This window comes from Pieris rapae, chromosome 23, assembly GCF_905147795.1.
Source record: "Pieris rapae chromosome 23, ilPieRapa1.1, whole genome shotgun sequence".
Classification (NCBI taxonomy): Eukaryota; Metazoa; Arthropoda; class Insecta; order Lepidoptera; family Pieridae; genus Pieris; species Pieris rapae.
In genome coordinates, this window is record NC_059531.1 from 1,478,042 (window position 1) to 1,766,399 (window position 288,358).

At 33.5% G+C, this 288,358-nt stretch overlaps 10 protein-coding genes across 12 annotated transcripts in view; 4 read left to right on the plus strand and 6 right to left on the minus strand.

Moving 5' to 3' along the window:
• Positions 1 to 2,505: 2,505 nt before the first annotated feature.
• On the minus strand, positions 2,506 to 44,200 carry LOC111002309 (potassium voltage-gated channel unc-103). 2 transcript variants are annotated; one of them, XM_045633474.1, is made up of 18 exons: positions 44,031 to 44,200; positions 22,619 to 22,705; positions 20,979 to 21,126; positions 20,119 to 20,300; positions 18,358 to 18,512; positions 17,820 to 17,933; positions 16,655 to 16,776; positions 16,293 to 16,411; positions 15,463 to 15,653; positions 10,580 to 10,722; positions 10,128 to 10,321; positions 9,335 to 9,460; positions 8,935 to 9,079; positions 6,529 to 6,606; positions 5,819 to 6,192; positions 5,162 to 5,410; positions 3,923 to 4,077; positions 2,506 to 3,151 (listed from the first exon to the last, which is right to left on the minus strand). In XM_045633474.1, exons 1-18 carry the CDS (start codon positions 44,088 to 44,090, stop codon positions 3,148 to 3,150), a joined length of 2,646 nt encoding a protein of 881 aa, XP_045489430.1. In that variant the 5' UTR covers positions 44,091 to 44,200; the 3' UTR covers positions 2,506 to 3,147. The 2 variants fall into 2 exon arrangements, with proteins under 2 accessions (XP_045489430.1, XP_045489431.1); XM_045633475.1 differs by lacking the exon at positions 6,529 to 6,606.
• A 4,426-nt stretch (positions 44,201 to 48,626) lies between these two features.
• On the plus strand, positions 48,627 to 105,419 carry LOC110993961 (ATP-binding cassette sub-family C member 4-like). The gene is made up of 25 exons (XM_045633565.1): positions 48,627 to 48,915; positions 56,300 to 56,431; positions 56,781 to 56,985; positions 61,197 to 61,422; positions 64,947 to 65,044; positions 66,492 to 66,692; positions 70,695 to 70,821; positions 73,803 to 73,949; positions 74,546 to 74,727; positions 77,267 to 77,431; positions 80,565 to 80,702; positions 81,452 to 81,619; positions 86,928 to 87,035; positions 87,355 to 87,599; positions 88,700 to 88,749; positions 89,279 to 89,488; positions 91,603 to 91,833; positions 92,328 to 92,434; positions 94,005 to 94,128; positions 95,270 to 95,443; positions 101,416 to 101,543; positions 102,193 to 102,315; positions 103,214 to 103,336; positions 104,090 to 104,250; positions 105,134 to 105,419. The coding sequence occupies exons 1-25, from the start codon at positions 48,731 to 48,733 to the stop codon at positions 105,405 to 105,407; spliced, it is 4,032 nt and encodes a 1,343-aa protein (XP_045489521.1). The 5' UTR covers positions 48,627 to 48,730; the 3' UTR covers positions 105,408 to 105,419.
• Positions 105,420 to 109,504: 4,085 nt separating this feature from the next.
• Positions 109,505 to 164,234, minus strand: LOC110993960. Its single transcript, XM_045633308.1, has 37 exons — positions 164,115 to 164,234; positions 162,257 to 162,405; positions 156,806 to 157,040; positions 155,266 to 155,478; positions 152,229 to 152,465; positions 151,522 to 151,707; positions 148,288 to 148,530; positions 147,541 to 147,795; positions 146,685 to 146,898; positions 146,164 to 146,291; positions 145,101 to 145,169; positions 141,936 to 144,578; positions 140,343 to 140,668; positions 132,781 to 132,912; positions 131,437 to 131,641; positions 129,987 to 130,212; positions 129,442 to 129,539; positions 127,969 to 128,166; positions 126,916 to 127,042; positions 126,317 to 126,436; positions 125,362 to 125,519; positions 124,466 to 124,630; positions 123,079 to 123,216; positions 122,609 to 122,776; positions 121,958 to 122,065; positions 120,005 to 120,243; positions 119,206 to 119,258; positions 117,931 to 118,140; positions 117,083 to 117,313; positions 116,391 to 116,497; positions 115,735 to 115,858; positions 115,036 to 115,209; positions 113,911 to 114,038; positions 112,596 to 112,718; positions 111,941 to 112,063; positions 110,719 to 110,879; positions 109,505 to 110,285 (listed from the first exon to the last, which is right to left on the minus strand). Exons 1-37 carry the CDS (start codon positions 164,226 to 164,228, stop codon positions 110,012 to 110,014), a joined length of 8,802 nt encoding a protein of 2,933 aa, XP_045489264.1. The 5' UTR covers positions 164,229 to 164,234; the 3' UTR covers positions 109,505 to 110,011.
• An 18,272-nt stretch (positions 164,235 to 182,506) lies between these two features.
• Positions 182,507 to 238,402, plus strand: LOC110999302 (ATP-binding cassette sub-family C member 4). Of its 2 annotated transcripts, none has more exons than XM_022268304.2 (25): positions 182,507 to 182,920; positions 217,137 to 217,271; positions 218,839 to 219,043; positions 219,657 to 219,882; positions 220,767 to 220,864; positions 221,236 to 221,433; positions 221,504 to 221,630; positions 223,299 to 223,448; positions 223,984 to 224,171; positions 224,499 to 224,663; positions 224,746 to 224,883; positions 225,817 to 225,984; positions 226,797 to 226,937; positions 229,064 to 229,281; positions 230,410 to 230,537; positions 231,025 to 231,234; positions 231,847 to 232,077; positions 232,642 to 232,748; positions 233,249 to 233,372; positions 233,699 to 233,869; positions 234,254 to 234,381; positions 234,851 to 234,973; positions 235,463 to 235,585; positions 236,090 to 236,250; positions 236,692 to 238,402. In XM_022268304.2, exons 1-25 carry the CDS (start codon positions 182,697 to 182,699, stop codon positions 236,963 to 236,965), a joined length of 4,161 nt encoding a protein of 1,386 aa, XP_022123996.1. In that variant the 5' UTR covers positions 182,507 to 182,696; the 3' UTR covers positions 236,966 to 238,402. The 2 variants fall into 2 exon arrangements, with proteins under 2 accessions (XP_022123996.1, XP_022123997.1); XM_022268305.2 differs by lacking the exon at positions 221,504 to 221,630 and adding an exon at positions 222,082 to 222,208.
• A 1,451-nt stretch (positions 238,403 to 239,853) lies between these two features.
• LOC110999305 (uncharacterized protein CG16817-like) lies at positions 239,854 to 241,360 on the minus strand. Its single transcript, XM_022268307.2, has one exon. The coding sequence runs from the start codon at positions 241,115 to 241,117 to the stop codon at positions 240,674 to 240,676; it is 444 nt and encodes a 147-aa protein (XP_022123999.2). The 5' UTR covers positions 241,118 to 241,360; the 3' UTR covers positions 239,854 to 240,673.
• Positions 241,361 to 243,520: 2,160 nt separating this feature from the next.
• LOC110999306 (zinc finger protein 346) lies at positions 243,521 to 257,598 on the minus strand. The gene is made up of 11 exons (XM_045633472.1): positions 257,466 to 257,598; positions 255,973 to 256,083; positions 255,095 to 255,177; positions 253,840 to 253,940; positions 252,961 to 253,026; positions 251,395 to 251,524; positions 250,366 to 250,477; positions 249,286 to 249,318; positions 247,874 to 247,945; positions 244,479 to 244,577; positions 243,521 to 243,592 (listed from the first exon to the last, which is right to left on the minus strand). The coding sequence occupies exons 1-10, from the start codon at positions 257,563 to 257,565 to the stop codon at positions 244,489 to 244,491; spliced, it is 897 nt and encodes a 298-aa protein (XP_045489428.1). The 5' UTR covers positions 257,566 to 257,598; the 3' UTR covers positions 243,521 to 243,592; positions 244,479 to 244,488.
• A 2,616-nt stretch (positions 257,599 to 260,214) lies between these two features.
• Positions 260,215 to 261,477, plus strand: LOC110999304 (uncharacterized protein C9orf85 homolog). Its single transcript, XM_022268306.2, has 3 exons — positions 260,215 to 260,639; positions 260,769 to 260,866; positions 261,286 to 261,477. Exons 1-3 carry the CDS (start codon positions 260,328 to 260,330, stop codon positions 261,428 to 261,430), a joined length of 555 nt encoding a protein of 184 aa, XP_022123998.2. The 5' UTR covers positions 260,215 to 260,327; the 3' UTR covers positions 261,431 to 261,477.
• Positions 261,478 to 264,569: 3,092 nt separating this feature from the next.
• Positions 264,570 to 274,175, minus strand: LOC110999431 (golgin subfamily A member 4). Its single transcript, XM_022268469.2, has 8 exons — positions 273,862 to 274,175; positions 273,715 to 273,787; positions 273,376 to 273,485; positions 272,736 to 272,834; positions 271,554 to 271,745; positions 270,604 to 270,687; positions 266,162 to 269,839; positions 264,570 to 265,081 (listed from the first exon to the last, which is right to left on the minus strand). Exons 1-8 carry the CDS (start codon positions 273,943 to 273,945, stop codon positions 265,058 to 265,060), a joined length of 4,344 nt encoding a protein of 1,447 aa, XP_022124161.2. The 5' UTR covers positions 273,946 to 274,175; the 3' UTR covers positions 264,570 to 265,057.
• A 337-nt stretch (positions 274,176 to 274,512) lies between these two features.
• On the plus strand, positions 274,513 to 276,633 carry LOC110999433. The gene is made up of 4 exons (XM_045633309.1): positions 274,513 to 275,196; positions 275,292 to 275,450; positions 275,586 to 275,703; positions 276,463 to 276,633. Exons 1-4 carry the CDS (start codon positions 274,805 to 274,807, stop codon positions 276,619 to 276,621), a joined length of 828 nt encoding a protein of 275 aa, XP_045489265.1. The 5' UTR covers positions 274,513 to 274,804; the 3' UTR covers positions 276,622 to 276,633.
• Positions 276,634 to 277,136: 503 nt separating this feature from the next.
• The window catches only part of LOC110999432 (cryptochrome-1), a 14,028-nt gene continuing 2,806 nt past the window's right edge, over positions 277,137 to 288,358 (minus strand). The window contains exons 2-10 of the mRNA XM_045633510.1: positions 285,643 to 285,876; positions 284,780 to 285,031; positions 283,825 to 284,009; positions 282,902 to 283,073; positions 281,420 to 281,645; positions 280,951 to 281,091; positions 279,236 to 279,387; positions 278,849 to 279,051; positions 277,137 to 277,949 (exon numbers count right to left, since the gene is read on the minus strand). Coding sequence (XP_045489466.1) covers positions 277,396 to 277,949; positions 278,849 to 279,051; positions 279,236 to 279,387; positions 280,951 to 281,091; positions 281,420 to 281,645; positions 282,902 to 283,073; positions 283,825 to 284,009; positions 284,780 to 285,031; positions 285,643 to 285,857 — 2,100 coding nt within the window. The 5' untranslated portion in view covers positions 285,858 to 285,876 and the 3' untranslated portion in view covers positions 277,137 to 277,395. The remainder of the gene's footprint in view (positions 277,950 to 278,848; positions 279,052 to 279,235; positions 279,388 to 280,950; positions 281,092 to 281,419; positions 281,646 to 282,901; positions 283,074 to 283,824; positions 284,010 to 284,779; positions 285,032 to 285,642; positions 285,877 to 288,358) is intronic.

Here is a 288,358-nt window from a genome sequence, read left to right on the forward strand (position 1 = left end):
CGATGTCAATGTCAGCAAAGTCATGTAAATAAATAAGTAGTAAAAGTGGTAAGCAGAAGTATTGCAATGCGAATCAATAAAAACAATTTACATCGAGTTTTACACAGATTACAAATTAACGCAATCTGTTGAACGATACAATTGTCTGACAATGTCAATAGCAAATAACCGTTTCGGAATCAAAGCTTAAATGATGTTCAAATATTGTTTTGTGAACAATATTTAGTGTAGTAATAATATAGGAATGGGACTGGCATGACCAGTCATGTCAAAATTAATCCACGGATCTTTACATACATGTATCTATAAGCAAATTGCTATCTATTCAATGTGCTTGGCGAATAATAAGATTTGTACAGCAAAGCAGAAAATTCTAGAGTCAAAATGTAAACTACTTCACAATTGACTTAAACTATACCTAAACTATGATGTGAACAAATACCTATTGTATAGTGCGTTGAATGACCACTAAAAAGATAAAATCTATAATTAGATCTGTAAACAGATAAACGTAAGAGAATAGATAACAAATAAGGAAGGAATATTGACAGATGAAGTTTGGCTAACGTCACACGCCACGAACGATGCGTCATATTGAATAGAACTAAGCAAGCATTTCGTGATAGACGCACGGTCATATATCGTTCGAATATAAATTATTTAGTATACAATCAACGAACGAATACATACGATTGCTTGGTGTTACTATTGTCAACGTACAAAAGCCTATTTTGATCTAGCATGGATTTGGCGCTAATATCTGACACTATTTCTCTAATCTAAAACATTTGACAAGTGGTACAAATATTTAACGCAAACGTCAAATGTCATATGTTGTAGTTATTTGTCAAACTTTAAGCAATATGTCAAAACATAAATTTAAACACAGAATGTAGCGTGTAATAAAGATATTTTTTTTATGTTGCGGTATGAAAAATCGCGGCTTATTCGAGATGGTACTTATTGCTTACATTATTATTATTGGCAAAATGTCTTAATCTAAGAATATGCATTATCTTATTTGATAGTCTTTTGAGCCATACTTAGCTTTAAGATGTTTCCGAATACTTAATTTAAGTACAAATTTAGGGGCCACCATCGCGTTCAGGGATAATATAAATTAATAATTCAGTCGAAGTTGGGGTAAACTTAAATATAATGCACTGAGACCAGTATGATTTTATGCGTGATTTTTATACGGCACTTGTCTATCAATTTAATCAGCTGGGTTGCCAGATAAAAAAAATAAAGAAAATCTTTGATGTTTGTACGGCAAATAAATCTTTAGCGATATGCGATTTTAATTTAATCACAAACTTTAGATTTCACTTACGTTTGGGAATGATTTGTCATTTCAAGTCTCAAGTTTCTAAACAGAGAATTTTTTTGACTATTCTTAAAGCAGATTATTAAAATATCTAAGCTTACGTAATTGTTTTATTCTAAATATGTAAGAATTAGCTTTAAAAAAGCTAAAAGCTCGTACTGAATATTTCTTCTGGCAACCCCAATTATTCCAGAGACAAAATCGATAAAACTTACATTATGTTCTGTGGAAAATCACGCATGCCAATACTATTTATTATCTATATATGTCAAGTCAATAAACGCACTTCCACGAGGAGCATCATGACCAGTGTTTATTACCTAGCTACATTGTAAAGGCAAGGAGCAAGGACGGGTACAAAGCGTTTATCGTTTACTCGCTCTGGTAATACTGCCTTAGTATGAATTAACATCGAAGATTTGCCCTTTAAGACCACAAACTATAGTTCTATATTTAAAAACAATTTACCAATGTAAAGATTTGACACCGTCCTCTTTGTCTATGTGCGTGTTTGTTTAATCTGTGGTCATGGTCTAGAGTCGTTAGTCAAAGGCTCCTAATTACATAACAAGCCAATATTCTTAATTAAGTCAATTGCAGAAGCAAGCATTTAATTATAAAATTGATGTAATAAAAGATTTGAATGTTTATAACATCTGAAACCAATTTGTTTACGAGTATGTAGCAAGTAATTTCTCTGTTATATTTTCAAAGTATTTTGTCACGCAACTTTGGAACTTTTTAACAGAATTTCGATGTTATCTCATACTAAGGGCCCAGTACGGGCGTTCACGTCTCAGTCTTATGAACATACTCCTGCACGCTGAGATGTTTTTACATATTACAATAACGAAAACCATGTTAGTGCGATAATTGGACATGAATGGACAACGTGTATTGCAAATTTTATCTCTGAGTAGAAGACAATCTCTATTGACAAGATTTAGAGTCGACATTTTGATTAACGTTTTTGACAAATAATTTGCGATATTTGTTTTAAAATAAGTAATGTTTACTATGACTATGTGTGTGATGATTTTATATTTTAAAAGAGTACCGAGGGTTTATTACGCTGGCTTATCCTCTCGGCCTACACTCTCTGTCTTCTTTGGGAGCGTTAAAGTATTACGTTACACAATGTGACCCAACCCCCCCTCCCATTTTTCTGTACCCAATAGTAAAACGTTTCATTTAGTTTGCCAATTATGTGGTGTAAAGTATCGGAAAGTCGAAAATAATATTAACAATAACGCATAATTCAAACCCCGCCCTGCATCGTAACGTTTTAAACGACACCCACCCCCCCTCCAAATACGTTACGTCATACTTGAACGCTCCCTTTGCGGATAAGGAATGGAATGTCTGAATTCAAATTTAATGACGTAGAATAAGTGATACCTGTATCTTATATTCCATAGACACATTTTATTTTAGGTTTTGTTTTAAAATGCCAAATCTCGACTATGAATCCTATCGTAAAAGTTGTGTACAGTTTCATTTTAACCATGCGCATGCGCTTGAAATTCCTAATAACACAAATCGACCATCCATGCCCATAAAGGAAAAAGAATCACTTGATCGTGAGGACGAGCGCACATAGTGAGTACAAAATTGGTCCATCGTTAGAGGAAGGTCCATGCGTCGTCGCGGGCGCTGGTGATGTGCCGGCAGAAGTGGAACCGCGGTCGTGAGGCCGGGCGGGTGTTGGGCGTGGCGGGCGGCTCGGCAGCAACGCCCGCCAGTGATCCGCACGACACGGATTCAGCGAGCGAGCGCGTCGATGGCCGGAAGCGAGAAGCGCTCGTCTCGCCTGCCTCACACTACCTGTTGAAGATAAAAAAAATATATATTAATTATATTGTATGTCAAAAAAAAGACAAGTAATTTTTGAGGTGTCTGGAATTGCAAGAAACGATGGGACGGTATGAGTTTGATTCCATGGATCCGGGTGCTGGTATGGGATGCCACCTGTTCAGACACACTGGCCCCTTCCCATCTTCATGGAACCAACAACAGAGCTGGTGTGGCTAAAAAAGCTAAAGCCGCAAATACAGGGGTCTAGGCTCTGAATATGATTTTGTCCCATTCGGTGTCGAGACCCTTGGTCCATGGGGTCCTAGCGCGATAAGGCTTTTTAGGGAAATATCAAAAAGGTCAGTCGACATCACAGGAAAACGAAGAGCTGGCAGCTACCTCGGTTGCCAGTATCTTCGGAACCTTGCCTAAAGGGACTCCTTTTAATAATATATTTTAATTAGTAGTAGGCTAATAAATATTAATTTTTGAAATAATAAAGTTCTTTCTTTCTTATTTTTTTTATTTATTAAAAGCAAAAAAGTATGTCGAATTAGTAAAAATATTTCGAACACAGCAAAAAACAATTAAGCAAGACACTTAAATTTTCTCAATTATCGTTAATCTACGCCCGTTCTTCTCAGAACAAGACCTCCTGGTAGTCTTGCGAACGGATGGCGTAGTTTTGCTCTTTCGCGAATTTTGTAAATGTTTTTGACATTCATAAGCATGCCTTAAGTCGCATCTAAACTGAATAAATAAATTTTGATCGATTGATTGATTGATACGGGTCGGTCTTACCTGTAAAAGGAGTGGGAATGCGGGGGCGGGGGAAGGGCGGGCGGCACCGGTGCGTGCGGTTCGGAGGCGGAGCGTTGGACTCCAGGTGTGCGCTCGGCCCGTTCGCTGCGGACGCGGCTGCTGCGATCTCCATTCCAGCTCCATTCCCATTGATTCTGAAATGATTTCTTGAAAATTAATACGTTTACAGGATTCTTCCCAGTTTTTGCTTACCTACGCCCTTGACTTGAGTACTGGTAGTAAATTTAAATTCAGAATCAATTTAACATATCAATGTTTCATAATCTATACTGTTTTGGCTCTCTGTATTGTCTTAGTGTTTTGTATAATGATATGTATAAGTATTATTAATTAATTAAATAAATAATATAAAAAAAAACCATTGACCTAACTGACTACATTACATCTTTGTAAAGGAATTGTTTGAAAATTCCGACATGTGAGTTGCCAAACCAGACTGGTAAAAATCAACTACCAACAGAGCATACTTGCTATCTGTGGGAAGGGTTTCTGGCAAAAAATATATTTATTTCGTTTAATACATGATGGAAGATTTACTTCGAAGAATCTAAAGAATATTAAGCCTTTAATTATCCACATCTTATTTACATATAATATACAAAAAGGAATATTTATACAATTTTATTATGCGGCCCCCGTCAACGTTCAACTTCTTCCATCCTATTTTTTTTGTCCTTATCATTTTAGTTTTAAAGATGGTCAGAAACGGTAACTGGCCGGAAAGGTCAACAGATGCAGATCAAAAGAGCAATGGACCGACGAGATTGCAGGAATGAATATATTAAGCTAATTGTTAACCCTTTGTTCCACGTAGCCCGGGGATACAACAACCAATATTTAAACCTTGACTTGTTTAAGCAATCGTGGAATATGGTTAAAAGGAGTATTAAGAATATCCATCAGCGCAAAAACACCTGCATATTCAGCATACCCCACATACATACCTACCCTCACTTTTGTACCATCACACACACAGCCATGTTAGGTATAAGTTATATGTATTGAATAATTTCTACTGTATTTCCCTTTTGTAAATGTTTGAACCATTTTGTAATTATTATGTATTCCATTTTTGGCTTTTTTTTTGCAGTTGATTACGAAATTAATAAATCAATTCGTAAACAAAGAGAACAAAGCAAGGGTAATATATACTGAATTATAAGAGTGACATTTAGATGGCGCAAAATAAAATAGAAATTCGACCGTTACAATACGTACGTCATGATTCTGTGGGACCGAAAGCGAGGCTTTGGGCAGAGGCTGTGACGGAGTGTGAGCTGGTGCCGAATTGTGGTGAGGCAGTTCTCGGGCTTGGAGTAGCTGAAGGATCCTTCGCACATCAGCTGTTAATCCATTCTCCAACATAGCAACCCTACGGCTTAGCTCCTCCAGCCTGGTTAGGATGGTTGTGACAGAGGCAGCCGTCGCTCCAGACCCAACGTTTTGGTACTGCGGGGATACCGTATCCTGGAATTTTATGACCTCTAAACTAGTAAAATCTATAGTATGAATACAAAATTTCAAAACAGTGTTTTTCTCCTTAACTTTTTTTTACTCCTTTGTCTTTTTTTTATTTTTTTTTATTTTATAGAACAGGGGGCAAATGGGCAGGAGGCAGAAGGCATGGACACCCTCAATGCCAGAGGGCTCGCGAGTGCGTTGCCGGCCTTTTAAGAATTGGTACGCTCTTTTCTTGAAGGACCCTAAGTCGAATTGGTTCGGAAATACTTCAGTTGGCAGCTGGTTCCACAGAGTGGTGGTGCGCGGCAAAAACTGCCTAGAAAAACGCGCAGTTGTGGAACGGTGTCTTCTAGAAACTACTTAATCTAACGTTTCAATATAACCAATGAATTGGATTTTAGCTACTATATGTACCTGTCCATTTTGCGCCTTTTCTCCATTAAATAGAAGCGCCGTCGGTCGTCCAGTCATATGCAAGTTGATAGCGGAGTGCGGCGCTGACCGGGACGAAGGAGTTCTTCCAACGGATTGAGCAGATGGTGCCAGAATATCATCACAGGATACATGGACGGGAGCCGGTGTTGGCGGGCTAGGAGATGCATTTGTGTAATAGGAGCTGGGATTCGTGCTAAGGCTGGATACAGGGAGAGTTGTACTATGTGCTGGAGTGCTAACTGCTGCCTCTCCAACAGCTGCTGATGTTAAAGGAGACGTGTCGTTCAGTGGCCCAACAGAAGACTGACGTCTGACAGCACCTCGACCTCTGTACGTTTGCGGAGTAGATTGCGCTGCAAATATGAAGATGGTGATAAACTAACAGTAGGAACTTGATTCATTGTTTTAGTATGAGGTCGATTGCAATGTGATTTTTTCCCGTGATACGCGTAAGCTTCGAGGAAACACGTTATATATATAATTGCAAGCATTAATATAGATATAGATAGAGAGATAAAATTTGTTGGTTAAAAGGTACTCGCAGGAAAATCCACAATGCCGCTTTGATTTTCGAAAGCGATAAAACCCGCCATTTAACCGCATTGCGGTTTTAGTATAAATGTTAATTATTCGTGGAATTTTAAAAGCATTTCAAATGTAAACATGCACTATATAGATTGTATACTTACAGTACTTGTTATGCAGCGGCTGGTGTGTTTTATGATGGTAGAGGTCTGGGAAGCTCCGTTTAAAGTGCGCAAGCATGCCTGCACACAAGGGCCGCGCTCAGAGCATGACGATGAGGAAGACATGACGTTTTCATATACTAAACTATTTATAAAGTTGGGAAGTGTTCTTTAACACGGAATAAACTTTTTCCCCAAAATCGCTTCATAATATAGTAAGTTTCAATTTCTATTGAAATATTGAATAGTACTTTGTCGTATATATGTATGTAGTGTATTTTTGAATATCGAATGAGCAAATCGACCAACACTGTAAAATATTCTGTCGTAACATTGCAGGTATATTTGAATTTCGAATGAAATAATCAGCCAATACTATAAGGTATTGTCTCGTAGCATTGTTCTGTATTTTTGAATTTAGAATGAACTAATCGACCAATACTTTTAAGAATTCTGTCGTGATATTGGGGTGTTATTTTGAATTTCGAATAAGCAAATCGACCAACACTGTAAAATATTATGTCGTAACTTTGCAGGTATATTTGAATTTCGAACGAAATAATCAGCCAATACTAATTTGTCTCGTAGCATTGCGGTGTATTGAATTTAGAATGAACTAATCGACGATCTGATTTGTCGTAAAATTACAGTGAAATATTGAATTGTACTTTTCATTGCGTATTAGCAAAATGTTCTCCGATAGATAATCCCGATATTTATTCAAAAACAATCATAAATTAAAAAAAAAATAGCTTAAAGACCACATAATACTTCGAAACAGTACCAGCACTTGAAAATGATCATAAAATCCTCATCCTCACATATCATTCAGGAAACTTGGGTTAAAGCATTCCACATGCTGCAAAAAGTCTCTTGTATCTTGTATGAATTATGATTGTCTTATAAAAAGCATTACATTTTTCGTGTGCTCGAATCGCAAATATTAAATCACTCTCTTATAAAAATATAGAAAAAAAGTATTCTGGGAGATATGCACATTCTTACTCTATGTGCAACTACACTAATAAAATTACCGAACACTATTTATATAAATTGCAAGGTCCGGATAAAAAATGGACGATTGAAGCCACCCTGAATGGCCTCCGGACATTGAAGCGTGGGAAGAAGACGAAAGCGATGGGCTGAAATTCTAAAGTTTATGGGTAGAAGTTAATGGAGAAAACTAAGAACAGATGTACATGGAAAGTTCACCAAACGGGGCCGTTACCCAAACGGGGTCCATACTGCAGCAAAGCAACAGAACAAAAACAACAAAACCAACACACATTTGTTGTATATTTTTACCAGTATGGAGTTAAAGTGGCAAAAAAATATGAATATTGCAACCATAGATAAAGGATAGACCTTCGAAGTTCTGGGCTAACGACATTATTGCTATGGAGAAATGGAGGAAGCAAAAACAGATCAAACAAAATGGAAATAACAATACAAACGACTAAGCGTAAATATAAAACACACACCTATTTGATTTGTATTTTTTAAAGGAATTAAAGTGGTTTTATTACTCTTTATTATTTTACTACACTAGGCCATCACTGGTATGAGTAAATTATTTATTTAATATAAGACAAGCGAATCAGCAGGTTTTTTTTGGTTTTATGATATTCTTAATTCAAAAACACTATCGGCTCTAAACTGTATGGCCACAGATGAGTCAACATCAAAATATGTCATTAACCATAGAGATAATTTTGAGAGGTCTCATTAAGTCAAATAGGTTCGGCTCTGTACATAGATAGTCTATGACGAGAGAACGCTGAGTTTTTGCTACCGCGGCTAATAAATGGACTAACTGGTATAAGGCCTAACGTAAACCAATATAAAACCTTCCAGTGGTTGTCTGGAAGAGATCGCAAGAAAGCGATAAGGCCGCCAGTTGCTCTCTTTTTCATTTAACTATTATATATACAAATTTTGTATTGTAATGTAAGGAAGTGTTAATAAATAAACAGTTGAAAAAAAATGCATTTGACTCCTAAAAATTATTAATACAAACTATTAGTTTACTAATGTAACATATTTTAAGTAATTAAGTTTGTTTATGGAAGAGCTGGGAAGCCTGACACAGGTATTTTTTACTTAAAAGGGTTTCCAAATCTTACACTTAGAAAAGAAAATGTACTTAAAATGAATAAAGACTTTTAATTATTAATATATCATGATTTATATGAATACATACATTCATATATTTATAAATAATAGATTATTCTGTAAAATAAATAAAGGAATAAATAAATTTCGATCACAAATTATTATAGAAATTCCAGGAGGAGGCCCGTATCGCTAGATTTTTTAAATATTCAATTCTTAAAGTTCGAAAATCAAAACGACATCAACAATATAAATAGTGTTCGGTAAAGAAAAACAAATATATTAATAAGATTGTACCTGTAATCGAATTAAGCGTGGTCGATCTCTGTTTACTAAAGTTAAAATTGAGTGGGGTAACATCCTGGCCTGCTTTGTCAGTAGAAAACTCCAAAATTCCCCTACTAGGTGGAGACTCTGTATCCTCGTCGCTACATTGAGAATCCTGTAAATTTATTCAAATTCAAAATCATTTATTCATTTAGGAAACACAATATATACGTCAATAAAGTGTACTTACGTATTAACGCCACCGCGACAAGAAATTAATGGTTAGCGATGACATCCAAAACCTAATCTAAACCTTTTTGGCTTCTAAAGTGTTTTAATTTTATAAAAAGTGATTCATTTTATATTTAATCATCAATAATTTAAGGTTTGTCCACGCTAACCACATAATTTTTCGTATATAAAAATATACCTTATCAGCGAAGGTTTCTGTATGTGGTCGTCGGGTTGTTCGTGCGTAGGCTTCTCGTAGAAGCCGCGCCTCATTTGGATTCTCGTAGCGCATTCGCCTTTTAGGTTCTATACCACTCAATTCGTCCTGTAACACATATTTTTGTAGGTGAGAGACCTAAAGGGGGATCACTCTTAGTACTTCTTCTTCTTCTAAGAAAGCGTGCTTCACGGAAAGAAAGAAGAAGAAGTAAAAAGACATGACTCCTATGTCTACAGGAAACACAACATTAAAATATTTATAAAGGAAATTATAACTCTTGGCATCTTTAAGTTTAGCGTGCATTATGTTAAATAAATATTATATAAATCAGCGGTGACAGAACCTCAGATTTTTGTATTAGTTTCATGATCCTTTGTCAATCTAATAGGCAACTAGGTAATCAGCCTCTTGTGCCTGACACGCCTTCAACTTCTTGGGTCTACGGCAGGCAATGATTTGTTTTAGAAATACGTCGCCCGAATTTGATGATACTGATTATGTATGTGTTTCAGTTGAGCTTAGTTATAGTTTTTATTGTTCTCGTTTTGTCTTGTTCCTTCTGTTATATATATATATATAATAAACCCAACCCACCCAAAGGATTTTTCCGCCTCAATTCCAACATGCTCATAGGAGACAGCAGTATCTATTTCCTGCTTAACTTCTTGAAGCATATGTGCTGTTTGAGAGCAAAAAATCCAGCCGTATATTATAAATATCTCTATCAATCAAAGCCTTAAAGACAACTCCTCTGAGAAGAAGAAAAACTTACATCTCTCATGTTAAAAGTAATCTCCAGATTGTTGACAAACGTGGCACGAAACTCGGGGTAGTATTCCAGAACATCCAGGAGGTCGTCCCTATGCACGCGATGCAGGTCACAGTATGTAAGAGCTCGCACTCTGCAATTGCTCCGGCCTACTGTGCTGTGTGTGCACGGATTCTCTCCAAAGATGTCATCTTTACCTACATGTAAATCAAAGTTATTTCACCTGACTAAGAAAAAAAAAAAAGAAATTTATGTGAATTTTCTCTATATAAACCTCATGCAGATTATAAGTTATTACCTGACAATTAATTAGAAACTAAAAAAAAAATTCTTAAAATGCCAGCAATGCACTCGCGAGCCCTCTAGCATCGAGAGTGTCCATGGGCGGCGATATCACTTAACATCAGGTGAGCCTCCTGTCCGTTTGTCCCCTATTCTATAAAAAAAATACCAACCTAAGATAGCCATAACAATGTCGTCTTTTAATATCTCAATAGAGCCTCGGGAGATGAAATACAGTGAAGTCAGCACATCCCCTCTGTGAACTAGAGTCTCACCGGGAGGTGCGTGCGTTGTCTTGAATCGCAACGACAATGCTCTGAAATTAAAAAAAAAAATATTTTTACATATTGTCACGGGTGTGCGCTTAGAGGTGTGATTCGCATCCTTAAGATCACCGGCAGTACACTAATGGACTTTCTATGTGCGCAAAATTCGCACTAACGGTGAGTGACAGACGTGAGTAAATTAGCATGCCTTAGACCCAAAAAGTTGACGGTGTGTGTCAGGCACAGGTGGCTGATTATATACTTTCCTATTAGATTAATATAGAAATACAAATATGAGATCCAAGCCTAAAAATGTCGTAGCGCCACTAGGTGTTGTTGGTATTCTCACAAAATCATTCATATTGGTTATCGCATTAAAACAATATATCTCACAAGTAATACATAGAAAGAAATAGAGTTGTTGTCGTCGGTCAAACCGCAAGGACCGACGTAGCCAGACGCAATATGCAAGCAGACTATATGTATAATAAATTAAATAGGCTGCATTATATTCTCTCACAGACTATAGTCTAAAAATATTACTAAAGGACTGGCTTATGAACACACCCTATGTAGTGTTAGAGCTGCTTCTGAGATCTAGGTTTTTACACACTTTATTCATTCACTCACTGACTCACTCACTCACTCACACATTTGCATCCACACACTCATGCACTCAGGCGTGTTGATAACAGTTGTAAAAACAAATAATGAAATAAAAGTTGTAATTATTTTAAGTTTAGAATTAAGTTTATTATGGAAGAGCTGGGTACCCTGACAGGTGTTTTTACTTAAGGCTTGAACAGTGCTCAAATCGGTCAACTAGCCCTAGTTTAAATTAAATTGTTGGAAGAACTGTCGCTCATATGCATTTGAAAAAAATATATATTGTGGGTTGAAGCCTACTGTATCGATTGATAAAATCAAAAAAGATAAAAGCTATACCAATTTCCCAAAAAAAAATTTACCATCGAACCGTAGATTAGACATAAATTACAAATTCGCTCCAAAACGGTTTATGCGATTTATTTTAATCTTACACGTATTATTAGATATAGCATATATTATTATTTTGATAAAAAAAAAATTGTATTAATTCGTTTCCTGGGCATGGAAAGTAATAAAAGGTAAATAAACTCAAGCGCAATGGGCTTCCCTCCGCAATTTCACACCCGCGAGCCCTGCATGCGGCTTGTCTTCAGTCCACCTCAACGCTTTGCGACGGGAGGACTACGCTTGTGTGTCGAAGCCAATAATAATTAAATATTTGCGTATTTTAGTTTTTACCCGCGGATTTTTTTAGAAATGCCAAAATATAAAAAGAAATATCAAGTGAGGCGAGGACATGAACTTCGGAAATTATTGTATGTTATAAGTATATGTATATAAGTACCTACCCAAACAAAACTCAAATTTAGAGTTGTCAAGTTTCAAGTGCAACTTGTACAACCAAGTAAAATAAGTTGCTGAACCTGATACCTGATGGAATCTGAAAGTGGGTACTGGATCTCGAGGATGGTAAGCAGTAGACATACCGTCATTGAGCTCGTTGTAATCAGCTCAGCGAGACGATACTAGAAATGTGACTAAATGAACCTGATGATGGACTCCGAAGGTGGGTACTGGGTCTCGAGGATGGCAAGCAGTAAACATACCGTCATTGAGCTCGTTGTAATCAGCTCAGCGAGACGATACTAGAAATGTGACTATATGAACCTGATGATGGACTCCGAAGGTGGGTACAGAGTCTCGAGGATGATAAACATTAGACATACCATCATTGAGCTCGTTGTAATCAGCTTAGCGAAACGATACTAGAAATGTGACTATATGAACCTGATGATGGACTCCGAAGGTGGATACTGAGTCTCGAGGATGGTAAACAGTAGACATACCGTCATTGAGCTCGTTGTAATCAGCTCAGCGAGACGATACAAGAAATTTGACTATATGAACCTGATAATGGTCTCCGAAGGTGGGGACCGGATCTCGAGGATGGTAAGCAGTAGACATGCCGTCATTCAGCTCGTTGTAATCAGCTCAGCAAGACGATACTAGAAATGTGACTATATGAACCTGATGATGAACTCCGAAGGTGGGTACTGGATCTCGAGGATGGTAAGCAGTAGACATACCGTCATTGAGCTCGTTGTAATCAGCTTAGCGAAACGATACTAGAAATGTGACTATATGAACCTGATGATGGACTCCGAAGGTGGATACTGAGTCTCGAGGATGGTAAACAGTAGACATACCGTCATTGAGCTCGTTGTAATCAGCTCAGCGAGACGATACAAGAAATTTTACTATATGAACCTGATAATGGTCTCCGAAGGTGGGGACCGGATCTCGAGGATGGTAAACAGTAGACATACCGTCATTGAGCTCGTTGTAATCAGCTCAGCGAGACGATACAAGAAATTTGACTATATGAACCTGATAATGGTCTCCGAAGGTGGGGACCGGATCTCGAGGATGGTAAGCAGTAGACATGCCGTCATTGAGCTCGTTGTAATCAGCTCAGCGAGACGATACTAGAAATGTGTTATATGAACCTGATGGTGGACTCCGAAGGTGGGTACTGGGTCTGATTGACTCTGATTTCATTTTCGGGCTTAGATATAACATGCTGCACTCGTAGGTTTCAGAACCAAGAAAAATATTTAAAATTTCAACTGGAAGACGAATCGTTGAAATTGATTATTTTTTCAATAAACTCAAAGAAATATAGTGGTATTATAGTAAATATTACCTAATATTTATTTAATATTAAATATTAATAAGTTCATATAGTCACATTTCTAGTATCGTCTCGCTAAGCTGATTACAACGAGCTCAATGACGGTATGTCTACTGCTAACCATCCTCGAGATCCAGTACCCACCTTCGGAGTCCATTATCAGGTTCATATAGTCACATTTCTAGTATCGTCTCGCTGAGCTGATTACAAGGAGCTCAATGACGGTATGTCTAGTGCTTACCATCCTCGAGACCCAGTACCCACCTTCGGAGTCCATCATCAGGTTCATATAGTCACATTTCTTGTATCGTCTCGCTGAGCTGATTACAACGAGCTCAATGACGGTATGTCTACTGCTTACCATCCTCGAGACCGAGTACCCACCTTCGGAGTCCATCAACAGGTTCATATACTCACATTTCTAGTATCGTTTCGCTAAGCTGATTACAACGAGCTCAATGACGGTATGTCTACTGCTTACCATCTTCGAGACCTAGTACCCACCTTCGGAGTCCATCATCAGGTTCATATAGTCACATTTCTTGTATCGTCTCGCTGAGCTGATTAGAACGAGCTCAATGACGGTATGTCTGCTGCTTACCATCCTCGAGATCCACTACTCACCTTCGGAGTCCATCATCAGGTTCATATAGTCACATTTCTTGTATCGTCTCGCTGAGCTGATTACAACGAGCTCAATGACGGTATGTCTGCTGCTTACCATCCTAGAGATCCACTACTCACCTTCGGAGTCCATCATCAGGTTCATATAGTCACATTTCTAGTATCGTTTCGCTGAGCTGATTACAACGAGCTCAATGACGGTATGTCTACAGCTTACCATCCTCGAGATCCAGTACCAACCATCAGAGTCCATCGTCAGCTGATGATGATGACTCGGTTTCGGTATTTTAGCAATACTGACATTAAAAAGTTTTAACCTCAGAACGAATTAAACATGTAAAAAAATCATGTATGTACTAGTTAAATAATTGGCAGCCACCATTTTTTCTAGACCAATATTTATTTATAAATTTTTATATTTAGCTAATAATTGGTTTCGTATTCACGTAGTTTTGTTAGACTATTCACTATTTTGTTAGACTAGATGGCGTTAGTAAATTATTGTTTGTAGTAGAGGTCAAATCCTCAAAGTCATCGGCGTATGTTAGAGTCTTAAAAGGGTTCCCAGATCTTACACTCAGGAATGCTTACTTTTGTTTTAATTTTGACTTTGTTTTAATTACTTAAAATGAATAAACACTTTTACTATTATATTATTTTTATATATAAAATTAGATTTTAGTACCTACCTTGTCAACCTATTTCAAACATAAAATATTTTTAACATTAAAAAAAAATCAAAAATGTTTAGTGTGTATATGAGTTGAAACAGTAAGTAGTTTGAGACATTTGTGTTGGGGAAAAACATTGATTTGATCACTTTAACATGTTGTTAGGCTAGATAATTACGATATAACTTAGGACAGAAGGCCTTTTATTGGAGACTAAATAAATAAACAGATATGGATCTCACAGCTTTTTACGTGAGACAAACTAAGGCGCGAGACTTGGATTTTTAGAAATTAATTTGATGTAATTTTATTACATTTTCTAAACGATTAGCAACCATAGACTTGCTAAGCTTAAGTTATTTCTCGTCTATATAGTTTGTCCTATTGTATGGGACATGACGGGACCTTAAATATCGGAGATAGGGATTTTACTGAAAGAAGACTTTATGTTATTTTCAATAGTTAGTGATTCTCCATTAAAAGATTTGAAGATACTTTCCCATCATGTTTCAAAATTTTAGGACGCCCTGTATATGCCATCATTATTTCTTTATAAACTTTAGAATATCAACACAATTTAAGAAGATAAAGCAAGAATTTAACATTAACACAACAAAACCAGCAGAAACTCAATTAATTTGTTAATTTGTTTGGCCTCAGTCACTGGAGTCAAACAAAAGCATAAACAAGAAAGCATTCTCACTGGCACATTGTTCTATTGTCTTTGATAATTATTCTAAGACTCCATTAAATACCTTAGGCACCCAGGACTGGCTCCATCGAAAGCGGCACAACTTGCTAGCAGATTTCTATTTAAATGTAAGCAAATATCAGCTTGGAGGCATTCTGGGAAACCTTTTAGGACGCTAGACGTGTCGATACCATTTGTGTAGCTCCATGCATGTTGGAAATACTCTTCCAGTCTTTGGCGGAGTGGGTTCGTAATCTGGAACGATTTTTAAGATGATTAAATGATTAAATGAGTGAATTTTATTTATTTATCCCTTATTGCCTTATAAAAAACACACATAAAAAAAAAAACGGGCGGCCTTATCGCTTACAAGCGATTTCTTCCAGGCAACCCTAATGAGAAACAGCGATAAAGAAACACCATCGGAGGGTAGAGTAAAAAAAAACAATTAACAAAAGAAAAAAAAAAAAAACTAAAAACTTAAAACAGGCGTTACTATAACTAATTGAATATAATAAAACAAAATCAAAGAAAAAATTGCAATAATAATAAATAAAAATAATTATAGACAAAAATTTAAAAGCAAATAAAAAGGTTAACCTATAAAAATAAATATATATAAGCAGAACTAATTACGAGGTAGAAAGAAAATGATCAAAAAGAAGCTTTTTAAATACATTTAAAGATTGCGCTCGTCTAATATCGATTGGAAGGGAATTTTCAATTAGGAAACACGATTGCATCGGCAAGTTAATTTTTTAAATTAGTTTAGCAGTTGAAATGTCATCTGTAATATATAGGTAGAACCGTTGATTTTTTTTTAATTTAATTCACATTTGTTTGATGGTGTTAGAGGGTATGTATGTTTGTGTGTGTTTGTTATGTATAGATTACCTGATGAAAACGAATAAATTCGCGAACTCGGAGTATTTGTGTGTGATACCGTGCGGTCCCCGAATACAGTCTTTGAATTATCGCAGAAACATTTCCAAATATACTGGCATACATCAGTGCTGTTAGTAAAAGCATTTGATTATTACACAAAATTTGTTAGTACACATATACAATTATGAATCTGGTTTTAAACTAGCGTTTTATTATTGGGATTAATATTCAAGCTTAGTTGTAATAAAATATATTTTATCATTTATTTTCTATTTCAGTAGCTTCCAAACTAGAATTCATCAACACAGACCTGACTAGCAAATGTTTATGTTTGTTAAATAATAACACTAATCCTTAAAGTATGTACTTACATCCGACGAGCATGACAAATATCGTAAAACCCTTTTCCATGTCAGTGTTAGGGGCAACATTCCCGAAACCAACGCTCGTCAGTGAAGTGCATGTGAAATATAAAGCTGTAATGTATCGGGACCTGAAACAAAAAAGCCGTGACCATCGTTAATCATAACGGGAATGTAAAACAAATTAGGAATGTCGGCGTGGTTTTTTAGATTGGGATTGGTAATATGACAAGTGAATAATTATTGTTGATACACTAAACTGCTCTAATGTGAGGAAAAACATACTCAAAATGCATAATTGTTTGTGCTGAAATTATCAGATAACATCGAAAGTACTTAGTAAATTTATTGGAAACGACGTCTTCTATCGCGTACCTAAATATTATGTTGACAATCTGAATCAAGCAAATTGCCGAATCAGAGTGCGGCAGTAAATATTTCCATTGAACTACTTAACTCGTACTGTATAATATATATACTAGCGGATCCGACAGACGTTGTCCTGTCTACAAGTCTTTAATTTCAAAATTTCAATTTTTAATAAGCCATTTTGATGAAAATTGGCTTATTAAAAATACAAATACAATATCTAACGATCCAGCACATGGTCACACACGATATAACACAATGATAACAAAACTTTTTTTAAATTTCGGGACAGACTAAAATTAAAATTCGAATATTATTTAAAATTTGACACTGCGATGGTAGCGCCGTCTGTCGGATCCAATGTAAAACATTCCAAAATCAACAACAACTAATAAATTTAAAATTAATTAAAAAAACATTGTCCAGCGGACAAAATTGTGAATCTAAACCATTCCCAGATCCCCTTGAACACACACAAAAAATTTCGTCTAAATCGGTCCAGTCGTTTAGGAGGAGTTCAGTCACATACACACGCACACAAGAAATATATATATTAAGATAATAGTTGTATATAATAGCTGTATATAATAGTTGACGACATCGAAAGATCGTGAAACAGATACACAAATCTGACGACCAGACAAAAAGAAGAAACTTGTTCTGCCACTGAATTTATTTATTAAAATAATTACGAGATAATATTTTAAAAGTAAATAACTCAAATTCTTTCGTAGGATGGCCCAGAATATATCCGAAATAGAAATCGTTAGTATTTTTTTGTTGTTCTAGATATAAATTGATATACCTCATAGAGGGTCCAGTGGAATTATCGTAGGATGCTTGAACATCATTGGCTAGAGCATCCAGCCAGCCGATTGGAGCGTGTAGCTGAGGTCTTTCCCAACTTCCGATGGCATACCTAAAAGAAACATTAGTGAGGGTAGCTACTATTTATAAAGTACCCAAAAAAATAGCTAATTCTGATGTACAAATCGGAGCTAATCGACTTGATTCCAAAAGATTAATTTTGTTAGTTGATACTCAAATCATTGTGAAATATAATATTAAAAGTCTTTTACATGTTTCTTTACTTAAAACTAAGACCTTTATTAATTAAAACAAAATAACTGTATTAAACAATTGTTAAGGATGCTACTAAACTGTTGTCAAGTAAACGGTGACAATTAAACTGTTATAGTTTTAATCATATTTTCCGACAAAAAAACGACACTAGAATTATCGATCCTATTATCAGACAGAGTTTTTTTTACGATAGGAACTCTTTCTGCCTAGTTTTTTGGGAGAGTTGTACATCAGAATTAGCGCATGTATCTCGTACTTACCATAAACAGGCCAGCCAGTGCGCAATAAGTACAAAGGTGGCCATAAGAAGGAGAAGGACGGCGGTGCCATATTCAGAATATCTATCAATTTTCCTTGCAACTCGCACTAAACGCAACAGTCGCGCTGTTTTTAGTAAACCAATGAGGGTAGTTGTCTGCAAAACCAAAAAAGCATTTAAGAAGCTTCTCGAATACAAGCAAGCACGAACTCAAGCATTGTTCGCATAACTATTCAGCTGCAACGGCCTAGCGAGACTTCAAGCGAAATCTTACTACTTTCATCATCAGCCATACTGTTTATAAACTAAGCGATTCCTGATATGCAGTGCATTCGTAGTTTAACATTAGATCAAGTGGTATACCTCTGTCTAAACTATATACTTTTCAATTAACTTCTTACTACGATTCAGCAGTGCGGGATTTTAGTTTTACCTACTATCTAGATTTACGAATGCATGTTATGTGGGCCTACCTCAGCGAATTATCGTTGGAGTTCTAGCGGGACTACCTTAGAATGTCTTTATAACTACTGTGTAACGAAAATATTGAAAAATAATACTTACTAAATCTCTGTTTAGCATTTTTTAAATTAAAAAACAGATAAGAACATAAATAACATTTATTTTATAAAATAATTGGCAGTTATTGAGAGTTTTAGAATAACAATTTTCACTATCTAGATGAATTAATTTTTAACACATTTCAAGTTTTAAATAGAATTTAAAGATAAAACTCGACAAACAAATTTTAAGTAAAATTAATTATAAATGGTTTAAATTGTTTTATATGTAAGGTGGGTGCTATAATGTTTTGAAATCTCGTGCTTGTCATGTTGTGATTGCAACTTTTGATTTGTACAAAATATTCGTCTGGGAAGTGTGAGTATTCGCTACCAAGCTTTGTGCATTTCGTGTTACGCACTTTACTATGAAATGCTTTAGGAGTATTTGCGTTAACTACCAAAATTTCGTTGCATACCAAAGCGTTTTGTCTATCAGTTCTCAAATACTTGGCTAATATTCTCAACTGCTCAGTTCGTATATACAATATCATGCTTATGAAGATGTTATGACCAAAGGTCACCTTGATTAGTTGCGTTAAAGACAGTCCTGAAAAACGACCAGTCTTTTCATTAAGATCGTTCAATCTCTCAATCTGTAAGCTTCTACACTATATCATACGGGTACCACATTCCTATGTTATTCCTTTGTGGATAAGCTCGTGAATTGCGAGTGAGCGTTAGAGCGCAGTGTGAAATTTAAAACATACGTTTTTGCTTTGGAAGCGTCCCATTCTTCCATTAACGCATTCATTGGTGGTTTAGTTATGGCTATTAGAAATTTATTAACTAAAATGTAAAGTGGCAGCAACATAAAAATACTTCACAAAGATGCTATACCTCATCACTTTCCAGCCCCTGCTGTAACAAGAAATGGTAATACAAATTCAGTACGCACCCACCTTGGGCCCTTCACCGAAAATAAAAAGAAATTTATACATGGGAGTCAGTTTAAAAAAAGAATGATTTAATTGGGCATATTTGGTGAATGGTAAATTAGTGTTAGAATTTAAGTGTTATATGCATTCCGCTACGAGTGTAGGGCTATTATCCAGAGCTTCATTTGTCCGAAATGTATGTCCTACTCCTGGTTTAACAAAAATGAATTCGGACAATTGATAACCTGGAAGCAGGTCTAAGAGTCAGGCATGTTCTTGACTACGAGTTGTGTGTGATATGAACGGATGGATTGGTTTGCTCACTTCGTCGGTGTCGGTGCCGAAGAGTAGAAGGTCGAATGGAATTGCAGCGACTAGGTCGATGAGGAACCAGCCACGTAGGTAGTGCATGGCGATCTTGGCTGGATCAGATTCGACCTCGTCAGCAACATTCACGTAGGTGGTGCGGAAATTTATCAGGATGTCAATGATGAAGGTCACATCGACTGTAATGAGAGAGAGCTTTATTAGTTCTTGATATTTGATATAGGCATTGTCGTGATTTTGCTATTATATAATAAAAATATTTTGTTTTCCATGGTATTTTGGCATTTAATATAGTTTCTTTGGTCAATTCTCCTATTCTTGTCAGAGGTAGTATTTATTTCAGTTATTAAATTTTGTATTTGATTATAAATTTAGGAATGTTATCTTATTTAGCATTATTTCTTTAAAATTTGTGTGTTCTGTATGTTTTATATTAAGTATTGATATTTCGCAGCCATCCAAGATTTCAGCATATTGCAAGTGACAATTTTGTTTATTCATAACTTATGAGTACTAAATCATTTTTTAAATTGACCACCGTTATTATAAAATTACCATTCATTAGCCATTTAACGAATGCATTGTTTATTTCGGAAATATTCAATTCAAAATCATTTAACACATTGTACACTTATGAACATCAAAAAAGAAATATATATTAAACGCTTCTAGTTTTACATTAATTGCCAAATTCTTTCAAGGTTCTCAAATAAAGGGCGTAAAACGGAAGAGAAAACAGGCAATAAAATCTCCGCCACTTTGGTACTCATCATACAAGTCGCCCACTTCATTGAGAGTTACGGAGTACCTAGTACCAATATTAACGTCTTAACACGAACAATACTAAGTATATTTACCTATCATATCAATAATAACAATAGGGTCCTGGCCAAAACCCCGAGAACGCTTGTCGAAGTCAGGCTCGTTTAGTTGAAATGCTGCCACGTATGGTGTGAATATTGCTGTATATATCACTAATATTAGTATCAACCAATCCCAAGCGGCCTGAAACAAGATAATATTGTATTTAATATTTTGAATTATTTTGGTCGTCGCCGGAGGACAGTTAATTACAAAGAGTGGTAGATACAGCACACTGTTTGTTTCTTACATAAATACCAACGACGCCGCAACATTCATGTCTGTAAAGTTGTCTGTAAAAAAAAAATGGAGTTCTGGTAGAACACACAATAGTGTCGATTTTCATCATAGAGGTATGCTCTGCTGAGAGAAAGCGAAGAGTTCTAGTCCAGGTTTAATTTTATTGCCTAGACATTAGGTGGATCTATTAGAATCTGCGGAGTTCCCATGTCTAGACTCAAAAGTTACATTTTTTTTAAATTTTTCTTTGTCTCATCTGATGTTAGATGTCCATGGACATAACAGAAGGCTCGCAACTGCGTTACCGGCCTTTTAACATTAATACACTATTCTGGAAGGACCGTAGTCGAACTGTTTCAAAATTATGATGGAAAATATTTTAGTAATATTTCTAGTTTCTATATTAGTTGATTCCTAATTGAACACGTATCAATACTGCAAACGTATTTTCTCATTTCCATGAAATCATTAAACAACAAGCCTTTGTAATTGTTATGGAAATGGCGTGTTGCGTGTTGAAAATGTTGCGACAAATATTTTTTATTCATGCTTTGGCCAAGTTTTTAGTTCAATATTCATGTTAAATAGGTCATCCACGAAAGAAATATACGGACCATTCGAGTCAACATAATGTATATTTTACTAGCTTCTATCTACGTACTTTGCCAAGATTCTGTTATCTCCCAAACAAGAATAATTATGACGGACGGATTACATATCATAACCAGTGGGTAATATGGTATACCATATATGCATACAATTAAAAAAAAATATACAAATTAAAAAATAAAATTAAAAAAACTTGAAGCCATGATAATGGTTATTATGAATAGTTTTCTTTAATGAGATGTGTTTTTAAGACTATGGCTGAAGTGTAAAACTCTGATATACTAACAAAAGCAGTTTATTTGAACAAACTCTCTCGTCTCTTTCCGTCAAATTGTAATTACGCTGTGATGAAACGAGAGATAACTTGCTATTGCAAATTATGAATGCGCAGTTAAATAAAGAAATCTAAAGCAAAGTTATAAAACACACTTTTAAGGTTTTTGTTACTTATAAAAAGTAAATAATCTTCTGAACTCCCACTTACGTGGAGTTGGGGATTTTTTATTTTATTTAATTATGTTAAGATATATACAATAATACATAACTTCAATCCGTTAAAAAAGTGTTTTTCTTTAAATGTGTAAAAGTTAATAAAAGACAATACTAATGAAATTTGCTTCCTGTCAGTGTCTTTAAAGCATGCATTTTTTCGCTGTATTGTGATACTCATTCGTCTAAGAAACCACCAGCATTTGGCTCACCCGTACTGCCAACATAAATCTTCAATTAGGTATTGACCCAGCATTTATTATTACAATGGCCCAAGGGTACTCCAAATATTACATACCTTATAAGGAGAATGGTGGAGGATTGTGCAGGGGTGGGAAGGTGTAGTCGTCCCCTTGTGGCCACCCGTTGCACCAAGAGATAGCACCTGCAGACAATTCATCATATTACATACGAAGTACAGTGATCAAAGATGGGTTCTTGCGGTACTGGACTTCTTACGGTGTATACGATGTTATTCAAGGTTAATTGATAGGTTAGCATGTTGAGGGACCAAAAAGTTTATTGTTTAGTTTTAAAAATGTTAAAAAACTATCGTTAATTACCGATTTCAATTTTTCTAAACTTAAAACTGTCTAGTGCGCTAGAGTCTACTTACCGCACTCTTGTAAGCTGAATTGAATATAAAGGTCTGAATGCAATCTACAATACCTAACTTATTGTCTACGCGATAAATGAACTTTTGACTCATGCTTTATATACATTATTTAACCCATGCTACGCCAACAAAAATTTTCATCAGAAAATTTGTGTTTTACGTTCTACGCAGTCTTCGACTATACAAACTACTTTGCAGTGTCAAATAATCGGTGTCCTCATGAAAACATTTCGTCAACTCATGCGCAACACGCACCTGATGATTTCATGCTCTTGTTTACCACTTAACGACACTCCTGCAACTTTAAAATACGAAATTATTTTACTATATTCATCTCTTTCTATTCATGCTATGCCAGTCTGTGATTGTCTACATGTGTCGACAATGTCCTATACTATTTGCATTATCAATCTGATTGTCGTACGACCTCGATGCCTTGCCGGCTTGCGGTCGTTTACAAATAATCGCATCAACGTCTAATAAATTATCCTTGCCTGAAACGCAATTTAAACCTGGCCTAAACTGAAGCCCATCGTGGTCGGCTAGGAGGGGAGCGCGGAAGCGAAATCAACAACACAGACATAAGCAAAATTTCGCGCTCGTCCGAACAAAAATTCACGAAAATCGGGAGTTACCTCCTTGCCGATGGCGGGCAACCCGTTGAGGCCATTACAGGGCGGTTCGAGGCGTACGACGCTCTTGCGGGAGCCGCGGAAACTGGTGTCGCGCACACGCACCGAGGAACGCCATGTGGACGGCGGCGGTTCGTCGCGGGAACTTCGCACGGACGCGGCGCGCCGGGAGGTTAGCGCCGCCGCCGATGCCGCGCACGGCGGCGTCACAATCAGCGGCACGTCCGGCGGTCGATCCTCCATGGCGCGCCAACGCTCTCACCGGAACCCGCCGTGCTCGGACGCCTCCAGGTGCTCACATTCCAGCACTGCCCTCTCGAACGCCGAGGCCGACTCCAGCAGGGCGATGGCCGTGTTTTGCATAGAGGCGCGATTCACGAAACTCGTGCGTCTGATTCCGGTGCGGTCTCGCTTCGTTAATAGTAATCTTTATGTACTATGGTATGGTTTTATGGAGAACGATGTCAAAGCCTTGCGTGCAAGAACTAGTCAGGTTGGAAGTTCAACAGGTAACTAAGGATAGAAAAATTAATAGTTGAAGGTGATTATTGTGCCTAGAGCCATAATGCGATGTAAGCATGGAGAGGTTGAAAGGGAGAAACGAGGCCGGGGCTTATTCAACACTATGTCAACGGGTAGACGGCCTATTTCAGGTTTAGGTTTAGGCTTTTTACTTTAGAAATTTAAACTGCATTCCTAACGTTTTTCCCTAGAAACAGTTTTGTATTTACAAACGTGTTATCTCATTGGTTCAAATCTATTATGTCTAAATGAGAAAGCAAAAAAGTAACTGGCTTTGAAAATCATACGATGTATTCACTACTTGATACACTACGCATTGAGATTATAAAAAAACACGGCAACACAACATTTCTGAAAGCTCAACTGAGTTCTAGTGCGAAAGGATGTACTTGAACTGGAGTAGAACTTCACTACGCAAAATTACGTAATTCTTGAGATGTTTACGTAATACAGTACATTTCAGTTAAGTAATGAGTTATTCTAGCTAAAACTACAGAATTAATCTAAAACTATTAAATAGTTAGACAAAGCGTGTTTCCTATCTAGCGACAGATTATACAGGTCTTGATGTAAAGTGTCTTTGTTTCAGCTCAACTCTTGTTGACATTGTTTTAAAGTAAGAGCTGTCATTGTGTTTTTCGTTTTTCTTTCGTAATGATATTTTCTTTAAGAAAATCCGTATATTCTTTGTCAAACAGAAATTCATGAGCTCTATATTCGACTATATAACTACATATACGTAGACAAAGGAAACCATACCATGGTAGTCATAACTCCAAGCATGGATCGCGTTTTATCACAAAAATAGCAAAAGAATACAAAAATTAGGTCAAACCAGCGTATTGCCGAAGCGCGCAACAAAACGTAAAAAACCTCTGTACACTTATCACTATTAACTAAGCACAGGACGGCACCAATGCACGGGCAACCGATACCCTTCGTGGGGAAAACGCGCAACAAAATCTGAAATAACAGTTTACGATCTATCGATTAGGGGTGTCGACATCGCACTAATAGCTCGTTTATAAAATCGCGGCGTTCGCAAACGTTGTAGCCCCAGGAACGGTGTGTACGATGGCAGTGTGGCGGCTGGGACCGCAGCGTGGTTGCTGGCAAAGGAACTCGATCGAGGCGGCGCACGCATATCTGCGCGCGTCGTCTGCACCGCGCCTACATGGCGCCCAATGTCGAACGCCGGCGTGACCTCACACCGAATTTCAACTGAGAGGCATTGGCATGCTTTTGTTACATTTAGGGTGAAATTTCGACTCGTATGGAGTCAATAATTTAAGGAAAGTTAGTTAAGATATTCATGTATATTGTGTTGAGTTTATAAAGAATTTAAAAACGTGTATAAAACATATGCTACAAAAATTAATAAATAGAACTTTTTTTTAAAATCTTTGTCAGTGTACCTTTCGCTTTCCTTAGTGTATTGCAATACTTATTGAGGGAAGCACTATCTACCAGGCACCAAATTCAATCTTTAATTAGCATTTAAACTTTTAGAGTTGTATATATATGTTGCTATGTGCAATTCACAACACGTTTACTGTAATTACATGAACATATAACATATATAAATAGCATACTCTGTCCCGCAGTTTTACACGACTTATGTACATAATAGAGTAATGCGATTTACTACTATGATAACTGCTTAGATACTTAATCATTAATAGATAGATAGAAATAGATGACAAATATATGTCTAATACTTATTAGAACATTTTAAGTACAAGAACCACTGTTTAATGTATCGCGGAATATTTATAAAATTAATATTAAAAATATCACCTGCAATGATGTAGTTTTCACACATTTTTATATTTCTTTTCGAAAACGGAACCTATTTGTATGTATATCTTAAGTATAATTGTAATTGTTATAATTTCAGTTGGCTTACAAAATAAATATGCAGTTACCCAATGGAATCTCTCAAAAAAATTATCCCGATTTTACAGTATTACTGACTGCTCCATTACTGGTATCATGATAGCCTGAAGGCTTTCACGATAAATGTATCCGACAAAATAATTATTAAATTCGAACCATTGGTTGTGCTTTAAAGAAATATTTGTCAGATATTGATTGTCAGATTGGACTGTGAAATGTGTTAATATGTTATAAATGTCAGGAGTATCTGTTTAGTATTTGTATATGTAATAGCAAGCTGCACTGGATAATTAAGTAATATGTATGTATTTTTTTAATGTAGGAGGCAAACAGGCAGAAGGCTCACCTGATGTTAACTGATACCGCCGCCCATGGACAATCTCAAAGCCAGTAAGCTCGCAAGTGAGTTGCCGGCCTTTTAAGAATTGGTACGCATTTTTCTTGAAGGATCCTAGTTTTATATTTTGTATTTTGCCTTGACGTGTACTGTTATAATAGTGGATTTGCTTTTGGGTAATAAAAGTTATCGAGTACAACAAACTGTATTTTTATTTTATTATATCACAGAGCAGTGTTGGCCTAGTGGCTTCAGTGCAACTCTCATACCTGAGGTCGTAGGTTCGATCCCCGGCTGTGCGTAGTTGATCACCATAAGTTGATACTTATTGTGATTAAACGAGGCAGGAGAAATTAACCAAAGCAATACTTCAGAATTAAAAAAGATGGGACGACGACATTAGACAAGTCGCGGGAACAACATGGGGTAGAGTGGCCTTAGAAAGGCCAGAATGGAGTAGATTGGAGGAGGCCTTTTGCCACCTGGCAAGCGGACAAGCAGAAATGGAAGAAGGAATCAATCTACGAAAAATAAAAATAAAGAATACGCCGAAATGTCCGATAATAAAGGCTATTATTATTAATTCTTCAGAACACTCGACCAAAGTACACTTTGTAGAAAACGTAAAGAGACGCAATGTCTGCGTTATTCATTACGTAATCACAGCTAACAAAAATTATATACAATCGGGTGAACTTAGTTCCGCCTAGGAGTCTGATAATATTGTGTCAAGTTTAGTTAAAATTGATTTAGGATTTTATTTAACAAAAATACAACTATTTTAGCAAATACAGAAATGTTTTGTCAAAAGGTACCACATGCTGTTTGTATTTGAAAAATAATAATTTATTTATTCGATAACTTATGCGATATTTTATTTATTTAATTATACTTATACATATTTTATAAGACAATACAGAAAGCCAAAAACGATTACATAGATAAACAATATATTATATAAAACAGAAAACAAGCAAGTACCTAAATATACATTTAAAAAACAAAAGTAAACTAAACCGAAATTTAACATTTAAAACAAAAAAAAAATACTTAGAATTTAAAATTACTACTTAAACAAAATTAGAGTCTTCCCGACTTCTAAACATCTGACCCGAAACATTGGCGAATTATGCAGGTAATTCGACTTCGTTCGAGGCACACGAAAAAATTTTGTGTATCTTGTCATAAGGAGGTCTTGCATAAGGAGGGATTTTAAAAGAAATTAACGATAGCAAATATCTGTCTATCTATTTTATTACTTATGAGTATATAAGTAATATATATTCCAAATAGTAATTTGTAATGGAGAAGAATCCACCAAAAAAGAGATTACGAATATTGAGTTTTATGTAGTGTAATAAATACGACTTTGTTTTATTTATTTCGATACAGACATTAAAAATATAGCCAAATATTGAATGCATATTACCCATGAAAGAAACTAACAAACAACAAAAAAATAAACAAAAATAAATAAAACAAAATAATAATAATAACTAACAAAATGAAAACTTAAACCAGACAAAGAGTCTGCAAAACAAAGTAACGGTATGTTGGTAGACTTGTAAAACACATCAATATTTTCATCAATGTTAGATTATGTTGCATTTGCCCGTTTGCCCCCTGTTCTATAAAAAAAATACATAAATAAAGTTGTAAGAGTGAGATACCCTATTCACTGGACGATTAACACGCAAACTTAGTAACCTATCTCAATCCATGTTTGACCATCTGAGATAGACATCTTAATCCAAATATTGATAAAAGTGTGCCAATAACCAATCTACGGATTGTAAAAGTCATCTGTCGATACAAGCTATCTGTGGTAGGATATATCGGTGTATTTATTATTTGTACGGTTTTATTTACTTTATATTGATTATCAAATATGAGTGTAAAGAGCGAAGAGATTGCATTCTATCCGTCGCCAAAAATGGATTGTTATTGGGATGCAGATAGGAGATCGATCGACTATCACGGTCTGATCTGAAATTGTTTTCAGACTGATATTGTGGATTAATTATTGGGTTCAGGCGGAAAAATAGCAGATAAGCGAGCCGTAGGTACGTATAGAAGACTTTTAGTTCGAGTAACTCTAGGATTACAAAGAAAGGACAGAGTTTATTGCCAGTTCTTCTCTTCCGTTCTACGCCCTTGATTTGAGAACTGGCAGTAAATGTAAAATTAGAAGCATTTAATATATATTTCTTTTCTGACGTTCAAAAGTGTACATACATGAATAAATGATTTTTGAATTTTGAATTTTTTTGAAAGAAAATTTTAGAATATTAAAGTGAAATATTTTAATTAAATAAATAAAGATATAGTTATAGTCAAATTGTATCGCGATAGACAAACTTTACTTTGTTAAACTCCGCATTACTTCGCATTACATAATCTGCCTGCAATTATCTTGCCTTCGATCGTTTGGGGTGTGTGAGGCCTTGACCTACAGAGTGCCACAATTCACTGGCCCTACTGTAGCTACCAAAGTATGCCTTTCACTAGACAAGATACATATATTAATGTAGTTTAAGTTTTCATTTTGTTTATTACTCTTATTTTTTAGTTTTAGTTTTAGTTATTATTATTATTGTTTTTTTTGTGGTTGGTTGTTTAGGTTTTCCATTGCTATATTGCTTATGTTCTAATGTAATTGATTATGTGTCAAATTCAAATTCAAATATTCATGTATTATTATTGCTAATGATGATATTATTTCAGGGACGTTAAATTAATTGGAAATTATTGCGAAAAGAAGAAAACATTAAATAAATATTTATATTATCGTCACAGTTAAAATGCAGGTAGGTAATTTAAGAAAAATCACTATTAGATTGTCACTGTATACGATTTATTTATTAAATAATATTTCAACGATGTAAATACATAGTAAATATATATACGAGCAGTGTTAACCTAGTGTCTTGAGCGCGTGACTCTGATTCCTTCAGACATAGGTTTGATCTCCGGCTGAACATTCCATGCATCAGATGCTCGTATAGTGAACAGAAACATCGCGAGGTGACCGCCCCAAAACACATGTCAGACAAAAGGCTGGTTCACTTGTCTATGAAATAGTAATTGCGGTAACAAGGGTCAAGGCAGTTGCGCCACTGGCTTATTAATGTCTATGGAGATGGTAAGACTCTGGTGATAATGATCTTATTGATTTTTTAAGTGAAATTTCTTTGTCCACGTTGGAAAAAATTATCGTCACATTTTTCCGTTACGCGCCATCTTTTACATGTCCCTACAACGGTTGATTTGAAGCCATTAATAAAAATATATAATAACGAAACTAATAAATATATAAATAAATTCTATTACATTTAGTGAAATTCTGAAATAATGTAATGTTAAAATGAAGTAATTGCATTATTTGTATTCATGTCTATAATAATAAAAGCTTTTTGTTAAACTTTGTCTAATTTAACTTTATTTAAGTAATTTCTGTAAAGTTGCATATAGTAGATAATTTTTCGAAAAATAAGGTCATAAAGAAGTTTCACTTCTTACGCGGACACTAGTACACGCAAACATTTTTTTATATTTAAATCATCTCTCTGAGCAGGTTACATTGCCAATTCTGACGAGTCAAAAAGACCCTTGTTTGGAATTAGCTAGTGAGAAGAAAAAAGAGTGGATGTCCACCAGAAACCTGGGGATATTACTAGCAAACTGAGGAATGGATTCCCGGTCGCAGGTTTCCCTAAGAAATACGGCCTTCAACAATTCAAAGTTGTACTTAAAGGCCGGCAACGCACCCACTAAAAATGCTGTGCGATGACTGCCCGTTATAGGCGCCCCGTAGGGTAACCTTTGGTGGAAGAATTTGGACTTTCACTACGTCGAAGGTTATGTACTTATATAATATATTACATAAACTCAATGTAATCCTCATTATCGTTATCGGATTCAGGCTTTTTATGATAAACAGGCTTTTAAATAAAATTTACATACTATAAACGATTGTTACATTGTGTCTACGAGTGAAAAGCACTTAAATGTGATTTATGTAATAAATATGCGTTAATACTCGTTAATGTTTTACAAAAACGGTGTGGCTATATTTTATTGATATTCAAATTTATTTATTATATATTTAATGCATTCTTATAATACATGTTACAAAAATAGTTGGATTTGCCTTGTATTAAAATTTAATTAATTTATTTATTTCAGAAATACATACACATTATCTTTACAGCCTATGCCAATACGACAATGTGGAGAAACATTTAATAAAAATATAATAATGTGCATTAAAATTAGACACATAATATACACAATATCGCTACTGTGAATTCACTCTGCGAACACACAAATATGTCGATAGTGTCGAAGACAGCATTTAGTAGGCGCAACGTCCTGGATAATGGGGATCTGTGAAACAGATTGGTTCTTGCCTTTAGTATCGCAAATAACCTAGGCCTTCACCGTCGCACATATCCCATAGGTAAATAAATACTGAGAAGCCCAAAATATGTTCCCTTCTATTACTATTATCCCTATTATACCTTATAGTGGAATTATTGATAATTATTGGTTGTTACACTATGTTAACGTAACATAATGTTAATTAAAAACAAATTATTTGTGTTACTGTACACTAGGAAGGCCGCTACGCGCCGCATTGGCTTACTGACCCCATTCTTGGCGTAGCACTACGCTACACGTAGACATCTACGCAATCGCTACGAATGAAATGGGAACAAAACGAGATTACATTTTTTGATAGAATACAAGTCTGTTTTAAATGAAGAAATATATATGGTTGAAGAAGTGTCTCACTTTCAGCTCTGAGGTCGTAGGTTCAATCCCCGACTGTTCACCTATATGTGTATTTAACGCCCGAACAGTGAAGGAAATCGGAATGATGTGTTTCAGGCACAGATGGCTGATCACTTGACTATTGGATTGACTTGATTAGATGCAGATATCTGAGGCCAAGGAGGCCTGAGGTTGTTCAATAAGTGGCGCTACAACCTTATATAAGGTGTGTTAATTTAAAAAATAATCATTTTTTCCCCACCAAGGGATCATAGTCATAGTCATAATATCTTTATTCATTTAGGTAAACATGTACACTTATGAACGTCAAGAAAAACAAATTAAATTAATCGTAAATTTACATTTACCACCAGTTCGCAAGTCAAGGGCGTAGAGCGGGTAAGAAGAACAGGCAAGAAACTTTCCGCCACTCTTTTCAATCGCCAAGTTTTTAATACAAATTGTTTGAACTGGGGCAAATCAATCCCAAGGATTAGGATCATTTAGGTATTCGTCACATTTATAAAAGGCTTTATTAATTAATTTACTTTTAACAAGGGCTTTGAATTTATTTAGCGATAGTTCTCTAATTTCGCTTGGGAGTTTGTTGTGAAAACGAATACAATTTCCATATAAGGAGTGGTTTATCTTCTGGAGCCTGGCTGGTCGCACACTCAAATTACTCGTATCGTGGGTTCGGTTTTTTTTCGTGGGGAAATGCGTAAATCTTTCTAAGGTAAAAGCCCCAATAGATGATTATGTATACGTGTGTGTAGTACATGATCACTCCATGTATTTGTACTTACTGTTTACACATTGTATAAGTAAGATAAATAAATTCTGCGTTTACTGCACAAGACATTATGCGACAGAATTGCCATCTAAAGTTCTACTATGTAATTACAACAATTGCATTGCATTCATTGCATTGCAATTAACATTTCATTATTTCACTTATATTTTTTACTTTAAACTCGAGTTATAAGAAGTAAAACTAAAATGTTCAACTATTAAAATTACCCGATCACCCAGAAACAGTACAAGAACAAAAATCTAAATATATCTTTTTATGTACGTTTGAGAGTCATGTATTCATGTACGATTTTTTTAAAATGGTTTAAGTTCTATACATAATTTTTTTTTATTTTTATGTAATATCAATCAAAATTCATTTATTCAATTTAGATGCGTCTTAGGGATCTACCAGGAGGTTTTATATATTATAACATTATTATGAAATATTACCGGCATCAATAGGCTATGTAATGCCCAAATATTTGAGGTCCAGCGTTCAAATACAGGCTGCATACTAAAGGATCTATCATTGGTTTGGAGCTTAGTTTTAGGAAATGCGAACTTTTCCAAAATAACTATAACTTACTTGCAGCAAACAAAAATTTCATATTTAGATTCTTTAATTTTTGATGAATCTAATTATGAATAGGTTAGTTATTTTTTTATTGTATTTTTTGTATTTATTACTTAAGCATTATATTATTATGATTGTATAATTTATATTGTAAATACTGTATATTTGCATAAATACATACTGTGTATGTTTTATGTGTTCGGTGAAGATATGTCACAAATTATATAAAGAAAACGATTTATAAAAAGCAAACTGTTCTTCAAGTGAACAGTAAATATTATTACTATCAAAAGCGTAATTGCGTGAAGCATCAATCATTCAATTTCCGCCGTACACCACGGTGTAAAACTTTGCCTTTAAAGTGTTTCCGGACTAATTCAATTCAGTCCTTTAAGGACACTTACGCAAGTATTCTATCAGTGTGTGAGAGTAGAAGAAGAGGTGCCCCAGGAAAAGATGGTAAGTCGGAAGCAAGCGAATGGAGAAATAAAGCCCTGGATAGAGTTAGTTGGAAAAATGGAATCCGATGTACTGAAGAATGTTAATATTAGGATAACAAGAAAATGTTAATATTTGAACAAACTAACCTTAAAATTTAATAATTGAATATATTATTAAACGGAGTCCCTTTAGGCAAGGTTCCGAAGATACTGGCAGCGTTCCCCCTTTGAATAGCAAGACTAATTCTTGGTCCGAGGTAGCTGCCAGCTCTTCCTTTATTTATCTTGTCATCAGTTTAGTTTATTTTTTGTTCCTGTTTCGATTTTTCTTCTTTTTTTGTATTTTTGCACTTCTTGCCTACCTTTTGTAATTTAATAAAAAAAATTCTTGACTTTCTTTCGAGCGATCTCTTCCAGGTAATATGGGTAGATCGAGCTCGAAAGGAAGGTTTCTCCTTGTCATTTTATTATGTTCAATTTATATATTGTAATGTAACGAAGTGTTAATAAATCACTACATAGTATAAAACAAAGTCGCTTTCTCTGTCCCTATGTCCCTTTGTATGCTTAAATCTTTGAAACTACGCAACGGATTTTGATGCGTTTTTTTTAAATGGATAGAGAGATTCAAGAGGAAGGTTTATATGTATAATAACATCCATTAAATAGTGGAGAAGTACTGTTATTTTTGAGGTTTCTAATGTGATGTCGTAAATAATTACATTTTTTCCGCTTACATTGCAAACGCAGGCTGAACCCTACGAGTTTTATCAAAATAATGTACTTAGTATTGTACACTTTGAAAAGGTCTACAGAAAAATCCGTGATGGTATATGTCTATCTCTTATGGATAACCCACATTTTTATAAACAATGTTCACAGATTTTCTGTAGTGTATTTAGTATCAGCATTGCACCCGTGCGAAGCCGGGACGGGTCGCTAGTAAAATATATAATTATTTAAAAAAACAGCGAGGGGAATAAAGACAGTTTATTAACTTCGTCTATCGTCGAAATGCAAAGCACCTGGAGATAACAGTTGCAGTTATCTTCAGGTGCTTTGCATTTGATTTTATTTTGTAGCGTTCTGTAACTCTGCTAGTGCAATACTTACCCAATAGTTAGTACTGCAAACCAATATATCGCTCATTGAATGCAAAACAGTCACAAACCAGAAACCTCATTTTTTAAAGGAGAGGCGAAACAAAATTTAAAAAATGTTTATTTGAAAAAAAACAAGTTTTTATTTTTAATTGTTATGATGTTAATATATCATTGTATTCCTTATTTGTTGCTCTATCTTTTAAAATAATTACCTCTGTGATAGCACTCGTCCAACCGGATAAAAACAACAAAAGCCCTTTTTGCATTCAAAATTTGAACCAATGTTAGGGTTATTATCTCAAAAAAAATAAACAAATATTAAAATGAAACATGCTTTATTTCATGATTTACTAGGAAATAACAATAAAAAATAAATTCTCGCTGTAAATCTAAAAAGCTACAAACTATTCAAATGATTATCACAAAATTAGTCCTTTTTAGATTGCCAAAAGGAGATGTTACAGTCCTCCATGAAAATATTACAATATATTTTATATAAAACATGTGGCTTATTTTCTTCTTTGCACTTGATAACGTACAGGCGATGCAAAGCACGACAATAATGGCTTTCAATTCTAGGGATTGAATTAATATGTGCTTTGACACCATCTTTCAAAGCGGACTCTAACTTTAACTGGTTCCCATATTTCCCTCGATTTTCTTGCATTAATCCAACTCGTCCAGAATTCTACTTGACAATAGTTCTTATCGTTTTATCAGAAATAGCAAGTGTATTCATAAAATATACTTTGCATACTCGAATGCGTTTATCGTCTTTAGGAAAATAATATGCGTGATTAAAGTTCTGACGAGTGCTGCCAACACGGACATAGCGATACTTAGGTTCAATTTTTGTCATGTTGTCGCTAATGAAATGCCTCTGATTTGTCAAGTCACCCATCTTCCAATAGTTCCCAAACAAAGCCAACCTTTCTTCCTGTGAAAATTGGTTAGCACATTTTAATTTACATTTATCGGAACATTCAAGTCCAATTTTCTTGGCTTCTATTTGTTTGTTTGATTTGGACATGGACATGGTTCATATGCTTTTCCGCTGTTTTTAAGAGCCTTGGATTTATTTCTCTTCCAATGTGCTGGGTTACATTTTCTTTTTCGTGATAGCAGCTGAGGTTCCACGCTGGGTGGTTGACAATCACCACTGTTGGCTGGGTGTCAATGCTAGTGGGCTGGGTGTCAATGCTAGGGGATTGGGTGTCAATTCTAGGGGGCTGGATGTCAATGCTAGAGGGCAGGGTGACAATGCTAGGAGGCTGCAAGTAAATGCTAGGAGGCTGAGTGTCAATGCTAGGAGGTTGGCTGTCAATACTAGGGGGATGGATGATAATACTGGGTGATTGTGGTTGTCCAGTCTCTATGGGTTCATTATCTGCCCTAGAAGGACCCGGTTGCGGTAAGAAAAATTGTTACTTAGTCCGTTTTGTTTCTATGTGTTTCTCAGGTAGAAAATCAGGATCCTTTCCACTATCGTCCGAGGAAAAATCAGTTAAACTAGATAACGTACAACAGTTCATGTAACTGTCGTCAGAGTCGGTCTGATGACTCTGATGAGTCACTAGGTGGAACGATTTTAATAGATTTTTTTCCAAGTTCTTAAACTCTCTTCATCATCACTTAACCACGATATATTGTAATCAGGCTGGCTGTCAGCGTAGGAGTCCGTATCAAAACTAAAATTTGCCATTTCTCTTTGTTGTCCAACCTGTGCTGCTATTTCAGTTTCCTGCGTGTTGTCGTGGAACAAGGTTTGATTCTGTTCAGTTCTAGATGGTGCGTATTTTGAGCATGGCCAATTGCCATTGTTCTAAAATTGACAAATTTTTAAAACATGCAGTTTAGCTGTACATAAATTATTAATACCTCTGTAAAAATTCAATACAAAAAGTACACATTTGTAAATATGGCATCGCCTTATTTTATTTTGGAATGCAAAATGTACGTTTTCCAAAATATGGCTATGTTGCACTAAAAAATCAGAATATACTTACTTGAAATTGGAATGCAACACAGACGTATTTCAAAAAGTGGCTCTTTTGCACAGAACACTGTATTAAATATTGGGTGTTTTTCCGAATTGTGGCCGTTTTGTATTGAACTGATATGCGTTCGCTCCGAGTTTTGGGTCGCAACTCACAAAATGGCGGTTTTGTTCTGAAGTTAGTGCGTAAGTCAACCCAATACAAAAAAGGCGGTTGATCAGTTTGGCATTAATATGATTGAAAATGACGGGTGTCTTCAGCAAAACGTAAAATATTGTAGCTTTAGTCCCTAATTTTGAAATAAAATGATTTTCAATATATTTTGATTTATGGCCGTTTTGTATTCAATGAGCGATATTGAAAACTATGAAACGAATATAACTTTTTATACCGTCAGTATCAGTCAGTATTTCATCAATCAATAAATCAAAATATCTTTATTCATATAGGTAAACAAGAACACTTATGAACGTCAAAAAGTTAAATTAATTGTAAATTTAACATGAAGGGTTTATGTGACATTATAGGCCAGCAACATAAATGCCTGTGTTGAAAATATACATAGGTAAACATTTAAATAATATCCTGGTAGTTTTCATAATGTCGCATATAAAAATTTTACTTAGCAACTAAAAAAACGAACGAATTTGTTTCTATCTGGGAATTTTTACTGTAACTTAACATTAATGCAACGAAGTTCATCAATATGCAAAAATAAATGATCTTAAGTCCCCCATATAAATTTACATTATTTAGGGCCTGTTTCACAATATCCGGATAAGTTCCAAATAAGCTATTTATTACTTATTGGTAGGATAAATAGTATTTTTGCGTTTCACGACTGTCAGATAGCGCTATACGTCATGAAATTCGAAGTATCTTATTTGGAACTTTTATATTTCGAATAATTTATGTGTTGCATAGCTATTTGGCACTTTATCCATACATTGTGAAACAGGCCCTAAATATTGTAAATTTACAATATTGTTTGACACACTAACACTTTAACATGACAATTAATTGTACGCCGTTTGACATGACTGATTCACTTTTAAGGTGATTTGCGTGACGAACACATTCACAATCGATTTATTTATTTATATATATATTCTAAAACAATGTGTATGCCTAGAAAATACAAGAAAATATGACATCACAAATTTAACACACATATACACATGAATTACATTAGAACTTCAGCAATATATCAAAGGAACTACAGAAAACATACAAAATAAACAAAAAACAAATTATTGATAATAATTAATAATATAAATAATAATTAAAACTAAAAAGATAAAAATAACAGTAATAAACAAAAAAAATTAAAACTTAAACCACATTAAGATTTAAGAGCCTAAAAAACAAAGTTACGAAATGTTGGTAGACTCTTGTAAAACACATCAATATTTTCATCAATGTTTGTAATAAAGTTGTTGCGAGATAGCCACTGGACCATTAAAATTAGCAGATTCATATTGCTACTCGATTGTAAGAAATGTATGGTTTCTTTTATCATGTTAATAATATTGATTATGATTTCAAAATGATGCTTAAGCATAAATAATATAAGGATTTTGTGTGCTAGAAATAACATCGTCCATATTGTGTTCATAATAAATCAATAACAGACAGAATACAGTTGGGACTGCCCGATAGGTGAATGAACTTTAGAATTATTAGATTTATGATTTATAGACAAACCATAGACTTTTGTCTAAGGTATGTGCGACTATTAACCTGAGAACCCATTAATGTATCCTCAATCTCAGATAGAAAGCAATCTGAGATTGTGGATTGGCACACCTTTTACAACATTTGGATTAAGATTTAATATGTCTATCTCAGATGGTCAAAAATGGATTGAAGCTGATTCTTAAGACTTCAAGGATATGATTACGAAGTTTTATAAAAATGTTTGCAACAGTTGCAGTATTTTTTTTAATTTAATGACAATTTATTTCAAACACATAAATATACAGTATTTACAATATTCTTACAGTACGAAGTAATAATTAATTGAAAATTAAAACAAATTTAAAAATTTTGCTCCTTTTGGCAGTGTACCTTTTCTTTCTTATTTTTTAAGGGCCTTAGAGGTAAAGTTTATAATGCAGAAATGTTGGAGAGTCTGGAGATGCGTGGTCCAATAAACCACACTCAGTGTAGTAAGCGATAGAGGTACAGACCTACTCAAAGAAGCACCTTAAATATAACTGCGTGTGAGACAGATGTATTTAGTTGCACACTGGCTGAATTCACAGGAACTGCATTATTAATTGTAGTTATAAAATGGTTTAGGTTTTAAGTTTTTACTTGTTAGGTTTGTATTATGTTTTTGGCTTAGTTTTCTATTGTATTAGTATTAAGTTACTGTAAAAATAGGAAACGAGGAAATAAATAAATAAAAAATAATAAAGCATTTCCCCGCTATCATGAGATACTTATATCATAAGACATAATATAGTCCTACCTACTATATTATCAAAATATGTTTCAAATACCAACAACGTATGTTGCATTAGTAATATTGTCTTTAATTTATTTGAGTACTCATTTATATATTAAACTAGAATAGATGACAAGTCGAACTTCGTACCAATTCTTAAAAGGCCGGCAATGCACTCGCGAGCCCTCTGGCATTGAGTGTCCATGGGCGGCGATATCACTTAACATCAGGTGAGCCTCCTGCCCGTTTGCCCCCTGTTCTATTTAAAATATATATACATATATATATATATATATTAGTGTCATAACTTAATACAATTTGTTTGAATATCAAGCAACTGCTGCAATATTCTGCATCTTACATCTGAAGAGTAATTTTATTTATATCTTATTTGAATTTCAACTGCGTCAGACGTGGCCGTTCTAAATGATAATAGCTTAAGGTGTAGTACACCAACAGCTCACTAGAAATATCATATATATATATATATATATATATATATTTTTATAAATGAAAAAATAAATCAGTGGCGCTACAACCTTTTTGTAGTACACTTCAACATAATATTATTACTAGAATTTGATTCATCAACTTTTATATTTTCCTAACTAGAGTGACCCACTCTAGTGTCCATGGGCGGCTGTATCACTTTAAACCTCCTGCCCATTGCCCACTATGTTTATAGTCTGTGTTTCATGATTATTTGTCAATCGAATAGGTGATCGACCTCCTGTGTCACACACGATCGACTTTTTAGGTCTAAGGCAAGATGGATTCTTCACAAAGCCTTCACCGTTCGAGCGAATATTAAATTCGCACATATATTGGTGCACAGCCGGGGAACAAACTTACAACCTCAGAGATGAGTCACACACTGAAGCCACTGCAAACACTCTTTAACAATAGTCATTGATTATTAAATGGAATAATCCGGAACAGCTAACATATTAGATCTTCCGAAATACCGTCAAAAATGAACAGCACGAATTCTATTTTTTTTCTGCGGGTATTTTCTATCAGCCGAGGCTGATCGAAAATCAGATGATGATGATGAGGCTTATCTGGCCTGTGGAGTGACTAGAACATGGTGAGGTTTTAGTCTACTTACATACTATTGGTGAGTTGGTGAAAGATTAAGCTCTCTTATTGGTCTCTCTCTCTTTTATTTTTCATGAAGGTGATTTTAGAGATCCCTCGGCCTACCTATGGGATATTTTAAATATTTTATGGTGCTACGGGATACGCGGGAACACCATTTTCTTGCCAATATTATTTAAATATTTACAGGATGGACATATGCAGGCTTTCCTTCGCTTTACCTTCCTAAAAGATTCAATTTTTTCATCAGAAACTTCAAAAGCAACTACTTTAATATCCAGGTAACTCCAGAGAATCCTGAAATTATTTTCCTGCTCCAGGTCGCATCAGCTATCATCACAGGACATTGGTAGCCCGATTCATAGATTCGGGGCAAACCCACAGACAACCTAAATGTTTCCTGGGTAAAATATATTTATAATGAACGAGTCTCTTCCAGGTCCAATGCGTTTCTGACATATGGAGGTCACACTGCACGGCCTTTACTTTTTATGCATTTAGAATAATAAAAGTATGTAACAATAGTGTTATTTTATTTTAAAAATACACGTTCTCTGTAAGTTATAAAATATACAAAATCATTACCATTAAAAGAGCAAAAACAATAAATGAATAGAAAAGACCGTACCAATTTAAAAAAAATCTTAAATGGCCGGCAACTCATTCGCGAGCCCTCTGGCATTAAGAGTGTTCATGGGTATCACTTAACATCAGGTGAGCCCGTTTGACGCCTAAAAAAGACTCGATTGATATTTATAAAATCAAATATGGAATTCAATTTACTAATAATAAAAAAAATATTAAAATAGAAAATCAAAACATATTTAAAAGAATTGGTCCCTGGGGCAGTGTACTTTTTATCAGCATTTCCTTGCTGTATTTCGATACTTATTGTGTACAGCACCAGCTATCCTATCTACCAGACGCCAACTTCAATCTTTTTTTTTAAAGGAGCTCTGATGAGGTTTTGACTTAAGTATTTACTGGCTGAACATTTAATACAGAACTGACGTTTCAATTCCACCTGTGAAGGGAGATGTGGACCATGGGCATGGGCACCTGTTTGAACGCCTCTTAATTTAAATAATCGCCATATTAAACTGTCTATCAGTACTAAACTGTCAAAGAGCAGTGATGGCCTAGGCTTCAGCGTGCGACTCTCATACCTGAGGTCGTAGGTTCGATCCCCGGCTGTACAACAATGGAATTTCTTTCTATGTGCGCATTTAACATTAGCTCGAATGGTGAAGGAAAACATCGTGAGGGAACCGATATGTCTAAGACCCAAAAAGTTGATGATCAGGCACTGGAAGCTGACCTACTTGCCTGTTAGATTTAAAAATGATGATGAAACAGATTCAGAAATCTAAGGCCAAGACCTAAAGAGGTTGTAGCGCCAAATTATTCTTATTTTTTTACTAAACTGCCTAGGGGATAGATTTTGCACTTAATTTATATGAACTACGAATCAATTCGTGCATTAATTATGGCGTCAACTCATACATTTGGCAAACGCCATTCTAATGGTGTAAACATTGGATGCAGTTCTGTGGGTTTTGAATTTATGGAGATTTATTACATATGAAAAAAAATTATGATCAAAATTATCTATTTTTAATAGTCTTTTGATTTTGTTAAGTTGCTTTTTTGAATTATTCACATAAATTTTGAGGTTATGTAAAAAATGTGTAAATACAAAAGTTTTAGATCTTTTTATTACCTACAACTTTACCATTTGACTTTTTTCGATAGGAGAAAAACCGCTTTTTTACCCTTCCTCCCTCACTCCCACCCCATTCCCGATCTCAGATCGCCCGTAAATTATTTTTCCTTTCATTTTTATATTATCCCTCCTTTTCTAATGGGTTTCATCCTACTTTTATTTTTTTTCACTTTTTATTATTTTTAAAGGCTTCTACCCCGGTCTATTGCGGCAGGATTTCTTTAAAACTATTTTGTTTGGTTTACTAATAAATCCGTCTTGATTCGGAACGTATACTTGTAAAGTAAATATTTGTGCCTGATAGATAATGAGAAAACCTGCCTGCCTGGAAGAAATCGCTTAGTGATAAGGCTTATAATTTATTTATTTTATTTTTGTATAAGGTAATGAAGCAAATAAATAAATATGAGATACACAATTCCTTTATAATGTAAAACATGATAATACGTCACATTTCTATTACTCGGCTTGTCTCTCGACAAAACTTCCGAATGCCACCATTATTTCTATCTCGCTTCCTCTAAAGGAGGCTTCTCTTTCAAGCACATAATTATCGTGATAGCTTTGAGGAAACCCCATATGTAATATTCCCACCCATAGGGCTCCGTCTGCTACCTTCGGTCTCTTGATGCAGACATCCCGTACGTATGTCTACCCTTTGTGTTAGTTAATTATGTGTGGTTAGGTTTTTAGGTCTTTCCAGTCTACTGCAGACTGCTAATACATACACATATATACCACATAAATACTCCTGATACATTACATACAGTTTACTAGCAAGCTAAACACAATTCATTTGTGTTTATGTTTTAACAAGTAGTTTTGAAAGCCATTTCTCTACTTCTAAATTTATTAATAAATATACTAAAAACAATAAAGGACAAACTATGTTATTATTATTGTCCTTTTCCATTGTCAAGTTTTGTTCTATCTATAAGTATTTGTAAATGTAGTTTTCCACCTTATTCATTTATTTCCCTTAGTGGTTAGGAAGAGTTCGTTAAAGCGACAAGAAACTGCTTATTTTTTTATTGTTTTTTTTCTTATGATTATCATTTATTTATTTATTTCGTTTTCTATTCCTATTAATATTATCTTAATTGTCCTCTTGCGTTAAGTAAATAATAATGATGAAGCGATACTCTATAGTTCTACACTTGATAATGTAATATAAAATATTTATTATTATATTATAATGGGACAAAAAAGTTGCTGCGAATTTGCTGCCCATGTACACTAGTAATTTATTTGTAGCCTTATTTCATTTAATATATACATTATAGCTATTGTTTTGTTAATCTACGCTAACTGATTCTGTGTGCCTACGGGCAAAGGCCTCCCCCATTTTTTAGTGCTAAAATTTTAATTTGAAAGGACATGACAATCTTCGAATTATCTGGCACTATTGGTAAGTATATAGTCGATCTCACTTTAAAGCGCCCGTCGGATGATGACCATGTCCATCTTTTGTATTGTTTTTTCTTGTATAGTGAATTTAAGATGACTAAAGGTCTGTTTCACAATGTCCGGATAAGTTCCAAATAAGCTATTTGTTACTTATTGGTAGGATAAATAGTATTTTTGCGTTTCACGACTGTCAGATAGCGTTATTCGACATGAAATGCGAAGTATCTTATTTGAAATAATTTATGTGCTGCATTTGGCATATATTCATCATCTAAACATTGTGAAACAGGCCCTAAGTGTTGTTTGAACAGAAACTAATAGATTTAGCTTTCGAACACTAGTAATACTACAAGGCTTTTAAAGTTTTTCTCTTGAAGGCTTTTAGGGCGTAACGGTTTGGAAACATTTGAAATGGCAGCTGGTTCCATGAAATTATGCCACGCAGGTGGCCTAAAACGCACTCTAAAGAAATTGGGGCGGATTTTTTTTTATAGAATAGGGGGCAAACGGGCAGAAGGCTCACCTGATGTTAGGTGATATTTTAATTGGTAATAATCTTATATATAAAAAAAAATATGATATCAACGGAATGCGATGTTTTGAACGATGTATAAAATATTTGAACGTCTTAAATGGAAACTCATAGCCCAGTGACTATACTCGCGACTAACAAGTATGTAGTTTTTTTTACTGGAATCTCGCATCTCGTATGTCCTCAGATCGAACCCGGCATTTATGGGTTAATGCGGAAAAGAAATCGCGGGAAAATCTTAAATCCCTTTATGAACATGTCTTCCGTAAAGATTATGGATATTGATACTTGTGTAGCTTTATCTTATATCTTTAAACGAGCAATTCTTGTATATATATTAAATTGGAATCGGCTGCAACGATTTTCATGAAATTTAGTATACCGGGGGCGATAAATCGATCTAGTTAAGAATCATTTCTAGAAAATGTCATTTTATTCGTGTTTATCAACTAAAACATGGACATGGACAAAAAGGTGGCGTTTGAGTAGTGCAGTTCATATTTATTGTTCTGTCGGTAATATCGAAAAATATTATTTATATTTCATCATTTTATTAGTATATAATTCGTACTTAAATATAATTTCCGAAAAACACACAATTTATAAAAATAATACCAGACATAGAGTGGATGTAGTCGACATAGACTTTAATCGAAAATATGTAAAGTCGTTTCAACCAAAAACTTGGGTCCTTCAAGAAAAGAGCGTACCAATTCTTAAAAGGCCGTCAACGCACTCGCGAGCCCTCTGGCATTGAGAATGTCCATACATATCACTTGCCAGATGAGCCTCCTGTTCTATAAAAAAAAAACTTACCACTTTTTCTTCAACTTCATTATTGTTATTGCTCCCAAACTTTAAGGCACAATTATCCATGACCAAAACAAGTCAGGATTATAGCGTAACATTAGCCATTGGTTTAAATTGACGAAGTTTCACATCACATAAAGCGTCTAAGGCACCGCTGGGGTATACATAGTGTACGAGTTGGGCGGGCGGCGGCTGGCGTCACACTGCGGCGGTTGCCTTTCGCGCCGCAGTATACACCATAGTACGTCCACCTTTTAATTAATCATAACGATCAAACAATCAGCGCATTCCTTTGATTCTTCTCCTAAAATTTATTTATTTATTTATTTAGTAATCCTACAGCGCATTCCTTTGATTCTTCTAAAATTTATTTATTTAGTAATCCTACAGCTAATATATTTATTTATTTATTTATTTTATTTATTGTATAAATAACCTTAAATAGTAGAAGTTGGTGTGTTTTTCTGTCCACCAGGATGTCGAAAATATTTAGTTAATTAATTTATATACATACTAAGGCCAGTGACATAATATACAACAAAACACATTTACCGTCAAAACATCAAAAATTGCACAAAAAACGCACTAAACCAATCGAAACACCACCGCTTCATACATAGAAATCTCAATCGACTACAGGATGTTTTCTAATATTCAAATATGAATTAAATGACGATGTCTGATTTTTATTATGCGTAATTTATAATTGTTTGCTTTATGTTTTTTTAATTTAAATTTAATATTGTTTCTAGTTATATTAGTAAATAGTGTAGCTGGTAGCGAGTTTATTAAATTTGGCATATATATATATATTTTTTATTAAATGTTTAAATTAAAAACAAAGATTTGTCCTCTATCAGCAGGAGGCATGGTGAAATAGGAGCACGCACTTACATACTCGTGGGAACAAAACGCAAATTGTTTCAGCAGTTTTTGCACTTAGCAATATATTTGCAATTGATTAAATTAAATGTGTTTACTTGCAATATTTTACCAGGAGTAATCTTTTATTAATACTATACAAAAGATGGTACATGGCAGAGAGTGGCACAGCGCAGAGAGGAATGGCAGGATTTGGAGTAGGCCTTTGCTAAAAATGGGCACACAGATGCACCAGAATTGGATTAAAATGGAAATTTGTTTAATATATATATTTATAATTGAAAATGTATCAGAATACAGACAATTATTATTATTATTAAAATGTATACCTAAAAAAATCTATTTGAAAAGGTCACCTCCGGCTTTTATACAGGCCTTAAATCCTGGCCTCAAATCCATTTTTTATAGAACAGGGGGCAAACGGCCAGGAGGCTCACCTGATGTTAAGTGATACCGCCTCCCGTCGACACTTTTAATGCCAGAGGGCTCGCGAGTGCGTAGTCGGCCTTTTAAGAATTGGGACATGCTATGGATTTATTTATTTATTCACACTTCGTTGCAAAGAAACACAAATAACACAATACATAAGAATTACAATGGATGCAACCGGCGGCCTTATCGCTTACAAGCTATCTCTTCCAGGCAACCCTAGATTACTCAATGTTTTCAAGGAAAATTTCGCCGATGCTTGCTCCAAAGGTTTTTATAAGATACTCAATGTTTTTTTTTTTAGAACAGGGGGCAAACTAAATTAAATCCAGTCGTTTAGATCAGGTTTTGTCCTTTAATACTGAACACAATTTAAAGTCTAAAGAGTTGAGATCTGAGATAGATAAGCCAGCCTTTAGCTCTTATAAAGTTGGTGTTAAACCAGAATTTGGTAGCCTTGTGACCAGGTACAGAATCCGGTTGGAAACTCAAAATTAGGTTGCTTAAAAGTTAAGAATCACACACTACACATATATTTTATTAATCAGAAGAACAAATTAGTTTTAATATAGATTCAAATATCTCTCTTGGTACGATTTTTTATAACCTACTGCTCAAATGGTCGCGTGTTTTGAAATGGGCCATTTTACGTCCCACAGTTTGGGGACAGTCCCGTTCAAAGCGGGACGTCTAGTCACGTTGTATATAGCCCATGTGCAGTGCTTTCTCCGTGTGGCCGTGACTTCGGCCAAAATTAGGACAGAAATTAACCCATTTCCTTATCCAAGGTCCAATCAATAAATTGATTTAGGCAAGTATTATCTAAATTTTAAGTAGATAACACTTTGGTAGCGTTTAACGTAAATTAATTTAGTTTCACCTTCGATTATCGATAAGATTTCAAAGCAATATACATGATAGTAAGAAACCTCATAAAGAGTGAATTTTTTAAAATTTAATTATAAGTAATCTAACAGCTTATACATATTATAATACAAAACACAGTTTATATAGATAAACACTTTATGTATATAAAACAGAAAACAAGCAAGTGCATTAATAGATAAAGATACATTAAAAAAACAAAAAGATAAAACTAAAGTAAACTGACATTTAATGTTTAAAAACAACAAATAATATTTAGAATTTAAAACTACTACTTAAACAAAATCAGAGTCTTCCCGCTTCTTCAAGTACTTCTTGAAATGAACAATTTTGAATTTGTTTTTTTCTATTAAAAATTAAAAACCAGTGGAGCTACAAGCTTCCTAGGTATGGACCTCAGATTTATCTGTTTCATCAATCAATCTAATAGGTGATCAGCCACCAATATCTGATACACGCCGCCGATTTTTTGGTTCCAAGGCAAGCCTGTTTCACGATGTTCACCGTTCGAGCGACTGTTAAATGCGCCAGCAAAGTCCATTGGTGCACAGCATCGGACCTCAGGAATGAGGAAAAAATATTTAAATTAGTAAAAGGAGGACCTGGTGTGAAGTTGGAGTCCAGAATCCGCCAGACCAACTGGCCCGAAGACCTCAGTAGTTTATTTATAAGATAATTTCTAAAATAATGGAAGTATTTGGAAAATTTTCCGCCATAGTATTTATTAGTCATTACAATTTACTATCTATAATATTACCTATAATCTTGTTATGTAGTATTATCTACTTTGTCCACTTTAAATGTGATTAAATTTAAGTTTTATGAGTGAGGCATTAAAATGTTCTACTTTTAATAATTCTGGCATTCGTTTTGTTCTGTTACATTATGAGAAAAATATTATAATATATTATTTTTACGAACATACATCAATTAAAACTACATAACAGCCAACTAGTTTAATTATTAGCCGTTCAATTAATATCTTAGCCGTTTAACTAACGGCCTGAAATATATTCAGCTAGTCAGATGACTTGGTGATATAAGACATATACAATGGTAGAATATAGTGACATCAATAGTGTGAATTAATCTGTGATCACTTAAGTTTTATATTTGCTGAAATATTTTTCTCCGATATTTCATCTCTTTTTATCAAAACCTATCTATATAGCATAAGCTAGTTCATTAAATGTTGTTACAAACGTCCCGGAATATCTTTCAGGCCGTTAATTAAACGGCGCTGTTTAGTTAAAAGCCTAGGCTGTTAATTGTAATGCTTATTAAGCATTAATACTGGCGCACTTTAATATGTTGTCATTGATGAATCGCAGAAAATTAATTGATAAATCGTTTGCAGCTATTTAATAATCAGATTGATTGCTCGAACCTTCTATCTAAATTTAAGTTTCGTGTACCCTCTCGATACCCCAGGCACCCCATGTGTTCCCCCTTTCCGTAGAACGCGTTTTGGTCAAAGGTCACCAATGTCCAGATTAAGGATTCTTATAAACGAGCTAGGTCTGTATATCCATAGTTTTTCTCCTCACACTTTAAAATCAATTTTTGTTTAGTTTTTTGTATATTTTGTTAGAATAGGGGGCAAACGGGCAGGAGGCTCACCTTATGTTAAGTGATACCGCCGCCCATGAACACTCAATGCCAGAGGGCTCGCGAGTGCGTTGCCGGCCTTTTAAGAATTGGTAAGCTCTTTCCTTGAAGGACACTAACTTGAATTGGTTCGGAAATACTTCACTAGGCAGCTGCATAGCAGCATCAGGTGAGCCTCCTGTCCATTTGCCCCCTGTTCTATAAAAAAAAGAAAACAAATAATGGCTAATTTTCGATGCGATTTTAACCAATACAGTATTAATAGTAATCCAATTAAATACCTGAAATACATTGTTGATTTAATATAAATCTATATACAGCATGTGATTCACACAAATATTTACGAAGCTATTACAGATTATAAATTGCGTGACGTAGGGTTTGTGGACCGGCTAGAGCGTGCCTATAAATAGCAGAGGAGGCCACACTCTATGCCGGGCTGAGCTAAGCTCGCCGAAACAGCCCGTGCTGAGCTATAAAGGCCCTTAAGGCCAACAGCGAGATTCCATTAAAAAAAAAACATGCCGCTGGTCAAAACATCCCGAACTGAGCTGTAGCCCTTAAGACCCACAGCGAGAAAAAAAATCAGTTCTCTCTATAGCACTTTGAATTTAGCAGCGATTGGACGCGTTTGTAGCTCTCTAGCGAGGAAAATAACTTGATAAAAACGTGCTTTTCAGCATTGCATCCGTGCGAAGCCGGTAGTATAGTACTATAGTATCCATGAATCATTGAAGGATAATGCTTTGGAATGTTTATCTATGACTTGCATAATTTATTGATTAATTGAAGCGTATGTGAACTCGTTTAGTATTATATCGTGGGTACATTCGACAACAAGTGTTATCAGCGATGTCGCTGTAAAAATTACGTCTTCTCGCGCGTCGGTCGTGTGTGTGAAAATGGTTAATAAAAGTAAAGATTGGGAGAAATCCAAGCCTTCGCCACCTGGAATATTGTCGCGTTTGTTTTATGTTTGGACTTTCCCGTTGTTTTATAATGGGAACAGGCGTGACCTGGAAGATGAGGATTTAGTCCCTACAAAGCATATGTATGGTTCGAAAAGAGTGGGCGATGCTTTGGAAAGGTGAGTAACATATAATTTATTTGCGTACTGGCGTGTAACTGTCTTAAAAGGAATTTTACATACATAGATAGAGTATATTAAAATATTATTACCTTATCAGATAAATATTAATTATAATATATGTAACCTCAACGTCCACTGTTACACAACTGCGCGTTTTTCAAGGCAGTTTTTGCCGCGCACTACTACCTAACCAATTTGACTAAGGACTTAGGACTACTTCAAGAAAACAGCGTACCAATTCTCAAAAGGCCGGCAACGCACTCGCGAGCCCTCTGGCATTGAATGTCCATGGGCGGTATCACATCAGGTGAGCCTCCTGCCTGTTTGCCCCCTGCTCTATATAAATAAATAATAATATATTTATTTCGTAGTGAAAACTACTGTACGTGTTGCGTTCTATATTTAAATAACAAATTTAAATTACGTAAAATTCGTAATAACTGTAATATTCAAGGTATAATTTTTTTATCTAAGCAATTAGCTCCGAGTTTTCACGTGTTGTCTTACCAATTTTTACTATGTTTTATATTTTAAATAGAGAGTTTAGAGCTCAGGTCTAAACTCTCTATTTTTAATTAGAGCTGATTGATAATTTTATATAAAACCAAAAAAAGGCAGCATCACAAATGGGTTACCTTGCCTATTATGAAACATACAAATAATAAGGTTATACCTAACATTCGTTACGTTTCATATATATATTTTAGTTAATAATATGAATGAAATCTGAGGCCAAGACCTAAAGAGGTTGTAGCGCCACTGATTTTATATAATAAAAAAAAAATAAAAGATTCAAATTGTTTCATTTAACATACATTTGATCCTATCTATAACTCACTACTGACGAAAATTAAAAAAAATATTTCGCAAACCAGTATATGTAAATTAAGAATAATTAAAGTAATGTTTATAACATAACCTTAAAGGGCGGGAAAACTTTAGGTCTTACCCATAATTATGTTAATTCATCAATAATTATTCTGGGCCTGACACCTGTTCTGTGGTTCACACGAGAGCATTGTCTATGACATTTCAAAAAAGTTTTTAATCGATTCTCGAACTTGACGAAGACAAACAGTTGCCGTACGAGAAAGTGTTTAGGATATTGCTAGTATATAATATATTAATAATAATAATAATAAAAGCCTTTATTCAGATACATTTTACATTATATAAAATATTAGATACTAGCATTTTCCTGCGGTTTCACTCGCGTAGGTACTGTATATACCTACTCTCAGAACAAGGCCTCCTGGTAGTTTTGCGAACGGATGACGTAGTTTTGCTCTTTCGCGAATTTTGTAAACGTTTTTGACATTCATAAGCATGCCCTAAGACGCATCTAAACTGAATAAATGAATTTTGATTTTGTAAAAAAGTTTTATTAAACTTATTTTATAATTATTTCCTTTGTGTGACAAATTACAAATATATAAAAACACAAATGTTTCCACTTTATAATATGTATTAGTATAATACACACATAACAAAAAAACAACATATAATACAAACAACACGCAAATACATATTCCGCGATACCTTAAACAAGGCATTGGTCGTTGCATGTTCGGGCTGCGCGTTACAAACCTAAGTTTTATCTGTTATACTCGTTGAAGAAAGCACCAGGTCAGAGGTCTTTTTTTTTTACTTGTGGAAATGCATTGTGCATACCCTTCCGCGGCGCGACTGCCTGGTGCAGAAGGGTTATGTGGGACTCGCCATTGTGCATACCCACTAAAACCCCAAGGTGCCACCAACAATCTCCATATGCGGGATGCGGTAACAGCAGAGCCTTAACTGTTTCCCGATAGAAAAGGAATGTTGAGTTACTAACCATCGTAATTACCATCCTTGGCCTAGAACGAATTGCTTCATTCTAAACCTACAGTCTCCTTTCTATAGTTCGATGACCTTTACATACTATAGAAATTCAACCATGCCCTCCAAGCATGCTTTAAGCACTCGCCCGGTACCGTACAACCCTACCAAGGGCCGAGAATAAATTTAAAACTTACTCACGAACCGGGAATCGAACACAGTACCCCTCACCATAGCAGCTACATACAAAGACCGCTAGGCTATGAGGCCCTTACCAGCTCAGTCACCGGTATTATGTACAAACTGAAATTTTTTGATCGGCTTAAGACCTCATATTTCTCTTGTAACCCTAATTCGAAGTTCAGAAATACTTCAGTAGAGAGTTCAACATTGTGTTGCGGCAAAAACTGGAACTAAATAAATTATTATTAAAGGATAAAATAAATGTGTCTATAATTTGCATATTAACGTTATTAAATTTCTACGACCAGTTTGTTATCTATTCGAAGGTTTCAATTGAAACATTATTGCTGGTAATATACTATTTTAAATGAGCATGCGATATTTTATTATTTATATATAAATATATAAAATAAATATACAAATACTAAAATATTTATTATTATTTATTATATTTAATGTGTTCTTATTCTTATATTACAAGAATGTAATATTAAGAGCACATTCAATATTTATACATTGGTACAGTACATATATAAATAAATGACATTTGATTTTTTTCGTGTATGAAATTGGCGCCATAAAATGACTTTAACAATATGCGTGGTTGTCAGCCATCTTGTTTTTTTATTAAGTGTAGTTGTTTGTAATCATATATAATGTATGTAAGCTGTCGGATTACCAAATAAATAATTATATAGAAAAAACTAATCTAGTGTATATAACGGGCGGAAAAGTTCACACTTGATAAACCCTGGATGACGTCCAAAGTGAGTCTCCAATATTTCCGTCTCTCTTTGCCTTATCTGTAACTGTACGTACAAGGCAAGGACCAAGCATCCTCTTTCCTTGCGGATTCAAATTTTTGCTTGGGGATATGATTGCAAACTCTTTGGTCTATCCAATTCCACTTGCGTAGCTAGCTAGCCAGCTGATCGTAGGAATAATTTAACTAAAGAAGTTTGAGTCACTTTGATGGGACATTGTGTGCAGTCTATCTCCACCAATTGCTTTTCCATTTGGGGCTTGAATGCTCCACGTGTTCACTGTCGATCTAACCTAATCATCAAGACCAGCATCATTGGTTGCCAGATCTCAGTTTGAAATTAAAAAGGGTGACGGAAAGATTCTTGACAGTTCTTCTTGCCCGCTCTACGCCCTTGACTTAAGAACTGGCGTTCATAAGTGTACTATATGAATAAAGACATTTTTGAGTTTGAGATCACAGGAAAAATAGTTTTTGCGATATTTAAATGAAAATTTTCAATACTATTATTACTCATATTACTTATTACTTACTTAGCAGTGTTGGCCTAGTGGCTTCGGCGTGCGACTCTCATACCTGAAGTCGTAGGTTTAATCCCCGGCTGTGCACCAATGGACTTTCTTTCTATGTGCGCATTTGACATTTGCTCGAACGATGAAGGAAAATATCGTGAGGAAACCGACATGTCTTAGACCCAAAAAGTCGACGACGTGTGTCAGGCACTGGAGTCTGATCACCTACTTGCCTATTAGATTTAAAATATAGCGTATATATTAGCGTCTAAATTTAAGGAATTTATTAAAGAAAAGCTGTGTAAAAAGGCTTACTATAAAGTAAGCGATTATCTAGTTGATAAAAGGGCCTGGGACTAGTGCTGGGCAGGCTACTTCTAATTAATTTGCTATATTTGTTTTAAATATTGTTGTATTCTTTGATGATTTGCTTTTTTAAAAGACCTTTTTTACCGAGAGTTGTTTACGCCGGCATTTTCTCTCGGCCTACACTTTGCCATCGGCCGATATCTAGATGATCTTATGTTCCAAAATAAACATATTTTATTTTTTTATTTTACACAATTATATCAGCGTCACGAAGATATGCAGCGTTTTAATCGAAAAGGGAGAGAGCGATTGAGACCGATGGGGAGAGAGTGAGAAAGGGCGAACGAAGCATGAAGCAAATAGAATGGAACGAGAGTAGGGAGCAAGCAAGTCAGAAAGTTGAAAAACGAACTTATATTGCATATTTTACTTATCATAATCCTTTAGTCACAACAATACCAATAGAAATCGCGTCGAATAATTTAAATATCGAAGAAATAAATTAAATTTAATAAATAAATAAATAACATTTAAAATTTGTATTATTTTAGACACTTATAATAGAGTGTGTGTACTTATGTATATGCGTTAGAAGTTATACTTCTGGCATATGGAAAAAAATAACTAAAATGAAGTAGTGATTAACTATAAATATTAAAAATAACCAAAAAGATTTTATATGATTTAAATGATTAGTAAATACTATCACCGTCGTATATGAAATTGATTTAAAAACACCAAAATAAAATTTATTTATTCACACTGTTTAATAATTGTAATGTTCAACATACTTTTAGATTTCCATGCCACCTAGACCTAACTTTACGTTGTCGAATTTAGGTGTTGGTGTGCGCGCATCGTAAAAATTCACTCTCATCATTTTTCTCCATCGCGCCAAGAGAAGTATAACTTCAAAAATAAACAAGACTTAAAAAATAGTTTGCCAAAGAAGTTTCACTTTTGACATGTATACTTTGTACGCACGCACTTTTTTTAATAAAGTATACCATTGTGCCATTAATCTTACCATTAATCTATGGACTTTTGCCAAAAAAACATTCGATGAAATCGATTTGTTGGCGGTTTGGGCTAAATAATACCTAATATATTCAGACATAAAAATTTATCTCTAAAATATAAACTTATATTTTTAATAATTTATCATTTTCAACAATTTGTCTATTATTTGAAAAACGAATTTTAATTTCGCGCCATTAAATAGATTACTTTATTGCTAGCATAATAATGATACAGATAAAAAATGTTATCAAGTGTCGAAATTTAGATTACAGAGTTTTTTATTGTTGAAATAAAAAACTATATTTCATTTATTTAAAAAGCTATTTACTACGATGAGATTAAGAGATTCATTCCATCTGTTTTTTACTTTTGTGGTGTTATTTTGGGGTTATTATAGATTTAAGTTGGCGCCTGGTACGAGAGAACCCAGAGAGTTGGTGCTTTTCTTAAATCTTATTTCTTCTATCGCATTAGAGAATTAAACGCTGCCACAGGAACCAAACTTTTAAAGTTTGTTTTAATTATCTATATTCGCTTTTAATTATTATTATTACTATGTAATTAGAAGTCTGTATATTGTGTTCGTGTTGGAAATAAATTATTTATTATAATGATAATAATTTTTGATTAATTTATAAGAAGTATACAAGTATCACCGATCATATTCAAATTATGGTCGGCAAAAAGGCCGGCAGCGTACTTGCGATCCCTCTGACATTGAGATTGTCCATGTGCGGTATACAAGGACTTCTAAACCAATTCAACTTAGAATCCTTTAATTACCAAATCTGAAAAGGCCGCCAAAGCAACCACCAGCCCTCTGGCATTGAGGGTATCCATGTGCGGTATAATATTACTTCCGAAGCAATTCGACTTAAGACTCTTTCAAGTATAAAATATTGAAAAGCCGGCAACGCACCACCCACCTTAAAAGGCCGACAAGCCCTCTGGTACTGTATATGGCATATTAATATCACAACCATTACAACCCTTGGACTCAATAAACTGTTTCTTGAGTTCTGTTTTCGTGGTCATTTTTTTTTATAGAACAGGGGGCAAACGGGCAGGAGGCTTAACATCAAATTTGTTATTTCTCATTGACAACGTGTTCAACCTTCTGAGTTTGATAAACGATCACAGCTGGGTATCGAACCTACAGCTTCAGGTATGAGCCGCTAAACTTCAGGCAGTTCGTACAAGTTGGAGAGACTATATGCCCGACCGGGTTGACCACAGCTGTGAACAGGAAATGTGAACTCATCTGGACAGGGGCTTAAATATAATTTTATATATATATTAAATATACTATACTATATAATTTAATATATATAATATACTATAATTTTGACCATGAGAATGTGATTGACAACGCAATTTATAAAAATAGCAGATAAACAGCTAATTGTTGAACTGAATTAATTTTTTCAGCATGAACAGTTTGACTTTAATGACATGACATACGTCATATAATAGATAATTCAGTCACGAAGAAAACGACAGTGCTCGTAAATGGTTATTGAACTATATTGTATACTATTTGCACAAGACTTGTTGCCGAGTCTGTGTGAATTGAGTAAATTGTCTTTGATTTGCGTATTTTTTTTAATATCAGACGATCGGCTAAAATTTGATCTGACGTTAAGAACACACTTAAATGAACATATTTTAAACTGTGTAAGAAAGGGGGTAAACCACTTCAACTTTGCTTAATAAGATCACATTAAATATTATTTATACATTGTGTGTACTGTACATATATAAATAAATGTCTTTTGATTTTTTTCGTGTATGAAATTGGCGCCATAAAATTACATTAACAATATACGTGGTTGTCATTATTACATTTATTTCTAATGTAATTGATGTGTATGTAGTATATAAATAAATAAATAAATAATTAATTATATGCCGCATTTGAATTGTTTTCATACCTCTTAGTTGTTTTAATTCAAAAATTGGTTAAATAAATCGATAAATAATCAATTTCACGATTTATTATCATGACTTGGAAAATTTATTATTTATGTCCAATCCCGATTATAGATTAGATATAGTATGAAACATAACCAACAAAACAATTTAATAAAACTTCTTAACATACAATTTTATAGTAATTGATAAATAAAACCACAGATTATAATTTGTCGCGTACGACAACTGCATCTCAATGTCATGTCGTTTGACCAATCAAATGCTACGAAACGTCATGCGTCATGCGATCTGAAACCTACTTAGACTGTTATGTCATGTTAAAAGGAGATAATCTATGGATATGCCATGGTTTATAGTTTGCCCGACCCAGCATTATGTTTTGGCGGGAACGGCAATCATTGTTTTTATCATCCTGTTAAAATGCTCTAATACATGGATATGCGAAGATCTATAGTTTAATCCAGAAATTAAAACACTAGATACTAATATGGACATGTTTTGGTTTTAACAAGCGATGTTATAGAATTATCACTGAATAAATTCAAAACTCAAGTTAAACGTGAATAAATCAATAAATAATTATAAATTTGGCGATTATTTAAATGATCCTAATCCTTGGGAATGATTCGCTACAATTCAAACAATTTGTGCAATTAAACTTCGCGATTAAAAACGGTGGCCGGGAGTTTCTTTCAGTTCTTTTTGCCACTCAACAAATGAACTGGTAGTAAATATAAATTTAGATTCCATATAACATCTTATCTGTTGACGTCATAGTTTACCTATGTTGAGTTTGAGTTTTTAACTACTAGAGATGCTCACGAACTATTTTTATTTTTTACAGAAATTGGGTATTAGAAGAAAAATATGCGAAGGCAGCAGGGAGGGAACCCTCAATCATCAGGGTGCTATATAGAACCTTTTTCTGGTCTTATCTATTGGGTGGTGGTATGCAGTTCCTTTATACAACACTTCGGTATGTATTTCTTTTAATTATATATAAACTATACATATATATATATAATAATATACAGTTTTTTTAATTTATGATTATTACGTAAAATATTAAAGAATTTTTTCCAGTTCAAACAATTTGTATTAAAAACTTGGCGATTGAAAAGAGTGGCGGAAAGTTTCTTGCCAGTTCTTCTTACCCGCTCTACGCCCTTGACTTGCGAACTGGTTGTAAATGTAAATTTATGATTAATTTGATTTGGTTTTCTTGACGTTCATAAGTGTAAAAGTTTACCTAAATGAATAAAGATATTTTGATTTGATTTTTGATTGTGATATTAAGTGTATAGTTAATACAAGTGATATTTCAGTACATTATCACCATTGCTATTCGCGCAATTGCTGAGTTATTGGAGTGTGGACAGTACAATGTCCAGAGAGGAGGCGGCATACTACGCCGCCGCGATGATTGTCGCGAATATGGTGGCGGCCTTTTTGAACCACCACGGCAACTTCTACTGCCAACAATTCGGGATGAAGCTGCGTGTTGCCGTCAGTTCTCTTATGTTTAGAAAGGTTGGTTTAGTTTTTTTTAATTTTTATATTTATATATATTTAATTATACGTTAATATTTTATAAATAAACTAAAAGTATCTAATATCAAAAAATCATTCAGGGATTCACCCTTTACAACACAAATTAAAAATCTTATAAACTACAAAAACCTACAATAATTCACCAATTCGTAAAAGGCTGGAAAAGTTAACCTGCGGTTACTTCGGGATTTAGAGTATCGACGACGTTATCTCCTGCCTTTAATAATAACGTACTTCTCACTGAAACGGTGAAGGAAAACCTCGTGAGGAAATCGGCTATCCTTAGGCTTCAAAAATCAAGAAGGGATGATGACCTATCCCTGCAAGTACTGAAACGATCTCCTAGCTATTTGTAAATGCGTATGGCCCGGTCTGTGAAAGATGCATGCTGTGTCAAGCATCCTCACAAACCAACAATGGGCGTGAAGAGGCGGACGCAACCGCCGCATCGCATGGCGGGAAGCGGATAAGGCTCTGCTGTTACCGCATCCCGTATAAGGCTATTGTTGGTGGCACCTTGGGGTTTTAGTGGGTATGCACAATGGCGAGTCCCACATAACCCTTCTGCACCAGGCAGTCGCGCCGAAGGGTATGCACAATGCATTTCCCCAAGTAAAAAAAGGCTCCAAAAGTCGGCGTCGGTTGTAGAACCAGTTTCTTTTCAGAATATATTATTACTGTGAGCAAAATTTGTTATACATGACCTTGCAAGCGTTAGCTACTTAGGATAATATGTCTGACGGTATCAGATAAAAATCAAATAAATGTCACCACTTCAATAACACTTTAAACATATCTTGTATTATCGTCTGGGGCTGATATGCAAATCATGCTTTTTGAGCCTTTTATTTCACAATATGCAATTCTCTCCAGAATATTGGATAATGCCTGCCTGAAAATGTTTGTAAAATAAAAAACGGTTTATTTTAGAAAGCTGTCAATACTTTGATTGTTTTTCGAATCTCCGTTCCGCTCTACACATCGTCGTATTCGATGGAACCATTAGGAATGCAGTGAGCCAATTTTCCTTTAAGGGTCTCGTCCATATTTTATATTATATACCTCACTGTAGTAGGCACCCATCTCTATGATTGCTACTTACCTGCAGCCAGGTGAGAAAAGATAAATAAATGTAGCTTATTTCCCTCACATATTTTATATCACAGTGAGGTATATAATATAAAACATTGACGGTTTTAACTTACTACATGTACATGAGAAAGTAAAAATTAAAAATAAATTAGTTGTTAATTAATTACTATTAATTCCAACAGGCTTATGATGGCAGAGGTTGTTGGAAAAAATTGTTTCATCTAAATAACAGATGAGGGTATATTTTTCTAATCCCGGATCTTAGACTATAAATTTACTACCAGTTCGCAAGTCCAGGGCCAAGAGATTGGCGAATCGCCTCTAATTTATTTATTTATCTTTGAGACTAAACTAAAAGATATGCCTATATGTGAGGCGGTTTATTCTAACGGAAATGTGGTGCGAGAATTCACGCACAATCGAACCACAAAGGAAATAACACACATGGTCTCATGATTCATATAATATGGTGAAATAGGTGCAGCTGATTACAAGTATCTTTATTACTTGATTTAATTGATTAGCGGTATTCAAGTATCGTATGAATTCTAAATTTCACCAACATCTCCCTGATGGCTAGGGATCTTCCACGATCCGTTTCACGAGACATTTTAGGGTTGCCTGGAAGAGATCACGATTTAATTATTCGATTCTGATTCGATTTATCGAGATTTAATTATTAAAAAATATTATTAAAAGGAGTCCCTTTAGGCAAGGTTCCGAAGATACTGGCAGCGTTCCCTCTTTGAATAGCTAGACTAATTCTTTGTCCGAGGTAGCTGCCAGCTCTTCGTTCTCCTGTGATGTCGACCAACCTTTTTGATAATTCCCTAAAAAAGTGAATATTTATTTATTTGTGTTTTATTATGGCTTATTTTATTATTATTTATTATTATATAATGTTTGTATAAGAACATGAAAATAATGTCACAATTACTCAAAATCAAACTTGTGGTTTAAATACTCGCTATAAAGGCACCATGCCTTTGAAAATCCCGCAGATCGCTCAGAAGACATCAGCCAGTAGAAGCGGCTTTAATCTTCAAAAAGAACCAATAATTCAATTCCTTAATCTCTAAGACTTCTTACTTTTAGAAATCAAACGAACTGAGTCTTTAAACTTTTAGAATCTATTGGAGCATATCTCTTAATTGTAATGAACATTTTGAAGTGAAACTTCTTTAGAATCGTTGTGATTTCAAACCGGATGCAACGAAAAAGCGACAGTAAAAAGAGACAGAAACATTAATTCATATGATTTAACGTGGGAGAAAATGAGATAGATAAACTTCTTTCGAATCGTCGTGATTTCAAACCGGATGCAGCGGTAAAGAGAGACAGAAACATCAATTCATCATATGATTTAACGTGGGAGAAAATGAGATAGCAGGCATTATACAGCCTCTCTTTACTGCCGCTTTTTCATTTGATCGAATTTCAAACTTTCGATGTTTTAGTTTTTCCCAAATTAAAAATTTATATTAAACTTATAAATTAAAATTTATCATTAAAATATACTGTTTTAAAAGAACACACACATTTAGATAATGGAAAATGATTAATTTATATATGATTAATAATAAAAAAAATGTTTTTGAAGGTTTCACTTCTACCATGTGTGAATTGCACATATGTTTTTTTTTTATCTTCTATTATTATAGTGAGTGATTAACAATAATAGTATTTTAATTCAGACACTTTTACTTAAACACGTTTCTATTTCAATCTTCTTTTTGATGTGATACATCTATAGTCGCACGTAAAACCGATTTCTGGCGTGGCGACGCATGCCGTGGCGACGCGTCGCCACGCTATATGATATACAGTCTAAATGTAGTAGTAAATTTCACATTAAAAATATTTAATGAAAGTAATGTTTATTCAACAAATAGTCATCGTTATCTGGAAAAAAATCGTTATATTTTATTTTATCATTATGACATAATATTTACCTTTACATACTTTTACTAAAAAACTCAAACAATATCTTGTTAAGCTGTCCTATATTGATACAGAAAACATTCTTATTGTACAAAAATAGTATAGATATAAATTTGTTAAGTAAAATTAATTATTTAAATAACGTTTAGATGTAAAAGGAAGAGACTGGCTGCCCACAACACAGAGAATCCTAGTGTGGGGGCCAGTGCACTCTACTTTATAGAAACATTAATGTATTTTGTGTCTAATAAAGTTCTTTCTTTCTTTCTTCTTTCTTTCTTTCATCTGGTTCCTATCACAGTCAGTTCTTTTCTGCATATTACTTTTACAAAATAATGTCGATGTTTCACATCTACCAGGCGTCCCGTTACGGCTCACATTTTTTTCTGTGTCCCCCTATTTGGCGAAGGCTTCTATCAAATACTGCCATTACTCTCTGAACTAAGCCACTCTCTGCTATTTACCTGCTGTTTCTTGAATTTGGTCTCTCCACCTTCCAGGTAAGAGAGGGATATTCCGTTTGCCGTACTTTGGGTACTTTTTTAGCTCCACTTCTCTGTTCTTTTCATGCCACGCGTGTTTGATCTGATTAACTGTCTTAATTAAGTAATAAATACATGTAATATTTTTAATTTTACTGAACTATATACCATTATTTCAAGGTGAAATTAAAATTTACAATTTTTTAATTTATATTTTATTTTAAAAAAGCAGCATAATATTAAGCTAACTAAATAACATTATAAATTTAAACATGTTTTATTGACAAACAAGTGTTAATTAAATAAGTAATCCATTAAATATGGTTGCGCCGAATTCGCATTTATATAAATGGTTGCTCATTAGCAGCCTCTATAGGTCTTGGCCTCAGATTTCTGTATCTGTTTCATGATCATTTTTAAATCTATTAGGCAAGTAAGTGATCAGCCTATGCCTGATACACATCGCCGACTTTTTGGGTCTAAGACATATCGGTTTCCTCGCGATGTTTTCTTTCACCGTTCGAGCAAATGTTAAATGCGCACATAGAAAGATATTCCATTGGTGCACAGCCGGGGATCGAACCTACGACCTCAGGTATGAGAGTCGCACGCTGAACCCACTAGGCCAACACTGCTCTTCGATTAATGATTAAATGTGAATAATTTATTCCGTAGATAATGAGGATGAACAATGGGTCTCTGGGGGAGACGACAGCTGGTAAGGTCGTAAATATCCTGTCGAACGATCTCCAGAGGTTTGATCTGGCCTTCCTCTTCCTTCATTATGTGTGGATTATACCAATACAGCTAACAGCTGTCTGCTATTTGGGGTATTTGCAAGCTGGATATGCCGCTCTGCTGGGATTAGCCGCTTTGATTGTCATCGCACTACCAATACAAGGTATTATATTTATTTTTATTTATAACCTATTCTTCGACAATTATAAAAGCCGGCAACGCACTCGCGAGCCCTCTGGCATTGAGGTGTCCATGGGCGGCGTTATCACTTAACATCAGGTGAGCCTTCTGCCCGTTTGCCCCCTGTTCTATAAAAAAATATTACATACACGTGAAGCTAAAATTAATAATTCTTAATCGTTCAGTTGGAACAATATTACAAAACTCAGTTTTGCATCGCGCTGCCCGGACATACAATGACCACTATTTAGGCCTTGACTTGTTTAGGTTATCGCGGAATGTGGTTAAAAAAGTATTAAGAATATCCATAGCGCAAAATCACCCACATCATGAGCACACCCCACATACACACCATCACGTACATACCCACACTTTTACACCATCACACAACACAGCCAAATTAGGCTAAGTTAAATAAATTAAATCACAATTAGTGAAATGTATTAAATAATTTTTGTTTGTTTGTTCCCTTTTATAAATCTTTTTATTGTTAAATGTATCATGTATTCCATCTTTGGCTATATTCTCAGTGTATTTGTTTGTAATTATATATAATTTATGTTAGCTGTAGGAGTACTAAATAAATAAATAAATAAAGAGTAAAAGATAAGATAACTTCTTAGTCGAAATATAGAATCCAATTTACTAGAAATACATGAGAATTATCTTCGCAAATGTAGTAGCTACAACATTACTTAACATTAATTTAAACTTAATTAACATTTGTAAAAAGGGAGACATACGTTGGCAGGTACATGTTCAGTGGTAATTGGTGCACTTCAAGTTGTCTCGTCCCATTGGGACAGAGCCCCCGAGATGCTAATGAGCATCTTCTGTTCTGTTCTTCGTCTGCTCTTTGCATCCTGCTAATATAGAATGGGATCTTATTTATTTATAAGTTATAAATGGCTTAAAAAGTACAAGACAATATGACTTTAAAAAATAAACATTATATTAGAATATAAGGTAAACATTTAGACAACGACAAAAAAATAATAATAAATAAAACTAATTGAAAACTTAAATTTAATTCAGAGCATGATTAACAAATTTACGGTAAGTTGCAAAACACATCAACAAATCAATTTGTAAGAGCGAGATAGCCTATTAACTAGACTATTCACAGTAGCGTAAAAAAAGTAGTAACTAAAAAAAAAAAGTAGCAGACACCCTTAACTCTGGATAAGGTCCTGCAGCAGACGAAGAAACAACTCCCTACTTGAAGCATCCAAAGTCGTGATACTGCAGTATGTGGCCGGTGATGAGCCAACACAGATATGGCCCTTTTTTTATTTTATAGAACAGGGGGCAAACGGGCAGGAGGCTCACCTGATGTTAAGTGATACCGCCGCCCATGGACACTCTCAATGCCAGAGGGCTCGCGAGTGCGTTGCCGGCCTTTTAAGAATTGGTACGCACTTTTCTTGAAGGACCCTAAGTCGAATTGTTTCGGAAATACTTCAGTCGGCAGCTGGTTCCACAAAGTGGTGGTTCTTGAGATTAAGTTAAATATTCCTTATACATTTAAATGTAGATGTTTGCTTCCGTTTCCTATAAAGATAATATTATAAACTCCTTACAAACTGCTAATTAGATATAAATTCCTTAATCATCTTTGTCATTAGCGAAGCGATGTTTTGCGCAAATTAATAAGTAGTTGAGTTCTTAAGAGAATATGCTATAAATCAAAATAGAACAAATCCAAAATGGCGGCTCGGTTGCGCTACGTTTATATATGTATATGTTAGCTTAGATACCGATCTCGTGGTACGATTCGTTATACGTTTCAGATTAATACACACATTTATAATGTAATATTCAATTTTATAAATTTATTTATTAACACATCGTTGTATTACTATATAAAAATTAAATATACTATATAAATATTTAAATGTAAAAGGGGGCAACTGGTGGCCATATCGCTTTCATGCGATCGCTCCGGGCAACTACTGTGAGAAAAGAAATAAATGTGTTACAAGATATAAGGTTTTAAATGCAATGTCCCACAGTAAATTCGAAAATAGTTTACTGGTATTGAACATTTTTGTTCAAAAGCTCTTTAGGGAAAATGTCTTATAAAAGTATATATATATCAATTAACATCAACAAATCAAGTTGTAAGAGCGAGATAGCCTATTCACTAGATTAACATCTAAAATTCGCAATATTGGAGTGTTTGACAAAATCAAAAAGGCAGTAAAGATTTATGAGTGAACACAGTTGACTAAAATTGAGACGGCTAATGGCGACGTGTATCTCGCTCGTATATATACATATTAATATTAATTTTCTCATGTAAATATTCTTTTTGTAATGAGAAATAAAGTTCTTTAAACATTAAACATTATACTGAGTCGTCTTAATGTTTATTTTTTTTATTTTTTAAAAAATAATATCTTAATATATATATTTCTTGTGTGCGTGGGTATGTGACTGAACTCCTCCTAAACGACTGGACCAATTTTGATGAAATTTTTTGTGTGTGTTCAAGGGGATCTGGGAATGGTTTAGATTCACAATTTTGTCCGCTGGACAATGTTTTTTTAATTAATTTTTAATTTATTAGTAGTTGTTGATTTTGGAATGTTTTACATTGGATCCGACAGACGGCGCTACCATCGCAGTGTCAGATTTTAAATAATATTCGAATTTTTATTTTAATATTTAGTCTGTCCCGACAGCGCTGCGATCAAATTAAAAAATTTTTTTTGTTATCATTGTGTTATTGTAGACCATGTGCTGGATCGTTAGATATTGTCATAACATTTGAATAATAATTTTCATCAAAATGGTCCAGAATGTTTTAGCTTATTAAAAAAAGTTTGCAATTTTCAAATTAAAGACGTGTAGACAGGACAACGTCTGTCGGATCCGCTAGTACATATATACATTCTAAAACAAAGTGTATGCCTAAAAATGAAAGAAAATATGACTTCACCAATTTATCACACACATACACATCAATTACATTATAACTTAAGCAATATATCAAAAGATAAAGAAACGACCACAAAATAAATAAAAAAACAACTAAAACTAAAAGATAAAATATCAGTAATAAACAAACAAAATGAAAACTTAAACCACATTAAGATTTAAGAGCCTGCAAAACAATGCTAGGTTAGGTTAATGTTGGTAAAACACATCTTCAATATTTTATGTGTATCAAATGTGTGTTCTAAAGAGCTTCTGAATTCCTGAAACATAGTGAACGGTTTATTAATTCCACTTAATCGCCTATTTTCTAAGTATCTAGTGCTTTCAGACGAAGCATTTCCGAACCAATTCGTCTTAGGGTCCTTCAAGAAAAGAGCGTACAAATTCTTAAAAGGCCGGCATCGCGCTCGCGAGCCCTCTGGCATCGAGAGTGTCCATGGGCGGCGGTGTCGCTTAACATCGGGTGGGCCTCCCGCCCGTTTGTCCCCTGTTCTATAAAAAAAAACTTTGAAATGCCACAAAAATGTCGTACCTAGTTTAAATTCGTAACAAAGCTATTGATTACAGGTGGTCTTGGTAGCTTCATGGGTAAAGTCAGATTCCGCACAGCTGAAAAGACTGATGAACGAATCAAGGTGATGAGCGAAGTCATCAACGGGATACAGGTGATTACAATTTAAATACATATATAATCGTTCTTATATAACAAGGGTTAACATGCTGCTCATCAGATGTTAAGTGATACATGGCAACATTGCCAGGATTCCAAGTTCATTGCCAGCCTTCTAATTGGTTCAATCTTTGTTAATGTTAATCTTTATTTCTAATTTATTTTATTATTCTTTATTACTCAAGATGTCATATGAAACATAGTGTAATGGTTGCAGCTTCTTACAAACATTGTGTAAAAAAACTTGGCGATTAAAAAGAGGGGCGGAAAGTTTATTGCCAGTTCTTCTCTTCCGTTCTACGCCCTTGATTTGAGAACTGGCAGTAAATGTAAAATTAGAATCACTTATAATTGACTAACAATTGACGTTCATAAGTGTACATGTTACTACTGTCAATTTCTTGAAGGACCTTTTGGGTAGTTTTGTAAAACGAAATGCGTTCCAGTGTGATATATGCATGACGCAGGTCAATGGGTTTTGGACTAGTGGTTTTGAGAAATCAGAATTGAACGCAGTGTTTATAAGACTCCTCGTGCGTTGATCCACAGATGAGCGTGTCTTAAGGAAATTCGACTTAGGGTCAAGACAAGAACGTACCAATTATTTAAACGCCTGCAACGCACTCGCGAGGCTTCTGGTATTAAGTGTCTATAGGCGGTATCACTTAACATCACGTAAGCCTTCAACCCTTTTAGCCCTATTACTTAAAAATAATACATTATTTCTACTATGTGCGTCTGTGTATTTATTCCAATCGATTAAAATATACAAATAGTGAGATTGTTTAAGCTGTATTTGGATATTATATATAATTATTGGTGCAAAGTTATGTTTTTTTTAACATCGTGAACTCAACATATAATTTGTTAATTTTTTATATGTACCTAACAAAAGATAATATACAACGCTTGCCAGCTAGCGAATTGTGTATTTAAATTTAAGTGTAATAAATGTCGACAGTTATATATATTGTGTATGTATTAGCAAGCATTAGATAACTAAATAGGATGAGAACCTAAATTTGTTTCGGAAAAACACCTTTTGTATGGCAATTAAAGTTTACAATAAATTATCGAAAGAATTAAAAGATCTTCCGACTAGAGTCTTTAAAAAGCGACTAGTGCATTACATTTGGAAAAAATGTACTATTCAATAAATGATTATTTGTGTGAGATGTAATTGATACAAATTTAATATGTACGATACAGATAATATAAGAATTGAGTTAGACTGATAATGTAAAATGTAAATTAAGGTAAATTTGCGCGCCACTGTGTGTGGCAGAATATGCGAACGACTTACGATTGTACCACCTTAGCATTTTGTACCATATTCTTGCAATAAATAAATTATTATTATTATTATAAAGTATATCTACAGCTGTTAGAGAAGCTGTGTATCAGTTGTTTGTCAATGTTTTAATTACAATGTTTAATTACAGGTTATCAAAATGTACGCCTGGGAAGTGCCATTCCAAAAGGTGGTTGGTGAGAAACGCGCAGATGAAATGGTGGAAGTGAAAACTGCAACGATATTGCGAACAATTTTCCTCGGATTCATGACATTCACAGAGAGATCGGCGCTCTTCGTCGCCATACTGATGTATACATTGGTATTTGGAAATGTCCTCACTGCAAATGTTGTAAGTATTAACAGATCTATAAATATAATGTTTTTTTTTTTATAGAACAGGGGGCAAACGGGCAGGAGGCTCATCTGATGTTAAGCGATACCGTGTATAAAAAAGTGCGTGCGTACAAAGTACACGTGACAGAAGTGAAACTTCTTTGGCAAAGTAATTTTAAGTCTTGACATCTATCTCTATCTCTGGAAATAAATAAATACTCATATTTACATATCTGAAAAATCTAAAACTTAAGATTTACGAAACTAAGAGGGAGTGAAAAAGGAAGATATTATGTTAGGAATTTAGTGGATTTAATTGTCATTAAAATATTAAAAGTGTCGAAATTAATACCAATTATAATTTTTGAAGTGAAACTTATTTATCGGCGTTGGAAAAAAATATCCGTTACATTTTTCGGTTACGCGTCACAGTTTTACGTTACGCGCCATATTTTTCTTGTCACTACTACATATATCAAAAATATATAATAACAATAGCAATGATAGTAATAATTCTATTAAAATTAATGAAATTCAAATTCTATAAAAAATTGTTTTACAAAAAATATATAATAAACTATAGAGTTTTTATTTAGTTTTTTGTTAATTTTGTGCAAGAATAAAATAAAATAAAAATAAAATACGTTTATTATGGAACATAAGATAGACAGGTATCACTTATTCCACGTCAATAAATTTGAACCTGTAGGCAACCCTACTCATCGGCAAAGAAGACAGAGGGTGTAGGCCGAGAGAAAAAGCCGGCGTAAAAAACTCTCGGTACTAAAAAAAAGCAAATCATCAAACCATCTTTAGCTTTATTTTTAGTGTTTGTTTTTATATATTTTTATTAGAATAAATAAATAATAATACCTAATGTTGAAATTTTCAAACCCCGAACATATAAATTATGTCAATGTAAATTCAGATAAGAAAATCTTTGCTTTGTAAAATAATAATCAGTGTTATCTAAATGGAGTAAATGATTATAATTATACACTGCTTGCGAAAAAGAAATGTTTTTGTTCTCTTGAAGTCTTCGGTTCGTCGAATTCTCTAATAAGTTTTCGAGGAAAATTTATTTTCGTACGTCTGTAGTCTAAACTTTGTCCTTACCTCGCGTTATTAAAATAAAGTAGGAATCTATTTATTGCCAGCTTTCCCTATCAAGTTACTTTCACGAGTAAAAAAAAAATTGAGGGTAATTTTTTTTATTTTTTTTTATTTATTTATTTATGATATTTGAAATTTTATATGAAGGCGGAAGCTGTATACCTGTATACCGCCAAATAGGACGGAAATATTTTTTTAAAATTTATTTAATTATAAACATTATATATAATTTATATCGGACATGACAATGTATTCTTTATTTTTTTCGTAAATTGTTCTTTTTTCCCATTTTGGCCTGTCCGTTTGCCAGGTGGCAAAGGCCTCCTCCAATCTTCTCCATTCTGACCTTTCTAAGACCACTCTACCCCATGTTGTTCCCTTTTACTTATAAACATAACTCTACGTCAATAAAACATAATATACGTTATGCGACAGAATTGCAATCTTAAGTTCTAATATGCAAAGTTCCCGATCTCCCTTTCTCTCTCTCTCTCAATCGCTCTCTCCCTTTTCTTCGACAAAAACGCTTCACACCTTTGTAACGTTCCGTAAAAAGTACCCTCATGCGCCTAAAGAAGATTCACTTCAAAAAATACCCCAAGTGCCATTCAAAATTACTCAAATCACTCCATAAAATCTAATTCCCAACCCATCCACTTTACCACATCAGTAACAACTACTTGAATGCAGTATTTTCTCTCTAATTGTTTGTTCACATTATCTGATTATCAAGTACATTGGCACAATGGCACTACATACATCGATTATGATTGTAATTATGAAATCGAGAATAATTATCTTATCACCTTCTAGAAATTTTCGTAATTGCGTATTCGCACTATCAATTTCAATTAAACTGGGTCTGCAACTTCATATGAGTTGCTGGAAATGGATAGACGTATGTTATTTATTATTTTCCCACATCTACAATGTCGCACACTAAGCGTTGCTGTGGCTAAGGTTTTTGTTATATTACATACTAGTAAGATGGGCATGGTCACCAGACGGGCGCTTTAAAAATGAGATCGACTATATACTTACCAATAGTGCCATATCATCGAAGATTGTCATGTCCTTTCTAATTTAAATTTTAACATTAAAAAATGGGGGATGCCTTTGCCTTTGAAGTTATCGTAATTCAACAAAAACAATAGCTATAATGTATATATTGTAATGTACATAGTAGTAAGCTATTCGAGGGAAAAGGTAGGAGAACTGATGTGAAAGGTAGATAGCTTGTGTGAAACGTTGGTACTTTTAACACAGCGCCATCTGTTAGAATTGTATCAAAAAAATTGCGACTATAATTAAAGATCTGAGCTATCCTATCTCTTAAGTTAGATCAAACTGCACATGGTGTGCAAATTTGATTGATATCGGTTCGGTAGTTTAGGAGTCCATGGCGGACAAACATCGGGACTGAAGATTTATATATATTGTAAGATATTACCAGCTATATTTTCTATAATAAGACAATTATTGTAAAAATAAATGTTTCAAACAATTTCAAATTTACTAGTAATCCATTGCTTATTTTAAGCGAAATCTACCAGCAAAACAGCAGATTAGGTATTAGATAGGCACTTAAGAATAATTTCTTTAAAGTACAATAGAAGTACATTTATGAACGTAAAAATAAATATATATATAAGAAGAAAAGAACTGGCAATAAACTCTCCGCCACTCTTTTTAATCACCAACTTTTCTTGTGTCGAGTAAATCTTTAAATACTTTAATTTAATTTATTTTCACGGTAATTAAATAGATCAAATCTAATCTCATATCTAATACAGACAGGCTTACACTATTTATGTTAAATTAAAAACACAGCAATAATATGTGACTTTTATCTTATCGTAATTTCCTGTCATTAATCCGGTTAGAAAGGATTTATATAAAATTGAATCAAAGAGGAATATTTCTTAAAAGACTGCTATGTTAGAAACACAAAAAAGCCACACCTATAAAATTAGGTGTCGATGAAGTGGGATGACAGCCCCATTTTGGGCGTCCTGGTTTGCCCCTATCCAATAAAAAGTTATGTATCCTATATAATGTATATAAGTACAGTCACGTACCGTAAGCGACTAGGCTGGTTATCCATCTCTTATATAGATCCTCTTCAATGCTAAAACTCTTTCTTACCTTAAGAACGATTTTGGATTATTTGGAGTTCATATGCTCTTCTGAAAACTATATCCTTGAAATCACATCTCAAAATTCTTCCTTTCTTGGCGAATCCTTTAAGCTCTCTGCTACGCTTTGAAATTGACTTTCCCTTCACGATTAGCTTCTTCTCTATCGCCTTTTAAATCTTTACTGTACAAGTATTACCTGTCCACATCGTTTCTCTAACTTTCGTACTGATCCAACAGAATGTATCGTTATTTATGAGTCATTACTTTTTTTGATTTTCTCAAAAAAAAAAAAACAATAATCATTTATTCATGTAGGTAAAACAGTCTACACTTATGAACGTCAAAAATTAAATAAACATTGAATGCTTCTAATTTACATTTACTGCCAGTACTCAAATCAAAGCGTAGAACGGAAGAGACGAACTGGCAATAAACTCTCCACTCTTTTTAATCTCTTTCACTGGTTACATATTATACCTTAATTGCTTTGCTTTGTTGAAGAGATCGCTCGTAATCGAGAAGATAGTTGTCTTCTTTTATTTCTCTTCATAATAAAAATGTATGTGGGTCTAAGACATGTCGGTTTCCTCACGATGTTTTCCTTCACCGTTTGAGCAAACATTAATTGCGCACATAGAAAAGTTCATTGGTGCACCAAGCCGGGGATCGAACATACGACCTCAGATATGAGCGTCGCACGCTGAAGCCACTAGGCAAACACTGCTCTCTCTCTTTGTTCTCGTATATATAACAGCCAATTTTTTCAGATATACCCTCTACAACAGTTCATATCAGCAGCCCAAATAAATATCACACTGGTATTACCGTTGGTAATTACGTTTATCGCTGAGCTCCTCGTCTCCTTCAGAAGAGTTCAAGACTTCATGGTATTGGGTAAGTTTATTTATTTAATTATAAGTAATCTAACAGCTTACTTAGTACATATTATTATACAAAATACGAAGTGTTCATAAATAGTTTTATTACAAAACATAATTTTTTAACATTGAACATAATTTTATATTGTATAATAGTTTATCATATCCTGATCAATCGTGACCTGTATAATTCTTGTATCTTCTCTTCTTTTGTATTACATCGCTATTATTTATTCTTGAATCCTTAAGTTTAGCTTTTTAGTTTTAGTTAGTTATTAATATTCTGATTTTATTTTTATTTCGCTCGCGCTTCTTGCACTCATCATTTTTATTTATTGTTTTCTTTACTTACTAGGGTTGCCTGGAAGAGATCGCTTGTTAGCGATAAAGCCGCCCGTTGCATCCATTGTAATTTTTATGTATTCTTTTATTTTTATTTCTTTGCAACGAAGTGTAAATAAATAAATTAAACATAATCAAGTGAAAAGGAGGCCAACTGGCGGCCTTATCGCTATCGAGCGATTTCTTCCAGGCAACCACTAATTAATTACTAAACGTTTGAAAATTGTTATGTTGTGTATTGTATTTAAGAGCACGCACTAACCAAAATTATTCATCATAGGTTTAATTCTCTCTGTGATACGTGAATTAAAAACATTAAATATGTATTAATTCTTCCCTATAGTTTCAATGGTTTAATCTAATAAAAAAATGTGCGTGCGTAAAAAGTGCATATGTCACAATGACATGCATCACAAATTTAAATGTTTTAATTACGTATATGATTATTAATCTTTTGACTCCCAACCAATTCAAATAAAACAAACAATATTTCTGCAGTTTGGAGTCGGCTTAAAAGGAATATATTATTTAAAATTAACGTATTAACATACCAACATACTTACGTATTTAAACAACTAATAAATGATTAGTAAACTGTCTTCGTCAGTATACATGTTCTTCGTTAACTCGTTAATATTGTTAGAAAATCTTTGTATGAATAAAAATTTAAAAAAGTGTATTTATATTATTACTAGCTGCCCCCGCGAACTTCGTTTCTTCTTAATGCCTAGCCTGCCTTTTTAGTATATACCGACATGGAACATTTTGCGGGTAGCACAGTAGACTTTTCGGTTTTCCGGAATGAAAACTTTTTCAGTTTTCTGCGATTTTAAATCTCAGAGTTCACGTCATAAGTTTTAAATTAACAAAAAAAATAGGGGTTTATCGTAGAAGAATGAAAATTAAGGGTTCTGTGTATTTTTGTATGTAATATCATTTGTAAGTAATATTAAAAAAAATTGTGTGAAAAATGTTTAGGAGTGAACACCCCTTATCAATTAACGGTTCGAAAGATAGATTGTAGCCGATTCTCAGACCTACTGATGCATAATTACGACAATCGGTCGAGTCGTTTCGGAGGAGTATGGGAACTAACATTGTGACACGAGAATTTTATATATATGGATGATGTTACTTCATTGTTTATATTAAAATTCATACATAAACTACACAGACTGCGAAATATCGGCGCCAACTTGTCTGTCTGGAAACGAACTCTGAATAATACATGATTGATATATTGCTTGCAAACATTTATCGCACATAAATTCACGCAATAAAATAACCACATTTAAAATCTAACGTCTTCACATCCTTCTAAATGTTATGTCGGAACACAAGGTTATACAATGCTATTAATATTGCGAGTTTATCTCTTGAGACTATATCGAAAGTTTAAATGTTTCAAGACGTTACATAATATGACCAGGCCATAGAAATACTATTTAGTCTTTTACAAACAAAAATCAGTGGAGCTATAACCGTTTAGGTCTTGGCCTCAGATTTCTATACTGTACCTGGCGTGTGTCGACTTTAGGTTCCTTTACCGGTCGGTGTTAAATGCGCACATAGAAAGGCCATTGGTGCACAGCCGGGAATCGAACCTACGACCGCCGGAATGAGAGTCACACGCTCAAGCCACTTGGCCAACTCTGACCTTCAGTGACAGAGCTGTCTGTCGAGAATTCAGATCCATGTCTTTTACATTCTATCAGATCACCTCTTCAGCTCTTCTTCTATCTTTTTTATCCGCTCTCATATTGCAATTCAATTAAAATAAAAAGTATGTTTTATACAATATGTAATTATTTTATTATATCCCCTTATAAACAATTTCCTAATTAATATACTTGATACGAATAAATTAACTTCAATTAAAATCGTGGAAATCGACAATTTATGCGATTTATGCTATTTTTCTTTAGGCAGATATTTTTTACGATGTTAGGACGAGATGCACTAAAAAAGTTTTGAGGCCCTGTCCTCAGATTTCTGAATCTGTTTCATGATCATTTGCTAATCTAATAGGCCAGCCTTCCGTGCCTGACACGCCGTTAACTATAAGAGTCTAACGCTTTAACCCAATAATTAATACACCAACTCTTAGACTGTAAAGGTCGATCGATCTCCTATCTACATCCCAATACCCAAACCCTACGAAGACAATGCATTTTTGACGACGGATAGAATGCAATCTCTTCGCTCTTTACAATCATATTTGATTATCAATATAAACCAAATAAAGTAAATAAAACCGTACAAATAATATTAAAATATACATGTCTATGTTTAAAACATATCAAAAACCTTTTTAATTATTATAAAAACTGGTGTAAGTTAAAATCTTAAGATAGGATATTGGCACAGTTGAACGCACTATCTACATACACCGATCCGACCTACCACGGATAGATTGTATTGACAGATGGTTATTAAAATCCGTCGATTGGTTATTGTCACACTTTTATAAATATTTGGATTAAGATGTCTATGTCAGATGGTCAAGAATGGATTGAGATAGGTTATTGGGTTTGGGCATAAAACGGTTAACGATGTTTTCCTTTACTAAAGCTAAAACCTCTTTTGAAAGTCGGTTAAATATTTCCGCCGATTTTCACTGGTTATGCCTTGCCAAGATTTTTTGTTTATTTGCAGAGGATCGGCCAGACATGACAAGGAGCTTTGTGGCGCCATCTCCCACCCTATTTAAAAAAAATAGCAGCATACGAAAATCCAGAAGCAGAGATATTCAACCACTCTCATATGTGGCGAAGTCAGATACAGCGAATGGTGTAAGCAATGGTGAGTGTCAAGTTATACTGGACTATAATAGGTTTTACATAACTCGTCTTTTGAGTTCAGACCTCCTGGTCAATGTATATTCTAGCATCGAAGTAGCATACCATTATGCCTACATGACGCATGAATTGTATTTATCTTACCCTCTTGTCAACGACTGGAAGATTGGAAGGCCAAAGAGAAAGAAAGACTTCACTCGTCTTTTCTAAGTATGACATTTGTTTATTGTACACTATACTAAATTCGTCAAAGACATTATTACAAGACATTTTATTTCTTGGGTTGTCTTTGCTAACAAAGACATTGGCATGATCACAAGCAGAACTTTGGCTGGAACAGATAGTCTCTCATTTCCTCTTGCAAGCAGAGGAATTGGTTTTCAGAGGAGGGGTTTAGCTGGGAGTTCCATACTTAAAATACTCTTCTTTCAAACACTGGCATTTAACTAACATGTTCATGGGCAGTAGCAGCTGACATGCTGGTTTGCTTCTACCATAAACCTTTCCCCTATTGGAAGGTTTCCCATGGGGGAAAGGCAGTTTGATATGATTTTATCTTGAATGTGAAACTATACCTGAGCTGATGTATATTTAAAATAGGTGTTCGAGCCAGTATGAGGAACCGTAGGAGCCTCTCCCACCCTGGAGATATGATTGTGGAGGTTCACGACGTCTCAGCCAGCTGGACTGGGGACCCCAACTTCTTGGCTCTTAAGAACATCTCGCTACGTATAAGAAAAGGGAAACTCTGCGCCATCATAGGAGCTGTGGGATCCGGCAAGGTTTGTCATTTAACTAGATAGACAAGATGATTTTGTAGGCATTATGCGAGTTGGCAAATCTGATTATTACAAAACTTATTTTTAATTAGTTAAATTTGTTACGTTTAACGTATTCCTGTTAGCAATTATTATACATAACAAAAAATATACAAATTAAACATATACCATAGATAGAATACATAATATAAATATACATAAAATATAATATATATAATACATTCAACGAAACGAAAAGGAATAAAATCCACATTTGCCTATATACCTCTAATTGAAAAGAAAAGCGAACCATATCTTGGATTATACATTCACACCAACTTAACATGGACAACGCACTTAAATCATTTAATAACAAAATTATCTTCTCTAAGAGGTTCAGAGGTTTTAATTCTATGGCACCTTTACCTTATTGAATTTTTTTTATAGAACAGGGGGCAAACGGGCAGGAGGCTCACCTGATGTTAAGTGATACCGCCGCCCATGGACACTCTCAATGCCAGAGGGCTCGCGAGTGCGTTGCCGGCCTTTTAAAATTTTTTAGAACCGCGGCTAAAACTAACATGTGATATGTTGTCTTCACAATCTAAACGTATTTTAGTTAAGGAATCGGGATAGGCTTCTATCACCACAACAAAATCCATTCACTTAACGTTAATTAAGTAGTCCATAGTTTAGATTCTATTCAGTCTAGACACTAGATAACATCACTTGAAAAATTCACACTAGAAGCTCCATTTTAAGGTGATTGAACTTGACGCAAAACTTTTCTTAGATCAAGATATTAGTATACAGAAATTTACAAATGGAAAAGTATTTTTGTTAGTAATGAGATCAAAAATAAATGAAATTTATAGCATATTTATTTTCAACACACAAATACACAGTACATATTTACATAATAAAAATGGAACAAATTCAAACAAATTTAAATACATAGTTTGTTCCCTGTGACTATTATCTCGCTGTTTTGCGATACATTCATGTTAATTAAATTATGTATTGTAGTTCCACACAATAAATGATGCTTTGTAGATATAGTATTATGTTTGATGTGGCATACAAGCTAACTTTTCTAAAATATACATAAATGGCACATAAGAAGAATAAAACTATTACCCTGTATTATTATGCCTGTATTGCTGGTAATAGTTTTATTATCTCATCTTCATCATCTTAAAAAAGCTTTCTTTAAAATTGATCAGTGCACAACGTGCCAATAACCAATCGACGGATTGTAATAGCCATCTGTCCATACAAGCTATCCATGGTAGGTCGGCTCGGTGTATGTGGATAGACTCTTGCATGAAAATGACAGTTCATTGTGCCTATATCTTAGGATTTTAACATACAGTTTTTAAAATAATTAAAAAGCTATTTGATATTACCGTTGTGAAGCCATGATTGTTACCTTCTACCAAGACACCGTTTACCCTGGATTTTACCCATTATTAAAGGAGGTGGTAGTGGTATTGTTGTACTCAACATACGTATTATACGATTTTTATCAAACCATATCAAATAATGTTATTTGAATGTTGAAAAGTCTTCGTATATTTATGAAGAATATTCTGTCGATATTACTTATTTCATGCATGAGTGAGTGCAACGATGAACATTACAATTGGATTAACAATTATTTAAATTTTTGTTTGGTTTTATAAAGATATGATTGCGTGCGACTCTTATCTGTGAGGATGTGGATTGGTTTCCTAAGGGTCAAATCGCTCATGCGGAGAAGGATAACATCTTGAGGAAACTGGGGTCAAATACCATGTCGACGGCAGAATTAATTTCTTTTTTCGATTTCAAAAAGTAGGCACTTTTGCTTGCAGTCGAATCGACTTTTCATTTATGTAACGTTATTATAAATTAAAAATAAAATTTGTTTATTATGGCACATAGGATAGACATAGACTTATTACACGTATTAAATTTGAACCTGTAGGCATCCCAACTCATCGGAAAAGAAGACAGAGGGTGTAGGCAGAGAGAAAAAGCCGGCGTAAAAAACTCTCGGTACTCGTTTAAAAAAGCAAATCATCAGAAAGGACTGAATTAGAAGTCGCCTGCCCAGCACTACTCAGGCCCTTTTGACAACTAGAAAATCGCTAACTTTATATATCTATATTCTTTTTACACAGCTATTCTTTAGCACATTTCTTAAATTTATTAAAAGGCAGAGATAAAAGAGCCTATGGACTTTTAATAAAGATGCGTATCCCTTTTTAAACAAAAAATAATATTCGAGAATCGAAAAATTCCATGTTGTTTGATACCGCCCATGGACACAATGCCTCGAGACTCGAGTTGTCGTAGGAAATACTGCAGTCGCTAGCGGTTTGCAATAGTAGTTTAATTATAAAATTGTGTTATTTATTTATTTTATACTCCTACAGCTAACATAAATAATATAATAGCAAACAAATACACTGAGAATATAGCCACAGATGGAATACATTATACATTTATTTTTTGTATAATATCATAATATGTCATTACCAAACACCAAACAAAATATTAACTTCAATTGTTTTATTTTCAGTCCTCCATCTTGCAGCTGCTATTAAAAGAATTGCCAGCGGCAAGTGGGAATGTATCAGTGTATGGAAACATTTCGTACGCCTGTCAGGAGGCTTGGCTGTTCCCGAGTTCTGTACGAGAGAATATTCTGTTTGGATTGCCTTACAACGCAGATAAATATAAGAGGGTATGTATTATCCATGCGATCTCTCTTTCGATGAGCGTTTATTATTGTGTATCAATGGTTTCAATTATTTAAATATTATGTTTAAATTTTTATAAACTAGTTGTAGTTAATTCTAATATACCTAAAAACTAACCTTAAAGTTTAATAATTAAAATATATTATTAAGGAGTCCCTTTAGGCAAGGTACCGAAGATACTGGCAGCGTTCTTTTGAATAGCTAGACTAATTCTTTGTGCGAGGTAGCTGCCAGCTCTTCGTTCTCCTGTGATGTTGACTAACCTATTTCATATGTCCGTAAAAAAAATAAAAAAAAATATCGAAACTTTTACTCAAGATTTAGTGAAACATATAATTTTCTCATACAAACAGAGAAACATTTGATAGATTTAACACCGTGTACACAAAGTGAAATTTATTTAAAACCTTATTATTCGAAAAATGATCTACTATATGCAACTTTACAGAAATTGGTTTAAAGTTAAATTAGATAAAATTTATCAAAAGGCTATTATTATATACGTAAACATTAATACAATTCTTTCATTTTACCTTATTACTACTAAAATTTAGTTATTAATGACTTCGAATCAACCGTGGTAAGTACAAGAAAAAGATGGCGCGTAACCGAAAAATGTGACGGTGTTTTTTTTTCAACGCCGATAAAAAAGATTCACTTCAAAAAATACCTATGATTGGGACCGGAAATTTAATATACATGTGAAGAAATCATAACAAATTATGAATAATCATACGATTGTTTACTTTTTAAACGTTCAGAAATTTCTTATGAAATCAACTATACCCAATGAGTGTCGTAAAATCTTTTTTTATAAACTGTATAGTTAGTTCTCGTTTCATTTCATTTAATGAAATTGGGTTATCTGATGTTATTAAACTTAATGTAAAAACTATACGTAGCATATATTTTGTATAATATACATTATACTAAAGATATAGGCACATATATAGTATAAATAAAAAGCACATAAAAATATTTTTTATGTGAAACTAAAGGTATAATCTTCGCACATATATCATACAGTGCATATAAATAAAACACTTTATCAACGGATTTTAGCTATGTATTATAAACTTAAATTATAAATAAAAATAAAATTTATAATTATGTTAAAAATTTATATGTATTATAAACTTATAAATTTTTAACATAATTATGAATTTTCCGACGTTTCGCGTGCTTTACAGCGTGAAAAGAAGAAGAAAAGAAAGAAAGAAAGAAAGAACTTTTTTAGACACAAAATACATTAATGTTTCTATAAAGTAGAGTGCACTGGCCGCCACACTAGGATTCCCTGTGTTGTGGGCAGCCAGTCTCTTCCTTTTACATCTAAACAGTATTGCTTAATTAATTCTACATAACACACTTATATCTATACTATTTTTGTACAATAAGGGCCTGTTTCACAATGTATGGATAAAGTGCCAAATAGCTATGCAACACATAAATTATTCGAATGATAAAAGTTCCAAATAAGATACTTCAAATTTCATGACGTATAGCGCTATCTGACAGTCGTGAAACGCAAAAATACTATTTATCATACCAATAAGTAACAAATAGCTTATTTGGAACTTATCCGGACATTGTGAAACAGGCCCTAAGACTGTTTTCTGTATCAGTATAGGACAGCTTAACAAGATATTGTTTGAGTTTTTTAGTAAAAGTATGTAATGTGATGAATGAAAAGAAAATTCGTTTCTTTTGGAACATAAGATCATCATTGTATCTCTTATTCCACGTCATTAAATTCGAACCTGTTGGCGTCTTGGCGCCTGTTGGACCGTTTGTGGTCATGGTGACTGAAGTCCGTTAAAAAAGTGTTATCTTTAAATGTGTAAAACTTATGTTAATAAAAGACAATGAGAGCAGTGTTGGCCTAGTGGCTTCAGCGTGCGACTCTCATACCTGAGGTCGTAGGTTCGATCCCCGGCTGTGCACTAATGGACTTTCTATGTGCGCTTTTAACATTTGCTCGAACGGTGAAGAAAAACATCGTGAGGAAACCGACATGTCTAAGACCCAAAAAAGTCGACGACGTGTGTCAGGCACTGGAGGCCGACCTACTTGCCTATTAGATTTAAAAATGACATGAAGCAGATTCAAAAATCTGAGGCCAAGACCTAAAGAGGTTGTAGCGCCACTGATTTATTATTTTTATAAAAGACAGTACTAGATGCTAGTATCATGTTTGGGGCGCAGTATTAAATCGAAATATTATTCCTTTTGAATTTTAATGAATCCGATCTTCAAAGATCAAGCAATCTGCATAGTTTCAATAAATTTTACATAAATTATTATCGATGCTTCGTATCGAAGAATTAATTTCTTTTGCCGATTTAAAATAGCGGACTCTCAGTAATCGATTTTTCATTTATGTTATAGTATGCATTCGCGAGCCCTCTAGTATCAAGAGTGTCCATGGGCGGTATCACTTAACATCAGGTGAACCTACTGCCCGTTTGCCTCCTGTTCTATAAAAAAAAAGTAGTTTAAAAAATGCAAGAAAACTGCTCTTGACGAGAATTCTCATTCGATCTCATTCGAATACAGGATGTTCTAATATTCGGATTTGAATTAAATGACGATGTCTGATTTTTGTTATGCATAATTTATAATTGTTTGATTTATGTGATAATTTTGAATTTAAATTTGATATTATATTTAGTAAATAAAGGGACACCTTTTAATATTTTATTTATTATATTTTAAGGTTAGAATTATTTTTTCATTAGTAAATAATGTAGCTGTTTTGTTTACTAAATTTGGAATAATATAGTCTATTGTTTTTCTCCCATATACAATATTGTATTTGGGTGATAGAAATTCGTTTTTTTTTAATTTTCTACGTGTTTAGTAATGCTCGTGAGTTTTGTTTACGTAATTTTCTGTAAAGTAGTTTTCATTTAATAATTCTACCCTTCTAACCTATATGTAGGTTTTGAGACAACTTTCAGGTTGTCAATATACAAATATTTACAGACTTACAGCTGGGTATCTCGAATTCAGAGATTCTTACCTAATTTAAGCTTAAATGACTGGACTAATTCTCTTGTATAGGTATAAATATAGTAGAATCAGTTTTCACATATATAAATATTAAATTTATTATAGGTATGCAAAGTATGCGCTCTGGAGAAGGATTTCAAACAATTCCCGTATGGCGATCAAACACTCGTGGGGGAGAGGGGGGTTTCGATGTCGGGAGGGCAACGGGCCAGAATCAATTTGGCCCGCTCCGTCTATAGAGATGTAATTGGTTTTTTTCTAGTAAAAACATTCTCCATCTTGTTTTTCTCATTTCATTTGTTTTCGTTCTATTATATTAATATTGAATTACACTTAAATTGGAGGTAATATTATAATACTTCTAAAGCAATGTGTTCTTAAGCGCGAAGTAAATAACGATGTTTTCTATTTCGACGCTGCAGTATGCAAAATGTATAAATTAATTTCACACCTTAATCAATACACTGTTATTTAGCAGTTTTTAATCTGACCTAGAGTTCTTTATTTTTAATTGTACATAACACAAACAGCAAAATTAGAGATTCTAGACAGTTTTTTCTCGTCGTCTAAGAAGTTGTTAATTCAGAGGTAATTTAGTAATTTTAAATATGTTAATGTATGTTTCTATATTTTATTTTAAATTAAGTTTTGTACTTCTATAATGTTTCAGTGTCATTTTTAATTTTAGTTTTGTTCAAATGGTTATGTACTTCTTGCACTTTGCCCTTAGTATTTCTTGGTATTTTCTTAGTACAAGTACTGGCAAAACGAAATCGCTTGTTAGCGATCAGGCTGCATTGCTCCCTAATGACTAATATTTCAATAAATAAAATAAAAAATCATTTACTAAATTAAATAGCCAATTAGTTAACCGATGATTTAAAAAAAAACTTGTAGTCATCAACTTAATTTGCAACTCTGAGTATGGATTAACTCGAACTCAAATGCTATTTTAATATAATATTGATTGTTTATTTAAATTCAAATTACAGGCAGATATATACTTGTTAGATGATCCCCTGTCTGCGGTGGACGCAAATGTTGGTAGGCAGCTTTTCGAAGGCTGTATAAATGGATATTTGAAGGGAAAGACACGAATATTAGTCACTCATCAAGTGCACTTCCTGAAGGCGGCGGACTACATCATTGTGCTGAATGAGGTTTGTGTTATATCTTTAAACGAGCAATTCTTGTATATATATATATATATATATATATATATATATATATATATATCTCGGGATCGGCTCGGGAATTTTTATTTATTTATTTGTCTCAAGGTATTTGGGTCAACCAATACATAGAAACATTCTCTTATAGTTAAACCGGTGTTAGACTTAGCTTTGGATGTACTTGTATTTATTTGTTTCAAATTCATTTAGTAAAATAATTATTTTTCTTAATGAATTTGGGATTATATCAGCGATTCAGTCATATGAACAATCCAGGACATTGTTTGAATCATTACACAGAAACATTATCTTCTATTAAAGCCGCTGTTTTCCGCATTGGCTCCAATGTTTAGATTTATTCAAATATAATAATTTTAGCATATAGCAAATACAAACATGTACATAGAGTGGATATACGATTGTTATCACTAACTGATAACGAATCGTTTATACGTTATCAAAGTTAATAAAGGTAATAAAACATTAGTTTCAATATCGATTGAGGTCGTATGTAATAAATGAGATGATGTCAGAAATTCTTATCTCTTTTGCACAACAAATTGATACAAAGAGGATCGCTATTGGAAGATTTCTGTAATGGAATTGTAATAAAATCACTCACCGCAACAAAGGCGTAGTGGTTCGCGAATGGCTGGCTGCCTATGAATATTAGAAATATTATTTTTTGAGAAAGAACTTTATTTCTTATATAATATTATAAAATTATATATATCTTTATAACTGTTCTTATTTATCGTACTTACCCCATATTTCAATTAGATATATGAAATAAGGCTGTTAACCTAGTTTTGGACGAATTTTAAATAACACGCATTTAACAATTGCTTATACAACAAGGAAACGTATACCTCTTATTACCAAATTGTAGTTTGAAAAAGCCTTTAAGAAACAGATTGTCTGTGACCAAGATCAAAGGTTTTGAAAAGAGTTGCTTGGGTTGATCTACCTCGTTTCATCAGCGTACGAGTTGTATTCATTCGAAATTTCATCCGATTATAATGACTGTCTTATGCTGTCCTCTTCACAAGACACCTTCTTTTGCGAACTAGCGAACTGTGGAAACGACTCCTGATGGGAGTCTTCTATGAGAGATTCGACCTTAAATTCTTTAAATTATGAGTATATTACACCCTCCAAGGCACCCACTATAAATGGGTATCAATGGCTCTGTTGTTTGCTAACTATAAAAATTAGATTGTAATATTAATTTCTCATCGGGTTTATTTATTTATTACAGAAATACCTTCATTATCCTTACAGACTATGCCAATACGATTATGTCTAGAAATATTAAATAAAATATAATAAAATACATATATAAAATTAAACACATAATCTACTTTTTTTATATAGAACAGGGGGCAAACGGGCAGGAGGCTCACCTGATGTTAAGTGATACCGCCCATGGACACTCTCAATGCCAGAGGGCTCGCGAGTGCGTTGCCGGCCTTTTAAGAATTGGTAAAAACACACAGTATCGCACAATACACTTTATCGCTAATGTGAATTCTCTCTGCGAACATATTAATATGTCGATAGTGTCGGAGAAGTCCTGCATGATGGGGATCTGTGCAATTGGTTATTTTGGCTGGTGGATGTCAGTAATAGTTTAGAGACTCAGCCAATTTCTATATATTTAATAATTTTTCTAGAAGTCAAACAAATCGGGATCAGAAAACTAGTATTGGAATATTAATTTATTTTAAAGAGATGAAGCCACAACGGAAAACCGCAAAATTATTACTGCAGTTATTATTGTTCGGTACGGTCAGCAAGTGTTTTTTTTATGTCACTAGAGAAATGCATAATATCACTACATAGTATAAAACAAAGTCGGTTTCTCTGTCCCTATGTCCCTTTGTATGCTTAAATCTTTGAAACTACGCAACGGATTTTGATGCGGTTTTTTTTAATAGATATAATGATTCAAGGTTTCTATGTATAATAACATCCATTAAATTGTGGAGAAGTACTGTTATTTTTGAGGTTTCTAATGTGATGTCGTAAATAATTACATTTTTTCCGCTTACATTGCAAACGCAGGCTGAACCCTACGAGTTTTATCAAAATAATGTACAAAGTATTGTACACATTGAAAAGGTCTACAGAAAAGTCCGTGATGGTATATTTCTTATGGATAATTTTTTTCATTTACTTTTTACGACTAATAATGGCTAATTTTCGAAGCAATTTTAACCAATACAGCATTAATCCTTAACCAATTAAATACCTTGAATACATTGTTCATTTAATATAGATCTATACAGCCCATTACAGCTTATTTAGCAGCGATCGAACGCGTATATTATCGGAGCTTTCCAGCGACGGAAATAACAATACATAATAAAAACCTGCTTTTCATCAGCATTGCACCCATGCGAAGCTGGGGCGGGTCACTAGTTAAGTATATAACAAGGTTATAAACCGTTTAGAATTAAAACAATGCTCGAACGGTGACGGAAAACGTCAGGAATTCAATTTTCATTCAATCATTGGGTCTAAGGCACCTTGCTTCCCCAAAACGTCGACATGTGTTAGGCTAGACTTGTGTGTGTTCTAACCTACTATTGTTCATCATCTAGTGTGTGTTCACAAACTGCTGATTTTGTGTGTCGTCGATATCAACTCCGGGGAAATAAATACAGATAATATTACGATATTATTCTGAAGACATGGCTAAAAATCAGCCTCTGACTTTGTTAACAAATATTTACATTTAAAATGATTTATTTGCTGTCCGTACAATATCGTCTTACATTGGATTTTAAATGGGTTAACTTCAATATCGTCCATTGTGATACTAATAAAATAACTCTATAAATCTTTGAATACATTTTCTTCTACAACAAAGTAAAAAGGTTTATTTGTCTTATTAATATAATAAAGAATACGTTTATTTTGGAACATAAGATCACTTATTCCACGTCATTAAATTCGAGCCTGTTGGCATCCCTACTCATCAGCAAAGAAGACAGAGGGTGTTGGCCGAGAGAAAAAGCCGGCGTAAAAAACTCTCGGTACTCTTTTTAAAAAAAGCAAATTATCAAACAATGCTACAATATCTAAAAGAAATATAGCAAATCAGTATATTTAACACATAAAAATATACCTAATAACTAACCTTAAAATTTAATAAAGCAAATTAATTGGAACTAGCCTGCCCAGCACTAGTCCCAGGCCCTTTTATCAACTAGATAATCGCTAACTTTATAGTAAGCCTTTTTAATAGTATTATGTTTCTATTGATGCGAACCCTCTAGCATTAAGGCCCTATACCGGCACGAATAGCTGTATCAGTGTACCAGCACTGACTTAATATTGTTATCGGATTATAATGAAGTTGTTGAAAAAAAAATCTGCAAAATCTATTGAAACATTTTGTATGACTAAATCTGTTACTCTGTAAAACACCCAATCACCCACACATACACACACACGCACACACATACACATAGAGATACACACAAGTGCATGCGCACACACACACCAAATTTAATTTTACAACTCTGTTCGCAATGTTTTTATGACCTATTTATTATTTCTATATATATATATTGTGTTTCGGTCCGATGGCGGAGTGGCTGACTATCTGTCACTCAGGTCTGCTGTTACAGAGACCAGTCTCTCACATACACTTTCAATTCTTAGTTTTAATCATTATAACCATGTATGTATATGTGAGAGAAGAAATAAAGATAATTATTATAAAAAAAAACAATAAATACAAATAATTCAAACTCAGTCGTACTCAGTGTCATTAACTATTTAAAGATTTCGACCGTGTTGACTATTGGGATATTATTTCGTACGAATTCACGAACGCTAAAAGCCTTAATCGGCCTGCATGGCAATTATGGCTCCAAGGGAACTGGAATACTGTATTTAGATTATTATTATATACTACTGTTGCAATTATTGCAGCAGCAGTATATATATTATATGTTTGAATATATATTTTTCTTTAATTTGTATTATTTACCTAATTCTTCATGATAGAAAAGATGATTCCGTAGTAGTGCTACTCTCTATACCAGTGTTTCAATTTAGCTGGATCACACTAAATTAAAAATCTTTATTAAAAAATTAAATGCGTTAACAATTTCCGTATATTTTTAAAGTGAAACTTCTTTAGGCTCATGAGGAATTTTTAAAGAATTTTTACGGATTAAACGTCACGAAGATGTGCAGCGTTTTTGAAGAAAAGAGAGAGAGCGATTGAGAGAGAGTGAGAAAGAGAGATCGAGAAAAAATACAGGCTATTGGTTGATGTATTCTTTTAGTAGTAACTTGTTCGAACTTTACATGTGCAATTCTGTCGCATAACGTATTGTGCAGTCAACGCAAATTTTTATTTATTTATGTTAAGTGCGTAAACAGTATGAATATAGATATACAAATACATGTAGTGATCCTATGGTACATCATCTATTGGGGCTTTTAACTTAGTTATAATTATTTTACAACGAAGTTTAACTTCTGACATGTGTACTTTGTACGTACGCACTTTTTTATATATAAATTACGTATGTTACATAGGGGGCATAAGAATTTGAGGTAGGCTAAGGTGGGGCATGTCACAATGCTCCGGAAACACTGCTCTGAACAAAAGAGCAATTTCTTATTAATGCAAGGTTTCCCGGTGTTTCGGGATATCATCATTGCACCATGGTATATTAAAAATAAAGTATTCACAAGTATCTCAATGTGAATACAGTTTACGAGGCCAATTTGTTCGTATCCACCAATTTTTTCAATTTAGTTGAATCCATTAATGGTTATAAATTATTTCCACCATACGAACAAAAAGTATTTGATTTATGCTTACATGGTTTCGCATGTCATCGATATGTGTCGTTCAGAAAGATGATCATCTACGTATTAAATAAAATCCAGTAAGAGTAGAGAGAGAGGTAGTGTGCTTATCGGTTTTAGAAAAAAGCATTGTTGGGTGCCTTTCTAAAACCCGTAGGTACGCTAACTAGCTACGTACGTAATTCGCTGTTTTGCTGATGATTTTTCTTTTTCTCTATTTTAAGTTCCAACCTTCTTTGTAATTTTATTTTATTTTATTGTGTAATTATCTTATCTTGTTTATGTTTTTAATTTTGTATTTTTTTTAGCATAACTTATGTTTACATGTATTGTCATACATATTAGATATAAGATTTTATAAAATTATCAGTAGGTTTAGTAATATGTATGATGTTGTAGACTTAATAAATAAAATCCAGTAAGAGTACTTTGTTTCCACTTACCAATGAATCTTTTTCTCCAGGGTCAAGTTGAAAATATGGGTACATTCGATGAGCTGGTGTCCTCCGGGAAGGAGTTTGCGATGATGCTCTCCAATCTTCAAGAAAGCAAGGAAGACACTGGGTCTGTGGTAAGTGTTTTAAGATCAATAATAATTTGTGGATTCTAGATTTCTAGCAAAGAAAAAGAAATTGGATAAAAGTATGGAAATAGAAAATAGTATATATGGTCACCAGTTCCTTGGAGAGGAAGGTGAGAAGCTATTGCTCAATCATCACCGAATATGAGATGATGATGAGACACCAGTTTATTGTCAAGAAGCCAGTTATATAATCCGTTGTCATTAACAGGCAAAACCAAATACTATTTTAGAAAGAGCTGTATCTACACACTACATATTAGGTATCGAGAACAGAACTTAAAATATTATCTTTTATTTATTAATACAGAAAGGCGAAGAGAAAGAGAAGCCGCAGTTACTAAGGGCAATATCGGCAACAGAGAGCGAGGACTTAGAAGAGTTTGAAACGCAGAAGATGACAGCAGAAGAGAAACAGTCCGGGAACCTACGATGGGAGGTCATCAGCGCCTACTTTAGATCTGGCGGAAACATATGCTACATCCTATTCACCATCGGCATCATCATCACAGCAGCAGCAACAGCAGCGGCGGCAGACTATTGGATTAGTTTTTGGTATTTATTTGAAAATTTTTCTACATAATAACATTATATATAATAACACAGCATCAGGGAACAAACTTTTTAAATTTATTTTAGCTTTCCATTTTTCCATTTATCGGGAAGGTGATTGGGTTCTTAAAGGCAAGGTGCTTTTATAGCGTGGGCGACTACCTAGATCATAAGTTTGAAATTAACGCGGGGAACATCACTTCAAATGTTATTCAGTACTAAGTACTATAAATGATTGGCCCAAGGCATAGCTTAAATGGGAATAGTATTAAAAATCATTGTATTTTGTATTTAAGAACGAATGTCAACAATATAATGTAATAAATAAATAAATAAATGATAACAAGTTAAAATATTACAAAAGAAGTCAAAAGTCAGTCTCTACTTAACAACCAAAAAGTTATGAGTACTGATAACCGACCGACCATAGACCATGTCAAATTAGAAGGTAAAAATCTTTATGGAAGTTATTATATAAGAAGTGTTTACACTGTTACAGAGTATCTGACCGATAGACTTTAATTTCTTTTATAAAAGTTAAGTTTATTGATAATGTTAAGTACATTCTCCTTTTCGCGATGTGAAGTTAATGCAAATAAATAATGTATCTTGTAAGAATAGAAATGTATTAACTATGGTGGAGCCCTCCCACAACATTGCTGTGCCTAACCAAGTTCCTTATTGTAATAAATTATAACGTGATGTTGATGTTAGAAAATGCATTGGTGCAGCCGGGACGGGTTGCTGCATACCTGTATAACGTTAATAAGTGTACATATATATAACACCTAGTTGCATATGATTAGGTGTTAAATGTTTCGTATTTACTTTATGTTTGATAATTCTTCTCTTCCGTTATACGCCTTTGATTTGTGAACTGGCAGTAAATATAAAATTAACAGAATTTAATGTATATTTTTTTTGACGTTCTAAAGTGCGCTTTAGTTTCAAATCTAGAGTTGGGGAATTCACAAAAAACTCATTCCCTTATGACATACATTTAGGACACACGTATAATTAAAAAAAAAAAGAAACATCAAGTCTTCCTATGATTCAAAGAAATCGTTAAATGTACTTTAACTTTTGATGTAATATGATTTCAGGTCCAATCAAATGGCAGCATATGAAGAAGACATGCAAGGGAATGAATTAGGTAATTATAAATAATTAAAATTACTTTTGTCAAAACTATTTTGTTTTTAACCTTTAAAAAGTCTAGCCAGACCTTTTAATCAGCCATTGGTTCATTTTTTGAAGTCTTACTTCTTTTGGCGCGATGGAGAAAAATGATGAGAGTGAATTTTTATGATGCGCGACCAACACCTAAATTCGACATCGTAAAGTTAGGTCTAGGTGGTATAGAAATCGATAACTATGTTCAGGTGTCTAGTTTAGTATTTTTATATTCAAAGCACGTGTTTCGTTACAGTACAATTAAACAGTGTGAATGTATAAATATTATTTTGGTGTTTTTAAATCAATTTCATATGGTGATAGTATTTACTTAAAATTTATTTATTTAAATAAAATCTTTTTGATTAATTTTAAAATTTATCGTTTATCACTTACTGTATTTAAGCTATTTTTTCTAAATAATTATTACTTCTAACGCGTGTACATAAGTACACAGTCCTTTATTTTAGGCATAATATAAAAATGTTATAATACCTTTTGTTTTCCAGATCCAGGTTTAGATGTCCAAGTTGGTCCATTCACAACGGGCCAGTACCTCATCATCCACGGATGTATAGTATTCGCTTGCATCTTCTTTACCAACTTCCGAGTGTTGCCTTTTGCCTCCCTTTGCGCGAGAGCCTCTCAACGTCTCCATGATTTCATGTTCTCCACGATGATCAAGGGTGTCATGAGATTCTTCGATACAAGCTCTTCGGGTAAGAAAAGTCTTTCTCTTCTCTCCATTTTTTTTCTCCTAACAGCAGCATCAAATATATAAAATAAACTTCGTAGAACTAATAAATTCTTCCATTTTGAAATTGGCTAAAAAGTACATACGGACGAACTTACAATGTTACCACATAACCCATATAAAACGGGTTTTTATAGAGCAGCGATAATTTAAGGATTTCCGGATACTCACAGTCACAGAGGGCTCGCGAGTGCGTTGCAGGGTTTTTAATTGTGAATGATAGTTTATTTTGTTTCTAATAAATTTAGGTTTTAAAAAATATTGGTAATGGTTATATTGAAATTCCACCCCTATCACCTCGATGTCCACCGTTCCACAATTCTTAAAAGGCCGCCAACGCACTCACGAGCTGTCTGGCATTGAGAATGTCCATAGGCGGCGGTATCACTTATCATCAGGTGAGCCTCCTGCCCTATTCTATAAAAAAAAACATCTATTAAACTATGTATTAAGAAATAATTGTGTATAGGTAAATGTTGCCTTTGATGTCATTAGATCTATCTACCTATCTAGACTATCCGTGCGTATAATTTGTATGTACTCCACGAATCACCAACATAGTAAATAGGTCAAACGTGGTCAAAGAAAAAAATGCACATCGCTTAAACATATCTTCAATAGCAAAGAAGAAAGAACCATCTTCATCTTCCAAAATACTGCATCATGATCGGTACATTCGAGTAAGAGCTCGCCACACGTCCTTTTGTTAAAACCTCTTTAGGTTCAATCTTTTGATTGAATATAATCTGACAGCTTTGTTTTAAAATGAGAAAAGGTCTTATGTGAAAGCAAATAAATACTTAATTTTGTCACATAATTGAGATAATTAAAAGCTTGAATGTTTACGAGTAGTTTGCGCAATGCGGATGGCGGGCAAGATTAATATGTATTAGTTCATAATTTATTCACATAGCCAGACACTAGTTTCAAACTACTAATTATATAGGCTGAGTATAAGCTTACAATTCTCTATATCATTTTAGTCAGAAATTCCTGAGACCAGGTAGGTAGTTAATAGTTTATTGTAACTACCCTCGGTTAAAAATAAATTCTCGTAAGAAATGTTTGCGTCTGCTTTTAAATAATTAAACAATAATTAAGAATTTTTATACGTGTTCATAAGGTTTAATTTATAATATAATAAAATCGCTTTATTTGCTGATAGTTTTAATTAACATTACTTCATAAATCAAATCATATTTATTTATACAATATTACGATCAAAAACAGATTACGACGATTTTAAATACCAAGATCTATAATATTAAACTCCCACACCTCTGATATGAAGAGGTGTATGACAAGTAGTGACAAGGTGGAATGCCTACAGAATTTCAGCATACGTTTTATATTTGTTCTTAGTTAATACTTAATATGACCATGTGTAGAAGCTCGGCTCATCTCGGGTGCCTATATTTGACTCAGACGCTCAGCTCATCTCCTTCATCTTCTATTCAATTCTTATCAATCCCAAAACTCCCTCTTATTTAAAAAAAATATTTATTTGGAAACAAAACAGATACATCTTTGTAATAAAAATAAAGTTAAAAATAAAACATAAAATAAACACATGGGATGTATCCACAATAGCTTTCACTAATATAACTATATGATACAAACAAAACAAAACATGACAACGACGCATATTCATGTAAGAGTTAGGACATTAACAGTTATTTTAATTTTTTTTAATGAAGCAGGAGAGGAGTGCGGAAAAGGGTCAATGTTTTTGACAGAAATTTAATTAATTCGAATTCTCAGGTCCTTATATGTTACGCTCCTCTAATGCCTTCTGCAATATCCTTCTCATAGCCCATTCTTCTTAGGCTAATTTATGTAGTATCTCCAGCATTAAGTTGTTGCTCGACTTCCCGACTCATACGATTGGCTGCCTAATATCTTTTAAAACTCATCTCCATAAGCAATTCTTAACCTTTCCTGCTTTATGTTGTGTATTTTTCTGCTTTCTTTTTGGTCAGCTGGGGCTGAGTAATGCTGTTCTTTCACCGTACAAGCATTTACTCAGACAATTGGTGATTGATGAGGAAACAGCTCATGTAAACGGAAATTCTCTTCCAGGTCGTATCCTCAATCGATTTACGAAAGACATGGGGGCCTTGGACGAGATATTACCTCGGACATTGCTGGATGTTTTACAAATATATAGTACACTGATTGCTATTCTGGTGCTAAACGCCATAGCGCTGTATTGGACACTGATACCTTCCGCTTTTCTGATGATTCTTTTCGTACTCTTTGTCAAAGTTTATCTTCGGACGGCACAGGGTGTGAAGAGATTGGAGGGAACAAGTGAGTTTTATTAATTTTTATTATTCAGCATAAACATTTTACATAATTCTAGAAGTCTTATTGCTGACGATGGAGAATTTTCTTTTTTCGGTCTGTATCTGTTTCATGATCACTTGTCAATCTAAAAGGAAAGTAGATGCAGCAGTCAGCGTCCCTGATACACGCCGGCGATTTTTTGAGTCTCTTTGAGGCAAGCCGGTCGCCCAAAAAGACTCAAAAAATCGCCAATCGCCATCGAATGCGATGTTTTCCTGAACGTTCGAGCGCGTTTTAAATGTGCATAGACAGTAGAAAGTGCTTAGCGGGGGCTCGAACCTACGACCTCAGGGATGAGAGTTATACGATAATAAATGTCTACTTACAACCGTAAGTTTACTGATAGTTCTGAAATCAAGATCGTAGTATGGAAGAGGAACTTAACACATGGAATGAAACATTTATCCTCTACCAGCACATAAAATCCAATCACATCAACAAGTAATTGTATTTTTTAGCAAAAAGCCCTGTCTTTTCGATGGTGACATCATCTCTCAATGGAATTGCAACTATCCGTTCTGCTGGGGCACAGAATCGACTCATTGATGACTTTGACCGGCATCAGGTAAAAGAAGACATGATAATTTTGAAAATCTTTATAATTTATTATATCCCAATTCTCCCTCCAGAAATTGATGCCCAAATACTTCAAACGCTACTCGTCTAAGCTTTAATATTTCGGACCTATAGCATTAAGCTTCAGTGGCATTTAAGAAGCTGAAGAAAGAAGCTTCCTTATTTTAAGTGGATAGGCTCAATAGAAGTTTATTTATTTACCAAATCCTGCCAAACTTCGACGCTCTGAAACATTTGTACATAAAGAAAAAAAATAAAGAAATAAATTGGCTTAATAGTTTGCATAATTTAAATACTTCAATCGTATCAGTCTAGATTATGATATGGCCTAGTGATTTTGCTATGGCTTCAAAAGACAAAAGACCTTTAATCATTATTCGTGAACGTCTTTAGTATACACCAAGAACGACCGGCTATTCTTTTATCAGTAATCAAATTCTCAAAATACCGGCAAACGTATGGCATAAGAAGTGGTCGATGACGCAACGTTGCTAGAGGAAAACCGCTTGATTAGCATGTATAGATTATCATGATTCATGTGCACTGTTTACTTTTTGTGTTTTTTTTTTATTGTTTTTTATTTACCTTTTTGTTTCTATTAAGTATGTTTTTTTGACGTGACAACGTCTTATAAATTGGTTTGCCGGGTGACACTTCAAAAAACTGCGTTACGCTCCGCTCACGTTATGCGCTCACAATGAGAGCGAGTGAGAGGCACGCGTCCCTTCCACTCGGGCATGGTTAGCCCGCCTAAGAGCGAGAGAGACAGACATAAAAACATTAAAACTATTTTACCACTCAAAGTCGTTGTCACGTAAAACTTTCGCCCGTATACCGACTTTACAGGCAACCAATTTTTTTCCTATTTTTATTATCTGTAATATGTATTTTTGCACTTCTTGCCTACCTTATGTAATGTATTCCCAGTGGTTTTTTCCTTTACTCACAGTGGTTGTCTGGAAGAAATCGCTCTAAAGCGATAAGGCCGCCAGTTGCTTTTCATTAATTTATGTTTAATATATTTTTTTTTAACTTTTTATGTAATGCAACGAAGTGTTAAATAAAAAAAAATAAAACATATGTGCAATTCACACATGGTAGAAGTGAAACCTTCAAAAACATTTTTTTTATTATTAATCATATATAAATTAATCATTTTCCATTATCTAAATGTGTGTGTTCTTTTAAAACAGTATATTTTAATGATAAATTTTAATTTATAAGTTTAATATAAATTTTTAATTTGGGAAAAACTAAAACATCGAAAGTTTGAAATTCGATCAAATGAAAAAGCGGCAGTAAAGAGAGGCTGTATAATGCCTGCTATCTCATTTTCTCCCACGTTAAATCATATGATGAATTGATGTTTCTGTCTCTCTTTACCGCTGCATCCGGTTTGAAATCACGACGATTCGAAAGAAGTTTATCTATCTCATTTTCTCCCACGTTAAATCATATGAATTAATGTTTCTGTCTCTTTTTACTGTCGCTTTTTCGTTGCATCCGGTTTGAAATCACAACGATTCTAAAGAAGTTTCACTTCAATAAATATATTTCAGGACGTACACACATCAGCATGGAACTGCTACTTGGGCGGAGGCTGCACTTTCGGCTTCTACTTGGACACCATGTGTCAGATTTATCTGACAGTAATCATATTCGTCTTCCTGTACCTGGATTTCGGTAAGAATATTTTTTTACTACTTTAAATTATTTGCTATCGATATAATAATAATTTATTTATTGCAACAATATGGTACAAAATGTTAAGGTTAATCGAATCTTAATTTACATTTTACATTATATGTCAGACTTTATTAAATTTGTATAAATTACAATGTGAATCGTACATTTTTACAAAAGTAATGCACTAAGTCGCTTTTTAAAAACTCTAGTCGGAAGATCTTTTAATTCTTTCGGTAATTTATTGCAAACTTTAATTGCCATACAAAAGGTGTTTTTTTCCGAAACAGTTCTAAATTTATTGAGAGTATTATCAATAAATTTAGAACTGTTTATCATATAGGACAGGAGGTAAAACAGCAAGTAGGTCAGAAATAAAGTGGTAACTATCCATGGACACCGGCCTTGACGTGTCGGCAACACGTCTTTGAGAGAATGCTATGCTCATTTCTTGACAGATATTCTTCCACATAAGGAAAGTATATACACTGATGGTCAGCTGTCTGTTGAAAGCAGTCAGTTCAGATCTCTCTTGTCATCATTAAAAAGTGATAATAACGCACCGTTTTATCGCTAAAAAGTACGAAGAATCTGGTTTATAAAAAAATATAAAGTAAAAATATAAAGCGTTATGGCGTGTTTAAAAATTCATAGTAATTTAGATTTATCACTTAAATAACCGGCTTATATTTCTGGTCTTTCGTTACTGTCCAGGATATTATAGATTATTTTAGAATTAAAGAAGTAAATTTTTTTAAACTTTCCTCAAGTGACATTGTTAATAGATACTAAATCATCTATCTCTTTTCATGAACCTGTGTCTGAGCACAATTTACCAAAAAGTTAGTAAAATTTTAAAGTGCATTTTTAGTATTTTTTTCTGTCTATTGACACTTATTTATTTATTTATTTATTTATTTCCAGTAATTTTTCTTACCTTAACAGTTACAACTAATGCGATAGAATTCCATAATATTACCCACACCAACTAACCTACATACAAACATTAAAAAATTAAACTTAAATTCCTAAATCTAAATAACAATATAGACATGATGATATAGGATCTTGTGCCCTACAATCTTGGGTCTCAATAGAGACGTTGCTTAGAATCCTCTTCATTCTATTGTCTTCTTTCTAGGTGGTATAATAGCAGTAGGCAGCGTGGGTCTGGCTGTGACCCAGAGCAACATGCTGACGGCTATGTTGCAGCATGGAGCCCGTATGTTGGTGGAGTTCTTAGCCCAACTCACCAGCGTGGAACGAGTCTTGGAATACACCAAAATTGATACAGAGCCAAACCTCTTCGAAGGACGTGAGTTTTTTTTTTATAGAACAGGCAATAGAATAATTCTAGAAATTAGTGAAACAAAATATTTATTTCAGTATTTGAGTTGAGCTTTAAGGGAGGAATTGTTTTTATATAATATTTGATATGCTGTCAATTTGTAGAAGTTATAAAACTCCAACTTCTCTCTCTTATATCTCGCACTGAAACAGCATTTGAAAACATTTTTCTTCTTTGCAAATCCCACTTCCCTGAAAGGTTTTCATTTTTCGTATTTTTTTATTAAGGAAACTAATTCAGTTTAACAGATTCATCTCTATACGGTAAAAATATAAAAGTAAAACAGAAAATAAATATATTGTACATATCCACAAAAAATTCACTGTTAAAAAATATAATACAAAGCAAAAAAAAAACATGACAGCACAAAATTTATCAATTAGGAGAACGACAAACTAGTAGGTATAATAAAGAAGAAAAATACCAGACTCAGGACATTAATAGTGGCATTAGTGGCAGATCCAAGGTAGAACACATCCTGTGAAGAGGCTGTCGGAACCCAATGGCTCTGGGAGTCGGAAGATTATTAACAGCTGGGCTGATAAGTTCGTAGAAACAGAATTTTGAAGTTATACTTCTTTTGGCGCCAAAAAAAAAAATGATGAGAGTGAATTTTTATGATGCGCACCCACACCTAAATTCGACATCGTAAACTTAGGTCTAGGTGGCATGGAAATCGATAACTATGTTCAAGTTGTATATTCTAGAATTTTTATATTTAGAACACGTGTTTCGTAGCAGTACAATTTAACAGTGAATAAATAAATATTATTTTGGTGTTTTTAAATCAATTTCATATACAACGGTGATAGTATTTCCAAATAATTTATTTCTATAAAGAAAATCTTTTTGTGTATTATTTTAATGTTTATCGTTAGTCACTACTGCATTTTAGTTATTTTTTTCCATACGCCAAAGAAGTATTACTTCTACGCGTGTACATAAGTACACACACTCTTTTTTTATAGATATAATTCAATATTTCTTCGAGAGTGTCACAACGTTTAGAACGAGCGTTTTAACGCAGTTTTTGCCGTGCAACACTATGTGGAACCAGCTGCTGTTTAATACTAGTGGCGCCATCTATGTGTCAGGCTACGAACTTTTTCAGTTGCTCCAAAAGTGGCGTATTGCAGGGACGTATAGCGTTCGGGATGTGGGCTATTACACACTCGTGGATTTTTTACCTTTTTCGCACTCGTGCGTACTCTTTCACAACTGTCAAACAATGTCTATTAAAAAGAAAAAAAAAACCAACCACAAAGTTTTTACTAAAAAAAAAATAGAAGGTTTTATGATTCGTGCAAATATTTCTGAAAAGAAGCTACTAAATTGTTTCAATATCAGATTTAATGATTGGATTCAATAATGAGTTAGGTTGGTTCTCTTTTCATTTCATCTCATTAAATTTCATTTCATATCTATAAAAAAATTCTACTGAAGGCTGTATGGTTGGCAAAGTTCCCTTTGCCTACCCAGAATGGGTGAAGAAAACAAAAAAACTCTCTGCTTATAATCTTTTACGATTGAAATTAACGACGAAAAATTTTACGATTGATATTTTTTATTGTATTTGAATCAACACTACTCGAACTCAGTATAATTGCACTAAATGCTTCGAAAAACATTTATCGGAAAAGTAAAAAAGTCGCTACTTATCTACGTACGACGAATTTATTGCGCGGAGAGTAGAGAAAAACGCAAATAGTTTTATTAAATTGCTTATTTCGCAACTGTATTAAAAATAGTTGTTCAGTACACGTGCGGAACCGTCATTGCAACTTGTTCCGTCTGTCAATTTGTCGGAATTTTTTGCAATGACAGGCTTTCCGCATTTGTAATGAAATATACTATTTCAGCTCGCCGTATTACACTCGCAAATAACATGGTTTTCTAGTGGTAAAATAATTTTAAAAATTGGTTTAGTAGATCTACTTATATAGAGAACTCGTTTGTTCTAATAAAAGAAAGTAGTCTTTGATAAAATAATGTTTAAACTGGGTTTAGTAGATCTACTTATAAAGAGAATAAAAAAAGTAAGAGAAAGTAGTCTTTAGAGTGTAAGCGTTTAAATATGTTTTAAACTGAATAGAAAAATTAACATAATGTATACTAAGCATTGTATACTAAAAAAAAATCTTAAATTACTATTAAAGTAAAAGCAGTATTGGCCTAGAAGCTTCAACGTGCGACTGTCATCTCTAAGGTCGTTGGTTCGATCCCCGGCTGTGCAACAATAGACTTTCTATATGCGCATTTGACAGTCGCTCGAACGGTGAATAAATAAATCACGAGAAAATCGTCTTAGATCCAAAAAGGCAATGGCATGTGTCAGGCACAGGATGCTGATCACCTCAAGTAGGTGGTCTATTAGATTGACAAATACTCGTGAAACAGATACAGAAATGTGAGGCCTTGACCTAAAACACTCGCTCGAATGGAGAAGGAAAATTCGCGAGGAAGCCGTCTTAGACTCAAAAAGACAATGGCGTGTGTCAGGCACAGGAGGCTGATCACCTCAAGTAGGTGGTCTATTAGATTGACAAATAAACGTGAAACAGATACGGAAATGTGAGGCCTTGACCTAAAACACTCGCTCGAACGATGAAGGAAAAAATCGTGAGGAAATCGTCTTTTTGTTATATAATAGGGGCGCAAACGCGCCTGCGGGACGCCCAAAAAGACGGTCGTCGCAGCCAATAGACACCAATTTTTAGTGTGTATGTAGCCGGCCTTTAAGGGAGGATTACGCTCGAATTTTGAATTTTTGCTCTTAGACCCAAAAAGACAAAGGCACAGGAGGCTGATCACCTACTTGCCTATTAGACTAATCATGAAACAGATAGATAGTCTCAGATTACAGACGGTAATCCTAATCTACCTAAAAAGTACCTAAAAAGGTAGCACCACTGATTTGTTATTGAAGCATTTCTAAGTTAAAATTGCGATCTTTTATTTGATTACGGAGATAACTTTTAATTAACTGTTAGTTAAATTAATTAACGCACAACGTGATCCACAACTTCAATACCAATTAGAATCACAGGATAAATTTAACTGACGTAATAAGGAAATATTTATTTACCGATAATGTCACGCCCTAATTATAATAATAATAAAAACTGTGTACATATAGTATTATCTTTTATTAACATAACTTTTACACATATAAAAAAAACACATTTTTAACGGATTGAACTTATGCATTATTATAATTATTTAAACATAATATTAAATTTAACTGACGTTTCGCGTGCTGTAAAGGAAAGGCTACAGCTGTGATACTTTTTTGACATTCAACAATGGAATTCAGCCTTTGATTTTGACATGAAATGAAATCGTTTATTTGCTAAAATAGTGGTACAATTACACAGATTAATATTAAAGAAAAGCTGTTTAAAAAGGCTTACTATAAAGTTAGTGATGATTATCAGTTGATAAAAGGGCCTGGGACTAGTGCTGGGCAGGCTACTTCTAATTCATTTGCTATATCTGTTTTAAATATTGTAGAATTGTTTGATGATTTGTCGGCTTTTTCTCTCGGCCAACACCCTCTGTCTTCTTTGCTGATGAGTAGGGATGCCAACAGGTTCGAATTTAATGACGTGGAAAAAGTGATACCATGATGATCTTATGTTCCAAAATAAACGTATTTTTTTTTAATTATAATAATCCTCACAATCCGCCATTTATAAATCGGCATGCAAATGTCATTAATTTTATTATGTCACATAATAGAAAAATTAACATAATGTAGTTATAATAGGAAAGTTAAGTTAATTAGAATTGGTGTTAAACTTATGATACTTTGGCCAATATAACGATGTTGTTCTAAACCATGTCGTAAACGGGTTTGACTGTATTAAAAAAAATACATAACGCCTCTTAAAGACTGTTACACACAAAGCTGTGTTTAAGTCAGTAAGCAGCAAGATTACATGAAATTAAGCTATTCATACTTGTCTCAAAGCTAAATTATTGCCTCTGGCATCTGACTGAAGCAAACATTTACTAATTGTGCTTATGTTCTAGACTTAAATGAAAATAAATTTACAATTTCATGCTTTCTTAATCTCAATATTCAAGACTTGAATTTATTTGCTAAGATAGTGGTACAGTTAGTTACACTAATTATAAAAATCCGCAATAAAGATAATTTCTATTACTTTTAAGAATTGTCATTTATTTTGATTAGATTTGTTACGTTAATTGACGTTTTGTATGATACATTTTCTAAGACGCGTTTTTGTGTGTAATCATCTTAAACGTATACCCAACCTACCCCAATCTACAATTTTATAGACGTTTATTTAAATAGATTGCAGAAATCAATAATTATAATGAAATAATAAAGAATGTTGTCTGGGAGCCTACATGTGTTTGGAAGGCTAAATGGATACTTGAATATATCTAATCAATACAGGTGAAACTTATTAATACATTTATAATAACTGTCTAGAAGTGTCGTGTCTCTAAAACAATTATTTAAGCAAATACAAGAAGTATACAATGTTTTAGTTCTGAGCCTCAGATTTCTGTTTCCGTATAATGATCATAATATGTCAATGTAATAGGTCGTAGCCTCGTAGGACCCAACGTGTCAGTCACAGGAGGGTCTAAGGCAAGCCGGTTTCCTCACGAATGAAAGTTCATTGTTGCACAGCCGGGGATCGAACCTATGACCTCGCTAAGATACGAATCGCACGCTGGAGGTTATAGACAAACACTGATCTCAAAAAATATACACAGATTATATAGGTCCTTAAATAGTTTATCAGATTTAAAAAAAAAGTATGAGTACAACTAAAAATAATAATAATAATGAACACGAAAATGTAAACAGCAAATACATATACAAAACGTGTGTGTCATATATTAACCTGATTTTAAAAGATATGAAGATGTGTTGAAACAGATATATCATTAGGACTTAAATTTTTATCAAACTGTCGGATTAACTTTATTTATTTGATTATAACAATCTAAACTGAAACTATATTTAGGGTTGTTGCTGTCTCATAGGAAATTTATAATATTTATTTAAAATTAAATATAGGAAAGTAAATTATGTAAACGATTGTAACTAACATAACATTTATTATTAAGAAAACAAATAAAATAATTATAATGAAAATCAAAAAGGAAAAAATGAAAAAAAAAAGAAATGAAAAAATGTATTCTTTTTTCATCATATTCTGTATTTATAATATTATAACTACTTGTCCACGTAGAATGGAACGTACTATACTAAATGTAAAGGAATAAGAACAGAAAAAAACAAAAGTTTTTGATACACCACCATTTCAAAAATCATACGTGGAATTGGGCGAGCGGGCGAATGGCATGGGCTCGCAAGAACAATGGCAGATGGGCTAAGAGAGTACCTGGGAGGAAAGGGGCGGTAGGTAAAAGAAATAGAGGTGCCCCTTTGCACGGTGACCTGATGACCTTAAAGTTGGTAGAGAAATATGCTTAAGATAGAGAGAGATGGAGCCAATTGGACAATATAAGAAACTAATATTAATAATAATTAATACTGCATAATTTTGTGTATTTGTAAACATAGATGTTTTAAGAAATAAATGAGGCGTAATAATTATTTGTATGTGTATATAAATAGAAGGTACCTGGATGACCGTGATGTTTTTTGGAAATTATATTTCAGTACGAATTACATACTAACAAAATTATGAAATATGAATAATAATTTTCGATCTTACAAAAAAACTAAGTTTATGTTTATGTTGATAAAACACAAATAAAATAACATTTTCTAGAAATGATTCCTAGCTAGATCGGTTTATCGCCCCCGAAACCCCCAGTATACTAAATTTCATGTAAATCGTTGGAGCTGATTCCGAGATTCCAATTATATCTATATATATACAAGAATTGCTCGTTTAAAGATAGATAAGATACAGCGTCCCTGTCTCTTACAGAAATCCCTGAATCTCCAACATGGCCGTCCCAAGGAAGAATTGTGTTCCAAAACGTGAACATGAGATACGCACCTGATGAGGCACCAGTTTTGAAATACTTAAATATTGTCGTTGAAAGTGGCTGGAAGGTTTGTAGACAATTATAATAATTTTATGACGAGTAATAATTTACTACTACAGAGCAGTGTTGGCCTAGTGGTTTCAGCGTGCGACTCTCATACCTGAGGTCGTAGGTTCGATCCCGGGCTTTCCAATGGACTTTCTTTCTATGTGCGCTTTGAACATTTGCTCGAACGGTGAAGGAAAACATCGTGAGGAAACCGACATGTCTTAGACCCGAAAAGTCGACGACGTCACTTACACAAATTATAAACATATATATTATTTTTTTTATTTCATAGGTACTTTTAGAAATAATATGTTTTGATATTATAATATACTATGATGTAAGTAACTACTATATAATAGATCCACTATTGTGAACCCCCATTTTCATTTCATGGACCCCCAATTTTTTTTCCGCTGACGTAGACCCCTTGCAGGTTGCCATAGACTCGTAGGGGTCTATGTAGACCACTTTGGGAATCACTGGTCTAAGGTCTAAAGTTGACATGTTACTTACCTAGATTGACAAATCATGAAACAGATAAAGAAATCTCAGACCAAAAAGGTCATAATGAATTATTTAATTTCATTCTAATAATAGTGATGACACGCATAACATTGTCTTGTTCATGAACTCTTATTTATAAACTACAATGGTTCTGGTACTGACAGGTCGGCATTGTGGGACGCACGGGAGCTGGGAAGTCATCGCTCATCTCCGCCATTTTTAGATTTGCTTTTATTGACGGAAATATAATGATCGATGGTGTTGATACATCTGTGGTGGCTCGGCAGGTAAGAATTTTATTTATTTACTAGCTGACCCGGCAAACGTTGTTTTGCCATGTTTTTGTGCCAAATAAAATGATGAAATATGAACAATATAGATTATATATGCTGGAATAGCTTTAGTTTTGTCGTGTCGTTAAAGCAATTTATTGCGAAAAAAATAGTATTATTATTCGCCGATAGATGTCAGGAAGATACATTTTTCAGTTTGAATTGGGACTTCTCAAACACCACCTTTTTGTTATTTTCTATCATTTATTCCGTCTGTATACTAAATTTCATGAAAATCGTTGGAGCCGATTCCGAGATTCCAATTATATATATATATATATATATATATATATATATATATATATATATATATATATATATATATATATATATATACAAGAATTACTCGTTTAAAGATTTAAGATAAGATAGACAAAAGACAAAACGGAATCCGCGCTAGATGTTTCGTTGCTGACCACGACGCTCAGACATGAGCTGCCGACTAAAGAGAGAGAGAGAGAGACTATTTTGTATACCAGTAGTTAAAAAACATATTGACTGAAACTTTTTTGACGGTTGCCTGTTACCTTTAAATGACGGTACCTCGTAAATGATATCAAATCACAACAATTTTATTGACAACGATACTTAATTTTATGATAGAGTTTGATTTGAAGAGGATGATAATCCTTCCCATGGCTGTCTGTTTTAAGTTTATGTTCTAGATTTTCATTGGGAGATATTGTAGTAGCTTCCAATAGGCATAGCGATTACGAACAGCAGGTTCTCCAATGCATGAATAGTATTATACTTACAAAAATATTGAAATTTTAAACCACGTCCTATCAGATATTCAAGAGAAGAGTTAGTTCCCAAGAACCATTGAAACCACAAAATAACTTTCAAATTCCAGAATCTACGTTCAAAAATTTCTATCATCCCACAAGAACCCGTTCTCTTCTCTGCTACGATACGATATAACTTGGATCCATTCGACATATACAGTGACGACGAGCTATGGAGAGCGCTTGAACAGGTACGCTTCTCTTCTCTTCTTTAGACACTTTCATTGAGATTATTAACAGGGGGAAGGGAGCAGGAAGCTTATCTGATGTTAAACATGGATATCATACGACAAGATAACTAGCATTGCCTTTTAAAAGTTGGAACTCTCTTGAAAGAATTGTTTTTTGTAGGTACCAGTGAGTGGCAAAATGCCTTACATTTTTTTAAGAACGGGGAGTAAACGGGCAGAAGGCTCACCTGATGTTAAGTAATACCGCCGCCCATGGACGCTCTCGATGCTAGATCACACAAATATTAAACTCTTAATGACAACTTCAAGGTTATATCCACATATACATTAAGAATGAACTCATGAACGCTTAGGATTTGACCGGCAGGAGTACTGAAGGCTCTACGGTTTGATATTTTGATCAAAATTTAAACAAATGATCAACGTAACATCACCTATATGTAATATAATCACGATATTACAGCTAACCTTTGAAACAAAACATGCTCATTTGAAGGGTATTCACACGCTACCAGCTTCCGAAGTTAAGGCTAATTTCACTTTTTGATCACCCGACATTTGAGGCCTAGATCTTCTCCAGTTGGTGCTTAGTTTTCATACTGGGGTTTGAACCTTATACCTACCTACCTACCTGTAGTCAAGTTGAGTCTCAAAAATTATGAACCTATTTCATGAAACTTGGATTATTACTTAGAATAGTTTTCCTAATAACATATTTTTGAAGCAAGTTAAAAATACATTTACAACCTGTAGGTGGACTTGAAAGGTAGTATACCTTCCTTGGACTTCAAAGTGACTGAGGGCGGAGCCAACTTCTCCGTTGGTCAAAGGCAGTTAATGTGTTTAGCAAGAGCTGTACTCAGATCAAACAAGATATTGATTATGGATGAAGCCACCGCTAATGTTGATCCACAGTAAGTATTGGCGCTATTATTGTTTAGGTATTGTATGGAGCTGATCATCCCTATGTTACTCTAGTTCCATCTACATCGGTTGAAACTTTAGAGATCTGGAATCCGGAATTTGACTACCGTCTACTATCGCCTACAGATGGAACACAATCATCTGATAGTCAGATCAGGCCTTGTTGACTTGTTCAATCACCCGTACAACCTCTTTTTAAGCCATCAGCCATTTCACCAGCATGAAGGAGACCGGTGGAAAAATAATTGGATTTTAACCTACGGGAACCATAATAGTTTCATTACGTCTTTTTGATGCATTACATTTACAAAGTATTACGTAATCATACTAATCTGTTTAATATATATGCATAAATGATAAATATATTAATACATAAAGTGCTAACTATAAATATTTAAATAATAGGAACAAAAATAAAAAATACTCAAAATTAAATTAAACAATGCAATGTATTCCTTAAATTTGGCTCATGGTATTAACGTCTTCATCAGTCCGATTCACAATTTCAATTCTTAATGTTGCATAATCATAGTAAATGGGGCGTTAGAATGTGAAGCGAAATGCGATCACAATGAACATTCTCACTTCAGGAAATATATTGTTCTTTAGGATCCCATTCATTTGATTTAGATCTCTGATCATCACTATTAGTAGGATTTATTTTGTGTTAAAGCGCGTCGCCAAGAAGACATCTTTAGTTAAATTCATTTTTATTAGTTACGGATTCATTTATTGTATAGCCACCTTTCCCATCTGTAGCTTCTGCAACTGCTGCTCTGTCATTAGCAAGCTGACCACGCCCTAAGTCTTACAAAAAACACAATTATAAAGTTGTGTTTTATTAAAACATTAAATTTAACAATGTTTTTTCAGAACCGACAATTTCATTCAACAGACGATTCGTAAGCAGTTTGCTTCGTGTACAGTCCTTACTATCGCGCACAGGTTGAACACCATCATGGATTCTGATAGAGTATTAGTGATGAGCTCAGGCCAAGTCGCCGAGTTCGATCATCCTTATAACCTCCTCTCAAACCCCAACAGCCATTTCACCAGCATGGTGAAGGAAACCGGCGAAAAGATCAGCAGGCAACTTTACGAAATAGCAAAGACTTCCTACTTTCAAAGCGATCTGAAAGAAAAATAAACAATACTCATTTTCTTTGTTTTATTTATAAAAATCGGTGGATTACTTAATACGTACGTAAAGCCATAATTGTAAAGCTATACAATGCAATTCTTATTTTCGAAAGACGTTATTATTTAGTCATCTTTACTCCGATTTTTCATTCCGTAGAATTCTGACATTACACTCATATTGCTACTTACAAAGTTTTCCACCGAAAATTTGACAAGTTTGCCCATTTGAGGGCAATAGCAAATAAAATGGGTCATCGTAGTTATATTTTACCTACAAACAGGTAAATCTATTTATTATTTACTTACTTAAGTGACCATATACAAAAATAACAAATATTTTAATATATCGAATTAACTTCAATTACTTTATTTTAGTCTTTAGCTGGCATCACTAATAATTCCAGGATTAGTAAACCTTTGAAAAATGTTATCTTTACTTGTGCGTATTTTTTATAAAAATAATAATAATTTATTTATTGCAGGAATATGGTACAAAATGTTAATGTGGTACAATCGTAAGTCGTTCGCATATTCTGCCACACACAGTGGCGCGCAAATTTATCTTAGTTTAGATTTTACATTATTAGTTACTTTCTTGTAATAAAATTTCTGTTAATACATAATATTAAAAGGAGTTGAATCGGATTTATGTTTCCATTTACTTCAAAATACTCCAATAAATCAAACATTTTTATTTTATTTTGAGATGGCTTATTAAATTTTTGACCTTGTTAGCTTACTTATATTCCAATACAATTGATGTGTATGTATGTAAAATTTGCAATATTATACTACTTGTAGAGCAGTGTTGGCCTAGTGGTTTCAGCGTGCGACTCTCATACCTGAGGTCGTAGGTTCAACCCCGGGCTGTGCACCAATGGACTTTTCTATGTGCGCATTTAACATTTGCTCGAACGGTGAAGGAAAACATCGTTAGGAAACCGATATGTCTTAGACCCAAAAAGATTAGTCGACGACGTGTGTCAGGCACTGGAGGCTGATCACCTACTTGCCTATTAGATTTTAATTGATCATGAAAAAGATTCAGAAATCTGAGGCCAGGACCTAAAGAGGTTGTAGCGTTTTTTTTACTACTTGTATAATTTTATGAATACACGTTATTTAAAGATACGATATAGATTTCAGTTTCGTGATTTCATTATTGTAATAGTCAAGTAATTAGCAATAATAATATGTTATAGTCAGCCATCAATGTCTGACACATTTTCGAACGTTAATCATATAGAAAGTCTATTAGTTCACGGCCAGAATCGAACCTACGTCCTCAGATCTCCAACATTATTCTTCCATACGTACGAAACGGATAGCAACGAGTTCGTTGGTATTTGTAAAAGCATTATTGTTAGAATTAATTTGTAGCATAGGTTGTATTAATAGTAAATTTAACTACGGTCAAAATAACGACATTGAAGGAACATATATTATATGGTCGTAAAAACCGATAGATTGTTATTAAAATCCTAATACAATAGAATTCAGCCGGGACCTTTGATTTTGGTCAAAATATTATGTTGTTCAAAACGTACTTGACTGTATTTTAATTTATGTTAACACAGTAATAACAATGCGACATATGAAAGATATACGTATTATATGCGTATTTTTCAGTGAATGCAATATTCATGTGAAATCATAATAGTATAATTATAAGTAAGATTCAATTATAAATAAACTCATTGAAATTTTTTTAAATCTTTTATTTCCCTTATATTTCTTACAACCAACATCGAAGTACCAATTGGTGGAGAAGATTGGGAGAGGGGAGAGATGGATCCAATTGGAGAAGGCCTATACTCTAGCTGAGCTCTTCACAGCAACAATAGAACAGAATTGTAACAAATTGGTGATTGAAGTGGGGACCAAAAAAGAGGCTAATTTGTAGATGCCAATGGGAGGACGATATAAAGAAGGTAGATAATCATATATAGAGCAGTGACCTCTTACAGGGTATTACAATTGTAGTCCCATGCTCATTTCCTAGGTCTAAAATCAGCAACATTTTCCAAGTTCCTTCTGCCAAAACCAACATAGGAGTTCAGGTACCTCTCGTTCGAATTCTTCACGACTTTAACGGATTGATCACAGCTTATCCGGAGCTGGATATATTCGGTAGTGGGCTGATCGGTTTTAGAAAAAGCATTGTTGGGTGACTTTCTCGAACTTAATTCGCTGTTTTGCTGATGATGTTTTTTCCTCTGCTTTAAATACAAAAAAATCTTTGTAATTTTATTTTATTGTGTATTTGTCTTATCTTGTATACGTTTTTAATTGTATTTTTTAATTCCTATTTTTTGCAAAACTTATGTTATATATATTATCGTACACATTAGATAGATGATTTTATAAAATTATCAGTAGATTTCGTAATATGTAGACTTAATAAATAAAATAAATAAATAAAGGTAGCGAGTATAATGTGGATTCGAACCGCTAGAGATTCCTACGATTGGAAAATTTTATAGAAGTTTTTTGCTATAAGCTCACAATAGTTAACAGATAGATAATAAGGGTCTGTTTCACAATGACTGGGTAAATTCCAAATAAGCTATTTATTATTTATTGGTCGGATAAACAATATATTTGCGTTTCACGACTGTCAGATAGCGCTATTCGTCATGAAATGCGAAGAATCTTATTCGGAACTTTTATCTTTCGAATAATTTATGTGTTGCATAGCTTTTTGTTACTTTATCCATAGATTGTGAAACAGGCCCTTAGTATAATAAATATTTAGCTTGTAGGTTAAACATCAATAAAAGCTATGGAAAATAATACTCACTAAAGAATGCATCTTCTTGGATGATGACATCGAAAGATCTTATAACTCAGGTACAGTATGATGAGAAGGAGGCTCAGGAAAAGTCCTTGAACTCTAGGGTTCTCGTAAAATGCTATATCACCACAATCATCACAACAATCCCCGCAGCAGCTCATCTTGGAAAACGTGATCGGAGTATGGCGATAGCATCTCAGTCTACGTTGCTTCTTTATCACCGCTATTTTAACAGCACAGCTCACACTTGTACAGCGACCAAACTAGATACAAAATCACCAGCCCCAATGCAATGCTTATGTAGAAAACGTGAGGATTCGCGAACAGCCCCAATTTATCTATGTCGCTGTTTGAATCAGTGCATGCGCATCCCATTATGATGGTTTATGGCATTTTGTATTTTTTAGATTTTTTTAGAAAGGTTTGTAAAATTTTCATGAAATGTTTGACGCTGTCAAGCGTGTTACAGATGAAGTGATGGATAGACTGGGACCAGATTTACAAATGTGAGACGACTATATTTGTTTAACGGACCAATAGTATAAGCATTGGAATAGATAAAATAAAAAAAATATATAAAAAACATAAGTAGTAATAATAAAAATGTATTTATTCATTTTATGTTCATATACATTACAATGATGTAATTACAATTTGGGAACCCATGTAAAACATTCCCAGCTCTTCCAAATAAATTCCTTAATTTTTTTTTATATATAATTCAATTACATCTTTTATTTTTATATTATATTTTAATTTTATTGTTTTTCCAACTTATTTACAAATATTGATCTGTTTTAAAACAGACTGACAAAGTTACATTTAAAAGAAAAACAAAAGAATAAAATTAAAAAACAGCAATATTAAAAAAAGGAACAAATAATACTAAGAATTTATTAATAACTACTGCTTAAAAAAAACTACTAAAAAAAACGGAGTCTTCCCGCTTCTCCAAGTACTTCTTGACATCTCTCTTTTTGTGGTAGAAAAGATCAATGTCTTGACAATGGTTGTCATAGTTCGATAAAACCCTAAACTTTTCTTGTATGTTAGGCATTGATATACAAAAAATAAAATAAAATTAAATAACATTTAATATAGAACTCTGAAGTACCGGCTTAGGTTGTAGTGCAACTGATTTTATATTCAATTTATTATATATATAGCTATTATCAACCGAACCAAAAATATTTATAGATTTTTTTAATGTCCACAGAAAAAAGGGGCTATAGAGAAAAGAAAAATATATTCCTGTCTATCTTATCCAAAGTATTTTAGGTTTTTATTGAAGTCGGTAAATAAAACACATCTTCATTAACTTGTCTTTTATTACAGAATATACATTTTATTTTAATAGTTATAATTAAAATTAGCACACAAGCGACAAAATAAGCGTAACTTTCATACAAAATGAGAGAAACCCCACAAAACAGTATCTGTCTCTTTCTAATTTATACTTATACAATGCTGGATAGACTTTCCAACAATACATCATTTATATTAAATTATCATAGATTATTATAGATTATGAGTGAATCCTCGTACGCATAGGTCAATCGAGTGGCAGAGACGTAGATGCGGCGCAAGCGTACATTAAGCGTAACTGGACAATGAGCGTAACGTGACAATGAGTCATGCTTTTTCGTGGGTGAAGCCAGCGTCCATCGATTTATTAGACGTTGACGCGTCAAACTATTACACAAACACAACAGATGAAGATAAAGCTTGCATCAACTGGATTTAAAAAAAATAATGAATATTTTTGTTTGCTAAGTAGGATTCCCGCAAATTTGTTATCTATACAAATAAATTCGTCCTTAACTAGTATTTCGAGTATTCTCTTCGTATTTCTTCTTAGCTACTTCGAAGAGAGCTTTGCTCATGCTATCCCCAGTTTCATTTACCATAAATTTAAATAAACTATTTGGGTTATTTAAGAGTATATACGGATGGTCAAACTCCACAACTTTTCCTTTGTCCATGACTAGAACGCGGTCAGAATCCATAATTGTGTTTAACCGGTGGGCAATCGTCAATACAGTGCAAGACGCGAAGGTTTTTCTTATAGTTTTTTGGATGAGCTCGTCAGTTCTGAAAAATGTAATACAAGATTTTGAAACGATACAGAAAGCTGTATTTCGAAAATGTGTTAGAACCTTTCATGAAAAAGGGTATAAACGGGCATGGGCCACCTGGTGTAAAGTGATACCAACCATGGAAAATGGCAGAGGGCTCGCGAGTGCGTTGCCTGCCTTTAAAATTTTGACATGCAAGTCATAGCTCGTGTGAAGTTCTGTTTCTGAATCTCAGTCTAAGTCCCTTTTTGGAGAGGATTATCGTGTGTATGAATCTCAAATGGGACATATTTGTACGTAGATATTACAAGATAAAATATCTCTATAATCTTGTAATTGGAGGCAAACGGGCAGTTTTATTTATTTTTTTTATTTTATTTTATCAGAAGGCTCGCGAGTGAGTCGCCGGCCATTATTAGAATTTGCTATGGAATGAGAAATATACATACTGAGGATCAACATTGGCGGTAGCTTCATCCATTATAAGAATTTTATTGGAACGCAAAACAGCTCGCGCCAAACACACCAACTGTCTTTGACCGACTGAGAAATTGGCTCCGCCTTCAGACACTTTGAAGTCCAATGCTGGTACAGCATCTCTTAGTTCCACCTGTAATTGATGGAATAAAATTGTCTGAAAAGCTATGACTTAGCATTTGTGTTTGTATGTAACTAACAAAGGCGACTAAATCTCATACTCTATTTAAGCAGTCAAGTAGGTGATCAACCTCTTGCTAAGAATTGTTGGGACCACAAAAATTGAGTGGCGGAGAGTTAATTGCTAGTTCTTCTCTTCCGTTCTACACCTTTGATTTGAGAACTGGCAGTCAATGTAAAGTATAGCATTTCGTATTTATTTTTTGACGTTTATAAGAGTACCTTATGTATACCTATATGAATAAATAATTTAAAATTTTGAGGTTTTCCTTCATCGTAAAAGCAAGTGTAAAATGCAAATAAGCATATAAATCATGTGTTAATGATAATAATTGAGCTGTATATAAATCAAGCAGCTTGATTTGCTATTGTAAAAGAGTATCAAGAGTTTATTTAGAAGGGATTCCCATTCAAATAGAATGATGTGGAATAACTGATACCTGTATCTTATATTCCAAAATATATATAAACATATTTATTTTTAAAAATATACTTTTCAAATCAATGTAGACAAAATATTGTGAAAACTATTTTAAAAGTGTAAGTATGGAGTTTCTTGCCCATTCTTCTCCAAACTAGCAACTAGAGCATTTTTTTAAATTTATTAACGTGCCAATTTGACTTAGTCTTTTTTAAAATAGGCCGAATTAAAATAAGAGATTTGACTTTTAGAAAGTCACACAATAGGCTGACTCTGGTCTGCCAGTCGAAATATAGTCATCACAATTAAATGGTATATACGGTAGACATCAACTAAGAAAGAGTAGTAGAGTAGAAAAAAAATGCGGAAGCTTCATCGATGATCATTAATTTCAAACAAATCTATACAGTAACTAAAACTAAATGTTGTAAATGTAAATTTAATTTGTTTTTTTTTTTGACGTTCTTAAGTGTACATATTTACCTATATGAATAAAGATATTTTGAGTTTGACTTTAAAGAGATAGATTTAAAATTGACAGAACAACAGAAAAAATACATTTTAACACATGAATTAGATTTATATTGAAATACCTGTTCCAAAGCTCTCCAAATATCTTCATCGCTATAACTGTCGAATGGATCCAAATTGTATCTCAACGAAGCCGAGAACAAGACGGGTTCTTGTGGAATTATAGATATTCTTGAACGTAAAAGCTGCAAAATAAATATTCACCTTATAGGCCTTGTAGGCCGTAAGCTTTTGAACGTAGTATGTAGCAATAGATCGTAGACATTGCTTTAATAAGTAGTCCATCTAAGAAATTTAAATATTTTGTAGCATAGAAATCAGCTTCTTAGCTAAGTTTTAATACCCTTTAAACCAAATAAATTTTAGCTGTATCTACTTGAGAATGTATGGGGCTTACCCATTCTTCCTGGGTCAGGTCCAATATTGTTTATTTTGGGTACGATTGGATACACTTAGTTTAAGACCCCAAAACTAAGCATAAAAAGATAGAGGCTTCTTTCAGCTTAAAAATATTAACAAGTGTGTTCATTTTAAACCAAAACATTAAATAGTTTACTCGCTGTATCTACTTGAGAATGTATAATGTTTACCCGTTCTTCCTGCCTATCCAACAATTGTGTGGATTGGCACCGCATGATATGGTCTGGGTTCAAGACTAGGCGTTTGACTTTTCATATGCCATACTCATATAATGAAATGTTAAAACTTCAAACATACACTTTTCGCTATTCCGTTTGTATCGAAACCGTCTATTTGGACCTTCCCTTCAACGTTGGTTAGTCGGAATAAAGCAGCGATGAGTGATGACTTCCCAGCGCCAGTTCTACCAACTACACCAACCTAAAACGAAAATTATATCTTGAGGCCGAGACATCAATTGCTAAAGCCGGCACCACTAACTGATACAGAGGTGTCAGAACGCTGCCAACTCGCCAACGAAACACTATTTTCTTAGAAAAAAAATTAATACGGGCCAAGGCTGTATTTTGGTCACTCAGACTTTTTTTTAATACCCGAGAGTATAGCTAGAAGCAGGCAATCTCTTCAAAAGTTGTATTATATTCGTTTAAAATAAAAAAATCATTTATTTGCAAATAAAATGGTACATTTGGTCATATTAATTTTATGTTATTTGTAACTGTTGACAAAACTTTGGTCTAAATACTCTCCCATTAAAGGCATTACAAGGATGAAGATAATTTCTATAAATATAAATATAATACATTTTTCTCAGTAATAAAAACCTGATTAACATCTACCGGAGATACATTAATAGCAATTACCACATAGGTAATTATTTCGCGAGGGGTTATATAGAGTAAAACTAAAATACTACATTATTTAAAACACTCAGATGTCCTATAAAACCGTACATTTTGGTCCTTCGAGACAGATATACAAGCCAAGGCTGTACAGCCATTAGCACTTAATATTTTTTTTCATTTAAAAGTTATAACAATTTATAACTATTCAAAATTAACAAGATTCGTGAGATTTGAGGTTATGTTGACAGCAATGTTATGTCATTAAAGATATTTAATATAAAAAATGCATAATAGTGAATTACTATGATTGATTGGGTCCTTTAAGAAAAGAGCGTACAAATTCTTAAAAGGCCGGCAACGCACTCGCGAGCCCTCTAGCATCGAGAGTGTCCATGGGCGGTGGTATCACTTAACATCAGGTGAGCCTCCTGCCCGTTTGCCCCTTGTTCTATAAAAAAAATTACTACTAAGCTACCATAAAGGCATTAACATTTTACATATATATTTCTAAAATTAGCCAGCGACTTTAAAGTATAGTAAAGTTTAATGATGATGAAATAAAAGAAATAGGTACAAAAGGCTTTTAAAAGACTGCATTGTATGAAACATAGTTTTTTTCTTTTATAGAACAGGGGGAAAACGGGCCGGAGGCTCACCTGATGTTAAGTAATACCACCGCCCGTGGACACTCTCGATGCTAGAGGGCTCGCGAGTGCGTTGCCGGCCTTTACAGTTGTTATAGTAGCAATAGTAAATAGAAAACATACCTTCCAACCACCTTCAACTTCAAAATTGAGGTCTTTCAACACTGGCGGGTCTTCAACGCCATATTTTAAGTAGACATTTTCAAATTTTACTTTTCCATCCGTAGGCCACTCTTTTGGTGGTTCAGTAGCTGCACAATAAAATTAGAAATAATATAGTATTTTACGATGTATTGAAGACTTATTTCTTCAGTATCACCGATATATCATAAACATTTTAAGACATGTGAAGTGCCCGGTTGAATGTGGATTCCGGATAGCTGATGAAGAAGCTTTAAAGACTTTTTTTATTTTTTACTTAGAATATAAATAAATAATGAATGAATGAAGTAGAAAAAACCATATAAAAGTGTATTTTAGTATTGTCTTTTATTAACATAACTTTTACACATTTAAAGAAAAACACTTTTTAACGGATTATAGTTATGTATTATTGTATTTAAACTTATAATTATTTGTACATAATTTTTTAAATTTAAAATTATGTACAAATAATTATAAGTTACACGTTAAAAAGTGTTTTTCTTTAAAAGTGTATTTTATTAGAAATATTTCATGATATTGTATAAGTAAATAAAACTAAAATTGATTAAAACAGTTCAATCCAAGTAACCTCGACGTTGGAAATGCTGTATTATATTTATATCTATATAATATTTTTTTAGCGAGATTCCTTAAAAAAAATTGTTGTATTGTAGTGCTTAGGTATTCAGCGAGCAACTGCTCTGCAGTATTCGAAACTATACCATGGGCCAAAAAAAACCACAAAACTACGCCATCCGTTCGCAAAACTTAGCAAGTTTTACCCTCCCTCTACATAACAATAATTTAAAGGAAAATGTCATAAACCACGACGTCATTTAAGTATTACAGAATATTATTTATATAACTGGGGCTGTATAAATAAGACAGCTCATGGACTCACACAAAGCCAGATAGATAGATTCTGTCTTGAGTCCTAAACCAAATGGCAGCTCGTCCCACATTAAATTTAAATGTAATAATAATAATTTATTTTTCTCCCATATAAATAATGTAAATATATTATTATTATTATTATTTTACATAGTGGTGGCGAGGCAATAACGCTCAATGAATCGTGATTTATCGGTAATAGGCTGAACTTACGCCCATCTTCCATATTCTCCTCGCAGGGTAGGTTGGTGTACTCCAGCACTCGTTCAACGGAGGTCATCTGGGCTAAGAGGTCCGCGGTGATCCTGGCAGCCATTTGGAGTATCATTGTCATAGACATCGATTGGCTCACGGCAAGACCGACACTGCCGACCGCTATCACATCACCTAAAGATACATTAAATGTCAAAAGGCGTCTTGATTTTAACTCAAATGACATTGAACCGTTGGAAGAACCCGATTTACTTCTTCTTAAAAAAAATAAGAAATAAAACTCAGTTTTGCATCATACTCTGCGAACATATAAATATGTCTATAGTGAAGACAGCATGTAGACAACGTCTTTGTTAACACATTAAATGCTTAAACAATGTATAAAAAGTAATAGCCGGAAACCAAAACTTTTTATGTTGAATTTTTGAAAAAAATATTTTTCGTATACGAGTGGTCGGCTTACATCACATTCGGTGCCGAATACTCGGATCCGAGAGCTAAGGATGGCAATGGTTTATAAAAATGAACGGGACGCTGGCACAGATCCCAGTGAGCGGCACCGCTACTATGACCCGCTTCACTCGTATCCGAGAAAAGAGCACTTAATGTGTTAACGGCGATCTGCGCTGCTGTCTAGTTCTGGCCTTATAATAGAGAAATCCTATACGCGGCCTTCGTATGTAAGAATTGTATACGTACCAAAATCGAGAAAGAGAAAGATAGCTATGATAGTTGCGAGATAGACAAGACCAATTGTATCCAAATACAATCCAAACGCTGATGCTCCACCGAGAAACGAAAAGAATGCACTCGTGTTGGTATCCTTGAAACACAGAGTTGGTTAGGATTCAACAAGAAAAAAAAAAAAAAATTTTTTTGATAAAGCTTGCCAACGCTGTGCACACTGTTACATCGGTAAAAAAATCACAAAATACTATTTTTAACGTGACAAGTACTTATAGGCAAACATGACATACACGAAGTGATCATACAAATATTAAACAAAACTAAAAATTGCTTATAAAAAAAAATTGCAAAAAAAAAATTTGTTAAAAATAAACAAAAATTTGATTTTATTGTGTAATTCATGAAGTTTTATTTCTTCTTTCTTATTTAAGACTCGTAGGGTGAATGAATGGCTAAGAACAACGGTGATTATAGGCCGATCACCTACTTGCCTTAGAAAATGATTACGAAACAGCAGCTTTTGGAAAAATTATTCTCAATTTATAAATCCCACAAATTGAACGTCGTTTTAAACGCCAATTTGTTTCACGAATTTTTAAAACATGAAAAAGAATTGAGAGAAGCATGCAATTGAGGGTATGATGGAGAGTTTTAGCGCTACCACTGACCTGTGCATCATCAAACATCTTGAGTAATCGGGGATGTGAATTTGAGCTACGAATCGTTCCCAGACCAGCGATTGTTGAACTTATCATACTGAATACGGGACTTTTTGCTGAAAACAGTTTTATATAAGGTTTTTTTTAACTATAAGAGATGTAGCTGTAATGATCTTAAAAAGGATTGATAAACCTAGCAAAGAATTACTACTAAAAACTAAAATTGGAAGGTTAATATTTTTAATTGTTTTGTGAAATTTATGTTCACCAAAATTCACATGTCTGTACACTGGCTTGTAAAATATGTTAGTATAGTATACATATGTGTGCAAAATGAAAAAAAATGCATTGTATATATGCGTACTTTAATAAATAATAATATAAAAAATCTCCGGTGCCCTTCCCCCCACTCCAAGAAATATGACGGTGCAAAATAAATAGAAACTACCCCACAATATCACATGCGCTTAAGGTGGGCTTAATTTCGCTTGGGGGTTTGTTGTAAAAATGAATACAATTTCCATATATAAGGAGTGGTTTATCTTCTTTCGCCACTCACACATATTTGTTTATCTACTTATTAACCTATGCCCCCTATGGGGGTAAATGAGCCTACGGGACGCCTAATAAGCGCAGTTGTAGTCTATGGACACCCATTTTGGGTGCTTTGCTAAAATGAAGTTAATTTTCTAAATACATACTTGTACTCTCCAGCCTCTTAACAGCCTGAGCAGCTCTCAAATACCAACGGAAGAGGAAGAAAAATATAAAAAGCAAGACGAAAGTTGGTATTAAAGTCCAGGGCAAAGCTATCGCATTCAATGTCAGTACACTAAGCGCGAACATATACATTTGTATTGTCTCCAAGAAACTTCTGGGTAACGTCTCGTCCATGGCTCCGATATCTTTTGAGAATCTATTTAAGACACGACCTGGAAATATAAAACCATTGACCGAAAATTTTCTCGCATTTGGTTCATTTTCATGTGTAACAAGAGTTTTCGATTTGCCGCCAATTCACAAAAACAATTGACAAATGACTGCTATATTATCTTACCAAAGAGTTCTGAAATTTAAATTAAAAAAATGTTTTTATTAGCAATGTTTCTAACTGGCCAGTTCTAAACATTTTCAGTGTTACCCACGTACAACCTCTTTTAGTTAGCTTTAGCCTTAATTTAATTAAGTATCTATTTCATGATCCTTGTCTCTTTAATAGGCAATTCATCAGCCTCCTTTGCCTTTGCCAGTCTTTGCTTAACACATGTCGACTTTTTGGTCTAAAGCAAGCCAATTCACAAGATGTTTTCCTTCACGGCTCAAGCGAAATTAAAATGCTCACATAGAAAGTTTCAGACGATTTTTTCTCAAGACATTGTGTTACAAAGCTAAAGTCGCATTGTTAAAAAATATATTTTTTATGATTCGTTGGGTCTTCAGGCCTTCCTAACGACAGGCATAATTTGAACCATCACATTATTGCATTGCATTGTATTGTATTACATTGTGTTGTATTATATTGTACTGTGCTGTATTGTAAAGTACTAACCTGATGGATTTGTATCGAAGAACTTCATCAAAGCTCTGATTAAATTATTGAACATATTATTGTGAAGATTAATTGATGCACGCATAGTGCTGACAACAAATGTAAGGATCCGCGCATGTGTCATGATGAGAATATAAATGATTGCACAACCACTTATTAATAGATACTGTCCTGTTGTTAGAGGACCCATGATTACATTAATACCGGGATCTGGAATAAATTATTACATGCACTGAAATATACCAAAGCGCCTTAACATAATTTTACATAGCCCTCAGATTTTTTAATGTAATAAGAGGCAAGTGTAATAAGGGGCAAATGTAATAAGAGGCAAATGTAATAAGGGGCAGGATAATCAACTGATACTAAGTGATACCACCAGTGCGTAGCCGGCCTTTTAAGAATTGGTTCTTTTCGCAAAGGATCCTAAGTCGATTTGGTGCGAAATTAGTGGTGAGAAAACTCTGTTGTGGAGAATTTTCTTTTCCTACCCCAGACATACAGATTTTGCGTAATAATTTCCTATGCAACTTTTCAAATTGTTCCCTACAAAGCCTCTCTCAGAGTTCAATGGATTAAAAACTACTCATTAAATTTTTAATTGAATTAATATTAATAATAATACAGTTGTTAGTAATGTGCACGTCTAAGTGTGGGATTTTTGAAGACAAATAAAAGATAGATAGAACACGGGGTCAGCTACTGTTAAATTCTATGTCTGTGCATGGACACTCAATAGCAATAAACTGGGCTTGAGAATGCCTTTATATATATTTAAAACCATTAAAGTTCATATCTTTAACACCAAAAAAGTATGTAGATTTATCAAAAAAAAAATATTATTACTTTAGGTTTTTGCCATTGCTAATATGAATAAAAATCAGATTTCGTTCTCCAAAACTAGACTAGAGATTCTAAGATTTAATTATCGAAATCTTAGTTTACAGAGTAACATTACATAATAATAATAAATAGATGTATGTTAGAGTGAACATAGTTGACTAAAATTGAGACGGGTATTGGCGACGTGTATCTCGCTCGTATATATACATATTAATATTAAGTTTTTCATTTATTGTCTTATTTCCTCTCCTACAGCTAACATAAATTATATATAATTACAAACAAATACACTGAGAATATAGCTAAATATGGAGGATTTAATTTTTTTGTAATGAGAAATAAAGTTCTCTTATTTAACATTACTTGATAAATAAATTATATACCGCTATATATAATGGATATACATATAATGCGGATTTTTAGAAATGTCACCTGAATTCTCCCCCGGCGGCAAATTCTGCTCGTAATTATCGACCTCATTTGTCCTGTGAATTCATTAAGGCATTTTAATGAGCTGCAATCAGTAGGTGGAATGCGTCATACGCAAAAGCCTTTAACAATATATTTAGATATATATTTTAATATGTAACAGGAGGCAAACGTTCTCATCTGACGTTAAATGTTACCATAGACATAATGACACAGGGTTCGCGAGTGCGTTGCCGGCCTATTAAAATTTTTTAAGTGATTTTCTATGTCTTCTCATAATGTGTTTTAAGACTTAGTAGTCTGCAATATAGTTTTTGAAAATAAAGAACTCCAACCTACCTACAATTCCTAATCGTTGATGGAAAAGGTGCCAAACAGGCAGGAGGGTCCTGATGGTAAGTGATACCGCCGCCCATGGACGCTCTCATGGGCTTGCTCTTTTCTTGAAGGACTGTACGAATTATTAGTAGAAGATCCAGCCCTAAATCGTCCTTCACCGGGGTGAGTAATGAACGAAACGTATATTTTAAATGAAATTTAAAATATTAAAAAATAAATAAACAATGGGTTCGCTGAAAAAATCCTGGACAGGCTATATTAAATTATTAATTAAAAAATGATTTTTTATTAAAAATTGTACTGATGAGAGTAATAAGAAAATCTTATACCAGCTGAAAGTATGAGACGTGCAGAATGTGCAATTGTTAGGTTCTTTATTTTTTTCCTGGACGGACTATAAGGTTCACAGGTATATTGATAATAAGTTTTTATTTGAATCGTGTTTTAACAAAATTGAGCATACCAGTAGCTGATCCAATAATCGCTGAACGAGACTCCAGCCTGCGTCAGCAATAATGATAGCAGGGTCAGACCAACCCAGGGCCATGAGTTCACGCTTTTCAAGTACTTCGATATGACACTCCACTTTAAGTTCCCTTTCGCTCTTTCTTCCGCTTCTAATATCTGTTCCTTTTCAATTTTTGATGCCTCCTCGCTTCTAACTGATGTTCGTGATACACCTCTCACGAATTGGGGTGCTTCCTAAAAATATTTATTTATTTACACTTCGTTGTATTACAATATATATATATATTATTCTCCTGTCACGATGTTTGTCCGTGATGGACTCCTAAACTACTTAACCGATTTTAAATTAAATTAGCACACCGTGAGCAGTCTGGTCCAACGAGGTCCAACTTAGAACTTTAATTATAGTCGCAATTGTATTTTATTGCAAATTATTTGTTTATTATTTGATACAATTCTAACAGATGGCGCTGTGTTAAAAGTACCAACGTTTCACAAGTTCTCCTACCGTTTCCCTTGATTAGTTTAAAATTTAAAATCTAGTCTCCCATATTGTGTAGAAAAATAATAATATATCCTTCTCACGAATAAAGGCACACAATTGTCGTTCGAATAGATAAAATTTGTATGTGAGCAATGAGAGAGGTTAAACTGATACAACACTCACAAAAAAATAGAAAATTGAAGGCGTCAATCAATAAAATTGACAAAAATATAATCAAATTCAAGTGCATGTACCACAGCAATAGCAAACCAAAATAGTATATGAACTAAATTAGGTTCGCACGAATTAAAATAATTGGCTCATCAAAACTTATAGTACTAAAACTCTGTCACTTGCTTGTTTTTTTTTTGCAAATCATACAAGATACAAATACTTGGAAACGTGCTGGTCCTGCTTTATAGGACAATCAAACTAGACACATAACAAATGTTCGTTTTTTTAAGAAGAAAGAGAATGAAATAATTATAAACATACATTATAGATACTCAATAAACATATGTTAGACCGTGTATCTACATATATATAACAATCGGTATAATCTAGTCATCTGTTGCATTGTTTAAATAACATCATACGCCTATTTTATTTCAGTAAAGTAGATTTTTGCAACGAAGTCCCTTATCCCGCGTTTCGAAAGGGGTCTAGACGGAAAAATGTAAGACGAAAAGTTGTAACGACGAAGCTAGCGACATCTCTATGATGGGACGGAACTTTTTCGTAAAAAAATGTACATAGGTGTCAATAGATGTCTCTATCTTCAGATTTGTTGTCAAAATGAAATCGTAAATTAATACAAAATAATAATCTTAGGCAGTCTAATTACTTAAATTAAGCCTACTGATTAAGTTTATATTAGATTATATTTGTTAATATTAAAAAATATTATTATAACTCACAACAAATAAAATTTTAATATAATTCCTTCACCAAATAATCGAAAGGAACTTCGTTGCATCCGGGTGTCCCTTGACACCTCGCAAGTTTTTTGTTCTAGCTACAGATCTTCAAATATAATTATGAAATCAATGTATACAAAATATGTAATAAATAAACAATGTTTTATTGTTTTTTTATTACTCTTTAATGTATCTATCTACGGTTTCGATATTTGTAAATATGTGAGGGAACAGGTATACTAACAATACAATAACAGACCTGTATAGTAATTCTATTCTGGGAGTACATTCACGTATAATTATTTAACTAATGTATACAAATATTGTAAAATCTAATTTAGAAGAGTAAGTGTGGATTTTATTTCCCATTCTTCTTCACACGAAACTACCTTTTGGAAGGGGCAACTAGAATCATCTTTGTAAAAGTGCCATTTGTGTGGTCTTATTGGAATAAATGATTTGATTTGATATAAATATTATTATATAGTAGTCTATTTCTATGGAATAAAATTGAAATATCTTTTGTGACGCTTAGTAAATTACTTACATCTTCAATCTCTTCGTCGTGTTTATCTTCCAACGTTGATAGAAGCGTAGAGAATTCCTTTCCGGATTTCAATAAATCATCAAGTGTTCCTATGTTTTCGACTGCGCCCTAAAACATATTAGGTATATAATCGAGTCAATGGACATTTTATTTATATATGCTTCGGTTAATCATTGAGATTTCTTCTCTTATCTAGAATGGTTTTTAATTTAATTTGATTGATACAAAGAAATGCAGCAGCGTTCAAAATTGTTATAAATTTCTTTTTATTCATTATAGTTATTTATTTGATTACTAGGTTAAAGAAATTGTACTGTATATATCGTCATAGTCGTAAAATAGTGACGGATCTGACAAATAGTAAAGTTTACAGGGCAGCCATTTCAAAATAATATAATCATGTGAGTTTTTGTTTTAACTATTTAAAATCATATTCTATTATTATGAAATTTAACATTTGCAGAGTTTGTTTTGAAACAAAATAAAAATTATGATATTAAATTACACAGTTTTCTAGAAAAATTAAATCCTTTACCGACTGGTTAATTTCACATTTAAAACACGTTTTTTTTTTTAAGTTTATGTCGAGTCTGCTAAACATGAAAGTTATATATTGCTTAGCGAAAATCTAGACAATCTAAAGTTACATACATTATTTAACACAACAATGACATCCGCGGATTTGATGAAATGTATTTGATGCGTGACCAGAATGCAGGTCTTCGCGTGCAGATAGCCTTTTATGCATTCCTCGAAGAGTTGTCGTCCAACGTTTGCGTCGACGGCCGATAATGGATCGTCCAATAAATATATATCTGCCTGGAACAATTTAATTACATTTAATCTGAATTAATTTTAAATTAATGACAATATGTCATAAAAAGTAATTTACCACAATACATTTTTTTATAGAACAGGCGGCAAATGGGCAGGAGGCTCGGTGTTAAGTGTAACTGCCGCCCATGGACATTCTCAATGCCAGAGGGCACGTGAGTGCGTTGCCGGCCTTTTAAGGATTGGTACTTTTCAATCTTCTGGTCTATGGTGCCAATAGCCCAGACTTATTCATAAATTAATGCTAAAAACCATATTCAAATTCTTGTAAAAATTGTTTGAAATACCTCTCTGTATACAGCCCTTGCCAAATTGATTCTGGCTCTCTGCCCCCCGGATAATTGAACACCGCGCTCTCCAACCAAAGTTAAATCCGCGTATGGAAATTGCTTAAAGTCCGGAAGTAAACAGCATACTCTGCAAACCTATAAAAAATCGCTTGTCTGTAAAGTCGGTTTACGACAGTTGAACGTGACAATATCATTTATTTATTTATTCATAGTCATAAGAAAATACTAATGAAATGGTTGCATTTCTCAAAAGAAAATTGTAATTTTATGTGTTTGTTAGATTTTTGTATGGATATGAATTGGAACGCATCAGAGGTAACGCGCTTTGAGGTAACGCCGCGCCGCGAGGTAACGCTGCAGAGTCATGTTTTGTGCGTGCAGCCGGCTCCATCGAATTATAAGACGTTGTCACGTTAAAAAATCGGTTGTCTGTAAAGTCGGCTTACTACAGTTGAACGTGACAACGTCATAAGAAAATACTGAAGGTTGCATTTCTCCAAAGAAAATTTTAAGTTTATTTGTTAAATAATAAAAAAAAATAAAAAGAGTTCATTCATTTTAAGTACATTTTCATTCATAGGTTTATTAAATTTATACCTAAAAGTAATTTAATATAATTTTATATTTTTTAAATAAAAAATACCTGTAATACAAACATAACTCTAAATTCCTTAAAATAATTACTTTATTTAACCTTATTTTATTTGTGTGGGTGCAAATGTGTGAGTGTGTATATGAGTGAGTCAGTGAGTGAATAAAGAAAGTATGTAATTACGTACTAGGTTAATACTATTTAACAAAGCACATCTTTAGAGGTGTAGGAAGTGCCTAGTCTGTATTATAACTCAAAGTACAATAAACTTATAAAGATTATTAATATGACAGTTATTACTTATTAGTTTACGAAATTAAAGAAATAATTACCAAATGACTTTGTGCACTGAAGATAAAGAAACTGAAATACTAGTGCAAGAATAATTTAACCATTTTTAATTTTCACAATACACTAATTACACTTTTTTACACTAGCACACCTACCATTTCTGGTGAGTACAAACTCTACTCTACTCTTACTGTATTTAAGACCTGTATCTCTATTTTAGTAATAAGTCTCAGCTTCTATATTATTTAACAAAAATTCCTTGGATCCAAAAGTGGACAGGCACAGATGGTTGATCAGGTATTTGATACAGAAATTTGAAAACTTTGAAGTTTGTTGCGGTGTTTTTTTTATTTGGAGTAGTACGATTTTACTTTGTTACGATTTTTATTTATAAAACAGATAACTCCAGTGTGTTAATTCTTTACATTTATTTAACATACATAAGGATACATACACAAAACAAACATGAAAATAAAACTATTATTTTAGATTTTTACGTACCTCATTATATTTATTTTTATCGTATGTCAACCCAAATAGGATATTCTCTCGGACGCTCGCAGGAAATAGCCACGCTTCCTGAGAGGCATATGACACGGTTCCTCTCATGGTGAAATTACCATTACGAACGGGTAACTCGTTAAGAAGAACTTGGAGGAGAGAAGACTGTAAAAAATGTAATTTTATTAACACTCGGCCACATCTGTTTTTAATAATGTAGCCGACACACGTCGTCGACTTTTTGAGTCTAAGACATGTCGGTTTCCTCACGATGTTTTTCTTCACCGTTCGAGCAAATGTTAAATCACATAGAAAGAAAGTCCATTGGTGCACACGGGGATCGAACCTACGACCTCAGGTATGAGAGTCGCACGCTGAAGCCACTAGGCCAACACTGCTCTTTAAACTCCTCTTAACACTTGAAAAACAATAAAACGTGAAAAAAATAATAGTAGAGTGAAATCCATTGGAAAAGTAGGAGACTATTATAAAAATAAAACGAAACAACTTTGCCATTTGACTTTTCTATGGGACTTTTAGTTTTGCCGAAAATCGAGTTGAACCGTTTTTACCCTTAAAAACTCATCTCCCTCCGCTTCCCTTATTTTTCGTTAATTATTTTTCCTTTCATTTTTACAATATTCTCCTCCTTCTCCAATGATTTTTATTCTACTATTATTTTTTGGATTCAAAAATTATCGACCCTGTTCCACTCTGTAACTTCCAATTTTACTGCTGTATAGATATAGTTCTCTCAAAAACTCATGGTTACTGAATCGCTATCAGTATTAAAAGTTCCAGGTGCGCGGAAAAACAATTGAAGCACATAAAAACATATTTTTTTATGTTCTTCAATTGTTTTTTCGCGCGCGCATAAAGAAGAGTTCATATCTTACCTTTCCTGAACCAACTGGTCCGATAATCGTGCATAGTTTATTCTTGCGCAAACGTAAACTTATATTTTTCAACGTATACGTCTCTTCTGGCTTCTTCCATGAAGCTGTCACGTTGTCCAACTCAACAATAAAACCTTCGGACTGCGAGTGTAAGGATACTAAAAAATATAAAAAAAAAAACAAAAAAAAACACCGCTATGTTGTGTGTTGATTCGATTGTGTAGCAAAGTGAAAGTCAAAGTCAAAATTAATTTATTCATATAGGTAAAATAATGTACACTTATGAACGTCAAAAAAATTAATGAATCTAATATTATAATCTATCTAATAGCATAATTGAAAATAAATAAATCAATGGCACAGGTCTGGGCTGGGCCATGGGCCAACCATACAAGTCTATGTTTAGCATATCAATAAGCATTTTAATTATTTTAAAAACTGGTGTAAGTTAAAATCTTATGGATAGTATATGGATATTGGCACAGTTAAACTGTCATTTTCATACAAAGGTCTATCCACATACACCGATCCGACTTACATGGATAGCTTGTATCGACAGATGGCTATTACAATCCGTCGATTGGTTATAACAAACTTTTATCAATATTTGTATTAAGATAAGCTCAATAAGGTCAAAATCGGATTTAGTTTCGGCGTTGAGGTCCTTCAAGTTATGAGTGAGAGACTTCTTCTTAACTTCTTCTTCTTCTTAATTGATGATGATTTGCTTTTTTTTAAAAGAGTACCGAGAGTTTTTTACGCCGGCTTTATCTCTCGGCCAACACCCTCTGTCTTCTTTGCCGATGAGTAGGAATGCCAACAGGCTCGAATTTAATGACGTGGAATAAGTGATACCATGATGATCTTATGTTCCAAAAAAAACCTTTTGTTATTTTTATTTTTAACATTGCGAGTGATTTCAATTATCATCACGTAGATATAAAAAGAAACTTACCAACAGAACTTCTTGCTTCGTTACTAACAGATATTTTTTTCACTACCACAGAATTTTCAATTGTTTTCCCATTAAGTTCAACTGGCGCTTTGGATAGGAGTGATAAATCTTCTCTCTCATCTGCATAATTGAATACAATTGATAAATGTTGACAAGTTAAATTACGAACTATTGTTGCTGCAGTAAATTTTTGTTATAGGCCGTAACAATTGTGTTTGTTCAATAGTTATTATGCACATTAAACAAAATTATGGCCCGAACATGTAAAAACAGAAATAAATAATGTATTTTTATTTAATAAACCAGTGACAACCTTGAATGAATGAATATAATAGAATATTTGTCAATCTAATAGGCAAATATCCTAGTCTTAGGCAAGTCGGTTTCGCCAAGATGTTTTCCTTTATGTTCGATGCGTTAAATACGCACATAGAAAGTCCATTGGTGCACAGCCGGGGATCGAACCATAGACCTGAGAGTCGCACGCTGTAGCTTAGGCCTAAACTTCTCTAGAAATTACATATAATAAAGGAAAGGAAATTAACGGAGATCCGTGGTCTCTCTGGTCTCATTAAATTTTAATATAATAAAATACTTACCCATAACAAGAACATTTTTGATTCGCTCAAGAGTCACGCCCAGTTCCGATAAACTAGCTATCGCTAGCGGTAAGATAAACGTCAAATTCATTTGAACTAAACTCAAGAACAGTTTAATTGGGTAGATCTGAAATTTTTTTAAATATATAATAGGGGCGCAAACGAGCCTGCGGGACGCCCAAAAAGGGCAGTCATCGTATCCCATAGATACCGATTTTTAGTGGGTGCGTGGCCGGCCTTTAAGGGAAGTGTACGCTCGAATTTAAGGTGATATACTCTCATTTTATCAATAAAAAATAATATAAGATGCTGATTATCTGAATAAGAGGTAATATCCAGTTCAAACACTGGTCTAAAACGAAAAAGCAATTTTCGGATCCGAGTGGTCGGCGTACAGCACATGCCGTATACTCGGATCCTAGGAGAGCTAGGACTGGCAATGGTTTAAACAATGAACGGGTCACTCGCACGGCTCCGAGTAGGCACCACCGCTACTATTACCCCGCTCCACTCGGATCCGAGAAAAGAGCACCTAATGGCTTCACATACAAATGAAAAACTCATTATCGGTTTCAAAGCGTGACGGGGCTAGCTTTGTCAGAATACTCAATCTGTATATTCTTTTTTTTTTATCATCTCATCTGATGTTAAGTAACGCCGCCCATGGACACTCTCAATGCCAGAGGGCTTGCTTACAGTATATCAGTTTAAAGGGCTGTATTATTTTTATTTATAAGAACTTGCCAGCGCTCGGCACACTGTTACATCGGTAAAATAATCACAAAATACTATTTTTAATGTGACAAGCTCATATAAACATAACATACACGAAGAGATCACACAGATATTAAACAAAACAATTATTTTAGAAAACCAACATAAAACAAAACAAAAATAACTAGTAAAAAAATTTACAATAGACTAAATAAAAATCGATTTTATTGTGTGATAAGCTACTATGGATGTCCTAGATACCTAGTTTATCACAATACTTAATCATGATCAGAACGCGTTATACGAAAAGAAAGCAGAAGACAAACTTAAATACTTTACCACAGTAGCTGTCAGCAGATTGCCATTTAGCACAATTGTGAGGGATGTGATAAAAAGAGTAGTTCTTTCGGAAAACATCATGAATCCAATGAACACACTCCGGACGAAGAGAGACCTCCGCAGTGCCCATACTTCGTATTCCCTTGCCAATGTTACAATTTTTAAGAACGATTTCTCCCACGCATACATTTTGATCACCTGAAAAATGTAAAAATAACGGTTGTCTGTCAAGTCGGTTTACTGTAGTTAAATGTGACAACGTCTTAAGAAAATACTGATGGAATAGTTGCATTTCTCAAAAGAAAATTGTAACTTTATTTGTTTGATAGATATTTTGTATGGTTATAGAGAAGGAGGTAAATGGAAATCACAATTCAATTAATCAAGTTACATTTATTTGTACGCATACAATTAGGTCAATTTTGCACTTCAAGCATTAAATGGAACGCCTCAGAGCGAGGTAACGCCGCATGCGTCATGTTTTTTCATGCATGCAGCCGGCTCCATTGAATTATAATTTGTCACGTCAATATCTTAGTAGTAGGATAGGACACAGATAAGAAATATGCCATCCTAAAGGAAACCACATCCGTAAGCCTCTAATTGCAGTTGACCGTGGATGGCTGTAGGCTTTCTAAAATCTAGCTGTTTGAAAGCAACCTTTGATACACGACAAACTTATTGTACGTACACACAAGAGTTCATAATATATTTGGACAATTGTTTCACTAAGGTTCATTCCCAATACCTAAAACTATACCAAGTGTATTAAGAACTAGTCCCAAATTTCGCTATTTATGTCATACAGATTCCGTTTATAATTCAGCAATCAATATTAAACGTATTGCGAAATTAAACTAATAAACCCTGTTTACAGTACGTGTCAGCGATGCTTTGGAATCAAATCAATCAAACCAAAAATCGTTTATTCATATAGGTAACATAATGTACGAAAAAAAGGGAGAATCACTATTCAAACTAGAATAAAACGTATTATCTAATTCCAAGAATTTGGTATATAATTTTGATCGGTTTTACTTATATTCGGTATTTTTTTTAAGAAATTGTGTTTTTCGGAAATTATATTTAAGTACGAATTATATACTAATAAAATGATGAAATATGAATAATGTAGAATATATATGTTGGAATAGCTTTAGTGATGTTGTGTCGTTAAAATAATTTAAAAAAATAGTATTATTATTCGCCGATAGATGTCCTGAATAGGCATTTTCAGTTTGAATTGGGGCTACTCAAACGCCACCTTTCTGTTATTTTCTATCATTTATTCCTAGCTAGATCGATTTATCGCCCCGGAAACCCCCCGTATACTAAATTTCATGAAAATCGTTGGAGCCGATTCCGAGATTCCAATTATATATATATATATATATATATAATTGTAATCTCAGTAAATATATATATATATATTTACAAGAATTGCTCGTTTAAAGATATAAGATAACTACTCACTTGAATTCCACTTATAATCTCACTCATTAGTTTTATTCTTTTATCCGTCCTCTGTGCGACTGTACGACGGATTGTCGCCGTATATTTCGTGAGAGTAGCTGCAAAATATTTAGATATTAATGCCAGAATAGATGTCCTTTATTCAATGTAACTTTTTAGGTCTTGATCTCAGATTTATGATAATTTGTCTGAAGCTACTAGGCTACACAACGCTGCTAAAAGATAAATAAGTTTTTGAACATATGTTTTTTTATCTTCTGTCTTTCAATCCAAGAATGTTTCGGCATGAGCGAGACAAATGCTTGATGGTTGGAAGTATTTAAATTACTAGCATGGTGAATTAATCATTACAATTGTCTAAAACAAAAAATCGCCAGTCGGGACTTTGGCCTGGTTGAAGATCCTCCCTTCAGGTCTAGAAATTTTCGATTCAGGGTATTCCTACATTATATTATGGCTGCAGGTTGTAAGTATTTAAATTTTGGTTTTCAAAGAGATAGAAGATCAAAATAACCGAAAAAAAATTCACTAAAAATAAAACTCACCTTGTACTGGCAATATTAATATTATCACTACAAAGAGACCGACAATTGGCGCATATCCACCAATATTGTATAAAAAGTACAGAACAATCGCGACTTGGATTGGCACCAGCCACAAATAATGGAGAAACATTAGTGCTTGATCGAATCTTGCAATATCGTTCGATAAGAGATTTACCAATTTCCCGGCAGCCACTTCGTTTAGGGAAAGTTGACTCATTCGTAGAAGCTAGAAATATAAAATTCATATGAACATACACAATGTCTCTGTTTCATGATCATTTCTAAATCTAATAGGCAATTAGGTGATCAGCCTTCAGTGCCTGACACACGTCGTCGGCTTTTTAGGTCTAAGACATGTCGGTTTCCTCACGATGTTTTCCTTCACCGTTCGAGCAAATGTTAAAAACTCCATTGGTGCACAGCCGGGGATCGAACCTACGACCTCAGGTATGAGAGTCGCACGCTGAAGCCACTAGGCCAACCACGGAATAATTGTAATGTACACAGGACACTGGGGCTCCCTAGAACAGGGACAAGCGTTCGATCAATTATGCCACAACCTTAATCGTCACGAATAAAGTTTTATTATTAATTATTATTCATAATTCTTCATTTCTCGAAATATGAACAAGACGAGATGCATTAACACCCAAGGACAGTGTTTTGTTCACAGCATTAGTTTTGTTCTAATTGGTACGTATCAGCTTTCTGAGCCAGACACATCATTAACTTCTTGGGTCTAAAGCATGCCAGATACCAGCACCATGAATGAATGTCACTGTTCATAGTAAGTAAAGTCGAATGATGTGCTGCAAGGTTCACGTCTACGATCAGAGATGAAATACTTGTAAGCACCTGGAATTATTCTTCTTCACAATATTGAAACTTCTACAGAATAATGACAGTATATCTCCGAAAACTTCACCTTACTGATTTAGGAAATGGTCATGATATGCTTATTGAAAGAGATCTTATTGGAAATTTCCATTCCAGGAACAGTCCACTACTGTTCCTGCCTCCTACGGCTGTGCAATACCGTTTTCTATCTATCAGTGCAATTTTTTCTCTTATGGAAAATAAAAAGAGAGAGAATTAACACTCCAAATACATTTCTTGCAACTATGGCGTAAACGATTGAGTTCTCCGACTCCCAGTTAATAAAACTAAACCTAGTATGTCACGCATCTTCCTTTCTCCAGGATCAACGAAGTAGAACTAAGAGTCATTAGAATTTTAGAAAGGCTATGGTGACACTTTTTTTATAGAATAGGACAATGAGGCTCATCTGGTGATAAGTGATACCGCCGCTCATGGACACTTTCAATGCCAGAGTGCTCGCGAGTGCGTTGCCGTTTTAAGAATTGGTATCCTCTTTTCTTGAAGGACACTACCTTAAACTGACAGACGCAAAAGTCACCTTAAATAATAAGTAAAATAAACATTATAATACCTTTCTATATATGACAGCTGAAAACGCAACTTTCAACTTCAAACTGAACCGATTCACGAACAAAGTGTTATGATGCTGCGCCATCAATGCAATGAAGTTGCAACCCAACATTCCCAGTGCGTAATAGCCAGCTTCCGCTTGAGTCAGTGCGGCATTTACCGACCAATATGATAACAATTGCGTAAATAATATAGGTGTAATTGTTCTAAAACATAATTGTATTTTTAAAACCCGTCTTTTCAGACCAGATAGAAAACAAATTAATTAATTATATTAATTATAATAAATAATATCCAAATTAAATCTCTAAAAACAAAACGAGATAATGGAGGACACCGTGAGCAATTTCTGCAAAAACCCTTCATCTTTTAGTTAATATCAACTCCGGGGTAATAAATACAGTTAAGATTTTCTACAGCTGTGATACTTTTTGACCTTCAACACCTTTTGTCTTCAGTCACCGTGACCACGCATGTAAAGCACGCGAAACGTCGAAAAAAATTAAAATTATGATAAAAAATTTGTGTCTGTCAGCTCCGACGCACGACTGAAGTACTCCTTAAGTACGATTGTCTAAACATACGCAAAAAGAGTTTATCCAAATGAAAATAAGATGAATACTATATGAAAAGGTAAATTAACAAATTAATGAAAATAATAATGATAAAAATTATAACTTCACAATAACAATATTAATTATTGATATGTATAACAAAAACAGCAATATAAGTACATTGACACTGATAGAAACAAACAAGCCAAATAACATATAGGTATAGTCGCCTTGCAGCATACACTATGTACGTCTTAATAAAGTAACGAGGTCATTCATCAGTAGATTTTACCTGTCATATTTTTCTCATACCGGGCGCCTTATATATGAAAATCGATTCTTAAGGAGTAAACTCCAAAAAATACGTTTCGTAATACATAGCTTAAATCCGGTTCCATGTTTTCTTTCCATTATTTTTTTTGTTATTTTTCTTTTTTGATTATTATTATTATTTTATTTAGTTACTAATAAATATTATGTTATATTTAATAATGAGAAGAAATTCAGAAAGAAAAAACAAGAAATTCTGCGTCATACGAAAACCTACAAAGAAAGGATCATAAACCATCCAAATCGCTTAGCGAAAGTCTTGATGGATAAAACTCGCGCATCTCGTCGACTTAAACGGAAAATGCCCCAAGACAACAATAAAGTAGGATGTGACCCTAGTCGCATTCCGAGCATGCCATGACAAGTCCCGACCTACCAACTACTTAATGTCCCCCAGTATGTGACAGATCGTAGTGTATAAAAAGACCAAAAAAAAAAATGTTTAATAATAGTTCTTATACCTCGCTATAGTGTTTATTAGAAGCAAGAGTCCTCCAGGTGAATAGGCGAGCCAATACGTTCGCAATAAAACTCGCCAAAGGGACGGATCTCGCCCATCCATTTGCGCTTTTTGGAATTCATTCAACCAGCTCCTGTTGAGAAATAAAATTCATCGTTTCTTTTTTTATAGAGGCTTTTTTACAGGGGGCAAACGGGCAGGAGGCTCACCTTATTCAAAAAAACATCTATATATTTATTTATAAAACCTTTTTTATATTTTTATAGAACAGGGGGCAAACGGGCAGGAGGCTCACCTGATGTTAAGTGATACCGCCGCCCATGGACACTCTCAATGCCAGAGGGCTCGCGAGTGCGTTGCCGGCCTTTTGAGAATTGGTACGCTCTTTTCTTGAAGGACCCTAAGACCTTGCCAACGCTGAGAGAAATAAAATACAGGATTTAATGTGAACACGAGAAAAACTTAAATAATATAAAACTAAAGGAAGTTGTTGAAAGGACGGCAACGCACCTACTAAAAATGGGTGTCTATGGGCTGCGATTGCTTTTTAGGCATCCCGCAGGCTCGCTTGCCCTCCCATTATTAAAAAAAAAACTAAAGGAAAATCGATTTCAAAGCGTGATGGAGAAACTATGGATATCCAGACCTAGCTTGTTTATGAGAATGCTGTAGAATGCTAAATCTGGAAGTTTGAATGCTTGGTCTTCTAAATTGAGAGACATTTGAGCTAATGGTACGCAGAAAAGGTCCTCGCCTTCCCCGGTGAAGGCGGTTTTTTACCTTAACCTGTTGTTTATATACATATATTTATATATTTTAAAGCAGTCGTTCTCTAACAACTGTGGCGCTCCAACAGTTTAGGTCCAGGCCTCAAATTTATGTATATTTTTTTTGTATTATTTCCTTTTCTTAAGAGATTGAGCTCTAAAACATGACAGCTTCTTAACGATTTCTTTCAAAAATCAAATCAAAAATATCTTTATTTATATAGAATTAATTCAAATTTAAATTGAATTATTTTTTTAAGGTTAGTTATTACATAGGATTAACTATAATATTGTAAATTAACATTTACTACCAGTTCTAAAATCAAGGACGTACGTAAGAACTGGCAATAAACTTTCCGCCACTCTTTTTAATCGCCAAGTTTTTTTTACAATTTTTTTTTAAGGAGCTGCAACCATTACACCATGTTCACTACGACATCTTGAGTAATAATTAATAATAAAATAAATTAAAAACAAGATTTGTCCTCTATCAGCAGGAGGCATGGTGAAATAGTGAAATTTGTGTGAACGAACTTATGACCTTGTAGAAGTGTAATTATCTATACCGTAATTCCATTTGAATATATTATGTCTACGTGTCGTAATTTCATAATTCCATTTATCAGGTGGTGGTCTGTGGCCATAATAGTATAGTAGTATATAGTATAGTGTAATAGAGTAAAAACTCTTTTCGATTTTCATCTGTATTATAATATACCTCTAACACTAAAATATCAAGAATCAGACCAATATTTTAAAAAAAAACTTTAAATTTTATGGCAGTCGCCTCTCTTAGTCGCAAAATTAATGTTTAAAGAACTTTATTTCTCATTGCAAAAAAAAATTATTTTTACATAAGATTTATATATGATATATATTAATATGTATATACGAGCGAGATACACGTCGCCATTAGCCGTCTCAATTTTAGTCAACTGTGTTCACTCTAACATACATCTTTACTGCCTTTTTGAATTTGTCAAACACACCAATATTGCGATTTTTAGATGGTAATTGATTAAATAATAAATATAACCTCCGCCAAACAAGAAGTTGTCGACAAGAAGAGTTTGCTTTTTTAATTAAAATTTTTAAGTTACAAATGTAACAAGCGACGTGACATCTGGTCAAAACTCAAAATCACGCTGTCCGCGTCACAGACTACGTCAGTATTTTTATTTATTTATTTATTGTATACATAATCTTAAATAGAAGAAGTTGGTGTGGTGGAAACACAAACTGGACACAGTTAAATTTAATACAGTAATTTTTTTGAAGTGAACCTTCTTTAGGCGCATGAGGGTAATTTTTAAACGTCACGAAAGTGCAGCGTTTTACGAAGAAAAGAGAGAGAGCGATTGAGAGAGTGAGAAAGGGAGATCGAGAAAAAATACAGGCTATTGGTTGATGAATTCGTTTATTAGTTATATATTAGAACTTTAGATGGCAATTCTGTTGCATGACGTCTTGTGCAGTAAACGCAGATTTTTTTAAATTTATATTATCATTAGCACGTATACGGTAAACGGTGTGAACATAGATATAAAAATACATGGATTAAACATATACTGGTACATGATCATCTATTGGGGCTTTTACCTTAGTAATTATTAATTTACAAAGATGTTTCACTTCTGACATGTGTGCTTTGTACGCACGTACTGTTTTTTTAATTTCATGTTACTTCATAATGAACGACTCTATATACAAATGTTATCTCAGACGGCACTTACAATTGTGATAATCTAGAAGTCATTTATGATAAACAGCTACTTGAATCATAATATGGGTATAATAAAAATGTAATACATTATTTGAACTACATCATTTTAGGTCGGCGCCTCAGAATCTGTCTCTTTTGTCAATAGGCAAGTTATCAGCCTGCTGTGCAGACGCAATTGACTATTTGGGCCTAAGGCAAGCCGGTTTTCTCACGATGTTTTCTTACGCCCAAACCCAATAACATATCTAAATGCGTTTTTGGCCATCTGAGATAGTCTTCTTAGTGAAAATATTGATAAATGTTTGCCAGCTAATTGACGGATTGTAATAGCCATCTGTCGATACAAGCTATCCATGGTAGGTCGGATCGGTGTATGTGGATAGACCTTTGTATGAAAATGTCAGCTCATCTGTGCCAATATCTTAAGATTTTAACTTACACCAGTTTTTAAACAATTAAAAAGCTATTTTATGTGTTTTAATCATAGACTATAGTTATTTACTTTATTTGGTTTATATTGAATATCAAATATAATTGTAAAGAGCGAAGAGATTGCATTCTATCCGCCGCCAAAAATGAATTGTCTTCGTAGTGTTTGTGTATTGTGATGCAGATAGGAGATATATTTACTGTCATGGTCTGATTTAGTCCACAATCTCAGATTGAAAACAATCTGTGGATTAATTATTGGGTTCGGGCGTTAATAAGCGAATGTTAATGCGCATATTAATGTTGCGATAACAATATTACATGTAGAAATAATTATTCAACTTGTTTAATATATACAAATGATAGGTGTTTATTATATACATATACTATTTATCTCCAGTATATATTATTAATATTATAGTATTATTTTTGGTAATATATTATTTAACACATTTAACACACGTGTGTTTGTGAGAGTGTGTTAAACACAAATTCTTAAAAGGCCGGCAACGCACTCGCGAGCCCTCTGGTATCAAGAGTGTCCATGGGCGGCGGTATCACTTGACATCAGGTGAGCCTCCTGCCCGTTTGGCCCCTGTTCTATAAAAAAACTACTTGTTAAATAGATTGTACATTATAAGATACTAGCAGACTCGGCCAAGCGTTGCTGTGGCTAAGGTTTTTGTTATATTACATAGTAGTGAACTATTCAAGGGAAACTGTAGGAGAAAATTTTGTGAATTTATTTGTCTCTTTTTACTCTCGCTATTTCGTTTTATCGACTTTCAAATCACAGCGATTCTAAAGAAGATTTCACAAAATATTATTATCTACTCTTAAAAAATTTGTTTAATAGACATTATAAATTATTAAAATCAATACAATGTTTCTCGCATTTAGAAATGGCGCCAAATGGTGCAACAGCAGACGCTGTCACAGATAATTCACAATTGGAACAGAGTTAGCGTGCCTCGCTACACATATAAAAAACCTCTTTGGAGAAAACTTTTTATACTTAGACATGCGCTGTTTTCAAATAAAAATAAATGTGTTACATTATTTTATATTAAACTAGCGACCCGGCTTCGCACGGGTGCAATGCTGATACCAAATACACTACAGAAAATCTGTGAACGTTGTATATAAAAATGTGGGTTATCCATAAGAGATAGACATATACGATCACGGACTTTTCTGTAGACCTTTTCAATGTGTACAATACTTAGTGCATTATTTTGATAAAACTCGTAGGGTTCAGCCTGCGTTTGCAATGTAAGCGGAAAAAATGTAATTATTTACGACATCACATTAGAAACCTCAAAAATAACAGTACTTCTCCACTATCTAATGGATGTTATTATACATATTATAAACCTCTTGAATCACTCGTATCTATTAAAAAAAAACGCATCAAAATCCGTTGCGTAGTTTCAAAGATTTAAGCATACAAAGGGACATAGGGACAGAGAAAGCGCCTTTGTTTTATAATATGTAGTTATTTTGGATTTGTTTCAAACGTTTTTTTTAGTTTTGTATTGTTTGTGAACTATTCAAGCGATGCAATCATGTAATGATGTTTGAACAATAAATACTGGTGTTTTTAACAAAGACCGCTCTGATGTTAAAATATAATTATTATTGTTGCAAGGCCGATAATTATACAGAATGAGGGCGCTTAAACGAATTTGATTAGTCATTGTTGAACTGGCAATATTCAGGCGAGTTAAAATTTCCTTATCAAATCTCTCAATATCATCTCATACGAAATAAATACTTATTAATACAACGACCAAATGTTTTTACATGGTATTTGCAACGGTTTAATTGACATTGATATTAGTTGTTTATACTACGTATTTGCGTGTTGTTCTCACGACTATGTAAGTGCATGCTTCTATTTCACCATGCCTCCTGCTGATAGAGGACAAATCTTTGTTTTTAATTTATTTAATTATTCTTTATACTCAAGATGTCATATGCAACATGGTGTAATGGTTGCAGCTCCTTACAAACATTGTGTAAAAAACACTTGGCGATTAAAAAGAGTGGCGGAGAGTTTATTGCCAGTTCTTCTCTTCCGTTCCACGCCCTTGATTTGAGAACTGGCAGTAAATGTAAAATTAGAATCATTTAATTTATTGTATATTTCTTTTTTTTTTGACGTTCATAAGTGTACATTACACACATATGAATAAATGATTTTTGTTTGTTTGACATCACACAATACAAGGCAAACCCAACTATTTCAAAATCAAAAAGAAAAAAGTGTAAGACCAACTATTTACGATACTCAGTTATGTATCGTATACCTTCAGATTACAACATAAATTACCAGCAAATAGATATATAATTTATATATTAAAATATATAGTATAAAATATAAATTATACATATTAATGTGACTAAAAAATACTATTTTTTTATTTTTATTTTCTCTAGATTAAGGATCATGTTTAGATTAACATTAATATATATATAGCGTTGCCTGGAAGAGATCGCTTAGCGATAAGGCCGCCCGTTGCATCCCTTGTAATTTTTATGTATTCTTTTATTTTTGTTTCTTTGCAACGAAGTGTAAATAAATAAATAAATAAAAATCCTTTATATTTGATATTTATTATAATGATCAATGAATCTTAGAACTTATAATTTAGAATTTAGTATAAATTTGTGCTTTGTTCTATTTTTTGTTTTAATATGTAAAACTATGCTTTATGTTTTCGTTTGAATGTGTATTCTGTTTTTGGCATGTATAATAGAATTGTTTTAATATTGTTTAATGATATATTAAAGTATTTCTACAGCTAGTAAAAATACTTTAAAGCAGAAAAAAGAAATCATCAGCAAAACAGCGAATTAGGTTCGAGAAAGGCAACAATGCTTTTTCTAAAACCGATCAGTCCGATCAGTCCGATCAGAAAGGTAAAGTTAGATTTAAAGAAAAACACTTTTTTACGGATTATAGTTATGTATTATTGTATTTAAACTTATAATTATTTAAACATAATTTTAAATTTAACCGACATTTCGCGAGCTTTACAGCGTGCGTGGTCCCGGTGACTGCAGACAAAAGGTGTTTAATGTCAAAAAGTATCACAGCTGTAGAAAATGTTGTATTATCTGTATTTATTTCCCCGGAGTTGGTATCGAATACAATAATACATAAATATAATCCGTAAGAAAGTGTTTTTCTTTAAATGTGTAAAAGTTATATTAATAAAAGACGATACTAAAGTTAGATTTATTAATTACATTTTCTTGTTATCCTAATTCCTATAATAAAGGCCTTTGCCAACTTTTTCCAACTATCCACGGCTTTTTTCCAGTGGATCTTATAGGTATTACAAATTACAATACACCCAAAGGAACCACAACAAAATTTATTGAGCCTTTTGGCAGTTCACTCAACGCAACCATAGCAACAGTGTACTCCGCGTCCGCAAAAATTAACGTAGACCGTCTGATAACAATTTTAAGTGTCATGGCAGTAAAAGATAAAATAAATTATTTTATCCATATGTACTTTTTATTTATTTATTTATTTCGTATTCCTACAGCTAACATAAATTATATATACAATATATATAAACAAATACACTGAAAATATAGCCAAAGAATGGAATACATGATACATTTTACTACAAAAAGATTTACAAAAGGGAATAAACAAACAAAAAGTATTCAATACATTTAACTAATTGTGATTCAATTTAATTAACTAAGCCTAATTTGGTTGTGTTGTGTGATGGTGTAAAAGTGTGGGTATGTACGTGATGGTGTGTATGAGGGGTGTGCTCATTATGTAAGTGATTATGCGCTATGGATATTCTTAATAGACTTTTTAACCACTTTTTTTAGTTTTAGTTAGTGTTGGCCTAGTGGATTCAGTTTGCGATTCTCATGCCTGAGGTGGTGGGTTCCATCCCCAACACCAATGGACTTTTTGCATATCGCATTTATAACAAAGAGCGTACCAATTCATAAAAGGCCGGCAACGCACTCGCGAGCCCTCTGGCGAGCATTAGGAGTGTCCATGGGTGGCGGTATCACTTAACATCAGGTGAGCCTCCTGCCCGTTTGCTCTATTAAAAAAAAAGGTTAAGCAACAAAGCAAAACATCATGAAAAAACCGCCATTAGACCCAAAATGTCGACGGCGTGTGTCACACAGGATCACCTACCTCATGAAATAGGAACATAAATTTGAGGCTCAGACTTAAAAAGATAGATATAATTCACATTTTTTTTTATTTCAAACCTATATATAATCTTTTTACAGCCGATGCTTCAAATGATATGACTTGCGTCAATTGTAAAGTTGAAAAGATATATTTTTTAATATTCCAAATAAATAATAATAATTTATTTCAAGTTTGTTTCACAGGAATAACTTATATCTAATTGCGCTAGTTATATAAACAAAATTAGTCAGGTTTATCTGACGCTGAACTAGGTGTGAACCCGTATTTCAACATACAGCGCCTAACCCCTTAAATATATTAGACAAAAACTTTAGCATCAAGTACATGACTTATTGGCGAAACTTACATGTTATAGCTTACAATCAATTTTACAAGTAATTATATTATGGTGTGAAGTGTTCAAGTGTGTAAGGTGAGGTGTAAGTGTGTGAATAAAAGCTTACCTTTCTAAATGACTTCCAAGCCTATCGGAGTCATAATATTTATTTGGAACAATAAGATCGTCTTCTTCTATATCTCTTTTATTCCCTTTCACAAATATGGGACACACCCAGCATATAAAAAGCCTGGATAACGGATTAGGCTCACTCCTACGTTTATCCATTTTCACATACACAACCGAATTTATTAACGTACAAATTGTAACTACACAATTGTAATACGTGATAATGACTGTAATCAATTTAGCGCAAGATAACACAGTGATGAAATCAATTAGTTTTAATAAAACAAGCAAAAAAGTTATTTTGAAAAAGGCGAAAATAACACCCTAACAACAACACAGATTTTTGTTTCATGATTTTCTCAATCTAATAGGCAAATAGGTGATCAGCCTGTGCTTGACACTGTCAACTTATTGGATTTTACTCTAGTATATTTCTATTCTCCTCTTCAAATATTAAATGCACATAGAAAGTCCATTGGTGCACAGCCGACATCAGGGATGAGAATCACACGCTGACGTCACTAGGCCATTGCTATTTTTAAAACATTCACTGCTCTGTGCGGCAGTTAGTTTTCCTTGTTTTGCATTGCGTGCGGATGTGATTTTTTCATGTAAAAAAGAGACAACTATATTGCCGATGTCCTTACTTGAAGTGTATTAAAATGTATGGTAATTATTATTATTTCATCCCTATCTATATGACTGTATTAACCACTACAACGTTTTTCCAGTAAAATCAACCATTTGAAAAAATGCCTGTAACTTTAATGATATTACTTAGAACCCAGTGCGACTGCAGCTGTGTATACACAAGGATGTAATCTATTGATTGGTTCAACAGAAAAATCAGCTGTTGACTTTCCATGACTCTGTGAAGGTTTGAAAATACATACGGGATTTAATGATAATACTTAGAATTACTAATACGATAGAATACCAAAATAACTCCCACACCAACTATTCTAGATAAAAACATTAAAAAATTAAACATATATTCCTAAATATATTTATCCATAACTAACAATATAGCAAGCAACTCTTGTGAACTCAGCCAGTGTACAAACAAATAGGTCCACCTCAATAAAAACTCTGTTCACTATCCGTATTGCCCGCGTGAGTGGCGCTTTGCTAACCAAGTTGGAATGTGCGCGCGGTACATCCAAAAGTTTAGACGTAAGTCTCAGGTTTCTACTTGGTACCCGTAGACCCAGTCTCTCCATTATATCCGGATTATACACCCTACCCGTAAGAATCTTAAATAAATAAATAAACTGACTCAGCTAGCTCTCTTCTGAGGCGTAGCTGGTCGTATCCCACCATACCCAGAACAAACAGGGTCGGGTACATAAGCGGATACAAGGGATACACTCCATACAGTCTTTTGTAGAGGTAGCGAGTGAATTTATTTTGTACTCGCTCTAAAATGAGACTGTATTTAGCCTCATATGGGGCCCACACCATTGCGTTGCACTCTAAGCGACTTCTCACTAGCCCGTGTGTACAAATCAAATGTAAATGGAGAAATGAATATAACATTGAAAAATAATTTTATTAAATATGTATTACAATAATTTAGAACAATTTAATTAACCTTAACACTCTTATGAATGGGACAAACTTGTGAACTCATTGCATCACAAATACAATTTGAGTTTTTCAAATTGTATTCAATATTTTCGACAAGCAGTTTGACATGACATATTGGGACCATATTGCATTCACAGTCGTCTGATTTAGAGCTGCTATCACTTTTAATGGAACCAAGATTATCGACCGGTAGAAATAACGAATTGTATAATGTATTCTTATTCGTCAATACATCTTCATCGTTAGGAACTGTTACAAAACTTTGATGGCTTGAAGAGCTTTCTTTTCCTTTAACTTCGGTATTTGTATCATTGTTAGATTTATTAATCACATCAGCTGATTTCTTTAAAGATATATCACCTTCAATACTTGTTTGTGTTTGACATTCTGATTCTTTGACATCAAAATATTCATCGTCTTTCAGATCTTCCGTTGTATAACTTAAAAAATCTTTGGCAAAACTATTATGTTCCGATTTAATAAGTGGGACGGCTCGCATTATATATGACAGTTTTTCTGGATAAACTTTGCTAAAAGAGTTCCAAATTAAATTAATTTTATCGTCGTTTGTTTGTACCAATGACTTAGTGCAGACACAACCCAAGTAGTTATCACAGGAACAGTTCAATGTATAGCCAATGTAGGGTTGTTTTAATTCGATATTGCTATAGACTCCTTTCGATGTTGTTGATGACTTTATATCAACGTTTGATAAACTAGGTATCTCTGTTTCCTCATTCACAGCAACTCCTAAAAAACATGGTTCGGTGAATGCATTGCGACATTTACAATCAGTTACGTACAAATCATTTAGTTTGCATGATGTTACTTTTTCTACCATTTCCACATTAACTCGACTATCTATAGATGTAATGGGGCTACACGATGTATTTAGTACACAAACATCTGTAGTAAAAGACGACATTTCCTTTTTAACTGGCGTCTGAACAGTTTCTTTCTCAGAAAAACGAACGCTCACTTTAGTTACGGGTTCGTCGTTCGGAGGCTTGCTTTCACACACACATAAATCTTTGAGTTTTTTAAAATCGTTATTAATTAAATTTGTCACTTCATCCAACACATTTGGCAATGCGCTTGGTTCGTCACGTTTCAGACAAGTACACTGAACACGCTGAATTTTCATATTTAAATATTCTTGTAATAAACCATAGACTCGCGTCCACCGGTCATCACCTTCGCAGGGTTTTAAGCATTTACAAGAAACCTTGTCAGTGTTCATGCTTATGAAATCTTTAACTTTATTTAAAACAGTAGTGTATAATTTCTCTTCGTCTTTTGGTTGTATGCAGGATGATTTACACGATGTTTTAAATTGATTTAATCTATCTCTCAAGTAATCTTCGAGTAAATTAAAAGTATTGCATTCCAAATCGTTTTGCTGTTCAGTGTCATTGCAACATATACAAGATTCTTTTGTTGGTTTCGATATGTTACTCACTTTCTCTACATTATCACATTTTATTATGTCATTATCAAATAGTCGTCGCAAATTATCATATGTATCAGAGCGACTAAGTTTGTCCTTATTTGAAGTTCTATGCAAATGTATATTGTCTGGGACCAGTTCATTCCTTGACTGCATGTCAGGGTTAGTACTATTGTAATCTGTTAATATGGCGCCCAAAAATTTTATATCATATTCACAATCATATGAAAACAATTCTGAATCTTTGACAATTTTATCTATAAATGAATCCTTTTGAATACCAGCTTCTTTAATTGACGACTCAAAACGTGACTCGATTGGATCAGTAACGTTAACTGTGTATATTTGAGATTTTTTCTCGTGAGGTTTTTCTTTATTGACCTCTTTACACGCACATAAGTTTGCACTAATACATTTAAAATTACGTAAAGGGTTTTTGTCACTTGAACTTGTTACATCTGGAACGCATTTACAAACATTTTCATAGCTTTTATCTAAATTTACTGCTCCCATATATTCTGATAGAGTAGATAATGGTAGATAATCTATTTTCTGTTTATTATTATTGTCTTCTATAGGATTATAATTTACATTATTTGAATCTTTAGTTTGACGATTTCCATTAGAAATGTCGAAAGGTGACCGTTTTATTCCATCAGTTTCCATTGCTTTTGCAAAAGTAGAATCGTCTAGCTTAAACTTCCAGTTTTTTAAAGCATTTAATAATTTATCTATGGACTTATTCGATGGTATTTTATGTAAGCACACACACTTGGTTGGACATGCTTTTTTTCGAAATTTCTTTTCACTGTGTGCTTTGGAAGATTTCGGTAGTGTTACAATTGGTTTTGACAACTTTATAGTAGAAATTTGAGAAGTCAATTCAGTAAAAAAACTTGGATTCCATGATGATTTCGAATTATTTGGGGCATTCATTTCTTTAGTTTTATTTGGTTCGCATAAACACAAGTTTACAGCCACAGAAGGATCCTTTTTCTTAAGATTCATTTTATTGGAATATTTCTCAACGCGTCCACTTATATTGCTTTGAAATCTATATCTATATCTATTGCTTTTTCTACTTTGTATTGGTTCTACATGCGTTGATTTCAAAATATTTACTTTATTAGTAGTTTCATCAATGCTTATCTTTTTGTCAATTTTATTACTGCTAAGGGTTCCCTTTTTATTATCTTGTTTCTGAAATAAAATATAAAAATTTAACGAGCCTGCAATATTTTATAGACACCCAAATCTAATTGAATTTAATGCATCCTCGGGACCAGCTGGAAAAGATCGATAGGCAGGTAAAATGGGCTCAAATTTTAAAGAAATATACTGGCAGAATATTGGCAAATATAAATTAGATAGAACCATTAGGAAAGGGCTGGAGAGGCTCTCCACCGTGGAGTACTCGTCGCTGGATGCGGACAAGGCTAAGCTGTTACCGTATCCTGCCTCGGGCGATTTTTGGTGGCTCCGTGGGGTTTTAGTGGGTTCGCACAATGGCGAGTCCCACATAACCCTTCATAGGCAACCGTGCCACGGGAGGGTATGCGTAACCCATTTCCCCACGAAAAAAAACAAAAAAAAGGCTCCACCATACAGAGGTCCATTTGAGGCTACTTACATTTTACTACTAACATTTTAAATGGGACGCAAGGAACTGAAGATACAGTATTCGTTTATTATTATTATAATCCATCATTACTACTTACTAACCGAGACACGTTGGATTATTCTGGCCAATTTGTCTTCCATTTGCCGCAAGTCCTCTTTCTTAATCGATTCCTGTAAAATTCAAGTCAATTTCAATATGTGGAAACTTTATAATTATGATCAACAGTATAGATAAAAACAACTTGTACATTACAATCGTGTTATCTGATTATCAGTATTAGTTCATTCGCAGTTTACGATATAGATTATCTTTTAGAATTGATCAGTATTGGCCTACTAGTTTTAACGTGCGACACAACCCTGATATAGTGTATTCAAATCCAGGCCGTGCACCAATGGCTATGGGTGCATATACAAATACTAGTTCTTTAAACCATCAGCAACCAAGCAGCATGTTTAAGACATAAAAATCTTTACCACTTGCCAGGTTTAAAAGAAAATTTTTAATTTTATTGAAGTGAAACTTCATTTAGCGGGGTTGGGTAAAATTTACCGTCACATTTTCCGGTTACGCGCCATCTTTTTCTTATCATTACCACGGTTGATACGAAGCAATTAATAACAAAAAAATATATATATATTATGACAATTAATGAAATTGTAATTCTAATTCTGTAAAAATTTGATATTTAATTTACAGAAAATATATCTTAGAATTTATATTTAGCTTTTTTTATTTAATTTAGAAATACTCTAATTTAACTTTATTTAACCAATTTGTGTAAAGTTGCATATAGTAGATCATTTTTCGAAGTAATAAAGAAATTTTACTTCTTACGTGTGTACACTAGTACACACACATTTTTTTATCAGAATGACAATGCGCCTGATAAATTAAAAAAGGCAATTGCATGTCATGAATCTATTTGCCTCCTAATTATATTAGAACATATCTTAAAACTCTTCATCAATTATATTTTTAGCTGTTTTCATATAGAAACAACTTCTAAAAAATATACCTTTGGTCTATAACCTTTAACCTAAAAGTAAAAATTCAGATTTTTTTATTTCTTGTGTGACTAGTTTCGATTTACAATTCTATAAATATAAATTATAATTTTTAACTAAGGTCGAAATAAATTTGCATCCAACATTTCATAAATACCTTCTTAAGATTTTCAATTTGTGATTTTATGTTCGTCACATCCTGTATAGTCTTCTTCAAATATGAGGAGTCAACCTTTCGTCCATTTGGATTTTGAGTCTTCACCAAGCATGGGTACACCGCTGCATCTAAAAGTCGTCATATTTTATATTATATTTGTTTTATATTTTATTTATTTAAGTATTCCTACAGCTAATCATTAAACAATATCCAAACAATTACATTAAACACAAAAGCCAAAACGGAATACACATTGAAACAGAAACATAAAGCACAGTTGTAAGATTGATTGATTGGTAGATCAAAACATATATTCAACATGAAAGAACAAACAAAGCCATTATTGGTAAAAGTTACCTGAGTTTTTTAAATATTTTTTTAACAATTTTTTAGTCACATTAAATATATAGATTTGCTGGTGATTTATGTTGTAATCTGTAGGTATACATAACCGATAGTCATATTAAAGTTTTTATCACAATACAAGCCCGAAGACCAAGGGTCTACTCTACTTCACTCACTTTGGTTCGGTTTGCATTCACAAGGAGGTGGTCCAGCGTTCATGATATCCTTCGCTTTCTGCGCCATCAGATCCGCCCTCTCTTTGAATAGTTGCTCGGCCAACTTTGTTGCCAATTTCTGTGCTCTCCGTTCTATGGCCCTGTCTTGCCAGCCCTCATCCTCATCATGGCCGGAGACCACTCTTAAATGGTCGGTACAGCGGGCGCCAACCCACTGCACGGATATGCACAGAATATTGATTTTAGTATCACATGAAAAAATCATATATACATATTACAAAATGTTTATGTGATCCCATGTGTGCAGTGGGGCATGAGGCAAAAAACGCCAGTATAGTTTAAAATGGAGGTAAAGTTTTCATTGTAAGTGTACAACTCATTGTTCAGGAATATTGGTATTGAGAGTGTTCATAAGCAGCATCACTTAATAAAAAGTAAACCTCATAAAAATCTACAAAGTCGGTTTACTGACAGATAGTTAAACGTGACGTCATAAGAAAATAGTTATGGAATTGTTGCATTTTTCAAAAGAAAATTTCAATTTTATTTGATAGATATTTTGTATGGATATATATACATATGGAATAAATCCCAATTGAATTGATCAAGTTACATTCATTTGTTCTCATGTCAATTTTTTAACGAACGAACGCTGCCGAACTCAGCCGATTGTGTCTCTTTGTCGCTCGATCCGCGCTCTCGCTTGCACTTCAAGCCTTAAATTGAACAGAGGTAACGCCGCATACGTCATGTTTTTCGTGCGTGCAGCCGGCTCCATCGTAATATAAGACGCTGTCAAAAAATGTGTTATCTGTTACGGAGACCAAACCTACCTATAAAGAAAATTAAACCTTACCTTAGCATGATACTTCTCAATGGAAGTAGCAATTGCAATATCAAGTTCACCAATGAGCAATTGCGCGAAGAAATTTCTCAGGTTAGTTTTAACTAAACTCCCACGATCCCAATTGTGTCTGTCCTCTAAGCATTTAAGCAGCTGGCACGGCATCTGAGACTTCGTGCCGCCCAACTCCGATTGGAGACCACTGAACAGGTCGGACAGAAGGTTCGACAGCAGTTGGCTTCTCAGCGACATGCAAGAGCATGCATCCTGGAAATCGAAAACACCAACCATATTGCAACGCGAATCGTTAGTACGGTAATTTATCAATACTAATTTTACTAAGTACGGTGTTTACTGAGTACATTATACACTGTATAGATAATTTATGAAGTTGTATTTTTAAGCTATTGCATAGATTTTATCGCGGGCTTTAAGCGTCGGGAATCAAGAAAGTCCGTAACGAAAATAAACCTAACACACGATGACGTAATATAGGTGCGGCCAATACGCGTTAAAGCGGGACAGAACGCATACTACGTCTCACATCGGTCTGGTGACGTAGCGCAGGTGCGTTAGAGTGGGACAGAACGCATACTGCGTATTCACACACGCAGCATTCCCCGAGCGCCACATTGTTTTTTTATAGACGAATCAAATGATTAAATCAACAAAAATCTAAAAAAAATAAAGGAAAATTGATTTCAATAAGCAGACAGTCTCAATTCAACACAGTACTTTTAAAATTAAATTGTAACTTACCAATGCCCTGTCTTCGGGTTGACAATAACACAGAGCAGCCAACGATGGTGTTCTTTTAACTTCAACAGCGGCATCTTGGGGCAACTTGCATTCACACGCAATCACTCTATTCTTTAGCTCGTTTAACTCTTCCCTTCTCTTCTTCAACACATCGACTCTCTTCTGTATTCTTCCGTCGCACATATCCTTACAGCCCTCCAGATCTTCTATTATATTCATTTTCTCTTGGCGCATTTCTTCTAGCTGTCATTTAAGAAATCAAATTAGTTGCGAATACTGTATATACAATATACATATACATATATGTTATGATTATTATAAGGAAATGTTATGATCGAGAGAATTGACCGCGTTTTTATTGTCAGTATAATAATTCACTATGATTTATTCTTTTATTTATATTTAACTGTTTATTTTTTATATAGAACAGGGGGCAAACGGGCTCACCTGATGTTAAGTGGTACCGCCACCCATGGACACTCTCAATGTCAGGGACTCGGGAGTGCGTTGGCGACCTTTTAAGAATTGGTACGCTGTTTTCATAAAGGACCCTAAGTCGAATTGGTGTTTTCTAGTTTGGAATTATAGTTTAATTAATAAAAAAAACGAATTGTATAACGACCAATCAGAGACGCCATCTTAACTTTTGACAATGCGTACAAGAAACATGGAACAGTTCTGATTGAGTTTTAAGTGGAGCATTGTGGTGATGAGAGATTGTACCCAGTTGGGTTGAGATCGGTCTTGATCCAACTCGTTATAATTAAAGCGTTTTATGTTAATGCTAATAAATATGTTATAAATTATCCTTTTTATATATACGTGTGAAAACGACTGAAAACATAAGAAGGTGCATTGCAATTGCTATGGATTTGGAATTTCCTTGCGTTCAGCAAATTCGCTAAGAAATTTACTAAAGGCGCTATTGAATTTTGATTCCTTAAAACTTCTCAGACAAAACATTATATTCTGATTGATGTGTTATATAAATTGTTAGTAAATACAATTAATAAATAAATACTGTCGTGAATGTCCAGTTTTTGTATCTACAAAACTAATTGTATTTGCTAAGATTAAACATTATGTAAATTTCTATTTTATAATTTATTATAATTATTGAACAGGGGGCAAACGGGCTCACCTGATGTTAAGAGATACCGCCGCCCATGGACACTATCAATGCCAAAAAGCTCGAGTGCGTTGCTGGCCTATTAAGAATTGTTACTATAATAATCCCTGAGGATATACACTCATAAGATGAAGGAAACCAAACGAAAAAAACGTCATCTCCAAAAACGTTTTGTGTATTTGCCGCAGCCAACTATTTTAATTAGCCGTTCAATTAACGGTCTAGCCATTTAACTAACAGCCTGAAAGATGTTCAGCCAGTTGATTAAAAGCTAGGCAAATTACTTGGATCGATGACGTTTCATTACTTGCCTAGCGTGTTGACTGTTAATCTAAATTTAATTCCACTTTCTGCCACTCTCAAACGCAACTTTGATGTTTTCCAAACTTTCATAAAAAAACAACAAATACAATTGAAGAGTGTAGTAGTAGTACAATAATAATGTGAATTCGACTCAAACTATTGTTAAAAGAAATATTTTGTATGTCATATGTTTCATCTTTTTTATATCTGCCAAATAATGGCTCTATCGTACGAATTAGCTAAGCATTAGCCAGATTATTAAATGTTGTAACAAATGCTATGACTGAATATCTTTCAGGCTGTTAGTAAAACAGCTAGGCTGTTTAGTTAAAAGGCTAAACTATTAATTGAACGGCTAATTAAGCAAGATGGCTGCAACATATTCACCACAGAAGTCACCTACTAAGCAATAGCTTATTTCTGTAATTGTAACATCATTTAAATAAGAACGTAGGTGTTTATATAATTACAATTTAATATGGTGACTAGAGTTCGAAGTGACTCCCATACGTAAAACTGATGACTGACTCGACTCATACGTCAGACTGTTTGACGTAAATAAATGATAGACTGACATAGTACACAATTCTTTTTTAATATTCCCTCATTTATGTATTGACTCAGTTTGAGCATGTCTCGACTGTATATCATTATGCAAATAAGGAATAAAATTTATATGAACAAATGTGACAGAAGCTAATCTTACAATAAACAGTGTACTGTGTAATTCACTGTTAATTATCAAAAGGATTATAAGTATAAACTAATTAAAAATTAACTATCTCGTATGTCAAAAATGTGGAGTTATCTTTCATATTAGCAAGACATTAATCTCTTAAAGGCCAGCAACGCAACCACTAAAATGGGTGTCTATGGGCAGCGAGAATTGCCTTGTGGGCGTCCCGCAGGCTCGTTTGCCCCTATTATATAAAAAAAGAAGAATGGATATAAATAAATCAGTTGCACTACAATTCTGTTTTAGGCCTCAGTATCTGTTATTTGCCAATCTAGGACTAGTAGGTGATTAGCGCCCAAACCAAATAACCTATCTCAATCTATTTTTGACCATCTGACATAGGTCTTAATCGAAATATTGATAAAAGTGTGCCAATAACCAATCGACGGATTGTATTAGACAATTGTCGATACAAGCTATGGATAGACATTTGTATGAAAATGACAGTTCAACTGTGCCAATATCCTAGATTATAACTTAGACTAGTTTTTAAAATAATTAAAAACTTATTTGACATGCTTCAAACATAGGTATGTGTATTTTAATATCATTTGTACGTTTTTTTCTACCGTATTTGCTTTATATTGATTATCAAATATCAGTGAAAAGAGCGAAGAGATTGCATTCTATCCGTCGCCAAATATAGATTGTCTTCGTAGGGTTTGGTTATTTGGAAAAAATAAAAAAATAACAATTTACAGATTCTAGTTAGTCCAGCGTCGCTACCCCAAATTGTATATTATGAGCTCTTTTAAACGATTAAAGACAGTTGACAGTTGACACTTAGCTTAAAACAAATTCTTAAAAAAAAAACAAACTATCGCCATAAAAGGTTTAATTTTTTTTAACATCTCCCCCCCTTTTTCGTGGGGAAATGCGTTACGCATTCCCTTCCGCGGCACGGCTACATGGTGGTGAAGGGTTATCTGGGACTCCCACCACCACTAAAACCCCACGGCGCTACCAACAATCGTCCAAGTTTAATAAAAGGTTTCATTTGTTTTAACATCCCCCCCACTTTTTAACAACCGCCACCGAACTTAACTGGAAACATTAAAATACTCACTTCAGCCTTGACTTTATTGTTCTTCGCCTCCTCGACCAACAGTTGTTTAGAGACATCCATCATCTGCTCCTTCAGAGCTGACAACTCTGAACGCATCGCTCTCTCTGCCTCTAGAGTGAGACCCCGGATAGAATCTATTTCATTCTCCAGTGCTATGACTTTGCGTCTTGCTTGCTCTTCTTTATACTGGGGGTAAAAAATCTTAAGTTGTCTAAATTCATCATGTAGTTCTTTATTCGAGATTCGATGGCGTTATGTATGGTTAGTATATTAATTTCCTTGAATAAATCTCTCAGAGATTCCCTACATTTTAAATTATACATTACACAAATAGCCCTCTTTCTTTCGTAATTGAACCTTTTATATACATTATGTATTCCACTTTGGCTATGTTTAGTTTTGTTGTATATAATTTAAGCTAGGTGTTGGATTATGAAATATATACCAGCTGAAGTATTTCCAATTCGACGTCCTTCAAGAAAAGAGTGACCAATTCTTAAAAGGCCGGCAACGCACTCGCGAGCTCTCTCTGAGAGTGTCCATGGGCGGCGGTATCACTTAACATCAGATGAGCCTCCTGCCGGTTTGCCCCCTGTTCTATAAAAAAAATTCCTTCTTAACTGGGTATTGCGACTGCGAAATAGTAGCTTCACTAATCTGCCAGCCTCTGGTAATGGAGAGGCTTGATTGATGCGGCAATAACTCACCAGTAGTTCTCGATCCAGCTGCGTTGACCGACAGTGGAGTTCAGCCATCGCCGCATCACCTTGCGAAGCCTGTTCACTAAGCCTTAACCTCTCGCAGGCTCTATTGCACACCTCCTTCTCAATTTCCGTCAACTGCTTTCTCTCCTTCTCAACCACCATCGAACGCTCCTTCAACTGTTTTATCAGTGCATTCGTCGCGCTCTTATAATTATTACGATCTTCTATCAATTTCTTTATCTGGAAAATCGCTTATAGAATCATCAATTTTATTCGTACGTATAGTAGTTAAGAAACCAATGTTTGACCTGGGTAGCGGACGCTGTGCTTTTATAATCAAACACCCAACACATGACACAAGAGCAAACCTCATACCTGAGGTCGTAGGTTCGATTCCCGGCTATGCACCAATGCCTGCATTTAACATTCACTCTAAAGGTGATGGAAAACGCCGTGAGATAAAAGGCTTGCGTCAAAACGTCGATGGTGTGTCAGGCACGGGAGGCTGATAGCACTATACTTGCCCATTATAATGGCGTGCAGTAATACTGTAATACACACAGAAATCTGAGGCCCAGATTTCTGTATCTGCTTCACGATCAGGTTGCCCCACCCATTCCGACAAAAGGGGCCCGTAGGAGGCTCCGACATATCCTAGCGGATCCAATCTTATTTAAAGTGATGAATTTAATATTGATTCAGTTATTATACATTTTTAAAAATTCTAATAATATATATATAATATGTATAATTTTATTTACAATTCTAATAATATATAATAATAGTCCTCTATTGAGGTTTGAACTCGTTTCTTATGAGTGGCAGAACTTTAACCAAACCGATTGATCAAATGTCTATACTGTATATAGTTGAAAATAAAATTCAAAATCCGCCTTTATCGACGACCCAAGCCGAGGTTCGAGTCTCAGAAGACGCTGTTGCAGTAGTCGCGGGAGATTCCAGCCGAGCTACACTTGCCGAAAACAGCACGAGCTGAGCTGTTAATGCCCTTAAAGTCAACAGCGAGATTCCATTCACAAAAATCCCTTCAGGCGTTTAACCATCATTCGGCGGAGTAAGCTGAGATACGAGTCTTGCAGACGACACCTTTGCTCTAGCTCAACCCTCGCCACAACAACCCGAGCTGAGCTGAGCTGAGCCCGTAAGGGCAACAGCGAGATTCCATTCCCAAGAAATACATTAATATATTTTTAATATGATACGAATTATTTTTTTTAATAAAATTCTTCATCGACATTTTAATGTCTGTAACCGTTTCATTAGATTAAACACTGTTCTGATAAGATGATGTAGCTTATAACTATCTGTTAAAGCAATTAAATTAAACAAATATTTGAATATTAATCTTGTCGTGATGACTTGCAGTTTTGATATTGTTATTCGCTTTATTTAATTGTCAGAAATGTTTGCCTAGTGGCTTTTGCGTGCGACTCTCATTCCTGAGGTCATAGGTTCGATCCCCGGCTGTGCACCAACATGCTATTTTTCTTTCTATGTGCGCATTAAACATTTGCTGGATTAACTTTATGAAACAGATACAAAAATCTGAGACTATCTATAAAACCTCCAGTAATGGAGAGGTACTTGAAGAAGAAGAATCCTTGTAATTGATTTGCTACAGTTCAAACAATTTGTATGACTCAAATCTTAGCAAATAAAAAGAGTGACATAAAATGTCTTGCCCGCTCTACGCCCTGACCTACGAATTGCTATTAAATGTAAATTTACAATTAATTTAATTTTTTTGACATTCTTAGATGTTTACTTGTTTACATAAATGAATAATGTTATTTTGTGTTTAAATTTGAAATCGTTGGCTTTTATTTTTAGGTGTTTTTATCTCCATAATCTTTCTCAAAGCTTAAGGAATTAAAAAAAATATCAAGCCATCGAGTTTTGCGCTTAGCAACACAAAATTTGTTCGTACCTGGCACACGTCATCTTTCATCATCACATTAGAAATTATAATAAAGGTGTTTAACTGACGTAAAAAATTTGATAAAAATTTTGGGTTTAAGCGTGAAACAACAGTTTTGTAGTGTAAACAATTAGTTATGTTTTTTACAATTATTAAAGTTTTAAAATTATTAAAGTATAGTCACCTATATAAATAAAAATTAATCGAAAATTTTTGTTAAGCATAGATGACTTTACAATTATAAAAAAAATATTACATTAATTGTTTACAATACAAAACTCTTGTTTCAAGCTTCTACCCAGAATTTTTAACATGTTTTTACGTAAACTAAATACCATGATTATGTAGAATAGTAACGCGTGGTATTACCAAAAAAAGAAAAGCAAACAGTCTAGAAGATAGTATAACAAAATTTTCCATATGTTGATAATGTAGCTACTAAAAAGGTAGGCAAAAAAAAGTGCATGCGTACAAAGTACACACAGAAGTGAAATTTGTTTGTAAATTAATTATTACTAAGGTAAAAGCCCCAATAGATCATGTACCAGTAGATAACCTCTCCATGTATTTGTATATTCACGCTGTATACATGCTAATGATAATATACGTAAATAAAAAATTTGCGTTTACTGTACAAGACGTTATGCAACAGAATTTACATATAAAGTTCTAATATAACTAACTACTACTATAAATTCTACTAAACGAATACATCAACCAATAGCGTGTATTTTTTCTCACTCTCTGACTCTCTCCATTTGACAAAAACGCTGCACACCTTCGTGACGTTTCATACGTAAAAAAAAAAAATAAAGAAGAAAGTAGAGAAGTTTCACTTCAAAAAAATCTAAGTTGGTCAGCACTGTTGACAACCGTGCCTGACAGTTTGAAGGTTTTCCTTCGTTGTATGACTGTTAAATTATGTATAAAGATAAGCCAACCCTTTTATTTTGATAGGGGGGTAAACGGGACGCTTGAAAAGGACAGTCACCGCAACCCATACTACCATTTTAGTGAGTGCGTTGCCGGCCCTTGAGGAGTACGCTCTCTTTTTTAACAGCTGCTATCTTTAAAGTAATAGCAAATTATCTCCAAACAAACCTCCTTAGTCAAGTCTCCTTCCTTCTCTTCTGCTAGTGTCAGTCTTCTTTGGTATCCAACTTCTAGATCTCTCCATGCCGCCTCGGCCCTCTCCAATAGCTCCACTCTCTCCGCTTCCCTTTTCGCGAGTCTTGCAGCTCGTTTCCTTAACTCTGCAGTTGCTGCATCCAAATCTGTTAATCTTTTTATACATGCTGAGTCCATGCAACATGGCTGAAAGAAAAGAATACTCTCACGAATTTGCGTACCTAAATCTTTGTTAATACTATATAATGTGCTTTTGTTCGTAAGGATTTAAGTCAAAAACTACTATATGTTACCATACTGGAAATGTTGGCTATATTTACTTTACGAAATGTTTAAAAAAAGTAAAAAAAAAAAAACTTGTGAGCTGACACCCGGATGGAACGAAGTTCCTTTCGATTAATTAGTTAAAGAATTGTAATAAATTTTTATTTTTATTATTATTAACAATTATAATGTAATATAAACATAATCAGTAGGCTCAATTTTAGTCATTAGAGTGCCTAAAATTATTATTTTGTATTAATTTATTGTGTTTCATTTTGGCAACAAATCTGAAGATAGAGACATCTATTGACACCTATGTACATTTTTTTTACGAAAAAGTTCTGTTCCATCACAGAGATGTCGCTAGCTTCGTCATTACAACTTTCATCTTAATTTTTTCTGTCTAGCCGCCTTTCGCAACGCGCGATAATGAACTTTATTCCAAAAAGCAAACGGGCAGATGGATGGAAAGTAACACCGCTGCCACCGACACATTGCCAGATGGCTCGCAATTACGTTGACGGCCTTTTAATAATCGGTACGCTCTTTGGATGACTCTGAAGGAGGAGGAAAGTCGAATGGGCAAAGTGGGCAGCTGGTTTCACATAATGAGGCTACGCAGAAAAAATTGCCTAAATTTTAATACGGGTTTCCGTATTCTGCCTCAATGTCCCATGACGATACTCAGCAAGTATTTCTGATCCGATGCTTATTACCACGAAGAGAGAAAACTACTAATAGTCGCAAGTTTAAACGCAAATCTCAATTCTCTAACAACATGCAACGTTCTGGTTTCGTATGTTGGAAGCTCTTGTTTTAAGCTATTGGAGAAAAGATGATGCATCTGTTGCCATAAAATAAAAAAAAAACAGATGCCACAGTCAATCTTCTTTGGTATCCAACTTCTAGATCTCTCCATGCAGCCTCGGCCCTCTCCAATAATTCCACTCTCTCCACTTCCCGTTTCGCGACTTTTTTTTTTTATAGAACCGGGGGCAAACGGGCAGGAGGCTCACCTGATATTAAGTGATACCGCCGCCCATGGACACTCTCAATGCCAGAGGGCTCGCGCGTGCGTTGCCGACCTTTTAAGAATTGGTACGCTCTTTTGTAATCTCTCGAGTCCCAACATTAAGTTGTATAATGCGGCCTCCTTATACCGTATTCTAGTAGGTCGCGCACGAGACTGATAATATAAAAATAGTTTTTGATGTTTTGTGATGTGTTTCAAAGGATTTAATTACCATACCTCGATTTTACTTATAATATCTTTTTGTGGCTTCTTCTTCGGTTGGTGACGCGCACAGGGATTTTCCATATGCATCACGATTTTTGTCTCCACAGGTAGCCTTACCACAGGCCCAATAACAGCTGATCCCGTAATATTCTTGCTACATTCTCCTTCTTGTGAATCCTTAGACTTGAAAGACACCTTTGTACTTGCTTTTTTCATATCCCTGGATCGCTTCTCTTGCTGTATAAAGCTGAAAACAATAAACATCGCACTTCTATTATAGGTTATGTAAAGAAAGATTTTGAAAATATTACCAACCCAAAGTACCTTCAATAATAAATAATTGAAAAAAAGAACAGGAAACCAAAGAAATAAACAGATAAAAAACAATTCTTTACACCAAAAGGAGAAACAATCCAAGCGAGAGACTTTTACTTACTTACATTTTTCTGAACCGCCAGATCATCGTCTACCCGCATTTCCCATTTTATCAATTTATAACGCCATACCCATAATATTAATGATAGAGAAAATTATATTAAACTAGAATTTAAATAAATTTGAATTAATAAACACAAACACATTATATTATTTATACTGACTAACATAACAAATATAAACATCTATCATCGCGTTCACTGAGGAAACTATTGATGATAGAACAAAAAAATGTGTTGAAAAAAATACTGTGTATTATAGAACGTATCCAATATCTACAAAAATACTGTTTTATATCGGACATTGGTATAAATGATGTTACTAATTTAAAAATGTTGTAGATATATTTTCGTTGTAAAAAATTTTCATTCATAGATACACAATAATCTGAAAGGGAGTAATTAAAATAAAACTTTTATGATACCAACATATCTACAGTCCGACTTAGTAGAATTCCGAGCGTTCAAGTATTATGTAACAAATTTGGAGGGGGGGGGGGGGGTAACTGTTTTAAAACGTTACCATGCGGGGCGGCAATTGACGAATTGAATTATTGTTAATATTATTTTCGACTTTCCAGTACTTTACACCACATAATGATAACTTTTAGGAATAAAGAGCCACTGGGTGGTCAAGAAACGTTTTACTATGGGTATATCGTTGGGTATACCAGTGTTGGCCTAGTGGCTTCAGCGTGCGACTCTCATACCTGAGGTCGTAGGTTCGATTCCCGGCTGGCACTAATGGAGTTTCTTTCTATGTGCGCATTTAACATTTGCTCGAACGGTGAAGGAAAACATCGTTAGGACACTGACATGTCTTAGACCCAAAAAGTCGACGACGTGTGTCAGGCACTGGAGGCTGATCACCTACTTGCCTAATAGATTTAAAAATAATCATGAAACAGATTCAGAAATCTGAGGCCAAGACCTAAAGAGGTTTTCAAGAATCTCCAAAAACTGCGTGACGTAATATTTGCTTATCACGCTCGTGAAACCGTGGGGCCTTGCTTGTTATTATCTTTATCTCTGGTATTGTCGTTTAAAAATACAGACTACAAATTATGCACTATGGAAAGTTACTTGAGTATCAATTTGCTGAGTCATCGCTATCATTTGTTAAATGATGCGGGTCTTAGATCTAGACCGCTCTTGACTTAATTAAGTTTAATCTAAGTGCATATTTTTCTTATCGCCCCTATATCATCTTGGTCACGGGTTTTGTTTAAAGATTATTGAAAAAATAATCTGTGGCGAGGCTGACAATAGCTATGTTACATATTATATAATATTACAAATTGTGTAATTTTATTTATTTATTTATTTATAAAAATTAAGTAAATTAGTATGCTAATATTTAAATATTATTCAAGAGAAACACTAATGTCAGAATAAATTCTAATTAAAATACCTAATTATAGAAGCAAAAAAAACTCAAAAGCCTTTTATAGCCTTAAAACTTCTAGGAATTAAGTAAATAATCTATGCATCGATTTTAATTGTCAAATGGTTTTTTTACGAAATATGTATTAAATTTTTCACATCGCAATTTCTAATTTAACACAAACTATACCTGAGAAGGCGAACGAATTATATTTAAAAATTAGTAATTAATAGATTATTAATTTCATATCTAATAATAAGTTAAAATTTTACAACAATCGTATTTGAACATAAAAGAATGACGTAACGCCAAATGGCGCCAAACGCTCTCTGCCAAAGATGCGTTATATTAGAAAATACCTCAGACTATTGCAATTATGCGCATTTATAATTAAACTCCTTGGTGATGCAATCTTCTAGGAATTGACATGTTTCGTAATAGATATAACAAATATAGGATTGTATTTTTATTAATACTCTATAGAGTACAAACATAAAGTATTGTACTTATAGAACTGTTTGTTCGATATTCAAATATTACTATATAGATTAAAAACTTATAGACTTGTATAAGAAATAATAACAAAACATTACAATTTAATATAAGGCAAGATGATTTTGATAAGTATTTATTAAGTCACTAGATGTATCCTTTATTAATCGAGCAACTTTTTAAGTTGCAATTACTGTTTATAATTTGTACTCGATAAAAATAGTTCACGTCATTACCGTGACATATAAGGACTCGCTGGAACCAGAGACAAGTAGAACTTGATCTGCTTTTTTTACGATGACCAACCTATTTCGCTTCTTACGTTTAATTATGTCATTATGAGGATTATCTAAAAATAAACTTGTAATATGACAAAAAGCAGATTATTTTTTAATGTGTTGATTCTTCACGGAACATTGCTATCTAGCCTAACTAAAACTACTGACTGAGGGTTATTTTTGTAATGTTTAAAGAACTTTATTTATCATGACAAAAAATGTTTTATATTTACATAGGAAATTTAATATGTTTATAGGAGCGAAATACAAGTCGCCATTAGCTGTCCCAATTTTAGTATACACTCTAACATGCATCTGTAATATAACGCACCAATATCGCGAATTTTAGATGGTAATTGATTAAATAATTGCAAATCCTCATAACTAATTGACTTCTTAAAATAATTTGTACGCGGCTTCGGCAAGATAAACAAACTCGCTCGACGAGTATTGCTATACTTGTGTAATGATAAGCATCCATAGTATGGAGAGAGTCGTTAATAATTTTTTTTTAATTAAGACAGGTGCTATAAACATTTAGTTGTTTAATAGTCATAATTTTGGTTTCATGTTAGATTTTATTAGTCTGTATTAAAGAATGTATCTAAATAATGCTTTTATTAATTTATTTTGTAGTGGTTGTAAGTTAGAAATTTTGTTTTTGCATAGTGTACCCCATATTTCAATGAGATATATGAAATGTGGCTTGATTAAACAATTATAAATTAAATGGCGTGCGGATACAGTACGGAAGGTATTTAAGAAGAAGATTCTGTTCCTGTGTTCTTAATGAAAGGCAAACCAAATAAAAGAAAAAAGCACCAAGAGGAAGAAGAAGATGGCGCCCCAAGCAACGGTAGATAGAAGAAATAGTAGCGGTAACAGAAGCGAATGGAGAAAGAAAGCCATGGAGTCAGTTGGAATAAACTGGAAGAGGTTTTTACCCGCGAAGGGGTTCCGATCGACGGTACTAAATTTAGCCAAAATATAGAAAATAAATATAATCTGTATATTATAATTTTATTTTATTATATATAATTTTATTATTATTATTAAACAAAAGAAAAATATAAAAAAGTTCGCAGACGCTGTTTATGAAATCAATTTTCCACTCATTTCCTTATAAGTGAAACACGAGGTGTTAATGAGAAGCAAAACATTACGAAGAGTTGGGAATTCACATTTTTGTGTAAATATTTACCATAAACAAGCCAATGTTTTTAAGGAGGCTGGTTAGTCCAGTTGGGGTACCCCAGAACTACAACACGACGATAATGAGTTTTGGTACCACATAAACATAGTAATAGTTTTATTTTTACTAGTTCACAGCATCACGCAACACTATATGTCAAATATAAAATAAAGCCGCTTTCTCTGTCCCTATGTCCCTTTGTATGCTTAAATCTTTGAAACTACGCAACGGATTTTGATGCGGTTTTTCTAATAGATAGAGTGATTCAAGAGGAAGGTTTATATGTATAATAACATTGTCTAAATAGTGGAGAAATACTGTTATTTTTGAGGTTTCTAATGTGATGTCGTAAATAATTACATTTTTTCCGCTTACATTGCAAACGCAGGCTGAATCTTACGAGTTTTATCAAAATAATGTACTAAGTATTGTACACATTGAAAAGGTCTACAGAAAAGTCCGTGATGGTATATGTCTATCTCATATAGATAACTCACATTTTTATATACAACGTTCACAGATTTTCTGTAGTGTATTTAGTATCAGCATTGCATCCGTGCGAAGCCGGGACGGGTCGCTAGTATATTATAATAGACTCCCACAAAATATAAAAAGTGCAGGCAGCCTAGCAATATTTAAATTAAGATTAAAAGACCATCTATTGAGTGTTCCCAATCTACGGAAATTAAAGTTCATCCAAGTTCTACCAAGTTTATTTTTTTTCTCAAATTGTAACGTTAGCATATAAGTGCTAACGTAATTCTCAAATTATAACTCATTAAGTGACTAATGTCTACTAGAGAATAAATGTCTTTAAACCTAACACTAAGAGCCGGATGCAGGATTACATCGCTCATCAGTTATTTGCTAAAAACCAATTTTTTATGTATATTTATAATAATATATCTACCAAGTTGCCTATCAAAATTTGGCCGCTAGTATTTTTAGTGAAATTTTGAATTGATTTCTGGAAAAACATTTCATCCACTTGTTATTTAAATAAATCGTCTACATGACGGCAATTTACATAAAGATTATAGAAAATCACGGGTGCCGTTCATCACCTGGCCGCACTTTTTAGCAGCCAGGTGAAAACAGGTATGATTTCGTTACATATATACGTTCATAACGTTTTTAAAATCTTTATATTGATGCGTGATGGTGTGTATGTGGGGGGGATGGGCCTAACTTTAAGTATCCTGCTGGTATGCCTCCTGTTACATAAAAAACGGACAAATTTCGGACACATACATAAACACACATACATATCACGCTGCGTCTCTTACTCTTGTTCCAAGTTATCATCTATAACTGGCCTGCATTTTTTTTTAGAACAGGGGCAAACGGGCAGGAGGCTCACCTGATGTTTAGTGATAACGCCGCCCATGGAAACTCTCAACGTCAGAGGGCTCGCGAGTGCGTTGCCGGCCTTTTAAGAATTGGTACGCCCTTTTCTTGAAGGACCCTAAGTCGAATTGGTTCGGAAATACTTCTGTGGGCAGCTGGTTTCACAAAGTGGTGGTGCGCGGCAAAAACTGCCTTGAAAAACGCGCAGTTGTAAAACGATGAACGCCGAGGTGATATGGGTGGAATTTGGTCTGCCTCGACGTCCGATGATAAAACTCACCTGCCGGTATTAATCCGAACAACTTAATTTTTAACAAATTAAATTTGTTAACCTACTTGATTAAACTGTCAACTCCGCCATGTCCAAGACGCTGCCAAGCAAGTATTGCGCAAGCCAGATGCTGCTCTTCCGGTCCTTGTGCCATTAAGGTATTCACATCATAAGACGCCTCTTCCAAATGCTGGTACGCTGATTCCATCGCATCCTGAAAGAATGGATGATTTTTAAGTGGCTCAATGCTGACCTGACGTTCATCACGAATACATTTTAGTTATTATTAAGTCCTAGCGCGTTAAGGCTTTTTAGGGAATTATCAAAAAGGCTAGTCGACATCACAGGAGAACGAAGAGCTGGCTACCTCGCACAATTACACGTTGGCCTGATCAGATTAAGTCTGCCGTAGGAGAAACACTGAATCAGTGCAGCAGGATGACCTCCAATAGGCAACGATGGTGGAACGTCGTGAAGCGCATCACATCTGCGCCTTCAATTACCACATAGCTATCACGACCGCTCTGCCAAGATCGTACCGAATAAGAAGATGATTTTATTTAATTGCGCCGGAGATGTTGGCTTATTGGCGTAGACTTTATATGGAGCTAAATCAGGACTGCGTGGAGGGAAATGTATGTCACATCTCCTAGAGATTAATTTGCCTGAAAAAGTTTCATGAACTTGTGGCAGCGGTATTGGACGTGTATGACGACGCCTCGTCCTGCTCAAACCATGTTCTTTGGTAATAGCCAGAAAAGTTTTGACGTTCAGGCACCAAGGAATGGTCTAACATTTCACTCCCTCCACTATTAACACTAAACAAAGGTATACATTCTTTTGAGACACCTGTTATTTAAAGGTTCGTTCATATGTTAGCAGGAGCAGTGTTGGCCTAGTGGCTTCAGCGTGTGACTGTCACACCTGAGGTCGTAGGTTCGATCCCCGGCTGTGCACCAATGGAATTTCTTTCTATGTGCGTATTTGACATCTGCTCGAACGGTGAAGGAAAACATCGTGAGGAAACCGACATGTCTTAGACTCAAAAAGTCGACGACGTGTGTCAGGCACTGGAGGTTGATCACCTACTTGCCTAGTAGAAAAATAATGATCTGGGGCCAAGAGCTTTATTTATTAGGCTGCAGCCTAGGGCGCGACGATCTAGGGGGGCTGAAATCACGTATTCTCTAGATGCTATGCATCATCCCATGCATATTTCAACTATATCAAAACAAAACACTAAATAAACTGTGAGTTGCATCTACAAGGAGATGGAGGATTTTAGTAACCAAATTCTAAAATCAAAGTAGGTAAAGAGACCACAATAGATGAGTGTTGCCAACTGCAGCTAGAGTAGAAAAAGTGTAAAAAGTTACTTGCGCACCACACTCCAGTAAAAACTTACAGCGCCCTCGCATATGTACAGATAAAGTGTTTTTTTGGGGGCGCATCTCGATAAATAGCCAAAAGTGGTCAGAACTCTGGATCAGTCCTTGTTAGCAGTATTATACTTTAATCTAAGGGCCTGTTTCACAATGTCCGGATAAGTTCCAAATAAGCTATGTATTACTTATTGGTAGGATAAACAGTATTTTTGCGTTTCACGACTGTCAGATAGCGCTATTCGTCATGAAACGCGATGTTCCTAATTCGGAACTTTTATGTTCCAAATAATTTATGTGTTGCATAGCTATTTGGTACTTTATTCATACATATAACATTACATATTACCTATATTTTTTATAAATTTATATATAATTTAATACATTTTTTCCTTACTCACAGCGGTTGCCTGGAAGAGATCGGTCGAAAGCGATAAGGCCGCACCTTTTCAATAAATTATGTTCAATTTTTATATTGTAATGTAACGAAGTGTTAATAAATAAATGTACTAGTTTATATATAAATACACAAATTTGTTACCTTAAGGTTAACAGAAGCATTCATTTCCATAACTTTTTTTATATTCCACAATATAAGGGAGCTGAGTGATAAATCTTTCTTGGGTTTAAGCGTGTCTTTTTCGGGGCACTCCATGACTGTCTAAAATCAATAAAACCTCTTTAGATCACATATGTATTTTTTTTCCTTTTTTTATTTTTATTTATAAAGTATTGCCGAACCACTTCGACTTGAGTCCTTCAAGAAAAGAGCGACAAATTATTAAAAGACCGGCAACGCACTCGCGAGCCCTCTTTGAGAGTGTCCATGGGCGGCGGTATCACTTAACAGGTGAGCCTCCTGCCGGTTTGACCGCTGTTATATAAAAAATATATATACTAATACAGCAGGAAAGTAAAACAGTGGGCAAGAAACAGAATATACATACGTCTTATTTTTACATTTATTAATATAACATATTTATGTGTCTGTGTGATGTTTGTGAATAAAAATAATATTTACTATACAAGAGCGTCGCCAGATAGACATTTATGTTTTCGCATAATTTGTTAACTTTTATTATATCTTATATATAAAATTCTCGTGTCGCGGTGTTTGTGGCTTGACTGATTCTCATGAAATTTTGTGTGCATATTGGGTAGGTCTGAGAATCGGACAACATCTATTTTTCATTCCCCCTAAATGTTATAGGTAGGCACCCCTAATTTTTTTTCAAACTTAGATAAAAAAAATGTTCAAAAATTTTTTATGATACAGCATTAGTAAATACATATAACCATGAATTTTCAACCCTTTACAAACAACCCATATTTTTTATTTCATTATTAAAAACATGTGTTGTGAACTCTGAGGTTTATACAGAGAAAAATTCACAGAACAAACTAAAAAGATTTCATTCCAGACAACCGAACCATGTTGGTATGTACTAAACAGGTAGGCTCAGTAAAATCTCATTCATGAGAAACGAAGTTCGCGAAGCTAGTATATTATAGATGTTTATAAGTCCATTGCAAGTCGAAGTTTTCGCTCGATTATTGCCCGTCCCGTTCAAATTTAGCGGATGAGGCGCTTACCACACAATTTATTACATAGTTCAAATACCTTTTTTCAGTTCACATGCACAAATAATTTTGTCTAGAGTTCACAAGTTTATATTTTACATATTTATATAACTATTTTGCATTTCCATGATGTCTGTCAAGTATTCTTCTTTTTCTATTCACAGATAATTAAAGATAGCTAATATGACATATTTGAACTACGCTATTTTTGACCAGATACATACTTGACCAGAGAGAACAGACAGATTGCTTTACTCACAGGCTGGGTTCTTAATCTAGATATAATGGAGACTGGGTTTATGGGTACCAAACAAGAACCTGAGGCGGAAGACTCAACTTTCGGATTAACCGCGTACACTCCAACTTTAACAATATAATATTCAATTTATTCTATCTATCGACGACTTGTTTATATGCTGGCTGAGTTCACAGGAGTTGCTTGCTTACTTTTAGTTTTTTAGAAACAATTAATTATAATAAACACGGCAAGCCCAATAACAAAACAAAAAGCAAATTTCAAGAAAATACTAACGTAACTAGTTGTAACACTAAAATAACTTGATTAAAAAACTGTTTTAAGCATGTACCATGTCTAATTAAATCAGACGTCCCATTTACCAAATTTGTTCTTCTGAGATAGATGATAATGAAAAAGATAACTAAACAGTTTGGATATAAATATTTTGTGATTAACGTTTAAGCTTTTCAATAAATAAGTTTAAAAAGTGCATTTTTTTTTACTACTAATTTGACCTAAAAATAACCAATGTTCCATTTTGAGTCAAAGAATAAATGGTCACTTTAGGCATATAACATTATTAATAATAATAACAATAAATGTTTAAATCACTTTATTTCTCATTACAAAAAAAATATTTACATGAGAAACTTAATATTAATATGTATATATATACGAGCGAGATACACGTCGCGTCGCCATTAACCACAACAACAATTAATCAATAGTAAATTAAGATAAATTTTAAGTTTTACGCTGACATTTTCTAGCTGTATCTTATTCGTTGAGTATTAATCAATTAATGTAATAATAATATTATTAATTTAATAAATATATTGTTATTTTTTATTGTGACAATTATATCATTTAATTGTATAAATGTTTTTTCTGTGTTATTATTATGACATCCGTTTCGTTGCATTTCTCCTTCGGCAATTTTTTACAAAAATAATTATATAATATTTGAAGTAAATTTAAGTCGTTTTATTTAATACAAGCGGATCCGACTGACGTTGTCCTATACACCGTCATACCTACAAATAAATCTAAAATATACTTATATAAAAGGAACGAAATATGAGACAAAAACTTAGTTACAAAATCATAATATAATTTTTAGAAATCGTTCGAGCCATCCACTCGCTCATCAATGGATTAGATTAATTTTTATTAAACAGAAGGCAAACGATCAGGTCACATTGAATGAAAGGAAAACCGACGCCCATGGTCAATGCAACGTCGTGGGCAAGAGTGTGTGTTGCCGACGTGTCAGGGTATGTCTCTCCTGACGAAATTGTAAGAAGCGGTGACCTAGTGGCGTCAGCGTGCGACTCATCCCTGAAGTCGTAGGTTGGTTCCCGGCTGTGCACCAACATTTGCTCGTATGGTGAAGAAAAACATCGTGAGGATGAGTTTACCCTTAACCCAAAAATCGAAGGTGTGTGTCACAAGAGGCTGATCTACTTGCCTATTTAAAAAAATACGTTTATTTTGGAACAAAAGATCCACGTTTCAGGGACGACACCGCTTTTTATATTTTCGTTTGTATGTTAATTTTGACGTGTGTTTGTCCTAATTTTGCGGTCCAAATAAAAAAAAAGATGATCAAGGTATCACTTATTCCACGTCATTAAATTCGAACCTATAGGCATCTTACTCTGAGTATGATACAAATCATGAAACATACAAAATTCTGAGGCCAAGACCTAAAAAGTTTGTAGTGCCACTGATTTAATATTCAATGTTAATAATACAGTTACACAATCCAGTTTAAATTCGTTAATCTGCAAAAAATTTGAGTAGTTCGCATAACGGTAAAAACGATTCGATACATTGCTAACTGCCAGAAACATGTCAAGAGTAATTAGTATTTACATACCCGTGTTTATGATTGATCCGTAATTAAAAACTACTTGAACTTAGGAAGGTTTTATGGAAAGAGAAATCGACCAGAAAATAGGCTCTATATAGAGCAATTTCCTTCTCAGAACTACTGCATTTTAGTTATTTCTCAGTTTTTTTGCAGAATTCTGGCTTCTTCTTCTTCTTTTTGCCGAGCACCACCACTTTGTGGAACCAGCTGCCGACTGAAGTATTTCCGAACCAATTCGACTTAGGGTCCTTCAAGAAAAGAGCGTACAAATTCTTAAAAGGCTGGCAACGCACTCGCGAGTGTCCATGGGCGGCGGTATCACTTAAACGTAACATCAGGTGAGCCTCCTGCCAGTTTGCCCCCTGTTCTATAAAAAAAGATAGATTTAATTACTTACTACGGTACTTATCTTAACTTACCAAATGTCCGCGATACCGCCAAAAATCAGCAATTTTTTTTTTGCACAACGATTTCTACCATATTCCCTTAGATATAATATACTCACAGTGGTTGTCTGGAAGAAATCGCTCTAAAGCGATAAGGCCGCCAGTTGCATTTCATTAAATTATGTTTAATATTTTCTTTTGTTTTTACCTTTTATGTAATGCAACGAAGTGTTAATAAATAAATAAATAAATATTTTTTCAACAGTCTTTTTTCATTTCAGTCATTTTTTCAACTTGTATGATCATAATTAAATAGATGTCTGATATATGTTCATACTTGTGGGAGGTGGCGAAAGTGTATATTTTTTTTTAATTATTAAGGATCTCACTAAATTAATATAGAAAAACCTTTCCAAAATTTATTTAGTATTTAAATTAGTTTTTTTTTTTAATTTAAGGTTTTTAAGTAAGTAAACAAAACAATATTTATGTTACGTATTGGCACACGAACTTTAGAAAGGTTGGCACGCTGGGCTAGATCATAATGTTCCATTTCTTAGTTAAGACACATGTAGAAAAAAGTATTAAAAGACGATTTTATATTAAACAATTGTTATAACTTATTTAACGATTTAACATTGTAACAAATGAATTTTTCATGTTCACTGTTCAATAATGCGCAAACCACCATGGCGCCAAAACATACGTCACTGCGCGTCAAATCGCTCTCTGACACAGATAAGTTAGAATGTGCAGGAGTTATACATAAAAACCTCCTTAGTTTGAGTTGGACTTTGAACTGAATATTTATGAAGAATGATAACGTGATTATGTGAATTTATTTCATAATGTGTGTAAAAGATAAATGTAATTTATAAAATAGCTCATGGAAGCGATATTATGTAATATCTATGGATAGATTTATTCTTAATAATATAAATACTTGCTATAATATATAAACACTTTTTAAATATTTAGTATTCTGTTTTAAAAATTTTGAATCGTTGTAGTTTTTTGATTATTCGTAATTTTATGATATAGGTATAGAATAGAAATATCGTTTTTTTTTTAATTTCATGGCAGTAGTTAATAACTTTATGCCAATTTCAAGTAAAAAAAATATAGTTAGTGTGTATGATAATTTACAATTAATTTAATTTGTTTTACTTGACATTCATAAGTGTACATGTTTACCTATATGATTAAAGATATTTTGATTTGATTTGATTTAATCTAAAAATTAAGTAACTGTTTGTTTTAAGTTTATTTTTCTGTTCGAAATGACAGTTAAATAGTTTCGTTTGTTCTGTTAAGGGGCCTGAGACAAAATCACTTTTCGACGAGCGTGACCCAAGCTAATTTGTATGGAAATGGTCACGTGACAAAACGTGAGCTAATGTCATCCGCATAAAAATTTATGTTCTTTCTCTTATGTGTCTACTTCTTCTACTGTCTCTTTTCATTTCATCGAGTTTCAAAAATTAATCATTGCAGTCTTTATCAAAATTAATAATTGATATTAAACTCAAAAATTTAAATTAAATTCGTCTCATTATCTAAAACCAACTTTTTTGAAGGTCTCTTCTAACAGGCATGAATGGCATATGTTTTTGTTATTTTTTATTCATTTATCGTAACCACAGTTACTTATATAAACTCAACACTCTATACTCAATACTACTCCACCTTCACACACAAGACAACTTTTGAGATTAAAATTATAAATGTTTTTACACGTCTGTGACAGCATCTATTAAATTTTTAACATTTGATCCCACTGGGAAAATATTTTTAAATTAAATAATTTTACGTCTGTGACAGATCTACTCAATGTTTTACTCTTTGGTGCTATATGTCAGTGACCGCATCTATCAATAATGTAAACATTTTCTGTAAATTTTTACAATTGAAGTATTTTTGTTGTCAATTAAAGATATATATATATATATATATATATATATATATATATAACACGAGCTTGTAAATCAATAAAAAATAAATCAGAAGCGCTAAAATCTCTGAGGTCTGTGCCTCAGATTTATGTAACTGTTTCATGTTCATTTGTTAATCTATCTTGAAAATCGATTAAAAAAAATCAGTGGCGCTTAAATCTTTGAGGTCTGGGCCTCAGATTTCTGTATCTGTTGCATGTACATTTGTCAATATTGCTTGCAAAGCAATTAAAAATAAAATTGTGGCGCTGCAACAATTTAGTTCTGCGCCTCAGATTTCAGTAACTGTTTCATGATCAGTCAATCTAATAGCCAAGTAGGTCAGCCTTTAGTGCCTGACACATTGACTGTTTCTAAATATTCTGTATATAAAGTCCATTGGTGCACAACCGGGATTCGAACCTACGACGCAACGCGACTGAAGCAACCAACTGCTCCAGTATTAAACTTCCAAACTTCAACATGACATTCCCAATTATTTAGTAATTTTAAATCAATATTTTCTGTCAACAGACTCGCTTCACAACTTCTGCTCCTATTTATTTTTTTAATTAAATACGCGATGCGCATGATTCATTGTAAAAAGAGAAGGGACGCATTCCTGTCGACAGTGGCGCCACCAGCCGGTTATCAGTAACGGTCTTTCCAAGTATAGCCACCTATTTTTAGCTCAGCGGCCATACCAACAGTCTTCTTTGGTCCTTTTCTTCTTATAGTTCATAAGTTTTTTATTTCGTAACAGCAATATTATATTAACACATTGAATGCATAATAGATACAAAGAAATAGCCGGAATCACTTTTTATGGCGAATTTTGATTAATTATATTTTTTTTTAATATATTTTTCGGATCCAAGTTGTCGGCATACAGTCGGCTGAATACTTGGATCTGTGAGCTAGGGATGACAATGGTTTTAAAAAATTTACGGAACGGGATGGGAAGTTATACTTTTTGCGCGTTTGGGAAAAATTATGTAAGTACATTTTTACGATGCGCGCGCGCACCGTCCCAAAAAACTATTTTATTATAACTGTTTTCTATCGTTCTTGTTTTTTCTACAAACGATTTTTTTTTCTTTGTTATTTTTTTTTAATCCCATAAGTTTAACTTCCAACGCGTGCACATAAGTACACACACGTTTGGCCTAGTGGCATCAACGTGTGACTCTCATACCTGAGGTCGTAGGTTCGATTCCCGTCTGTGGACTAATGGACCAATGGACTTTAACATTTGCTCGAACGGTGAAGGAAAACATCGTGAGGAAACCAACATGTCTTAGGCCCAAAAAGTCGACGAAGTGTGTCAGGCACTGGAGGCTGATCACCTACTTGCCTATTAGATTTAAAAATGATCATGAATCAGATTCAGAAATCTGAGGCCAAGACCTAAAGAAGTTGTAGCAACTAATTTTTTTTTAAGGATTTCCGAGAGGTTTCTCTTAGTACTCCTGATGTTTTTAAATGCTATTTGCAACTATTTAATGTGTGTACTAATTATGTATTATTGTTTTCTCCGTTTCTCTTCTTTGGGGCCACTTTTTGTTAAAGGAAACTTCCATATGGATGGGTTCTTAGCTTCCTCCAGAAACCAGAACCTTCCCTCAGAAACTTTAACTGTGTTTTTAGCCCATCGCTTTTGTGGGCTTCCCACGTTTCTTTTACCATGGGGGGGGGGGGTATATAATATATGAGTTAAATATTATATATAATAAAGTAATACACGCTTAGCATCAGGCACAATGGTGCTTACAAGAGAGAAAAAAAAAGTGTGTGTACTCATGTCCACGCGTTAGAAGTTTCTTCTTTGGCGTATGGAAAAAAATACAGTAGTGATTAACGATAAATATTAAAATTAATCAAACATATTTTATTTAAATAAATAAATTGTTAGTCAATACTATCACCGTCGTATATAAAATTGATTTAAAAACACCAAAATAATATTTATTTATTTACACTGTTTAATTGTACTATTACGAAACACGTGTTTTATATATAAAAATACTAGAATATACAACTTGAACATTGTTATCGATTCCATGCCACCTAGACCTAACTTTACGATGTCGAATTTAGGTCTCGGCATGCGCGCGCGTCGTAAAAATTCACTCTCATTATTTTTCTCCGTCGCGCCAAAAGAAGTATAACATCAAAAAAAGCCATTGTGATGATTACGAGATTTATGATAATGTCTTTTTATTTCCTTATCCGTGTGCCAGTCACAGTCACAACACACACAAAACCAATTCAAAAATCATTTATTCATATAGCTAACACGATGTACACTTATTAACGACAAAAAATATATACCTCAAATGCTTCTAATTAACTGGCAGTTCTCAAAGGGCATAGAAGAGAAGAACTGGCATTAATCTCTCCGCCACTCTTCTTAATCGCCAGGTTTATTGTTACACAACGTTTGTAAGGAGCTGCAACCATTACACCATGTTCCACATGCCCTTAGTTGTCCTCTATCAGCTGGAGGCATGGTGAAATAGGAGCACGCACTTACATTCTCGTGGGAACAACACACAACAAACAAAACAGATACAGATATCTGAGGCTAACACATAAAAAGAGTGTAGTTCAACTGATTTTCTTTATTTAAAAAGTGTAGCAATATATCCCATCAGAATACACGAAAATTTCCAAAATAAAAACGCCATGTGTGTGGTGGGTGTGTCCAAGTGCGAATGGACTAGAAAATTGTTAAACTGTTACTACGACTTCCGGTGGCGAGATTGAATTATTGTAGTGGGGTCATTGTATGTGACTACAATGCAAGTGTATGAATACGAAGCGAATCTAGCAGACGGGTAAATGGAAACGAGAATCAAAAATTTTTTTTATATAATAACGAGCCGCCGGGACGCCCAAAAGAGCAGTCATAACCCATTTTTAGTGGGTGCGTTGCCGGCCTTTGAGGGAGAAGTACAATCAAATTGCAAAGAAAATTACAAAGATGACGTTATATACATCTAATTATAATGCTTTAACGACAAGTACTTAAGAGGAATATATATACATGAGTATAGCTTATTTAATAATAATATAATAGCCTTTTATATAGATCAACTTTTTAGGTACACATATAAACATAGTACATTAAATGAAGTATTAGAAAGTTAAGGAACAAACTATTCCAGTATTTGTATCTTGCTGGTTTTCAAACTTAATAAATTCAATGCCCTAGTTAAAAGTAAATTAATTAATAAAGCCTTTTATAAATGTGACGAATACTTAAATGATCCTAATCCTTGTTATTGATTTGCTCCAGTTCAAACAATTTGTATTAAAAACTTGGCGATTGAAAAGAGTGGCAGAAAGTTTCTTGCCAGTTCTTCTTACCCGCTCTACGCCCTTGACTTGCGAACTGGTTGTTAATGTAAATTTACAGTTAATTTAATTTGTTTTTCTTGACGTTCATAAGTGTATATGTTTACCTATATGAATAAAGATATTTTGATTTGATTGATTTGATTTGATTGATTTGATTTGATCTGTTTTCAGTCGGCAAAGGCCTCCTCCAACCTATTCCATTCATACCATTCTTGGCCGACTCTGTTCCACACCACTCCTGCCACTCGTCTTATCAATTTGATATTATTGTCTTCCATTGTTCCTTGTTTTTCTTGAGTTTTTGTTTTCATTCTAATCTCCACTCAACTCTTTCTCTTTTCTATTTTCGGTTAAAGGGGTTTTTAAGTAAACATTAAACCTAAACATTACAATCAAACGTATCTACAATTTACATAGTAATAATAAACATTCAAAAAAACAAATTTAAAAGTTTCGCTCCTGTAGCAGTGTACCATTAACATTCATTTTTGTTCTGGTAGTTCTGGAAGTACCAGGCACCAACTTAATTCTTGAATTAGCTACTTGAACTTGGCCGAGGCTCTACTCCAAAAGGAACATCAAATTTAATAAAAGTCTAGTGAGTGCTTTTCATTAAATTATGTTTAAGATATTTTTTTTACCTTTTATGTAATGCAACGAAGTGTTAATAAATAAAAGTTAAATTACATAATTTATCTGTTATTCTCTTCCCTAACAGAGATTCTCTTTCCTAGCAAGCGATAGTCCGTATTTATTAATTAATTAACTTATTTATTAAGTCTACAACATCATACATATTACGAAATCTACTGATAATTCTATAAAATCTTCTATCTAATACATAAAAATATACCTAATAACTAACCTTAAAATTTAATAAATAAAAAATATTATTAAAAGGAGTCAACCTTTAGGCAAGGTTCCGAAGATACTAGCAGCATCCCCCTTTGAATAGCTAGACTAATTCTTGTGCGAGGTAGCTCTTCGTTCTCCTGTGATGTCGACTATCTAATATGAACGACAATATATATAAACAGAAGTTTTGCAAAAAATAGGAATTATAAAAATACAATTAAAAACATATACAAGATAAGACAAACACACAATAAAATAAAATTACCTAGAATTTTTGGTACATAAAGCAGAAAAAAATAAATTAATTCCGTCTTGAAATTAATCCACCAACGAAGCCTTCGTCTACTGAATCTTCCCTTGATTGGTCATTTGGTGCATCCCTTGAGCCTGATGAATTATAATTGGACAATATTCGCTTCGTCATCGTGATATTAACATACAAATGTATTTGTATGACGTATATTTTGAAATCTCTGTTTAAATACCTGTTACTGGAAATATTTGCAATCAGATTGTGTCACACTAGAATTTATAATATTTATTTCAAGGAATACTGTACAAATTCAAATAATTAAATAAAAATAATATTAAATAATCTTAAATGCCCACATTAAAGATACTATGCCACAAGGATCGAACTTTTGAAATTTGTAATATTTTTTTATTTATCAAATTTTTGAATTATATATTTATTAATTTATACATTGATATTATTAATTAAATATACAATATTTCGACTAGGCCTGCTTTTGGTAATACCACGAGCATCTTATACTAAAGGACTTTTATTTAATCCACCCAAAAAAATGTGAGCTGTCACGGGACGCCTGGCAGATGTTAAACATCGACATTATTTTGTAAAAGTAATATGCAGAAAATAACAGATTGTGATAGGAACTAAATATGTCATAATGATAAAATAAAATATTACGATATTTTTCCAGATAACGATGACCATTTGTTGAATAAACATTATATTCATTAAATATTTTTAATGTGAAATTTACTACTGCATTTAGACTGTATATCATATAGCGTGGCGCCAGAAATCGGTTTTACGTGCGAATTCTTAACAATTATTCTTATTTTTAACCTTTAATTTTATTTACTTCACACCATAATACACAACACTTCATTACCGATGTTGCTAACTTTCACTAATATTATTATTATCATTTCCTACTAAATGTTAACATATTCTTTTTTGTGACTGATGCGCAAACTAGCTGATGTGGTCTCTGGCAGAATGACCAGCTCTGTGGAACTGTCTGCTCCTCAGCATTATGCTGAGCCAGGGTCAATTACAGCCAAAGCACACACGCATTACATGCTTGAGAGGAACCGAATGGGAAAAGGAAAAAAAAATATACTTCTCATTATATCTTTTATTTAATTTTTTCTCCTTGATTATTGTTACTTTGTGTGTGTTTTGTTTGTAACAAATAATATGTCTATGTCTATGTCGCAATTACATATAACTTTATGTTTACCTAGCAAGAAATACTGTACAAATACAATAATAAAATGTTTCTCCGTAATCCAGCAAAGAATTGCCAGCATTAAATGTACACTGCCGCCGGACCCAACTAATAAAAAATATTATTAAAATAATAATCAATATTTTGTTTAAGGAAATAGCAAAAAGGTTAATCGAATTCACAGGAGACGGGAGAGCTGGCTACCATGGGCAAAGATTTAGTCCAGCTATTCAAAGGGGGAACGCTGCCAGTATCTTCGGTACCTTGCCTAAAGGGACTGCTTTTGATAATATATTTTACTTATTATATTTAAGGTCAGTTATTATTACATTATCTTATAATTTTTGTACATTGTTATAGTATAATTTTTATTATTCGTATGTATGTTAAGAAAATTGTAAATAATGTGATAACATCGTTACTAATAAACGTTATATAAATAATAATAGTTTTATTGCACATCTACCTATCGAAACATAATTTTTCATTGTCAACTATCAACTTCCTCCTTCCTGTTTTATGAACTGTTCTCAAGCAGCTATTAAAATTACCTTGAAATATAATTTATTCAAATAAGATTGTATTAAAAAAAATATTTAAGTGTAAATAAATCGTTTTTATAGTGCAATAAAGATATATACTTGTAAAAATGTTTTGTATTTTGATTGAATAGCAAGGGCTGGGTCTATATTAATTTATTTTTAAAACATACAATGCTTTAATAATGGATTAAACAAACAAACAAACAAAAATCATTTATTCATATAGACAACATAATATAAGAAATATACATTAAATTAATAGATTCAAATTTTACATTTATTGGCAGTTCTCAAATCAAGGGCGTAGAACGGAAGGGAAGAACTGGCAATAAACTCTCCGCCACTCTTTTTAATCGCCAATTTTTTTTCTTTTCTACAACGTACCTATATATTGAATAGGTATGACAGTTAGGCTCCTAAAGATAAACCACTTCTTATGTATAATTCTTCATTGCATTCAATGTATATTTCTTTTTTTGACGTTCATAAGTGTACAATGTTAATTATGTTAACTACATGATTAAATGATTGTTGAATATAAATTACGATCAGTTTCATCAAGTTCTCATCGCAATCGTTATTTAATTACGATTCGCTGTAGGAATAAAATCTACCAAGAAACCAAAATTATGACAATTAAACAACTGTATCTTGATAAAAAAATAGCACCGGTATCTTGATAAAAAAAAATTTAAATAACTCTATCCATAGTTGCTTGTCGTTTAAAAAAATCAAATACACAACGACACGCAATACTCGTCGAGCGAGTTTGCTTATCTTGCCGAAGCCGCGTACAAATTATTTGAAGAAATCTATTAGGTATGAGGGTGTGCAATTATTTAATGTTTAAAGAACTTTATTTCTCATTACAAAAACAGAAATATTTTATTTACATGAGAAACTTAATATTAATTTGTATATAGTATATACGAGCGAGATACACGTCGCCATTAGCCGTAACAATTTTAGTCAGCTATGTTCATTCTAACATGCATCTTTAATGCCTTTTTGAATTTGTCAAACACTCCAATATTGCGAATTTGAGATGGTAATTGGTTAAATAATTGCACACCCTCATACCTAATAGATTTCTTCAAATAATTTGTACGCGGCTTCGGTAAGATAAGCAAACTCGCTCGACGAGTATTGCGTGTCGTTGTGTGTTTGATTTTTTTAACGACAAGCAACTATGGATAGAGTTATTTAAAATTTTTTTTATCAAAATACAGGTGCTATATACATACAGTTGTTTAATTGTCATAATTTTGGTTTCTTGGTAGATTTTATTAGTCGGTGTTAAAAAATTGTATCTAAATAATGATTTTATTAATTTATTTTGTAGTGTTTGTAAGTTAGAAATTATGTTTTTACATGCCGTACCCCATATTTCAATTAGATATATGAAATGTGGCTTGACTAAACAATTATAAATTAAATGACGTACGGATTGAGGAATACATTTTGATATTGACCAAAATCTGCCTATAAGTGATTTTAGTTTGGTAATTATGTGTGATATATGAAAGTTCCACTTTAAATATGTATCTATTCTAAGACCCAGATATTTTTCCCATTTTTTGTTAGTGATTTCAACGTCTTGAACTTTTAACGGTTGAAACATAGGAATGATTTTATTTTTTGCTCTGAATATTACATAAGATGTTTTTGAGATATTTATGGTTAGCAGATTTTGTTGAAACCAAGAATATAGAGAATTTAGGTCTGACTGAGCTCGAGCAACCATAGTCTGGATATTTATACCGAAATAAAATAAGCAGGTGTCATCAGCGTAGAGAGTGATTTGGCCATGTAAACCGAGCACGTGAATGTTATTAATATATATTAAAAATAACAGTGGACCCAGTATAGACCCTTGTGGGACGCCGCATGTTACTGGTATTTCTGAGCTTTGAGCATTACCTATTTTGACTATCTGGGTTCTGTTTGATAGATAAGATTTGAATAATTTTAGCGCACAACCTTTTATTCCTATACGATCTAATTTTTTAAGCAATAGATTGTGGCTTACGGTATCAAACGCTTTTTTCAAATCTATAAAGACACCCAGCGCCATTTTTTTAGAGTCAATGTTTTCCTTTATATGACTGATAAGATCGACTGTGGCTGATAAAGTGCTGCTTTTTGATCTAAAACCATATTGGCGTTTAAAAATAAAATTGTTAGTTTGTAAGTAAGTATCAAGTCTTGAATAAATAATTTTTTCTAATATTTTTGAAATTGAAGGTAGAATGGATATTGGTCTGTAATTGCCGGGGTCAGTTTTACTGCCTGATTTATAAATAGGAGTAACTTTGGCTTTCTTTAGAGAATCCGGAAATTCACCTTTTTGCAGCAGCTTATTAAAGCAGACCGAGAGATATTCAGAGAGATCATTGATAATGCATTTTATGGTTTTAGTATTGATTCCATCTATTCCAGTACTGCAATTTGTGTCTAGTGTTTTTATTATATTTGTTATTTCAAGTGTTGTGCATGGACTGAAGTTAGATAATTCAGCATTAAGACTTTGAGGAAGTGCTAATGTAAAATTAGTGTGAAATTGTGTTGGTATTTCATTAGCTAGTTTCAGCCCTATGGTAGAAAAGTATGTATTAAAAGCTGCACAAATATCGGTTATTTAATCATTTACCATCTCAAATTCGCAATATTGGAGTGTTTGACAAATTCAAAAAGGCATTAAAGATGCATGTTAGAATGAACATAGTTGACTAAAATTGTGACGGCTAATGGCGACGTGTATCTCGCTCGTATATAATACATATTAATATTAAGTTTCTCATGTAAATAAAATATTTCTGTTTTTATAATGAGAAATAAAGTTCTTTAAACATAATCATGTCAATCATGTCTACCAAAGATAGGAGACTACGAATGATAGTCAGGACAGACGTATTGCTAAAGGTAGTAGCGCCATTTATATGATAAACCTAGCTATTTTTAGTAATAAATATACTATTATTAATTAAATAAAAAAATAATTAATATGGAACACTTCGAGATAACTCAAACTTGACGTCAGACAAAAGACTTCTAGAAAATCGCAAACATATTTCCATTGAAACAATTATATCACATTTTTGATTTAATTAAGTGATCGTTTGTTAAGTGAACAGTAATTAAGTAAATACGAAATTACTTGAAATTAAATGTTACATAAGATTAATGGAGTGGCTCTAGAAACCTTTGTACAATAAATTAAAATACGTTTATTATGGAACATAAGATAGACAGGTATTGCACGTCATTAAATTTGAATCTGAGAAGAAGACAGAGGGTGTAGGCCGAGAGAAAAAGCCGGCGTAAAAAACTCTCGGTACTCTTTTAAAAAAGCAAATCCAAAAACCGACATGTCTTAGGCCCAAAAAGTCGACGACGTGTGTCAGGCACTGGAGGCTGATCACCTACTTGCCTATTAGATTTAAAAAATGATCATGAAACAGATTCAGAAATCTGAGGCCAAGACCTAAAGAGATTGTAGCGCCACTGATTTATTTTTATTACCAGACAGAACTAATGTCAGACATTTTTACGCAGTCTACATGTTGGATGAATTAATTTCTCAAAGCGGGCGTAATCAGTCACCACAGACAACAAAGGCGGGTAGATTAAAAGGCACTACAACCTTTTTAGATCTAATAGGCATAATCAGCCTCCAGATACTGACTGTTTGGTTTTGGGCAAGCCCGTTTTCTCGCGATGTTATCCTACACAGCTCGAATTACGCACAGAAGACAAGATATTTAAAATTGTATGTGTGTTATACAAAGACGATTTAGCTGCATGATTCGCCAATTATTTATTTATACTGTACGGGTGTACTTTATATGTGTTAGAAGTTATACTTCTTTGGTATAGAAACAAAATAACTAAAACGCAGTAGTGATTAACGATAAATATTACAATTAATCAGAAAGATTTTATTCAAAAAATAAATAATTAGTAAAGACTATCACCGTCGTATATGAAATTGATTTAAAAACACAAAAATAATATTTATTTATTCACAATGTTTAATTGTACTGTAACGAAACACGTGTTCTAAATATAAAAATACTAGAATAAATAACTTGAACATAGTTATCGATTTCCATGCGTCCTAGACCTAACTTAACGATGTCAAATTTACTCTCATCATTTTTCTCCATCGCGCCACTAGAAGTATAAATTCAAAAACAAAAAGTATGTAGGTTACATAATTTACTAGACGACGGGCGGCCTTCACAAGCGATTTCTTCCAGGCAAACCCAATATGGAACAATAAAAAAAGTAAGATCGCGTTTTACATAAAGTGAACATTTATTCATTGACTCAAAACGGGACATATGTTTAATTAAGGTCAATAAAAACACGTTTTTATATTTATTTATTTAGTGGGCTTAAAAGTTACGTCTCACAAAATATAGGTATAAAAATTGTTTAGTAATATTTATATTCATCAGGAGAACAAATTTGTTTTAATACAGTGACGATTTCTATGATTTTTATAGAACAGCGAGCAAACGGGCAGGAGGCTCACCTGATGTTAAGTGGTACCGCCGCCCATGGAATTACCATGAAACTCTTGGCACATTTTGACGTGACAACGTCTTATAAATTGGTTTGCCGGGTGACACTTCAAGAAACTGCGTTACGCTCCGCTCACGTTATGCGCTCACAATGAGAGCGAGTGAGAGGCACGCGTCCCTTCCACTCGGGCATGGTTAGCCCGCCTAAGAGCGAGAGAGACAGACATAAAAAATTAATGTTTTAAATATAATTCTTTGTATAAATAAATGTTTTAAATTGTTACTATTATTTCATCCTTCTTCCTACTATACGAATGAATATTTTCATTAAAATTATTTTACCACTCAAAGTCGTTGTCACGTAAAACTTTCGCCCGTATACCGACTTTACAGGCAACCAATTTTTTTTTATATTCTACTGCTTCTTTATTTCGGGGATACCGGGACTCGTAATTAGAAAAAGGGACAGTCCCGTTCAAAACAGGACGTGTGGTCACGTTGGTTATACACTGCCACAGACACCATCGGCTGCGAGCACCGAGTCGAGCATATGCCTCCGCGCGAGGCAGCCCCCATCAAGGGCTTGCCCGCCCCCCAATCAGCCCTGTATCAGCAGGGTGCGATACACCACCCGAAGGGGGCATATGCCCCGAAAGGGCCTCAACATTCCCCTCGCGAGAGAGGATGTAACATGAACCACATTGCCACAAAGACAAAACTTTTTAAATTTGTTTCAATTATCTATTTAATTTTTTTTAAATTAAGGTTAAGAAAATTTTAAATACTGTATGTGAGTTTAATTAAAATAAAAATGTCCGAATTAATGTTTAAATAACTTTATTTCTCATTACAAAAAAAAATATTTACTTTTTAAAGAGACACTTAATATTAATAATATGTATATATACGAGCGAGATAGTCGCCATTAGCCGTCTCAATTTTAGTCAACTCCACTGTAACATGCATCTTTACTGCCTTTTTGAATTTGTCAAACACACCAATATTGCGAATTTTAGATGATAATTGATTAAATAATTGCATTAATTATAGTATATGACAATTGATTAACAAATACAAATATTAAATTCAATAATGTCATTTAATATATTTCTGTAATGTATTGATGTCGCGTTTTTATGCGTGTATTAAATGTATATAATATAATTGTTATTGTTAGATACCTAGTTTATAACTCAGAGTATTTATAAGCAACACACAATTTTTTTTTGTACAAATTTAATAATACTTAAACTACATAGTAATAATTATAATTAAAAATGTACAAATAAAAACAAATTTAATCAGTTCGATTTCTATGTATTGAATCTAATTTATTTATATTATAAATATGTCTACTGTTCTTGAAAATAAAGGAAAAAATTAAAAAGATTTTTACCAATTATTAATATTACACTACGAAGAGTCTTTAAAAGTAACATTGTATATTTTTTTGTATATATTTATTATTTATTTTTAGAATATAATGAATAAGTTTCATTTATATGATGGGCTGACGAAATCGAGAGGGTAGCTGGAAGAAATTGGGTGACGATTGCACAAATAAATTAGGGTGGGAGTTGCAGGAGGCCTTCTCCCAGACAGGAGCATCTTAGTTAAAATTATATTTATTTATTATTTAATTTATGTATATAAATAGGATGTGGAAGAATAAAGGCTTATTACTATAATTGTCTTTTATTAACATAGCTTTAATAAGTAAAGTAGCAGTAGTAGTAGTGTAGCAGTGTTGGCCTAGTGCTTCAGCGTGCGACTCTCATACCTGAGGTCGTAGGTTCGATCCCCGGCTGTGCACCAATGGACTTTCTATGTGCGCATTTAACATTTACTCGAACGGTGAAGGAAAACATCGTGAGGAAACCGACATGTCTCAGACCCAAAAAGTCGACGACGTGTGTCAGGCATTGGAGGCTGATCATCTACTTGCCTATTAGATTTAAAAAATGATCATGAAACAGATTGAAAAATCAGAGGTTATAATAAACAGGTTGTAGTGTTATTGATTTTTTTTTATTAACTGTAATAAGTAAAGAAGTGTTTTCTTTATTAATGAGATTTTGTTTGTTAAACTTAAAAGACGAGGTCAGGTAAGCTTTATTAATGACACTGCCATTAACGGTGGCGCCGTCTTGATATAAGCACACGACGGCGGCGCGCGCGCTCAGTGGAAGGCTCGGTTCGGTCGTGTCGTACGTTGCGTTTGCGGTCCGCGATCCGGCCCTGGCGCCGCGGTTCTTAATTTAAAATTTGAATATGTTCCATTTTTAAAATTTAAAATTGTTTTTGTTGTATGCAATTGTTTTTTGTTGTTTGCAATTGTTTAACGTGAAAGACAATGGTTAGTGGAAACAAAAGCCCGAGCGATCCGATGAAGGTGCCGCCGAAGAATCGAGAGAAGAAAAGCAATAATTATTTGAGGGCTAATGTTATATCGAAGACATGGTTTGTCTGGATGATGCCGACTTTCTGGAGAGGATATAAGCGGGACTTGTACGACGCGGACTTGACTAGGCCAAAGGAAAATCACCATTCGGATATATTAGGTGATCGACTTGAGAAGTAAGTACCATCTAGATGTTAAATGACCTTATACAAGGCAATGTAAATATTGATTAAATATATTGTGACATGTTTTTCGACGAATATCAATGCCTCGTTATGGAAAAGTGATACGTTATTTTCATACTTTGTTTGATACCTACATATATTCATAATTAAATGATTAAATTTTGAATTTTGAATTTTGAATTTACCGACTTTGGTTGGTTATTTTTAATATTTTGATAAAAGAAAACAGTGTAAATATTGATTATATAATTTCGGTATTATTATGGAAAATTGATACTTTATTTGATACTGGTACCTACACATATGAATAATTATGAAATTTCTAATTTTTAATATACCAACTTTGGTTGGTTACTTTTAATACTTTGATAATATTAAAGAAAATTTAGAAATCTGTCTTTTTTACGGATATATATCAAAATATTAGTTTAGAATAAGAAAATATTAAATACCCTCAATGGTGTTGTCTCAAATGTATATTAGATAGGTTATATTGACGGTATGTCACGGTTCGCGAGATTATGCAATTTCTTTTGCGAACTTTGGAATCGAGTAGTGTCTATTACCTGAAAGATAATTAGTAATTAATTAACTTCCTCAAAGGCCGTCAACCCACAAGCGTCAAAAAAAATTAAAATATTCCAAAAAAATAATTGTTCAACGACTAACGCTCAGGGTATTTGAATTAAATTCATTATTTGTATAGCTATTTATTTGTGCCTGGAAGGAATCACTTATGAATAAGTCCTTGCATTTATTAACAAGTTTTATATGTACCAAAAATTCTTGGTAATTTTATTTTATTGTTTGTCTTGTTTTTAATTTTCCTATTTTTTGCAAAACATTACATATATTTTCGTACAATTTTTTAATATTCAAGGTGGAAATGCATTTGCGCATCTCCTGCCCCAGAAAGTTGCAGGGGTATGTGGGACTCGGCCCACACCAAAATCTCTGCTATTCAGACACTGGGTAAAAAATACCCACAAAAACACTTCGACAAATTCCTACAAAGCCGCGTTACATTTTTTATAGAACAGGGGGCAAACGGGCAGGAGGCTCATCTGATGTTAATGCCGCCCATGGACACTCAATGCCTGGAGGGCTCGCGAGTGCGTTGCCGGCCTTTTAAGAATTCGTACGCTCTTTTCTTGAAGGACCCTAAGTCGAATTAATTAGATAGAAGATTTTATCAAATAAGTAAATTTCGTTATATGTGATGACAAGTTTTGTCGAATGAAATACTTATACACTCAACTGAGACTTTTACTTTATAATTTATAACATTTTATTCAGACTGGGTACTTCACTTTCGATGGCGCTTCTTGATTTTCAATTCTCTAAAGGCACTCGTAATCTATCTATATCTATATAAATGCTCTTCGTCTCGGTCAGTAAAACTCTAGAATGGCTAAACCGATTTGGCTAAATATAAAATAAGTAAAGAAAAATTTTAAACAATTGAATTTTCCAATAATAACTGTTTCTAGTAAGTATGTATTTTGTCTAGAAGCTTCCAGAAATGTGCGTTTCAAAGCTGTATACGGCCCGATCTCTTTGGTCTGTTTAAAAAATTATATTTGTATCAAAACTTAATACAATTTTATGGACGTATACGGGTTCATCAAGTGAAATAAATTTATCTAAACAGTTTTTGTTGAAAATTTAGCCGTAAATAAATAAAATAATATAGTATCTCTAAGACTCAGTTGATTTTCCCATAAAATCTGTTTCTAGCTGCGAAATATTTAATGTAGTTCTAGAAGCTTCCAGATATGTGTGTTTCATGTTATATACGACCCGTTCTTTTTGGTCTGTTTAAAAAAAATAGTATTTATTGTATCAAAACTTAATACTAAATGGTTGTATACAGGTTCATCTAGTGAACTATCTAAAAAGTTTTTGTTGAAATTTTATCTGTAAATAAATAAAATAATATAGTCTCTCTAAGACTTCACTTCAAGTCTGCGCATGCGCACTATAAAAAAATACAGAGTAAGCAACCTTGACAAGTGCCTTCATAAGCATTTTTCTACGAAGCAAATATGCTAATGAGATATATTAATAAGACACGTACAAATACATTACTGTAAACATTATTAACGCGTACTCAGAGTTGTTCATTAAGAACGGTTACTTAAACGGTTATTAAAAGATTATTAATAAAAATATAGTATAGGACATAACTGCAATAACAGTAAAATAAAACTTAAAAGTCCGGTCAATATGTATTGAATATTTGCCTATGTATATATCTTGTATTAAATGCATACCTATGTATTTAATACAGATATATATTACTGTGTAAATGAATATCTAATGTTGTAAACATAATTTGTTGTAATACATAAATTACAAAAATAAACTATATTTATATTATTTTGTAATTTTTATAGAAATTTAAAAAAAAACAGATAAAACACTACGTCATATTCGCCCAATACGGACTAGCTAACATAGACATAACATTTATTTCAAATTAACACACACAGAGACACATAAAATACCGATCAAAGAAAAAAAACGAGAGATAACAATTTTTTTTAAATAAAAAGGTATGTTTTAATTTCTCACCTTGCATAATGTAAATAACTTGTGTTTTTGAATTGTAAATAGTCCACTATGTGATGCATAATATAACGACTATGGTCGCAACATATATTATGTTATTTGAGATTTATATTAAGTGGAAAGAATACACTAGAAGTGTATTCATAACCCACCATACCCCTTAATAAAGAATGGACAAATATTAAATATCCTTTTTGTAAATAAATTAGACTAAATCTTAAGATATGCTAAATCGTAAGCTAACCTATCTCAATCCATTTTTGACCATCTGAGATAGACATCTAAATCCAAATATTGGCATTAAAGTGTGACATACATGTCAAATATAAATAAATATACCTTACATTCCTGCAAGTATAAATATACTTAATTAAATATTAATTGTACGGTTTTATTAACTTTATATGGTTTATATCTATTATCAAATATGAGTGTAAAGAGCTAAGAGATATCCGTCGCCAAAAATGGATTGTCTTCGTAGGGTTTGGTTATTGGATGCAGATAAGAGAGCGATTGACTGTCACGGTCTGATCTCAGATTGTTTTCCATCCACCGTTCACTCTTCATTTCCCAAGTGGTTCCACTGTCTGTCCATCTGTAATCCAGGTATAGTTTTTTTTTCGTGGGACCCCTACATCCTAGCTTATAAGGCACGCAATCAGGCAGATTTGTGACGGAGTGGCTAAGCAGCAGGGGAGAGTTGAATCTCCCCTTTCCTAAAAAGGGACATTTTTTTTTTTTTTTTTTTTATTTTTTTCATAACCATGGATACAGAGTCCTTCAGTCGGAAAGGGACGTCCCCGTCGAGGTATAGTTAAATAATATCGTCAATTTATATGCAATTATATTATCATTACATTTTTACAATCATAGTCAAAGTCAAAGTAAAAATGTATTTATTCATATAGGTAACATATTGTACACTTATGAACGTCAAAAAAATAAATATTAAATGATTTTAATTTTACATTTACTGCCAGTTCTCAAATCAAGGGCGTAGAACGGAAGAGAAGAACTGACAATAAACTACATATATTACTAACTACCACTAAAACATAGATGATAATTATTTATTTAGTACTCCTACAGCTAACATAAATTATATATAATTACAAACAAATACACTGAGAATATAGCCAAAGATGGATTACATGATTCATTTAACAACAAAAAGATTTATAAAAGGGAACAAATTAGACAGAATTGAAATATACAAATATTTCTTCGCATCTTAGGATCACGATTCTCGATAAAAACGAAGTATCTAAGCGATTGTAGAAGGCATCAGCTATTTTTATTAAGCAAAAAGTAGAAATCCTCTCTATAAATAGGGTGCATTTATTTTTATGGATCTGGTTTTACTTCGGTTAGTTTTTCTCATTGTAAAGTAACTCGTTACATCGCAGCGCAGATAAACATCATTTTCCGTTCTATAGTTTTGGTATTTAGTCTATTTAAGGTGATACAAAGTTTACAGAGAGAGATATTTATATGGCTTAATTTTTTATGGCTTTGTTTTTTCCTTCATATTAAATACTAGCAGACTCGGCCAAGCGTTGCTGTGGCTAAGGTTTTTGTTATATTACATAGTAGTAAATTAATCAAGGGAAACCGTAGGAGAACTTATGTGAAACGTTGGTACCACGACACGGACCTAAACTAAACTACCTTTAACTCAGCGCCATCTGTTAGAATTGTATCAAATAATAAACAAATGTTAATGTTATCGTAATTTTAGTAAGGATGCCTATTTTTTTTGAAAATGAAATATAGCCTATGTCACTCAGGAATGATGTAGCTTTCCAACAGTGAAAGAATTTTTCAAATCTGCCAAGTAGTTTCGGAGCCTATTCAATTCATACAAACAAACAAAAAATCAAACCTTTCCTCTTTATAATATTAGTATAGATATATTATAAACTATCAATTAATAAATCTTAGAATTGTGTTTTGTAAAACTGTGCTTTATGTTTCTGTTTATGTGTGTATTCCGTTTTGGCTTTTGTGAGTAATGTTATTGTTTAGTGATTAGCTGTAAGAATACTTAAATAAAATAAAATATTTGAAATAACATAAATTGAAATACAAAAAAATTTCGCGTGCGTAACAGGATTCGTAGTCATCAAGTTTGTTATTAAGTTGCCAGACAATGTTATCATAATAAAATTATTACGTATCGGTTTAAAAACATATCTAAAATTGCAGCTCATTATTTGAGACACATAGGTATGTCATACACAAAAACACGGATAATTTGAAACCTTATTTAAATGAAGTCGATTGATTCTTTGCTATTTTCTATTCAAGGCACGGACAAAATATGTAGTCACAAGTCTTCTAAACGCCACTCACAACATATAGAAAATAAAAATGATATTAAATATATATATATGATAAATCAGTGGCACTACACGTTTTGAGGTGCAAGCCTCAGAATACTGTATCTGTTTCATGATCAATCTAATATTCAAATAGGTGATCAGCCTCCTGTGACTGACACATGTTGACTTTTTGGGTAGCCTTGGTAATATGGCAAGCCGCATTCCTCACGATGTATTCCTTCAAGGTTTGAGCGATTGTTAAATGCACAAAGAATGCATTGGTGCACTGCCAGGATCGAACCTACGACCTTCCTGGAAAATCTGCGCATTTAACATTCGCTCGAAGGGTGAAGGAAAACGTGAGAAAATCTTGGCTTAGACTTAAAAATTCGACGTCGTGTGTTCGCCACAGGATTACCTACTTGCCTATTAAGTTGACAAAACATGAACCGGATACAGCCATCATCTCAAAACTTTTTAGCGTGATTTTTTTATTATTGCATATCACGAGAGATGAGAGTCGCACACTTAAACCACTAGGCGAACAATGGTGCTTAAATAATATTACTAAAACCTTTATATAGGAGCTAACATACATCGCGTCTTTTACTATTTCTGTTTTATAACTAGCTAGGCAATGACCCAACTTGGTGGCGCCGCAGCCTTACACATAAATAGAAGTCATTAGGAACAGGTCTCGGTATCCCGTATGTCCTCACTATTAACCTGTCTAGACATTTTCTACTTGAGGAAAAGCGTTTCCAAACGGACAGTGACGTCATTTAATTTTTTATTGCGCAATTATTTTATTTTTATTTTTTTATTAAACATACATAATACGTAGTACTAAATCTACGGCATATTTTACAAACTCTTACATCTATGTATAAATAAAGTAAATATATGTTACAAAATAATATTTGAAAAAAAAACATCCAGAAATGTTTGGTTAAGCAGAAAAAAATCATCAGCAAATCAGCAAGTTAGGTTCTAGAAAGGCATCCAACAATGCTTTCTCTAAAACCGATCAGCCCAAATATATCCAAACCCGGATAAGCTGTCTTCAATCCGTTCGAATTGCGAAGAATTTAAAAAGGAGGTGCTTGAACTCCTAGGTAGGTCTTGGCAGAACGCAGCTCTGTGAGAAAACAATTTAAAAAAAACTCATGGACTTGGCCGAAATATGATAATTTAAATCAAAATTATAACCTCTAATCACAATTTTCCTCTTCTAAGAGATAAGAAAACTAAGAGAAGAATCCAAAAAACATTCTCAATTTAATATCATTAAACAAGAAAAACTTGAAAATTTCTGCTTTATTACATTATCTATTTTGACAGCTCATATAGTCTGTGGACAGTCAAAAACCCTTATAGATTATATTAAAACGCTATTTAAATTACCATGTGCATTTTTGTCAAAGCCGAGCAGAAAATTGCGCGAGAGATAAAAACTATCGGATATCTGTCCTGTCAGACTTTACGAACTGTCAATGTCAAAATTAGTCAGTCATTATAAACTTTTTTTCTCTCTAATTTTGGTGTTTTTGTAAATTTTATGTATAGTATAATAACAACGTACACTGTAGTATATATGTGTTATATATGTTGTGGTGTAGTACAAAAACTATTTATACAGTTGTGATACGAAGGACGACGAGGTCAATCACGATTCGTAGTCAACACGAATAAGATACCATCAAGAGAAGATTTCTGTAATATAAAACACACACTTTTAATTTATGTCGCCATTTCATTATGGTTTGTTGTCTATTTACAATCAGATACCCATCACGAGCTGTCAACTTTTTGCGTCTAAGGTAAGCCGGTTTCCTCATGATGTTTTCTTTCACCGTTTGCGCAAAATACAAATTCTTAAAAGGCCGGCAACGCACTCGAAAGCCTTCTATCATCGAGAGTGTCCATGGGCGGCGTTATCACTTAACATCAGGAGCCTCCGGCCCGTTTGCCTGTTCTATAAAAAAATGTAAATTGCGTACACAAGAAAGTCCATTAGTGCACAGCTAGGGATCGAACCTACGACATAGAGATGTTATATATTACTTTTAGTTTCAAGGAAATTTTAATTTCAGCGTATTGTGAGATTTTAATCGACATGTTTAAGTACACACGTACCCAATTGAATTACAAAAAGCGTGGATACTATGTGGCAAACATATATAATTTATTCTATATGTGTTGGCCGTGAAAGATATAGCGTCCAAGTACAAAATCTTAATTAAATGATAATTAGTTGCGAGCAATTAGGTACTATGTTTAATGAACTTGACTTATAATTATTAATCTGACAATACTCTTTGGAAACGAGAGAAAACATTTTAATCAACTATACATACATATTACTTTTTTTTATCTTCCAAGACTGGAACAATTCAAGTTGTGTTGTTTTTTTTTTATTTTACAAAATAATATAATATATCAAAAAATGCTACATTAGAAAACCGCTGTTTAGTATGTTTAGTGTGTTTAGCATAGCACTTGAACTCTGAGGAAGTTTTTTTTTAAGAAGAATTGCAAACACCTAAAAAAGAGAAGAGAATAGTCTCAATGCAAAGAAAAAGTTGTAGCTACTAAAAGAGATCTCTCTCTCTCTCTCTCTCTTTAGTCGGTAGCTCATATCTCAGCGCCGTGGATTGCAAGGAAACATCTGGAGCCGATTATTTCCATCGGTTTTTGTTCAGCGCATCTCATATAAAAAGATAGCTAAGTAACATCATGACATCGAAACTAAGAAAAATATCGGTATTTTTCCATACATCGTCATCAAAAATAAAGTATATAAATTACACGTGCAATCTTTACAAAATACATCTGAATCGTCATAAAATTCCATGTTAATTCAATTTAAGCCGACAAATACGAGTTTCAATTATATTTAATAACATAAGGCAAGCATGCAATGGCCTTAGCTGGATTTGAAAAACGAATGGCGTTTGACAGCCTATTACACCCGGACAGTAATCCTACAACTAAAATTATTCTGCTTTAGCTAGGGTCCGTCCGTGCAACATGATTGGACAAATTATGTCGCGTGCATGACCCCGACTTATTGGATGCAATTTCTATTTAGTTCTCTGGTTAAAAAAGTCAGTGGCACTGCAACCTTTTGACGTCTGGGGCTCAGATTTATCTCTTTCATGATCGTCAATCTAATAAGCATGTGATACTCTTGTGGCTAACACACGGAATCCACTATTTGGTTCTAAAGCCAGTTTCCAAACGATGTTTTCCTTCACCATTCGAGAGAATATACTTCACATAGAAAGAAAGTTCATTGGTGGAGAGATTTATACGCCGAAGCCACTAGATACATAAATCAGTGGCGCTACAACCTCCAAAGGTCTAGGCTTCAGATTTCTGAATCTGTTTCATGATCATTTATAAATCTAATAGGCAAGTAGGTGATCAGCCTCCAGTGCCTGACACACGCCGTCGACTTTTTGGGTGTAACACATGTCGGTTTCCTCAGGATGTTTTCCTTCACCGTTCGAGCAAATGTTAAATGCGCACAAAGAAAGAAACTCCATTGGTGCACAGCCGGGAATCGAACCTACGACCTCAGGTATGAGAGTCGCACGCTGAAGCCACTATGCCAACACTGCTCTGTTTGTTCTGTTATTCTGAAGCCACTAGATAGTTATCTCAATAGGCGCGATGAAATGGTGTTTTATAACCACTGACGTCTACTGACGCTGTTAGAAACTGAATCACCAATAAAGGGAAGTAAAGGGAAGTAAAGGGAAGATCCTAGATCAGTCGAAAGACTGACAGGCCCGAAGGTCGAGAAGTACATATCGAGAGAAGGATGACGACGTAGATTGTAGGTATCACTACAGATGCAAGAATGCGGGCTAGTAAAAAACAACTAGTTATACATTCCTGCTATTTTGAACTGTGCCATTTTTATCACAATTTAAATTCTTTATCAAGATCTACAACTTTTAACTAGGACATATACAACGTACGTATTTAAAGTTAAATGTGACATATCTCTTTTTGTTACGGGATTTTATTTCAGTATTCCTACATCTAATCTCTAAACAATATCCAGACAATTACATTACACACAAAAGCCAAAACGGAATACACATTGAAACAGAAACATAAAGCACAGTTGTAAGATTGACTGATTGGTAGATTAAAATATATATTTAATATGAAGGAACAAACAAAGCCATTATTAGCAAAAGATACCTGAGTTTTTAAAATATTTTTTTAAGAATTTTTTAGTCAGAATATATCGATTTTAAAAACATATATTTATTTTAAACCAAATCTAAAGTACCACTTTCTTTATTTTTTTTCATAAAATATGACATATTTTTTGCATCATTGGACGTTAAGGCAGGTTACAAAATACCACCCGTATTATCTTTACGTCCGTCGGTCCATAACTGCCTCAGTTGGCACTTTCTTAAGGCAGTTTTTGCCGCCCACCTGCTCTATGTGGAACTACCTACTGAAGTATTTCCAAGCCGTAGTCTTTAATGTTCAAATAGTTTTAAAAAAAACTCACAAACTTTAAAATATTCGTCTACAAAATAGAATTCAAATTTAATGCGCAGATTACATTTCCTGCTAAGAATAAAAAAGATTACACAATTATTAAAATAGTTTAAGTAATAACATGTGATTTATAACTTTTGATATCTTTTGTGTGTTGTGGTTTTACTCGGAACGCACTATTTGTATATTAAATAATAAACATACTTTGTGTTCTTGTATTACACAATTTTTAACGGTTAGAATAACTTTATTTCTCATATGAATTAAAAAAATTCGCTTACTGAGAAAAAAACATTACAAGACTAAATAATTATTACTAGAACGCACAGAAGGTACCTATACAAAAATTAACAAAACAAATACAGTAACAAAAATGCAGGTAGACACAACAGACTCGAAACGGTCAACCAAGCAAAAACATAGGTTTAGGATTGGACTTATTACTGGATGTGGCATTGATGGCATAGCCTGATATAACAGGTTTATATTAATTACTTTTTATATTTATACATTATTTATTATATTATATTATATATATTTATATGTCATATTTATACATTATATTATCTGTATTATATTATGCTATACTATATTATATTATATATATATTTAATAAGACTATTTTATTTTTAGTTTATTGTTCTATTTAGATATTTTAGGTAAATACATTTCTATGATTTATATGGGTTCATAAAATATTTTATGTACCTATTGGGTTTTATTTGTTTTTGTCTAATAGAAGTAATGAATAATTAATATTTAAACTTTAGCGGTGTAAATCTAATCCAAATGGGGTGTATTGCTTTATTTATATATACATATATTTAATCACTTATTTGTATGTATTAACTGTGTGTGCTTTTAGCAGCTTTTTGAACCGGGCATAACTTTGTTCTCCTTTTATAACCGATGGTAACTTATTATAAATTGTAACACCCTCAAACTCCAGATTTCTTTTTCCATAGTTAGTTCTAGGCGGGCGCGTCACCAAGTAACTAGCGCGTCTTAAGTTAATCTTTCGTGTCTGTTGTTTTGTTACAAATGTTATATTGGAATTAATTTCCTTATTTAATATTTTACGTATTAGGATACAAGTGTAGTATATGTACGTTTGTTTTATGTTCATTATTTTTGTTTCTTCGTATATCTTTTTAGTTGGTGTCCGTAATTTATAGTTAAATAAATTTTTTATTAATTTATTCTGAACTCTTTGAATTGAATCTAGATAAGACTTCACTGCAGTACCCCACACCTCAATAAGGTAGTCGATATGAGGCTTTACCAAAGAATTATAGATAAGATATCGCACCTTTCGAGGGAGACAATTTGTTATATTTCGTAGTGCACCTGTGAGTGGGATTAGTTTAAGTTTGATTTTTTCTAAGTGTGGCTTCCAGGTTAGGTTACTGTCCAAAGTTAGTCCGAGATATTTTTCTTTGGTTTTTCGTTCAAGTAGTTTTTCGTCTATTTTTAGTTCGAAATTATTATTTATTTTTTTATTTTTTGCTGCAAAAATTACATAATTCGTTTTTGTAATATTAATAGTTAAAAGATTTGACTGAAACCACTCATGTAAGAGATTGAGATCATTTTGAGCGTCGGCTACCAGAACTTCGACCGAGTTTCCAAAGTAAAAGAGACTTGTATCGTCTGCATAAAGGGAGATGTCTCCTTTGAGACCCAACTCAAAGATACTGTTAATATAAGTAAGGAACAGGAGGGGGCCTAATATTGATCCTTGGGGAACGCCATAATTCAGGGCACAGGGATTGCTTTCATATTCACCTATTTTTACTATTTGTGTACGGTTCTCCATATATGATTTAAAAATTTTAAGTGCTTTGCCTGTAACACCGGTGAGTTCAAGTTTTTGTAATAATTTTTCATGACTGATGGTGTCAAACGCTTTTTTTAGATCGATAAATATACCTAAGGCAAGTTGTTTTTGAGCAATTTTATTTTTAATCTTGGTTACGAGGTCAATTGTAGCAGCGAGGGTATTTGATTGGGCTCTAAATCCATATTGTTTTTGGTAAAAGAAATCTTTTGAATTAAGGAATGACTGTAGGCGCTTATAAAGAATCTTCTCAAAGACCTTTGAAAGCACTGGGAGAACTGATATAGGGCGGTAATTGCACGGGTCAAATTTACTTCCGGCCTTATGAATTGGTACAATTTTTGCAACTTTTAGCTCGTTGGGAAAAGTACCTCGTGCCAAATGATAGTTAATGCAGAGTGTTAGTTCTGTGGCAATTATGTCTTTTACGCATTTAATTGATTTTGTACTAATACCATCAATGCCAGATGCAGTATTACAGTCAAAATTTTTAATTATGGTAATAACTTCCTTCGCAGTTACTGGTTTCAGAAATCGCAATTCTGTTCTATCAGTTAGCCTACATTCTTCTAAAATTTGAATAACTTTTGATTTTTTAGAAATCATATTTGCTAGGGTTGAGCCAATGGTCGAAAAATATGAGTTAAAACTTTCACATATTTCTTTTTTGTCAGTAATAGTACCAGCTTCCGTTTCAAGTTTGTCCGGGCCAGTTCTACTATGCAGTTTATTTTTACGTTCTTAAATCTCATTATGTTCTCAATTTTAAATAAAACTAAGGCGTGCCCCAAGGGTCTATCTAGTATAGATCCTTTACTTTTCAACAGTGTTGATATTGCTAGATGTATACAATTTAGTGACTTTGTTTTACTAATTGCAAGATAATTATTCGGTTTACCATAATCACCAATAACATAAAGAATATGAGAGACATACACTTGAATTCTACGATTTTAGAATACAACAATAACCACTACTGAAACCCAAATCCTTGCCGACACATTGATGAATACAGGAACAATTTTATCATAAAATGGACATGCGAATATTCATAATATGGCCAGCAAGATTTTATCATTTCATGCCTACACGTCACCAACATCCAATACATATTTAACATAGCGCCAAACTTCCAATTCTGAATCCTTAAGTGTGTTCGATTGCGCTACACAAATAACACCTTCATTTGTATGAAGTTGCTCCTTGAAAATAAGTATCATATATTTATAGTTATTGTTATAACAATATTGTTATAACTATAAATACAATAATATACCGAAGCTACTGCTCGCTTGCTCAATGAATGCCACGGGGACCAAACTTTTTTTAAATTTATTTTTTATAGAACGGGCAAATGGGCAGGTGGCTCACTTGATAAGTGATAGCGCTGCCCAAGAACACTCTTAATGCCAGAGATGCTCGCGAGTGCGTAGCCGGCCTTTTCAGAATTGTCTATTAATTGAATTGTCGGTTTAATTTTCTATTTATTATTTTTGTTACTATTGAGGTTCAGAAGAGGCATAGGTAGGGTTAGGAAAATTTTAAATACTGTGTGAAGTTAACATTAAACGCTATTTTATACTTCTATACCTAATACTTTAATTTTATTTTATTTAATTGAAATTATCAACTGTTTCAACATTTGATAAGGATGACGTAATATTTGCATATACATTTTGTAAAAACCTTGAAAATTAATAAGAGTTTTGCCCGTTCTCGACATCCTTGATTCAAGAACTGGCAGTAAATTTAAACAAGGCATTTTACGGTTAGAATAACTTTATTTCTCATATGAATTAAAAATTCGCTTACTGAGAATACATTACAAACTAAGATTAAATAATTATTACTAGAACGCACAGATGAAGGTACCTATATAAAAATTCACAAAACAAAAACAGCAACAAAAATGCAGGTTTTTAATTGTCGTATAAATTGATGATTTTAAAACAGTAGTTACACTGATATACATTTATAGATTATTTTAATTCAACGTCAATTACCGCCACGTTTTATATAAGGAAGTAAATAGGTATTGTACGTATTCTTATATTATCATTATTTACTTAAACACTTATGATTGTAACTCAAGGTTAAATCGTACCTAACATATTCCACAAACATTTGTGTATGCTTCCGTCACTAAACATTCTTAGAATTTTAAAACAATTATATTTATAGCATTGGACATTCCAAAGGGGTTCGCAAATCGACAAGTATTTTTGTCTATCTTCTCCGTCTATCTTACAGCCTCCGTCCGTAGAAAGTTGATTACTTGCCCGAACCCAATAATTAATCCACAATCTCAGATTGTTTTCAATATGAGATCAGGCCGTGACAGTCGATAGATATCCTATCTGCATCCCAATAACCAAACCCTACGAAGACAATAAATTTTTGGCGACGAATAGAATGAAATCCTTTCGCTCTTTACACTCATATTTGATTATCAATATAAACCAAATAAAGTAAATAAAACCGTACAAATAATAATAAAATATACATGTCTATGTTTAAAACATATCAAATAGCTTTTTAATTATTTTAACAACTGGTGTAAGTTAAATCTTAAGATAGGATATTGACACAGTTAACCTGTCATTTTCATACAAAGGTCTATCGACATACCAAACTTTATTTGTTTTATGTTCTTTTAATACATTTTTGAAGTTATACTTCTTTTGACGCGATGGAGAAAAATGATGAGAGTGTATTTTTACGATGCGCGCACACCAACACCTAAATTCGACATCGTAAAGTTAGGTCTAGAAATCGATAACTATAGTCGAGTTGTATATTCCAGTATATTATATTTAGAATACATATTTCGTAACAGTATAATTAAATAGTGTGAATGATTAAATATTATTTTGGTGTTTTTAAATCCTATTCATATACGACGGTCATAGTATTTACTAATTATTTATTTATTTAATTAAATATTAAATAAAATCTTTTTGATTAATTTTAATATCGTTAATGACCATTGCATATTAGTTATTTTTTTTCCATACCAAAGTAGTATAACTTCTAACGCGTGTACATAAGTAAAAAAAAAAATTTCTTTATTTGACTCAAAACAAATACCACATTCCACATATACACACACTCTTTTTCATTATTGTTATTATCCCTATGAAGTAAACCTTCATAGGGATAATAACAATAATGAAAAACTTCTTAACTTTAAGAAAACGGATATGTGGGTGTAGAAATATTTGAAGAAAACGCACGAGCCACTCATTTCGTTAAACGCTTTCTGATGACATCCTTAGAATCGATTAACAAAATCACTGAATAAGCAATCAATAACATATTATGCAGTCGTTGATACACACGATGACACAAAGGTAAAGCCCAGAACCAAATTGATCAAACTGTCGATTATAAATCTATTATCGAATGTCAACGATAATTCAGGATTTAACGACATTAATGAGGCAATTAAACAGCATTAAACCTTGTATATGATACTACTTGTTAACAGACCATAATGATCACCCTTCTATTATGGAAATTGTATTCGTTTTTACAACAGACTCCCAAGCGAAATTGGAAAAATTATAATCATCGTTAAGCGTAAAATTAATCTTTTTTTTTATAAATTTGACGAATTCATATTATGATCCTTATCCTTGGAATTGATTTGCTTAAGTTCATTGCCAGTTCGTGCGGAGTTTATGAGTGCGCAGAGTTTTTTGCCAGTTCTACTCTTCCGTTCTACGCCCTTGATTTGAGAACTGGCAGTAAATGTAAATTGGTTGTCCTTGTATCTCGCTGGGTGTCCTGCCCAACGCCATTTTTGTGTACGTTCTGAAATTCCTGTGAAGTTTATAATGCTTCTTTTATGTTTTCTCTTGATGTGAAAGCCTACCCCGTACAATCCAGGAGTTTCTCCTTCATAGCATAGGATAAAACTATCATGTTCTTCAATATTGCATCCCACTTTCCTTACTTCCGCTATACCAAGTATATCTATTTCCATTTTTTGAAGTGAGTGTGTTTATACTTGCAACCTAAATTACTAATTTGAATTAATTAATATATATATATAATTTGAATTAATTAATATATTATTATTTTTTTCTTTTTATATTTTTTTTCTTTTTTTCATTCAGTTTAATATGTGTATGTTGTTTGGTTGATATTTAGTGTAAAATGCTGTGTACAGATACATTGGATATCAGATTTTCAAATGTTGTTCGGTGTGTAATAAACTGTATGTATGTAATCAATCTGTTTTCTGTTTTTGTACCTAAATGTAAAAATAAAATAAAATAAATAGTTAAATCTTATCTCTGACTCTAATGATCTCAAAATGCATCAATTTTTACTTTCATTTTTTATTTTTTATTTCCCTTCTCTTTCACTATATGTAATAATATATCACATAATAAATTAATAATTAGGACATAGAAAATTCTTGATACGTTAAATGTAACTAGACGTAATATTGTGTCGATACGTAGTGACAACCGGTACCTAATAGTTAAATCATACGTAATTCCTGAATACCTTCCATTGGTTAATGTGATGCCGGACATCGATGAGTCTCGACAGGAACTTCGCCATCATTAACCAATTGGACTTCGGTCATGACAAGTACATTTTTGAATTTCGAACGTTTTCACTATTATAGATATTTTCATAAATAATTGAGATTCTTGATCAAATTTAATTTAGCGAATAAGACTTCATTGATCTAGTTTATTTGTATAAAATATTAAACTTTAACATTCACACTAATCTTCATAAAAAATGTTCATTTCTTTGTAATCTTAGAGTTACTCGAACTAAAAGCTACTACGGATTTTTATTTTTTATTTTTTTATTGTGTTGTTTGTTTTTCTCCTTTGCTACACTTATTTTCTAATATAATTGATGTGTATACGTATGTGTGTTAGATGTGTGTCATATTTTAGACATACACATTGTTTCAGAGTATTTAAAAAAAATATACAACTGAATTACGAAATGGCACAATTTAACACTATGAGATATGGAGTGTTTGCATGTGACTTTAAATTACTCCGAGTCAGTCGTTTCTGAGTATGTTCGTCATATATTAGAGGTGTGTCAAAGGACAAAATGAGATTTGACGTAAGTAAAAATATCATGTATTTAGGGCCCATTTATGTCAAATGCACAACCAACGAAGGCGTCTATAGGTTGCGGCAGCTATCTCTGTCTTATGAAAGATTCAAACGATAGAAAGAGATTTGACGTACTCAAAAGTATCAGTACTAGTTCTTCAAATTAATTTGTTTTAAATATTGTAGTATTGTTTGATGATTTGCATTTGTAAAAGAGTACCGAGAGTTTTTTACGCTGACTTTTTCTCTCGGCCTTACACCCTCTGTCTTCTTTGCCGATGAGTAGGGATACCTACAGGTTCAAATTTAATGACGTGGAATAAGTGATACTATTACTCCGGTCAATTTAGACATCCAAGGTTACAAAAATTCCCACTTGGCTGAATATTGGTAGGATTGTTCAATACACTATTATAAAGGAAATGTAAAAAGTCCTCATCGATCCGGCACGTGCAAAAAAATTTACTCGGGTTCAAAGGTCACAAAAACGGGTTTTTCGCGATTTTCAGCAAAATGGTAAGTTTTATCATAAAATTAGCTCAGACAAACGATTACAACTCTTTCAACTTTTTAAATCGTTATATCTCAAAAACGGTGGCTCTTAGGAAAAAAAGTATTTAGACATTTTTTATAGATAATTATCTGATATACAATTTTTGTCTGAGCTAATTTTATGATAAAACTTACCATTTTGCTGAAAATCGCGAAAAACCCGTTTTTGTGACCTTTGAACCCGAGTAAATTTTTTTGCACGTGCCGGATCGATGAGGACTTTTTACATTTCCTTTATAATAGAGTATTGAGCAATCCTACCAATATTCAGCCAAGTGGGAATTTTTGTAACCTTACCCCTATTTTTTAGTCTAATTTGACCGGACTACATGATGATCTTATGTTCGAAAATAAGCGTATTTTTTTTATTTAAGGCCCATTTATGTCGTAAAATGCACACCAACGGGATCTATAGGTTGCGGCAGCTCCCTGTTGTCTCTAACTTGTGAAAGAATCAAAAGAATTTTTAATTAATTGAGAGATTTGTCGTACTTAAAAGTATCAGTACTTTACAGTACTTATCAGTGGCGGAGAGTTTATTGCCATTGATTTGAGAACTATTCAGTAAATGTAAAATTAAATTCGTTTAGTGTATATTCCTTTTTTTGACGTTCATAAGTGTACATTATGTTACATATATATAAATAAATGCTATTTGATGTATATGACACATTTATGTCCCCAAATACGCAACTAATAAATATGTTGATTGGGATAGCTGTCTTGTGATTACTCCCGTTTCTGGCAATCGAATGATTTAGGTCTCACAGTACTGCTGACAGACTTTCTTTAAATCTCTCTCTTTAGTCGGCAGCTCATGTCTGAGCGTCATGGTCAGCAACAAAGCATATAAAGTGGACCACCTGTCTCCATCGGTTTCTGTCCAGCGCTTCCCTTATCACACTGTATAGCTTTGAAGACGATGAGTCTTTTACTTAAAAAAAAATACCTACTTAAAAAAAAACCTTGATCGGTCCATCTGCCTGGTGAACGGCCACGTGATCTTTTGCCTTCTGTGTTACCAACCACGATCAGTTTCTCCATGTTCTCATCGCCTTTGCGCATTGTTTGGGCGAAATACGATACGATTCGTAGGCATACGGTAGACAAGCGAGTTGGTATGCGAAGTTGGGTCAGGATTGATGTTTTGGGTTCAAGATGGTTTACGTTACTACTCCATACAGGAAGATAGGGAAAACTAGAGCCCGTATCAGTCTTATTTTAGTTTTGATACCAATTTTTCTTCTCTTCTAGATGTTTCTTTAAATACAGAATCTTAACTAAGATAAGGATTTATATAAAATTGCTTCTAATGATAATTTCGTAGGTTACGTGACAAAATGTTTGAACCGCAGTCAGCAACGCCTATGCGTGACATTCTACGTTAATTAACACGTAATTATTGAATTAATCTAGATTATATTCGCTATTTTACTGATATCAAAAAAGTTATAAATAATTGTATGTAAAAAAGTTTTCAATGTAAATTTCAAAAGCCGCACAATGCATTTCGTTCATTTACTACTCTCATCTCATTTAATTTAAGGCATAAAAGCCTGCTACCGAAACCCACGGTCGGATCTGACGCGATAAAATTCGTAACAGTACAGAGATTTTTAATGTATAAAGGCCGGCAACGCATCCATTAAAGTGAGTAGTCATGGGCTTCGATGATTGCCCCTTTTGGGCGTCCCGTATGCTTGTTTGTCATCTAAAAAAATAGTATTAAATAGATATATACACATAAAGAAAAAAAATTACGTAACAATTTTATTTTAAGAACAAGGTACGTTTTTAGTAATGCGTATGTGCTGTGGTTGTAATTTAAATCTTCTTAAATGTGTTTACAAAAAATCTGATATATCACTTATAACCTTTTTAATAAAATTATCAATATGGTGGTCTGTGGACAAAGAATCAACGCAAATAGGAAGTACTAATCAAAGAGGCGAGTGGCTTGTTAACGCTAACATTATGTACGATTAGTCATACATGTATTACGTTGTTGACGAAACTGCATGCTGTGTATTGGTGTAACAATTCTTAAGAGACCGGCAACGCACTCGCCAGCCCTCTCGCATTGCGAGTGTCCATGGGCCGTATCACTTAACATCAGGTGAGCCTCCTGCCCGTTTGCCCCCTGTTCTATAAAAAAAACCAGGTTTACCACGGGCAATGGTTCCTGCTGAACTTGCTTACCTAGCCAAGTGCCTACCAACAAGGCTGCACGGGCAGACATAAACCTGTATAATGTATTTAAATTGCTTTGTTTCAATTTCAAAAAAAAAATATTTCGTTACAAAGTGGTACAAATTCTGTGTATTGTTGAATGTTGGTTTACCACAGGCAAAGATTCCTGCTGAACCCACTTACTTACCTAGCCTAGTACCAACGCGGCTTCAAGGGCAGACATAAACCTCTATAAAGTATTTCAATTTTTTTGTTTCAATTTCAAAAACCTCGTTTCGTTACATAGTGGTACATAATTTAACAAACGTATACTTAACACGTTTTTAAAGCCGTTTCGAAAATTTAAAACTTCTAAAACATGAAAAACTAAGGGCCTGTTTCACAATGTATGGATAAAGTGCCAAATAGCTATGCAACAGATAAATTATTCGAAAGATAAAAGTTCCAAATAAAATACTTCGAATTTCATGACGTTTCACGCTATCAGTCGTGAAACGCAAAAATACTATTTATCATACCAATAAGTAACAAATAGCTTATTTGGAACTTATCCGGACATTGTGAAACAGGCCCTAAATGTCTCGAAAGGTTAACTAATTTAACTGTCAGATAAACTACTGGGAACTGTGCAATCTGTAGATGGGTAATACATTTTAATTGAAAAACAAATTGTCACCGAATTACACAACAGCAGATGAAACCGCACGCCAACTGTAAACTTTGTTTTTCTGACTTATGAGCAAAGATTACATATAATCATAAAATTAACAAAAACTTATTTAATTATTATTGAAATTATGAAACGTAAAGACTAATTTATGGTAACAAAAACAAATTATTTATGCGCAGTATTCACTACAATCTTATCTAAATTAACATTAATATTACAAACTCCAAAATCTGCTAAATATAATAAACTTGCCGATTCGACTTACGATGGCCATACAAAGAAAAGATTTAATTTAATTTAATTATTATTATTCTCAACTCCACTTGAACACACAAAATTTCATCAATATCTGTCCAGCCGTGTATGAGTTTAATTACGAACACATGCACTGAAGATTTCTATATATACCAACTGTTTATTTGCTGTATATATAAGTAACCAACCAGGCTCCAGAATATAAACCACTCCTTATATGGAAATTGTATTCGTTTTTACAACAAACTCCCAAGCGAAATTTGAGAATTATCACTAAATAAATTCAAAGCCCTCGTTAAAAGTAAATTAATTAATAAAGCCTTTTACAAATGTGACGAATAGTCAAATGATCCTAAACCTTGGGATTGATTTGCTTCAGTTCGAACAATTTGTATTAAAAAATTGGGGATTGAAAAGAGTGGCGGAAAGTTTCTTGCCAGTTCTTCCTGACCGCTATACGCCCTTGATTTGCGAACTGGTTGTAAATTTACAATTAATTTAATATTTTGACGTTCATAAGTGTACTTTTTTACTTATATGAATAAAGATATTTTGATTTGATTTGATCAACCTAGATATCGAATGCAGTGCCATCTGCCAGATTGATTTGTGAATCTAAACCATCCAGGGCGCCCACAGACACATACAAAAGAATTCTTTCAAATTACTTCACTTTAATAGGAGTTCAGTGACTTACATACACACAGTTGAATTAAAACAAATATAATAACTGTTAACGACAATTCTCACTTATATTATAAATTAAAAATATAATTGTAGTTAAATCTAATATACCTAATAACTAACCTTAAAATTTAATTATTAAAATATATTATTAAAAGGAGTCCCTTTAGGCAAGGTTCCGAAGATACTAGCAGCGTTCCCTCTTTGAATAGCTAGACTAATTCTTTGTCCGAGGTGGCTGCCAGCTCTTCGTTCTCCTGTGATGTCGACTAAATAAAATATATACGTTTATATAAACGTATATTAATTACAAAACACTCATTTTTATTATTATGCAAACAATTGTAAATACTGTATATTTGATTGTGTTTGACTGAAATACGAGGCCCAAGACCAAACGCGATGGAGACTCGCTGTGGACGCCCTCTGCCCCACCTAGGGGTTATAGGACATGAGAGTATATTTGATTGTTATGTTATTTTTTTTTTTATAGAACAGGGGGCAAACGGGCAGGAGGCTCACCTGATGTTAAGTGATACCGCCGCCCATGGACACCCTCAATGCCAGAGGGCTCGCGAGTGCGTTGCCGGCCTTTTAAATTTTATATTATAATATTATTGGATATTATTATATTATTATTCAATACTTATGTTATTCGAATTCGATGTAAGACTTTAGTAATTAATTTAAAGCCATATAAAACGATACATACGTATCGAGTATATAGCGTTTTTAGTAAAATATTTAATAGACTTCTACATAGAAAATAGGTTAAAGTTATCTCACTAAAAATGTATTAAATCGAACTTAAAAACTCATTACATCGTCGACGCGATGTCCGAAGCAAATAACTCGTCAACACACATTCTCGTGAATTATTGACATCATTTGTAAGACTTTTTTTTACTGATTTTTTTTTTTCGTGGGGAAACGCGTTACGCATACCCTCCCGGCACGGTTGCCTGTAAAGGGTTATGTGGGACTCGCCACTGTGCGAACCCACTAAAACCCCACGGAACCACCAAAAATCGCCCGAGGCAGGACACGGCAACAGCTTGTCCGCATCCAGCCACACGATCAGCCTCTTAACCTTTATACATTGATATACAAAAAACTATTAACTATGAAGGCATTGATATATTGGTCTTTTGTATATCAATGCCTTCATACTAATAATAAAAAAAATATTAAAACCAATAAAAAGAAAATCAAAACAAATTTAAAAAAAATTCTCCATGTAACTTTTGACGCTGGCAGCATTTACTCGCTGTATTGCGATACTTATATATTATTTAATATTAAAGATACTAAATATATTAGCCACATAATTAAATTAATGCAAATATAATTTTGGTTTGGGCCATTTTATAGTAACTTTCATATTTTTTTCAATTTCTCTTTCTCTTGCAGTATCGCCCAGTTTTTACTCGCTAGTTCAATTATGTAATTCTTCTTTTGCTATCATTATTATGCTATATTATAGCATCTCTTTCTAGTAGAGATTGTTGTTTCATCTTTCCGTCTCTTATCCGAGCAAAAAAGTACAACTCGACTTGTATGACAGGTTCATAATGCAAATTTACATCGCTATGTCATGATTAACGCATGCGTCAATACGCCATGGCCACTCGGCATGTGCAACCTTTGCATAACTGAGTTCAATGTATTTTAATATGTCGACATTTACAAACTCCAGCCAATAATGTGGAAAAAAAACTGGAACGAAGCGTTCGTCGTTTTCATGTCTTCTTACGCAAAAAAATCAAAAAAATAGAAAATTAGTTGCAGCTCCTTACAAGCGTTGTGTAAAAGAAAAAAACTTGGCGATTAAAAAGAGTGGCGGAGAGTTTGTTGCCAGTTCTTCTCTTCCGTTCTACGCCCTTTGAGAACTGGCTGTAAATGTAAAATAAGAAGCATTTAATGTATATTTCTTTCTTTTTTTTTGACGCTCATAAGCGTAAATGTTACCTATATGAATAAATGATTTTTGATTTGATTGACCGTCGTTAAAAAAATCCAATTATATGTCTTAAAACAGAATGCTTACAAAGATAATATGACTACACAAATTTTATACACACACATTATAAGAAAACATAAGAATTTCAGTATAAAACAAAACTTTATTCGTTTATAATAATTTACCAAAACATCTTTCTACTAGTGTTTATAAAAATTGTCTTATTGTAAAATATATATTGTTCTATTAATTATTATTAATTTGATAACGTTGTAATATATTTTAATAATATGATAATTTATTACTGCAAATAATATAACAATATTATAAAATTCCTCTTGCAGGCCATTATGTGAGGCAGAATATGCGAACTACTATATTATATTCTTACACATAAATTAATATTTATTAACGTTAGTAATTAAAATGTAAGATTTTTTATAGAACAGGTGGCAAACGAGCAGGAGGCTCACCTGATGTTAAGTAATATAGACACTCTCAATGCCAGAGGGCTCGCTAGTGCGTAGCCGGCCTTTTAAGATTTGGTGCGCTCTTTTCTTGAAGGACCTATAATTGATAAATAAGACCCTAAGATACACTTAATATTGTTCCAAAACCGCCCACAAAGCGCTCTTCAAGTTTTCTATTCACACACTTTGTTCTTATCGATTTTCCGTATTCATTTTCCGCATTATGCTACGGGAAATATTTGTTTTCCATTGGTCTTCTATATGTCAGTGTAATATGGAGTAACAGAGACCCAATTTTATTATCTAGTTAATATCCAATACATAACTGATGCTAACTAAAGAACTTGCAAAATAATTAGGAAAATGATATAAAAATGGGAAAAATAAATTGTGTTATTTATTTTCTTAAGAAATTTACAATAGAATTTAATTTTTTTTAAGAAATAAAAACGGCTTTTATTATTTTATTATTTATACACAATTAAAGTATACTTGGAGTAGTAATGGCCTAGTGGCTTAAGCGTGCGACTCTCATGAGGTCGTAGATTCGATCCCCACCTGTACCAAAGGATTTTCTATGTGCGCATTTAACATTTGCTCGAACGGTGAAGGAAAACATCGTGAGCAAACCGGCTTAAGACCCAAACAGTCAACGTGTGTCAGGCATAAGAGGCTGACCAACTACCTATTAGAATGACAAACCATGAAACAGAAGTATATAAATAAGAGTCTGTTTCACAATGTTCGGATAAGTTTCAAATAAGCCATTTATTACTTAGTGGTAGGATAAACAGTGAATTTGCGTTTCACGACTGTCAGATAGCGCTATTCGTCATGAAACGCCAAGTATCTTATTTGGAACTTTTATCTTTCGAATAATTTATGTGTTGCATAGCTATTTGGTACTTTATCCATTGTGAAACAGGCCCTAAGAATCGTTAATGCGTCGGTTAACATTGCCTTAGTATCTTTTCCTATAACTATGGACCCAAGTCGACCATGACTCAGTACGAAGGGCGTTTCGTTCTAAATTTCTTATGAATATTTATTAAAGTTTGTTTATAAAGAAAATCTTAATTTAAATTCATTAAGACATTCGAAAATATATAGCCATAGACAATGTAGAGTCAATTATAAACTACAGTTACAACATACTAAGCATGGATAACAGATCTGTCTGTTTTTGTCACGTCGTCCACCACCGCTATTTGGAACCAGCTGCCCACTGAAGTATTTCCGAACCAATTCCACTTAGGGAGCAAGAAAAGAGCGTACCAATTTTTAAAAGGCCGGCAATGCACTCGCGAGCTGTCTGCCATTGAGAGTGTCCATGGGCGGTGGTATCAATTGACATCATACAGACAGACAGACATAACATTTATTACAAACACACAAAATAATCAAAGAAAATAAATGAGATGTCAAAAACAATAAAAATAAATAATAATAATATTTTTTTAAAAATCTCATTCGGCTCGTTTCAAATGTGTAATGTGTGCTGTGGCTATAATTGACCCTGGCTCAGCATTATGCTGAGGAGCAGACAGTTCCACAGCGCTGGTCATTCTGCCACAGACCACAGCAGAATAGTTTGCACCTCAGTGGCAAAGGGAAGAAAGAAAGGGAATGTTATAAATACCATATAGAAAATAAAAAAAAGACAACTTTCTCATGAAGTTTTAAACAGCAGGTTGGCTATAACCTCTCTCGCCACTCTTTTTAATCGCCAAGTTTTTTCTTTTACACAACGTTTTTAAGGAGCTGCAACCATTACACCATGTTCCATATGACATCTTGAGTAATAAAGAATAATAAAATAAATTAAAAACAATGATTTGTCCTCTATGAGCAGGAGGCATGGTGAAATAGGAGCACGCACTTATATACTCGTGGGAACAACACGCAAAGACATAGTAGAAACAACTCATATCACCGGATAAAGAATTCAAGTACGACCAGTCACCAATCAATCATTTCGAATCAATCAGTCACAAAATCTCTGAACATAGTGGTAAAAGATCGACCCAACATCTCAACGCAACGCCAATGGAGGATTTCATTACAAAAGAGTACCGAGAGTTTTTTACGCCGCCTTTTTCTCTCGGCTTACACCCTCTCCCTTCTTTGCCGATAAGTAGGGATGCCTACAGGTTCAAATTTAATGACGTGGAATGAAATCTGTCTATCTTATGTTCCATAATAAACTTTTTTTTTCATATAAAAAACTTGCGTGATACAAACATTTACGCACCTCGGAGTCGTTTGAATGTATATATATATGTGTATATATTGTTGAGCCATTTATAAAGGTTATGAATAAACATGTATTGAAGGTCTTTATGGAAACCTTCTGATTCTTGTCGGAAATTGATGCGATTGATTTAAGTTTAGTATGTACGTAATTCACCAAGTTTTAATATTTTCTTTACAAATTGATTTCAAATTAGCTGCGATTTTGTTTCGGCTTTTATTTTACGTACGTTTAGTTGCTACATACCCACATATTATCAATGTTACCAATCCCGATTTTTAATAGCAATTCGAACTACGAATAAATTAAATAAACCAACTGGAAATAAACAAATTCCACCCGTATCACCTCGACATCCGCCGTTCCACAACTGCGCGTTTTTCACTTTGTGGAACCAACTGCCATCTGAAGTATTTCCGAACCAATTCGACTTAGGGCCCTTCAAGAAAAGAGCGTACCAATCTTTAAAAGTCTTTAACTCGCGAGCCCTCTGGCGTTGAGTGTCCATGGGCGGCGGTATCACTTAACATCAGGTGAGCCTTCTGCCCGTTTGCCCCCTGTTCTATAAAAAAAAAACATATGTGCAATTCACACATGGTAGAAGTGAAACCTTCAAAAACATTTTTTTTATTATTAATCATATATAAATTAATCATTTTCCATTATCTAAATGTGTGTGTTCTTTTAAAACAGTATATTTTAATGATAAATTTTAATTTATAAGTTTAATATAAATTTTTAATTTGGGAAAAACTAAAACATCGAAAGTTTGAAATTCGATCAAATGAAAAAGCGGCAGTAAAGAGAGGCTGTATAATGCCTGCTATCTCATTTTCTCCCACGTTAAATCATATGATGAATTGATGTTTCTGTCTCTCTTTACCGCTGCATCCGGTTTGAAATCACGACGATTCGAAAGAAGTTTATCTATCTCATTTTCTCCCACGTTAAATCATATGAATTAATGTTTCTGTCTCTTTTTACTGTCGCTTTTTCGTTGCATCCGGTTTGAAATCACAACGATTCTAAAGAAGTTTCACTTCAAAAATCAGGTGAGCCTCCTGCCTGTATACCCCGTATTTATTTTTTATTTTCTTCTGTTAAAAAAGTACCAATTCTTAAAAAGCCGGAAACTGACTGACAACTCTTCTAGCAGTATCGCTTCATCAGAAGAGCTTCATATACACTTTTCCTGTTAAAAAAAATCGTTCATACGACATCACATTTTAATGTATATATGTCATACAAAGACATTTAAACAAAATTTAAAACAAATGAACAACAGTAGTTGCAAAACAAATACGGGCCAGTATTAAATAAACTTAAAATGTTATTAAAACAAGCTCAAGTATGCAGGTCACACATCCGTCGCGTGCATCAAGACATACATACATACATGTTAATACGATTCATTTAAATGTGTACTCAAACTTTCACACCTCCATTCTTCAACGGTCCAGACATCAGCTATCTTGTGACTGGGGGGAGTTCCCTGGGAGGAAAATGAATTAAAAAAACCTCGCATTAAGTCTATGTATAATATTACACGATCTCCAACGCAGTGAAGCTCTATCTAAATTCATCAATTTTTCAATTACTGTCCTCAGATAAAAGATGAAAACCGATCAGATACGTACAAAAATAAAAGACGTAATATATATAAAAAAATTAAAATGGTAATGGGCCGCATTTGTTATGGTAGATGGGAAACGATCCTTAATTAGAACGGCCCCGGGGCAAGAAAAAAGAGAGGATGCTTTAAAACATGGTAAATTGTCGCGAGAAATAGGGACAAGTGAAAGGATTTGGAGGCTTCAACTTCGTCTGAGGTCGAGTACAGGTGAAAACATGAATGACTTGGACTTACAAACTTAAGTGTATTCGGATAAAAGCTATTTTTATTTTTATTTATCCGCCGCTATCTCATTTTTGTAAACACTTCAAGAGTTTGAACATAATATGTACTTTTAACCTCGCTGTATTGCGAAACGTATTCGTTGAGGAAGCATCAACTCCAGGGAAGAAACTATCTATCTGGCGCCAACTTAAACACGGCCCAGGAATCCCTACTCCAAAGAGAACAAAATCAAAGTTGAAGGACAGAATATTTGAGCCTTCTGTATTATTGTCGACAGATATAATTATTCGAATCAACAGTCGCTTAGGACACCTTTAGTCTTGGTATTGAATAACATCTAATGACAATACTAAACTCTAATTAAATTCACATTAAATATATCTTAGTAGTGTTTAATGATTTCTAGATTTTTCTATCATGTTCCGAGCATGCAAGACTAAAAACAAGGATAAAAAACACAAATTACAATGATACATATATTTTAACATTTTTCCAGTATTTACGATACAATTAAAAAAAACAACATTGTCATATAGATATGTCCTTCATTGGTTACGTTTTAAGATATATTTTACTATGAACTTCGTATCGTTAACACATCATTTCGTTTACCTTTAGCTACATACCAATATATAGATATTTATGCCCATAGTCAATATGTCAAAAATGTTGACTAGGACGGGAAACAGTTCGCGCTAGATAGACAAATTCAATTCAATTCAAAGTCATTTATTGATTTAGGTAACTTAATGTACACTTATGGACGTAAAAAAAAAGAAATATACATTAAATGCTTCTAATTTTACATTTACTGCAAGTTCTCAAATCCTTGATTTACGTACGTAGAACGGAAGAGAAGTGGCAATAAACTCTTCGCCACTGTTTTTAATCGCCAAGTTTTTTCTTTTACACAACGTTTGTAAGCTGCAACATTACACCACGTTCTATATGCCATCTTGAGTAATAAAGAATAATAAAATAGATTAAAAACAAACATTTGTCCTCTATCAGAAGCAGGCATGGTCAAATAGGAGCGCTCGTGGTAATCAAAAACAAAAACATCGAATAAAGCTGGCGACGCACTCGCGAGCCTCCTGGCAATAGATGAGCCAGTTTTTTATCTAGTTTTAATATCCGTTTCATGTCGCAATAAACCAGTTATCACTTTCACTTATTGACATTTACATTAATAACTAATTTATGCATTTTGTCTAGTTGACAGTTGACCTGCGCGTTTGACGTATAACTGTGTATTTGTAATCTATATATTTAAGCATTCAATGTCATAATTTACGTCAAAATTTGAGTCTACATAGTCAGGAATTCTAAGCAAAAATTTGCGCAAACGATGACATTTATTTTATAATGGAAATAAAAATGTGTTTATTCAAAATAATTGAGCTGTGTAGGCTTGAGCGTGTGACATAATCCCTAAGGTCGTAGGTTCGATCCCCGGTTGTGCACCAAGGAAGTTTTATTCTATTAATTATTCGCTCGAACGGTGAAGGAATGCATCCTGAGAAAACTAGTTTGCATGTAACGCACTGAATGCTCACCGACTTGCCTCTTAGATTGACAAATGGTCTCAAACCGATACAGAAATCTGAGGCCAAGACCTAAATATGTCGTAGCGCTATTGTTTTTTTTATTTTATCCATTATAAACAATTAATTATATCTAAGATTTGGTAACCCTTTTAAGCAGAAAATATCTCTTCAAATTCATCAGATTTTTCTTACATGTGTGCATGAGTGTGTGTTCCAGTCAGTCCTTTATCCATTTTTTCAAATTGTGGTCGGTAAGTGGGTTTAAGCAGCCTATTTAATTACAAATGTAGTCTGCATATTGCGTATTAAGTGTGTCTCTGTTTTGTATACCAAAAGAAAAAGTATAAATGCGACCTTTGGAAAGTCGCAATACCTACAAATACTGCTTTACCGACATTTAATACGAGTTTAAATATGCCTTTTAGGGTTCGGAAACCATGACATTCAGGAAAGGACGCCATATTTACATTTGCTGCACTTCCTTTAATGTATAAAAACCGGGGATACCGCACTGTAGTTCATCTACGCGGCGTTTAATTTAAACATTTATGATATACGCCCGAATCCAATAAATAATGCATAATCTCAGATTGCAAAATAAGCTTAGATCAGACCGTGACAGTCGATCGATCTCCTATCTGCATCCCAATGACCAAACCCTACGAAGACAATACATTTTTGGCGACCGATAGAATGCAATCTCTTCGCTCTTTACACTCATATTTGATAAGCAATATAAACCAAATAAAGTAAATAAAACCGTAAAAATAATATTAAAATATATATGTCTATGTTTGAAACATATCAAATAGCTTTTTAACTATTTTAAAAACGTGTATAAGTTAAAATGTTAAGATAAGATATTGGCACAGTTGAACTCTCATTTTCATACAACAAAGTTCAATCCACATACACCGAACCGACCTACCATGGATAGCTTGTATCGACAGATGGATATTACAATCTGTCGATTCGTTATTGGCACACTTTTATCAATTTTTATTTGGATTAAGATGTCTAGCTCAGATGGACAAAAATGGATTGAGATAGGTTATTAGGTTTGGGCAATCGCCAACCTAATAACTTATTACTTAGTAATATTATTAGTAACCTTAATAAACGTAGAGTGTTCAGCGGAGATAGGATTAACGACTAAGGGTTCTTCAAGAACTGAGAATTTTTAAAAGCCCTGCAACGCACTTGCGAGCCCTCTGGCAATGTAAGTATGCGTCGGTATCACTTAACATCAAGTAAGCCTCCTGCCGTTGGCATCCAAAAAAACGGTAGTATGTCAACAGAAATACATAGCAACAGTAATATCTATGGTTCTCCTTAGTTCGAAAACTAAATATTATGTGTTTTTAACTCTAAAACTGAAGCGACTTTAATAACGCTTTCGACACTGTATACCATTAAGCAAATAAGTTTTGCTACGTTAATATTGCCTTTTTATTAATCACGTCATGGTTGAGCGCGTGCGGCCAAAATTTGCAGTGCGCCTGCGGTCGAACAGGTTTGTAAGAATTTGGGTGATAACGACATCCTACACTCGTTACAGATAACGGTACATTTTAATTAGAACAAATGATTTTTTAAAGCGAATAAAAAATGTAGGTCATGTTTGACGTTTTTGTTGTAAGTCCCGTAAGAGCTTTAAGCTTGACGTACTTGACTTACGCCCAAACCCAATAACCTATCTCAATCCATTTTTGACCATTGAGATAGACATCTTAATATTAATAAAAGTGTGCCAATAACCAATCGAGAAATTGTAATAGCCTTTTGTCGATACAAGCTATCCATGGTAGGTCGGATCGGTGTATGTGGATAGATTTTTGTATGAAAATGACAGTTCAATTGTGCCAATATCCTATATAAGGATTTAAAATAATTAAAAAGCTATTTGTATATATGTATATATGTTTTAAACATAGACATGTATTTTTATATTATTTGTACGGTGTTATTTACTTTATTTGGTTTATATTGATTATTAAATAGTAAAGTATAGAGCAAAGAGATTGAATTCTATCCGTCGCCAAAAATGATTATATTCGTAGAGATTGGTTATTGGGACTTGAGACTGATCTTGATTTAGATTTTTGTGATCCATGTGCACTTTTTACTTTTTGTTTTTCACGTTTCTAGTATCAGTTTAGTTCATTTTTTTATTCGTGTTCTTCTTAATCTACACTAATATTATAAAGAAGAAAACTTTGTTTGTTTGATTGTAATGACTAGGCTCATAAACTACTGGACCGATTTTAAAAATTCTTTCACCATTCGAAAGCTACATTATCCACGAGTAATATAGGCTATATTTAATTTTGAACAAAAATATGTTTCCGTAAGATATTAGGGTTTTTCGGACACAAGGTGTAAAAAATCAACCAAAAAAGTTACTTATTTTGCGTACCCTGCCTAAACTATTAAAGATAGAACCATAAAATGTTCAAAGTAATTGTAGATCTTATAAATATCTACAAAAAAGTCCGCGACACACTATACCTATCTATGTCGAGTGAGGCACAATAACCATAAATGATATACATGGCAAAACGACGTTTGCCAGGTCAGCTAGTATGTAATATGTATTTTTGCACTTCTTGCCTACCTTATGTAATTTAAGACGTTTTTTCCTTCACTCACAGTGGTTGCCTGGAAGAAGTCGCTCGAAAGCGTCTAGGCTTTTTTTTTTGAAAGGAATCTCGCTGTTGGCCTTAAGGGCCTTTACAGCTCAGCACGGGCTGTTTGGCGAGCTTAGCTCAGCCTGAAAAAGCGTCTAGGCCGTCAGTGCCTTTTCTTTTCATTTAACTATGTTCAATATTTATGTTGTAATGTAACGAAGTGTTATTAAATAAAATAAAACTGACGTTTTGCAGTTAATAAGTAATATATATGTAGGTATATAACGTAACTAACGTTAGGTTACATAACACTTGTTTTTTTATATATTTATTTATCGATTATTTCTACAATTTCTTATGTACAAGATGGAGAACTGTGAATAGCAATCTACATTTTAATCCAACTGTTTGATATTGTTTTCCTCTATTTGTTAGCAATTATTATAGATGCAATTTAAACGTATTTTAAACGTCGATTGCGCACTTAACATGATTTTTATATGTTTTTCCTGTAATACCGATATGTGTATGTAATAAATGTTTATCTGTTTGTATATATATGATATGTCAAGGTTATATTATACGCATCAAATTTGCTACTTTAACGTGCTTGAAAGACTCAAGTGAGAACACCAGTCCACAATACCCCCTGACCTTTGTGTGTTCAGATGTTTATACACGTTTTAACACATTAAGTGCTCTTTTCTCGGATCCGAGTGTAAAATACATTTACTACCAGTTCGCAAGTCAAGGGCGTAGAGCGGGCCAGATGATCTAGCAAAAAAACTCTCCGCCACTCTTTTAGCTATGATCGTCTGACCAGGTTTTTTTGTCCTTTAAAACCTATACTAAAGATTTGACTATTTCAGTGTTGCAACGTTATGAAAAGTAATAAATAGTGACGTTGCGAAATGATTCGATACGGAATAGGAATATTTCCGGATCGATTCCTCTGGTTTATAATAGTATATCTAAACAACTACTACTTTAATAGAAACTAAGTATATCAGGAAATTAAATATTTCTGAACGGATAATTAAGCTATGACAACTTAATTTTATTAAGTTCATTACTTTTTTAGTAATAAAAAACAAAAATATCAACTTTTTATAAAATAAAGCAGCGATCACTCATTGATAAATAATTATTGTGAATAACTATGTATTTATTTAAATAAAAATCAATAATTTAGTCTTTAATTGGTATCAATATTAAATAAACATAAATCGCGATTGCTTATAAATTTTTGTGTACATCACTACACTATTATATGTGGTATCATTATTTTACAAAATGACAGTAGCTTATGTCAAATGTGGAATCGAATTAAAAGTCGTGGTATAGTTTTAATGCGTGGCATCACGTCTGATATTTTTGTTTTCATCTGCATACAGCATTTCTATCTCCATTTCATGCACTTCTTTCTAACGCAAGATTATATTTTGTTTGCCTTCAGTTGTCAATTAATCTTACAGATGACATAAATCAGTTATCCCTATTATATTTGCTTTGCGTTCGAACTGTCAAAAATATATTAGTGACGTAAATAAACGTAATTATAAAACCGGATTATATAAATAGGTTATGTCACGATTTAACGATTTTACATGCATATTTTAATACATAGAATGCGCATGTGCAATTTATCTAGAATCAAAGCATTATTTGTTATGCTAAACAGATTACTTAGAAGCGAGGGCCAGTTATCATACTCTGTAACTGATTTATTTGGTTTTCCTCAATGAAATTGTCTTTGATTTAGTGTAAGCTATCGAATGGTGTCTTTGGACTTTATTGTCTTTGATTATACGAGGAAAGTGAATAAAAGTAATTGAAATATTTATTTCTTAACATTATTTATTTTTTTACGTTACATTTTTTTTAGTTTGATTAAAACCAATAGGGTTTCTATCTATGTGCATATTACTATCGGTCTTACAAAGGAAAACATCGTGAGGAAACCGGCATATGTCAAAAGACCTACGTGTCTATGAAATAAAAATAAACATCGATTATGCAAGCAAAAGCCAATTTGTACTTGATTATTATTATTCGAAATTAGCATACTTTATTGACACAAACGACGAAAGTGTAAATCTATTGATTAACACGTTATTGTAATCTGTGTACGATAAGTGACAAAAAATGCGCGCCATTTTTTTTATTTTGTAGAAGCATGGAAAATTTAAACAATCTAAAACAATTTTTTCCAATCCGTGTAAGATAATTAAATAACAAAAAAATTTTTCCTTATGTGAACATAATGTCTAGAAAATTTAAAAAAAAATTAAAGGCATTTTTTTCCTGTCAGACTTATCGATTGATGATTAATGACATTGTAATTGACCGTGACATAGAAAGCTAATAAAAACTAATTCAATATAATTTCATAATAATTAATAATAAGAACATTTGGAGCAGTGTTGGCCTAGTGGCTTCAGCGTGCGACTCTCATAGCTGAGGTCGTAGGTTCGATCCCCGGCTGTGCACCAATGGAGTTTTTTTCTATGTGCGTATTTAACATTTGCTCGAAACATCGTGAGGAAACCGACATGTCTTAGACCCAAAAAGTCGACGACGTGTGTCGTCAGGCACTAGAGGCTGATCACCTACTTGCCTATGAGATTATTAAAAAATGATCATGAAACAGATTCAGAAATCTGAGGCCAAGACCTAAAGAGGTTGCAGCGCCACTGATTTATTTATTTATTTATTTTAATAAGGACATTTAAACATATATCTACTTGTGAGTTATGTTCTGTGCAAATTAATTAAAAGTATATTTTTATTACAGGAAATGGTTTGAAGAAATCGCCTTAGCTAACAAGCAAGGACGGAAACCGTCCCTCCTTCGCGCTATGACCAAGACATTCTGGCTCAGCTATGCCCCTTCCGGCATCATGTTCCTGATACAGGCGCTCATCCTCAAGTAATAAACATACATTGTCATTATCGCTAATAACTGTTTGCAATTTCCTTAACAATTGCCACAAATTATTTCAAGGAAACGGTTTTCTAGTGAAAACCGTGTAACCGTACAGGTTTTATATAATTCAAAATTTACTGGCTGGCAAAGTGATTTTTTTTAAATTTTCGAACAAAAAAAAAGTCTATTATTGATTCTATTAATGACTTTAAAAAATATAGATTTATCACTGGCCAGTTGTACGATTAGATTTTAATTTTCGAACGCAATTGAAATAAAAAACAAATGCTATATGTAATAGCTTTAAAAAGTTTTTATATACTTTCTCCTTACCAAATATTATCTTAAGAAATATTAATCATATCCAGGAAAGTGTTGGGCTAGTGACTTCAGCGTACGACTCTCATGACTGAGTAGATTCGAACCCCGAATGTGCACTAAGGGCCTTTATGTCTATGTGCGCATCATCGTGAGGAAACCAGCTCAGACACAAAAAATTGTGTGTGTCAGACACAAGAGGCTGATCGCCTTCTTTCGTATTAGATTGACAAACGATAAAGAAACAGATATTTGATGCCCAGAACTAAAAAAATGCCACTGATTTTTCTATAAAAATATCCAAGTATTATCGAAAATGAGGGCGAGAGCTGACGCGGAAACATCGGTTGGAATGTCAATCGTAATGAAAGTTTACTTTGTAGGTTTTATAGCAAAACCACAAACAATAACGAACTGGCCAACTATTAAAAGTAAAAATTCATTTTTCGAATTTACAAATATTTTCTTATTTAATTGACATTATTATTATTAACGTAAGCGCATACCTACACTGATGCTTTTCAACACTTCCTTATTCATTACAGTTATCACATAAATTATTTTTAATACAGGGAAATGAATTTCTTTTACAATATTTTCTTATATTTCTGAGTAATTTAAGGTTGATGATCTTATAATTGACGCAAGAGTGTAATTAACGATTTCATTATCGTATTTATATAGGCGTTTCAAAAGATTTAGTTGGCCTCTCTCTTAGCACTAAGGAAACATCGAGGGCTTGTCCAACCAAATGTTCAACAACACAACAACGTATTTTTAAATTCTGAATCTAATAATAAGATGACAATTCAGAAACACTGATATTAGTAGATTTTCATCTTTATAAATAAATATCATTTAATATTATCTTGATGATTAAAATATACACGTTTAAGTGAATTTTTGTTTTTTTTAAAGGAAATTTAAACGGTGCTACTGGTTTAATGGTTAACATTACATGTTCATGACTACCCTCTAAAATTGTATAAACATTATTTTTTAGATTGTTAGAGTTGTCGATTGCCCAAAAAAACAAAAAAAAAATGTCTTAACCTAAGTTAAATAAATACTTTTTTCTATTTTTTAAAGCAAATTTAAATGGTAGGTCCAAATTTTCTTGACTACCCCCAGAAATTTAAAAAATATTTTATTTTACTTTTTACTATTTGGCGCGTATTACGTAAATTTATATAGATTAATTAAAATCAAAGGATACTAGCAGAATATATCATTGGTTCATTTAATCTTTCAGACCATTTCAACCAGTTGCGTTGAGTATGTTGTTGGCGTACTGGGAGCCAGGATCGACTATGACATATGAACAGGCGATATACTGCGCGTCAGCCGTCATCATTATGTCATTATTAATTGCATTTCTGAACCATCACGGCACCTACTCTACTCAACAATTCGGAATGAAAGTGCGCATAGCGGCTTGCTCACTCATTTACAGAAAGGTAAATATTGCAGTCTATATTGTCTATGACCTATTCTGTAAAACAAGTTTATTATAGTAATGAACGGGCTATTTGAAAAGAAAATACCATTTCAGATTTTAATAGTGACTTTAGCACTTATACAAATACAAAAAAAATACTTTTAGTAAAGATTACCTAGAACATATAAGATATGCAAGCTAAATTTGCACGTTATGTTTTTATGTAACGGAGCACATGGGCAGGAGGCTTATCGGATGTTCAGTGGTACCGCCGCCCATATACACTAGATTCAAACTCAAACTCAAAATATCTTTATTCATATAGGTTAACATGTACACTTATGAACGTCAAAAAAAACAAATTAAATTCACATTTACAACCAGTTCATAAGTCAAGGGCGTCGAGCGGGTAAGATTGCCAGAAGCCTCACAAATGCGTTGCCGGCCTTTTAAGAATTGTTAATTTTCTTGAAAGACCTTAAGTCGAATTTCCACATAGTTGGGGTACACGGCAAAAGATGCCTTAAAATCGCTCTGTTATAGAAGGACGGTTGTCAAGGTGATACGGGTGGAATTTCGTATTCTGCCTCCATCCAAGTTCCAGGAATTGATCTGAACAACTTCTTTTCCAGGTGATGCGAATGAGCTCTGGTGCCTTAGCCCAAACAACAGCCGGTCAAGTGGTGAACCTCCTATCAAACGATGTGAACCGTTTCGATTACGCCTTCATATACACACACTTTATCTGGCTTCTGCCATTGCAAGTCGTCCTTGTGTGTTACCTTATTTACCTGAAGATCGGATATGCTGCAATTGTTGGTGTCATTGGAATCGTATTGCAGACAATTCCTGTTCAATGTATGTATAAAACTCAATTTATCCACCTTTCCCAAAGGGGTAGACAGAGACCGGTCTCCGCTTATCGCTATCGCTCCACGCTCCATGCATGCTCGTTATGGGTAGTTTCCTTGTGCCTTCTCCTGGATTTGGTCCAGGTGCAACAAGGCCTACTCAACTCGACTTCACCAACCACCGTTGCCTTGTACATCCTACTTGTAAGCCGCTTCTGATTCTTTTCTACATGACCTATCTGACCATTCCCTTTAGTATCCTTGTCACTACGCCCTAACGTATAAATGATGTATACTGTACACGTTTGAACGTCAGTTAATAAGTTCTTAAAATCAAGAGCATCGAGACGATCTAGCAATTCTCTTATTCTTTTTGATAGCCAAGGCTTTTGGCAAAAATATTGTAAGCAAATCCAGCTCCTCATAACTTGCTGGAGCAGTTAGTTATTGTAGTTTTTTATTAATTAAGATTAAGTTAATTTTTTCGTTAACTATTTAAATATTAGTTTACTGAAACATGAAAACACTATTAAACTTTGTAAATACTCCTTTTTATAAATGTGACTACGATAATCATGTATGTCATATAATTATTTAGAACGCTTCGCGGGTTTATAGTGTCTTTTTTTTTGGAAAAACCAACCTGTGGACTACTTTATATGTTACGAGAAAACCGTTGCAAAAGATTTTTTAAATATCGAATCACGATCATCAGAACATACACTAATATAATATATATTGACGTTATAGTTTTGGTACTTCAAGCCGGACTCACAAAGACATGCTTAGGTGCTAGTTGTGAAATCATTACTCCTTATTTCATCACATTAGGATTTAAACAATGCTTTAAATACCTAGTTATGCTTATATATATTTTTTTTTATTTTCCAGCTTACATGAGTAAATTAGCCGCTCGTTTGAGAATGAAAACTGCATGCAAAACTGATGAACGTGTACGAATCATGGACGAAATTATCAACGGAATGCAGGTACAAAATAGTGCCTTCTTCAATACTCTTTTCTTAAGTTCTAATTGATGTGTATGTATGTGTTAAATTTGTGATGTCATATTTCCTTGTATTTTTTCGGCATACACATTGTTTTAGAATGTATATATAAATAAATAAAATAAAATACTTATTTATACAGATACTAAAGCCTTTGAACGATTTTAATATATATTCTTTTTGTATATTAAGAAGCTAAAGACTGAATAGACATAGTGAATTAACTTTCATTTCCATTTTCCTATTGAGCATCCTCAGACTCAATTTTACTTCTGTTTTTATCTTTATGACAAGTAGGTCTACCATTACCTTCCAACAAAAAGAGGCCATTACTATTATTATTTATATTTTAGGTCATAAAAATGTACGCGTGGGAGAAACCATTCGAACAAGTCGTAGCATTGGCCCGAAAGAACGAGATCAACAGCGTCACGTCTGCATCATACCTTCGCGGGGTCTACCTCAGCTTCATGGTCTTCACTGAGAGATTAACGCTCTACATAACCCTCCTGTCTTACTCCCTATTCGGTTTCCAAGTCACCGCTGACATCGTAAGTATCACATTCATCGCTCGATATCAGTTCGTCGGTAAGGAGAATATTTCAATAATCTGATTTACAGGTATTTCCTCTGGCACAATTCTACAATACACTACAAGGCACTCTATCGATAATTATGTCAAACGCTGTATCGTTCTTGGCAGAGGCGCTGATTTCAGTCCAACGCCTTGAGGCGTTCATGCTTCTGGGTATGTGAGACCTGGAGATCTCTTATATTGGGGTCATGCGCATGAAACGCTAGCTTAAACCTGAAGAGTCCAAATTATTACGAAGACTCGTTCTTATCTCTCTATCTATAGCTTGCACGTACACGCCTTGCATGAGCAGTGGAAGAAAACTTACGCTTAAATTAGCTTTTCATAATCTTAAACCAGCCTCTTATAATTAATTGTGTATATAACTGCAAAAATGTATAGAACCTTAAAAAGATTGATGCTAATCACGAGTCAGCCACAGGAAGTGGAATTTGATTAGTATTGATTATTAAAACCGGCTTCTGTATTGATGTTGCAAGTGTATAGGACTAGGGAGATGGAGTATGATCCTCAAATGAAGCAGGCATATTCTGACACACGGTCAATTGTTGCTTAATCAAATATACTTCAAAGAAGGTATATAATGACGTTGTGGCTTTCACAGGCTTTCCCGTTGGCACAAATGTTCAACATCCTTCAAAGTTCAGTAGCTATCATGTTGCCTCAAAGCTTATCAATGTTACTGGAGTCTTATACCTCCATTCGACGAATAGAAGATCTTTTATTATTGGGTACGATTTTGACATTCTAAATTGTTCTGGTTTTGAGTCTTGTGAAACGTCCACAGATAGATTACAGCTGTCGTGTTACTAATGTCACTGATTAACATAGATTATAATGGGTATTTTGTATCTGTAATTCTAATTGATGTATGTAGGTGGAGGAATCTTATTATCCTATTTGGGGAATTAAAATGGATGAAATGTGAAATAATTTAACTTTTTAATATTACTGTAAGTCTTACTGTAAATCTTACTAACCCTTTTAGATTAATTCTAATTATTACGATATAATGGCTTTGCATGTGGCATTAACCTAACCTAACCTACTAAACCTTACATGATTTATTTGTATGACAATGACAGCTCTATGGGCCGACTTAATTACGCAAAATGGTGACTGTCATAATTCAACGAATTCTAATTCAAATTCACTTAACAATTGACAAAGTCTTGCATTCAAATGGTAGGTATTTGTAATTCAAAATTAAGAACATCACAGTAATAAATTTAAATATATGAAGCTACATAAAAATTCTACAAATGTTTAAATGTTTCAAGTTAATCTTTTTTTTTACAGTCTCATATTAACGAATATATTGTTTTTATATATATTGTTTTTGTATTTTTTTATTGCAAATCAGTTCTTGATTGTCTTTCTCGACAGTAATGTCAATGTGACAATTAATGACTTATGACATTCGCATTTCGCAGCGCGCCATAAGAAGGTGACTTCTCGACTGTTTAAATACACTAGTACACAAATACGTAGAATTAATTCTACGACGTTATATCATTATTAAATATTAATTTGACATTTGACACGTAAAAAGAATCATGACAACTGTACGATTAAAAATTAAAAATTGTTTATTTTAATTCAATTGACGTAATCTCTATAAATGACTAACAAACATACCAATTCTATAGCAATTTACTATTTTATTGTACATTCATATAAATAACAAATCAATTATTAAATTTTACATATTATATAACCTCTTTTCTATTTCTATGCTAATGATGACGCAGGCTTTGACATACTAATAACAGATAATATAATATCTAAGAAAAAAATATATAATCATTGATACAATAACAGATGAAAGAGAAGATTTACGTAGCGTTGCGGGAGTGGATATCGCGAAACTAGTCCAAAAGGTGGAAAACAAGAAAATGAAAACGCTGAGTGAACTGGATTTATGCGCGAACACGTTCAAGAAAATTGACGAAGATGGCATTTATAATCCAGGTAAGTTGATAAAAGCGCCATCTAGTGACAAACTTGTCAGTCTCGCCTCTCACTGCATCTTCTACCACATTTCCCATGAAGCTGAGTTTCATCATCGGACGTCAAGGCAGAATACGAAATTATACCCGCATCACCTCGACGTCCGTCGTTCCACAACTGAGCATTTATTGCCGCGCACAACCACTAAGTGGAACCAGCTACCCACTGAAATATTTTAAAACCAATTTGACTTAGGGTCCTTCAAGAAAAGAATGTACCTGTTCTTAAAAGCCGGGCAACCCACTTGCGTACCTTCTAGCAATGTGGGTGTCCATCAGGCACTAAATCTGAGATGAGCCCGTAGGTGCTGTTACATAAAAAAGGGCTTCTTGCTATTTCTCTCGAATGAGGCATATGCTTTTCGTACTTTTAAAATGTATCTCAAAATTCCTGGGAGCCTAGAATTTAAAATATTGGCCAGCCAACTGTTTACTTGTAGAGTCAATCATCAATCTCCTCGCAAATTTCTTTTAAGCTTATGCTGTGTTTCCAACAGGTTTTGATTGCAATGAGAGGGGACTGATGACTCAATCAAGCCTGGTGCCAGCTAATTCGGATATCGGTATAGAGATGCAAGACGTCTCCGCAAATTGGATAGAAGACACTGTAACATTACGAAACATCAACATAAGCATCCCTAAAGGAAAACTGTGCGCCATCATCGGTGCTGTTGGAGCTGGAAAGGTGAGAGAGTTGTAATCCAAATGTATCTTCATAATATTTCATAATGTAAGATTTGAAGTCTAGAAGAGTCTACTAGAATCAATTGGATCCCTAGGTTTTAGGCTTGTCTGGCTAAATCGTTCTCCTTCGTCTTCTCTTCTTTGGAAGTCATCGTCCTATTTGAAAGATGGACAAGATTTTATTACAAAGCCTGATCCAATCTGTCTTGACTGCGATCTGCGATGCTTTCACAAATTGCCCAAGATTGTTCAGATACAATGAATTACAACCCAATTCCAAGTACTCAGAAAGTTGGCGTCCATTCTGCTATTACTATTCTTCTTTCAGAGTTCCATCCTACAACTGCTGCTAAATGAATTACGTTCAACCAGTGGTCGCGTGTTCCTTTCGGGTCCTCTATCGTATGCCTGCCAGGAGCCTTGGTTGTTTGTTGCTACCGTCCGACAAAACATTTTGTTTGGACTACCCTACAATGCGAAAAAATATAAAGAGGTACATTGTCTAAAATAAATGTATTATTTTTTTCTTTATTAACTCCCGACTTTTATTTATAATTTTTTTGGCGTTTTTCCAGGTGGTACGAGTGTGTGCTCTTCAGAAAGACTTCCAACAGTTCCCTCATGGAGACCAGACCCTGGTTGGGGAGAGGGGTGCCTCTCTGTCTGGAGGACAACGAGCTCGTATCAACTTGGCCAGGGCTGTTTATAGACAAGTAATACATGCATATTTCTGCTTAACCTTTTTACTTCCAGGCAATTGGATATTAAATCTTTTGTGAATAGATATGAAGTCCTTGATGATAAACGTACTTAGTCCTAAGACCAGGATTCATAAATGGAAACGCCACTTGATAAATGTTGAAGAATGAAGATTACATTTTCCTTCAGGATATCAAAGATGACGACATCAAAATATCAGATTCAACGTCATCTTGATGCTGTTGCAGTATTTGGTTTTAATTAAGAAGGAGGAGAAATGATGTTCTCATTCTCCTACTAGAATATTTTACTAGTAGAATACTTTATTAGCGCGTTACATACCAGTGATTTGTAGGCATAGATTGAAGATGTCTCTACATGTTTCTTGTGTTAGTTTAAAAAAAGCAAACCCCTATCGTGAGAGAGTATTAAATCAATGAGATAGAATTAAAAACAATTTTTACAAAAATTTTTAATAACTTATTGAGAGCAGTAGTGGTCCTGAGGTCGTAGGTTCGATCCCGGGCTGTGCACCAATGGACTTTCTTTCTATATGCGCATTTAACATTTGCTCGAACGGTGAAGGAAAACATGGTGTGGAAACCGACATGTCTTAGACCCAAAAAGTCGACGACGTGTGTCAGGCACTGGAGGCTGATCACCAACTTGCCTATTACCTAGATTTAAAAATGATCATGAAACAGATGCAGAAATCTGAGGCCAGGACCTAAAGAGGTTGTAGCGCCGCTGATTTTTTTTAACTGTTCTTATTATAATAACATTTGCATGCCAATATTGGCTAATTGTGCGATTTTTTATAATTAGTCAATTTGTATCACTATCTTTGCAAGTAAAATATTTATTATTAATTTAAATTCGCTCGCTTTATTGTATAATAAATGTATTATTTATGTATTAAATATATTTGTAATTGTCTATGTTCACAGGCTGACATCTATCTCCTAGATGACCCGCTTTCAGCTGTCGATGCTCACGTTGGCCGTCAGTTATTCGACGAATGCATCAATGGCTACCTTCGACACACCACTAGAATTCTGGTTACTCATCAGCTGCATTATCTCAAAGCTGCCGACTACATCGTCATTATGAATAATGTGAGTATCAAATACTTGAGTTGGAGTGCTACTTAAGAATATTCTTGGAAAAGTTAACACAAAAATCGATATTATTTAATGATAAAGACGGAAACAAAAAGAAATCGCTCTGAAAGTTGAAAGACAAAAACGAAAATAAATTACATTTTTAGATATGAGGTGTTTTGTGATACATTATTTACTAAATTTAGTACAAAATGTTTTTACACACACACATGGTGCCGCTAGATGGCACTTAATCATGTGTTAATAAACATAAAATTATTGTATATTGTATTGCACATTTTAATTATAAAAGAAACTGACGCAGTCTTAAGATGACATTATTTAGGGTTCTAGCACCATTGGATTTTCTTTATTTATATACCTCTATCTGACAGAGGTTGTCCTATACACACTTTACATGCCGGGCTGATTTGTGAATTTACACCATCCAGGGTGCCAAACGCATACAAAAACATTCATTCAAATCGGTCTACATAGTTTAATAGGAGTTCAGTGACATACACACGTACAGTAGAATATATATATATAAGTGACTATATTATGAGAATGTCTAGTCTATGTATGTGTAAAATGTATGATGGATGGTTTTGTTGTTTGTTGAGGAGGTTCGCCAATTCGATTCGCTTTGACAGCCACACTAAGCTGAATATCTCTCACAGATTCGAAACTTAGAGCGAACTCATGACTAATAATAAGGTTTACGCCGTCTCAACTCTGAATAAGAAATGTCCGCGACATCTTTAATTACCATACGAGTGTGATCAAATCTATTAGAACAATCATAACATAAAAACATCTTCTTTAAGGGAACTATTGATGCAAAGGGGACATATGGTGAACTAATGCACTCTGGAAAAGATTTCGCGAAATTGCTGTCCTCTGTCCAAGAAGATGATAAGCCGGAAGTGGAGAAGCCGCCACCGATGTCCCGAAGGACTTCGGCCAGGGTATGTCTTCATTTAATTATTATGACTCTTCTACTACTACTACACTCCGTTACTTATATTACTATACGCCTGTGGGATTCTAGTGCACAGGAATTAACAGGTGGTATTAGAGGTTCACTGCCGGTTAACTCCGGGGAAATAAATACAGATAACACAACATTTTCTGCAGCTGTAATACTTTTTGACATTTAACACCTCTGTCTTCAGTCACCGTGACCACGCACGCTGTAAAGCACGCGAAACGTCGGTTTAAATTTTAAATTATGTACAAATAATTATAAGTTTAAATATAATAATACATATCTATAATCCGTTAAAAAAGTGTTTTTCTTTAAATGTGTAAAAGTTATGTAAATAAAAGACAATACTATTCTCATTACATTTTATTTATTTACATGAGAAACTTAATGTTAATATTATGTATATACGAGCAAGTTTATCGCCATTAGCCGTCCCAATTTTATTCTACTATGTTCAGTCTATCATACATCCATGAATTTTTGAATTTGTCAAACGCATCCATATTGCAAATTAATTAATTATACAGGGCGTCCCACGGCGATGCCACACGGAGGGAAAGTACCTTAAATATTAATGATAGGATATTTTACTGAAAGAAGACATCGTTTAATTTTTAATAATAAGTAGAACTGCATTCACAGATTTTTAAAAAAATTTCTACCTCAACCGGGAATCGAACCCGCCAAATGTGACAGTAAAATTACATGTATTTTATAATAGCGTTTGAATGGGCTACTCATAAGCATTATTTTTTCCTTAGTAACCTAGCATATTAAATGAAACTAAAAACATAAAATTTTACATTTTATTAAAAAAAAAAAAATTATCAAATGCTCAAAATGTGATCCGTTCTGTTGTATACAAATTCTCACTCTTTTAATAATTTCTCTCCCTGTCGATTTACTTATTTTTGCATGGTGGATGTTTGAAATAATACGTCTAAGTTCATTTTGCACCTGCACACTGTTGTACCGGTTCCTGTAAACTAAATATTTTACATAACCCCATAAAAAAAATCAAGTGGGGTTAGATCTGGGGATCTCGGTGGCCATCTAATTTGTCCAAAAGTGCCGATCCAGGAAGGAAAATGTTCATTAAAAAAAAAAAATTAGTTTACAGGAACCGGTACAACAGTGTGCAGGAGTTACAAAATGAACTTAGACGTATTATTTCAAACATCCACCATGCAAAAATAAGTAAATCGAGAGGGAGAGAAATTATTAAAAGAGTGAGAATTTGTATACAACAGAACGGATCACATTTTGAGCATTTGATAAGTTTTTTTTTAATAAAATGTAAAATTTTATGTTTTTAGTTTCATTTAATATGCTAGGTTACAAAGGAAAAAATAATGCTTATGAGTAGCCCATTCAAACGCTATTATAAAATACATGTAATTTTACTGTCACATTTGGCGGGTTCGATTCCCGGTTGAGATAGGAAATTTTTAAAAAATCTGTGAATGCAGTTCTACTTATTATTAAAAATTAAACGATGTCTTCTTTCAGTAAAATATCCTATCATTAATATTTAAGGTACTTTCCCTCCGTGTGGCATCGCCGTGGGACGCCCTGTATACATTATAACTATTGGTTTTTTTAAGCTACTATGAGCGATTCCGTGTATCGACGGTTGTATGCCTCCCCAGTTATCCTCTATTTTCCTTTATTGTACACTAATATCGTCCAGGGTTTAGTCTTTCCAGACAGTTTCATGACGTCTTCATCGGCTCACATTTTAAATTGCCTACCTATTTTTCTTGCATACCCCTTTGCCATAGTGTTACAATTTTGCTCCTAATATGGTATGTCCAGCCGATTTCCATAGTTGTTTGATTTTATTTTATATAATTTGAGGATTCTTAAAACTATAGTGTATATAGGAGCTATTGGACATTATCGGAAACAATTATGTTGTTACAATTTATGAATGTGGCTAAAAACTTAATGGCTTCAAGAGCGCGATGATTTCTAACAAATGGTTAACGTTTCCATATATATATGTAACTTTATTATTACTCAAATATTCTTTCCACTATTCCCATCGCACTGTTTAATTAATATAATATCAGATATATGTATGTATTATTTTATGTTTCCCTTTAGTTATCAACAACAAGGCGGCCATCTTTGGCTGAGTCTACCACCGAAGTGCCAGCACAAGAGATGGAAGAGGAAGAAAGAGAATCTGGTTCGATGGGTTGGCATGTGTATGGGGCATACCTTCGAGCTGGTGGCAAAACAGGCAGACTGCTCTTCATGGTTGTTCTTCTGCTGATTGGTCAATTATCGGCAACTCTCTGCGACTACTGGGTGACAGTTTGGTAAGTGTTTACTACTAGTAATACATATATACACAGGGCCTGATTAACCCTTAGGCTAAGTAGACTGCAGCCTAGGCCGCGACGACGATGCATCAGCTCTTGCAGATAGTTGACTAGACCGAGACAAAACACTAAATGAACTGTGAACTGGATCTGCAAGCAGATGGGAGATTTTAGTATCCAAATTAGAAGAAGAGTCAAAAAAAAGTCATCTTTACCAAAAAAGATGAGTACTACCAACTGCAGCTGCAAAGGTCTTTTTCAGCACCAAACAGAGTTAAAAGTTACTTGCACTCCACACTCCGCCAGCAAAAACTTACAGCGCTCTCGTTTATGTACACAGAATGTGTTTTTTTTGGAAAAAAAATTAAAATAAAAGGGTGCATCCCGATAAACAGCCTAGGGCGGTCAGAACTCTCGATCGGTCTCTGCATATGCACCTAACTTTACCCTACTACCTAATACATATTATCATTTTTCAAAAACATCGACAAGAATATTGATTGTTTTACGTCAGTCATGTGACACAAACGGTTAGTCGAATGAACGATCTGTCAGATCCTAAAACACGTTAATTTCGCCTTTTTTTTTGAGTTTTTGACCAGGACGTTAATTTAATCGAAGATTGTTTTTCATTGCAATAAATTTTCAATTTATTGTAAACATAATCTGAAATAAAAAATGAAGTTAATAAATAGTTTGGTAAAAACACACATGATACGACGCGACGCCATCTTGTCTAGAGAAGCGTTTTGGTGGTTTCTTAAAATTATGAAAGTTTAATTAGAATTTTCAAAGCATTAACGGAGTTTAAAAAAAATTGTAAAGGTACTACTATATTCACTAATTAATGATCTGAAATGCTTTTTGATACTTGTTAAATAGCACTCGATATCTGACGAGATTTCATATCATACTTATTTAACTTATTATTTTATGGAGATTTAATCTAGAAGATTCGATCTAGCGCCTTACGGAAAATACTTTACGATAATGATGTCTGTCAACTTGAGGGCTGTCAGACTATTGTAAAGCTCTCGAAACGTCAATTTTTGAAAAAAAAAATTGTTATACACAACGGAGACTGCGCCCTCTTTATTGTGACTAACATGAAGAAAATATTTATAGGACAAACGAAGTGACGCGCCAGAAAGAAAGAGAGTCGAACGGCACCAATGATTACAGCACCGTCGTGGTACCACCAAACAGCACCTTTACCTTCACGAGTTATTTTACAGGAATCGAAGCGGAACCAAGTGAGTAATTTTTTTATTCATACTTTATAGCCGTTTATATTTGTGTTTATTTGATTACTAGATGTCCAGATAAACGACTATTTCATAGTAGTTAGTGTCAGCTGCCAATGTCATTATTATTTAATAAAATCAAAGTAAAAAGTAAAATGATGAATTCATGTATTAGTAAATCTTAATAGTGTTCTAAACGTCTAAACAATGGTGCATGACGGACGTCAAACTAACAGATGTTAAATGTCGTCTGACACATTGTATCTAAATTAAAATATAATATAACAACACCACAAGTATTTTAAAACAGTTAACAGTCACCGAATTTTATCAAGTACTAATATTTTCAAGAATTAGACCATGACACCATCATCACGAAAGACAATTTTTCATAGATACAAGGTCCTATTCATTTAATTAAAACTCACGCAAACACAATCCGCCCATGTAACTGAAAAACTGTGAAAATGTTAGAAAATAATTTTTAAAATTTCAGATTTGGACATCCACGCCTACATCGGACCCTTGGACACCTCACAGTATCTATATATTTACACGGCATTGATAATCTGCTGCATCTTCTTCATAACGGCCAGAGCGTTCATGTTCTTCAAAGTATGCATGACATCATCAAGAAACCTTCACAACGACATGTTCCATTCCATGCTGCGTGGTGTCATGCGATTCTTTGACACGAATTCATCAGGTATTTTCAATTACACTCCCGCTTTACTGAATACCTTGCCGGCATTTCTATTGCAAACGACGAGACTGCAATCGCTTGGTAGTTAAGACCAAGAATATCCAGTCACCTACATCCATTCACCAAGCATTTATTATTACCATCAAGCAGTTCATTATTTTGCTTAACGGATGCCCTTTACGTTTTGGTCCTTCGAGCCGGATATTTACGAATTTTCATAATAACCTAGTTTTTTATTTACATTTTACATTGTACTAGTAATTATTGATTTATCTTGATCATTTTAAATTAGTATTAGAGTGAAATGCGTATATTGTGGGGTCCAATCCAAAACCTCAGGGTATATATCACTACCCTGAGGTTTTGGATTCGAACCACGCTAATTACATATAAATCAGTATTTGTCTCATGGTCTCAGGTTTGTGTACCTGTATCCTGTGCCTGACAGACGCCTCCGTTTTTTGGGTCTAAGACAAGCCGGTTTCCTCACGATGCCTTTATCGTACCGTATTAAATGCCCACATAGAAAGACCATTTCTGCACACCTGGGAATCGACATCAGGGATGAGAGAGCCCAGTTTTGCTCATATTTTTATTAATTTCCCTTTATTTCAGGACGAATCCTCAACCGTTTCTCAAAAGACATCGGTGCTTTGGACGAGTTGTTACCACGTTTCCTTTTGGAGTGCATTCAAATCTACCTCGTGATGTTCAGCATATTGGCTTTGAATGCTGCTGCACTGGTCTGGACGCTTCTGCCGACCACAATCATCCTTCTTCTCTTCTATACTATTCTGCAAATATATTTGAAGTCGGCGCAGTCTATTAAGCGATTGGAAGGGACAAGTAAGTGAACTAATAAGTATTTGAATTATAAACTTCCTTTTCTAGACTGTATTAGTAAAACAGATAGCTTTTTAAAATTATACTCTGAGTATTGATGATATAATATAAGTAAGTGCCAGAAATATGTGCCTATATCTTAAATCACTGAACCGTTTTTGATGAAACTAGGACCGCATTAAAACCTCAAGTATTATATTTCTGATGTTAGGCAATCTAGGCAAAACTAGTGCTTCGTCCGGGCTTCGGAACATGCATTTTAAACATTTGTTGTTTGTTCTTTAACATCATGGAACTTTTTTTCTTCTATAATCAATAGTTTTCAGAACAGAAACAAATTTAATTAGCATTTTTTTGCACCTTGCGTTTATTCAGTAGAGTACTTTATGTTTTACTTGCAATTAAAGCCTGTTTTAATACAAACATACTTACATACAAATCTTTCCTTTTTAAATACAGATAATATGGTGTTTCTGAGAGAAATTTGACCTCAATACTAGCTACTAATATTAATAACAATTATTAATTTTCTTCACTCATTATAATATATTTTGTTTCCCTTCTCAGCTCGCAGTCCTGTATTCTCTCATATGTCAGCCACCCTAAACGGAATCAGTACTATCAGGTCATCAGGCGCTCAACAAAGGTTGATACAAGAATTCGATCGGTTCCAGGTAAGCAAATGGAATAACAAAAGACCATTTATCACGAGTCTAGTATGTTGAAAAGGAAAAATCCTTTTGAATAAGAGAATGTCCTGGCTACGACAAAAACGAGTCTTTTTCTTGACTGGAAACAGTGTTATTTATTTATCTATTCCACTAATTAGAATAAATTAACCTTAACAGTTACTACTATTAACAATTACTATTAATAACAGTTACTACTAATAACAGTTACTACTTATTCTATTCCAAAATATTTTTTAATAATTTATACAAATCTTATTTAATCTTATTTAAAAGACGCGTGCTGTAGATTAACATTTTAGTTTATTTTTATCATTTCCGTTAATGAAAGATGGAGTGCTCTCCGCGAGTTCGCTAACTGCGCCAAGTTATACGTATAGGTTTACTGTGGCACCAGTGATGCCAACTTGGGGTGTCCCCCCAAATTTAGGGGGACAAACTAGATACTAAGTATCCAGTGGGATTATTATTAAAATTCTTTCCAGGATATCCACACGTCCACATGGAGTAGTTATCTCGCGAGTGGCGTCACCCTTGGCTTCTGGTTGGATTTCATTTGTGTTATCTATTTGGCCATTGTCATTGTGGCGTTCCTAGTCATTGACAGCAGTAAGTATTGTTAAGAATAATATATTACTATTAATACCGGTCTTTATTTGTGAAATTGTTTAATGATTTTAGTATCGACTTTTTTGTAGATATTGATGTCTTCTATAAAATTGTAGTATGTACACTTTGCTCTATTGTCAATAGTTTCCGCATAAAGGATTTTTTTATTGATATTCACACCTTGGTTGCATACACATACATACATTATCGAATATAGGGATCTCTTACCTTTTTAGAAATATTCTATGTTCATCAGGGATAATATAAATTCTAATTTTGGAGCCTATACAATACTATATTACAAAGAGAGAAATTTTTTTTTTCAGAAACTATATTCTCTGGTAACGTGGGTTTGGCGATATCACAGACCCTCATCCTCACTGGAATGCTTCAATTTGGTGTCCGACAGACTGCTGAAGTTATATCACAGATGACAAGTGTTGAGCGAATTCTACAATACACGCATATCGAGAGGGAACCACAATGGGACAAAGGAAGTGAGTTTTTTTAATTGATAATTTGTAGAAGGTTATATTACCTGATTCCCTGTTCTGACCCCGGGCCACATGCCATGCACAACCCGTGCGGACCATTAGTAAAAAACAATTGTAGAAGACTATAGACAAATTAAATGAATACTCAAGATAACTTTTGTTTATTACAATAAGTTTAATTTTTAATAAAAAATACAAACAAACTATAAAGAACTTGTTTAAGTTAAAAAGTTTTTTTTTTATTGGACCACTCTTTTTCTGTTTTTTTTTTAATGCGTGGTACAAAAACGTCGTACCTATAAACACTCTAATCTATTGATGATTTGGATTAAAGTTGCTAATAATATGTAGCTTAAAATTTAACGAATATTTTTATTCAATTTTCAGCACAAGAAACACCAAAGGACTGGCCATCACGGGGCCGTATTCAATTTAAAAATTGTTTCATGAAATACACCCCCGAAGATTTGCCAATTCTGAAGAATTTGAATTTGGTCCTAGAGAGCGGTTGGAAGGTAAGATCAATTGTTCACTTAGCCTGTTATTCAAAAGAAGCAAATACATTATCTTTTATGGCGGATCCTCAGATATCTGCTTCGTGTTCCTTTGATTTTGTAATAGCTGATCAGTGTGTGCCTACACACCGTCGACTTTTGAAGTCTTGAGTCAGCAATATTATTTATTCAAATTTTCTTTTCTTGTAAATTAGACTTTTTTAAACCGTCCATTCTTAATGTAACAAGGTTCCATCGCATCAGCAATATTCTAATATATTTTGTTACAATAATATAATATCTGTATAATCTAACAAGGTAACTTTGCCAAGTTAAACGTGGTCATATTTCTGATGGAAATATAACTAAAAATGACTCAGGCATATTTGTAGCCAACGCATTTGCATACACTGTAGTTGTAGTCTATTATTCAGGCCAAAAGACTTGTAGCCATGATCATATAATAAATCAATAACAAAAAACGTTTCAGGTGGGCATCGTTGGAAGAACGGGTGCTGGAAAATCGTCTCTGATATCATCTTTATTCCGCCTTGCGATTGTTGAAGGGGAAATTCTAATCGACGACGTGGATACTGGAAACTTAGCTCTGCAGGTATTCATACTTAAAATATATATATATCTAATTAGATAAAGAGCCTTCAACTATGTATTCGTAATAAAAAAATCTACAAAGTGAGTAATGGAGACTGTTCTGAAGAGTTATTTGGGTTGATCCCTCCTGCTTCATCATAGCAAGCACATCCAAATACAGAGGCGCGCTTCCCGTTCATAGCGAATAGATGGGGATGTAGGGTTTAAGTGGGTAAGGTTAACACGAACCAAAACCACTTTCCCCGCGTTACTTATAAGTTGTCCCGGCGTGTTACCAACAATAAATAAAAGAAGTGTTAAAATTTGGAGATAATATGTTTTTCATCTAAAACTATCTATTTCTCCTCTCTGCCAAATCTGCGAATCATTTGATGTATCCCCTTTTATGAAACTTAGGTGAAAAGTGGGACCACGAATTGCACCTTGTTGTAAACCAATCTAAAAATGTATCTATATACTATTTAACATTTGTTATTATTAATTGTTATAGGAGCTGCGATCTAAAATTTCTATCATCCCTCAAGAACCAGTTCTGTTTTCGGCAACGATTCGATACAATTTGGATCCATTTAATTGCTATGACGATGAGCATTTATGGAGGGCTTTGGAAGCTGTAAGTTTTTATCTGTCTTAGTTAAATAGAGAACGGAAAAGGTGACACACTCATGCACTCCCTCATTCACTAACACACTCATGCACTCACGAGTGTAACGCGTATGTTAAGCTTTTTGGAAAAAAAAATTAACACACACATGATCAGTTTAAAAAATACCAACATGAAGAAAATAAAAAAAGTTATGAAATTCACTAATAAGTTTGTTATGGAAGAGCTGGGTTACTTAACTGGGTTTCAACAATTCATTACCTATGTAGAATCTTACACGTTTGGTTATCAATAAACACATTTACTCCTGTATGAAACTAAGGTGAAAATTTGGACCAAGAATTGTACCATGCCGTACACCCATATAAAAATTGTTCAAAATATAGAATCGTAATACTACTTGTGATCGTATCAATTGTATATGCTTGCAGAAATTTCTGTAATAATTTTACCATTCTTTTTTATATTTATTAAAACATTAATAAAAAAACAAATATATAATTGCAATTTAAGGTTGACTTGAAAGCTGCAATCCCATCATTGGACTTCAAGGTGTCAGAAGGTGGATCGAACTTCTCACTCGGTCAGAGACAATTGGTTTGTCTCGCGCGAGCCATTTTGCGAGGGAACAGAATTCTCGTTCTCGACGAGGCTACAGCTAATGTTGATCCAAAGTAAGTTAGATCTACAGACATATTCAAGAAAAGAGCGTATTAAGCCTTCCGTGATTCAGAGTTACTAATTATAAAAAGCCGCAGAATCATAAAAATAGGCATGCAACAGTCGTAATAAACTTATGGTCTACATACTCTCTCTTGTCTACACGTTATTTACTAAAACATTAAGATGTACATATATAACAAAATCATATCTCATTTGGGCTGGGCGAGATAAGCCCCCGCTACATCAGAGCGAGACTCCATCTTGTTTGCTTTTTTGCTCGCAGTTAGAAGTTATATATTTAAATTTATCGTTCGCCTTGTTTTGTTAAGGAAACGCTCTAGACCGTGATCAGACATACTTAAAAATTTTGCAAAGCGCCATCTATTGGCGTAGTAAGTACTCAAATGAGTACGGAACAAAGCCACAAAAACATTAACGTAATTTTTTTTTAGAACCGACGAATTCATACAGAAGACGATTAGGAAAAAGTTCGCAGACTGCACAGTATTAACTGTCGCTCATCGGCTTAATACCATAATGGACTCCGACCGCGTCATGGTGATGGACGCAGGACGACTTGTTGAATTTGACTATCCATACAAACTATTGTGCAACCCCGAAGGACATTTTACGAAAATGGTTAAAGAAACCAGTGACAAAATGTCCGCTCAATTATTCGAAATAGCAAAGAACACATTCCTAAAAAGTGGTGGGGTTATAGAATAGGTACTTATTCAAGAATGTTAGCTGCATATTGTTGCCATGTTTAGTATGAGTTGATAGAAAAATCCTATTATTTTTGACGTTTTTATAACATCGAATCCTTCAGTTTAATGCCAAAAAGTAAAGAGTTTAAAAAGAAAAACATGGCGCATGTTGTTTCGCGCGCTTTTATTAATTGACTATTTATTGTTTGGATTTACATACATTTTTATTCAATTCCATGTTTCTTTTTCAATTTTATTTTTATATCTTAAGCAATTATATTCAAGTAAATTTGCGTCTCGGCAAATTATATTTTTATCTTATAATATTAAACAGTACCTATATTTTTCTTAATATGCACTCTTCATTAATCAAGTACCTAGACAAGTGACACCATGTTTTTCACGATTTTTGATATTTTATGTAAATTGTCAACTCATACTAGCTAATAGAATAGGATAATTTTATGACGTTGTACAGTTTGCTTGAATATATAAGTACATAGCGATAGAAGAATATCAAGATCTATGGCCCGTATTCTAATTCGTATCTCAAGTCACAATCTTATCTTGGTCATTGTCTTCATGTTAAAAAAGGCAGCTTATTTAGATTTAAGTTTCATAAACGTTCTAGAATACGGGCTAATCCCGTATAGTGATTTTCTAAGTTTTGATAGATTCTATAAATAATATAGATAAAATATATTCATCCAATTCCCGTTTAATATAAACGAGATTATCTTTAAACAACTATTTCTGTTCTATTAAAAATTTACTTTCTTTATTTCAAATATCATAGAGTAGTACTGTGATTTATTACACTACACATGAACATTTTATTTATTATACTTTTTATACGTATAAAAAAGTAACTACATACTTTAAAAACTTTAACTCAACATTAAAAACGGTATGAGAAATGTGTAAATTGTCACACACAAAGTCTCTATTAATTTGATTAGGGTCACGTTTGCTGTTAAGTTATTTTGTCTAGGGCTTACAAACGACATTGACGTTTGACATTTTTTAGAGGCAAGCTAAGATTCATGGACAAGACTAAAAGTGAATTTAGTCTGCCTTTTGTTAATCTGTAACATTTCAAAGTTGAAACTTGAAAAATCTTTGAAAAACGGGCTAATATTGTGATTAATGATTAAGATAAGTTACATAGAATAAATCGAAAATAAATTGTGTTGTATATACTGAGCGGCTTTTAAAATAGATAGTTATTATATAATTATAATAAGAAATTAGGAAACCCGCATTTTTCTATCCTATCGACTGGAAGCAATTTCGATCCGTTGTGGATGTAAACGGGGCGTTGAAGTATTAAAGTAATTATTGTTAGCGACCAACAATATTTTTTATTTATTATCTATTAGAATAATAAATTAATAATTATAATGTCTAGAGAATGATTGCCATAGAGAACTCATGAATAAATTTTAATCTTTATAAATTTGTTTTTTTATTTGTGTCCGTATTTTTATCATAATTTGTTAGTTATTTTTGTTTTTTGTAAATCAATAATAAAAAAAAGTATGCGCGTACTAGTGTACACATATTTTAAGAAGTGAAACTTCTTTATGACCATATTTTTCCAAAAATGATCTACTACATTACACAACTTTACAGAAATTGGTTAAATAAAAAAATAAATTAGATAAAGTAAGTTTAGACAAAAAACAAAACGCTTTTATTATCATAGACATTTATCCTTTGGCGTTGCGTGGAGATGTGGGGTCACTCTGCATCTACCGTATTTACCATGAAGAGTGTTCAGAGGAGTTGTTCGGATTAATACCTGCAGCTGAGTTTCATCATCGGACGTGGAGGCAGAATAAGAAATTCCGCCGGTATCAACGTTGATACGGGTGGATTTTCTTGTCGTGGAACGGCTCCACAACTGCGCGTTTTTCAAGGCAGTATTTACCGCTCACAACCACTTTGTGGAACCAGCTGCCGACTGAAGTATTCCCGAACCAATTCGACTTAGGGTCCTTCAAGAAGAGAGCGTACCAATTCTTAAATGGCCAGCAACGCACTCGCGAGCCCTCTGGCATTGAGAGTATCCATGGGCGGCGGTATCACTTAACATCAGGTGAGCCTCCTGTCCGTTTGCCCCCTGTTCTAAAAAAAATTTCTAGTAATTTATAAATATTTTCCAATTTTTGATTTAGATTTATTCTGCTAATTCGTAATTTTTCTTTAAATTCTCTTTGAGCAAAAAACTACATGTTCTGCAGATAGTGGCCTCAGATTGTTTTTTCTGAGGGACAAAGGTAAGATCTACACTGAATGATCAGATGAGTAATTAACGTCACTATAATGATGTATAGTAATAAGTCAGTAAGGGGTTAAAAAATGCTGAGTGTAGTCAATTTTGATTTATTATTGTCATTTTGACGGTATTTTCGTAATCTGCAAGTCAACAGTTTCTTTAAAAAATTGCAATGTTTGCCAATTTTGCTTCTGCCTAATAATTGTTTCTTCTTTTGTTAGTATTGGGATTTTCCAAAGAAGACCCAAGATAATAAATATACATTTTCTTATTTACAAATAAGCAATCATAAATCAGAAGCGCGCGCTTGTATTGAGATTTCCAATACTACGCGTTAAATACGCCAAATACTTTTCTAGAACTAACACGCGGTATTGCTATAACCGCGAAATGGACGTTCCTTTTTACTAATTTAAATGTAGTGAGTTTTATTAGGTGCCAATAGACTCGGAAGTCGATGGTGCAAACGGATTTTTGCGACTTTTGTAAATATTGCAATTGCTCTTACGCGACGAGTCATACTTAGGGCTAAGTGTAAAATCTAAATCCCTACTCTAAGCGTCACATTTAAGCATTGACTTTTGTTTTTGAGACAGCTACTAAGCCACTATATTTAAATAAAAAACTGATTTATAAAACACTATTTATTATTACATATTTTAATACTGTGCCAACATTACAACACCTCATACCCTTCTTTAACATTACACCACACAATAAATCCTCCGTAGGATTAAAAGCTTAACATCTTTGGGAACACAAAATGCTTTTTTCTCTGCTATTCAAAGAATTTCTATAAAATAGTTAACAAAGTATTTCATAAAGAAAAGTTAGGTAGTGAGTAAGAAATATATTTTATACACTACAATGCTTTATGGCTACAAAATGCCACTGTTTCTTTAAACATTTCAAAATAAAATAAGTACAAATTGGCGAACAGCTCACAACACCTTAAACACACTGTTAACAGACTAGTGGGACACCTAATGGTTTCAAACATTCAAGTTATGGGTTGCATTGTAGCCCAATATTCTTACAACTAAATAAGTTAAAAAAACAGTAATTCGCCTGTCAAATTGAGTTTAAAAGAGACAGGTACTTAACTTTTGTATAAATAAAGGGTATTAATCTAAGCTAGCAATTCTTTAGCACATTAGGAATGTATAAAGTGTATGTTTGTATTATATCAGGTAAGTGTAAGTTTATAAGTCCACTTATTATTATTAGCATTTATTATATGGTGAATTAATGAGCAAGTCTGAGTCTTTGTATCTCTACACATCATGTTGCATGTTTTAAAACACACTCAAATCTAAATATTTTAATTGGTTTAAAGTGGACTTATCAAATTCTATAAACCACATACAACCATGATATTGCTAACTGATAATTATCTATATTCAGACTAGCTTAAGACTGAGAATATTAAGTTATGAGTTATTCCACGGCTTAATCTTCATCTTCTGAAGAAGTAGATGCATATGAGGGACCCATATCATCAGTTATCTGGTTCATGTCGTCCCAATCTGTATCATCCTCACTCTCATCTTCATCTTGCCATCTTTGGAAATCAACTTTAAGCCAATGATGTTTTTTCTTATCACTTGTTAATGAAGGCCAAAATGCAGCATCAGACTTAACCTTTGCAAGAACAAGCTCAATGAATCTTCCTTTGTTAACTTGAATACTTTTCTCAGGGTCTATTTCATCAAAGAGTGATAATTCCACCTCATTTAACTTCTGTTCTGGGCCACATACGCCTTTAAATGAGATTAACCTATTTTCTATTTTGATATCGGGTTTTTCACATTCAACATTGAAAACTACAAATACACATGTTTTCCTTTGCGCCCAAGTTACTGGAGGAGGTGTGGTAATGGTATCCATAACCATAGTTCTATAGGTAACGGTGAATATATTGCAAAATAACCACAAGAAAATAACCACTTGGTTCGCTATTTTGAACTAGTCTTTAAAATTAATATTTAACTGCTCTTGTATCTCAATATTATTGTAACTCACTGAAACGTATATTATGGATTTATAATTTGTAATTGTAAGGTTTCGGTGCTTCACTTTACAGTTTTCATGATATCACTTTTTAGTTTTTACCGTCTTTATAATCCTGTCATTGTGTTTGTTAATTGCCACTTTACTTTACAAGCAAGACGTTGACAAGATAAAATGTTCTACATTATGACACCTGACGGTTGTAAAATGTAAATGTATTAAGCTAATGCTGTAGCCTGTAGATAAAGCAATTAGAAGTATTTGTTAGGACAAATACTTCTAATTGCTATAGTTTTCTTTCAGGATTTTGTAAAGGTTGAAAATTTTATTTCCCTGTTTACACTCAAATTAAATTTATATTTATTTGTTTACGTCATAATTATGGTTACACAAAATTTCGAATTACCTATAACATGCGAATATTAATGGAGTAGAAACTTTAATATTGTGCCAATTTGCAATATAATATCATCAGTAATCAAGGGTACTATAAACTTATTTTGTCACAGCAACATACTTCATTCGCCAATGTCTATATGATTAAATATTCTGTCACATACCATTTGACTTTAGTATTTCAATCACAAAATGTATCCGTTAAAATCCATATACAGGTTAAAATAAACTTAATCCATAGAAACCCTTGCAATGACCAGATTTTCATAATTATCTAAATGGTTTTCAAATTAAATATGGGTCACCCGGTAGAAAAGACATCTTCCGCGGCGTTAGCAAAAAGCTCATCCAATGCTAAAAAAGGGAGCCGTACAACTGGGAAGAAAATATCGGATCCTATAAATTTCTATGACCCAAAAGTCCAAGGTATCATGTTAGCTGGGTTATTGGTTGTACTTTCTCTCGCTCTGTGGCTTGGTTTCAAGAATGGATGCTTTGGAGGGAGAAGACGCCGAAGGCGACATTCTGAGTGTTCATGGTAATTACAAATATAAATAAAATCATGTTCAGAAACAAACCACATTAAAATACGCTAATTCTTAGTTATAACAATATTAAGTCCTTTTAATTTTTCAATAATGCTATTAAATTTCAAACGGACGTTTCGAGTGCTATATAACTAAAGAGCTGTTGAGCAATTAAGTATATTATTTGCTCGTATTTTGTATTGATAGAAATTAAAGTTCGGACCAATTCGTACAAAAAACAGGCCTGACAAGCGTGCATTTCATATATAAATTTATTAAATAATACAAAAATCATAACTTGAATATTTATTTATTTATTTCCATTACATTTTCGCATATGATATAGTTAGCATGTTTTTTTTTTAATTTTTAAGGAGTTGTCAATTGACAAAAGCTACCATAGGGTATAGTGACAGATAGTCTTTAATCTTCCTTAAAGTACAATTAATTATCGCTATGAAGAAAGTCTACCACACGAGCAAGTCATATATATGTTTAGTTCGCTACCCCTCTGGCTATTAAAGCAGTAGTGCTCGGCTTGAAGCACTCAAAACGGAATGTTGAGTTACGTAGATAATGTAAAAATATCGCATAAAAAAGAATTATTGAAATGTGGAGTTACACTGCTAATGCGTCCACGGTGTTAAAACTATGTTATATACTTTTAAATTTTGTTTTAGTTCCAACTAGACACCTTAAAGAATAACAATGAAATTACCTATTCATGTATTTTGGCGTATTTAATCTTGCCTATAAATTTCAAAAGGTACCAAACAATTTAATTTACAAATGCATATTAATAATATAACCTCAATGACAGCGTGATTTGGTTTTCTAAGTGGTCGTACGTTATATATCATAAAAAATACTTGGCGCCAAAATTATAGGATGACCGGTGAAGGAAAACATTGTGAGGAAACCGGCATCTTAGACCCATTAAGTCGACTATTCTATTTTGTAATTATTCTGTATCCGATTTCCGGTGGAATTTCAGTCAAAAAGTCTATGATCATACAATTTTTTTAACTACTAAACGGAACGCGCGACATTTTTAATAATTATGCATTGATTTGATTATCATCAAAAAAATACTATAAAATCCAATTACTCATGTTTTTTTACGGCAATAGTTATGACTTTATGCCAGTTTCAAGTAAAAGCTAGGAAAATTAACTCATAATGTTTCGAATGTGGACTAGCTGGTGCAGGATGTCCAAATTAAGGACATATAAAAAGTTTTTTTTTTACTAAGAACCATAAAACCCCATAACCATAGGGCATGTGGTAGACATTTGTCTATTGCATTAGAACCTTGTAATTCGAAGTAAATATACATATTAAATTTTAATAAATAAAACACGAATTGCACACATACATTTATTTTATTAACAATATTCTCAATTTTCAGAACCAGTTGTAACGACCAAGTCCGCACCTGCATGCAAATTTCATATATCAATAAAAGTTGTGGGATACTATGTATTTTTTTTATTTGTGTCTACCGAGTGTGACCATTTTATCACCATTCACTTTAAAAAAATTTAATCACAAGAAACCTAAAATAATACTTTATTAAACTATCAACTTGCTCGCCTCAATCATAAAAATAATCAGACTTTGAAGCCTATTTTTATTATTATGAATGTCAAGGAACTGAGTCGGGGATGAAGGACTGTAACACTTAGAGGTCTGTGGTCTCTGCCCTTTAAACATAGTTTACAATAAACAAACCATAAATTATTTGTACAGCCAAGAGTTCTTTTTCGTTTTTGGGATAATAATTTTAGGCAAAGCTTTAGGTTCATCTTTAAGCACTCTCCAGGTATAAAATGAACAAATAAAAAATTCGGAACATATAATTGGTACCATTTCTTAAATTTATATTTGAGTCAGCCGTCATTATATATCACAACTCAAAAATTAACAACGTCATACTCAAATCAATTTAAACATTTTAATACTTGTAGTTTAATTGATTTCTCAATATAATAGATTTATAAATTATCGGCTTGAAAAGTTATTTTTAAGAGTGATTCTATAGTCATTATAATTATAAAAAAATAATTTTCTATATCGGAGCATTGAATCCATAGTCTTTATTCTTAAAAACACTTTTAACTTAAAGATAATCAATATTAAATTTAAAGTTTCTACGATTGCTATAATTTAAAAATATAAGTTAATTAATAGATCTAGCAACATTGGTAAATCAAATAATTCACAAGTATTAAGTTTGTAAGTTGATTTGACACTGCCGTTAATTTACAAGTATCTTGTGTATACTTTATATATAAATATATATAACTTATTTAACGTCATACATGCAAGCGCCTAAGAACATAGTGTTTCTGGTTCGTCCCATTTTTCACCAGACTTCTCCCAATCTTCACCAGCTCCGTCTTCCTCTTCCACTGCCTCATCTGTGTTAAAAACAATTATATTTAATTCGCTGATTATTAAAACGGATTTTTTAATATTAGTAATAAGATTTCCTAATAGAATTAGCTACTTTTCATTTTTAAAAGTGTCTAAATTAAAAGTCTAAAATATTCCTTAAATAAATTACGCTCTAAAAAATTAATTTAACAAGGCTGTACTATAATGATTTCTCTTGCTATAGAACAATTGGTCTCAGAAACGAGACATTGACGTATGGGATACAGACTTAACAGTCAAAGTCCCGTAAGTCTTAATATATATAAATCTCCTGTCACGATGTTTGTCCGCGATGGACTCCTAAACTACTAAACCGATTTTAAATAAAATTGGCACACCGTGAGCACTCTGGTCCAACTTAAGAGATAGGATAGCTTAGATCTTGATTTATATAAGCAATTTTATTTTATTGCTAATTGCTAATACAATTCTAACAGATGGCGCTGTGTTAAAAGTACCAACGTTTCACATAAGTTCTCCCACCGTTTCCCTTGAATAGTTTACTACTATGTAATATAACAAAAACCTTAGCCACAGCAACGCTTGGCCGAGTATGCTAGTAGTTACATATAGGGCTGTGCAAGAATACAAATATCTTGTTTTCAAAATTCAATTGACACATGTCAAGGTCGTCAGTTAGCTAATGCTAAATATAGATGGCGCTATTTTCTGAAATAATTTTAATAAAAAAAAGGTAAATAATAAAGGATTTTTTAGTGCTAAGTTCGTACTAACATGACAGTTACAAAAACGAAAAATGTAATTATCTCTTTTTATAAAAAAGAGTGTGTGTATTTATGTACACGCGTTAGAAGTTATACTTCTTTGGCGTATGGAAAAAAATAACTAAAATGCAGTAGTGATTAACGATAAATATTAAAATTAATGAAAAAGATTTTATTTAAATAAATAAATTATTCGTATATGAATAGGATTTAAAAACACCAAAATAATATTTATTCATTCACACTGTTTAATTGTACTGTTACGGAACACGTGTTCTAAATATAAAAATACTAGAATATACAACTTGAACATAGTTATCATTTTTCATGCCACCTAGACCTTTACGATGTCGAATTGAGGTGTTGGTGTGCGCGCGCATCGTTAAAATACTCTCTCAACATTTATCTCCATCGCGCCAAAAGAAGTATAACTTCAAAAATAAAGTCAATGTAAATAAAACATGAATTTTAAGTTACATTGATGCCCGTTAAAAGAATTGCTCTTTTTGCATTCACAGTTGGCAACGATCCTTAACTAATGATATTGATGAAAAGAAATACAACTCTGTTATCATTGCGTTTATGTTTTTATTATGAATTGAAACAAAACAGTCCCATGTATTTTTTTATGTTAATACTGCCTGTTATCATATATTCCCAATTACAATCTTTTTAATAAATTTAACAGATATTTAATTATAAACAACTCTGATACTTATTGAATTTTAATATTATTAAATTCTATCTAATCACTGTATTTATACGCTAATTGTTAAAAAATAAGATATGACTGTGTATAGGTCACAAATTAAATGAACATATTATATTAATTAGCTATAGTTTCTAGTAGTCATTCGGGACGTAGACAAATACAAACGGTTCTGCAGTTCTCGAGTTAAAAGTGTTCAAAAATACTTGTGTTATAAATTAAAATAAATTATTAGAGTCAGGTAAATTTCCGCAGTCAAAAAAGGACTGCGTTATGCAACATTGACAGACGATAATTGACATTGACAATTGTAATTAGTATTACATCAAATTAATGTTAATTTAGGTAAATATGACACGAATAAAAACTTATTCAATTAGTTTTTCTTAAAGTATATGAAAAAAACATCAAACTGACAACTGACATTAGGTGGCAATAGTATATTTGACAGTATCGAAAAAGAAGTGTTCTTGACAGTAATCTGTGTAGAACGTGGATTTTAAAAGCGTGACGGAATTAAATAATTTGTAAAAGATAATAAATTTATCAAAAATCTATAATATGTCAATCACATGACACAAAACGGTCATAGAATAGTGGCAATTGTAGATTTTTTATAATTACTTTTCGTTTTTCAAACTTTAATTATTAGTTTAGATTTTATCAAAATTAAAGATTGATATTAAATTATAAAAATAAAAATAATTAATTTAAAGAAAAGGAAAAATTACATTTAGACAGTGAAAAGAATTCTAATTAATTATACTAAATAAACATTTGATTAATTATAAAAACTTTGTAATCGTTGCAGGTTTTATCAAAATAATTGATATTAAACTTAAAAAATAAAATTACATTCCTCTCATTATCATGAAACCAATTTTTTTAAAGGTTTGACTTCTATGGGTTCTAGAGTCAGTAGGGCCGGTCATAAATATAAAATGTTTTTGAAGTGAAACTTCTTAAGGCGCATGAGGGCAAATTTTTACAGAACGTCACGAAAATGTGCAGCGATTTTGTCGAAGATAAGGTAGGGAGCGATAGAGACCGATGGACACGCTATTGGTAGATATATTGTTTAGTAGTTACATATTATTACAACTTAAGATGGCAAGTGTGTAAACAGTGTGAATACTGGTACATGATCATCTATTGGGGCTTTTACCTAAGTAATAATTAATTAACAAAGAAGTTTCACTTCTGACATGTGTACTTTGTACTCACGCACTTTTTTTAATATCAGCTATTACAATCACCTCCCTTTTTTATCCTATTTAAACTAAAAACTTATATTCACTATCTATACTTCAAACGTACAAACAAAACAAACATGCTACAAGCATCGCAAATTGCTAATGCGTTTGGCATCTGACATTAAGTTGAGTAAAAATTATAGATGACAGACAGAAAAAAAAGAAAAAAATGCGTTAAAATTTTCAGCTACTGTCAAATATACAAGATGTCAAATCAGAGATATTTTTCATACAACTTAGGGCCTGTTTCACAATGTCCGGTTAAGTTCGAAATAAGCTATTTATTACTTATTGGTAGGATAAATAGTATTTTTGCGTTTCACGACTGTCAGATAGCGCTATACGTCATGAAATTTGAAGTATCTTATTTGGAACTTTTATCTTTCGAATAATTTATGTGTTGCATAGCTATTTGGCACTTTATCCATACATTGTGAAACAGGCCCTTAAACTCAAAATTAAGTATATGATAACAAACCGAGAATAAAAATGAGTGCAAGTTATCAAAATTAAATTTTCTAAACAAAATAAGTACGTTATATCGTTAGCGCATTAGCAGTTTGCGGAAATCTGATTCTGCAAAATTTTAGTACCTTCTCTCAGATCCTCGTCTTCTATTGGCGGTAGTTTTTCAAGTACATGGTCGAGGGTTCGCAGCAGATCATCTACCGAACAAACCCCCAACCCTTAGTTATCATAAATCACGAAAAAAACCTTCTACAAATACCATATATGTAGTATTAATAATTTATTTAAGCTCCGATAACAATGAGCTCAGATCAAAGAAGCGCACCCGGGGTCATTCACCTCAGGTCATTGACCTCATGTCATTAACCTCATGACTTTCAGTTGTTTATTATTGAACTTATATTACCTCGAATTGCATTTCTAAGGTATATATCAAAACGATGCTTAATCCAATTGGATTATCTTTTTATTAATATATGCAAAACTAAATTACCATGCATAAACGAATAAGCAAATATAAAGAAAATCACACAGCAAATACAACGGCTTAACACAGACAAGATGACGACATATGACAGCAATATAAACTAAAAATAATCTATATATATATATATATATAATAAATAAATAATAATTCTTTGTATCTGCCTGTAAGTAAACTTATTCATATAAAATTCTGAAAACATACAATCTGTCGGAGACAAAACGATCTCGTGGGTACTGTGAGCAAGTTAGATGTACTCTCAATATCCGTAGCACTAACACAATCTTGGAATAGCCCAGAACTCTAATGCGAGGCTGTGGCTAAGTAGCGTACAGAAATCCTCGGAACAGGTGAAGCCTGTGAAGTGTCCAGGAAGCTTCTGTGCTTTTGGAAGGACTTAGGCTGCCTAAGTTAGCCGGACCTATTGAGAGTCTTAGTGCGGAAACAGAGTCCCTACATACATACATACATACATAGCCCAAAACTTGGGAACCAGATCTCAAATGCCTTATCGAATCAGTCCCATTCTACCTTGATATTGTTTTATTTAGAATCGGTTTTGGACATCGTAGAACACAAAACTCGCAACCAGTTCGCGTTAGCAGGATTATTCATATTAGAATAAATGAAATTAAAATTTACTCGGGTTCAAAGAACACGAATTTATGTTGCTAAAAAAATAGTTTTAATGAATATTAATTTAGCCGAAAATATATTTTGGCGTAAAGAATATGAGCTCATTACTTCTTTTGCCGAAAATTATTCTTGCTAATAATTGGTTTTTGGATTTTTTTTTTGCAAATATTCATGATCACATAAATAAAACGTCTAAATACTTTTTTTAATTCACCGTTTCCGAGATACAACGATTCTAAATGTTGGAAAAGCTGGAAAATGATCCGTTTTGTGACCAAATAAATTTTGATTTCATTTATGATGGCGTTAAATAATCCCACCAACTTTGAACTGGAATCTTTAACCGCATAAACTCCAAAACATATTTAATAATCATCTCCAACAAATTGTATATGTTACTATTAAAAAAAAACTCACCATCATTATTGGCGGTGGACTTGGCTGGTTCATCTGTAAATAATTGCATTCGCATTATTTTCAAGTGTTGTTGTTTAGGAGTGGTTGCCTGGAAGAGATCGCTCTGAAGCGATAAGGCCGCACGTTATATTGTAAGTTAACGAAGTGTTAATAAATAAAAATAAATATATAAATAATAACATATAGCCTTTATAGGGATCCAGGGAAACCATTAGCAATACGTATTTAAATTAAAACTTTAAAATTTTAAAGCTCGGCAACGCATTTGCGAACCTTCTGGGCGAATTTTGGCCTTAACCTTCTGGCTTATCGAATGTCCATGGGCATTATAACTAAACATCAGATGAGCCTCTTGCTCTACGATATCAATAAGCTAATACTTAAAAGGAATACCAAAACAAATACATACACATTGACAAATGTCAGACCATTTGACAGCTCAAATAATAATAAAAGGCTTAGGGCCTGTTTCACAATGTCCGGATGAGATCCAAATAAGCTATTTGTTACTTATTTGTAGGATAAACAGTATTTTTGCGTTTCACGACTGTCAGATAGCGCTATTAGTCATGAAATGCCAAGTATCTTATTCGGAACTTTTATCTTTCGTTTAATTTGTGTTGCATAGCTATTTGGCACTTTATCCATACATTGTGAAACAGGCCTTTAGTTTGCTATGAGGCAGAATTACCAGCTCTGTGGAACACGTATGCCTTTAAAAAAATTGTTGTCTTTCATTCTTTTTTTTTTCTTTGATAATTGTTATCATCACTACATAGTATAAAAAGTCGCTTTCTCTGTCCCTATGTCCCTTTGTATGCTTAAATCTTTGAAACTACGCAACGGATTTTGATGCGGTTTTTTTATAAGAGTGATTCAAGGGGAAGGTTTATATGTATAATAACATCCATTAAATAGTGGAGAAGTACTGTTATTTTTGAGGTTTCTAATGTGATGTCGTAATCACTCCTGCATTTTAGTTATTTTTTCCATAAGTACCCACCAAAGTACCCACATATATAGATAATTTCAATTAAAAAAAAAAAAACAATTTTGTAATACTGAATATTTAGCACATACCATTTCCACTGGCCTCGCCCTTCATCATTTTCAAGATGTGCTGCTTCTCCTTGTTGAGATGCTTCTTGCCATTCAAGTGAAGTGTCATCTGCTCCGTACAGGTCACAAACGTCTGCAAGTTTTATTATACTGACTCAGCGGAACTAATATGTAAAATTATCCTAATACCTGGCTGATATAAGCGAAAACTATTTATTACGTAAATTAACAATCCGATAGCGATTTTATTTAATAATAAAACATGACAGTTTTCTAGTGTAAATAACAATCTGTTGTAATTTCAGAGGAATGGCGTTACTGTCAGCTGTCATTGTCATTATGACACAGACAATAAACTAACCTCAAAGTCAAATCTGTTTAAAACCTAAAAAATAAATAGTAATAGTGATAAATTATAATAAAAAATCGGTGACGGGTTTTTTAATAGCTTTTTGTTAAAGCCTTTTGTGAATTTTAATCACAGCGTACACCACTTCAACAAAAATGTATTAGATTTGAGTCTTATGTTACTCATGTATTTCGTAATCCTACAGGTAACAAAAAAAACAATTAAAAATAAAAATATAGCCAAAGATGGAATACATAAATATAAAACATGGTTCAAACATTTACGAAAGGAAAATATCAATTAAAATATTAAATACATTTAACTAAGTAATACCTAATATGGCTGTGTTCTGTGACGGTACATAGACAACATACATAGAAAAGCCCAAGCATAAAGTTAAAAAAAACACACACACACATACACAACTGCGATTCAAATACACAAAGGGGTTTAACAAAATCACCCTTCGAAAGGCGTTTCTATTTATATTAAACTTGTGGTTTTAAAGTTAAACTGATTTGACTTTGACGTTAATTTATACTCTGTGTCGTAATGACAATGGCAGCTGGCAGCCATGACATTTCTGACATTATTTAACGACTGATTTACATAACTGTCATGTTTTATTACCAAATAAAATCGCTGGTACGGTGAAGGAAATCATTAAAGTAAGTTAACTCGGCTATTTGATATATATTTACCTTGCAAATATCGCAATGCAATTCCGGTGGGATCCTGTCCTTAATATCGATAAGGTCCGATGTCGCCGCTTCAGCGGAATCAATGTCTTCAGACACCAGAAACCTTTTCTCGCGCCGCACGAGTTGCTTTCTGAGATTTAATTTTGTATTAATGTCATTCTTTGTCTTAGTCACTTTTACTTTTATCTATATATATAAAAGAAAGTCGTGTTAGTTACACCACTTATAACTCAAGAACGGCAGAACAGATTTGGGTGAAAATTGGTATGGAGGTAGCTTAGAGCCAGGAGACGGACATAAGATACTTTTTATCCCGTTCGACAGTGTTCCCGTGTGACTTGACATGAAACGTCAGTTACCTACTATAAAACGTGGTATAACAAAAAAGAATCAGACTTTGAATAACAAATAACGCAAATGATAGCTATGTAATTGACGTATAATGACAGCTATGTAATGACGTATAGATGACAATTTGATATTTGTAAGATATCAATATTCAAACTATTTCTATTAAATAAATAATTAACAATTATAATGAAATGATAGTGCCATTGCCCATTCGTATAATGAATTATTAATGTAGGTATTTCATTTTTTTTTTTTCAATTTTTCCAATAAAAAAAACTGCTTATTAATTGCCATTAAGGCGGAACAAAGTTCGCCGGGTCAGCTCAGTCAGGTCAGGTCAGTCATAAAACAATTTATTTACTAATACATTATTACACTTTAAGAACGTGCTCAGCCAAATTAATAATAATATACTTTTTTTCCAACAAAACTTTAAAATTTAGTGATGTTTTATCATTAAGTTTTTGTTGGTCCACCGTTGGACATAGGGCTCCTCCATCCGGTTCCACTTGCGTCTGTCGCGGGCCAGGCGCGGCCAGGTAACCCCAGCTCCCCCGCCAAATTAGAAATCAGTATATCCAAATTTAGTTGTCAACTGTCAAGAATGTATAAGTGTCAACTTGTAAGCGTTCTCTTCAGCTCTGTGACATTACGAGTTTTATAATTGTCTTTTAAATTAAAAAAAACGTTACTAATCTAGACGTACTTAAACGTCAAATTTGAATTGACACTTGACAGACACTGAATTCTTGACAGTTGACAAATAATTATTTTTCTTGTTTACATTTCGGTAACCAAGTGAAGGCCGTTGTACGGATGGTATAATTAGTTATGTTTTCGTTCAATCTATTTTTTCCCTATTACTAAAATCTTAATTTTTCGAATATATGTGCGGCTTGCTGTGGCTAAGGTTTTTGTTATATTACATAGTAGTAAACTATTCAAGGCAACTTATGTGAAAGGTAGATTATGTGAAACGCTGGCACTTTAAACACAGCGCCATCTTTTAGAATTGTATCAAATAATAAACAAATAATTGGAGTAATAAATTGAGATGTAAGCTATCTTTTAGTTAGATCAAACTGCACACGGTGTGCAAATTTCATTGATATCGGTTAAGTAGTTTAGGAGTCCATCGCGGACAAATATATATATATTAAGATTTAGTTTCAAAATTCAATAAATGCACTAAAACTTTATCTTTTAATTACTTACACGCGATCTTCCATACCAGGCTGAACCAAAATTGGATTTTTTGGATTTCGGCGTCCTTCGACGATTCTGAAAAAAAATATATTCAAAAATGTGTAACAAAAAAATTACGTAGTAAATTAAGTTTTCATACCAACAACAAAATATCTTTATTCATATAAATAAACAAGTACACTTATGAACGTCAAAAAAATTACATTAATTGTAAATTTACATTTACTACCAGTTCGCAAGTCAAGGGCGTAGAGCGGGTAAGAAGAACTGGCAAGAAACTTTTCGCCACTCTTTTCAATCGCCAAGTTTTTAATACAAATTGTTTGAACTGCAGCAAATCAATCCCAAGGATTAGGATCATTTAGGTATTCGTCACATTTATAAAAGGCTTTATTAATTAATTTACTTTTAACGAGGGCATTGAATTTCTTTGAGCAGTGTTGGCCTAGTGGCTTCAGCGTGCGACTCTCATACCTGAGGTCGTAGGTTCGATCCCGGGCTGTGCACCAATTGATTGATTGATTTCTATGTGCGCATTTAACATTTGCTCGAACGGTGAAGAAAATTATCGTGAGCAAACCGACATGTCTTAAACCCAAAAAGTCGACGACGTGTGTGAGGCACTGGAGGCTGATCACCTACTTGCCTATTACCTAGATTGAAAAATGATCATGAAACAGATGCAGAAATCTGAGGCCAGAACCTAAAGAGGTTGTAATGCCACTGATTTTTTTTATTCCTTTAGTGATAATTCTCTGATTCGCATGGGAGTTTGTTAGTTAGTTGGAGTGGAATTAGTTCTATTTCGCGTATTATACTGGTGATAGTCACCATTTTAAAATACTGTCTAAAAGCCCATACCAAGTATCACATTAAAAAAAAACTTACGCCCTGTGAGCTTTTCCCGAGTAGTGGGATTGAGAATGCACCTTCGAAGTGATTTCCACGTCACACAACTCGCAGTACAGGTCCCGAGATTTGAGTGGGCCCTAAAAACATACATTTGCTCGAAAAATCTGAATTTTTCATACATTTTTGTATTTGTAACATTCAACTATATAAAAATTCATAGTAGAATTTTGAATTCGTGTATTTTGGCAAAATCAAATTTACTGTATGTAAAACACGTATTTTACTATATTTTACACGTATGTAAAAATATAGGAATATAAGATCATTTATTCCACGTCATTAAATTTGAATCAAATCAAATCAAAATTTATTTATTCATGTAGGTAACAATGTACACTTATGAACATCAAAAAAAAAGAAATATTAAGGGCCTGTTTCACAATGTCCGGATAAGTTCCAAATAAGCTATTTGTTACTTATTTGTAGGATAAACAGTATTTTTGCGTTTCACGACTGTCAGATAGCGCTATACGTCATGAAATTCGAAGTATCTTATTTGGAACTTTTATCTTTCGAATAATTTATGTGTTGCATAGCTATTTGGCACTTTATCCATACATTGTGAAACAGGCCCTAAGTATTTCTTTTTTTTGACGTTCATAAGTGTACATTGTTACCTACATGAATAAATAAATTTTGATTTGATTTGATTCAAATTTAATGACGTGGAATAAATGATCTTATATTCCTATATTTTTACATTTACTGCCAGTTCTTAAATCAAGGGCGTAGAACGGAATCGGTAGACATCCCAACTCATTGGCTAAGAAGACAGAGTATAAACATAGCAGGTGGGGAGCGGGCAGCACGGGTTATCACCTTTTTTGGGGTAACCACCGGTCTAGCATAAAAATTTCAGGGATTCCTACATTAGCACTAGCTCAGCTCTATGTAGAATTCGGGGATTCCCACAAAAGAGACTAACTCTGTCGTGGGGGATTCCCCGTCCCATATCCAAAAATTTTCAGTTAAATGTCTATAATGTGAAAGTTTCACTTTTACCGTGGTTTCATAAAACCACACAATCCTTTTTTTTATAACATATATATAACAGATAGCTCCCAAGTGGCTTAAGAATTATAATATATAATCCCAAGGCAAGCTCGTCTTAAGAATTGATATTTTAACCCTCTGTGTTGACACATTTATTTTGGAAGCAAATCAAATGTATGGCTAATTTTGAGGTTAAATTTGTCCAGAGACAATTATTTCTACTGAAATAGAAACTTACCATGCCCTGACCTCCATGGCCCCGGTTCAGCTGCCATTTCTTTTGATTCTTCAGATGGTTTTTAGAGTTGTAGTGCACGCGAGCTGCAAATTATATATGTATTTAAAAATGTGTGTGTTTATGTGTGTACACACGTAAGTAAAACTTATCTTTCGTAAAATGAAATGATATACAACTAATTTATACAGAATTAGAATTTCATTAATTGTAATAGAATTATTTCTATCACTGTTATCGTTATTATATATTATTGTTTCTGGCTTCGAATCTCTTCGAATCAACCGTTGTAGTGACAAGGAGACGATGGCGCGTAACGGAAAATGTGACGCGTAACCGAAAAATGTGACGCCAGGTTTGCTCGGGACGGCCACGCTTTCGCTTTCCTTGCCGGTTCCAATCAACAACATAAGGTAGGCAAGAATTGATTTATATGTAAAAAAAAAAAATGTTTATTTTGGAACATAAGATCATAATGGTATCACTTATTCCACGTCATTAAATTTGACTCGTAGGCATCCCTACTCATCGGCAAAGAAGACAAAGGGTGTTGGCCGAGAGAAAAAGCCGGAGTAAAAAACTCTCGGTACTCTTTTTAAAAAAAAGCAAATCTTCAAACAATTCTACAATATTTAAAACAAATATATCAAATTAATTTGAAGTAGCCTGCCCAGCACTAAACCCAGGCCCTTTTATCAACTAGATAATCACTAACTTTATAGTAAGCCTTTTTACACAGCTTTTCTTTAATACATTTCTTGAATTTATCATATAAAAAATAATATGATATTTGCATGTTATATGGCTGATTGTGCGGATAATCATAAGCAAATATACACGATTTATTATTCATACTTGAACGATGAAGATGATGAACTTACCCAGAGCAAAAGTATCAAACTCCACCGCACACAGGCCACAATAGTCCGATGAGATCAGTTGTAAGAGATCCCTGGGCAAATTTTTCAAATGCTCCCGAGGAACCCCACATTCTGGAATACATAATCAAACATGAAATACAATGAAAAATTTCAAACCCATCTTTAAACAATTTTTTTAACAAAAACAGGTTTTTTCCAAGGCGATACGGCTGTATCTGTTTTTGTAAGGGCGTACAAGGGAAGAAATGGCAATAAACTGTCCGCCACTCTTTTTAATCACCAAGCTTTTCCTTAACACAATGTTCCAAGTGACATGTTAAGTAAATAATAGTTAGATAAGTAATTATACCCATACGATGCCCACTAAACTAACTATCGATAATAATTAATTTAATTTAGTTTGAACTTAAATAATTTACAACCACAATATTCCGTGTTGTCTAAAGTCACATTATCTATGATCTGCTCTCTACACCTAAACCAAATAAAATATTTTTATAAGGTTTTGATTTGATAATAAAGATACACAAAAATTCTTGGATTCATTTGCTGTAAACAAATTAATACAATCAAAACTAATAGAAATTGGGAACTTGATTTAGCGTAGAATATATTAAAAAGTTCTATGCTCTATTAGTCTAGTAATATTTAAAGTATGTTTTATACCATCATTTAATTAGTAAGTACTTTCTACTCACTAATTAAATATTTGACAGCGTCATTCTTTTGTGACCTAGATGGATACGGAGGTCCTCTAGTCCACATTGCAGGCCCACAGGGCCAAGGGCCAGGAGGTGGGCCGAAGCCAAGCGGAGGGCCAAAGTTATCGTTTGGCCCATATCCGCCCCTCCCGCCCCCCATTGGCCCATATCCGCCCCTCCCGCCCCCCATTGGCCCGTATCCCCCGCAATATGGGCCGTATGCGCTTTTGTAACGATTTCTGAAAAAATGTATTTCATTAAAATCTTATTTATTTAGCCACCTCGCCACATACCACACACTATGTAGCCCAGAGGGGACTCCAGGTGGGCAAAGTCTAACATATAAACTATGTATTCAAAATTTTGGACCTTAAAAAAGACCAAAAGGGGCGTAGGAGCACTTAAAAAATCAAAGATCTTTCTAAAACTTCATCAGACTCTAAATACATAAAAATTATCTCTAAATGACTCAAATTTCTTGATACTAAAGAATTTGGTTTATCAATAGCATCACTGTGAAAAAGAAAAAAAAAATATATTTATATGTCAAAATCATCAAATATTAACATGTAAAACATGTTACAGAGATCTAATTATAATAATTTTATATGAAATGTGAGTAATTTTTGTTTGTAATACCAGATTATTTTTTCATTACTAGCATTAAATAGAACGAATTAAATCATTCTGTTATTGAAACATAATAAATGTGACATAGAATTGCTGTCACTTTTATAATTTATTGCTATGTAAGCCTTCACACAATTTGTTCTTGTCTTTATCATTACTTACCTATTAAAATTATCATGCATAGGAGGCATATGACCGTCAAAATGAGTATTTCTTCCCATCTCTTCTGGATATTCATAAAATTCCTCAGTGTCATAGTCATCCATGTTTGTTTTAAAAGTCTTGCTTGGTAAACCTACAATTGTATAATAAATTCTGGCATTGAATAATATGTATATGCCGTGTGTATTGTACAATACACAATAGTCATAAATCTGTGCCAAATCTGCCAAGAAAATCTAACATCAGTCCATCTGGAAATTTCTGAGTCTATCACAAATACTTCATACTATTAATATATGCAAATTCTTACTTAGACTGACATGGACTTTCTTCTTTAAATTATAAATATAAAATAAACAAGATGACAAAATAATATACCAAATGAGTTAGTACATACTACAAAATATGTGTCAAAAAAACATGTGTTTTTGCATATCTTTACCACCGGGCCCATCGTCCTCAAAGTCATCCACATAAACCGGTCGTTTACCAAGCAAAATTCACCAAGTTTAAAAGAAATTCAAATAAAAGCACGCACATTCACGAGAAAACAAAAGAAGTGTAAAAAGTAACGGCTTTTTAACGAATAATCCGCACTGTAACACTAACACACTGTTCTGGCGGATTGTTTACAAATTTCTAATATTGAACAAAACAAAAATTTTAATTAGTTTAAATTACAACTCAAGCAGCATAAATTACTCCAAATCTCACGGAGGTTTTCGAATCACAACATGACACATTTCTGCGTATTTTATTGTGTTTACGTCTACAACACAAAAATAACAATAAAGCCGGCGCAAGTACCGTATAAGATTATTTGTAGACCAATATTCTCTTAGAGAATAGTTAAAATTGTGTTTGTACTTTGTACACGTTAATGTTTGATTGTTATTTAACCTAGCAACCTAGCCTATAACAAACTAGGAAAAACAAATCGACAAGAGCATAGATACCGCCGTTCACATAGGTACAATACAATTTGTGTTCATGAACATTATTCATTTAAACCAGTCTGTCGACCATTAAGGCTCTTTAACTTCATATTATTACACTTACGAAGAAAATTTAACAAAAATAAATACCTGTTTGGGTATATTATGATATTATGCCGTATTTGCACTTTGCACTGTTTGCAGTTTCCAGTTTCCACTAAAATGAAAACTTGACAGGCAAACACCTAATCTGCACAAAGCAAAAGGCATAGAGACTTTAAATTAAATAATGTCAAGTGTGGTGTAGACTTGCGTCCGTCATCACAGACTATAAAGTATAAGGCTATTGAAGCACCAAGATGGCCGCCATCTAAGGTCTCCCTCAGACCTTGTAGTTTTTTAACTAACTAAAAATAGGGTATGTTCGATTTGTTTCAATAGTTTCTTTTAAATGGAAAACAGAATAACATTATCGATAATTTTAAAAAGACATTTTTAATGAGATTTCGAGTTGTAAATGATAAAATATTATAACAGTTAAAAGTTAACATTGCATTCTAGATACTTCCATATAGTTCTGGCAGTGACTTTTCGCTGGTAGCACATCCAACAGCGAGCTTGTTTTTGCTCATTGTGCTCAATGGAAAGTGTCGGTGTTCTAGTTGAAGTTTATTGCTTGTTGTTGGTCTTGGTCGCGTCGTCAGTGTCAGTACGGTTCTAGATGTTATGTCGAGGTTCCGTAATCTGGTTAATATTTCGGTGTATTTTTAATGTCATCCGTCAGAATGGTCCTAACCTGCCTATGGAAAATTTTGGGATTTGCCAACTTAAAAATAACAAAGCAGTTAAATAGCGCATGGGATTATAATGCATTTTACTAAGGAAATTGAAGTGCATCAAAAGTGCAATTATTTTCATTATCATCAGCAGACATTTAATAAACACATTACAGTATGCGTAACAAAAAATTGCAAACATCTTTTTTCGTTTGTACAAACCCTTATTTATGACGTTAGTTCTAACGTCCGTTGATACCGCACTGTCCATAACAATAAACCTGAGAAACACGTCGCCATTAAATTGGTGTCAAGGAAGCCCAAGGCCCGAGCAACCTTTGCACAACTTCGGCCTGTATGGCAGTCACGGATGCTGACGCGTCGAATCAAGTTTAAAATATTCGGATCCAACGTCAAATCTGTGCTGCTTTATGGGTGTGAAACGTGAAGCTCACCAAAGACAATTCGCACCGACTCCAAGTCTTCGTCAACCGCTGTCTTCCCCATATTCTGGGTATCTAGTGGCCTGAAAAAATCTCCAACGAGCAACTTTGGGAGCGCTACCGAGAAACCCCGATCAGTCAGCAGATCAAGAGGCGCAAGTGGAATTGGATAGGCCGTACACTTCGAGAGGAACCCATTCATATTCCCAAGCAGGCGCTTGATTGAAACCCGCAAGGAAAGCGAAGGCGTGGCCGTCCCAAACAAACCTGGCGTCGTACAGTAGCGGACGAGGTAAAGAGAGCTGGTAAGACTTGGAGCGAGGTGAAACACGAGGCGCAAGACCGAACGGGATGGAAAGTCGCTGTGGACGCCCTCTGCCCCACCTAGGGTCTATAGGACATAAAGAAAGAAGAAAAGAGAAGATTATGAGCTTATTTACATTACCAAAATTTTTTTGTTTCTTACAGATTTGTTTATTGAATTCAATTACTCGTGCGCAATGCGAATGGTTTTTATAGTCTGTGAAGTACATTCTAATTTCAAGAAGTCTTCGAAATTTTATACTATAGTCTAAAATTCTAATATAAGTAATCTGTGATTGAAATTTAAAAACAAGAAGCCAGAAGGTCATAATTCAAAAGCATGTGTAAAATATGTCAAGTTACCCTTGCATTTTAATATTTGTCTATTGTAAAAAATAACTAAAAATGAGCTTATCAAAAGGAAATCTTCAAAGAAACAGACCTCAGAAACATCAAAACCGGACAACTTTCAAAAATGATTTACATGATACTAGCAAAAAAACAAAAACCCTCAACGCTTTACAGATTTCAGGAGTCTGCCCACGTTGCAAAGAAATAATTGAATGGAAAATAAAGTATAAAAAATATAAACCACTTGCTACGCCGAGAAAATGTGTTGGGTGTGATCAAAAAAATGTCAAACAAGCATATCATATATTTTGTAAAAAATGTGCTAGTGAAAAAAATGTGTGCGCTAAATGTTGTAAACCAATAGAAGTAAGTTCCTCAGTTTATAGTTGTTCCTTTATGGCTGTTTTGAATTATTTATTAATTAAGTATTAATAGGAATATTTCAGTTTTGTCACTTTTTTAATACTAGGTTACACTATTTACTTCTGATTTTAGAATATAGTAACAGAACAAATAAGCAATGAAATGAGTGAAAACGATATACAAGCTATGATAAAAAATCTTCCTGAAAGAAAGAAACGAACATTGCTTCGGTATGTATTACATCAAAGTTTAAGTGAACCGGTACCTCATGACTACTAATGGAAACTTCCACAGTTAAAGATCTTTTAAGTTGAAAACTTTTTCATTTCCCTTGATTTTTGAGTTATAGGTTATTTTACTGTAATATGTTTATTAATAGCATTTCTATGCTTTAAACAAAATATGTTTAGTACAAACATAAATATATTTTTTTTAAAGTTTGATTCTTAGAATATTATTTCTCATAGAAAGGATACATGAAGAATCAGTTAGTGATTTAAAATTGAAATGTTATGATCAAAACTTATAAAAAGTAGAAATTCATTTTGTTATAATTAAATAAAATTAAAAAGTAACCCTGTTAGTCGCATTTACTTTTTTTTAACAATAAATTGTTCTAATTAATTTTATTTTAATACTTTTTTCCCAGACATTTAAAAAAGCAAGAAGGCGGTCAGACACCGGAGCAAATTGAAAAATTAATGTCTGAAATGGCAATATTAGATGATGAAGAAGGCTCATTTGAAGGTTTTACAAGTGAAGAGGATCACTCTGGTTCTGATAATGAAGATTAAAAATATTCCTAAAACTTAATTTAGTACAAATAAATATCTAAAATATTGATAAGTTTTTTTACTATTCAAATTAGATTACTTATTAAAAGACAAAACTAAATTCTAGTCTATTATTATATTAAAGTTAGTATTCTAGTAGTAGTAGTAGTTAGAATTTCTAGTCTTGTTTTGAGCTACTAACAAATGGTGTTTTCTCAAGAATAATTTGCAGAAGTTAAATAAAAATCATTTATGTAACTGTTATATTTATTATAAATTAGGCTGTATACATATTAACATAACTTTAGTTTTAATAAATAATTTAAAAATCTTATTAAATATTTAAATAACAAATTAATCCACTCATTAAATGGAATGTTAATTGATTTAAATAGCCTAATACACTGAAGAATTGTTAGTAACATCTAAGAAATATATATACTCCGCGTTCACAATGTACAGTCCAATGGCGCATAAATGATATTTTTTATTGTATTTTAAAGCACCTCTGAAAATTTTCGAAAATACAACAAATTAGTGGGTTGCGTTTAATAGTGGTTGGTCTAACATGTAGTGTGCTTGTAATGGGATGAGTGGCGTGGCGACCTTGGGTGGCACCCCATCGAAAGTAAAACGCAATACATTTTATAAGGACATCTATCAATTATTAAAAGATTGCGAATATGGGATGGGGAATCCCCCACGACATCGTCAGGCTCTTTGTGGGAATCCCCGAATTCTACATTGAGCTAGTGCTAGTTGAGGAAAGAAATTTGTATGCTAGCATTTTTTTTATTTGTATTTTGTTATTAAAGTTGAGAGACCGGGTGGGTATCACCCCAAAAAAGATGACACCCGGCGCGGGCTGCCCCTGCCGCCCCCCTTTGCTACGCCACTGGATGGGATCAAGAGGCAATCCATCATTTGAACCCTTTAATATTCTCACCCCGAAAACATTCATTCGTCATTAGAGGGACCATAAAGATTATATTTTCTATATCAAATAGTCGATAAAAAAAACTTAGTTAACAAATTGATTTTCCACCTGCTATTATTGTTTGTACAAAAAACGTAACATTTGTATTTTCCATCCCGATGTATATTCTATTTGTTTATAGATACGTCATACGCAGTAAAATTGTTTCAAACGCTTAGCTGGACTTCTTTCTTCTCTTTGATCAAGCTTATGTCAATGTGACATACGACACAATATATCATAGCATTTTGTAAATTAAATAAATTTAAACCATTATGGATCCCTTAAGTACACATTAAACAGTTATTTTTGATATAAAATTAATAAATATATAAACTTATACTCTATGGCATGGCATTACGGTCTCATTACAGATATATGTAGACTTGGCGCGTATGACTCTCATAAATAGCGCTAAGTTTCGGCGCTGACTTATAGCATACTAGTGGACTTAAAAAGTGTTATTGTAATATATTATGGAAACCACCATAACCAGACTAGTCCAGTTGTTATAAAGGCGACTACGTATCTTTATTTAAGTATAGTATTAATTTTACTGTGCCCAAAACTATTTAGTTTACAATTCACACGCTGTATAAACCCGTTACAGAAAATTTTAATGTCTATCTGAAAATATATAAAAAGCTGAAAGTTCAGTACAAATATATATTTTTAAATAAAGCTAAAAATTTAATCGACTAACTTTAGCACGTGTCTTATGCCGAGATCTATAGAGCGCACTTTGACTTAGCTCAAACTTTACTAACGAAAAACTTTGCTTAGTGTACACTTAGCATAAACTATGATTTGGTATTTATAGACATTTTAACGGTAAGATTAAGCTAAGCACAAGCTAAGACAGAAAATGACAAAATACAAAGTGATGTTTCATTTCACGGAATACCTTCTTTATTATTCTTTAAAAAAGTATAACAATAACAAATATTTAAACGTCTAAAACGGTACACCTTTATTGATATCTATTTATTTTATTATTGCAATAACTAGAATTTTACAAGTTTACCTTTAGAAAAATTATTTAAAAGTTAAATGACATAATTACAGAGATGACAATAATTTTTTGTTATGTAGAACGGATCGCATTGTTATGACAACTTGTATTTACAATTCAAAATTTTCAATCGCTTTTTCACTTTTGCTATTTCTGTTTGTGTGAGCTGTTACCAATGTTTAATTATACTTTATAACAACGACTGGCTTTGACTTGGACCTGGACCTGGCTTTATCGAAAGTGACATAATGGAGAATATAGAGAGAGTTCTATCTTTAATAGAAAACATTGAAAGGGTAGGAACTGCAGCCGATATGAATCCCCGAATGCGAAAAGTATATGTTCGGAACGAACACAACCAAAATGAAGCTAGGACTACGGTCAAAATTGACAAATACCAGTAATAAAAATATTGCTTGTGCTGTACTGCATAATATAGGTATAGAGAGATGGGATGCTTATGACGATGGTGATCTTGCTGATCAGACACCAGAAGTTGAAGAACACAGAAACAATGAAATATATCGTACCGGTCTAGCATTCCGGCAATCTGTTTAACTACGTTTTTGGTAATAAAGAAAATCAAACAAAACTTATTGTATTTTAATCATTTATTTTCCGAATCTTTTTTTAACTGTAAAACTTCTAATGATAATTTATTTTTTGTTGAAGAAATTCTATTTCTAACTGATTTTTTAATTTTTAATGTTCCATTTCTATCTCATATTTTCTTTTGTTGTTGTCCAACTCTTGCCACAGCAATTTTTTTAAGGTCCTCAAATGAAGGTCAGTCGTTTAAGTAGGTACAAAATCCGTTGAGCAAGCAGGGTCGTCAGGTAATAAGAGGTAGAAGATTAAATATCTAAGATATTAATATTTTTAGGCAAACGAAAATAACAGATTTGAAGCGAGAGTTGAAGTTAGTTTGAATTTTGTTGTCAACATATGTCACTGCTATAGGGCAGATACGACAAAATAAAAAGTCAAGTAAAAGATATGATGGCAAAGTAAATTTTGGGCCATTATTTTTGTTAGGCTTATAGTCAAAGTTTTTGGTAAGTCGTCGATTTCGTGGACTTGAGATTAAGCTAAGCCAACACTCCGAAAGACTCGTAGTTTGTTCTATAAATACCAAATATAACTTAACTCGAAAGTTTAGTCTGAGCAAAGTGTAAGTGCGCTCTATAGATCTCGGCATTAGACTTTGACATAAAAGAGTTATAGGTCGTTAACCCTTACAAAACTACATATTGTAGCCAAATGAAGTACTTTTGTCTCTTTCCGATACAGTGTTTACAGTGGGATAAAAAGAGACAGACAATAAACGGCGTATTACTAGTCTGTGCAACCAGACACCAAAGAGAAACCGCTGTTATGAGGTGAAATATAATTCTTATTTACAAAAAATAAATACTTCTTTATCATATTAACTATAACGACAACGGAAAGGGGTAATGTCACTTTAAATTCCGCAATAATTTAATTTTCATTAATTTAATTGAAATAGCCTTCTATCCACGTAAGACCGTTATTGCTTGTTCATTAAAAAGAAATGTTCCACACAATATTTTAAAAGACTACAAAGCCACAAATTGTCATTTTATTACCAAAAACAATTCGGCAAATAAATTTATTGAGTTTTATACCCGTTATCTTCATATCAAATGATTCCAAGTTGGTGAAGCTGAAATATAAACGTTAATTATAAAATAAATTAATGTAATGTGTAAAGATTCGTTCATGTGTTCGATTTCCATACATTGTTCCGTGTATAGGAACATTTCTGGACGATAATTTATGAAACCAATTTATGTAACATTCTATGGACTTATGGTAAAAACTTTCCTCAAAAAACTTGCGACCTTTAAGGACCTCAGACTTCTGTTACAGGCAAGTAGGTGATCAGTCATCTGTGCCTGACAGGACAAGGTCTAAACTCTAAGGCATGAATTTCCTTACGATGTTTTCCTTCACCGTGTCGGGGATAAATGCGAATCATATCAAAATTGACGCTGCCAACAATAAATGTTACATTGGCGCATATAGGGAGTGAAAAACGATAAAAAATAAAGATAACATTTTATTGAAGTTATACTAAGTATAACAAAATAAAAAGAAGTCTTCTTTTGGCGCGATGGAGAAAAATGATGAGAGTGAATTTTTACGATGCGCGCACACCAACACATAAATTCGACATCGTAAAGTTAGCTCTAGGTGGCATGGAAATCGATAACTATGTTCAAGTTTTATATTCTAGTATTTTAATATTTAGAACACGTGTTTCGTAAAAGTACAATTAAACAGTGTGAGTAAATAAATATTATTTTGGTGTTTTTAAATTAATTTCATGTACGATGGTGATAGTATTTACTAATAATTTATTCATTTAAATAAAATCTTTTTGATTAACTTTAATATTTATCGTTAATCACTACTGCATTTTAGTATTTTTTTTCATACGCCAAAGAAGTATAACATCTAACGCGTATACATAAGTACTACTAAACCTGGAATTAGTAAGCAGTGATGCCAGCTAAATAAATAAAATAAAGTAATTAAAGTTTATTCGATATATTGTTTGTGATATTGAAATATTTGTTATTTTTGTAGTACTTGAGTAAGTATATATTTAGATTTACTTTTTTGTAGGTAAAACCAAAACTACGTAGAATTTTATTATTAAATACCCTCAAATGGGTAATTTTTTTTTAATAGCAACACATGAAATGTCATTCTACGGAATGAAAAATCAGAGTATACTCACAAAACCCTGCCGCTCCCTTTCCTTCATCAGCACCTGTTCCGTTTGCCGATCATCAAATTTGACGACAGCCGCCAGCACCTTGGCCAATGTCAGCGAATGTGACCCGGGCCCAGTTAAATATTCATACAAAATATTACGAAGGTATTCCAACTCCGTATTCTCTTCGAGGGCATGCAAATGTCTGAGACTGACGAGGGCTTCATCCAGTTTCCTTTGCAATTTCTCATTAGACAATTTGAGTCTTTCATAATTATCTTGATTCTGATCTATAGATCTATTTAACGAATCATTGATTTGTTCCAATTCGTTAACTTTGATTTCCAAACTGCTTTTCGCCTCTTGTAATAGTTTGTATTTATCGTTTAGATTTTTCTCATCGCGGCTAGGTGGGCGCGTCTGTGCATTGTTTTGTATTTGATCTTTTAATTCTAAATTTTCTTCAATTAACAACGAATTCTCTCTTAACAGCTCGTCGATTTTGTCTTTCCCGGATTGTATTTCTGTTTTTAGTTCACTATCACTTGAATTTTCACTTGCCAACACTTCACGTAGTTTATCATTTAATTCGCTGTTTTCTTTTGAAATCTTCGTCAAATAAGTTTGTAGGCCTTCGATGTCGGAACATAGTCTTCTGTTCTCTTCTTTGAGACTGTCCCATTCGCAGAGTTTGTGTAAAGATATTGCTTTCTCTTGCTCTTCAATAACGTTATTTTGTGATAAACATTTCGTTTCCAAATCTTTGATGACATTATTCAATTCAACTGTTTTTTGCTCAAATTCTTCACATTTTGCATTTGCATTCTTTAACTTTTCATAAATTTCAGCTTGTGATAGTTTTAGTAATTCATTTTCGTTATTTAACTCCTTTAATTTACTGTCATAACTCTCTTGCACTGATTTTAAATTTGCTTTGATGTCTGTCAATTGCTTTTCATGTTCATCTTTTAAAGTTTTATTAATATCAACTTGGGAAGATTTAAGTAAATCATATTCATCATTTAACTCCTTTAATTTACTTTCATAACTATCGCGTACTTGACTTAATTCGGTTTTCATTTGTTTTTCATTGTCTTCTCTTAACTTTTTATGAATTTCATCTTGTGTCGATTTAAATAATTCATATTCATTATTTAAATTGTTTAACTTATGTTCATAACTCTCGCGTACTTGATTTAATTTCGCTTCAATTTTCTTAATTTGTCTATCATTTTCCTCTTTTAAGCTATTATGAGATTCAACTTGGGAAGATTTAAGTGAATCATTTTCAGTATGTAACACTTTTAGTTTAGTCTCATAACTCTCGCGTACTTGATTTAATTCGGCGTTAACATCTTTAATTTGTTTTTCGTAGTCCAATAATTTTTGTTCTATTTCAGTCTGTGTTGATTTAAGTAAATTTTTCTCTTCGTTCAATTCTTTTAGTTTAGATTCATAATGGTCACGAACATGATTTAATTCAGCTTTCGTTTCTTCGATTTGTTTTTCCTTAGCTTCCTTAAACTGGTGTAAATTATTGTTATCGTCTTTTAATGATGTTACGGTATCTTTCATTTCTAAGAATTCCATATGCAATTTCTCATATTTCTCTTGCATCTCAAGTTGTTTTGATTTTTCACTGTCACTTTCATTTCTCAAAGCTTCGTTAGCACTTTCCTTCTTTAAGTAATTATCGCGTAGTTCATTTATTTCAATTTCTAAGGTTTTATATAACTTCTCTATTTCAGTTTTAGATACAATCAATTTAGCATTTTCCTGCTGCATTATATCTAAATTATTTTCTAAGTCGATAATACGTTTTACGTTTTCTTCGTATTCTTGTTTTGTTTCAGACGCGTTACACTTATCTTTAGTTAAAGTCTCAATTTGTAATAAGCTTGACTTATAGAGTTCTTTCTGTTTGTTCAACTCTTCGCTTAGTTTATTAATTTGTTCTTCTAAGGTTTTAATCTTATTGCACAGTTCTTTATTTTCATTGTCTAAAGCATTCAATTGCTGTAAATTTGATTTTATTGCATCATTCTCTTTAGTAAGATTGTTTAGCTGGTCCAAAATACTTTCACATTTAGAGTCACTGTCTTGCAAAGCCAACCTTATTTTATCATTTTCGACTCTCATTAATTCGGAACTTTTAGTAAGGGCTTCGAACTCCGTCGTTATTTTCAAATTTTGTTTCTTCAAGGAGATTTGAATATTTTCCAAGTCCTTTATTTGTGTGTAAGCCAGATTCTGTTGCTTCACAATGCCGTCTCTAAGTTGAGGTAGCCAGTTCATAACTTCGTTGTTTAAAGATCTCGATTCGTTGGATATGACTCCAATTACTCCACGTATATCTTTTGTACATTTTTTAAATTCGGTAAGTTGGATTTTTATTGCTTTATAATTATCAACTTCGTTGTAGAGTCTCATATTTTCAGATTGTAACTTTTCAAATGTTGCACTAAGTTCAATATTTTGGTTTTGTAAGGCTTCATAATTCTGCAGAAGTTTCTCGATTTCCGACTGCAGTTTTCCTAGTTCAACTCTTTCGTCTTGTATTTCCGATTCCAGACTACTACACTTCAATTTCCATGCCGTGGCTTCTTCGGTTAGTCTCAGAACACTGGATTCTGTGTCGTTTTGTTCCTGTTGCGATAAAGTGCTTTTTAAATCACTTATATTACTTTTCAATGACGCAACTTCCTCGTCGAGTTTATTAATTTGAGAACGCTTTTTTGTATTTTCATCTGTCAACTGTGTGTTACGACTTTCTAGATAAACATTACGATCAATGACCGATAGCTTTTCAGCTGTTTCTTGTTTAAGCTGTAAATGAAGGCACTTAATATCTTCTTCACATTTTGCTTTGGAATTTTCTAAAACCTTGATCTTTTCTTTAAGATTATCATATTCTTTATTAAGACTATCCAATTTCGCTTTAGTAGCGGATAAATCATGAAGGTCATTATTTAATTTAATAATGTCTCCTTCTAATTGTAGATTTTTATTTTTGTGATCTTGAATAGTTTTTTCCAAACTTTCGATTTTCTGGCAACCATTTTCTAAACTACCCTTAAGCGCTTTTATTTCGGTTTCTTTACTTTCCAGTTCTTTATGAATTCTCAATTTGTTCTCTGCCAATGAAATAGCATATTCTTCTTCTCTCTTACTCAAAATCTTTATCTTATTTTGTAATACGGCAATTTCTTCCTGGGAATTTTTCAAGTTGGATTCTAAAATCGAGACATCTTTATTTTTGGAAAATTCTAGAGTACTATTTAAATTTTCTAAAGTTTCTATTTTGTTCAATAACTCTTGAATATTTTGTGTGCTTTCGTTCATTTTCTCAATATTTTGCTGCAGTTGATTGTTTTCCTTTGTTTTTGTGTCCAATTGTATGTTAAGCTTTTGTATTTCAGTGGTTAAGTTGGAATTCTTTTCTTTAGTAACTTTAAGTGATTCCTTATATTTGTTTAGTAATTGTTCTAATTTTTCAATCTTATTATTAATAACTTCTGCCGATTGGCTCACATCCTTTTCATTGTCATCACTTAAACTAATTAATTGCATTTGTGCATTGTCATTAGCATCATTCTTATTCACTACATTATCATTTTGCAAAAGACTAAGTTGGGTACTTAGGGATTCAATCTTCATATTTTTTTCTTCCAACTCAATACGCAGTACTTGTTCAAGGTGGGCCTGTAAAATTAAAACTACTTTTAATATTAGCAATAAGCTCATGTAATGCAGAGTGTTAATCTCTAATGAGGTCGAAATGTAGATTCTTTTCAATCTGAGATCAGACTGTGACAGTGATCTCTTATCTGTATCCCAATAACTAAACCCTACGAAGACAATCCAATTTTGGCGATATCCATCTTATATGCTCCATATCTTAACATTTTAACTGACACCAGTTTTTAAAATAATTAAAAAGCTATTTGATATCTATTAAACATAGACATGTATATTTAATATTATTTGTACAGTTTTATTTACTTTATTTGGTTTATATTGATTATCAAATATGAGTGTAAAGAGCGTAGAGATTGCATTCTATCCGTCGCCAAAAATGGATTGTATTCGTAGGGTTTGGTTATTGGGATGCAGATAGGAGATTGATTTACTGACACACTATTATCTTAGATTGAGGATTAATTATTGGGTTCAGGCGATGGAGGCATTGGGCACCTCTCATCCCAGTGGTCATAGGTTTGAACCCCAAAACCAATAGGCTTTACTTCTTATGAGCCCCATGGCCCCATGCACGGTGAAGGGTTATATCGTGAAGAAACCGGAAGGTCCATCCATTTGACAACGTGTGTCAAAGGCTGATCATCTTGCTTATTAGAAAGAAAAACAAATACTCTAGAAACATAAATCCTTGGCCAAGATACTAGGGTTATAGCGCCGTTTTTTTTATATATAAAATGGATTCCAACAAAATATTGGTTAAAACTTACTTTTGCACTATTTTCCAACACACACTGTTCTTTTAGTTCCGATATTCTTCTCAACGCTTTATCTTGTGTCTCAACGAGAACATTCTACAAAATAACATGTTATGTATTTTTAATTAAACTGTAAAAATATTTAAAGCAGGGTAGTTAAAAAAAAAAACAAATTGCACAATTGTAAAGCGGTTATGGATTCAGGAGTTCAATAACTTGCACATAAACAGTGAATATGTATATATATTTAATTATATATGTAAATAAATAGATAATTGTTTATTCATTTTAAGTAGGTACATTTTCATTCCTAGGTGTAAGCTTTGGAAACCCTTTTAAGTAAAAAAATACCTGTTTTCAACCGTTATCAACATGCCTGTGAGTGCATGAGGAAGTGTGTGGGTGCAAATGTGTGAGTGAGTGAATGTGTGAGTGAGTGAATGTGTGAGTGAGTGAGTTGATAAGTAAAGTGTGTATTTATATTAGGTCTCAGAAGCAGCTCTAACACTGCATAGGGCGTGTTAGATCAATATGTATCAAGTATGTGAACATATAAACTGAGCTGCTTTTTTTATACATGTATGTATGATGTATCCTAAGACATGGAAAATTATAATCTAACCTAAGTCTAATATATAATTGATATCTAATTTAATTGACCAAAAAAAGATCTTAAAGTAAGAAAGAGTCCAATAGACTGACTGTCTCTATTAAAGGGAGGGTACAAAGTTCTTGTGATGTATTTCTTTACTCTTTTTAAACTGTTTAAAACCTCATAATAAATATATGTCTACTAAAGGCCCATCATATTTACATATGGAAACAGAAATTAATGTTTTTTATATTTGTAAGAAAAATTCTTCCATCATTACTCGGAACAGGCCGCTTTTTAATAAAATAAATAATTTTAAATAAATATCTTAATGAATATATATTGTATATAATCAAAATATAATACGCACCCTTGCTTTAGCATTTTCTCTTTCCAAAAGTTTATAATGTCTCGCTAAATCAGAATATTGTGTTTTATACTTTTTACACCGCTCCTGTGTCCTTCTGTAGGCCGCATACAACTGTTCTTTAGTTACACGGTTGAGGTTCACATTTCCAGTATTAATTTCTTCCGCTTCACTGGCCGACACATCCATATCAGACTAGAAAAAGAAAAAACAAGAAGAAATCTGTATTAAAAGGAAAACCTTCTCAGAAGTTGGTTTTGAAGTTATACTTCTTTAGGTGCCTTATGAAAAATTGATGAGAGTGACTTTACAATGCGCGCTAATTTAATATAATTCATACTAAATATTATTAAATTATTAAGGTTAAATATTTAATATTAAAAAAAAGTTTTAATTTTTTTAATACATATATTTATTTTATAACTAGCTGACCTGGCAAACGTCGTCTTGCCAAACTACTACCTTTAACTCAGCGCCATCTGTTAGAATTGTAACAAATAATAAACAAATGTTAATGTTATCGTAATTTTAGTAAGGATGCCTATTTTTTTTGAAAATGAAATATAGCCTATGTCACTCAGGAATGACGTAGCTTTCCAACAGTGAAAGAATTTTTCAAATCTGCCAAGTAGTTTCGGAGCCTATTCAATTCATACAAACAAACAAAAAATCAAACCTTTCCTCTTTATAATATTAGTATAGATAAATTTAATCAAACATTACTTAATTGAAAAATTTGTGATAAAAGTAAAATCAAACATCAAATTTAAATTAATTAATCTTCTGTGTGAGAAACTTAAGATAAGAGGGCTCGACAGACATCTGTTGGATTATTTTTTTTATCACCGAGGTTGTCATTCTTTACCACCATCAATAAAAAAAATATTTTTATGTAAGTATAACACTTGCTCCTATGATAGATGGAAATATAGTTGAATGCAAATACATACAGAACATGACTTATAACCGGCTTGTTTCTTTTAAAATTCAATTGATCAAATAAATTATATTTATACAATATCTATATATATATTATAATTATATCTAGATAATAAATATAATAGATAGAATCAGGGTATAAAAATATAGGGTCCCTGATTGTAGCATCAGTATCATAGCATACAAGGAAGTCTTGTACGCTTTTTCTTAAGTAACACAAGTATCCGTGCAACATATATCACATACCTGTAAATGGTACATGGATGGGCTCTCATAATTTGGTAGTTGAAATGATATGTCACTAGCCAATGAGCTATTGGATAATCTTCTTTGTCGTTGTCGATTCTGAAACAATTTAAAAATTAACAGTATGTATCTTTATTTAAATTAAATTTGGTAATTGCTGTGTGCGCATTTAACATTTCCTCGAATGCTGAAGGAAAACATAGTGAGGAAACCGACATGTCTTAGACCCAAAAAGTCGACGACATGTTTCAGGCACTGAAGTCTGATCACCTACTTGCCTATTTGAATTAAATATGCTCATGAAACAGATTCAGAAATCTGAGGCCAAGAACTAAAAGATATTGTGGCGCCACTGAGTTATTTTTATGTCTGATAAACTGTTCACAGTGAGATGCAAAACGGACCAAATTTGGGTCTAGTTGCAGGAACTGTTCACAGTGAGGTGCAACATGTTTGAGAATGTGATTAGATTTTTTTTTATAGAACAGGGTTATATAAATAGGGTTAAATACATATGTAAAATTGACAAACTCCCTCAATTCTTCCCTGCAACACATTGAATAAACAAAGAGCTTAACTTAAAAAAACTATGTAATACAAGGAAGTGTTAATTAATAAAATATAAGATTGCAAGAATTACCTCAAAACCCATTGGAAATTCTGCAAAATCTGCAGAACTGAGCGTAGATTGATTTAAGTTCTGACTTGCATTAGGCTGATTGTTAGACAGCTGAGTTTTAGTTGAATTATCTGAAATTTTAAATAATAATTAGACTCTATCTTTAAAAGTTAAAAAAATCAATATATGAACATATATATATGGAATTGGCTAAAGCTATGGGTTAAGGCTTAAATAAAAATATACATTATTGCTTTAATATACGAAAATTTTAAAATGTTATCTGTTTATTAATTCTTTCATATATTTCCGATCTTGTTGACTAATGAAAAGGAAAATCAATAAAATAATGCTACTTACCACTATCTTCTATTGAAAATAGGTCATTGTTTGTGATATCAGATATACTACTTGATGCTGATGTCACAGCAGCCTGTAAAAAAATAATTTTCTTATAGAATAAGTTAGTAGAATGTAGTCATGTGTTTGTAAAGTGCCTTAACAGACCTGGGCAGCTTGTGCAAACTGTTGTATTCGTTGTGGCGAAGACTTCACTTCTTCTGCTAGCTTATCTTTAAATTTTTTGAACATTTTGATATCATATACCCTTCACAAACTTAATCGAAGTCCGTAACAAAATTTTGCTTCCACGTCTTTAATATTTTCTTAAGTTAAAAATTTACTTGTCACATTTCATAATCTAATGTTGATTGGGGCAGATCTTATATTTCCGTAAAAATCTAAATTTTTTGATATTTCCTTTAAATAATTACAAATGGACCAATAAAAAATATAACATTCTACTAATTGTACAATTTACAAATTACAATGTAGAGTGTAGAGTGTAGACTGTAGAGTATGGGAAATGACAGTGACAGTTTATATTTCCTACATAAATGAATATTCATTTAGTGTCACTACAGTATAAAAATATTAACACCAAGGCAAAATAAAAAAATATATAAATGTATCAAATAGATTTAAAAATAATTTAGGAAATGTATCTGATAATAGATTGAATTGTGATAGGTGAGACCTAATTATATTCCCATTCAAATTCGTTTGTTGCCAAATAAAACCCAAAACATTAGCGCGAAATCTAAAGATTTTTGACGTTTGTAAGTCAGAATTGTTGCTCTATGTTGATCTAACGGTTGACGGTACTATAGCCGAATAACAATTGACATAGTCTCAAATTTGTAAAATTATCAAAATAACTTGAAATATATTAATTTATAAATATGTATAAGAAATTTGATTAATGCTACTTGTTATTTCTTCTAATTTATCTGCTCACGATCTATGTTTCTATTGAGCCACGAGCCACTGGGTACAGTATACCTAATGATAAAACCATATTTAAGTTAAGCTGCGTGACTACACAGTACCCTTGCTGTATCAATTTTCAAGCGATTTAACCGTGGTTGTAAGTAAATATACACGAATAGTCATGATTAACGTGTCTAATTCCAAACTCATTCAAATTGCCGCTATTGGCGGGTTTATCGTTGCAAGTACTGGCCTTTATCTACAGAATAAACTCATAGAAAAAGTACGGGAAATGGACTATTATAAGGTTGCAATGAAAAAACTAAGATCTCACCCAGGTGCCATTTACCACTTAGGAGAACCAATAAAAGACAAGCGCTTTAAAATTACAGATAACGAAAATAATTATTGTGACCAAAAGCTTGCTAGATTTAAAGTGCCAGTATCTGGAGCTAAAGAACGTGGAACATATTTTTTCTGGGCTATAAATGACGGTGACAGTTGGTCACTAACAAAAGCAGAATTGGAATTAAAATCAAAACCAGATGAAAGATTAGTCATTATTAAAGAATAGATTCATTAAAAAATTGTATATAATGTAGGAATTAGTGAAATAAACGGTTAAGTATTTATAGTATTTGATTAAGATCCTATTATGTTGGTTTCAGCCTACTAACAATATTTAAAATGTTTATTGGTAAAGCTAAAGAGAAATTCTCCTATTACAACACATTGTTATGTTTAGTGAAATCATTGGAAAATAAAAGCATAACTGTTGATCTTCGGAATGATTCATGTGTGTGTGGACAACTTTCATCTGTAGATGGGTTAGTATCTAACAGTTTTTGCCAATATCTACATTTTAAGACTTAATAACTAATTAAACACCATACTATAAATCTATTTATAAATGTTTTTTTTTACAAATTAGATGGTAAGGTAAGCTATATATAATTTTACAGATACATGAACATATCTCTATCTAATGCTGTGTTTTGTGATCCCCAAGCCAATGAATACTCATTTGAAAATATTTTTATCCATGCCAGAAATATAAGATATGTTCACATTCCCCAATCAGTAAGTACATTTTTTAAATCCAGATAAGAAATTTAAGCATACAAAATATCACAGTAATCTTTTGGTAATATTCTTAATAAACATTGATAGATTAAAATAAAACTATACATTTTTAAATATAAAAAATATATAAGAATTTTTATTTGAACGTGTTCTCATGCAAATCAAGGTGGTATAAGCTTACTACACTATCTATTTATATTTAGAATTCTAAAAGAAAATTTAATTAACTTTTTAAACAAAACTCTCATACAAGAATCAAAAAGATTTGACCATTGTTTTCAGGACAAAAATAGAGTATGGGAATGGGAATTTTGTCCGCAGCACCTTGTCTAGTCTACAGACTATTCCTATTTCACTATATTCTTTGCCGATGAGTAGGGATGCCTACAGGTTCAAATTTAATGACGTGGAATAAGTGATACCTAGATGATCTTATGTTCTAAAATAAACATATTTCAAGCCCCATGTTGGTACATGTTTTATAATTATTCAGTTTATAATTAAAGCTAGACCAAAATCAGTACAGAAGTCTAATTGCATTGTTAAATAAACCTTAACCGAAAACATTAAGATACAGAAGATAAAAAAATACACTTTCAATTGAGAACCTCCTACTCCATTTTCATTTAAGGCGGTTACGGCTTACCTTTAAATAGAATTAAACATTACCCTTAAGTACTTCTGTCATACTTGTAAGATTTTGATTGATGCAGATAATGTCAAATATAAATGTAATGATAAATGTGTCTTTTGTAGATTAATATTATAACAGCTATAAAACAAGAGCTACGCTGCAATAAAAGAGAGCCAAGAGAAAGACCGACAGCCAAATCCAGAAAAGTACAAAAGGCTATGAAGCAACATTTGGAAACAGTGAAATTATTAAATATAAATTCAACAGTGCCGCCAAAATAAATTTTACACAGATTACGTGTTTTGTTGTCCCAGTAGTCTGTAGACGCCTTATCTTACGTAAATTTGTTTGTGTAAAAAATTCAGATCCCAATTATTTATCTTTATAGCATAATATACGTAAGCTGTGCCGTTTACGAAACACTATTAAATGTGAATCTCCTGACATTAAAATTTCATTTACCTATTTTTTGCCTTATATAATCTAATGTTTTCTCCAATTGTATACCAAAGCTGATCTGTGATGGATTTGGCATATTAGTATGCATGTGTCGTTCGCTCGATCTGAATCAATACTGAGCCATTGACAAAAAGATCTGGTTCTTTTGAGCCGTTCAATCGCGAACGACACTTAAATACATATTAGTGAATAACACAGGTCTATAAATCTGCGGTTGAAAGAGTTTCTTGAGTAATTTATGGTGTCCTAATTTTATAATTTGTTGTTTCATTAAGTGCCATTGGACCAGTAATTTAATAAATTTGTAAAACTAATAATTAAAATCATTCAAAAATTATCCTTTTTTTATTCAGGTTTTACATAATAAATTGCACAAAGTTCTTTTCGAAATATATTACAATATTAATAATTGTTTAAAACTGATAAATTTCTATGGAATTTGACAGTTTTCATAACTCTAGTTTTAATCTCTCAAAATTCAATGATATTTGACAGATAACACCAGTTTCAAAATTGCCATTTGTCAATAAACATGACAGTTTATAAACTCCAACTATCAACTGACATTTGACAGTTCCGCACAGAATCGACGGTTCTCAATTTTTGTTTGACTCAGCACTATCCTCGGGTAAACCAAGAACCTGTCTATTACTATTGATAACCATTTGATGTATTTTTCCATTATCATCGTCCATATCTCCTTGCTTTAAATCATATTCATCTATATAATTCCCTTCCATATTGTTCATAGCATTGTACTTCTCTGTATCCGTAGGATCATATTCCTTTTCTTTTTTGAAGTCATTTTCTATTTTTTCTTTGTAAGCTATATTCAGTTCACCGTTCATAACAAAATGTTCCTTGGGTCGGCTTAGGGGCTGTTGGTATATTTTTGTTGACTTTTGTTGTTGCACTAACACAACTTGCTTGAATAGAGACTTCGAGTTATCCGATATGGGACGAATATAACTAGTTGGACGGATGAATATGTCATCCTTCTCCCGCTGTGCGTTCGGAGGGTTGGAGTTCTGCCCTTCAGGGGTGGTATTGCACAGGAAATTTGACTGATTGATACTGGCGATTATTGATGTGGGACTCGGAGATGACTGCATAACATTCGGACGTTGAACGATTTGAGGATTCAGAACCCCTATAAAGAAAATTAACATTTCAATAGTACATATTTTATTTAATTTTTTAAACATCTCGGCAAACGGCCAAGAGACTCATTTTGATTACCGGTCTTTTATGAATTGAAACGCTCTTTTCTTAGGCCCGTCATTGTCAAATATGTCTAACGTTAAAAATCGTTTGACAATTCTAAAAACTAGATTTAGTTACTACAGAATTTAAGATTTACAAAATGGATAAGTTTTACTTACAGTTTTAGTAAAATTCATAATTAAAATCATAAGATATAGTGCAGAGGTTGTTTCAGACTAAGCTATGACTACTTTAAATCAAATACGTTTTTGACACAGGCTAGATAAATTGAAGCTGGCGGCCATCTTGGAATTACAATGAACTTTATCTCAAATTCCTGACAGGTCAATTCAATTACCTAATCATGAAATTGTTGGTTTACAAGAAATTAAAAATATTATATTTTAATATATTATTATTTAAATCATAATTCCCATATTTCATAAAATTGTATTTATATTTTGTACGGCAATTAATTACTTTAAATAGGTAGTATAAAAATTTTGGATTATTGGATTTAATTGGTCTAGATTATTTGGCCTCGAAGCTCAATATAAACTGTATAGGCTGACAGTTTCGGGATTTGCACTATCGACGTTGTCTAATGTAAGACCTAAACTGAGGATAATTAATCTTCACGTATCCCTTAAACCAAAAAAATCCTCATCGTTATTATTTATTTTGAAACTAAGAGCGTATATTTCTTAAAAAGTCGGTAACGCACTCGCACGCCTACTGGCATAGAGTGTCCACTGTCCATGTCACCTAACATCAGAGGAGCCTTCTATTTCTATAAAAAATACATATTCAGACAATTGCGGTTCTGATTAATCCAAGTGATCTCACCTTGAGGTTTAAACTTCGCCAGCTGTGCATACACCTGTTTGATCCTCTCAATATTGACCTGCGAGGCCTTGGAATGATCAACTATGGGCATGGGGTAATCCCTCCCTACGACGCACTTCGCCGCCTTCTGGACGCTAGATGGCGCCATCCATGGCTCGTGTATGTATCGTGTCGGCATATTTTTTAACGCGGGAATATATTTCCTGTAATATCGTTATAATTAATTATTGTTTCTGGAGGTCCTGCGTTCGACAGCCACAAGAAGTACTGACCAACAGTGTTATTTTTTTTTGGGTGAACTTCTAAACGGCTGGACCGAATTTGATGAAGTTGTGTTCGAGTGTAATTAAAATAGTTAACAATATGATTTTTGTATGTGGTTAGTACCTTATAAAATCTCCATTCGGATCAGTTTTTCGTCCGAATCGAACCGGACAGGAGCAGTGGAAGAATTGTTGGAAGAACGATGAACAGGACAACCACATCCACATGCCAGCATTGACTGACCAGTCCGCATCCAAAAGTAATTCGTCAAAGACCTATGACAATTTTATTAAATTATTTCAAATGTCTAAGTGACGTAGTTAATATTAAACCACATCTTGCATCATTCTCGAAACGTCGTTGCGAGAACAACAACTATATTTTACTCTATCAGCTACGATATGACCTGTAAAAGAGAAATACTAGTGGAATTCAAATACATCTTACTCTATCGACTATAATATGTGTAAAAGAGAAAGACTAGTCCGATTTAACTACATCCTACTCTATCGACTATAACATGTGTAAAAGAGAAAGACTAGTCCGATTTAACTACATCCTACTCTATCGACTATAACATGTATAAAAGAGAAAGACTGGTCCGATTTAACTACATCCTACTCTATCGACTATAACATGTATAAAAGAGAAAGACTGGTCCGATTTAACTACATCCTACTCTATCGACTATAACATGTATAAAAGAGAAAGACTGGTCCGATTTAACTACATCCTACTCTATCGACTATAACATGTATAAAAGAGAAAGACTGGTCCGATTTAACTACATCCTACTCTATCGACTATAACATGTGTAAAAGAGAAAGACTGGTCCGATTTAACTACATCCTACTCTATCGACTATAACATGTGTAAAAGAGAAAGACTAGTCCGATTTAACTACATCCTACTCTATCGACTATAACATGTGTAAAAGAGAAAGACTAGTCCGATTTAACTACATCCTACTCTATCGACTATAACATGTATAAAAGAGAAAGACTGGTCCGATTTAACTACATCCTACTCTATCGACTATAACATGTGTAAAAGAGAAAGACTAGTCCGATTTAACTACATCCTACTCTATCGACTATAACATGTATAAAAGAGAAAGACTGGTCCGATTTAACTACATCCTACTCTATCGACTATAACATGTGTAAAAGAGAAAGACTAGTCCGATTTAACTACATCCTACTCTATCGACTATAACATGTATAAAAGAGAAAGACTGGTCCGATTTAACTACATCCTACTCTATCGACTATAACATGTGTAAAAGAGAAAGACTGGTCCGATTTAACTACATCCTACTCTATCGACTATAACATGTGTAAAAGAGAAAGACTAGTCCGATTTAACTACATCCTACTCTATCGACTATAACATGTATAAAAGAGAAAGACTGGTCCGATTTAACTACATCCTACTCTATCGACTATAACATGTGTAAAAGAGAAAGACTGGTCCGATTTAACTACATCCTACTCTATCGACTATAACATGTGTAAAAGAGAAAGACTAGTCCGATTTAACTACATCCTACTCTATCGACTATAACATGTATAAAAGAGAAAGACTGGTCCGATTTAACTACATCCTACTCTATCGACTATAACATGTGTAAAAGAGAAAACCCATTGGAATTCAATTATATCTTACTCTATCGACTATGATAAGTGTAGAAGAGAAAAGTGATACATCGGTAATGTGAAGAATAAAACTATAAAACAGCATAGATTTCGCGTGTTATAAATTCGGCAGCGCCATCTCTTGACAAAAAAACAACCTAATATACTGACATAATTCTGAACCATTAAAAAATTTAGACTTGCCTTCATTCCTTCCTCCCATGAAATCCAAAGATCACCACGAGTGAGAAAACACGCCACGGCATGTCTTGCCAAATGATGGATCCAGCCTTCCTCCCTCAACTGTATCATTATCGCATCAATCCACGGAAACCCTGTTTGACCCTACAAATCAATAATTCTTCAATAACATGAAACAGCTAAAAGTCCCACGACTAAAGCATAAATTGATTGAAAAGGCCATAGCATAAATTTGGCCAAAAGTACAAAGAATAAATTAAACGTAATGTCCAACGCATAAATTAAGCGAAAAGTCCATAGCATAAATTTTATCCAAAAGTACAAAACATAAATTGAACGTAAGGTCCAACGCATAAATCAAGCGAAAAGTCCATACCATACATAAATGCGCACATATAAAGTCCATTGGTGCACAGCCGGGAATCGATTATAATCATAAAGAACAGAAAATTAATATAAATAAAATCCTTACATTGGCCCATTTAGCCAGTGCTTCCTGGTTTTTTTCCCACGGTATCTGTACGCAAATTGGATTTCCAACCATTCTATCAAAATTAGGGTTGCGCGTTGCGGCGCAATAGAAAAACTCCCTCCACAGTATTTGTCCATGCAAAGACAGCGGAGGTCTGACCCTTTTAATCCTCTCATACAAATCGGTAAGTTGGTAATAAAAGAGACGCGTTGATAGACAACCGAATCTAGAAAAAAATAAATTTAAATTAGGTGTTGCCGTTTTATCGATAATAAAAATTAATAAATAAAAAACACACAATTCTTTTTTTTAATTTATAAAAAAAATCTATGTTTATAATTATAGATCTGTGGTATGGAAATATTTTGGTCTGTATATATGTTTAATAATAGTCTGTGGTTGATAATTCTTCGTAGTTGATTCAATAATACAAAATGTTGTTAATTTGAAAGTAAATTATATTTCCAAAAACTGCACTCCAAGGATTTATTATTGATTCTATATAATATTATATATATTTTGTACTATGTGGGCTCAAACCTTAATTATATATCTGTGGTATGAAAAACATTTTGGTATATATAAATGTTTTATAATCGATGGTAAAAAATAAATCAGTCTAACTGTATTGTACTAAGTATTATTTATATTAATTATAGCATAGAGATTGCGTTTTAAAAAGTTGAAAGAGTAATTTAGTTACAACTATTTAACCAAATGAAAAATAAAGTTTTATTAACCGTAATCTACATAAAATATGGCTTTCAAAAGCGTTGAGGATAATTAATAATCTACAATCAAAAATATAAATTTTTACACGTGAGTCACGTGCTATAAAACAGTCACAGAGTAAAAATAAATCGCCTAGTAAGTACTTTCTCGGTGGGACTTGACATCTGCTGATAGATGTCTACGTCAGAGCGACACATACGACGCCATCTTAGCAATCGTTTTGGCGCGATTAAATAATAATTAAAGTCAAGCCAATAACATAATGCATTTTATATCCTGTCAAATTCTACACCTACCAAAATACAAAACAGTGAATCGTAATGGAGTCTTTATTGTGTTAAGATTTTTATACTAAACCTATCCTATTGCCTTCATAAATCATTATGTAATATTAATTATTAGTATTGAATTATGTGAGAGATTGTTATAATGATATTTCAACATTAAAAATGCATTACAAATGTATTTTATTACGAGTAACAAATATCGCAAAAAAAAAAGAAACTCGCAATATAGGTGTGTTAGACCAATTCAAAAAGGCAGTAAAGATACATGTCAGTGTGAACATAGTAGACTGAAATTGAGACGGCTAATGGTGACGTGTATCTCGCTTATATTAATATTAAGTTTCTTTTTCTGTAATGAGAAATAAAGTTCTTTAAACATTAGATTTAAATAATTAAATAATAATTAAATTCCTTGATACCTGTCAATAGCACGAAACAAATTCCCTATTATCAAGTGAAGTACCTCAAATACGGTGACAGACCAGTCTGACTCGCCAACAAGGATTGTGGGGTCATTTTGGGTCTCCCAAATGAGGCGACCCACGCCTTCCTCTCCAAATGTCTCTCTAAACGCGCCAAAGCCTCGGTCTCACCACCAATCCAGACTGGCGCCTTCAGACCATCGGTTTCAAAACCTGGAAGAGATTTCTTTAAATCCAGTGCCACTACAATCAAGTAAAAGCCTGTCTGTTCTGTTTCATATCCGTATGACAATCTAATAGACAAGCTATTCCCAACTACTTTTTGGGACTAAGGCAAGATGGTTTTCTCACGATGTTTTCTATCACCATTCGTTTGCAGCTAATGAAAAGGTAAGCGCTAATGGAAAATATTTTAAACCTATACTCAGATTTTTCATTCCGTAGAATTCTGACATTTCAAAAGTGTTGCTACTAAAAAAATCTCCACTGAAAAAGGGACAAATTTGACCCATTGGTGGGCAATATAAAATAAAATGCTACCTGTTTTTTATTACCAACAAAAAGGTAGATCTAAATATTTACTTACTCCAGTGGCATAATACAAAAATAACAAATATTTCAAAATGTTTTATCTAATTATGTACTGTATTTAATTCTTTGGCTGGCATCACTGCCTACAATTATAGGTTTAGTGAACCTGTCTAAAAAAAATCTTTACTTGTATGTATTATATGTAACCATTTTTAATGGGGAGCACCGCACTTAATAAAATGGATACAATCACTAACAAATAAAATGTATGTATAGACTGAAAGAAGAAACTAGAAGTCGAAAGACGTCATATCAACATGACAGCTGTCAGAATTCTACGGAATTAAAAATCAGAGTATAATTCATTGAATAAAGTGGGACATCTCTAAGGGAAGTAGGCTTTGGTACGTTTTAGTTATAAATCAAGACATACCAAGCTCCTCCAGCGTTGGAACTCCAAAGCGCTCATCATGATCAGCCGATAGCGGTGTTGTAGCGCCATTTATGGATTCCAGGGTTATGGCGGTTTCTGAAGGCGGCGGGGCGGGCATACTCGCTATCAGCGCTTGAAATTGGTGATATGTGAGTGGAGCCTTGCCACCATTCCTTTCAATGATGCTGCAAAATCGAAACTGTAGTTTTGAAGTCGCCTATTTAATAGATAATTAAACTCAGTTAGGCACAGCCATGTTGTGATAGGGCTCCACCATAGTTAATTCTATTCTTACAAGATACATTATTTATTTGGTATACTTGCTTTGGCTTCACATTGCGAAAAGGAAAAACTTAACATTATATACGTAACGAATTGGGGGGGGGGGGGGAACAGTTTCTATGCGAGGATTGAATTATGCGTTATTGTTAATATTATTTTGGATTTTCCGATACTTTACTAATTGCTTCACATTACACCACATAAATGGCAATTTTTAAGTTTAATGAGTCACTGTGTGGTAACGAAACGTTTTACTATTGGGTACAGAAAAACGTTAAATAGGGGGGAGTCAAGTATTTTCCAAAAATAACGTGATAAACGCTCTCTAATAAAAGTATGTTACCCCATCTTATTACTTATGCCATACAATGCGCAAAGGCGATGAGAACTTGGAGAAACTGATCGTGGTTGGTAACACAGAAGACAAAAGATCACGTGGCCGTTCACCAACCAGATGGACCGATCAAGTTAAAGAATCATCGTCTTCCAAGCTATACAGTGTGATAAGGGAAGCGCTGGATACAGGTGGTCCGCTCTAGATGCTTCGTTGCTGACCACGACGTTCAGACATGAGCTGCCGACTAAAGAGAGAGATTACTAATGCCTAGGAAAAAACAATAGTAGAAACTGGACAAATTGCCAAGCAATTTCCTAGAAATGTCACCAAACTAACCTGTCAAGTTTGTACAGGGTATGAGACGCCCGCGACAGCACATTTATCCCGACTTCCCGGCACTTCGTTGTTATATTATGGTCCCGCACCCGGCCATATGGCTCCGGGTCCTCCTCGAACGTCAACGAGGTGGTGCCCCATTCTTGAAATAATTTCGGCAATGCATCCGCCGGCTGACCGCGTACCACGAACAATCGGGAATTCAATTTCCTCAAACTATTGTCCAAATCACCGAGGCATTGTAGGAGGAATCTGCAATTGTAACTGCATTTACAATGAGTCCTTATACTTGTAGTATTATGTCTCTTGTATATATTATTATATACATGTGTTGTCTTTTTTGTGAAGTCATTTTTGGTTTGGGTAACACTGCTTAGATTAAATTCAATCCATCAAATCTATCCTCACCAAATCACACAATCAAAATTACAAGTTACAAATAATTTTAAATCAAATCAAATGATTTATTCCAATAAAACATAAAATGGCACTTTTGAACGTTGAAAAAAAAAATAAAGATGATTCTAGTTGCCCAAAAAGGTAGTTTCGTGTGGAGAAGAATGGGCAAGAAAGCTTTACCCGTGGCCAATCACCTTTGCCTATGATCATGAAACAGATACATAAATCTGAGGCCGAGATCTAAAAAGGGTTGTAGCGCCACTAAATAATTTCTATTATTATCTTCTTGTAGGTAATTTTCTAAACGCACGTTTTTATGGCATGGATTTCCTCACAATTTTCCTCGAAACACGCCCTCATTGGAACGATCAGACGTTCGGCCACGTGACTCTACAATTATCTACTGCTCTTTATAGAGTTTTGTTAGTCTATGGTCAAATATCCAAAGTAATAAAAAAACTTACCTCCATTTATTAATACCGACATTTGACGAACTCGCGAACCAAGGGTCAATGATGAAGACACAGCGAAAGGTCGACGCATCGATGAGGCCCTCCCTTAACGCCGGATTGTCGTGAAGTCGGAGACCCTTTCTGAACCAATGTACCATATGTTTGTTTGTCTTTGGTGTCAGTGAAGCATCTGGCGACGCTGGCAGCGCCTCTGCAGCAGTTGACATCACTACGTTACCGACATTCCTATGAAGAGAATTCATTATATTTTTTTGTTCTACACAAATATACTCCTCCAAAACCGATCTTATGAAATTTATTTCAGAAAAACACACATTATCTTAACAGCCTATGCTAATACGAAAATGTGGAGAAACATTTAATTAAATATAATAATGTACATAAAAATTAGACACATAATATACACAATATCGCTACTGTGAATTCACTCTGCGAACACACAAATATTTCGATAGTATCGGAGACAGCATTCAGTAGGCGCAACGTCCTGGATAATGGGGATCTGTGAAACAGATTGGTTCTTGCCTTTGGTATCGCAAATAACCTAGGCCTTCGCCGTCGCACATATCTCATAGGTACTAAGAAGCCCAGTTTCTGGAGTACACTCGGGTTACACACTATCCCCTTATACACTATTAGTTATGCATATTCAGTAAGTCTGAAAATCGGTTTACAATCATTCAAACCCCTAAGTGATAGGGATGTCCACACCATAATTTTTATTGTTATTTTTTACACAATTTTTTTAGTTCTACACAAATATACTCCTCCAAAACCGATCTTATGAAATTTATTTCAGAAAAACACACATTATCTTAACAGCCTATGCTAATACGAAAATGTGGAGAAACATTTAATTAAATATAATAATGTACATAAAAATTAGACACATAATATACACAATATCGCTACTGTGAATTCACTCTGCGAACACACAAATATTTCGATAGTATCGGAGACAGCATTCAGTAGGCGCAACGTCCTGGATAATGGGGATCTGTGAAACAGATTGGTTCTTGCCTTTGGTATCGCAAATAACCTAGGCCTTCGCCGTCGCACATATCTCATAGGTACTAAGAAGCCCAGTTTCTGGAGTACACTCGGGTTACACACTATCCCCTTATACACTATTAGTTATGCATATTCAGTAAGTCTGAAAATCGGTTTACAATCATTCAAACCCCTAAGTGATAGGGATGTCCACACCATAATTTTTATTGTTATTTTTTACACAATTTTTTTAGTTTTTAATTCTGTATGATATACAAAACAACATAAAACCCTTAATTTTCATCTACCCTCTACAATTTTTTTTACTTGGGGATCTACCCTCTACAATCAATCAACCCCAATCTTTTTGTTAGTTTAGAACTTATAATTTCAGGTCTCAGATTTATATCGAGAAAAATCACAGAAAATTGGGTAGCTCTCTGCATAGAAAATGTTCCATGTTGGTATGTACTAAAAATGGCATTAAGGAGAAACTAAGTTCGCTGGGGCAGCTAGTAGAATAAAAATCGTCAAATTTTTTGACATCGTTTACGACTAGGATATTTAATAATAATACAAACTAAGTCGTAACAAATAGGTGTCGTAAAAATATTCATATATAGCTGTCGCCACACTTGAAGAGCCTGTCTAATTAAGTATTTCTTTATATTATTGTAAATCGTAAATAAAATGCGTACGTAATTTTACGTAATACTTATATATATTACAATGTTTATTTTTTATAATTTAATTGATTTGTTTTAATTCTTTTATACATTTATATTCATCGTGTATGTTACATTTCCCTTGTATCATATAGTAACGGAAAAAATATTGTATTTATAAAAAACAATTCTTTCGTGAAAGTGTTTGGGAAACCTCAAAAACTGCAGGGAATTTATTACGTTTTCCCCAATACCTAGAATAATTCAGGAGGGTCGCTATATTTTTACACGAATGCCAGTAAAAGGGCGGGCTATATATATACTGGTCACGAGGACAAGTTCGATTTAAGTACTTTCGCGTGGACTACAATGCGGATTGTCAGCAACGGCGTAACCATCATTATAAGTTATTTCATCAATATTACTACCAAGTATTGTATGTGGGTAACACTGAAAATGTTTAGAACTGGCCAGTTAGAAACATTGCTTACTTTTTTAAATTTCAATTTAAGAATTTCGATATTGCATTCATTTGTCATTTGTTATTGTGAATTGGCGCCAAATCTACAACTCTTGTTACACGTAAAAAAATTCAGTCAATGTTTTATTATGACTTTCGTTGTGGCCTTACTCAACAACAAATATAATATGACTGCGATTAGCATTTCTAAAGGAAGCCTCTAATAATAAAATAATGAGCTTCGTGCCACTATTTACAATTGGTTTAACGAGTTTAAGCGTGGACGTAGAAATCTCAATGAAAATGAGGGATGTCTTTTAACTACTCAAGATAATATAATTGCCGTGCGACGCATGATAGAGGAAGATAAGAGAGTGACCAATCAGTAGATACAGGAACGGTATGAGTCAAGTTCACAAAAGAATACATGATTTTTATTATTATTAATTATACCAGCATACATTCATTCCACTTGAAAAAATCTACTGAATTTTACTTTATAATAGTCGAAATAGTAGATAAGGTTAGTAGCATAAACGTGCGACTCTCATCTCTGAGGTCGTAGGTTCGATCCCCGGCTGTGCACTAAAAT

Bases quoted from the DNA above. Each gene is read 5' to 3' on its own strand.
- LOC110993961 (XM_045633565.1), top strand. From the start codon at position 48,731: ATGGTTAATAAAAGTAAAGATTGGGAGAAATCCAAGCCTTCGCCACCT. The intron at 48,916-56,299 runs GTGAGTAACATA...TATTTTTTACAG, and splicing joins GTGGGCGATGCTTTGGAAAG to AAATTGGGTATTAGAAGAAA. The intron at 80,703-81,451 runs GTAATTGGTTTT...TTCAAATTACAG, and splicing joins CCCGCTCCGTCTATAGAGAT to GCAGATATATACTTGTTAGA.
- LOC110999433 (XM_045633309.1), top strand. From the start codon at position 274,805: ATGATTAACGTGTCTAATTCCAAACTCATTCAAATTGCCGCTATTGGC. The intron at 275,197-275,291 runs GATTCATTAAAA...TGTTGGTTTCAG, and splicing joins TTAGTCATTATTAAAGAATA to CCTACTAACAATATTTAAAA. The intron at 275,704-276,462 runs GTAAGTACATTT...TGTCTTTTGTAG, and splicing joins ATGTTCACATTCCCCAATCA to ATTAATATTATAACAGCTAT.
- LOC110999306 (XM_045633472.1), bottom strand. From the start codon at position 257,565: ATGACTATGACACTGAGGAATTTTATGAATATCCAGAAGAGATGGGAA. The intron at 255,178-255,972 runs GTAAGTTCATCA...TATAATTTGCAG, and splicing joins GTTTGATACTTTTGCTCTGG to CTCGCGTGCACTACAACTCT. The intron at 251,525-252,960 runs GTAAGTAATTAA...ATTAAATCTCAG, and splicing joins CCTGGTATGGAAGATCGCGT to AAAGCAACTCGTGCGGCGCG.
- LOC110999302 (XM_022268304.2), top strand. From the start codon at position 182,697: ATGGTTAGTGGAAACAAAAGCCCGAGCGATCCGATGAAGGTGCCGCCG. The intron at 224,664-224,745 runs GTACATTGTCTA...GCGTTTTTCCAG, and splicing joins ATGCGAAAAAATATAAAGAG to GTGGTACGAGTGTGTGCTCT. The intron at 233,870-234,253 runs GTGAGTTTTTTT...TTCAATTTTCAG, and splicing joins ACCACAATGGGACAAAGGAA to CACAAGAAACACCAAAGGAC.
- LOC110993960 (XM_045633308.1), bottom strand. From the start codon at position 164,228: ATGGAGTGCCCCGAAAAAGACACGCTTAAACCCAAGAAAGATTTATCA. The intron at 126,437-126,915 runs GTAAGTATTTTA...TCAATTATGCAG, and splicing joins CAAAAATGTTCTTGTTATGG to ATGAGAGAGAAGATTTATCA. The intron at 110,880-111,940 runs GTATTTCAATAT...CATCAATTACAG, and splicing joins TTTGGAGAGCTTTGGAACAG to GTGGAACTAAGAGATGCTGT.
- LOC110999305 (XM_022268307.2), bottom strand. From the start codon at position 241,117: ATGGTTATGGATACCATTACCACACCTCCTCCAGTAACTTGGGCGCAA.
- LOC111002309 (XM_045633474.1), bottom strand. From the start codon at position 44,090: ATGGATAATTGTGCCTTAAAGTTTGGGAGCAATAACAATAATGAAGTT. The intron at 22,706-44,030 runs GTAAGTTTTTTT...AATTGTCTGCAG, and splicing joins ATGAAGTTGAAGAAAAAGTG to GTGCTATCTCTTGGTGCAAC. The intron at 18,513-20,118 runs GTGAGCAAACCA...TTGGTTTTGCAG, and splicing joins TCGGCACCGACACCGACGAA to ACAACTACCCTCATTGGTTT.
- LOC110999304 (XM_022268306.2), top strand. From the start codon at position 260,328: ATGAGCTTATCAAAAGGAAATCTTCAAAGAAACAGACCTCAGAAACAT. The intron at 260,640-260,768 runs GTAAGTTCCTCA...TTCTGATTTTAG, and splicing joins AATGTTGTAAACCAATAGAA to AATATAGTAACAGAACAAAT. The intron at 260,867-261,285 runs GTATGTATTACA...CTTTTTTCCCAG, and splicing joins AAGAAACGAACATTGCTTCG to ACATTTAAAAAAGCAAGAAG.
- LOC110999431 (XM_022268469.2), bottom strand. From the start codon at position 273,945: ATGTTCAAAAAATTTAAAGATAAGCTAGCAGAAGAAGTGAAGTCTTCG. The intron at 273,486-273,714 runs GTAAGTAGCATT...TTAAAATTTCAG, and splicing joins ATTTTCAATAGAAGATAGTG to ATAATTCAACTAAAACTCAG. The intron at 265,082-266,161 runs GTGAGTATACTC...TTTATATTTCAG, and splicing joins AAAGGGAGCGGCAGGGTTTT to CTTCACCAACTTGGAATCAT.